Consider the following 250,566-nt stretch of genomic DNA (forward strand, 5'->3'; position numbering starts at 1 on the left):
CTGTAGCCTGCGTATGGGACAGGGCTGAGCCCATGCCGGCAGGGATCTGAGTAGGGACCTACCAAAGCGGTTAGATCCCTACGAGCTTCGGACTCCTCGCATTGAGCTCTCTGGACCAATGACCTGCTATTCGGGAAGATGAAGAAGAGGTAAGATGTTGGAAATGAGGTGGGTCGGTGCCCTCTATTTCGAAGAACTTTGGGAGGCTAGGATCTCACAGCACGGGAAGGCTACATGGTACCGTTTGATTTTGGCGGCGGCTGGTCTTAGCACCATGCGGTATTGCGGCACGAGTGTTCTTGTGCCTTGATATCCGATAGTCTGGACTCTCAAATGACTTTGCGACGATGGTAAGCTGACATCGTGACAAATTGAGGATGGTGTTTGGCCCAGTCAATATGCACGTTTCGTGTAGTTGAACATAGCGTAGTGGCAGGCGTAGATCAAGAGGACGACCCCATTAGCAGTAGTTCTTCTCGCCGATGAATCATAAGATAAACATAAATTTCGGCTTAGACTGTTGCCATAAATCTTTGCCATTATGCGTCGTTTGCAGTTTTGCCCGAGAATGATTGCGCCACTAGCTTTTTGATAGAGGGTCGCATTTTCCTCGGAACTTAGCTTTTTCAGTTTTATGAACCTTTCAAGTCGACTACAGCCGAGAACCGTCACAAACAAGCAAGGAGATCACTAGACAATTATTGACTTCTATCTCGTCACTATAGACCTCGTTAACCGGACGATCAGCTGCGAAGTAGAGAATAATATCGACCATAACTCCAACTATCTACATATAGCGACATCTTTATACCTCGTCGTAGCCGAGCGGTAGAGAGAGGGGAAACGAAAGTAGAAAGCTATAGATGAGGAAAACTTTACCTAGACCATCCGAGGATGCCTGCCGCAACTGCAAAGGTCAAGAAGGAAGGCAGCGATTGACCGATACGTAGGGGCAACTGCTGGGGCCTTCTCAACCGCTGGAACGAGTCGTGCGCAGACATCCTGGCTGGGACGATACGACTTCGCCGGGACTATAGCGAACAACAGGTAGAGAAGAGCTGGGTGGTATATAGAGAGGTACGTGATAGAAAAGGGCGCATTATAAAGAAAGCGCTTGAAGAATTATATCGTAAAGTAGTGGAAGTAGCGGCGGAGTGCCTTTAGTTAAGGTACTCTAGAAGATTGCAAAATGGGCCTAGAATAGATAGTATTAGCCCCGACTATTACGCCTGATTTCGAAAGACCTAACACGTCTTATATTACCGCAACTTTCGAAAAGAAAGTAGTACTCTTTAAGGAGATATCTTTCCCCCGCTGCTAGAGGTGAATGTCGAAGATATTGATAACGTATTGTATAATAACTAGATCGGCCTGCCGCTAGTATCGGAAAGCGAAGTATAGGACGCTATCTAGGAAGCAGCACCGCTACGTGTCTGGGAACCAGGCCTTGGATTTACTGCAGAATGCTTGTGTTCCGGAAGGCGAAGAAGCTGATACTCGGAAAGAACCCTGGGATCGCCCCGCCTGTTAGCTCAGGCACTTGTCGTACTGCGTTTCGAGGGTCCCAATGCAGGCCTGGTTGCAGAAAGTCAGGCACAGATCCGCGTCGGCCATCGGTTTCCCTCGTGCCTTTAGCATAGTGTGTTATATGTCTTAGGTTTCTGTTAGGTATGCGTGTTGTGACGGGTGGGGACAAGCCTTGACTGAGACATAACATAACTGCAACAGAACACACTTGCAGCAGCAAAACACAACTGCAATATAACATAACTGCAATATGACACAGCTGCAATATAACACAACTGCAATATATCGAACGTTGAAGGTGACGAACGTTGGGGGACTAACAAGCAACACACCGACTCTCCTCAGGCGTAGTCGTTCGCAGCTTCCGAGCGCATCAAGCGACAGCAAAAATAAGAAAAGCCCAGCAATCTCCCCAACATGATTTCGGAAGCAAACCATAGGATATGCACAAGAGGCAACATTCTCTATACCATTACTTCTCATGGCAACGCCCAACCACTCGCTGCCTGGCCGGGCTGAACATGAGTGCCTTTCGTTCTCTAGTGGAGTGGGTCCGCAGTAGCATCCTACTTAACTCCATTATCTAGCTCGAGCTATCCTGGGGTAAGCCTTGCCCCTTCTTTTGTTTGCATTGCTAATATAAGTATTAGACTGGCCGTATGTTATCTAAGGATTTATGATACAAGACGCGGTATAAAGTAATTTAGTCTATTCCATTTACCGATTCTAAGTAATTCGAGGCTCTATTGTCAGAGATATAGGAGAAGGTTTTAAGGGGTTTCGACTAGCGGTTGCTCTCCTAGGAAGCATAGGACAGTTTAGAAGCAAAGCGACGCGCAAAGCAAGCCGAAGCCAATGTAAGGCAGGCTAAGGTTGACTGATTGGCTAAGGCTATGCATATGTCACATAACAGGGATATGAATCGCAATCCACAAAGTGCCCGTCAGGTGCTGTATCACGTATATATCACTTACATCCTGTATATAGACTTTTCTCTATTGTCTATTTCCACTTCGATGGGTTAAACTACTTTACCGCACTCCGTATGCCCATTGCTGTGTGCCATCATAATTCGTGACACTATGCGTTCTACCGAAGAGGCTCACCACGACGCCGTCGGCTTTCTATATAGCGTTTTGCTGAGCGATAATGGTGAGCGCGGCTCGCCAGGCCTGGGTTCAGACGCCTACTGAGTGGCAAAGACCGGCGAAGGATCGCACAATGAAAAATTGGTCCTTGAGGCATCCGCTGCATGGCCGGGGTAGCTGGAAAAATCGGCGCTGTGTCGTGGTGGTAGTCTCCAGCTTCGACCCTGAACATTCAAGCTCCCATTGGATGTATGTAGTACACTGACAAAAACGGACTAATTCGCAGCACACTTCGAGCCTTTTGACATGACCCACACAGGATGATTAAGATTGGACTTCACTGTGTACAGGCCACCACACTTAAAGGATGTTGAAATTTGCGCCAGCCGTTAGAAACACGGTTGCTTGAAGCAAAGCCGGATCCCTAGTTCCCATAGGGCTTTCCGCCTATCTCTCCCGAAAACCAAGTTCGCGGAAGTAGGTGGGGCTGACTCAAGCAATACCTACGTCAAAGTGGTTCCATCTCTCTACACCATCCCCAGAGAGCCAAAGCTAGCCCAGGTACCTAATTGGGCGTGACACTTCTGTTCCAGAATGATTCGTTGACACCGAGTTATAATTTGAGCTAAGAGAGCACGCAGTAGTTGACTAAACGGGATGTGGTAAGACCACGCACTAGCTCAAGTGACAGGCGTAGACTCTGGCCTTTGCATTCGAGCGCTTGACATCCTGTCATGTTTTCAATGAAAAGGGACCAGGGACAAGTCGAGAACTCGACATCATTGGTCGAGTGTCGACGCTAGGTTTCCCACCAAAAGAGAGGTCATAAAAGGGAAAGTTATGGCAGTGCCATACGTCGAGTTACGTGAGGAGACCGTGAACTATCATGTGCGGATGCTTGTTCTTCTTTATGAAACTCTCTGCGTTGTAGGCATTGCCGTTAACTAAGAGCAAACCAAAGATAGGCAGAAGGGCTTATCATAATCGCTACTATCATTAAAAAGTTGAAGGGCATAAGAAATTAGCGACCCCTTTCAGACTTACATTTTGATATGGTAAGCAGACATTGAATGCTTGTTCTTCTTGACACGAGGTATGGGCGTTTGTGGCGTTGCTGGGATTTGGCTGAACGGAACACATAGATTCAGCTCAGGATGGTTTCCACGGAAAGGGGGATGCATCGATAGCTCAGCGTGGCTGCAGGCCTTGACCCTATAAGGTCCATTATCCCAGGCGTGACAAGCTCCATATGTGACTAGTGAAATCGCTTATACGAGAAAAAGGCCGAAGGGAAGCATGGCTATCGACTCGAGCTAAGATTCTCAAACAGGTGGCGCCGAATATCCCAACTGCAAGTATCAGGGAGGTCCATTCCCATGATTTCTTTGGCATCGATCCAGGTTGTTTCTTACCGATATTGATGGCCTTTGGCTAGTACAAGATCCCTGTATCAAAGCTCTGCTTTCAAGACCATCCTCCGAATCCTGTCAGCGCTACAGAACTAAAGTTCAAGTCGCCCTCATTAGGGTACCGGTGAAGATACATGTATCCAAGGCAGGAGAGCAAGGTACGGCCTTCTGATTCGACCGTCTGCATAGCCTGACAGGGAATCATAAGCAATGATTGTTCTACGGAGTGGCTGTAGAATCCATTTAACCAATTACTGTATTTGCCAAGCTCCGCTGAAAATCGCGAAGGAAACTTGGCGTACACGGCGCGGTATGCGCTGAGCCGTGTCGGTGGGTTAGCTTGTACTAAGTTAGCGCAAACTTACCACGACAGAGGCTAGGAATCAACCAAAGAGACTTGCCCCTGGGGAAGATCAGGGGATAGTCTGGGGAAATGGTCGGATAGCCTAGGATGAAGCCCGAAACCCAACTTTCACCAGCTTAAGTGGAGCCATGAACACGAGCTGTGGTTCCATACAAAATCTTATCTGACCGACAGCACGATCGAAGATGCAACATCCAATGCTCACTTTCCAACCAACTTTGTTTTACTATCCCAGGCGCTTTGGAACTTTGTCAACATGTTTGGTTCAGTTGACAATACCAGCAAAGATGAGGTCGTTCTGATATCCATAACCCCCAAGGCAACTGCCTCGCACCAAGAACCATCTATCGCGGACACGAACCCCTTGGACGGAGAGGAACTCGAACGTCAAAGATCAAATGTTCACAATAACACAATCAATAGTGTGCTATGGCTTCCTCGTGCTTCAACAAGTTCGGACGGCACGGGTGCGCGCATCCATCGTGGTCTCGCCGCCGAGAAGGACATAAGTCTATTCGGAAGTTTCCGTCACTTTCCCAAAGCCATCATCTGGTCACTGCTCCTGTTTCTGACAGTCGTAATGGAGGCCTACGATAAGTCGCTTATTTCCGGATTCATTGCGTTTCCTTCGTTCAGACGCAAATATGGCGAACCAAGACTGCCGGGCGCCAACTCCATACAGGACAAAGACTATGAGATCTCGCCATTGTGGCAGATGGGAATTCAGAATGCTGCAGTAACTTGCGAGATCATTGGGCTCCTTGCCCATGGGTACATCACTTATGCTATCGGGTATCGCAAAATGATGATGATTGCTCTTGGATGGTTGTGCCTAGCCATTTCCCCAGCTTTCTTTGCCCAGAACATCGCTGTACTACTTTCTTCCCAAGCCCTTTGTGGTGAGTAAGCGTCTTGGGTGTATTTCTTGGTTACTCAGACATGCTTTGATCTTTCAGCTTACAACTCCAACATCAGGCCTATCATGGGGAGTCATCCAGACCTTGGGGGCGACTTACGCTGCTGAGATTGTGCCTTCAGCTGTACGAGCCGTCGTTCTCAGCAATGTGAATATGTGTTGGCTCATTGGCCAGCTACTGGGCACTGGCATTCTGAGATCACTCATCGACAACACGTCCCAATGGTCATACCGGTTACCATTTGCGCTACAATGGGCTTGGGCGCTTCCATTGCTCTTTGTCGTTTACTTTGCCCCGGAAAGTCCTTGTAAGAGACATCCAAATAGGTTTAAACAAGTTTGGCTATTTATTGACTACTCGTGACCAGGGTGGCTAGTCCGACACGAAAGACTCTCAGAAGCACGACAGTCACTGCAAAGACTCACAAGCGGCAAGAACCTCAATATCGACGATACGCTCGCTGTTATGCAGCATGTTAATGCGACAGAGAAAAAATTGGGCTATGGTGGCGCGAGCTTCTTTGATTTGTTCAAAGGTTCGAACCGACGCAGGACTGAAGTTTGCTGCATGACGTGGTCCTGTCAAGCCTTGTGCGGCGCCACCCTGACTGGATATGCTCCTTATTTTCTGGAACAAGCTGGCTTCGAATCCTCCAAATCATTCAGTCTCGCCACAGGAATGTATGGTCTCGGCATCGTTGGTGGTATGATATCCTGGATGTTGCTATCACTGATTGGCCGGCGTAGGCTTTACCTTGCTGGGTTGATAGCGGCAGTCATCATCCTTACCATTGGTGGTATCCTATCGATTGTTCTGGGCGGCCATCCTTCAATGAATTGGGCCCTCGGCTCTCTTATCATTTTGATGACCTTTACTTACAACATGACCATCGGTCCAGCTTGTTATGTTATCGTGGCAGAAATTCCATCAACACGTCTAAGAGTCAAGACCGTTGCCCTGGCGAGGGTAGTCTACAATATCTTCACCATCATCAACAACGTTATTGCGCCACAGCTTCTGAACCCAACCGCTTGGAACCTGGCTGGTAAATCTTGTCTGGTTTACGCGATCACGGCTCTCTTGTGTCTTATTTGGTGCTATTTTCGACTACCTGAGACAAAGAAGCTGTCGTATCTTGAGCTAGACTTACTTTTTGACAAAGGGGCTCCTACGGCCAAGTTCAAAGAATTGCAGGACAGACTCGCTAATACTGCGTACATATCAGTATCGAGGGCAGAACGAATGAGAAATGCTTGGCATGGTTGGCTTGCATATTCATAGCCTTTCTTTGCATCTAAGTGGCAAAGTAGCTACCTAGTACATTACGGCTCCCCATGAAGCCTTGGTCTATCCTTCATCCATACCCAGTCGAACATATAACGCCCTTCTTGTTCCCCTCTAATCCACATTGATTTTATTATTCACATATTTCTCTGAGGACGTCACTTATCGTCAAGGTTGGAACAATGCCTTTTTGTGTCTTTTTTCTTCTTTTTCCCCTTTTGGCCTTTTCTTCTTCTTGTTCAATTGAACACGCATAGATCTGATAGTTACATATTTTACTTCACTTCAGCCGGTCTATGCATGATCCCGAAACCGTAGATATACAGCGCGATGTAGAATCACTTCTCAAGCCTTCTGGGGTGCTAATCCCGACGAGCGGGCTCGGAACTCCTCGACTACGTAACGACCCGACGGGCCGGTACCGTATCCGGGAGGGGCACTGAGGGCATGGCGCATGCATCGTCCCCAAGACCGGGAGTCAATTATGGGGCACACAAAATCCGGAGGCCCGGCCCTTGTGGGACAGGACCGGCGTCCGGCCCGTCAAACGTCCACCGGTGCCGATCGGTCTTCCGAAAGGATGCGCCATAAGTGCGAGAGATAGGCTTCAGTATACTATTCCGATTCATCTCGCTCTTCTTTATAACGAAATTGCAATGCGACAATGTCCAACGGAGCCATCCGTCACTAGTAGCTAACTGCCGGGAATAATGTTCCGTATCGGCAGTAGTGCTCCGCGGGATCGAATAAAGTAAGTAATGAGATTGACACCTACATTGTCTCCCTGGCAATAAGAAGAGTCTAGTCGGCAAGACTCCGATGCTAAGACACCTTGCACAGAGAAGATGGACGGCGTTGAGGGCGCTTTTGAGGCAGCGACGGCCGAATCACGACACTGGACCCCGCGATGGCGACACACCCCACGCCAAGGGGTAGCGAATCATCAGCGCTTCGCAGCACATCATCAAGCATCGGACCCCGTTGTAACCCACACGACTCCCAGAGTGTTATCTGGGCAGTTCTCCAGTATCCGTGAGATTGTGGCCAACTTGAAACCTCCCTTAGCGTAGCGCGATGGCCAGTTTATCAGGAAGCGAGATACATAAATCAGGTACGGGATCCCCCAAAATTAGAAGACGTTGTGGTTTTGAAAGTTGCGGCTGTTCAATCCACCATCTGTTGAGCTGCTCTCTGTCTTTCCGTTGTAAGTGACTAACCCTACGGATTCACTAGAGCTCTCACCTCTGCTCGGCATGGGGTCAGAGCAGGAATACGCGTCCGCGTCTCCCAAGGGAGTAACGGTGGACGAGTTTTCTTCAGACGGACAAAACTCTGCAGTACTCCAGAAGAAGAAAGCGCCATGGTGGTCTTATATCTGGGACTACGAACCGGGTCGGTCGCAGGAGGAGCGCGTATTCATCCAGAAGCTCGATGTCTTCTTGATAACGATGCTGAGCTTCGGCTACTTTATCAAAAACCTCGACCAGACGAACATCAGCAATGCTTTCGTCAGCGGCATGAAGGAAGATCTCGCAATGAACGGGAACGAGATCAATCTCATCGACACAGCGTGGACCGTCGGCTACGTCGTGGGCCAGATCCCCTCGCAGATCGTTCTCACAAAAGTCCGCCCGTCCATCTGGGTGCCTTCCTGTGAGCTTCTCTGGACAGTTCTGACGTTCTGTCTGGCGGCAGCAAAGACCTCAAACCACGTCATTGCAATCCGCTTCTTCGTGGGTTTGGCAGAGTCAATCTTTTATCCGGCCGCTCACACAATCCTGGGCTCCTGGTATAAGCCCTCCGAGCTCGGCAAGCGAGCCTGCATCTTCCACGCCTCTTCGGCTGCGGCGAGCATGTTCTCGGGCTATTTGCAAGCTGGCGTCTATAAGGGACTCAACGGCGTCCATGGCTTAGCAGGTTGGAAGTGGCTATTTGTAAGCACCCCCTCGATCCCATATGGCGTGCTTTGGTGGAGACGACTCCTGCGAAACCGCGTGCTGACTCGGCCTCCGACTTACAGATCATGGATGGAATCATCAGTCTGCCAATTTGCATTGCTGGATACTTTTTCCTGCCTGATCTCCCGGAGAATACACGAGCATTCTACTTGACTGAGAATGTGAGTGAAACCAACTTCACTAATTTTGAGGGACCGCAGTTATTAACAATCACCTAGGACCGTGAACTTGCCCGCAGGCGGATGGAGAGTGTCGGACGTGCTCCGCGAACCAAATTGGGCCGTTCTGCGTTCAAGCGAATCTTTGGTCGCTGGCACGTCTACTTTCTGACCATTCTGTACATCATCTTCATCAATATTGGGCCTTCCAGCAGTGTGAATCCCTTCTCCCTCTGGCTCAAATCCAAGGGCGAGTCTGTGGAGAAGATTGTAAGTTGACTTTGCTCATGGGTGGTCTATGGTATCACGTAGCTAACATAGGTATCAGAATATCATTCCAACGGCGGCTTCAGCTATTCAACTGGTCCTTACGGTGTCATTCGCCATCCTCTCCGACGCGATCCGCCATCGTGCCAGCGTCATGTCGATATCCACCTTCCTCGGTGGTTTCGCTGCCTTGATCCTCGCCATCTGGAATGTACCAGACGGGTTGAAGTGGTTTGCGTTCCTTCTCCAGCGCGCTTCCGTACCGTACGGACCACTCAGCATGAGCTGGACGAACGAGATTTGCGGCGCCGATGCCGAGGAGCGTGCAATTGTCATAGGAATCATGAACTCGCTGGGCTATGCCTTTAATGCCTGGGTTCCGATCCTGACGTACCCTCAAGTTGATTCGCCCAAATTCAAGAAGGGCTTCATTTTCTCGACTGTTGCTTTCGGTGCCCAAGCACTGATCACCGCTACGGTGGCCTTCTTGTACAAGCGAGACAAGAAGAAGGAGGGAATCACTAAGAGAGACGAAGAAGGTGTCACGGCGCCGGCCTCAGTTCCTAACGCCGAATAGACTTTTGATCTCTATGAGCCGATAATAGATTAGAAGCATACTACCTGTACCTTCAGCTTAATCTTTGTTCTGATAGACATTAGTCTCTTCTAGTGTTAATAGGTATATAACGCAGGGAAGAAGCTTATAAGGGCTAACTACTATTAGGGTCTAAAAGATAAATTACTAAAATCTACCCTTCTCTTAAGGTATATTATTAGTACTTTATATATACCTAAGCTATTCCTTTATTATTTAGTCCCCCTCTTTATACTCCCTAAACTATCCCTTAATTAATAAGGCCTAATTAGTAAGGCTTAATAAGGTACTCCCTCCCCTAGGCTTTATCCTAAAGCCCGCTTATAGTTCGTATACGTTATATTAATCCCTTACTTAAAAAGTCCTTAAATATATAATACGAGAGTAAGTATAAGTAGCACCCGTTAGCCCGAGTATAGACCCTTTATTCTAGATAATAGTTTTATAATTTTATACCTAGGTTACTCTTATTTATAAGCCGTTTTTATAATTACTAATACTTAGGTAGTCGTCGCCCTATTTTTATTTATTAATATTAACCCCTTTTTAAGTTATTATAATTCCGAATTCTTTTTTTTTTTTTATAGTTATTTTTTTTATATATAGTCTTTTATTTTTATTAATATCTATACTATTCTTTTATTATATAGATATTATAATTAATAAATATTTCTTAGATCCTTATTTTTATATACTCTCTATACCTAAGTAAGTCTTTTTTTAGAGTCGTTTTATAGTTATTATTAACTTATTTTAGTATAATTATAGCCCCTAATTACGGTATTATTATTATTAATAATAAAATAGTTATTAATACTACGGGTATACTTAGTAATAGTAGTAATAATAGTCTACTTAAGAAGCTTAATATCCCCTTTACTTACCCTAACTTTATATATATATTACTATTTATATACTACTTATACTAATTATTATAAACTTTTATTAAAAAAAAAAAAGGCGAACGTTAAGAAAATCGGGGTTAGTTAAGTACGCTCGCTCTCTTATCCCGCTTATATTATATATAAAGCGCTCGATTTAAAAGCTAAGTATTATAATTAGCTAGGTTAGTAATTTATAGCCCTTAGTTCGCTCTTTTATTTAATACTTTTTTAGGATTTAGTATACGTTATATTAAGTATACTACGCAGAACTATTTTTATAAAAATATAGTAAGTACTTAGTATTATTACTGCTCCGTTATTTTTTTTAAATATTATATTAATAGTATTTTAGGTCCCTAAGTTTGCGGAATTTATAATACGAACTTTTTAGAGTATTATACTTATTTTTAATAGTAACGTTTATAATTTAGAGGTTTATTACTCTATTATTACTTTATTATTATTATTATTTAGGTTATTAATATTATTTTATAGTTTTAGTAAACTTATTAAATTACTATTAGTAATATATAGAGGGCGCTTAAGCGCGCTAATAAAAAAGCCTACTTAACCCCCGTTATTAATAATAATAATAATAAAGTAGTTATAAGCTCCTCTTATACTATATCTACGTCCCGTAACGATATTATAATTATATTATTTCGTACTATTCGTAATAAAATATACTACTTTAATAATATTTTAATTAATATATAATCGCCCCGCTTATACTCCGTATTCGTAGCTAATTATTTATAAATTCGCTAATAATAAAGAGATTATTTTTTTTATAATAACCCCTAGGATAATAACTAGGGCGGCTTTTTTATATATAAAAGTAGTTCTTTTATAAATAAGGGTAGTCTTTTTATATATTATAAAAATTAAGAAAACGGTTAGTAATTAGTACGTTTATACTACTTAGTTATAGCTATATAGCCCTCTTTTTTTTATTATTAATAACTAGTTTATTATATTATTAAGCTTTTTAAAAACTAAGGCGCGCTATTTAATTAAAACTCGTTTTTTATATATACTAATTAATATTACGTTTTTAATATACTTAGCTAGCTCTTACGTATTTTTATTATTATTATATCTTTTTTATTAAATTAAGTATTATTACCTCTTTTTTAGTCTTTTATATTATATAATATTTTTTATTTTATAAAGTAGCTCCCTATTTATATCCTTAATAAATAAGGGCTTCTAAGGGGCTTTTTTATAGTATTAATATAGCTTAAGTAGGGATATATAAAATATATTATATATTTTATATTATATTAGTATATTTAGTTAGTAAGTAACCCCCGCCGTTCTAATTATTAATTTAATTTTAAATAGGCCTAAATACTTATTAACTAATTTCTAGCTAGGACGCTACTTTTTAATATTTTTTTTTAATAATAGTACTTAGTTACTTACTTTATATAATATATTTATTTTAGTTTTATTAGTTTATTATTTATATATCTCGCGTGTTTTTTATATAAGGGGTCGTAAAGCTTTTTAATTAGCTTATAATTAGGCCGTATGCTCCTTAGTTAAAATATTTTATATACTATTTTAAGTCCTTATTAAGATTAATATAGAGTACGTAAATAAGAACCTAAGTAGGGCCTTAATAAGCGTTTTATAAATTACTAAGTACTAAGCGTTATTATATATAAACTTAATTAAGTAAAGACGCTATACTTAATCTAATTAGTTTTAAGTATAGAAGTAGTAAAAGTACTACTCTAAATATTAGTTCTATTATTCTATTTAACTATCTATTTATAAATAGAACGTAGTACTAAGATACCTCTTTATTATTAAAAAATAATAAAAATAAGTTTAAAACTTATTTATAAATAACGACTCCCTATTAAAGACGATCTTTTTAAATATTCTAAACTTAGTAAAGATTTTTATAAATAAGAGGTTTACGAATCCCTAGGTTATAAAGGTCGTCCTCGTAATAATATAGACGCTATATTTTATAAATCGGTTTATTATAATAAGTATTATATTATAAAGGCGCTTTTTAATTAGCGTAATCGATATAAATAAGCTTATAATAAAATTTAGTAATATTTTTTATTATAGCCTAATTAAGGTAAATAGGGGGCATAGTAAGTTATATAGCTTATAATAATAAGGCTTTATTTATTAATATATTATATAAGTATTAATATAACTTTTTATATCCTTACTTACTCTATCTTAATAATAATAGTATTTTAGTAATATTATTATTCGCTTTATATTATAATATCTTATTATAAGCGTATTATAATATATTTTAATAACCTCCCTCTTTAGCCCCTTATATAATAATATATAAGTACGGCTATTATAATATAATAGCCCTTTAGAGTCGTATACTTAGCTCTATTATTATTATTTTCTAACTAAATAAGGCTATTAATTCTTTTTAGTTTATTACCTATTTTTTATAAAAGCGTTTTTTTATTAAACAGCCCGTAATTAACTTATTATTAATAACCCCTCTTTACTAAATACTATTTTAAGTATTTTTATTATATTAAAGTTTTATAAAACGAGTAATTTATAATTTATAATTTTAATAATAAGCTTAAATAGCTTTTTAAGTACTGTACTATAATTTTAATACTCTAAGCTTATAGCCCCGTTATACTTCTTAAAATACTCCTTAGAGTTTTTTTAAACTAGAGCTCCTAACCTCTTTTACTTATTTTTTTATATTATTATTAGTTTTATTTCTAAAATACTTATTATCCTTTCTATTTAAAAACCGCTCTTATAGCTCGTCCTCGTATATTTTATTATTATAACTCTAAGGGGCTCTTATATATTTTTAGTATTATAAAAGTCTTTTTTTATTTTTAATAATAGCTCTTTTATTTTATTATTATTACTATTTTTACTATAATTAGGTTTTTATAATAGTTTATTTACTAAGTTTTTTATACTTAACTTAAACTTAATCTCGATATTAAACGCTACGAGTTTATTTAGCTAGCATAGCTATTTTTTATTTAATTTTTTTTTTTATATTTAAGAACTATAAATTAAAATAATTTATAAATACTATAACTTAATTTTAGTTATAAGTAAAGTAGTATTACTAGTTCTTTAGTATATTTATAATAGTTAGTAGCTCCGCGTTTTTTATACCGTAATAGCTCTCTATATTTATTAATTTCCTTAACTTATAAGTAATTAAGTATTAATTACCCTTAAATAATTACGTAATTACTAAGCTAATAGCTCGAGCCGAAGCGTTTATTTATAACTATATAAGTAGGGTAAGGTCGAAATATTATAGTATTAGCGCGTTAATAAATACTATTAATAGCTTTTTAAATAACTTTATAACTAGTATTTATAGCTCTAATTATCTTAGTTTTACTTTTTTTAATAAGTTTATTAGAGGTACTATTATTTTAGTATAGGTATTAATAAATTTATAATAAAACCCCGTAAATTTAAGGAACGTTTATATATTTTTAATACTTTTTAAAAGTAACTAATTTATTATAGCTTTAGTACGTGCGGGTTTTATTTTTATATTTTTATTAAATATAATATACTTTAGGAATCCTATATACGATATATAGAACTTATATTTATTACTATTTAGATATAAGTTCTATTACTATAATTTTTATAGTACGCTATATACGTGCTTTTTATATACTACGTAGTCGTTATTATATATTAGGATATTATTTAGGTATATAATATAGACGGTATTAACTAGGCTACTTAGAACGTTATTAATATATACCTAGAAAGTTACGGGTACGTTAGTTAGCTTAAAAGGTATAATTAAGTACTTAAATTACTTATATTTAGTACAAAAAGCCGTTTTTTATTTATTACTTTTAGTTATATATATATAGTAATACGCGTTTTTAAGGTTTAGTTTTATAAAAATAGAGGTATTAAATAGTTTATTTAGTATTTTTTTAATTAGTAGTAGCAGCGTTCTATTTTTCTATATAATTTTATTAATTACTTTATAATTAATATAAAGTTATAACTCTCCTCTTTTTTTAAGTATAAAGAGGATAGGTATTTTTACTAGGCTTATAGAGGGGCGTATTTAGCCCCTAGCCTCTATTTTTATTAAATAGTTACGTAGGATCTTAAGTTTATAGTTTAATAATAAGTAAATAAGTCCTTAGGGAATAAGTACCGCGTTATTTAGTTTGATATAGTAGTTATATAATGCTTTATTTAGTAACAAGATAGCCTTTTTTTAAAAAAATAAGTTATTAAAGTTTTAGTAACGTAGTTTTTAGTTTTTAGCTATACTTATTAGTATTATATTATTATTTATAACTAGGTTAATTACGATATGCGCGAGTATTATTAAAACTAAGTTGTTTAGTAGCCCCTTTTTTAGGGTATTTAAGCGGATATATTATTTATAAATTAGATACTACTACTTTTTTTATTTTTAGCTAATTAATAAGTCGATATTCTCTAGTTAAGAGAAACTAAGGATAAGTATAAGTACCGTAATATTAGCTATTACAAAGCGATATAGCTATGTTTTTATTACGTAGTTATTATTAATAATTTAAAGCTATAAGTAGTAGCTTTTTAGTATTTCTATTTATTTATTTTTAACGTTTATTAGCTATAATAATAGGTAAATTCGTAGATTAGTATTAAAGTTATTAAATAGCCCGATACTAATTACGTTCTTTTTTATTCCTAAATTAATAAGGGCGCTTAGCTTTTTTTATACGTAGTTTAGGTATATATAAGTTGGGATATTTAAGCGCCGCCCTTATTAATTATTAACTACTCTCTTTATTAAGATAATATTTAAGCTTATTACTAATCTATACTATTTAGCTAGAGTAAGGTTTAATTAATAACTAGTAGCCTTATACCCTTTTTAGTTATATTTATAGTATATAACGTTTAGGTAGTTATTAATAAGGTACTTAGTTTTATTATAATTATAGTATTATTAATACTACTTTTATAATTATAAGTAATCCTTTATAATATGGTTAGTTTTTTTATAATTATAATACGTAGTATCTTTATTAAGCAAGTTACAGCGTATTTTTTATATATTTAATTTATTAATACCCTAGTATTTTTTTATTAGCTCGTTTAAGTTTATATTAAAATATTATTTAAAGGGCGTTTATAAGCTCTTTATTAATAGCAAGGATTATTTAATATATTTTATTAATAATATTAATTATAAATAAGTTTATAAGAGTTCTATTTACGATATTATTACGAAATATAGTTCGGGCCGTAGCTTATTTATTAATATAAAGATCCTCTATTTCTTTATTAAGATATATTCTAGTTCTATCTCGAGCTTATTAATATAATTAACGAACTTATTAACTTTTTTTTTTTAGCTTTATAAGGCGCTATTTAGTTATATATTTATTATTATTCTTTAGCTAGCGGGATTAGATAAGTTATTTTAAAAAAAGGTTTTTAATTTTTTTTATATAACTTAGTTTATTATAAACCCGGGGGTCCTTTTTTAGTTAAAAATATAATATATTTAAGAGGTTTTTATACTACTACTTAAGTAGCTAATTATATACGCTACTTTATTATAGTCTATTTTTATTTATTAAACCTATAAATCGAAATAATAATAATAATTAAAAAAGAAGCTTTATAAATCCCGCATTAATTTATTAATATATAATAAGTTAGAGAGGGATAGCGGTTTAAATATAAATATTCTATTTATAGTACTTATTTAAGTTAAAAAGGAGCTAGTAAATAAGGGCTTAGGTAGTACGAACTTATTATTTTATTATTACTTAAGTAGCGCTTTAAATATAGCTTTATTTATTAAATTATTTTTAGTCCGGGGGTTTATATTCTTATTTATATTAAAGCTAATATTTAAAACTATTATAATTAAAACTATAACTTTTAGTATAAGGGCCGGGCTATTTAAAGAGCTCTATAAGTATTTTAAATCTACTCGTTTTTTATATAAGCGCTTTTTATACGTTATAATAAATTTTTTTTTTTTAATTATTATTCTTATTTTTATAGTTTTACTAACTTATTATTTATTATTTAGTTTAGGTATTAGCGAGTAAGGGTAAGAGGTTCGTTATTTTATTTAAAATTTATTAATATTCTTAGTAATACGGTTCTTTTTTATTATTATTATATTATTTATTTTATTACGCTTTATTTTTATATTATTTATTAAAAAGGAGGCGACTCTAGGAGGTTTAATAAAAAAGAGTTATTTTTTATTATTATTATAATACTAATTACGCTCTTTTATTACGTCTTATTCTTATTAATATTTTAAGTTTCTAACTTAGTCCCCTTTATAAATAAAGATTTTAAATTATTAATAAGTATATAACATAAAAAAGAAGTTTATAAGGGTTAACTATTATTAGGGTCTAAAAAATAAATTATTAAAATCTACCCTTTTTTTAAAATATACTATTAGCGCTCTATATATACTTAAACTACTCCTTTGTTACTTAGTTCCCCTCTTTATACCCCCTGAGCTATCTCTTAACCGACGAGGCCTAACCGGCGAGGCCTGATATCTAGTCTTATTGAGATAAAGGTACTTGGCTCACCAGTACCGACATTTCTTATATCACATGCACTTAGCAAGCATCTTTAGACATTTGAGTTTGAGCGTTTTCATCGGCATCTAACTTACTTAGGCGTCTTAATAGAATATCTTAGACTCTTCAAGTCTTCTCAAAGCCCATTCTGAGCACCCAGATTCTTGCTAGAAATAATTGGAGTGACGGGCCAAGGACTTTTAGATTGGATCATCGGACATTCTCATACCATATTGTGACGAGATTTAACTCCCAAGTCAAAGTAGTTCTAGTCGAAAGTGCGTATCACCATGTTTCCTGAGGTGCTCTCGGGCCATACATGCACGATACATATCAACACTTCATAATGAATATGCGTTGAAATTAAGAGGTTTGGTATTGCCTCTTGATCTGAAGAGAATCATGCTTGGTGCAATGTTTCACTGATGAACAAAGCTTGCCGTCTTGATCTGCTTCTCTTATACTTATCTCTTTATATACTCGCAACAGTAACAGCAGGGTTTGCAGCCAAAATTTACACCCCGGGTTCCGTGTACTGCAGCTTGCGTCTGTCGCACATGTTTCCTACCTCCTGAACTATCTGCTGGGTTCTCATATCAAAGGTTCAGGTGAAACGAAAGCAATTCATAGCGTAGGTACCTGATGTGATTCATTCAAACGCGGCTGCAATCGACAATCACCTTGTTTCATCAGTATCACACCTTTCTCATGACTTCAACGTCCAGGTTGAACCTTTTTGCACATACCACAATGCTCTATTGAATAGTGCAATGATTTTGCAATATATCCTCCAAGACGCACGATTTACAAAGCTTGAGTAGCGACGCCTTTCACCTGGGTAGGGTTACAGCCTCTGCAAGAGCTTCCCAGACATGCCTCGCGAACAGTGCATAGGATACGGGACAAAATGATTGCGATGCCTATCATAGGGCCAGGCAAAAGTCATATAGAAGTAGAACACTTTGAATTCTCGCAACTCTGTGTTCAATCTAGACCCAGTTGGGAACACCCGGGATATCATTGTGTTGCGTGAATCCGCTCGTTTGTCTCTTGTCATGATGTCACCATCTTCTATATGAGACTCGACATTCAATGGGCTTGTCATCTCACTCAACTTGCTATTGAATAGAGATAACTACCTTAGTTGGGAGGTACCGACTGCCCTCGAATTAGTTGACTTTGTGATGTTTCTTCTTCACGTGTAGCATTGACTGTCCCTTGATAGGCCTCAATCTCCTGGATGGCAATTGAGCCGCCTTTGAGTCAAAGCTAGGGAAGACTGGCAAATGAAACTAGGTTTTCTTTCGGAAAGTTTAGTTTGTTTTTCTTGTGAAGGCCACCTCATCGAATTTGTTTAAGGCTTTAATCATTCGCGAGACAAGTCCCGACAAACCTGTTTCGTAGCTCACCTTTTCTTTGCACAAAACTACAGTGCCAATTCAGGGTTCTATTGCTTTTTGCACTCAACGTTTGTCATTCCCTTATACTTCAAGTTAGATTGTTGCCTAAGGTAGTAAGCAAGTGAATATCCCAAACGGCTTTTGAACTCGATGCGTGAGCCTCTGTGGCTCAGCATATTTGGTAGTAGGTTTAGCCGAGACTTGGCTTAGGTTGGTTGAGATCCATCTACACCATACTAAATCCGGGAGCCAATCAAGAACGTGATATGCCGCTCCTGAGCACTGTGTCAAGCCATTCTCCGCCTTCATCGCCAACTCATCAGCCACGCCGAGATGACCAAAAAAAAATCACATCAGTCCAGGGTAGGGGCAACACTATCCAGAGTCTCCAATTCTTGAATATGACGAGTTCAATACTATCGGGTTACTCCTTTGTCCAGTTGCTAGCAATTTGTTGGATGTCTCGCTTCGAAGCTGTGTGAGAACGCATACAGACTCCTATTATCTATCGGCCATCGATGCTGCATTCTGAAGGCTCGCCCCGTTACCCCATTGGTACTCCACCCAACCTCGACGCGCTTGGGTCCGGTGGCAAAGCCAAGATCATCAAAATATCTCGAGGTACATATGAAAATCAACGGTCGATCGGATGATGGGAGTGACGAAGAAGCCACCTGCCGCATCGTGACTGGCGAAGGGGGCCCGGGATGGTGTGTTTCGACCCTTGCATGTCAGATGTCGCGAAGTGCGCTGGGGCTCCTCACAACCAACCGCTCCCACCTTCCCCCCACAAACGCTCATCGAACTCCATAAAATTCACTCGTTCAAATTGGACCGATCACCAGGATGTTGGAAGAATGGCCGGTTAATTTGCTGGCTGCACAGTCTAGTCCTCTAGGTCGCAACGTTTTCTGGGGTCACTCCAGGGTCCCGGTCGTAGCGCTGGTGGTGGGTGCGTGAACCCGGTATTATTCGGCATTTTGCCGTTGGTCATGGGCGTGCGGCACGTCTCCAAATCTGTCGAGAGTCTCCTGGTAGCTCCTCGCATCTTTTCCCCTCATGGAGCTGGGGTAAATTGGGGAACCATGTCTGCTCATGGTGTGGCTCGCTGAAATACCATCGCCTCTGCTGCTCTGTTACCATGGTCTGTTATCGCTTGCTTTTCAAGCTGCAAGTTTCTGCTGCGACCTATTACCGGCATTCGATACAACTTCAGTGTGACAGGAAGGTTATTTAGCCTCCGTCTTGCTGTATTCAAGATTGTCCCTTGAAACCTTCCGCAGAGCTTTCGCTCTACTAGCATCATGCTCGTCACTCAACCCATTCGTCCACGGCCGATCAAGACTCGGTCGAGAGCAGGTTCGTACGATGCTTCTATCACGACAGCCTCGGATCCAGAATTTCTGACATGGACATCGTTGTTATGACAGGGTGCAAATACTGGTGAGTTCATGTCCGAGCTTCACTTTCATCTAATGTTGTGATCGTGAAGAGTAATCAAGGTGCTAACCACGCTTTCTAGCCGTGACAAGGTTGGTCATCTTGACCCATCTTGGATCTGAATCTTTGACCAATACCTCTCTAGAGAAAAAAGTGCTCAGAAGAACGTCCACAATGTCTTCGTTGTGTGCAGGCCGGTATAGTCTGTGTCTACGAGCCTATAAAGAAGAGGAAGAGAAGAACTTCGACCCGGCCAGTTGACACTCAAGACTCTATGGCGTCAGACGACTCAAGTAGCCCGACGGGCGGCAACACGGATTTCCAGACAAGCCCAGATACGAATATTGTCACTCCACCCGATGTCTTACAACTAGGTGTAGAAGAAACTTTGTCCCCAACTTCAGCCGTAGAAAGCAGTTATTCTACTTCGATAAATTCGGCATTTGCATCATCCGAAGACCTCGACGACACAGGCAGCTATGATTTCGGCTATGATGACTCACAACATTTTGAGGACGGGTTCGAGTTGATGGGGGATCTGGGTTGTCAGAAAGCAGCTGGAGCCCACCTCCCGCTCTCTCTTGCGACTTTAGACCAGAGTTATCAGCAGCCAACAGATGATTCCTTTTTCAGCGCCAGTTTCGACGTATCTTGGAATGAGCAATCATGGTCAACTGCATCCCCGCCCTTGCTGGACCTGCTCCCGCCGACCGGTCGTAACATCTTTGATTTACCAGAGAATACCGGCTTGTTAGACCACTACTCCAAGGTCATGCTCCCGACAATGGGGTTTGTAGATGGTGTCGCAAACCCTTTCAGGCGACATATACTTCCCCTTTCGCATAGGAGTTCCGCCGTTCGAAGTGCGATCTACGCGTTGGCCAGCGCACATCGTGAATATAGCGGTCTTGAGACGACGGAGGGATCTGTATGTTTTCATGAAAGAGCCGTGGCTGGTCTGTCTGCGATTATCGAGGATGGAGATGGGTTCGAAGAAGCTCTGGCGACGATCATCTTACTCATTCAGTACGATCTGGTAAGAGAAGTCATGACAGCGGATTGAACTTGACGCATCGACTGACTGGTGGGGTAGGTTCTACAGCGGAGCTCGGACAAAGTGGTGTATAATCATCTTCAAGGCGCCCGCCACATCATTTGTGCCATGCCATCCCCCAAGCCTGCGAGTGTGTTGTTCTTCGACCAGGTAAGCTACCTAGCGTTGCGGAAGTCTGATTGAAGGGATCTTTGACATGGGACAGGTGTTTCGCTACTTTGATGTACTCAATGCCTTGACGAACGGCACGTCTCCTGTCTTCGCAGCTCCCTCAAGTCGAGCCTACTCGCCAAGTACACCGCCACAATTCATCATCCCTGGTGGAATCGATCCAGTATTGGGAATGGCCGATGATCTTTGGCCCACTCTGCACCGTCTCGCAGAGCTCATGGCGATGAAATGCGAGCTTCAAGCCGCCACAGCGATGGGACAAACATCTAAGTTCGCCGTCCTGCGTACCGAATACCAAACGGCATACAAGGCAATAGAGAAGGCCCTGGAGTCGTGGGGTCCGACACTGCCACCAGGCTTTTCCCTGGTTAACCGTATCGTCGACGGCCCCGAAACCGCATCAGAAGTCGAGCTTGCCAACATCCGGTGGATCACAAGCACGGCACTCGCATACAGACAGAGCGCCCTGGCCTTTCTTTACAGCAACGTTTCGGAGTACCCTTCATCACATCGCCTCGTACAGAAACACAGTCAGGCCGCTTTGTGGCACTGTGCGGCGTCAGTGTCTCATGGAGGAGCAGGACTTTCCATGCTGTGGCCGCTCTTCTTCTCTGCTCGTCATGCCATATGCAGCAGGGACCGAGGCTTGGTGCGTCAGGCGTTCACTGCCTTTGGCAGCAAGAAAGGTGTGGTCGACACGGAAAAGCCGTGGGCTGTTGTCATGGACGTGTGGAGAAGGATAGACATGCGAGCATACGGCAAAGAGCAAGTGGGTTCTGAGGCCTGTCCAGACTTGTGGAGGCAAGTTGCGGCAAGCATGAAGTTTGGCCTTGTGTTTGGCTGAATGGAAGTGACTTCATTCGTACGAAAGTCGGCCCGGTGATTTGGGGACGGAGACGGAGACGGACAAGTCTGGGGAGACCCCAGTTCATGACCTTTTCCGGGGCCCTTGTTTTGATAGCTTCGCGGCAAGACGGTCGTTCAAGAAGGCAACATATGTTTTGATAAATGGGGTTGAACACCGGGCCAAAGGAATACGACCAGCCAACAAAAGGAGTCACATTAGCAGTTGAACATACCACGATCGTTTCTTCTGACTTAGACTCGGTTGCACCCGCAGAACAAAAACGAGTAAATTTCGCATCATGGACTGTTCATCAGCGCTCTGCACTAGCGTTTCTGGCGGAGCCCAACATCCACATCGTCGAGCAAGCTAATGCAGCTCATGATTGCATCCGCTCGTCCACAGGACCAGCAACTCCTTCAGGTGAGTCGACGTGGCTCGACCAATGCCAAACACCACTTTCATGATTGTCCGCCAACCAACGTTGGAGAACAGGGAGCCGCAGGGTACATTTCGACCTTGGTACAGGGTTCTTTTCAGCCTGATTGCCCCTCCGCAGATCTAGGGGACCGGGGGCGGCACAGAGGCGAGCGAAGCTACTTAACAGCTACAGTAACAACGCAGGCGCCTGAGCCTAAAAATTGTAAAGGTAGGTATGGTGTCACCTTAGGTAGCCAGCTGCTGTTTGCTTCCAACGCCGAGACGTTGCGGCAGACTGGGGCGAGATATCTGCATCTGCGAGTGTTTACCGATCTGGGCCTGCAAGCCCTTTAGAGGCGCAGACGTCCTTTCGTTTGATTTTGGCGCACCCTCCATCACATGAAGCCATGCGTGCTGGCTACGCGTTGTAACCTTAGAACGCGGTGCAAATACCGGAAGCGGTATTTAGCCTGCGAGTTTTCGTTTTCGAAACCGAGTAGCGTGACTGTGAGGGTTCTACCCTTTTGGAGTAAAGGGTGAGGGGAAGAGAGATGAGGGAAGACGGTCAAGTCACATCTCTCGCTCACCCTTCCTCGCTTCTTGGGTTTAAATTGCAATCGATGCAGACTCTCTGGGTAGGGCTGAGCGCTTACGCGGTGTCTAAGATTGAATTAACGCCCAGATGTGCGGACAGTGTCATGGGTCGCAGAGATGCTTTTGGGATTGAGGATCAACTGTCAATCCGACCTGATGGGTTCGTTTGCTCCGCGTCCTATGAAGAGCAAATGATCCTCGGGAAGTCGTCGCACGCCGCGCACACCGGCCGTTCGTTTTTGTCATATCTCAGCTCAGCATTAGACGGCACAACAGTCGGTGACACCAGTGCATGCGAACAGAAGTACCCAAGCCAACCAGCCGCGCCGGTCTAACCTCCCAGAGCTTGACCTGAGGCTGGACACGCATTTGGGGCGTCATGTGATGGATGCAAACTCGGGCTCGATTTGCGAGCAGGTGGGAGGGCTCTGGCCTACTGACTTGTGCTGACTATGTGGACTTCATGTTGTGTGAATGCCTGGTAGACGGGCGGCCTAGACGTGCGTTTGCTTCTGCACCACCCCACATGGCTGCCGGATCCCGGCCGTTGGTGTTATTTCTCCAACTGTGCGAGACCAGCGGGCGGGGAAACTGGATGTCCTGTTCTCCTAACGAGTGAGGGGTGTTCGATCCAGGATAGAGGGTTAGTATTGCACTCCTCCCTGCGCCATAGCACGTGGCGCAACTTGGAAGTCAGAAAGACTGGGAGTATGGGGATCCTGCATGTCTAAGGAGAAGCACGATCTCTCCGGATGTCTACTGGGCAGAAGATTTGCTCGTGGTTGAAGAGTGAAGAAGGGCAGGAATTGTGTGGCGCTTCTCTCAGTTGCGTGGCCTACTTCCAGCGAGCGGGTTTGCAGGACGATGATTCGATGAAATCTGGGACTGTGTGGACTGCTCCGTGGTTGGCTCGGCTCCAATGTCCTCTTGCTTCCATCAGCCACATGTCGGAGGAAGTACCGGATAGTTTGCTAGGGCCGGTGGGGCCGGGGCCGGGGCCGGGCCGGAAACTGGAATAGGCAGCTTCCCGCTATAGTTGGATATTGAAGGGCAGCTTGGGGATTTCACTTGAGTCGAATGGCAGTTTCATGAACATGATCTTCACATTCGTTTGTTCCCTAGTACTCTCTGTTCAATGTCTTGAAACTTCATCGTTCGACTGGGAAGTTTGAACCTCTAGATGGAACTCAGGCCAACAAGTTTCTTGGGAAGCAACAATTTTGGTATTTTGTGGCTGGACTCAAATAGCATTTCCTGCTTCATTTCATTGATCAAAATGGGTCTGAATATGTAAGGACTTATTTCCAAGATGAAGTCTGGGTGTCCAACCAAGGCACCATAACATCCACGACGCCCTGCAAGTTCTCAGGGAACAGCGCGTGAGAAGCATCTTCAACAAAGACAACAGTAGACCGGTTGCCCACCAGCCCAGTCGTGTAGTTCCACTGGTCCTCCCTCCTCCACGGGTCCAATGTTGCGATGACGTCCAAGATCTGAGTAGTGTTGCTGCCGATTGTGGTGCTCGTAGGAGCGCCAGTCACGGAGCCCATAGCCTCAGGGAACCAACCCGTCAACCATAGGGAGGCATTGTGTCCGGGAGCAAAGTAACCCAGCTCCAAAGCAGCGAGACGTTCCTCTACGGAGTACGTATAGTTGCTCGCAATGTTGGCCGTAGCTGCGATGGTGGCGTTGGTGTTGATGCCGGTGTTGATGCACGCCAAGACGATCGAAGGCACCTTTTCCGGGTAGGCGGCGGCCATGTTCTTCGCCATACGTTGTCCGGCGGCATGGCCGAGTACCACAGCCTTTCCGTTGCCAAAGGTATCAATGACCGAGACGAGGTCAGCGCCTACCTCGGCCCAAGTGGTAACGATGGGGCCGGTAGATTCGCCCATGCCTCGGGGTTGAGGACGCAAGACGCGGTAGCCCGCGTCAGCGAGGGCGGTCGAAAACTCGTGGAAATCGTCTATGCTGTCCCGGGCATAAGAAGGCCAGACAAGCAGTGACGGGCCATCTCCCTCGACGAGGACCTGGATGGTGTTGTTTGATGATCCAGTGAGGTATTTTGTGGTGTATCCGGCGGATGCCAGGCCCAGCAGAGCGGAGGAAGCAAGAAGAGTATTGATATACATCGTGATACAGCCTCCTTTTTCTTTCAGACAAGCTTATAAGATTCGACTTTTGAACGAATGACAGAATCTTTGCCGAATGTACGGCTATAGTCAAGAGAATGTTGAGTGACTGATGAATGATGTGGTGCAGGAGGTTCTGCAGCGGACGATCAGAGGCATGATATATACAGAAACAGAATCCATAGTGCTGCCTCCCACTTCACCGGGAGTTGAAAAGCTTCAGTCGGGACCCCTGAGCTTTCTTACGACTATTATCCGTTCTGCACCGCAAATCCCACAGATTAGAGTTTGCAGACTTCTTGGCATTTAAACATGGTGGCGGTACTACCGATCTGTGCGACGTCGGCATCTTGAATGCGTAGCTCCTGAAAAAACGAAAACCTCCTTAATCTACCAAAGATCGTGTCTTCTCGGACATGCCATAATTACGCAGTAAGTGGCTTACACCGAGTGGTACATGTTAGTTTCGAATGCTTCATTATCGGGTTCGAAAGGTTCGGTAACGTCACCACAACTTAACTTCATATCGCAATTCCCCGAATCACTCTGAAGTAGTTTCAATTGATACTTATTCTGAAGCTAGTAGCAAGCGATAGTATCGAAGGAGCCCGAAGCTGACAATTTTCATTGATATATCGGCAAATGCATCCCAAAGACGTTCTCAACGAATAACTCACAACTATGAAGGCTGCATTTGGGGATCGAAAACACTCAAAACTCCGTCAACTTATGAATAGCGATTGAAAGGTCAGCAGCCAGTTCATCCCAGCATATCAAGTACTCTAGTCATCAAAAGCCCGGCCGCCAAGACCTGAGAAGCCGGTATAGCGCCCCTTTCCGTTCAATTATTCTCCCACATACCGGGACGGAATTGATTGAGTTTCTCTATGCATTCATTTCGAGCATGGCCATTGCGGCGGGCGGCCGGTAGGCCACGCCATCCCGCGGAGGTTTAAACTTCAAATACACGTATTTGCCCCGTGCCGCCCGGAGACACGAGTCGTGCTCTCAACGGACAGTATATAAAACACTGCTCGTATGCTGTCAGTAACACCGCTAAGTTAGGAATGCGGACAGAAAGGAATTTTCGAGGTCGGATCACTGGCAATGGCTGACATACAGTTAGCACTCGCCTCTCTCAGCTCAGGTCCTTGATTCCGAGCCGAATAAGATTATAAGTCTCATGGTTTCTCTTCATTGAGAGTGTTGATAAACTTTTGACACTAATTCATTTGATGTACAACAACTCTTCATTTTTATTTCAACATCTCGTTTAGTTGTCGTTTGGTGGTTTAGTACTTGACTGAAATTCTAAACTGATGAAGACAAGCAGTATGAGCGTCTAAGGAAGTCAAATTTGCCGCTTTTGAATCATCATCCAGTAATAGGTTTAAGACTCACACCTCTACAGTCTAGAAGGGGGGGGGGGGGGGGGGGTTCGATGCAATAAATGTGTTGACGGTAGTAAAGGTGGACTGGGAAGTTGGCATGAGCATCACTTCCACCCACTGCACTTATCTTTCACTAGGAAGGAATCGATGGGCTCCACCCATTTCTCCTTCCTTCCAAAAGCCGACGCACTACCAATGAAAAGGTTACTAAGTTTCGTACAGATCGAAAGTTTGCCCTAATGATGTCTATAATTACAAAGTCCTATCATCAGAGGAGTATGAATTCCGGAAGCGAGCGTGCTCCAGCTTCATAGACATCGCAGTGATTAAACATCCATGGCTCGAGAAATCCTACTATAATTGAAGTCTTCCGAACAGGCAAACTTCCAAAGTTCTAGGTGCAGGAAACCTCGAGCCTGGGCTACGTCTTCGATTTAGATACGTTGATTACCTTACCTTGCTAAGAATACTTTGCTTGTAGAGTTGAATGTGCGAGCACGTGGTACAGCCGCAGGACAAGGGTGTCATCTACTAACAAAGATCGAGCATTATTCATTCGCATGGTTTGATAGTGGTACATGACTTTGATAATACATTTGAATGTTCGTACACGTAAATCTATGGTCCCCCCATCTATGGCCGACCGGCCCGATCCCAGAAGCCAGTAGCTGTAGAAGCCTCGGCAGCTCGATATTACTCCCAACACCGAAGCGCCCGCTGTAGAATCCCAAGTTCCAATCGAACAATTCGTGTCTGTTTTCTTTCCCTTTCTCTCATTCAAGCCAATTCTTGTTCCCTCCGCGCTTTAGCAATCGCGCGCTTCCCCAGCCGCGTGAGCTCCGCAACGAAATCGTCCACGATCTTGACGTGGGCGACCTCGTTCGGCGTCAGGTGGCGATTCCGCATGCTCTCGACGAGTTTCGGAACCGAGTTGAAGAGCTCGATGTCTTCTTCGGATTGGGGATTCAGGGGTTGCAGGAGGAGATTGCAAAATATTGTGAGGATTGCTGACATGGGGTAGAATACCACCATCCTGGGCGCGTCCGGTGTTAGCAAACAAGGTTGGACTTTCCACGGGAGCCTTCAGGCTTCAGTCCAGGGTAGACAACTCACCAGAATGCCACTTGTTCCACGCCATGGATGGCTGCTTTGAGGAAGTAGAGAGTAGATCGGCTGGCCTGTACGGAGAGGGCCTGACTCGAACTGACGCCCTCCAACCCACTGCCTTCGCCGCTTGCCCAACAGCGACATCTCCCACTTGCTCGGTGTATCATTGCCATCAAGTAATGATACTCGAAGTGCAGAATTATCTCCTCCATACCTAGCCGTCCCTTCCTCACGACCGCCGTGCCCCGAGGGAAGGTCAACGTCGGCCTATAGGACAGTGGAACCGACGTCCGCCATCGTTCCAGCTCATCATCGAGTTCGCGGATATCCCTAAGCAGTTCTGCGTCGCCCTTCTTTAGGGCCGACTGCGAGTACAATCTCGTTGAGATCTGAGATTTGATAATCGTCAACTGCAGGGAGTCGGGTGCGAGAGCCGACGTGATTGTTGCCTCGTCGAGAAAGGACGGTGAGCCGCCCGTGAGGTCATCTATACTCCGGATCCACCAATCCATCTTTGGCAAAGTCAGGTCGCAATGTTCATCATGGATGCTGGGAGGTTGCCCTGTTCGGAGGGATATATCCTTATCGAGCTTGAAGGACAACCAGAAAAGTCTGCGTAATTGATTCCTCACTCGTGAGGTGTGGTCGTCCTCGGCTTGGGGCGTCTGGCATGGAGTTGGACGGCTTGATCCGGGCTCGAGGTGTCCGCCAAGCATGAATAACACTCGACATGTGGCGGACTGGAACATGGCACCTTGTTGCAGATGGCCGCAGAAGAGGTGGTACATGCCCTATGATAAGAAATGTCAGCAAGGTTCTGAGTTGCAGTTGCGACGAAACATAGTGCTGACCAGCATGAAGACTGTCTCGAGAGCAGTGATGTTGGTACCCTGCAGAATGACTGCTACCAGTCTCTGGGCGGCGCCGGCACATGCCTCACCATCAATCTCGGGTGTAGAGTTCCATTCTCCCTGAAAGAGGGAAACTACAGCGAAGAAGGCAAAGACACATGCCTTTGCCGTCACGGACTCGAGAGATGGGCTACCGTCAGCTTGCTCATAGGCCAGCTCGATTGTCTCTTGGAAGAGGACGAAGTCGATTACTGGAAACGATAAGCCGAACTGGGATGCTCGGAAGAGAGCGAGATACTCTTCAACAACTGTCTTATCGGGCAGCTCTCCACTAGCGTTCCCTTCTGGGAAGTCTATGAAGATTGGGACTGGGTGTTGTGTCTGCCATAGAGGACCCATTCCAAATAGGTTTTGGAACGAGGCATCCTCTCCAGCCCGAGAGCGAATCCACTCTTGGCCGTCGGCAGAAAAGAAAGGGATGCCATTGTAGGAGCTGACATCGCCCAGATAGTAACCGGCAAAGTGCAGCTTCCCCACGGTTGCACCGGAAGCAGCCCGGGCTGATGAGTCATAAGATCGGCCTTGGGTTGTGTCCGGATTACCGTCGGCGGCCGGCGGATCCGGGCCAACAGTTGACATGGGCGCCGAGGATGACGATGGGGAGGCAGTGGATTCGTCCCGCGGCCCTCCCCCCTCCACCCCTGCATCTTGGTTCCGCCGAGCCGCCTCCAAGGCCTTCTCAATACGGTTGAGGCGTTCAACTAGGTCTTTTTCTGATCCCGCCCTGCACAGGTCGTAAATCTTTTTGTCAGTCTTGGCTGCTTTCCCATCGCACACATTACTCAACTTTCCCGAACGGGTGGGTACCTTTCAGGGGTGATCCACGGGAACGGAGACGGGGGATCGGAGGGGCGGAGACTCTCTCTTTCTCTCACCTCGCTGTAGCCACACGCTTCTTCACCTTGGTGGCCCGGTTGAACGTGCAAGCCATTCCATGGTGCTTACACCAGTTGCATTGTGGGACTGCTCCATCACACTGAATCTATCAAAGTTGGAGAAAAACACAAAAGATCAGCATTATGTATGCGGTGTAAGACAACAACCCTTCTCCAACTCAACCTGAAGACGGGCCGGAAATCATACCTTTCGCCTGTGACAGGAATCACACGCTCTCTTCCTCATGTTGGCCTCTGATTCGACGAGAGGCCGCCGCTCAACGCGGCACGCAGCTCTTTCCAAGGAGGGAATAGAACAATTGAAAGAAAAACAGAATCAGCCGCGTCGGGAAGATAGCCGAGTTGGCAGCTCATGCGTCTCTCACGCCAAAATGATGGAGGAATTGGCTGACACTGGGCTGTCGTTCCCGCCTTTGGTTGATGTATCGGAATCTCCGCTGACTCAGCGGCATCTTGCCCTCCATGACTAAGCGGCGAAGATAAAAAGCGGATAAACCTTAAATGTTTCTCCGTGTTTGATTGGTTCTGAACATCAAACCTTGACCTAAAACTTCAGGCGACTCCACCGTCATCTCCAACGCTAACGCCCGTGCCCGGCGCTTCGACACACGCCGCGCCGACCACGTCGGGGATTTGACACCATCCACACCGGTCCAAGCTTGCACCGTGGCACCCCCATTATCTCCAAGGACATTTCGCTTTTGACGAACTCGCCGCTGAGTCAGCGGTCAAGATCTAATCAATGACACGTTTGGTCCGATCTTAGACACCAGATTATGAGGCTCTCGGAGACTATTCTAGGGATGGACCCAGTCTGCCGGCTCTGGGCCCAGCTCTGGCCCATGGCATCCCGCACACCTCGGACAGGGTCCAACGCCGAAGGAGCCACATGCCACGACGTTAGTTGACGTGAATTGCAGGGTTCGTCCAACAAACAATTTTGTTTTTTCATCCTCTTATCAAGTCACAGGTGGGACGAAAACCACATTATTCAGCGGGCCAAGCACCCAGAGACCGTGTTACCACGCAGACTGCGCGCACTTTCGGACTATAGCATGGGGTTCCAGAAGCTTTTTCATCCGCACATCTCGTCATCATGGACGGGATGATGGGGTACCTGGGACGCCTAAGACGCCTTGTTGCCAATGACCAATGGCCACTATGACCTGTCTGTCTACCACCATCTCTCCGCAGGGCCCGATGGCGGGTCCGTATTATACGATCAAGGGGGTTGCACAGAGATCTCAGGTCGTAATGAATCGGCATCCCGTCAGTCCCCTTGAAGCCGAAACCGACTTGACTTTCAAGTCCGGCCGGAGCTAAGGGGCAAATGGGGATAACAAAACCAAGTCGACAACAAATAAGTGGCCCGGCACCCGGGATATACATACTCACTATAAGCTTCTGTCACAACCTTCTTCTTCTTGTCACTGTCTTCTCTCCTTAATGGTGACCTTTCACACCTGACACCAAAAAGAGATACCATCAAAGCTCTTCGTCAACACGTGGCAGGCATCATGGAGTCCGATGGCACGCTGGGAGGCGGCTCAAACTACGAGCAGTCTCTCGAACTTAGCAACATCCCCGACGATACCACCTGGGCCCTCAAACACAAGGTCGAAGCAGTTCGACAAAGAGATGAACGCTCAGGATTCCCCGCCCGCGAGCTGGGCGTGACATGGAAGAACCTCACGGTCCAGGCCGTCAGCGCCGATGCGTCGCTTCACGAGAACGTCATTTCCCAGTTCAACATTCCCAAACTCGTCAAGGAGTCTCGCCACAAGCCTCCTCTGAAGACCATTTTGGATAACACACACGGCTGTGTCAAGCCCGGCGAGATGCTTCTGGTCCTCGGCCGCCCAGGATCAGGATGCACGACGTTGCTCAACATGTTGGCGAACCACCGCCGAGGATACACTTCAGTCACGGGCGATGTCCACTACGGCTCCATGCCCGCAGAGGAAGCACAGCAATATAGGGGACAAATCGTCATGAACACTGAGGAGGAACTCTTCTTCCCAACTCTGACCGTGGGCCAGACCATGGACTTTGCAACTCGCCTCAAGATCCCTTTCAACCTTCCCGAAGGGGTTGCCTCCAACGAGGAGCTGCGTCAGGAGAACCGAGATTTCCTGCTGGAGTCTATGGGAATCCAGCACACATTCGACACCAAGGTCGGAAACGAATTCGTGCGAGGTGAGTAGCTCAAACTATTGACAACTCTGAGGGAACCTCGACTGACTCTTCACAGGTGTGTCCGGAGGAGAGCGGAAGCGTGTGTCCATCATTGAGTGTATGGCGACGAGAGGATCAGTCTTCTGCTGGGATAACAGTACCCGTGGCTTGGACGCCAGCACGTAAGTCTCTACCAAACTCTCTCGTATCCAAGATTCTTCAGAGGTAGGCTTCGAGAGAGCAACGATCATGTACGCTGACCATCTTCCTAGGGCCCTCGAATATACCAAGGCGGTCCGTGCCATGACCGACGTCCTCGGTCTCGCATCCATCGTCACCCTTTACCAAGCAGGCAACGGCATCTACAACCTCTTCGACAAGGTTCTCGTCCTCGACAACGGCAAGGAGATGTACTACGGGCCCATGAAGGAGGCCAGACCCTTCATGGAGCAGCTTGGTTTCATCTGCTCCGACGGCGCCAACGTCGCTGATTTCCTCACCGGTGTCACCGTTCCTACGGAAAGAGCAATCCAACCAGGAAAGGAAAAGACCTTCCCTCGCACAGCTGAAGCTCTGAGAACCGCGTACGAAAAGTCAGACATCTATCCCCGGATGATTGCCGAATACGACTTCCCAACCCTGGAGGAGACCAAGGAGAAAACGAGACTATTCCAACAAGGCGTCGCAGGCGAGAAGCACAAGCAGCTTCCGGCCAACAGCGCTCTCACGACAAGTTTCTATACCCAGGTCAGGGCCTGCATCACCAGACAATACCAAATTCTCTGGGGTGACAAAGCGACTTTCATCATCACGCAGGTGTCCACCTTGGCTCAAGCTCTCATCGCCGGTTCCCTCTTCTACCAGGCTCCCAACACATCTGGCGGTCTCTTCCTCAAGGGCGGTGCCCTCTTCTTCGCTCTCCTCTTCAACAGTCTGCTGTCCATGTCCGAAGTCACCAACTCCTTCACCGGTCGTCCTGTCTTGATCAAGCATAAGTCCTTCGCATACTACCACCCTGCCGCTTTCTGTATTGCGCAGATTGCCGCTGACATCCCGGTTATCCTGTTCCAAATTTCGGTCTTCTCCATTGTGCTCTATTTCATGGTCGGACTGAAGACGTCGGCTGCGGCGTTCTTCACCTTCTGGGTTGTCGTTGTGGCAACCACCATGGTATGAAGCGCCCCGTTCTTCCTTTTTTCTCTTAAACTTCTCACTGACTCAACTTAGTGTATGACTGCCATGTTCCGCTCCATCGGTGCCGGCTTCACGACCTTCGATGGCGCGTCAAAGGCCTCAGGTTTCATGGTCACTGCGTTGATCATGTATTGTGGTTACATGATTCAGAAGTCCCAGATGCATCCGTGGTTCGTCTGGATCTTCTGGATCAACCCTCTGGCATATGCCTTCGATTCCCTCATGTCGACCGAGTTCTACGGACAATTGATTCCCTGTGTCGGACCCAACCTGGTTCCGAACGGCCCAGGATATACCGACTCTGCTCATCAGTCGTGCGCCGGTGTTGCCGGCGCCATTCAGGGTTCAACCACCCTCACCGGCGACCAGTACCTTTCTGCCCTGTCCTACAGCCACAGCCACGTCTGGAGAAACTTCGGCATCGTCTGGGCCTGGTGGGTTCTCTTCGTCGTCCTCACCATCGTCTCCACCTCGAGATGGCGCTCTTCCGCCGAGGGCGGAGCATCTCTGCTAATCCCCCGAGAGAACGCCCACATCACCAAGGCCATCCGCGACGACGAGGAAGCCCAGTCATCCGAGGAGACTGCCGCTGAGAACGGCAAGAGCGACAACGAGAAGCAGGACAGTAGCAGCAATGACGACAACCTCGTCCGTAACACCTCCATCTTCACCTGGAAGAACCTTACCTACACCGTCAAGACCCCCTCTGGAGACCGCGTTCTTTTGGACAATGTCCAGGGATGGGTCAAGCCCGGTATGCTCGGCGCTTTGATGGGCTCCTCCGGTGCCGGAAAGACGACGCTTCTCGATGTCCTGGCCCAGCGCAAGACTGACGGTACCATCCACGGATCCATCATGGTCGATGGTCGCGAACTTCCCATGTCCTTCCAGCGCTCTGCTGGATACTGCGAGCAGCTCGACGTCCACGAGGCTTACGCCACTGTCCGTGAGGCCTTGGAGTTCTCTGCCCTGCTCAGACAAAGCCGCGACACTCCGCGCGCCGAGAAGCTCGCCTACGTCGACACCATCATCAACCTCTTGGAACTTCACGACCTCGCAGATACCCTCATCGGAACCACTGGGAACGGCCTGTCCGTCGAACAGCGAAAGCGCGTCACTATTGGCGTCGAACTCGTCTCGAAGCCCAGCATTCTCATCTTCCTCGACGAGCCCACTTCCGGATTGGACGGCCAGTCCGCCTTCAACACCGTCCGCTTCCTCCGCAAGCTCGCCGATGTAGGCCAGGCTGTCCTCGTGACCATCCACCAGCCATCCGCCCAGCTCTTCTCCCAGTTCGACACCCTTCTTCTGCTCGCAAAGGGCGGCAAGACTGTCTACTTTGGCGACATTGGCGACAACGCAAAGACCATCCGCGACTACTTTGGCCGCTATGGTGCCCCCTGCCCCGAGGAAGCCAACCCGGCCGAGCACATGATTGACGTCGTATCGGGCCACCTCTCCAAGGGCAAGGACTGGAATGAAGTCTGGCTCGCCTCGCCCGAGCACGAGAATGTCACAAAGGAACTTGACCACATGATCCAGGACGCCGCTTCCAAACCCCCTGGCACCGTCGACGACGGCCACGAGTTCGCGCTCGCCATCTGGGACCAGATCAAGATCGTCACCCACCGCATGAACGTCTCCCTGTACCGCAACGTCGACTACATCAACAACAAGTTCGCGCTGCACATCTTCTCCGCCCTCTTCAACGGCTTCTCCTTCTGGATGATCGGCGACTCGGTTGGCGACATCCAGATGCGTCTCTTCACAATCTTCAACTTCATCTTCGTCGCCCCCGGTGTGCTCGCCCAGGTCCAGCCCCTCTTCATCGACCGCCGCGACATTTTCGAGACCCGCGAGAAGAAGTCCAAGATGTACTCCTGGATCGCCTTCGTTACCGGCTCCATCGTCTCTGAGGTCCCCTACCTCATCATCTGCGCCGTCCTCTATTTCGTCTGCTGGTACTACACCGTCGGCTTCCCCGGCGACTCATCCCGCGCCGGCTCCACCTTCTTCGTCATGCTCATGTACGAGTTCGTCTACACGGGTATCGGCCAATTCATCGCCGCCTACGCCCCCAACGCCGTCTTCGCCTCCCTCGTCAACCCGCTCATCATCGGTATCCTCGTCTCCTTCTGCGGTGTCCTCGTGCCCTACTCCCAGCTCCAGACCTTCTGGAAGTACTGGATGTACTGGCTCAACCCGTTCAACTACCTCATGGGCAGCATGCTCGTCTTCGACATTTGGGGCACAAAGGTCGAATGCAAGAGCAAGGAGTTTGCCCTCTTTGACCCGGTCAATGGCACAACGTGCGCCGAGTACCTGGCAGACTATATGCAGGGCATGGGCTCCAGCAGCAACCTCATCAACCCGGAAGCCACGTCCGGCTGCAGAGTGTGCCAGTACCGCGACGGCAGCGATTACTTGAGGACGATCAACCTGATGGAGTACTACTACGGCTGGCGCGATGCAGCCATTGTTGTCATCTTCGCCATCAGCTCGTATGCCCTGGTGTACCTCCTCATGAAGCTCCGAACCAAGACCTCCAAGAAGGCCGAGTAAACCCCCTCCGCCTCCTCTTTGGCTCTCGAACTTTCATCATCTCTCTCTCACAATATCTCACTATCTCACGCATCTCTCTCTCTCTCTCTCTCTCTTATATCACGTTACGCTAGATACCTCGTACGCAGCTGCAGCATCTTAGATTGCACCACTCTCGCGGATAGATCTCGGGATAAAGCAATAGGTGGTCCCCCTGTGTATTTTGTCAATCGTATGCATCTCAGCCAATGCATCAACTTTCTTCTCTCTCATCTATCTAGGGCCGGAGTAGATCTCATCAATGGGATGGTTCATTATTGGGTAAATTTAATAGACATCACGGTCAAATAGAATGGGACAAATCATTGTCAATCATATCAAATCATTGTCTAAATCATCCGAGCCTCAAAAAGTTCCCATATCATCATGCATTGACCCATCGTTCAGAGACTACTAAATGAAAGTGATTACTGCACAGTGAAAAGGCCGTTTAGGGTCAACTCATCAAATTTGCTTCATTGAAATTCAGTACGCGTAGGGGGCTTCGCCGGCCCCACCTTTCCGAAACGGGCGTGGGGACCTTCACCACACCGCCAACGACATCAAGACACCTCACTCACACACGGACGTCAAGACCAAAACTCTTGACAGTTCTCAAACCTTGCCTCATATTTTCATCACTCTCCCAAAATCCTCCGAATCAGCAAAAATGCCTCTTAAAGGAATCTCTCCCGTCATCTCCCCCGACCTCCTCAAGGTCCTAGCCGAGATGGGCCACGGCGACGAAATCGTCCTCGCCGACGCCCACTTCCCCTCCCACTCGATCTGCCCGCCTCACATCCCCGTCCTCAGGGCCGACGGTAAGTCTCCATGATCCATTTGAATCATTTCAAACCTACGTCAATTGTAAGGATTCTCACGACGAGTCAAGGCATCACCGTCTCACGCCTGCTGGCCGGCATCTCCCCACTCCTCGAGCTGGACAACTACGGCGTCGTGCCCGTCATCATGATGGAGGTCGTCAAGGGCGACACCTTTGACGCGAGCGTTGAGTCCGACTTTAGGTCGTCGCTCAAGTACGACGGTGAGATTGAGAAGCTGGAGAGGTTTGCTTTCTACGAGCGGTCCAAGAAGGCGTTTGCCATTGTGGCGACAGGGGAGACCAGGAAGTACGGCAACATTATCCTCAAGAAGGGCGTCACTCCCATCACTGAATAGACTTGTGGATAAGTAATGACTCGATCAATGAAGCAGATACACTTGGCAGTTCAAATGATACCCATCACCACAATTGCATTGACTCCAAGCCAGGAGCTGGAAACAGGGTAGTCAGAGAAACCCGCGAATGCCAAAAAACGAGCGTCCAATTGTGCTAAGTATACTTACGCTCTAGGCATGCTAAGTAAGTATGCTCGGGCCGTGAAAAGAAGGTAAATAATGATAAAGGCCCCCAAAACGCTGGTTCCAAGACGGATATTTATATTGAAGCCCCCCACCTGGACCGAGGCCCTCAGCTCGAGGCCCTCCTAGACCTTGCGAGCCGCCCAGGCCAGAAGGTCCCCCAGCCCCCCCGAGCCAGTTTGGCTCCCCCCCGCCGCCGCCCCGCCCACTGCACTCGATCCGTGCCTAAGTTGCAATTGTCAGTTTGGAGCCGAAGGTGTGCAGGGCACTAGGCAATACTTACTGTTGGGCCGGCGAGGGGGACTGGCCCGGTTGGATAGAGGCCGGGTTCCCTCCTTCTTCGGCCCGGACGACCGCTCGGACTGCCTCGGCTTCGGCCCGGGAAGGGCTTCTCGCTAAGTTTAAATCAAGACGAATAAGATCGAAGGGATGTCTAGGAATAACCTTTAGTACCAAGTTGAATACCCAGACGACAGCGGAGAAAGGCAACGAGGGCAGAGATGAGGACCTACTCCATGGTAAATGATGGGGGATGGTGATAGATTTTGGAGATGGCGTAGATGGCGGAGATGGCGATAGTGAATGTTTGTGGAGCGAATGTTGGTAGCGAGTGTTGTTGGTTATTGATGGTAACGATTGGAATAACCAAAAAAAGAAGCGAGTGTGTGTGATGAGTATGCTTGAAGAAGAGAAGAAGAAGAAGAGGAATGGGAGAACGGGGGATGGTGTCTATATAAACCCTTCTTGACCAAAGCATTCGTCTCGTCGGCACCTTCAGTCTGCACCTCTCTGGAGGCATTTCAGAGCCGCAAAGGTACAGGACCGTCTGCATTTACACCTTCCTTTCTATCAAGGTAAGGGACCTCACAGCCTCATTGCACCGTGCATCCTTTCTCCGTTGGGCCTACCCTGTCTCTATCTTCGTATAAAATGGAAGCAGCCCCTTCATGCATTGACTTACACCCATCTCATTCTTCACTCTTGCCAATATACCACCCAGCAATACATCATAGTTGCAGCAGTAGCCCAGCTTGTCCCTGCATCGACCCCGACCTCAAAGCACAATCTGAGAGTACGACCTAGAGGCCAATATTAGAGGAAAGACTTTGTCAACATGTCTCGTCCCTGCACTTCAGCAGACGCCAGGCACGCCACCGGCCAGCCTCCTTCTTACGATACGGTTCAGCAGCAGCAAGACCGACAGTTCCAAAACTTCGACTCGAAAGAGTGGGAATGCGTGCCCAAGAACCTCAGCATCATCTACTCCCCTGTCCCTATCGGAGCAGGTGCCAATGTTAGCAGGAGAGGAATCAGCTGGGAAGCCAGATTTCGAGTAAGAGCCAAAGATCTCCCCCGCCTCATGAGAGAGGGCTTCCACTGGACAGTCGCCAACATCCATCGAGAGGCCGGTTACTTTGAATATGAAGCCAAGGAGCCTGTCATGAAAGAAGCTGGCTGGACCTGTACACGCAATTACTACCTCTCCGATCTAGGTCCCGACCAGAACTGGACCGCCAAGATGACGGTTTGCGCTCGGGACCTACAGACTCTTGCGCGGTTTGACATGGCCAAACTTCGGCCTGAGCAAGCTTACACCGCCCTCGCGTGGACCAACGTCCAGCAAGGCCAGCACATCTACAACTTTGAACGTCTAGCTCCCTGTAGGAATTTCAATGCGATTTACGACGACATGCCGCTGGAAGGATGGTGGCCGTGGCCGAAGAGACAACCCGGCGTTGACGACAAGCCCGAAGCAGATACAAAGAGCTCATAGGAAGGGACTAGGCGTGATATTAGAACGTCCTCCCTCTACACTGACACGAGGACATGATGCGCACCAAGAATGAACAGGAGTCAACGAAGACTCGTAGTGTTGAGATATCCACCACACCGGACAGGCTAGCCCATACACGAATCATGCTTCGCCAAGGAGAGCGCGGCCGTCACAGCTGCTGGGCACCAGCGCCACTGGGTTCGTTGTGAATGCCCGTATCACAGGAGAAGGGCGTGGCCCAAAGGGCCACAGTGGATATGTTGCATCCCTTGGATAACAGTAGGCGCGCAGTAGGAGAAGTAAAGATTGCCTCGAATTCTGTTGGTATATTGGTGGCAGGAAAGGGGATTCTGAAGTTCGTTTGGCGCTGAGGCTGCATTTGATATTGCAATGCCCATCAGGGAGATCGCGTGTAGGGGTGGGAGAGACAAAACGGCCAAAACAACAAAATTGCAAAAACAACAATGAGCCGACCGATCGAGGAATCGAACTTGGATCCCGAAATAGACAGGAGTCTTCACTGCCTAACCGGGACCTCTGCAGTCCGATTAACCCCTCGACCATACGGCCCAGATACTTGTTGTTACGATCTGGTGATGATTCATCGGCTATGGAGCCTCGCAGGCGGGCTGGTAGTGTTCTCAGGATGCTTCCTTCCTCAGGCTGAAGGCATAGAATAAACACTTACCCGAATTGTGCATGAGACACAACTAGATATTGAAATTGAATAATCCGTGGCATTCGAGTGAGACGCTTTCCCATCCAAAAGGTCCCATATCCTCATCGGCTTCTATGTGCCGGTCTTTCCTTCCGTGCCACGTCCCCTTATCCTACCTCTTTCCCAAGAAAAGTGCCTCAAGCACCTAACTCCGGCCATCAAAGTCATACCGGGCAAGCACCGGCCCGCTTTGATAGTAGGTTCCGTCAAGACTGGAGCAGGAGCATGGATGAACTGCAATTTCCCGACCTACACCAACGCGCACTCCTGCCATGCGGTTGATTGTCCCATTGATTCGTGGCAATCCTCCCTTCTCAACACACCTTCCCAATGACAAAGTGACGAGCCCTCAGGATCCCGCATCAGGGACATTGGGAAACTTAGGTAGGAGCCCGATCTGCGAACACTCCCCGGACATGGAAGCCCAGCAACGTGAGAATCAAGTGACGATGGTTGATTATCCAGCACGACATGGATTTCATCGCCTAGTCCTCGTGAATCATTGCATTCAATCTCCACCTTGATAAAGCCGCAAATGATAGAAAAATCAGCGTGTACCCTGGATTTGTAAACGCAGCACAGATACATCTTGCTGGCGTTCAGAGCTACGGGAGTCTCATCAATCCCGGCTGCGCTACAGCTCGACACAGTATTCCAAAGGTCCATATCTGTTGACGACACTACGTAGTGACAGACAGTCCGATCAGGGTCTTGGTCCATGATGAACCCAGTCCAACCGTTAGGCTTCCTCGTGTCCTGTTCTGGACGTTCTTATTCCGCGTTGAATTTTTGCTTGATAACACGGTCTTCGGAGGAGCGCTCGGTTCAAGGTATATAATTAGAGCAGAAACAGTTTGGGAATGCTGAAAGACTGTTTATCCCACACCTGATCACATTTCAGAAAAAACATACGTGTTCAAACATCCGCTCATCTTAGGATTGTTACTTAATAGCAAGAACGCTGTGAACATTGTTCTTGGCGTTTAGGTAGTACTGAATATCACCATTCGTTCTTTGGTACCTGCGCCATGACCAAAATACCTTCATACGGATATCCAGCTCGCCTTCTCGATACAGCCTCATCTCCAGGAACTTCTTCGTTGGTACGTTCGTATCCATCGAAGGAGCCGCAAACCAGATTCAGGCCGCAGCCGAACTACCCGTTCAAACCCCCAATTAAGCTCAAGGGGTGGCCAGCCATTGCCGCCAAGTCACACAAGCGGAAGGTCCAACGGCTGGCGCCTCAATGGTTCAAATGGCTGCCCTCGGTTCAATGCACGATTGTGGTGCAATCTGCCCAATAACAACTGATTCAAATAAGCCCCAAATCTAGGGTCCTCAGGTTTGTTCGTAGATGGGATCAAATGAGAGACACAGACGCATGTGGCGTGCTTGGCCCTCGGAGGAAGTGGATCAAGCATAAGACACGGGTTCGGCGACACTCGACTCATGCCGTATTTATAGGTAGCCTGGTCTAAAGGTCGACCAAAGCATGTTGGTTGGATCAAGACGGGACTCGAGGAAATGTTTGCTCGCAGAGATGCCTTTCACGAAACTGCAGGATGAGGCGTAAAGCCAAAGGTCTAGTACCTATGCATCCCGTAAGCTCCGTGAGACAACGTCGCAGTAAGCTCGAGAGGTTCCACCGAACAGGCGCAGTCGCAGAGCTCCAGTGATCCATCGCCAAGCTGCTTCCTTGCCACAGTGGACACTGGAACACGTTTTTACTGCGCAGGCCAACCAGCGACCCGCTGCCGTCTGAAGAGAGTTGTGTTTTGTGGATGGCGAGGGGAAAATCTGGGGAGTAAGTGTCAAGTACGTAAAAGAAACTGAGGTTAACTGGTATGCGGACCGGCGATTCAGTTTCCATCTCGTGTGCGATTCCACTTCCCCGGAGCCAAAAGGACGTTTGACAATCGTGGCGTGCTTTTTCTCTCCTTGCGCGGTGGTGTGTTCCTGGACACGCTATTAGTCACAACAACTCCCCCGCATCTCAGTCTCTGGGCAAACTCGAATTCGAAAAGCAGTGACAGGCTACAGAAGGTCCTCTGCCACCAACTTGGGTAATTAGTTGTGAGCCAAGAAGATGGTCGCTGTTGAAAGCTCGCTTGGATCGCCAATCGCAAGCTGACTGGGCGACTGGGCAAAGTACCCGTCAATATGGTATGGCCAAGGTACCGTGATTCCATGGCTTTGCTCGGCGCATCCAATCGAGGCTGCACACCAAGACGATCGAAAGCCTTTGCTCTGGGTCAAGCTTTGGGCCCTGAGATGCCATGAAATGCCATGAGATGCCAAACTCTTGGATTTTAGGGGGTCTCCAACGACATGTCTTGGAAGTCTGCGGTATCGGGCAGGATTCGCAGCATCTCAGAGTGTTCATCGTAGATACGCCTCGAAAAACCACACTTTTGCAGATTTTTCAGAACTTTTGGCGAACCATAATTGTTGGGTGATGGCTGTGTGATTTTAAGTTGGGCGACAAGAGAATGTGCCTTCCCGAAGCGTCGCTAGCCCGGGTAGATTGAGACTCTTGGCGTCAGCGGTCGTGATGGACAGAGAGAACTCAAAAGTTCGTGTGCGCAACAGACGAGACTTCAGCCAGCTCAGGTGTCTGGCATCTGGCGCATATTAGTAGGTCTTGGCTCGCGTCAATCGAAAACGCCTCATTCAAAGAATATGGCCGACAGATAGCCCGTTCCTAACCGTGATTGCCATTGATTGTCCAAATAAACCGCCGCAGTGTCGTCGCCACGGGGGAGGAATGGTGCTGATAAGCTTTGCCACCCTCCCCGGATGCGCCCCGGGCGCCTCATGTCAACGTATGCCAGATAAGGCCTCAAGAGGGCGCAAGTGCCAGCCAAGACAATTGTCGTTTGGGTCAACCTTTAGTGACATATTGAGGCAGATATCCGAAGCCACGGAACGCCAATGACATTAGGTGCAGTCGCGGGTGGGTTGGCGTGCTCGGATGACACGACGGGAGAGAAAAGATGGGCCGTTTCGACCGAATCGAGACATGTCAAGTTCAGATGTCCTGAATCGTGGCAACGAAGTGGGCGCATTGCGAACCTTCGACCAACGAGGCCATCAAGACAAAACCCGAGTGACAGAGCGAATGACGGCAGAGCCGACTCTGGTACTCCGTATCGATGGTAGATATCGTGACAAGGGATGGTGGTGGTGGGCGGGGAGCGCCAGGTTCGCCAGCGGTGCTGTCACTGTCTCTGTTTTGTTAGCAGATGCGTATGACACACGCACATCATGTACCATGTAGGATCGCCCATGAAAGACTGTTATCTTTGCCGAGACTTTATTCCCCATATTTCCCGCCAGAGGGGGGAATGTTATGTGTGTCGTAGACCAATTGCAGCACATGGTGATGCGACCCCCAGGGATGTGGACGGCTGAGGAGGAAGCATTGCGTGGGTATTCGTAGAATTGTAGGCCCTTCCTTCAAATGGCAAGCACCAAATAGCGTAGCTCGACCAGTCTGGCGGTGGGTTAGGGGTAAACAACGCGGCACAATCGAGTCGTGTCGGTCGCCCCAGACTGGTAGGCCAGGGGTCGAATCGCCAGAGTTTTGCGCAATCAATCCAAACTTTGAAGGGTGTCAAAAGCGCCCCCAAGTGGCAGTTGGAGCAGGGTGACGGGGCAGCGGCCGGAGATTGGGCGTCTTGTGTGTGACGCGATGGGAGATGGGTGGTCCGCTTCGTTTCCTGAGTGGCTCCCCCTCACAATATTACGGTTGGCTGTACGGATCCCTCGCTTTTCGAATAGGCGTATCGCATCACAAGACGGAACTCGAGGACGCAAAGGTTCGATGGTGTGGTTGGGCGGCCTGGCGGCATTCTAGAAGGATTCCTTCGCCTAGTTAGCGGCGGCCTCCCTGTCCCGCGGCGCCCGCCCCTGCGAGGCCAATGGACGCGCCGAAAGTCAATCAGCGATGAGGTGTGACGATTCCCGTCAGCTCACAGCGGATGATCGAGGGTCTGATACTGATTTAGATCCTTCTTCGTACACCGCAAGGGGATCGCACTTTGTAGAGACGCGCTGGCATGGTAGATGGCAGCAAATGCTGGGCAGCCCTGGTCACGAGGCGCTGGGCCAAGAAGCGCAAAGAGGCAGGAGAGAAGCTGGAGACCGGTGGCCGGGAACCGAGGAAGCCTAGCAGCTCCCATCGGGCTGGCAGCCAAGCCGTTACATCTGAGGATTCCTGTCGAGATTGGTTCCAATAGGATTGGATGAGATTTTGCCTTTGATACCTTGCCTGTCACGAGCTGTTAAAAGTCGGAGACTCAGGGAATGGAAGCGTACTAGGTAGGTATGCAGAGAATAGCAGTGAATGGTGACGGTCGCACTGCGAGATCCATCAATCAAGCAATAACGCCCCAGTTCTTGGTCCTTCCCAAACAGGAAGCTCGTCAGGATGGGCTTGGATCGTGAGGTACGGCCAAGAGACACCAAGCCGCACAGCCCTGTTCCAGAAGACCTTGGCTGCAGGTCGGTAGCTCCAGGAGGGAGCCACGGCCTTGGCTCGAGTAGACAAGCTCGCGTAAAGTTGAAAAGTCCTGCGTGTCAGAGACTGCGATTCTCTGAAGCCGAATTGGAAGTAAATCGGGTAGGGAAAAGGAAGAGAAGAGAAGCAGCAGGGTTCGATCCTCTGTAAGTCTGATACTCGGAGGCAGGTACAAAGATACGTACAGGTACGGATACATGTACTCCGTATACCTCGACCTACCTAGGCACAGAGGAGGTACCTATCGAGGTCTGCAGGAAGGTAGGCGGGCACTTGTTTAAGGTGAGGAAGGCATGCAGCATGCAGGCGGCAGGTCGCGCATTCCATTCTTGGGGAAGGAAGGTGTGGTGGAGTACCGTTCATCCCTTCTGTCACCACTTGTGTCCAGGACTCGTCGTCGAAACGGTGGTACGAAGTACTGTACACCAGGCTAGCTCATCTCAAATTCTTACTCCTCACTCTGAACTCTCAAAAGTCTAATAACAGTGTTTGTATCTATCACTCCACCTCGATGGATCTTGCTGGCTCACAGACAAACATTATCTATCATACGGATATCGCATGGACCATTCCTCGCCCCATCCAACTTCTCATCGCGCGGCCGTGCCCCTCCTCACTCCCGGTCTCATGGGTCGCTCACTCCCCCGCTTGGGACGGATCTCCACTGATAGCGTGTCGGTGGAGTGAGATGGGCGCCCGTAATAATTATGAGTGTGCGGCGTGCGCACTGCGTCCCCTGCTCAGTGAAACGTCCCGAGCAAGTGAGAATGAGTGCGTGAGAGTATGAGAGGAGCAGTGAGACTGAGAGTCCGGGCCAGTCAAGTCCAGGGCAAAGGCCCGGCACCGTCCCACCCCCGCGCGCCACTACCAAATCACTGTCTTCCACTTCTGCCAAATCAATTTCCATCACATGGATCCATCCGTACATTTTCCAACCTGAACATACGTAGTACAGATATCGCAACCCATCTCCAGCCGGCACCGTCCACCAGCCAATAACCCTTCTGCCAAGACTCACCATAAACCATGACCGGTTCTTCTAATCACTTGGCAAAAACCCCCCCATTTGCACCGTCTGGCATCTACGCTCCCCACCGAGCCCACCTTCTGCTCTCAGAAAGCTTACTGGTTTCTGCCAAGCCGCTGTGTTGCCTCTGATGGGACATATCCGCCGGTCGTCGACGTCTCTAGACCAAGAGACCCGAGAGAGACGCCTGCACGCTTCGTGACCCTCAGAAGCATCGAGCCACGCACCGCACCGTTGACCGAACACATCGCATCCCTCCCAGCGGCCAGTAAACAGCATGCGAACCTCCGAATCAGATCTTTTTGTCGCAGACCACTGGCCTGCTTGATGGGGCCACCTGAAATGCCGCGTCCCACAGTCTGAAGGGCAAGGCTCAAGGCTGAAGCGACAGAAGCGGTGTTTGCCTGTCTACCGAATCTGCCACGTAGAGTGACACCGATGCAGCCCTTGGACGTGAGGCGAGTTGACGACGTCGCGCTGGGCTGGATTTGTGAGATGCTTCAACGATCTCGTCCATCCCACCATCTCCGAGGCCTTGCCATCTTCGTCTTCCACGCAGCTTCCATTGCTTCCGAACACCCACATGATACCTCACATCCGCCATCCGCATCCGCATTCTCATGTACGATGGAAGTGTGCGTAGTGTGAACCTCTGCCGTGGGCTCTTCCTATCTGTGCTACACTACGTACACTACTGCTAGATGCCGGCCGTCCCCTTCACTCCCCTTGGCCTACCCTTCCTTCCCTCCCGTCTCACGGCTGACCGACCGGTCCAACTACCTGCCAAGACTGTACCGGAGAGACTCGTCTGCCTATCCGTCTAGACCTCTCATAATCTAGGTCACCTTCCTCCTACCTCCTGGCATTTTCTGCAAGCTAGCGGCGCAGCTATCATGGGTGATTTCCCGGGGAGAAGGTATCCCGGAAACGAAGACGCAGACGAAGAAGATGGAGAAGAAAAATAACAAGGGACTAACGTAAGACAGGCAAGGTGCTCTTGGCAACTTTTGTACTTCTGTAGATACTAGAGACAATGTGCTCCCTTCATCGGGAAACCATGTACAATGTTGGCAGGGTAGGGTCACGGAAGGAAGAAGAGGAGGGGGTATTGGGTCGTTCCCTCATGCCGGGGTCTCCCTGGTCTCTCTAGTCCATGTTGCAGCTTCCCATCCGTTGGATTTGCGCCGGTGAGGTGAGCGCGTCCAAGTTGGTTGGTCCCCTTCTCGTCCAGCTCCAGCTCCAGCTTCTCGCCCGAGCCGTATGCTGCACACCTCCCTCTCTGTCTGCCTCGATGTCTCTCGACGGAAGTCTCGAGGGGCTTTCCCTCACGTTTCCTTTCTGTGCAGACGTAAAGTGACCCTCCCCATCCTACCATCTGCCTTCCTGTCGTACCCCTACCCATCTCGCCAGGACGTCCTACCCATCCCACACACCTTCCCGTCTTTGGTTTGGTCCGTTTCTACACATCCAACGACTTTCCCCCGGTACCTTTACAGATACCCTACATGGTACTTTTACATGGGGCAATGCACCTGCACATGTCGTCGCTCCCGTTGTCCTCGTTGCGCCTGGTTTGTTCCTCCCCCTCTGCCTTAGCTCCCCCGTCCCCGTCTCCGTCTCCCATCCCGGGTGCTGTCTCGAACCTTTATTAAACGGCATCCCGCGCCGCCTCCCTCTCTATCTCGCCCCTTCTTGTTGTCCCTTCCACCCCTCATACTCTTGTAGTTCTTTACAGAGTAACACCAGCTTTGTTACTCTCCCGTCGTCGACAAGGGCAAAGGTCACGACAAGCGCCAACGCGCCCTACTTCTTCAATAATCAGTCTCTAGCCTCTGTCCAGAGCTGTCGAGCTTACTCTTCATCATGTCCAAGGAGGATGCCCAAGTCGGCGTGGTTCCGCCCACGTACGACTCCGAAAAGGGCGCTCGCCACACCGCCGGTGATGGCCACGTCCCCGAGAACTTTCGCGAGGATGACTTCATGACCCGCAACGGCTTGAACCTCAAGAGTTTCCAGCGCCGTGAGTACATTCCCCTTCAACCTCGTTCAAACTACTTTGCGGCCTGTCTCCAGCGGCCCAGTATCGCCTCGCCTCGCCTGGGTACCTCTTCAAGGATGGATTGCTAACACGGCATTCTTAGGTGACTGGGGAACCGGTGACACTGAGCTCGACCGCTCCATGAAGCCTCGCCACTTGCAAATGATTGCCATCGGTGGCTCCATCGGTGCTGGTTTCTTCGTCGGTTCCGGTAGTGCCCTGACCAAGGGTGGCCCGGGCTCTGTCCTCATCTGCTTCTTGATCGCCGGTGTCATGATCTTCAACGTCGTCTACGCTCTCGGTGAACTCGCTGTCCTGTACCCTGTCTCTGGTGGTTTCTACACCTACTCTATTCGCTTCCTTGATCCTTCCTGGGGTTTCGCTATGGGCTGGAATTATGTAAGTCACTTTTCACCGCACGGCGCATCGCATCGCAAAGCTCTAACATGTGGCAGGTCTTCCAATGGGTTATCGTCTTACCACTCGAACTAACAGTCTGCTCGTTTACGATACAATATTGGAACAAAGATATAAGTGTCGCAGTATGGATCACCATCTTCTGGCTCTTCATCATCTTCGTCAACGTTTTCGGAACCTTGGGCTTCGCCGAGGAAGAGTTCGTCTCCTCTGCCTTCAAGCTCTTTGCCACCGTCATCTTCATGGTCGTCGCCCTTATTCTGATCTGCGGCGGTGGCCCCGAGGGTGGAAAGTACGATGAATACTGGGGTGACCGTCTCTGGAGCGACCCTGGTGCGTTCCAGAACGGCTTCCGTGGCTTCTGCTCTGTCTTCGTTACCGCCGCTTTCGCCTTTTCCGGTACTGAGCTTGTCGGTCTCGCTGCTGCTGAGTCCGCGAACCCCGCCAAGTCCCTTCCTGGTGCCATCAAGCAGGTGTTCTGGCGTATTACCCTGTAAGTCCTTCTCAAGTCAAACGTTTAGAGCTCCGGCTAATCATACTCATCAGTTTCTACGTCTTGGGTCTTACCTTTGTCGGCCTTCTCGTCAGCTCTACCGATGAGCGTCTCCTGAACTCCGCCAACCCCTACGCCGATGGTGTCTCCCCCTTCGTCCTGGCCCCTCTTGATGCCCACCTCTACGGATACGACAGCTTCATGAACGTTGTCATTCTCGTCTCCGTTGTCTCTATTGGTGTCTCTTGCGTCTACGGTGGTTCCCGTACCTTGACCGCCCTTGCCCAGCAGGGATACGCTCCCAAGATCTTCACCTACATTGACCGATCAGGCCGCCCCCTGCCTTCCGTCGTCCTCAACCTCGCTTTCGGTGGCCTGGCTTACGTCCGCATGGCGTCTTCCGGAGGTGTCGTTTTTGACTGGCTCTTGTCGCTTTCTGGTCTTGCAGCCCTTTTCACCTGGGGCTCCATCTGCGCCGCCCACATCCGGTTCCGCTCTGCATGGAAAGCTCAGGGCCACACCCTCGATGAGCTTCCCTTCCAGGCCATCGGTGGTGTTGCTGGCTCTTGGCTCGGCCTGCTCCTGATTGCCATCTCTCTGATCGCCCAGCTTTTCGTCGCTATCTGCCCACCTGGTGGCGGTTTCGCCACCGCTGAGGACTTCTTCAAGGCTTACCTTGCCCTGCCCGTCGTTCTCTTCTTCTGGGCTTGCGGATACCTGTGGAAGCGCAAGGGATTCTTGAAGCTTTCCGAGATCGACCTCGACACTGGTCGCCGTGAGGTTGACTGGGATGAGGTCAACGCCTACCGCGCGAAGGTTGCCGCCTGGCCCACGTGGAGACGGTGGGCAAGCACCATCTTCTAAAAGACTTCGCTGTCTTTTATACTTGCTGGATTGTCTAGCACCAAAGGGGAGGAAGCATCTGGGGAAGATGTAAATAGGAGACGTTAGCCCAAGAGCAGCTTTGGCTCTAGGCGTATCTCACTATCATGATACCTATCTATTTTCTGAACTTGTAATCAACAATGATGTCCCTATCATGGGCTTCAATACAGGGTTTTATTGAACCATATCTACTATAGTGCCATATACGCGCCTGTGATGATTTAGTGTGTAGCATTAAGCATCATGTGTGACTGTACTCATACGCTTCTGCCGGGAGGACCTCGATTCTGGGTTAGGTCCTCGTCAGGAAATCGGCGATGGTGCCATTTTACCCCGCGTTTACTACATCCAGACCAAAGCACCCAGAGGTGGAGGCTCCGGTCACCAAATAATGTGGTCTGCATTCCGTTCCTTGCACGGAAACACGATCAGATTATCATCGCTCGATCGGTCGTTGCAAGAAGGTTTATGGAAGTGGGTTAGCGTGGGCTGGCTGATGCCGGCCTCAACCCCCCCGGAGCATGGAGGCTCCACAACGGCCCGAGGTGGACGACGCTATCGACGGGTGGCTTGGATTTGTCGCGTGCCGAAGTTCCGGATAAGGTCCGATAGAGGGATGTTGAGTGGTTGATTGCGGGCGTGAAAGGATGGGAACTGACTCTTTTCTGTAGACGCATCAATTCAATTTTTGGCGTGATATTCTCCTGTTATGGATTTCGTGTAGAGCTTGCTAGTAGACAGATGCGGATCGGAGAAGTGAGGACGACGATGCTCTTCACAGGCGATGTCAGACAGGCATGCCTGGCCCCTGCTCGAATGGAGTATGAATCTTTCGTAATGCCTGAACGCATGCTTCAACAATCCTCGATTGAATGGACGGTGAGAAGATTGGAATTCACATAAGTCTTTCTTCGATCCATTACATGCGCTTCTCAAAGGCTTGTCTTCACGGGTCTCTTGTGTTCCGGTCGGCCGGGGGAGTGGATACCTTTTCCGCACCGGTGGTGGGGCCGGAACCTGTTAGATCTCCGGTGCCGAGCTGGACGTCAAAGCTGGGCTCAACGGTCTGCCTTCAAGGCTGGCGCAGACATTCTTCATCGTGTCAGGTCAAACTGGCTCGGCGGCAGAGTTGTTGGAGGTTAATAATCGATTCTCCCTAATAGCCTACTAACCCTCCTCAATACTAAACCCGGGGCAGCTTCAAGGGATTGCACGTTGCGATGTTAATCATGTTGTCCATCCCGACCATAGCGGTCTTCAAAGACACCTTGCAATCCAAGGTAGTCAGTCATCCACCTCGCACCTCGCAAAACAACTAAAGTTGACTGCAACATACAGAACAATCACCCTCAAAGCTTCGCCCCCTCCCGCAACCCAACCTCAATAACCCCCTGCACCGCACCCGGCACCCTCCAAATCTTGACGACCCTCAGCCCGGCCGACCCGACCAGCGCCCTCCACTCCTTCTCCGTGCGCTCCTGCGCGGCGCCAAACGCCATCATGCTGATGTCGAAGACGGCGGCGTGCGGGTGGACGACCCGGACGTCGTCGTCCATGATTTGGTCGTGGATCAGGATCCTGCTGTTGCCCCCGGGCTTCAGTGCGGCCTTTTGCATCTCGAGAATTCTGCGGGCTTGTTTGTCGGGCCAGTCGTGGAGGATGTGGTGCATGTAGTATGCGCGGGCGTCTATTGTTTCTTGTGAGCCTTGTTCAAAGCTTCAAGGAGATGGGAGCAGGGGTCGGCGTACGCTTGATCGGCTGCGGCGTATAAAAGTCATACGCCACCTTATTGATTCCCTTCAACACATTCGTCTTGTCATCCGCCAGAACAGATGGCAAATCTTCCAAATACAACCTCGACGCCGTCTCCGGATGCAGTTCATAAAAGGCCTGCAGATCCTGTCCCACGCTGCCACCGATATCCACCAGCAGCGGCGAGCCCGGGTCGTCGTCGCCGGAGCCGCTGTCCAAGAGGGTGTGGCTGGGGAAGATGGCCGTCCACCTGGCCCTGTTGAGCGTCGTCGTCCGCTGGAGTGTGTTGAATGCCTCGCTTTGTTCGGGGTGGGCTTCGAGATAGGCGAAGAGGCCGCCTTGCCAGCCGTGGGCTGAGTCAAAGACTGTTTTGCGGGCGCTGCGGGGGCTTCTGTAGGATGTTTCGCGGAAGAAGATGGGCATGTGGGTGAACATTGGGACTGTGTGGTCGTAGCTTGCCGGAAGTTAGAACTGCTTGTGACGGAGAGAGCTGCTGGGGGGACAGGAGGGGATGAGGATGTTTGTCTTACTAGAATTTAGCGGTGGTGCTAAAGTTCGAGTCCGCAAGCTGGTCACAGAATCTCGTGGGCTTGTAGGTCTTGTCTGAAGTCATCTTTACGATGTTATTCGAGACCAGTAGGCGGAGGAGTCGATCTGGGAGAATATGAGATCCTGCTACAAGGTACCCGAGACGGGATAAGTCACAAAGTAAAGCGGCATCGCAGGACCCCTCCGCGAGGCCCGTTAGCTGAGCACAAGTCATGGATCTGCTTCCATCAACCTTCCATTTCTTAAAGATGTTGAGATCCTGCAGTATCTTGACTGATGCTAGGACAGCCGGCTGGTATATAGTTAAGTTAACAAGCTATTCTGAGCCGTCCCCGTGAAATCAGTGACACTTACTTCGCTCAAGAAGAGTCTCACAAACGTCTCCCAAGGAGATTCGACATTCATCGTGAGCTCATAAAGCTTTAGAAGAACTCGCGATCTGTCGCCCTCGCTGAGGTCTTCGACCGATGTAGAAAGGGCTTCCGCTGAGCGTATGAAGTCTCCGACAGCATCATTCTCGTTCATTGTGGATGACATGCTGACTGTTTGTTAAACTACCCTGTTTTCGCGTCAATTTTCAAATTGGTCGCTTTGGCCTTTTCCTCGAGATGGCTAAGACGTCGACTCGAAGCAGGAAGTACAAAGCTTAGAGACTTCTGGTGAAGCTCCAATGATGGATTTCATGCTCCAAAGAAGAGAATGAAACTGCCTAGGGCAGCAAGCTCTTTATTAGAAGAAGAAGTAAATACGTTGCACCAAGTCCTAAGTCCCCACCGAACACAGAGACTTGATTTGTAAGAATCATGTGCCATGATCTGCGATGGTATCACCAATATCCATATACTCCTCGTAAGCCTGAACGACGAGCGGGGGTAATTGGAGCGGGATCGGAGTTTAACACCAACATTGCTCAAGAAAGTCAAACATCCCCGGAGCTTGAGCTTGTTTCAAACTCAATGTATGAGGAGACGTTATTTCGTCGTATTTGATTCGCTGGAATGTTCAATTGAATGGTGACAGACTCTGGATTGGATATGGAGAAGAAAAAGGTGGTGTGGTCTTCGTACATAAACTACTGTGATTGACGCCAGCGCTCGGGATCTCCGACTAGTAGCATATGACATTGACAAGGCCCGATATATGGGACGAGAGAGAGGCGGAGACTCGGGCAAACATATCAACAAATTTGAAAGCAAGTTGTGACCATTGGAGCTGCCGGGTGACGCAACTAACATAGGCTGAAGAGCGGCCCAATATGAAATACCTTGAAATTCGTTCCCACTCTGCGTGAATTCGTACCCTCATGGTAGGATGTGTAGAAAGAGGCGAGATGTTGCATGGCCGTTTTGGGTTACACACAACATCAGATCGCCACATATACTCCTGATATGCAACAAGACTTCTTTCCTGTTTGAGGAACAATATAATGATGACTTCAGTCCTATGGATCTTCCTGTTTTATGCGCAAGGTAGTAGTGGTAGTTTGAGATGAATTGACATGTACAGTGATCCCTCTCCATAAGCCGAGAGCCTGCAATCAATATGAAAACATCTCCTCTTCTTCTTTTTACTTCTACCAGTTATTCAGTTCAATGGTTAGCTGGGAGTCTCCTGCCTTCGACGGACTTATAGACTGGGGGTATGGTTCCCCGTGCCGATAGCGAACGCGTCTGGAGTTCATCTAGCTGAGTCTTAAGTCGTCCGCTCCGCAAGTTGAACTCTAGAATGAATAAAGATATGCGTAGCTAACGGGTCTAAGTTCCCGAGTGATAAAGTGACGGTCACTAACCGCATAGGAATGATATATATTAGAAGCCGCTGTGGGACTCCTTGCGGGCCCCGATCGAAGACGTGAAATATATCGCCCAGGCTACGTGAAACGTTCTTTCTAGGAACTTCGTTTGGTAGTTTAGATATGCCGTCATCTCATTCATCTCATCATCGCCTACGTCCCGTGAATGGTTCATGGGGATCGTTGAGGGCAATCTTTCTCATCACGGGTCGTGTTGCTTTTTTATCTGTCTGGAAGTTCGCTGCCACCGTTCTGGGAGGAGATATGAGCCTGCATAAAATCGGTTGCCATTGCCCAGGGAAGCGGCAGAAGGCACCGTGTCCTTTATCGAGAACAACCGTAATTCCGGAAAAGATATGAGCAACGGCCATTTCGAGAACATTGAGCGTTGGTTATACCATGATAAACAGAGACTCAAAAGACAAAAGAGTTCACCCCCCCGGTGGCGAACGGGGGCTACATCTCTGGCGCACATGCTGGGAATTTTTTGTCGACTCGAACACGGGACCTCTAAGCCTTCACCGATTAGGCTGTTCGTGGACTTCAACCACTCCACCACTCAGCCAGTTTTGACCTGACCCCCGAGGGGGCGCCCGCTGGCTGGTGACGGGAATGGACTTGAGGGGGGGTATAAAGGGTTTTCGCGGAAGGTATGGGAAGGTATGGGAAGGTATGGGAAGGTATGTGAAGAAACGGCCTAGCCAGCACCTGCCTTACAGTCGCATGGATGTCATTGGGGCACTTCATGACATTCACGACAGATCCTGTGGAAGGAGGCAGAGATATTTCATTGTGGATATTCCGTGGGAGACATACATTCCATTTTGCTCAGGCAGTGTTGATGTATTAAGCTATCAATGTCCGCCATCGGGATGGTGATGATGGAATCTATACCTCAACGCCGCCTAATGCACAATCTAGATGCACCCATCTTTCCTTCCCTTCGTCAATCGCCGTATCCTGCCACCCCCGTCTCAGATCACTGCGTCTTCGGCTTTCTAAGCGGAGCAGTGACGGAGAAGGAGACTATGCTATACTCAGTCTTCTCGGCATCCCGCTTCTCAATAGCCTTCTTCTCCTCCGCAGTCTTCTCTTCCTCGTCCTTCTTCTTCTTCTTCTCGTCCTCGTCGTTCTTCAGCTCCTTCACGACATTGCCGTCACCATCAAGCTCGACGACAACGTCGCGGGTGTCGAGGCTCCCGTCCTCGGTGTACATCCACATCTCCTTGAGCTCGCCACGGACGAGACCAGTCAACCAGAGGGAGCTGAGAACGCCAGGGACGAGGTACAGCAGCGCAGGCTGGCCGTGCTTGAAGACGACCAACATGACTAGTGTAGTCACCATGCCGATAGCGTAGCCAACCAGGGAGGCGTAAAAGTAAGTCTTGCTGAAAGTCGATCCGCGCACGGTCGGCGGCGCTGTCTGCTTTGCAGCCTTGAAGAGACCCAGCCACGAAGGGGCGGACCAGAACCAGTCGCCCCAACAGTTGGTGATGTCGAGGTACGGGGCCTTTTGCGCAATGTGCTGGGTTTGGCTCACGGTGACCACGTCGCCGGAGGTCGCGTCGTGCTGGTCGGACTTGAGATCGGTCGGGATATACTTGATCTGGCGCTGGTAGTGAAGCCACATGTCGAAGCGGAGGGCGAGACACATGACAATGCCCGGGACGACAATGTCTCCGAGTCCGAGAATGCTGGACCTAGCGGCGGACTGAAACTGGAGCTTGATGGGCACATCGAGCTTGGTGGCGACGGTGATCATGTAGGGGCTGGTGGAATGTTAGATGATGTGGGTTCAAATATCACTTGCAACTGTGACTGAGATGCAACTTACGTGTAGAAGACCATGATTATGTCGTAGAAGAAGAGTCCGATCAGCACCAAACTTCCCGTCGCAAACGTCGTCGGGGACATCATGAGGAATGAGCCGTAGCAGAATCCGTAGCCCATGAAGTTGGACAGGAATGGCGAGCCAGACATGAAGTAGGCCACGACGGTGGCGATAGCCAGGTTAAGACCAACGACGTGGAGGATAGTCATATGGAACTTCTCGCGAAGGAGGCCGTGCAACTTCGCCTTCACCGTCCACTCATCCGTCAAGACGTGGCGCAAGTCCCATAGAACCCGGTTGGTCTTGATGCTGTTGAGACGCATAATGCTGCGCAAACCAAAAGGCAGCGGGTTGCTCTTCTGGAGAACCTGTGCGTTGTTTTGGTCAACCCCGTCGCCTGTGACCTTGATGAAAGCCTCATCGTCATCGTTGACGTTGTAGAGTGAGCCATCGTGGTGGAAGTAGTTGGGGAAGACGAATCCGGTGGCAACCCGCAGTGAGTGTGCGATCAGAGTCGTCAAACTGGCGACACCCATGACAGACATGTAGACTCGGAGAATCTTGTTGAGGATGGCGGGGTCCTGGAGCCATTGGATGAGGTAGTAGAGGCCGATGAGCATGGTGCCGGCCAGGATCGGGAAGAGAATGGCGTCGGTAGGCATGAGACCCTCCGTTATAGGCTCGTCCTCCTTGCGTTCTTTTCCATCATTGCGCTTCTGAGGAGCGGCAGAAGGTGGGCGGCGGAGTGAGCCGTGGGCGCCAATGTAAATGATGGCTAGGGCGCTGAAGATGAGCTTGGCCTCCATCGTCAAGAAGCTAGCATACTGGGTGAAACCCCATTCCACAGCGGCAGCGGTGACGTTTCCAGCTGTCGAGTTGCCAGTGAGGTTGCCGGTGAGGTTCTGGGCAAGCTCATCAAACGGCGGGTTGATGGGGCTGGGGACCGGTGAAGCCATGTCGTCGCTGTCGCTGTTGGTGTCAGGCTCGCGGTCGTTCCCGGGTGCTAGGATGAAACAATCGGTATAAGGACCGAGAAGACAAGTACAATCGTCCAAGGCAAGTGAAGCTCGTGATAGTTGTCAGGATGAAAGAGGCGGAAGCAGAATGTGAATGAATGAGACGATGGTCGTTGAGAATGGCAAACAGAAAAGCCAGATGCCCGTAATTGATTTATGCCCTCGGAAAGGACCACTGGCGTTTAAATTCTGGATAAACGTTAGAAGAAATACTAACCTCGCCAAGAGTATTCTGCTTCTTACCAATTAGTGAATGCAGAAGTTGAAGCCACCTGTTTTTGGAGATGGGTCGGATGAAAGACGACACGGTGTTTCCTGCCCTGCCTAATAAGAAAAAAGTGAGAAGTCAATTCTGTAAACCGGTCTCCGCCCTGGCCAGATTTTGCTTCGAGTGACGGGATAGGCAGGCAAGTGGGAAGTGTCCTTGGTTGAGACGGAAAGGACTCTGGACGTCCTAAGAAAAAATAGATTCGCCGTTTGGTTTATTTTCTTCGAGAGACAAGTCGCACCTTGCCCGTGTCCAAACTCTTGAAAGGCGGTATCGATATCCGTGCGGCGCGAGCGTTGCTGCAGGAGGTTCGCCCTGCGCTGGTCCAGATTGGTACGGTAGGTGGTTTGACAAGTGAGAAGTGAGGTAGGTACCTAAGCTATGCTCAGCTCCAGGGAAGGCATGCGGGGAAGAGAGGCTTCAGCTGCCATGACCCCCACCTCAGCGCTGTAAACCATTGACACCTTAAAGTACCTGCACGAATGTGCAACATTGAATAAACATCTACGAATACACCACAAACACTCAACCCCTTAGATCTATAAGGCAAATATCATTGAATTACAGACATCAGCAGCGTCTGAAGTGTACATGACCTAGTGGAGAAAGTAATAACGCGTAATTGGGGCCTGCAAAGGTTGCGAGTTCGGATTTGGTGGTCCTACATAATGCCACAGACTGCTCATTTTTTATTCGGCTTGAGTACCTACCTCCCCCCAACTGCCTTAGAGACCTCCAGCTTCCAGTGGCGCACCTTCACCCCAGAAGTGGCTGAAGCTGCCCCCTGGCCAGCCGCCATGGAAAAGCGCAATCCGCAATCGGGCGCGATCCGCGACTGGATCTGACTGACGTGCGACCGCAAAACCTCAATCGCATCGCATCGCCAGCCTCGCCCAAAATAATTATCCGTGAACCCCCTTCACCACCGCCAGCAGCACCACAGTCCACGACAATTCGCGCAGCAAGCACAGCTGTCAATCCCTCAAAATGACTACCAACGTCTCCCTCGAGACCTCAATGGTACGTCCAAACATCCTCTACACCCCATGACGTAGACATCAATCCAACGCGACAACCTCCCAAACCCCCAAGCTAACCACTTCTCCTCCAACAGGGCACAATAATCCTAGAGCTCTACACCGCCCACGCCCCCAAAACCTGCACAAACTTCGCAACCCTCGCAAAGAGAGGCTACTACAACAGCACCGTAATCCATCGCATCATCCCAAACTTCATGATCCAAGCCGGCGACCCGACGGGCACAGGCCGCGGCGGCACCTCAATCTACGGCGAAAAGTTCGCAGACGAGATCCACGCAGGCTTAAAACACACCGGCGCGGGGGTCCTCTCCATGGCAAACGCGGGGCCCGACACGAACGGCTCCCAGTTCTTCATCACCCTTGCCCCGACCCCTTGGCTCGATGGGAAACATACGATCTTTGGACGGGTCAAGAGCGGGTTGAGCGTCGTCAAGAGGATGGGGCTCGTCAAGACGGGGCCCGAGGATCGGCCGCTTGAGGAGGTCAAGATTATCAAGGCTTCTGTCGTTGAAGAGGGCGGCGACGAATAGTCAACGAGGTGGTGGTAAAGGTCTGCCTGCCTAGAGGGGCCGTATTGTCAGCATCTACACGGAGTTTGGCGTTTGGTCGAGCAGACCGTACCTTGGGAAAAAGTTATATCCAATCCATGTCGTCTACATCTTTCACGTGGTCATAAATCAAACGGAGTATGATAAATCACAAACTTCAAACTCAACGGGGGGAATCAATATCATTTGTCACAATGCCTATAAAATGTAGCCGCAATATCTAAACGCCGCCATCCGCCTCGCCAGGCGATGCACACGAGTATGGAGGGAGGAAACCTCCTCATCCCTAGAAGACCTTCCCCGACTGACTCCCTGACCATGCATTGTTGAGTATCGTGTATCGAATGTCGATCTTCTCGTCGACCAGGGCTTCAGATTTTTTGATGAGTACAGAAAGAAAACAAGAAAACGGCCAGGAACCTGGCTCTGCGGCCAGTCCCACGACCCTACTCTTTTGTTGTAGAATGCGGGCCAAAGAACTAACGTATGCCCCATCCCGGCTGATATTTGACGCCGGCTCGGGACACTGAAGGAGAAAAAATGTGGTAATGGATACAAAGGAGCGATATTAAGAGCGACGCCGTTTGTTGGCCTGTTTCTCATGCTCATCCGAGGCTCTCTTTTTACCTCGGGCTGGCGGCTGGGCCTGAACGGTAGAATGACTTTTGGCGGGCTTTTTGCCTTCAGTTGGAGGCGTTCGACTTCCAGTGGTCTTGGACTGCGAAAGCCCTCCCATGGATCGAACCGTGTCTTGAGAAGATCCTGGCGAGTTCGGTTTTGCGGCAGACCGACCAGAAGAGTTGCTTTGAGCGGAAGGTGTGCTAGAGACAGACGCCAGTCGCTGTCGAGTTGGCTGCGGCTGCGGCTTCGACTGTGGAGATGAGCGTTTGACTGACGAAGGCGCCGATGTGCGCTTCATAGCCAACAACTCGCTTGGTCTCCTAAGACCACAGCCGGCCGTCCTTTTGACGCTGGTTTTTGAGCTGGTCTTTGTGCTGCTCGTTGCGCTGGTCGTTTTGCCGCCCGTTGTGCCGCTCGTCGTGCTGCCAGGCTTCTAGTGTGGCGGCGACGACAATGTGCCAGACGATTCTGATTCTGCGTCTTCGTCCTTCTCTTTTCCGTTCCGGCCATTCTTGGATAACGGCGAGGACAAGGGCGGCTTGGCGGCACCGAGCTTCAGTTTCTTGGCCGGACTAATGCCCTTGGCCTCCTTCTTTTCCTTCTTTGGCGCAACTTCAACGGTGGAGTTGTCGCCGTCGTCTGCCTTTGCCTCACGACTCAAAAGTGAGTTCGTCTTCACCTTTTCCTTCTTAGGACCTTTTGTTTTGAGTATGACCTTTTTTGTCATCAAGGGTGTCGACTTCAACTTCTTCTTCTTATGGCTGTCTCCCGATTCGTCCTCGTCTTCAGGTGCCGCCACCTCCTCGCTATCGCGCTTCTTAGGGCTCGAGGCCCGCGATGCAGGCGCCGGTGTTGCCTTTTGGCTTGATGGGGGTGTTCCGTCGTGCTGGCTAGCGCCATTGCTGCCATTTGAGATCTTTGCCGCCGCAGCGCGACTGGCATTGCGTCCGCTATTTCCAATGCAAGAGCCCATGTGGTTGTTGAGACGGGTGACAAGAATGCATCGTTTGCACTTGCTGCAGGTGGCGGAGGGAAATGAAAGCACGTTGGCTGGTCGCGCTTCTCCAGGACCGGCTGACTCGATATTCGGATCGGGCTTCATATCCTTCTTCTTCTTACCACGGCCGGGACCAGGCTGAACCCAGGTCTGCCCGTAAATGTCGTAGCCGGGCTTGTCAATGTAGGGGTGCTTCTTGCAGTAGATGACGCTTGGATCGGGCTTTCGCGCGCCTTTGCCATCGGTCGGATAGAGCAGGCGAGGCAGGTGGCATCTGGGGCACAGGATCTCGGATGTGGTCTTGAGGGGGTTGCCCTTGAGCAGAACCTTGCCGTCTTCGTATATCGCAGCGTCGGTCTCTATTCGCACGTCTGGCTTCGAGTCGGGGGTAGAGCTCTCTGATGCATCGGAAGCCAGCTTCTCGACACGAATGGCAGCGGTAGACGCTCTCGCCATTTTCTCGTCGCGGTGGACTTTGAGTAGCAGGTCATGTACAATGTTGTACATGAGATCGTCGAGGACAGCGTGTGCCTGTTGCCCAATAACAGACCATGGTCAGCATGGTTTCAAGTCATCAGCCATGGCGAACAGTCGCCCAGCCCAGCCGCAGCGATTCGTAGAATCAAATGGCCGCGATGATTTGAGTGAGACCGGGGAAGGAAGGGGAGGGCAGGGGATGGAAGAAGACTTACAAGCTTGTCCATATTGCCAGCGTCGTCGGGAGCGACAATCACTCCAGCCTTTCCTGTATTGGAAGCCATCTCGGCGAGGCCGACGGAACGGCGCACAGAGGCTGAAGGGAGTAAGATGCCGTCGTGATCGCAGCCTCGGAGGGCGGATAGCTTTGTGGTCGTGTGCAGGAAGAAATGTGGTTTGTGGAATCTGAATCGGGTTGACGGGTAACTAAAATAAGGTGCCACACGGCCGGTCGAGGGGCGGGTGGTTCAGCAGCCGCAGCAGTGAGCACTGAGCAAGTCGTAGTAGCAGCAGGTGCAGTGCAGGGGGAGATGAGGTCAAGCTGAGCAAATGGAAAGGGACGACCGACCGACGCCGCCGCCAGGGAAGGGTTAGAGGGAAAAAAGTTTCGGAACCTTGCTTTGCTGAAGTAATAGGTAAGGGTGCAACAGCGATGGCGAACAAGCAACGGACACAAGGATTTGCGGTTAAAGTGTAGGTAGGTTGTCTCCGATGAGCTAGGGGGTCGACTTTCCCTTTGTCGTACCACGCGAGAGGCCCTATGCCGAATCTGGATAGGACGGGGGGTTTGAAGGTGCGAGGCGAGAGAATCCGATGGTCGCGGCCAACGTCGGTGTTGGTTGACTGGCGGAGCAAGTAAGGTAATTGGTTTAACGGGTGAGATGATAGGTAGGGAGAGAATTGCTCGGGGTTAGGTGAGCAAGGTAAGATCCTCTCGAAGCCCGGTGTAAGATGAGATGAGGTGGTTGATGGGGGATTGGAGAAGGAGAGAATGCGAATTGGGTGGTTTTTCCGGATTACCTTAGCAGATTGCTCAGGCATCTTTGTCAAGGGAATTGCGGGAAACAGCGACTTTGGTAGGAAGCCCGGAAGCAACTTCCCAAAAGTGTCAACGTCGATCTGCGGGCCGCCTCACTCACAAGTTCACAACCACTTGCAAATGAAGCAGGAACCCATCGGGCAACCTACAACCCAGTAGCTTCCTCACAATAATTACCTTACATAAGGTATAGTAAATGCAACAGATAATAAAGTCCAAGGTGTCATATCTTCAGTTGGATGGCTTCCGTTGTAGCATGATGTAAGCATCCTTCTGGAATCAAGACAAAAGTCCAAAGAGAAATCATTGAGCGGTGACAACTTTCCCCAGACTCTTCCACCCTCCGATCCAACACGGCACCCGGATTCTTTGCAGATAGCAACGAAATGATAACCCTATGCACCCATGCACTTTCAGTTACATCCACGCTGCCAAACACGCTCGCAGAACAGGGAGACGGGCTTGGATGTCATCCCATCCCATCTAAGGATCCCGTCATGGAAACTACGGAGCGGATACAGTGTCCCCATCGGCGCATGCATGTGCCTGACTTTAGTCCCCTTTTCGCCTAGGTGCCATAGCCAAGGTGCACAGGGGTCCAAAGGGCTAAATACCGGTCAACAACTACCCTCAACATGAACTTCGTTCCGGGATACTTTGATTGGAATACCTACTCCGAGGACATCCTCAGACGACTTGCAAAAAAGCCGTAAGGGAGGGGACGACAGAGTCACTGATAGCGGTAACAAGACAAGCTCCGCATATAGTGAGCGGCTATGGTTCTACCCTCCACCTCGCGCTCTCAACCTAGGTAATCTCGAGAGCAGCAACTACCTACCTCAGTTTCTGTGGAAGAGATCGATTCACCTACTAGGTGTTGTGTTGATAGTTGATCGGACCTCTTTTTTACCCTCGCCGATGCACTCCCTCCTTCCAAGAGAACACGCTGGTGAGTATGCAGCAGACATCGTCATTGTCGAGTCAAGACGGCGGTTTGCCAGGGGTTCGCTATTGTTCCATGATTCGTTCAGAGAGTCTAACCATCCATCAGTCTCTGAAGTTCATGCAGTAGTTTTTGGCACTACCAATCCCCGGCGCTCTTCCAATTGGTCTCGTGGTCTCTTTATACAAGTACGGAATACGGAGTGCATGTAATACAGGATATCTTTAGCACAACACCATATCTGATATTCGTCTCCCTGCAATTACTCAAGGGGCGAGCCGGTGGAGTCTTCGCTCTCCCGCCGGAGCCTCCAGAGCCGCGTCTGACCGCATCTCTTAGACTCTTACACAGTAGTTGACATCGGGGCTGACCGAACGCATCTGTCCGTTTGAGCCTCTGAGGGTGTACGAGGTACGGAGTACCTGTCTCCTTCCAGAGACAGCCCAGGGAGAAGGAGCCACCAAACCTAAACCGAGTCACGACTTGCACCACCTTCCGTCTCGCTGCAAGGAACCGTCTACCTGCCCTGCAAGCCGAAAAAAAAGTCGCAACCATTCAGAGACAGTGACTTCCTAGACCTCTCGCCTAACTCCCCTTTCCCCCTTTCCCTGCATTCATCGTCACCGGATTATTAGAAACGAGACATCACCAGATCCCAAACCAGACTCTTCAAGTACCGCACGCGTGTAAATGCCCACGCCTAAGCGCACGCGCAACTGGAGTTCTGTCTACTCGGGAATTATTTGACAGAGTATCATCCCTCCAGCTCGAGTGCTCAATCTACCTTGCTACCCTGCTGCTCCACATTTTCTTTCGCGCAATCCTCCCTCCAGTCTCGACAACTCACCTATGAATACATTTCCCTCCTTCACAAGTCAAGCAAACGAACGATCTTCCGCCCAACACACAGCATGTCTCTCCCCCAGACCACGACAATGAAGCAACCACCGACCCAGTCCTCCATCAAATCCTTCTTCCAACCCCGCCAGCAACCCACCTACGCTCCGCCTCCCCCAGCGTCAAAGTACGCCCCCGCGCCGTCATCGAATGGAACAGCAGCTGCCCCTCCTCCCACGACCAAACCCCCACCATCGTCAACAACAACAGCACCACCACCACCTCCTCCTCCCAAATCCTCAGTGACGACGGCGACAACAACGACAACACCACCGAGAACTTCACCTCCAGCAACGACACCGCAAACATCACAACCGCCAGCCTCGGCGCCCCTCCACCCAAGCGCCTCGATCCGCCCCGTCTCAGACCAAGACCTCCAACCCCTCCGCCGCATAAACTCCCTCCTCCTCCCAGTAGCCTACCCAGAAACCTTTTACGCCGCGGCCTTAACGGGCCCCTTCTCCCGCGTCGTCACCTGGCGCGACCAACCCACCACAAACTTCTCTCAGGAAATCGTCGTCGGCGGCGTCGTCGCCCGCATCGAGCCCTCCCCCTTTCCGTCCGCGACCCCGACCCCGACCCGCCTCGAACACGCCCTCTACATCCAGTCTCTCGCCCTCCTCTCCCCATACCGCTCACATGGCCTGGCCACCGCCGTGGTAGACCATCTCGTCGCCGCGGCCGCAAACTCTTCCCCCGACGTCAACCTCCGCCACATCTACGCCCACGTCTGGACCGACAACGAGGAGGGCATGCGCTGGTACGCCGCCCGCGGCTTCGAGCGATACGGTGAGCCACTGCAGGGGTACTATATCAAGCTCCGACCGGACTCAGCCTGGATCGTCCGCCGCGCCGTCGGTCCTCTTTCCATCGGCGGGCAGCAACAGTCCTTATCCTCTGACAGAGCCACGGCACCACCGCCGATCCCAGGTCCCACCGCCGCCGTCGCGAACCTGCCACCCATGAATGGAAGCAATGGTGCCGGCGGGCCCCCTCCTCCACCGTTGTCGAGGACAATCTCGGGCACATCCTTCCAGAACCGTCGCGCGGCGACAGAGTGGAACGATCTTCCCGACGAAATGGCATCGGCCAAGCTCGCGCCTCCCAAGAGCAGCGGCGGCTCGGGCGCGAGTTCCCGCAGCAGCTCGACAGTGAGGAAGAAGAAGGATAGATCCTACCCGGCTGCCGCTTTCCAGGGTTAGGCGCAAGAGGGGCGTGTGGAATTGAATCTTGCCAAGACAATCAGATGGCGGCAGGATGAAGAATGACAGTCACGTACAAATGGGAGTACTCAGGACACGCAGGATCGGCTTCATCCCAAACCCCGAACTGTCCCGAGCACTGGTTGACTCCATGGCATTCACCATCTAAATCACAAGATGCGAAAGGGGAAAGACACAAAATACTAGAAAAGATTCGCCCCCAAAATTTAGAGGCTAGCCTGCTATAGACGTTTTGAACTTTCGTTTTTAGAGAAAAATTAAAAACAAGACAAATATTTAAACAGGTAATGCGTTTTGAACAAAAACCTTTCCCAACGCAAGCAAGGTTATTCTGTTTTGCTCAGGCCCAACTCCGGTATTTTCCCCCTTTGTGTGTGTGGAATCATGAAGAAAATGATCAAATCCCCAATGCCGAAAACAGAAGATGCTCACACGGATGGGGACGCAGACAAGGAGGAGTAAGAAGAACATCTCCTTCTCTTCTTGTCGGTTGTCCCAAATGACTGGTGGGTTTTGGTTTTCCCACATTTCCTTCCACCCTTTCCCATTCCTCAAAGCCCCCCATTCATTCATCTCTCTTATACTTCGTTCATCATTGACGGTTATACCGAGACCACCAGACGGCCGCAATGGCTGCAACACCAACGATGCCTCCGATGATCAATGCCGTGTTGGTTGTTGACACCTCTTCGCCTATAACGCACGCACAAAATGTGATTAGCCGACAGTCTCGCAATGTATCGCAGCGGGAAGTTCATCACGGTCGAGATCGCCCTTTGTCTCGGCGACTCCAGTGACTAGTAACTTACGTTGTTCAGGGATAGAGTCAAGTTCCCTCTTGACATTCTGTCTGAACTCGGTCAGGACGTCGCCCTCCTTCTCCATGCCAGCTGCCACAAGGGCAATGAGGGCGGCGCCAACTCCACTTCCGTCCTTAGCGATGCCAATGCGGATCTTGTCAGCACCCTTGGGGCCGATGCTCTCAATGGAGCGCAGGGCCTCGTAGATCATGTCTCTGAAGAAGGGGTAGTGCTCAACCAAGCTGCCGTCGACACCAACATCAATGACCTCCTCCGTCTCGTCGTCAAGCTTGCCGGACTGGAGAACAATGGCGCCAATGGCGACAGCTGACAGGCGAGCTGCGCGACGGCCGACGGAGCCGGCGACGGCCTTGAAGGCCTGGGCATCCTCGAGCGAAGGGCTGTACACCAGCATCTCGGACTCCAGCTGCTGTCTCAGGGTTGACAGCTCGGGGGTGTTGTCGGCAGCGGCAACGGACATGATGGAGCTGTCCAGGCCCCACTGCTTGAACATGCCGGACTGAGCACCGATGCTTGTTGTTGACTTCCAGTCGTTGAAGCTAGAGTTCTGGTCCTTAAACAGGGAAAGCTTCTCGTCCTTGAGCATGTCAAGGATGGTCAGACGGACAATCTCGCCCAAGAACATGCCAGAGACACGCTTCTCAAACATCTGGATGCCGGGGTTGACACTGGCCTTGTCCAGAGCATCATCCCAAGGGGTGTTGGGCAATACGTTGAGCTGGTTGTCGAACGAACCCCACTCAGTGTTCACAACCATCTCGCCAGTAGCAGCCTCGAACTCGCCGACAATGGGCTTCTTGATGTTGGACAGCTTCTCGAGGTAGGCGCCGTTGGTGCCAGTGCCGAAAATGGCACCCAAGATGGAGCCGGACTTGCCGGTAGAGGTGTAGGATCTCGCCATCAGGGTTCCGACGGTGTCGTTGACGAGAGCAGCAACGCGGACGGGGAGGTGCAGCTTGTCGATCTCGACCTGCAGCAGAGCACAGACATCCTTGCCGACGGCATCGGGAATGTCGAAGCCCTTGGTCCACCGGATCAGGTTGCCCTTGTTAATGCCAAGCTGCTGAACGGGGAAGCTGAAGGTGAAGCCCAGGCGGAAGACGTGCTCGTCGCGGTAGCCCTCGGGGGCGCTGTAGGTTTGACGGCGGCGAATGTGCTGCTCAAAGTGCTCGGCGTGGTGTTCGCGAAGGAAGAGCTCAATCTGCTTGGCGAGGAAGGAGAAGAGTTCCTCGGCGGTCTTGGCGACCATGAGCTCCTTGGGGATCGCGACCTTGCTGTATGTGAGATTGAAGGTAGTGTCACCGTTGAGCTGGACGGAGCACACGCGGAAGTTGGTGCCGCCGAGGTCGACAGCGAGGTACAGGCCCTGTAACAAGTGTCAGTAAGTGCACTCCCGCAAAGTGGGTTTGCGAATGCAAAGCTTCGTTGCTGCACAATTTACCTTTTCAGTACCATTGGGCACGCCAGTGACGTAGGTCGGGATCTGGCTCATGCTAGATCCATCTTTTTCCAGGCCAGTTTCTGCGAATTGCCAAAAATCAGCTCACTTTTCTCGACTGTTGAGTATTGCCGTGCAAGATTGTTTTTTTTTTTCCGGCGCAAATATTCGGCCGTGACAACGACAGTTCCCGCAGGTGAATACCTGCAGAGAGCGGGAGCGCGAAGGGAGAATGGGCAAACTTACGCATTTGGCCAAGGAATTCGCTGACGGCACGGTTGAGGTATGCATCGGACAGCTCGAACTGGTCGACGACGCGTTTTGTCTCTGCTTCGAGCGCCATTGTGAGAGGTATGGAAATTGGCGGCGTGGTTGGAAAAGGCGCTGGATTTTCGCAGACGGGCTCCTGGAAGATTTGTGCCGAAGGAGAATAGAAGGGAGGAGGCGGGTAGAAGAAGTTGTGAGAGGGGAATGAGTAGGAGCGAAGCTGCAGTTGGAGGTGCGGCGGAAGGAGCTTGGTGTCTCGGAGGAAGAGCTGCGTGAGCTGTTTTGGTACAAATTAGTCCAAGGCAATCTTCGTTGTAAGAGGAAGATGAAGTGATTCTCCAGATAAGAGAGGGAAAAGATATGAGGAGAAAGAGTTTGAACTTGAGAATTCGAACAAGGCAAAGCCAGGTAAGGTAGGAGGGTGAGGAAGGTGTGTGACAATGGGAGAAGAAGGTCAGACAGAGCGAAGGTGAGGAAGTTTTTGGGGGAGCTCTGAGGATGATGTATGTGACGAAATCGCAGTGGAATGGACGGGGGATGGGGTTCAATTGGCATGGGAGCGAACATGGAGCATGGGGAGCAGGTGTGGAGCTGATGGTTGCTGGTCCCATGGAGCAGGGCGACAGGCATGCAAAGTAAGGACCGTAAGGTAGGTACTCGCCAAGGTACCTTGCCAGCACTCAACACCACCAGAAAGCAGTGAGGTAATGTCGTGGTGGGGTGACTGAGGTGGTCCGTCTCGTGCTACAATCCGTAGACACGATTTTCCTCCAGCTCCAAGCCTCCAAGACTCTTGTCTTCCACCTTGGGTAACACAAGTCCAACGACATTTTGGCAATTGGCCATCACGACAGAGGTCGCCCAGAATAGCGAAGCCGAGGCCAAGGATACGGAACAGGGACGATGACCAAGACCCTGCCACTGGAGTCGTCGTTGACTAACTCTCAGTTGATGATGCCCCAGGTCTGCATGTGGGATGCAAATGCCATTGGGTCACATCCAGGCCTTCAAGTTCTGCAAGTCTCGAGACCTTTTTTGTTCTCCCTTTCCAGATGTTGGGCCGGACGGAGGACCAAGCTGCGCGACGAGAATAGGGTCTTCTGCAGCACGACCCAGCATGGTGAATGGACGGCTACAGCTGCGTGATGTGAGGCGAGATGCGTCGCCGCGGAAAGCTGGAACTGGAACTGGAACCTGATCCTTGGAACCAGCTCTGCCCTTGAGGGGCGTCGACTAGGTACTGCGGGGAATCGTGCGCCCGTGTGTATCCGTACAAAGTAGGTCCAGTAGCGTAATTCAGCGAGAGAGGCCACCCAAGTTGCCCATAGTTTGGCATGACGACGAGGTACGAAGGCGGCGGCAGAGTCCGGTCAAGTGCTCCGTTCCTTGGCCTTGGCCCATGGCCCTGCTGGCAAAAGCTCGGGAGCCGAAAGCAGCTCTGGCCGCTTGCCATTGGATCGTGGCTTCAACTTCGGCCCCGCCGTTGGCCCCAATTGGGTTCCGGCGAGGTCCCGATCATCGATTGCCTCTCATCTCTCATGTCGCTCGCTCGATTTTCTCGCCCGTTTCTCCCTCACCGAGTTCCCTGCCCACTGCTATTCGTTCTGGCCTGGTCTGCTGCAGCTGTGCGAAACATCAAGGCAGGTAAGGTAGCCAACCGCTTGACCATCCATGGTGAAGATTCACTCAATGAGAGTCTCCGGCGCTTCTCCCGGCTCAAGTCGTCTGCATGCTGCCACCCCATGTCTCCTGCTCCCCAACAAGCAGATTCCCCAAAACCTGGGCCCCCGTGGAAGTCCGCATATGCCCCAGGGGAAAATTCCCCCCAAGTTTGGGACATGGGATAAGGTACTCGGACAACAACCATATCCATACCCAAGGCACCCAGGCGGCCAGGCCACCACGCGCGAGACTGACGCTGGCGGCGGCTCACCACCCACTGCACTCGCAGGGCTCTGAGTCTCTGACAGGCGACACTATCACCCCCCGTCCCATGGTGGCCCACTTCTACGCCGAAGAAGCTCCCGTTTCCATCCACAATTGTCCACACCCGGGCGGGCCACCGAACATGCCGGAAGTGGGGAGACTTTGATCAAACACAAGACGAAAAATTGAACCCACGGAAAATGAGCGCATGCAACTACACCACGCCGTCGCCCGGTAGAAAACAAGGGGGTCGGGGACGTTGAGTCTTTTGAGAGACTATGTGTGAGTTCAGGGCAATGGTTTGGGATATGGGGATCCATGGTCAGGTAGTGTGAAGTGTGTGGTAGGTTTGTCTGATGGGAAACGACGGATACAACGAAGGAGAATCTGCACTGCTGCAGAGGTACTTACTAGGACGAGTGCTAAAAACACCACCGAGCAAAGGCCGTACCAAAATGAGGAGACCCCATGGGAGACCAGGAAGCTGCTCCTCCTTCTCCGGTGTCTTGGTCCGTGGCCCTTGACGTGACCGTCGCTTTTGTTTGTCTCGTTGTCGATAGTTTCGACGTTGCCGCCATTGATACTGCCAGCTTGCCTCAACGCCACCCCGTACTTGCTCATACTCTGCGTATCGTCGTCAAATGCCTCGTCTGATGCAGCTATATTCGATAAGTCTTTCTGGTTGGTAATATCACCTCCCCCAGTCGTTGACCTTGACTGCTGTTGCTGGTCTTGGAGGTTTTGATAATCGACACCAAGAGCACCCGCGCGCCAATCGGCGCCTCCACCCCGGACGTAGGCCGACAGTGTGCCGGTGATTGACAGCTTGAAAACGCTCGGATTCTCGCTGCGGGCGCGTTGCTGCACCTCACTGCGAAAACACCAGCGTTTTGCTGAGATAAAGTACCAATTTGAGCGCTCCTATACGGGAGTCCCAGACTGAAGTGAGGTAGCCCGGGACGGGATCTAGCTCCGGTGAAGCGACCGGATTGACCTTGGTGCGTGCAAGTGCAACCTGCGAGACGCAGCGCAGTAATGGTGTGCGGCGTTTGGGTTACGGAATAACAGCGGCGAGCCGCGACAGGTGGTGCCAGTGGTGACCTTTGGCGCCGAATTTCTCCCTCTCGGCCCTTTGGAGGAGACAGAACACGTTTAAACGGCCCGTCTGTAATTAGTTTCCCGGGTGTGACGCTGCGGATAGACGAAGGAGACCCAGGCCTGGCGCCCCAATGAGGTCATATATGGGGATCCCGGGTGTACCTAAACTGGACTCTCGCAAAAGGTGGGAAGACCTCTGCAGGGTTTGCGCCAAATTCTGATGTCCTCGTGTGTCGTTTTGTCGTGGATTCGTGGGTTGCGCCAGGCGGCGGGGGGGCTAGTGGGGAATAAAATCAAAAGATGATAATTGTGGAATTATGAGATGAAGAAGAGAACTCCGTACTGGAGAAAAGGAAAAAGGCGGAGAGGGCAAGAATCTAGAGTCCTTTGTGGCCTCGAAAGTAAATCGTAAACGCTTTGTCTCGTTCAATTGCTCGTGATAGTCGTGCGCTCGTCACGTCAGACCGATGATCAGGGTCCCTCGGTTCTAGGCTGCTGGGTCCTGGATGCTGGGTCTGGGTTCCCGGATCTTTGGGGGTCTCAAATCTGAGTCGGTCGGGAGATTCCCTGGTGCGTCTTGGTGGTGTTCGATTCAGAGCGTTGGTGGCTTGACTTGATATTAATAAACTGGGCTCCTCGGCTTGCGGGTGCCTCTTCTTTAGCATTCCGTGTGCCAAAACGAATGTCGCTCGGTCTGTCTTCTTTTTCTGCTGTTGCTTCCCCAGCTAGTGCCTGCAGTCGTATGTCATGCGACCGCAACGAATTGGCTTTCCTGGCTGGTCCTGTTCGAAGGAAGTCGGCAGAGACGCCGTAGCGTGAGGTGACGCAGTTGCTCCAGATGCAGTGGTCTAGCCCTCTTACAGATCGGGGGGCACGTCAAAGTGCAGAACCAATCTTGATAACGAGGCGTCCAAAGATGCTTCTACAGTTATGGCCAGAGCTTCCCGGTTTTCGTCTTGGCAATGATGATGGTAGCAGCCGTCCGCCGTGGTGGTGGTGCGGATAGCGTGTAATTCTGATCAGAGTGTGAAGATCGAACGCTACTCTGATTTGCTAGCGTAGACTGTCGCACAATGGGCGGTCGCCGTCGGACTACTTATGGTTGACGTGGAACAAACTGAAGGCGAGATAGGACGGCCGCTTCTTCAAAAATTGGTGGTTTCAGGAGGAAACAAAACAGTCGAGCGAAGAGGCGACAGGTCAAGTTCAGGTCAAGGCAAGACGAGACGAGAAGGTAAAGAGCAAAGAGGAGGTTGGCGCGCAAGTCGATCCGTCTTCCCTTGGTCCCCTCCTCTCTGTTTCTGTCTCTCTTCCCTCGTCTCTCTTTCTCGTCAGCCGAGGCGGGTTCTCCTTCTCGAGCGCTTCTGTCGCATAAGAAACACTCCTGGGATTGGATTGGAGGAGGGGGTGCGCCGGATTTGAGATTTGGGTTGACCACTCAGATCGCTATCGAACCGTTGCAGGGTCCCGCCCAACTGTGCGGTGTGAGCTGCAGGGCCAGGGTGCTTGCTAAAGTAGACTCTGGATCGTTGGAGAGGAGAGGATCTTTCAGTGGCCTTGCTGTGAATGAGAGCCGGTTACGGAAGGGGAAGATAGATGGCGCTTGGCCGCCTTGAGATTGGCCAGTGCCGACAACCTGACTTCTTGGACAACAGGAGGTTGAAAAGAGGGAAAAGGCTGGGAAACACGGAAGGCCAGAAACAAAGCACACGATGTGCCTTGGACCGTGGGCGAAGTTACGAACCTTCCATACACTTGAGTATTTGGGAGTATGGTAGGAACGGCTCTCCCAAAAAAGGAAGGAAGTTGGGGAGCTGATGAAACGGAACCCCCAGCGTGACCACCAGGCCCCTGCCTCCAACTGGCAACAACGATGGGAGCACGGAAGGTATTTCCCCCACGACGTCGCTCCCCAGCATTTGGGTGGCGGCTGCCACAAAATACCCGGCACTCAATATCATCTCCAGCTGGGGGAGCCTCGTACACGAGCGACATGACAGGACACTTGGTCTTTTTCTTTTGTTAACTTCCAGAAATTTCCATTCCACTAGGTATGTGCCATGCCGTATGTAGCAGTAATCCCATCCACGTATCATCAACTTTCCTCAATGGTGTTCTCTACCCACTGGACCATCGATACCATTGATATGGTAATGCTTCTTTGCTTGCCAAACTCCCCACTCCATTCCTTTCACTCAACCTCACTTCGTTCGGAGATAGACACTGTGCCACTGATCCTCGTTCATCTATAATTAGCCCTGGGCAAAGTTCCTCTTGACAATGAAAAAGGACATCATAAGAAGAGCAGCGCAAGTCATAAAGACGGCGTTTCGATGTCCATCTCCTGTTTCTTCGTTAGCAACGATTCCGATACTTGGACTTATCTTAGGAACTTACCCTCTTCATCCAAGCTATGCGCCACGACAACAAACACGTTGAGAGGTAGCCTCAGCAGACTGTACACGCGACCACGCACCCCGTCCTCGACAACCTGACTCTTCAGGAAGGACATGCTTGGGAAGTAGGCTCCAATGCTGGCCTCAACCATGCACAGCGCCCAAAACAACAGTTTCTCATTGTCCAGCACGACTGCTCCGGACAGACAGCAGCTCACCACTAGCACGACCAGCATAAGGATAAGCGATGTCGTCTCCTTGGAGTGTGTTTTTGTGTAGAGCGAGAAGAAGGAAGATCCAGCCATCATAGCGCACATGAAGCTGGAGAAGATGAGCCCGAAAGGCAGTTCCTCGTCTGAGCCAGCCTTGGTTCGCGCGCTCTTCAGCGCAGCAGACCAGAAGAACACAAAGAGGTACATGGCTCCCTCGAAGAAGGTCGACGTCAGGCCTAATGACAGGATTCGCATATCGGCCAGAATCATCTGGATGCCGCTCTTGACCTCGGCGAGTGATGTTGTTGCCGGGCCATGCTGCTTTGTTCCGTAGTTCTCGCTCCACCCCTTCAAGATCAACCACATGGCCGCCCCGGAGCAGACCACACTTGCCATGAAAGGCCAGACGCGGCCACCCAGCGAGTTGACCAAGATGTCACCAACGACGCCAGACAGGATTGCAACGATGGAGCTGATGGTGGTCATGTTGCCAAAGATGGAGCCTAGTTTAAGGTTCGTCCGCGAAAGACCACGCTGGTTGTATTCCGTAATCAGCCAGGCCTCGAACACACTGTACAGAAGTGTCGTCGAAACACCGCCGGCGAATCGGCCGAGAAATAGGATGAAGAGGTTGTCGGTAAGCATCGTCAGGCAGGTGAGGATGTAGGTAGCGCAGTACGTAAGGCAGGCAAGGCGGCGGCCGTATCGATCTGCCAGCTCGCCGGCAAAGGACGCGGAAATGGCGCCAGACACGAAGCCTGCAGCGTAAAGAGCAGCCACGACCCTCTCGGGGATGTTCTTCTCGTATCTGTAGATGGCATAGATATGGGGGCCCTGTCCCTATGTTAGTCTGATTGATTCCATGATAGTAGTCGCACGGCGCATTACCTGGAGCCAATCCGCTGCCATTGCCAGGGCGTAGACCGGGAAGAAGTCCAGCTGGAATTGGCGGACTGCATTTTGAGATTCGACGGGCGAAGAGAGCAGTTGCTGATGCTCGACATCTCCTCCGTCGGAACCCTCCTCCGAGTCGGCAGCCTCCTGCTTCAGCTCCTCGATGACTTCTTGTTCCTGGCGCTTGTACTGCTGGTAGAGCAGATACCCGTTGCCCGCCGCAAAAACGGCCAGGTTTATCTGGTAGAAAGCCATTTTGCCGCAAGTGTGACTTTCCAAGTTGTGTAGAAAGGTAAAGTCTTGTTTGTAGAGCTTGTGGGACGTTGGATCGGTATAATAAGGCTGTCGACGCGGCAGACCAGCATTCCACGAGCCAAGTATCAGTAGGCGTCGCGTATCTTGGGATATCCTGACATTCGTGGTGTCTCAGCTGCCCTTTGGTCGGTGGCGCCTCAGCTTGGCATTTATTGGAGGAAGCTGGAGCGTACTGAAATGATGGAAGAGACAGAGGCCCAGAATCGATGTCGAGGGAAGACTATCACATTGTAACAAGAATGGCAAGGGGCAGTCGCTTCTTTCTTTGGTTCCTTCTCTCCCATCGGCACGGTACCTGCGGACCTGCGTTATGCCAATTGCACTTGCCAAACATCAATCGGCAAGCAGCTGCGACGGCTTACCTTAGGTAGGCTTCCCTGTCTGGAAACGGATGAAAAAGAGGACAGGTTCGTCAACATGGGACGCCATGCTGATTCAGTGGCTTGGCTGCGCTATTGAATCTGTAACGCGGCCCCTACAGTTGTACCTGCCGCGACTGCCATTTTCTGCGTGCGATCTGCCGGTCCCCTAATTCCCCTTCCTGATAGAGTTTGGCTGGCTTGGTATCCTGAGTTTAACCCAAATGTTGCTGCCACCGCGGCTGTTCCAAACCAGCGGAGACAGATCCAGCGTGTACTGCGTACGGACGGGAGGGAGAAAGTTGTGACCAATGAGACGTCGTCCGTAGCTTCCAGCTTGGCACCCAGCTCTCGGCCCAAGCTTGAAATGAGAAAGGAAGTGTTGGTGGCGGACACTAGCCACACTCAGCTGTTCACCATGAACTGATCGAAGGATACTTGACTATTGTACTGTGTACTTGGATCGTACCTGCACATTCCTTTCGATTGGCACGTAAGAAGACGGCGTGTTGTCTCGCGTATCAAAGCCTAGAAAAGGGACAGGAAGGGAGAGAAGCGGCACGCAGACTTGCGAGCAAAGCCTCCCTCGAATGCCCCCCGCACTTACATAGAGCTGGTTGAAAGCATGTAGGGCAATTTCACCACCCCTCAGCTCAATGGCAAGTATGGGAGACCGCACATTGCATTGGATGAAATGAAAGAAAGAAAGATCCTCAAGGGATGCACGCAAATCGCCATGAATCGGCGTCGAAGTTAAGTGCGTATTTCACCAAACCATGTCTGATGTAAGGTATGTCTCGTCGCACCGATACCCGGCCGCCGGTATGTCAGGATGCTGCCGGCCATAACGGCTCGGTTTCAATCGACAGGTCTCCAGATTACCAGAAGCGGGTAGGGAGCGATTGGACGCGGGCCCAATGCGTTCGGGGGCAACGGCCGGAGCCCCGAAGGACCCCTACGGCGCCCTTCCGGACACGTGGACATATCCCGGCCCACGGCGTCACGGCGACAGCGATACTGGGGACTGTCCACGCGGCAGATGCAGTCCACATTCTTCCATGTTCCTGGTAGAAGTTACTCGGACCTGGCCGTAGCCAGTCCGGAGCCTCCAAGCTGCTCCGAGGAACGTAGGCCCACCGAACGGACGGGGCTGGGGGGCAGTGCTTCCATTGGAATTACGCGGATTCGAGAAGCTTAGGTCGCAGTGGGCAAGGCGGAGAAGAGTTTGGCGGTATCCAGGACGCGTGGGACCCTCGTAACATTTGTCCACAGCAGGAACAAACACGACGCAACGGAAGGGTGCCAGCGACTAGGATCCGGGACATTGACAGCCCGACCGGAGCGACGGCGTGCCGGGATGGGTATCGGTGTGCCGTAATAGCAAACCTGGCAAAGTCCTTCCAACCATCAGATCAGTGGGAGGCTGGGGGCCTAGGGCCATGGGCGCCATCCCCTGGCCCCGAGTAGGTACCCAAGGATTGTATGCTCCAACGGCATCAAACTTTGAGGGTGCTCTTGAGTTCACGCACCAAGTGATGGAGGCTTGAAGACTGGCCAAAGTAAGACTGGCGCACTGGATAGAAGGGAAGCTTCGGCGCCGGCTTGGGGAAAGCTGCTAAACCTGAAAAGCTGTGCGGCTGAGCTTGCTGAGTTGGATCAGAGGACGGCGGCAAGTAGGGGTGCTCCCTGTCTGGCCTATTGCACGACCACGGGGCTTAGCATGGCTGCTGTGCTACGCCTCGCGACGGCTGGTTTCCATTCAGTGAGGTATTGTGGGAACAAGATTATCTCGCGTAGGGTTAGTAGGGTACGAGGCATGGCTCGGAACGAGAGGTCTCCCTCACCCAACTGTCTGCAGATGGCGTCCTCGGGTTCAAGTCTTGATGTATCTCGCAGGTAGTCGTACGAGGATGGGATTGCAGGTACAGCTGCGGCATCGGTCGGTCTTCCAGCTGGTGCTCTCGAGACGGGAAAAGATTGACGTGAGCAAGGCTTTTTGCTTCTTTGGCAGCGAGAGCGAAGAAGGGGTGAGGCCTCTTGCATCTGCATCAATATTCTGTAAGGTCGAGCGCTAAGCGGAATGCTGACGTATCTAGAGAATTCGAACACGAATGTCTCGTTGGAAACTGAAAGCCCAGTTCACTGTGCAGCCATACATCTTGAGCGCTTCCGTGAGGAACATACTGTGTAAAGGGACAAGGAGGGCGAGGGCAAGGGAAGACTTTGGATGGCAATGACTATCTATCTTATCTTAGTAACGGAAGGTGCCTTTCGATGTTCTTACTTCCTGCCATTTGGCAAGGCGGGAGGGAAATTGGCAGGAACCCAAGCTTCTAAAGTGCTGACGAACCCAAGGTCCCTTCTTACCTTACCGTACGTGCCTACCTACCTTACTTCTTGCTTCCTTGACCTGGCGGGATACCTTAGCCACAAGAGAAAGAAGGACCAGGAAAGAGAGGGGAAACGCGAGATGCTTGCCTATCTACGCGGTAGGTTTCCGTAGGCTACCTTAAGGCTTCCCCTAGTTACAGTTACACCACCCACCCCCACGTTCCTCCCCAGATACGATTACCAGGACAAAGGAAAGAGCCGTGGGTTCGCGATTGATCCGACGTACCTTACCTTCGAGCGCTTCTGGGCCAGATTCACCAAGGAAAGGGAAGTAGACTGGCAAAGAAAATGGCAGCACTTTTCGATCTCTGAACTGATGCCTCCGATTCCCGAGTTGTCATGACCCAGCCCGAAGGAAAAGCTACCGGTCAGACAAGGTCTTACAGACGGCGAGCTGCAGGTGCGGATGCCTCCCCGGCGTCAAGGGCACATCATGTACCTCGAGGTACTTGGTGCTGCGTATGGAGTACCCGTACGGAGTACACTCAATTCCCAAAGTCCTACGTCAAAAGTCCTGCATTACGATCCTACCACTAGGTAGGTATGTAGGTCCAGTCAGACACATCCCTTCCATTGAATCCTGGCCCTGAGACGCCTTGCTCGTCTGCTTCTCTAGTTTCTACTAGGCCCCTCAATAATTCTCAGGGTTCGAAGAGCCAGTATCCAGAGACACAATCCCTCATTGCTCGTCATAGGTTCCATGGCACTATGATCATTGGGCGTTGATAGTGCTCGTGTTCCTATACAGATACAGATAAGGCGAGCTGTGCCCCATGACGCTTCCATAAAGTCCTTGACTGACTTTGGCCGCCACAGACATCCGATGGTTGACACCTGAAGCCCTGGAGTTCCTGCAAAAGGACTCAGCCAAACATGAATAGATGTTGCCGGATTTCTGGGTCCCAACTCCCCGCAGCGAGGTATCGTCGCAGACCGACGATTAAGTCCATACCCTGTCTTAGTTGTCCCATTTCCCAACGCCTAGCAGATTCGCAACCACGCATCGGGAATCCCGTCCCCAGTTTTCTCCACGAAAGTCACATCAGCATGTTCCCTGCCCTAACAGCTGGCGCTGGCTCGTCAGAGCGTGTCAGCTGTCAGACACCTCTAACGGGAACAGCAGGGCTAAGGTAATTCATTGTTTATTCCTTTGCAGGCACCAAGATTGCGGTCGACTGACTGTCCTTGATGCCAGGTCTTCCCACGGGCCGTTTCAGTGTGATCGCTTGCATCCTTCATCATCAGGGTACAGCAGGTATCCGCCCGGGGTTGAGACATTGATATCCAGCTCGAGCTTCGCCGTCAACCTTGTCATGTCTTGTCATTCTACGGGGGTGGGGATGGGCAGACAAAAAACCCCGACAGAGGTCGTCCAATGTTTTGGGGTTCTTTGAGTCTCTGACACGGACACCAGCGAGAAACCAGTCTCGAGATGCCTCGTGTAGATGGCTATGGCCCCCTCCTCCGCCCGGGTCCCAGACGTTGACAACGGCGACGGAAGACGGGACGAAACCCGTCGGTGATCTGATCTAGCCGCAGACGAGACGAGAGCTGGCCAGTCAAGCACTCCAAGGAAGGTATCCTATTCAGCTAGGTATCGCACGATGCTTTGTGTGCTGAGATGCAAGTAGTGTGTGTTCTGTACCACTTGGAGGTGGGAAGGTCCTGCAATACATGTTCGTCGTACATGGATGGATACGTTGGAGGTACACACAGAGCCCAACTCGGTACTTTGTCTGTTCCTTACACACTTGCGAAGTGAGCTCTTAGGAAGTACACATGGGACTCCAGTGCTCTGCAGCCAGTCTGAACCGGCGCAGTCCAATCCAGAGGCAGCATTTGGGGCCATTGGGCGCCCTCTCAGCCTTACACTGCCCAGAAAGCGACCCGAGGGGGGGTTCCTCCACCTAGCGCACCCGCAGCTCGTTTTAGTGCCATCAGCTGGCTGGCGGGAGTATTCGTGGGTACCTTAGCAATAGCATCGCCGGACCACCGTCTGGCTGAGGATCCCGGTCGATGTCACTTTCGCAGTTGATGGCAGCAGAGAGTGACATGTGTCGTCGGAAGGGTTCCCCACTCCAGGTACACAGTTGACAGTCATCGCACAGGACTTCCTTTCGCACCTCACCTCAAGGTTTCCTTCCATGTTGGATGGGCCAAAACGGGGGGCACAGGACAGCAAGCAAGCAAGCACTCGTTGGAACATGGGCTGGGACCAAGGAAAGTGTGAGGGCGAGGGCGAGGGCGAGGGCAAACGGGGTGGTCCTTTGAAGCAAAGCGAGACCGTAAAACAGAACGAAACGAGACGAGACAATTCAATTTGGCCAGCAGAAGGACTAAGAAACAGCTAGCTTTTTGTATCCGTACGGATAGATGGGCAGGCAGGATATCCAAGACCATACTCGAGTACCCTTGAATAAGACCAAAACAATGTACTCCTCAACAGGTTGGCCTATCGGTCTTGATTCCTTGACCAGAGAGAAGCTGAATACCTAGCACAACGAACAGCAGCAGGCTATGGCTTCTCTCCCTCTCATGGTGGCTTCATCTTGTTTACCTCACCTTACCTTAGTGCACCAGTGTGTGCTACCTTCTGCTCGTGTTGCTCTTACGGATTCCATACCTGGACACCCGACCCCGCGTCCAGCCGCCCAGCCCACCTTTGCGTGAGCCTCTTTCTCCTTCAGGTTGTCTCTACCTAGGTACCTAGCGACGAAGGAAGGAAGCGTCTCGTACCGCCCATGGTCGCTTTCCCTCGTCGCCCTCCTCTGCATGCCTAGCCCACCTTCCTGCCTGCTTGCTTCATCCACAGCTCATCGTCACCGTTTCCGACTTCCGAATCTCACCTTCTTCGACATTTTCAACTCATCGTCTTTCACTGCAGCACTTTGCACCCTTGTTTTCGTCTTCTTCAATATACCGTCAGCAAGCAACGCATGCTTACCGTCCCGCACCTGAGCTACATCAAGGTCTCATCTACGCCAGACAGCTTTCCTTTCTCACCAAGGCAGAGTAAGCGAGCGAAGGGCTGAAAAGGTACCTATCCGTAAGTATTCATTCACCTGTATCCGTACCTTACATTTTGTTGCTTTCCCGGGTGCCTCACAATTGCAAGTCCTCCTGCTCCTGTTGCTTGTCGTCGTCTTGGCCAAAAGAAAGAGACAGAAGAGCTCCCATCTTAATCCACCAACCCAATTCACCATCCCCGTCGTCCATCAGAACTTACCTTACCTTACCTTGTTGAATCCTCTCACATGTGCTCGCATTCACTCATACGCAGTCTCTCTTCACCTGGTCCCGCACTCTCCCACACGCTCTCTCACAATCAATCCCCTTCGCTTTCTTTCTCTCTGCCCATTGCCGTGTGCCCTCTGCTATACTACATTACGAATACCTACCTTACTGTTGCTGCTGCTCCTTCCGTCGCACCGCTCTATACGGAGTAGGTACGGCACACCTCAACCCGCATCATCCCAGAAACGGCGGATTCATTCAAGCGCCCACGGTGGTCCACGGTCCACGAAGGACGGCCCACGCTGCACGCTCCACCCCCTCCACCCCCCCATTCCCAGCAAGCACCGCATTCTATTTTCTCACTCCTTCCCACTTCTTTTTTTTTCTCCCCCTTCGCCTTCCCGTCTTTCGTCTTCGTTCTCGTCCTGTCAAGCTCTGAGCCCCGTTGCAGCAAGCAGCAGCAGCAGCAGCAGCAGACCCAGCAGGCCCAGCAGCTGTGTGTGAGAGAGAGAGAAAGAGTCCTAGCATTTCTGGTCCCTTTCCCAGACCTGCAGAAAAAGGCTCTTAGCCAAGTCCTAAAAAAGGGTTCTTGACTTTTTCTCTGCTGACCTAAGAACCGTGACTTGACCTGCGTCTGACTTGAAAGTTGACCGGGACGGACCACCACTGCCTACTACCAAAAAATCACCACCCACCCCCTCCCCCTCCTCCTCTTCACTCCCCCCAACCCCGACACCCCAGCCCAAAAGTCCAAGCCCAAGCCCAGCAGCCGCAGCAACAAGTCCTAAAAGTCTAAGCCCAGGCCATCCAATCCATCATCCCGCCGATTATTACTCGAGTACGACCAAGAGCACCACCACCACCACCACTACCACCACCACCACCGCTCCTCTCTGCTGCTCTGCTCTGCTCTGCTCTGCTGCACCGCACCACACGCCCGCACCCGCACGGCTGCCGACGCCCTGCAACCCAAATCGATATACCCTCTGCTGGTCCTGCCCACCTTGGGCCCTCGCTTTTCTCCCTCTTCTCCTCCCCGACTCAGTAATCCCATATGAGCTTTTCCAACTCCCGCCTGAAAGGCTTTGGTTTCGGCAAACGCAAGTCAACTGCTAGTATCCAGACACCCGATCCGAACCAAACCCCAAGCCCGACCCCTCCTCCTCAGGGTGGTCACCCCTCCGGTGCCCCTCAAATACCGCAACAGATTCCCGTCCGCCCAGGCTCCATTGCCTCGACCTCTTCCGCTTCAATCGCTCCCATGAATCAACACCCAGGCGCCGGTAACCGGCCTCCGAGCTACTCGGCCAACTTTCCTCAAGGCGGTCCTCCTCCCATGGGTCGCACCAGCCCCATGACGGGTCAAGGTCCGGCTCGCACCCCGCCTTCGCAGATGGTTGGCGGTCCTCCTCCCATCAACACTGGTGCTCCCGTCGCCGGTTACCCCCCTCAGCTTCCTCCCATCGGCGGTCAGGGACACCCCATGGGCGGTCCTCCTCAGTACGGCGGCGGCGGCGGCGGTGGCTATCCTCCCCCGGGTCCTCCTCAAGGTGGGCCCATGGCACAGTACCAGCGAGGCGGCAGCGCGGCCGAGGTGGAAGGCAACAGCAGGAGTAAGGCTCAGCTGATTGTCGGTATCGATTTCGTACGTGGACTCTTGGGATCAAGACAATATTTGTCATATGCCGCGTTGCTGACATGACCCACAGGGTACGACTTTCTCCGGTGTGGCGTTTGCTTTTGCGACAAACAACGAAGCCAAGGAAGACATTATAACAGAATGGCCTGGCGCTGGTTCATACACGAAGCAAAAGGTAGGAAGAACTTAGGGGTCCCCAGACATAGACAAAGCGTGATGCGTTTTGCTCTTGTACTTTGCTGACGCTCTTTTGTCTCTCTAGATCCCCACGGTTCTCTACTACGATCAGTACCAGAAGGTTGTTGGCTGGGGTCCCGACATCGCCGACGCCCTCGCCCCTACTGGATACCCAAAGCCCGGCGTGCAAAAGGTCGAGTGGTTCAAGCTGCAGCTCATGCTGTCCGGCAACACATATATCGACCCCATCAACCTGCCTCCTCTGCCTCCTGGAAAGTCCGAAATCGATGTTGCGGCCGACTATCTGTTCAAGCTCCGCCAGGCTATGCGCTCGGCTCTGCAAAAGACTCTCGGTGAAGTATTCAACCGTGAGGAGCGGAACATTCGTTACTATCTCACCGTCCCTGCCATTTGGAACGATGCAGGAAAGGCCGCCACCAGAGCTGCTGCTATCCAGGCCGGTTTCCTGAGAGACGAAAACGACAACCGGCTGACGCTAGTTTCCGAGCCCGAGGCTGCTGCTATTTTCTGTTCCAAGACGGGACTCTTGAACCTCAAGGTCCACGACGCCGTGCTGATTGTCGATTGTGGCGGTGGTACTGTCGATTTGATCGCGTACGAAGTCGAGGAGGAGAACCCCTTCACCGTTGCCGAGTGCACGGCAGGATCTGGTGATTCTTGCGGTTCAACAGCGCTGAATCGCAACTTCAGCAACATCCTCCGCACCAAGATTCGCAAGATGAAGCTCCCCGACGGATCCAAGACGGCCGGCCGCGTGTACGCCAAGTGCATCATGGACTTTGAGAACCGTATCAAGGCCGATTTCCGCAACAACGGCCAGAAGTGGGCTGTCGACGTTGGTATCGAGGCCGAGTTCCCCGAGGCCGGCATCGAGGAGGGCTACATGACGTTCACCAACGAGGAGATTCTGCAGTGCTTCGAGCCCGTTGTTAACCGCATTCTCGAGCTCGTCAGAAACCAGATCATTGCCATCCAGGCCCAGAACCGGACGTTGCAAAACATTCTCGTCGTTGGTGGATTCGGTGCCTCCGAGTACCTCTTCCAGCAGATCAAGCTTCACGTTCCTCCCCAGTTCCAGTCCAAGGTCGTCCGCCCCATGGACTCAGTGGCCGCTATCGTCAAGGGTGCTGTTACTGCCGGCATCACCGAGCGCGTCGTCACACACCGTGTTGCCCGTCGTCACTACCTCATGGCCACCTTGCAGCCCTTTAAGGAAGGATACCATCCCGAGGCCTACCGTGTGCCATCCCTCGATGGCAAGGACCGCTGCAAGTTCACCCGTCAAATCTTTGTGCAAAAGGGTCAAAAGGTCAAGATTGGCGAGCCTGTCAAGGTCTCGTTCTTCCGTCAAGTTGCACCAGGTGCGACGCTCATGTACGAGGACATTCTGTACGCTTGCGATGATGATGTTTGCCCTGAGTATACTAAGGATCCTCGTAAGTTCAATAATGGATTTTCACAATTGACCATTGCTAATCTCGGACACAGGCATCAAGGAAGTTGTCACCCTGACTTCGGACCTGTCGCGGAAGAACCTAGAGAAGGACTTTGAGAGAATGGACACACCACAGGGCACATTTTACCGTGTCTACTTTGACATTTACCTGACGCTCGACGGATCCGAATTCAGCGCAGAGCTGGTGTGCCAAGGCGAGGTCATGGGCCGCTGCAGAGCGCGCTTCAGGTAAAGACGGTGTCGGAAGAAAGAGGGAAGAGAGGAGGGGAGAGGGGGGAGAGCGAGAGACTGATAATGTTTGCTTGCTTGCATTGGGCATTTCGTTTCCATACACTCGGATGATACCTCGAAAAGGTGATGGGGCCCAGAAGGACAGCCCCGAGGCTGATAATGGCCGAGAGTACATATCACGAAGAGACCTCCCAGAACAGATGACTGGAAGACGAGGATTGGATTTTGGAGGTTTTTATGACGCGGAAGGATTATGGCCTATTGTCAAGTGTTGTAGACGCACGACACTCCCCGCTTGGGAGAAATCAAGATTTTTTTTCAAAAGACTACAGTTTCCTGACGGGGTTGTAGGGAGATCCACCCAAGTCCGGGGAAAGGTCGTATCCAAGCCTGATGAAGCCATCACCCTTCATTCCAACTGCCCAGAACCTAAAGTTCACACTCACACACGGTTGGACCTGAGCCGGTTTAGTTATTGGATTTTGAAGGTCTTCCGTAAGGGGGAAGGGATCTGAGCTTCTGCAATTTTTTTTTTTTGGCTGCAATTGCGCAATACATGGGAACTTGCTATAGGTAGGTATTTATCTAACCAGCTCTTAAGCAAATTTTGTTTGGTCGACCAGAACAAGACTTGCCAAGAATTGTGTTTTGCGAGCTGGGAGCGCCACGTGGAGTGGAGGATCATGGATGCCGGCTAGCGGTTTCCGGAATCAAAACACACCCTAATCCTGTATCCTTACTTGTGAGGGACCAAGTCCTCTATTTTGACGAAGGTTCATGACCAAGTTCATGATGGCCAAGAGCAACGTTGTGGGGGCTATGCCGAAAGATAAGACAGCGACTGACCTGATGTATTTTTGAGGGGAGAACAGCGAGAGACTACTTGAGAGGCTGACCGGTCATAACATGCTCTGACTCAGCCACAGCAACTTCAATGTGTGGAGACTGGAGAAGGCTCCGTCCACTGGCCCAGTTGGTCAACGGCGCGGGGGAGCAAGAGCCAAGCAAGGAAGGCCCTGGTCACTACCGAGCCGAAGTAGACCAGATCAACCCTGGTCAGTGCCAGCGGGAAACCGGGCAGCCAGTTGCTCCTGCGTCATCGTCTGAACATGAACCGCTGGGAAGTTCGACCCAAGGTCGGGCCCTGCATCTTGCACCTTTCGACAACCGACAGTGGCAGCAGGTAAATGGGACGAGCCAATGCCCCCTCAGTTGACAAGGTAAGTATGCGGCGAATACAGCAAGTAAAGTACTGTAGTTCAGGAGGTAATGTCATTATGCGATGGTGTGTTCTTCTCTCTTCTTGAACTTCGACATCTCATCAACCTCGGGTCACTCGAGGCTATCGTATGCCACGAAAACCTCTACGTCGTACCCTCCTACAAAACTTGACGACGGTCCCTTTCTGCATCATTAGTGCCAGATAACGCTTGTCTATTAAGCGCGAAAGAAAATAACCTACTTTTCCTTTCCCTGCCCTACGAACCAGTTCCTGTTCCACCCTTCCGTGCCCATCCAACCAACCTGCGTCTCCCACCTGGTCGAACTCTGACGCTACATCGCGCGTGCAGGGATAATCAGGAATTGGCCCCTGGATCAGCCAGGCCGATCTCACCTCTGGGCATATCCCGCCGCCCCTTGCTTTTGCTCATTCGCTCTCACGTCGACGCTCCCGTACGTCACTCGGCGCAGGTCCGTCGCAGTCTATTGGTGGGCGTCTGATTGCTCAACATCGTTGGGTGCTGGCGGTCATTATATCTACCTCCAGATCGTCGTTCGAGTACCGCGGAAGCTTGGATCCTTCTGAATCATGAATTGTCACAGCATCCCAGCGTAAAATTACATTGGACCCTTTTAAGTCGACGAATTACACGACTTGTCATCACTCTCGGTTTTGCTATTTCTCTTGGGCTATACCAAAGACTTGTCAGAGAAGGCCGGCCTACGAAACCATGAGACCTTCGTCGTCTTCGAGAAGAGGCGACAAGCGACCTTCGAGGACAAGCCAGAGCCTCTTCTTCGCGCTGGCCATATCCTCGCAGCTACCAGCAGCCAACGCAATCGTGTTCCCAAGCTATCACCCCAACTACAAGACCGACTACCTTCAACTGAACAAGCGGTACAACCCCGCCAGACGAGGCCCACCCGAGGACTGGAATGGGAGAATCCCCTTGAAGGTCACCAACTCATGTCCTGACACGATCTGGCCCGGCATCACAACGCAGCATGGCGTCGGTCCTGGAATCGGTGGTTTCGAGCTTGCCTCGGGTGACAGTCGAGACATGTGGGTTGGGCCAACTTGGCAAGGCCGCGCTTGGGGGAGAACCAATTGTACCGTCAATGGAGAGTCGGCAGGCTGCGAGACGGGTGATTGCTTTGGAAAGCTTGACTGTGAATTCAGTGTAAGTCTCGCCCTCTCGAACGCGACAGACGATGGCTAATTAACCTAGGGTGCTGTTCCCGCAACTCTCGCCGAGTTCAACTTGGCCGGCGGTGTCTCTGGACGCCAAACGTTTTACGATATCTCCCTAGTCGATGGCTACAACATCCCTGTGGGCATCAACTACATCCCCGCCGAGAACACCACTTATATCCCGCCAAATCTGACCAACTGTGCCTGCATCGCAACGACAGGCTTCCTGTCACAACGCGCGGCAAGCGGCACCGTCTACACCAACAGCACATACCCCGTTCCTTGGGAACCGACTGAGTCCAACGAGAGTTCCAAGGACTGGTGCCCATGGCCACTGCTTTCCAACCCGCCAGACAAGCCCGGCGACGGTGTCTATCCCTATCCCGATGACAATATCCAGCGTCCGACCTTCAGCCCGTGCAAGAGCCAATGCGCGGCCACGAACTCGGATCACGACTGCTGTATAGGCAAATGGCATGACCCCAATAAGTGCAAGCCAGGCTTGTACTCCAGACACGCCAAGGCCCTGTGCCCCGACGCATACAGCTTCGCCTTTGACGACCAAACCTCGACCTTCATCATCCCATCAGGCGGCGGCTGGGAGGTTGTCTTCTGCCCCGCTGGAAGGAGCACTAACATTCTCCGGACCATGGGACCGCAGCTGTTCGAGCTCGCGAGCGCCGGGTTCCTGAGCCAGAAGAACCTGGACCTGGTTAAGAATCAATCCTACATAGAGTCTGAGAGCGAAAAGAACGCTGCTCCAGGCCTGGCCTCGTCGTCTCTGTGGGCCATCTGTGCGGCGGCTACAACCGCTGCCATGCTGTTGGGTTGGTAGATGCCTTGGGGTTGTTTGCTTTTTTTTTTTTTTTTGCTTTCTCTGGAATAAGCACGACGGGGCTGGACCCACGCAATCTGCCGTGCTTCTTTGCAAGTTTGGGGCTTTTTTGGCATTGGGATACCCTGGAATGACTGTACGAGGCATGGACGATAGATGCATGGCGCAAGACGATGATACAGAGGCTCAACAATGTGAGCCAGAAGACACTACAACCACAACCTTCCTTTCGAGTACCTAGAAGACTTATACCCATGATAAATACAATACACTTCATACCTTGTAGAGACTGTGCTTTTCATGAATGGGGCGACCATGAGAAGCCGCCGTCATCCTATGCGTTCCGAATGAGGACCACAAGATCGTAACCAGGTTTCTAATCATTGAGGAAACAAACGTTTACCGAAGCTTACTTGCAAGCTCAGTTACCGGTAGTTGTGTGCGACAAGCGGAGAGTTTTAACCTTTCGGAAGGGAACCGACGGAGACGAGATCCGCCGCCTCGGAGTCGGGGTAGTTTGTGCATATATCGTTACCAGGTATGCTCTCAGCTCAGAAGGACTTTTTGCTTAGATAGATCAAAAGTAGGCATAAATCCATCATGCTCTACGCCTGAACGGGAACACCTTGACTTGACAACTACTGGGAAATTTGGATTGCAATAATGTACCTCGAAAAAAACTCGGCTCAATGTTCCCGACTCTGTTTATCTATCCTCATCTCGCTCCACCTCTCCATCTCATGGTACTTGTGACGTGTTTTTCTGTTTTCTGTCTTTCTCGTGAGATGAAAGCCGCCCCCCCCCCCCCCCCCCCAAAAGAAAAACACCTTGACCCATGAATCGTGACACTGGAAAAAAAGTCTAACAGTTGTGAAATTCTTTTCTTTCTCTTTCCTTCCTACATCGCCTCTTTCCTTCTCGTCTCTCTCTCCGTACTCCGTACTGCCGTGTTGTTTTTTGTACGTGTCTTGACCCTCGCCTCTTCCTACCCCCCGTCATCTAATGCGAAGGGGTTGTTGGGAAGAGGCGAGGGGTTGACATGGAACAGATGTACCGGCGAAAAAAAGGGCAACCAACTTGTGCTCGAAATCTGCAAAGTCCTCCCTCTTCTCTGCCTTTCACCGTGAGGTCATCAAAACGCCCTTACAACCATAAGACTTCAGCCCTTGCGCGCGGCACGCTCCCTCCGTCTCCGATCCCACTCGGCCCTCTCCTCGTCATCACTACCACTAAACTCGGCATCATCGTCACTCTCCTCGTCGTGGGCGTACCCCGCAGGCACAGGCGGCGCAGCAGAATTAGGAATCGCAGGAGGCGCACCAGGGGGCGCCGACGCCGGCGGCGCACCACTCGCACCGCTCTTGCTCTTCTTGCCCGCGGACGAAGAGTCCACGTTGATAAAGTCGCCCGCGTTGAGCGAGGCGTACTCGTGCTTCTGGATGAGTTCGCGGAGGGCCGGGTTGCGGGGGTCGACGAGCTGGAGGGGGGTGAGGCCGCCCTTGTTCTTGATGCGTGGGCTGGAGCCGGCTTCGAGCATCATGTCGACGAGGGCATTGCCGAATTCGCGGTTGGCTTGGGATTCGTTGTTGATCCAGCGGATGGCGCTGTGGAGGGGTGTGTCGCCTTCTTGGCGGTTGATGGGGTCGCATTCAAAGTTTGGTTGGTCGAGGAGGAGGTCGATTATGTCGTCTGTGGGAGGGTATTAGAATTAGCATTCTGCCTTTATATAGTTATGAGGGGGATGGTGTGAGAGAGGACGAAAGTCGGCGGTGTTGAGGGAAGTTTCGAGTGTCGAGATGAAGTGCGTGATGGCAAGACGTACAGTTTCCTCGGGAGGCAGCTTCGTGGTAGAGGTGGTTTCCCATGACGGTGGTGGTCTCGTTGAGGATGCGGGAGAGCTCATTCTCGTCCTTGATGCCGGCGATGACGTCGTTGAAGAGTTCAGTGTTGTCGCGCCGCGCGGCCTCGATGAGGAGTTCCTTGACGGAGGCGCCCTGCAGGTATCGTGTCAGCTCTTTGCTTTACATTTCTTACGAGAGGAATGTTTCGGTGTGGCGGAGAAGTGGGCGAACGAACCTCGTGCTCCTCGTGATCCCCTGCCATGGTTGTGGATTTGTGTATGTGTGTGGGTGTGGGTGTGCGGTTTTGTTCACGACGAGGCTATCGTGGGGATGGAGGCGTTCTCGGGGACGAAGGGGAAATGACGAGGGTTTGCTGTTGCCGTGCTGTGCTGTGCTGGGTAAGGAAGGTGGTGTTTCGAATTGGCCTTCCGTGCTGGGTCGGGGAGACGTCGCTTTTGGTGGGGTTCGTGGATCGGAGGTCACGGCGGGAAGGAGTTGAGGTAGAAAGGACGGTGAGGGGTAAAAAGTATGTAGTGGTGCTCTGGTGGTCGTTCTTTTCTCCAGGTGCGTTATCGTGGGGGGAAAGGTGAGGGGCGATAGGCCAGGTACGAAGGGCTCGTCCAGGGCGGTGAATGTATGAGGTTGCGGGAGAAGAATACTGCACAGTAGATGAAAGAGGAAGAAGGTGAGTCGCGCAACGTCCGATCGCGCTGTGAGGTAGATCTGGGTTCGGGGAGATGTTGCGAGTCGTCACTTGAACTTTGGGCTCCGTTTGGCTTTCAGATGAGGTGAGATGCAGCTACGTAGGTACCCAAACTTCCTTTCTACACAGTACCTATGCAAAGGCTCGTGGGGCTGAGAGGCTACGCGGCAGTTTCCAGGTTTGTGGTGTCAAGGAGGTGGCAGTGATCGCCAAACCCCTGATCCAGAACAGAAGGTCCTAATTTAGCACCTTAGGTACCGTGAAAGGCGCCCAAGGCACTTCCCGTCTCTCCGAATACGTCCAGTTACTTGCTAGGTGGCCCAGTAAGGTAAACCTTCTCAGCAGCAGCTTGTTGCAGCGCTTACAACGAACAAAGGGCTAGCAATCCTGGAAACAGTCCGCCAACCCCGCTATTTGCACTTCAGCTGGACGGACGGGACGGGTATGGCGGGGTGAGAACGGGTGCCTCTTGGAGGGGCACGGAACATTATTGCGGCCGGTTTCCGGCGGGATGGACTCCTTTACCGTTTTCACCCCCCCTACATGACGCTGGTCGCTGGTGACTGTTCCCTGGCTGGTGAACGGCGGCTTCGTCCCCCACCGTCACATTCGAGGCCCGCTGAATTTTCCAGGACAATCACACCGAGCAGCGATTTCGCGGTGAGCTGAGCACATCACCAAGCAGCAAACCATACCTCCGTGACCATTCAATCGCTCGCACAAACGACCGCTGCCTGGTTGCAAACCACACATACCGCCAAGATGTTGCTCTGTAAGACTCCAAAGCTCCCATGCCCCCACCCCTCCTCCTCTTTCCATCAAGCGCTTTTCGCTAACAAGACAACAAAAACCCAGTCTGCCCCAACTGCGCCAACATCCTCACCGTCTCCGCCTACGCCGGCGTGCGCAACCGCCTCGAGTGCCGAACCTGCCCCTTTGAGCATGCCATCACCGAACCGATCTACTCCCGCCGCGACTTTGAGCGCAAGGAGCGCGAGGACGTCTTTGGCGGGCCGGGCGAGTGGGACAATGCCGACAAGGCGCGCGCACAGTGCCCCAAGGACGGCTGCAACGGCGAGGAGGCCGCCTTCTTCCAGGTCCAGATTCGCAGTGCTGATGAGCCTATGACTACGTTCTACAAGGTATGCTTTTTTGCCGTGGTCTCTTATCGAAAGGGCAGAATGCTGACTGAGTGTGTTCAGTGCATGTCGTGCGGAAACAGATGGAGAGAAAACTGATGCTGGACGAGAGGGAGGCTTTGGGATTTTTCACTGGGCATTGCGAGGCGTTGGGGACGATGTGTGGATTTGTTCTTGTTTGGTCCTGCTATACGCAACGCGCTGCAGCTGCGTTTCTATGTTTTGGAAACTTGTTCAGAGGCTGCTTTCCCTAGTGGATCGCTTCCGCAAAGCGAGTCTTTGTCTACGACTTGCTTGATCATATGACTGACGCTTCCCTATGACCCTGCCCTATCATGGTCATTAAATTCGTGATATGTCTGCTGTCATGCTGCTTAAGGCCCGCGCGCGTCTCCCCGCCTCAGCTCGCCTCATAACGCGAACGGTCCTTGGCTCCTCGATCCCATGGTCTCTAATGCTAGCCGTATGCTCGCGGCAAATCTCGCAGACACCCAAGGCTTGTCGTCCCAATCCATGAAAAGAACAGGAACCAATCGCGTGATTACCAATGGCGTGCCCATGTGACACTCCCAAACTCTGAAGGCGCATTCCGTCCAAAGCCTCACGCATCGCTCCGGTGCCAGTCGACCGCAGCCCGCATCCCGTCGTCCATCAGCCTCTGCACGAGATCGGGACTGATGACGTCCTGCCGGAATTGCTCCTGCTGCAGGAGCTCGAGGTGCTTGAGCGTCGGGCCGGGGTACATGAGGTACTTTAGGTACGGCGGGCGGGTCCAGTACTGCAGGTAGGCGAGGTAGGCGACGAAGTCGGGGCGGGTGAGGAGTTTTTGGGTCGCGAGGTGGTTTAGGTAGAGGGGATTCGCGAGTGATTGGACGAACTGCGCGCGCGCGAGGAGGTTAGTAAGACTTGCTCATCGTCGTGCGATTCTCTTTCTATTCCTGCGACGGGGGATGAGATGAAGGAAGCGTGTAAATGCATACCTCGAGCTCGATTTCGAATCGCGTATAGCCGCCGTAGACTGGTTCATTGTCGGGCGGAGGGGGCGGTTGATCTGGTACTGTTGTCGCCATTGTCGCAACTGGTGGTGTGTGTGCCTGGGAGGGATGCGATTGTGAAGTTCGGGGGATCTAATGCAAGGTAGATTGGAGTCCATGGACTGAAGTGGAGACTGAATCTGGAGCTTGGACAGGGGTCCACTAGCTCCTCCAACGACTGGTTGGGAGTGACAGAGCGGGCTGCCGGTTTGATTTACATACATTCAAGTCAACTCAAACCTTTAGCAGCGAAGCTTAGAAAGGACTTGGACCAAACTTTCCAGAGCAAGATAGTCATGCTTATTTACAAATGTAGGAATAGAAGTAAGGCTCCTTGATAGTTTCTCCAGGTCACCAAGGTATGCTGCCCCTAAGGAGATTTCTTGGTGAGGGTCGCGGTAATGAGAAAGGGGCCTGGCAGTCTGTAGATCATCTCACTGCTGACTTACAAGAAGCTTACTACGAAGAACACAATGAATTCGTCGCTGGCTGGGAGAAAACGTGCGCAGCGGTGACCCGTCCTGTTGACCTGGACCTATCCGGCCTCTCTCACAAAACCTCATCTTTGAGGGCTGCTTGAACACTGAGCGGCCTGATATACCTCGCAACACCGAGAAACACATAGACTGTCCATGAAGCCAAGCTATGGCACATGGTCACACAAATCTACACCGATAGATAATCAGCGTGGATCCGAGCTCGAAGCTGCAGCTCGAGGGAGATCTGCACTGTCTTCTCTATGGTCAAATCGAACCAATCGAGAACCTTTGTGTCGGGGTTCCATTGGAACTCAATGGTTGTTGAGGTGCCGAGAGGGGGACTCGGCCAGCGAGAATGCGAGAACGGAAGGTTGTCGACTTCAAAATCTTCCTCGTAAGCTTCGTAAGTATATTATATGATGAATATACTTGAAAAAACGCAAAGCAAGTGTGAACATACAGGGATATCAAAAGCTCGTCCTGAACATGGATTCAATAAGCCTACGGCTTGCTTAACTCATGGGGCCCGACGCAACGGAATTGCTAGAGTATCATTGGCTCACATTCAAGGCTCATGATAGGATTGTATCAGCGATGCACGGGTCTGTCAACCTGACGACCGCTACCTTATTGCAATAGATATTGTGAATCAATACATCTCCGGGTGGATGCTCCGAATAGCCCCTTTGGCGGTTCAACTTCTTTGCGTCCTCACTTTTGACTGATGCAGTCAGTAAAGTAGCACTGATACGCATCAAACATCCAAACTAGCCGTATGGACTTGACTGGCTTCTAGAAGGTAGAGACTGCAACACCTTTCTCAAGAAAAACTAGTCATAGTTCATACGATCAGATCCCACGAGACGTGCACCTTCGGTAGTGTCTATGCCTATACCCATCGCCGATATTTCGCTAGACCAGACCGCTCTAGCCAATAAAGGCGAACCCCTCTCCCTCAAATCACAAAGTATGTCTTCCTACATAGCTTATCATGTTCCCGGACTGCCTAGCTATAACGGGTTGCGTTACCTGCATGCCACTATGCGAGATCAAGGCTACTGATGTTCTAATAATTCTATGATGAATGAAGACACTTTGATAACTAAGCTGAGACCATACTGTACCTTATACCATGAAAGACCGCCTTAGATCCTCCAGAGAGGATAGACGAATAAGTGAGTAAAAGAAGCCTCCTCCGGCTCACCACTGCTCTCACTCTCAGTGCCTAAGTACACGGAATAGTTCACGAACAGAAGCTTAAACTCTGCAAAAATGATAGAAAGGGAAAGGTAATACTGACGTTATAACTCGCTCCCCTGCCCGGAATCGAACAGCGCGCCCCTCAGTCAACCCAGACTCTAGCTTCATTGGAGTATTCCTTTATTTACCCACTCGACCACCTCGCACACAGTTTGGCCTGACCTCGCCGACCTAGACGGGTGCTGCTGTGCTGGTGACAGGAATGGTGAGTAGACCCCTTAAGTACGTTAGGTAGATACTTCAGGCCAGGGAAGGAGAGCTGTTGCGATGGGAAGGAGCGAGGCAGTTGATACCCGTGTGGTTGAATGGGAAACCTAAAGCTGAGCGTCGATTTCATATGCGTGTGGTATTATTCAGGCTACCTCATGAGAAATCAAGACTGACCACCTCAACTCTGATAATTTACGTGTGTTATGACACCTGCTTGGATAACATATGGTGGGAGTCGCATGCCATAGACCCAGACAACGGTGGTCTTGAAAGGAGCGGTTGTTCCCTTTAAATTCTAGATATACGCCCTTTTGTTGAACCCTTCTATTTTTGTTTCTCTTGCCTTTTCGAAATCAAAACTACAAGAACATGATAGCTATTGGCACGGTAATGAGCGGACTATCTTCATTGACTTCACCCTCGCAAGCAGGTGTCCAACTTGTTATTGTTTTTCGAGTGTGTCACTTAATGACGTGAAATCAAAAACATGTATTCAAGTAGGAATAATTGCTTTTCAGACCTCAGAATCCATTTCTTATTGATGCTCAGATCTAGTCTACCGTCAATGCATAAGCGGAGCTAGCATACTATGTCCTGGAATCTGGTGCTTGTCAACACATGGCATACAATAGTGATTGTTGCTCTCAAGACATGTCGCAAAAGCTTCATTATCCCGAAGCTAGTCGGGCGGCTTTAGCCCGGCGACGAAGCCCCACAAAATAAAGACATTTCTCCACTGAAAAGTTGGGGATCAGCGCCGGGAGGCAGAAGCTCCAACCAGGGGGAAATTTCGCGACCAGGACCGTCAACCTCTTGCAAACGCCAGCACTGCACAAGAATCGCCAACTTTTTCTTTGCCCTTCCCAGACCACCTCCTGGGCCCAGCGGCAGAAAACTCCAAGATACCCACAAGCATGGCCTCGAAACGCAGCTACGAAGCCTCCGAGGGCAACGAAGGCGCGCAGCAGCCCGCGTCCAAACGCAACAAGAACAACAAGGCGCGCGACCACCAAAATGCTCACATCGATCCGACGTGGGGACAGAAATACGTCTTCTCATCTGCCACGGGCTCGACGACGGTACCGGTGGATCCGGAGCTGGATTTTGAGGATGATGGAGATGCCATGGCGTATCTCAAGTCAGTGAGGTAAGAAATGCCCCCTTTTCACTAGGCTATCTTCTTTCCCATGTGCTGAACTGGTCTTTGAAGTAGCGCGGGTTGATGCTGATATGGTGAGTATTATAGGACACAAGCAAACGGTATACCGCACCTCCTTGTGGCACCAAAGGTCCCGATCGGCCCGCAACTACCGAAAGAGCTCCAGTACGATGACGGCGACGTGGACGATGCCTACGAAGCGGAGGAAGGTGATCACGACATCTACACCACAGGCGAGGGCGACTTTAGGGGATACTACGCCGACGGCGCATACACAGCACGACCCGACAACTGGGGCAAACCCCACGCGACCCACGACAACGACGAAGCAGAGGAAGGCGAGTGGCCCGGCAACGAAGGTATCGACGACGCCGAAGACCAATACCCAGACGCCGGCGCCGACTCCGAGTCCGCCGTCCGCGAAGCCTACTTCGCCGCCATACTCACCCGCTTCAAACGCCTCCGCAGACTCCTCCACGCCACGCCACCCGCCTCCGCCGTCGCCGCCCTGCACCCAGGCTCCCCCCACGACTTCCGCGTCGGCGCCTTCGCGCCCAAATCGGCAACCTACAAAACCTGGTCCAACCGCCTCCGCGATGCGGACCCTCTCCCGGCACAACTCGCCTCCATGGACAAAGAAGGCGTGCTGCGCGTCCTCCGCGTGCTGCTGGGCGGCGGCGCGTTCCTCCGGCGCGGGAGCGAGATGAGGGAGCGCACGAGCCGGTGGCTGTGGGCTCTGCTTGCGCGGTTACCGGAGCGCGGGGAGATGAACCACGTCGAGGTCGGGTGGGTGAGGGATCTGGGGAGGCGGGCGGTGCTGATGATGCAGAGTCTGGCGGATATGGCTGCGTTGAGGGATGCTTTGGAGGGGGAGGGCATGGATTTGGGGGTGAATGATGCTGTTGATGAGAGTTCTGATGATGAAGAGGCGTTGGGGGAGATGGAGGTTGATGAGAGGGATGGGGAGGGGAGCGGGGAGACGTCTGGGGCGGAGACGTCGGATGGAAATTCCGGCGTCCTGGCCGAGGGGTTGAAGCATCAAGAGAATGTTGCGATACCCAAAGACCCTGTTGGCGGCGGCGAAGTCGAGGACGGAGAAATCGACGAAGACCAAAAGTCGGAGCCAATGGACGTCTCCGAAGACGGCGAGATCGACGAAGGCGAGGTTGCGGAAGACGAGCAGCCGCCGGCCGAAACGCTCGAGGAAGCACGCGCTCGACTCCTCGCCCAGATAGACACTGCGGCGGCCGTCGAGGATGCGCCATCCGAGGCACCATCAGAAGAACCCATCGTGGAGGAGGCTGCCCACGACGGCGAGGGCGATGGTGAGGCTTCGGACCAGCTGCGGGCGCGGATGAACATGCGGGCTACGCTTAACATGATTCTGACTGTTGCCGGTGAGTTTTATGGGCAGCGCGATTTGCTTGAGTTCAGAGATCCTTTTACAGGTATGTAAGCAAATTCAAGCATGAACTTTGAGAAAGATAGGAGGACAACGGATAGAGAAGGGCTCTAGAGGGAACTCTTATCAAAAAGGGACTCAAATTTGCTGGCTCGCGAGGGCTCAGGGGTAACGTGCTAGCCTATGATACCAATACAATAAAAACACAATGGCGCAGACCATTAGCCTTTGAAGAGGCGTAATACAAATTCGACTATTCATACCGCTCGCGAACAAGATTTGTCGTCTCTTGCTCACGGTTCCTCCACGCGCCCTACTGAACAAATGTCCTCAAAGCAGCTCTTGCCGAGTACAAGTGAAACAGAAACACGCTCCGTGATTCTCTGCGACCTAAAAGAAAACTCCAGGCGCCCGCCTCCGTACCATCTCGGTACTCAAACAATATCATAGCACAAACAACTCCGTCTCCATCTAAACATCCGCGTAGAAGGAGGAAGCCTCCTTTACGCATCGCTCATATCAGTGTCAGGCGTAACGAGGAAATCCGCTTCCTCGAAATCATCCACGACAACGTTCTCCTGCCCCAGCCTGGTCTTCAGACTACGACGACTCTTCCTCGGGACAGCCAGCGGACGAGCGTTGGCCCACCCAGACGGGGCCAGGCTCCGCGGGCTCACCTCGCCCTCCAACCACGCCGCGCGATCCGCCCACATCTGCACCGGCTCGTCGCTCTCCTCGTCGTGAGCGAAGAAGCGCTTCTTGCTCCGTCCGTCGCTGGCCGTGCTCTCGACGCTTTCCACGCTCTCTTGGGAGCTGCACAGGCCCGGCATATCGTCCAACCCAGGCACGCTGCTGTCGTCGAGTTCGTAGTCGTCCTCGTCGCTGGAGTGGTGGACCGGCTGGCTGGAGAGGCCTCCGACCTTGTTGATGCCGCAGAAGGGCAGCAGTTCACGTTGAGAGGCGGCGCTGCGGTGGCGGTCGGTAGAGGTGGTGGTGATTGACCGGACGACGGGGGTACGGCGGTCCGTGGCGTCGGTCCACAGCTTGAAGCTGCTGTAGGATCCCGTCTTGTAGCCCTCGGGCACGGACTTGCGGACGCGCATGCCGACGGAGAGGAGGTTGGATTGTACGTCCGAGGGGATGGTTTCTTGAACGTTGGGCGAAGGACCGGCCGGGGGAGGAGCTGGGCCAGATCGGGTGCTGAAGAAGGAGGTGATTTGGCGCTGGGAGGGGTCGCTTGATGCGCCGGCGAAGAGACGTTTCGTTCTCGGGGCCGACATGGTTGTGATGAGATTGAGGAAGTCGAGAAACTAGCTGAAGTTGACACAGTCGGCCTTTAGAAGACTGGTCGAAATTGACGTTGAGGAAGAAGCGTGGCTCGTCGTGGAGGCTGTGGTCCAAGCGTTGACTTCTTCCAGGTCGGCGTAGGAAAAAGTATCGTGGGATGCAGTTCGGTGGTGTAGAGTGGAGAGTTTCAATTCGTCGACCGAAAAAGCGTAGGAGGTGGTAACCGTAGAAACGATCGCAAGCGAGAAATGACGTACAGAAGCGAGAGAGGATATGTCGTAGAAGAGAGATGGGCGGGGAGGAGGGGAGAAAGAAGTGGTTGGGAAGATGATGGGAGATTAAGTTGATACGAGAAGAAGGGGGAAGGAAGGGGTGGTGGTGGGGGATACTGAAGGACCTGGGCCGCTGGGTCGGGCGGTTTTCCAAGGTTGCGAGAAACGGGCAGCCCAGAGTGGCAGAGAAACGGAGGGACAACGCATGGGACATCCGACGATCCGCGGCAGCTGGGCGATTAGGCGAGAGAAAGCGCGTCTGGGCGTGTTTTTTCGCGAGACTCGCGCGGCCAGAGCCCACTAAAATCACTAAAAACCACTTTAACTGTGCTGGTGGGGGACCATGTGCCCTGAAACTGACATTGACCGGCGGATGATTGGCGCCCCTGCGTTCCATTCCCATTGTTCCCATTGCCCCCTTCCTTGGTCGGGGCGGGTTTCTCTTATTCAAGTTTGCTGCTGCTCCACGGGCCGCCTCTTGCCTCAAGGAACGGGAGTCCGTTTGACAACGGGCGACACGGCCTCTTCAGAATCGGCCGAGAGGGCAAAGGAGGCGGAGTTTTATCTCATCCATGTTTTGTATTATAATGAGATTTTGAACAATGCTTCCCATTACGATTGTTGCATCCTTCTATTCTCACTTCCTCTTGCCCTTGTGGGTTAAGCGTCGGTGGTCATGAAGGTCGTGTCATCTAGCATGCCATCGCAGCAAGGTGACGCATTTAATAGACGATCATCCTTAGAAACGGCCTTGATGTGCGCCTCCATTGTCCAATTGAGGCAACTGTATACACAAACAGGGCACTATGCAGGCCGTGATGAGAAGCTCTAGTGGTGCAACAGCGAAAGCGTTGTTCAGAGCATGGCTCAAACCTTACCTACCCTCTTGAGGCCTTACAGTTTCAACGTTTTCTTTGGCAGATGTTCTGTTCCATGGAGAGAAAGCTGCCAAGGCATCCCTGGGCTTTATCAATACCAGCATCAGGCTCTCCAAATTAATGGTGTGCCACTGATACTGGCACTAGGCCGCGGAGAGCAGTGTTACGCAAAGTTGAGATATACTCGGTGATCCAGCCATTTGGAGAGCCACGGAGAGGCCGGTGTGAGGTGAAACAAATCTTAAGGTCGAGACACACGAGCCTGCCCTCACACGGCCATGCATCTTCACTAGCAACTCCAACATTCAAAATAAGTGGACAGCCAGTGGGGATCGTCGCAGATCCGTCAAGGTACACGCGAGCACGTCACTTCACCACATTCAAAGACACACCACAAGATCACGAGAAAACCACATTATCAAGAGGCCGGCCGGGGCTTTTGTGGAAACCATTGAATTTCGCAAGCAGTGCTGATTCCTCCGAAACTCACTGCACTCCGGGTATGAAGCGATCATCAACCAGCGGTTCCACGTCCTCACGTCCAGGTCATCCCGTGGGCCACCCAAACGCTCATGCGGAAAGCCATTTCCAGCTGTCCACCCCCCATGCAGAGAGATGACATAAAACTCCCATTGTCGTGTACTGACTGAAGAAACGCAACGCATCAAAAAGAGACGGGCGTCGGAACGAGACAGAGAATGAGGGAGTGTGTGCGTGGTGAGTGATTGGTTGCCTTTTTGTTTGCTTGTTTTGTCGGCCGCGCGAGGAAAGAGAAGAAAACTGAGGAAAAGATGCGTCGATTGGTGATGCAAAGGATATCCGGAGACCCCAAACGCCCCTGTGTTTTTTGGTCAAGAGATTTTTTTGGAAGCTCCATCTTCTATCCGCAAAGGTGTCTGATTATGTTCTGTTCGAAGACAGCAGACTCTAAGAGCCCGTGCCAGGGTTGTCTATACGCCCATGCCCAGGTCGCTTGCTTTTGCAGATCCGAGATGTCCCACCAGTGATGAACCGTCCAAGTCGTTAATACCCAAGGGCTAAAAGAAAACCGTCGAGGCGAACAGTTTACTTTCTGCGGAAAGAGCAGCCCTCAGTGAGTCTCGCCTTACCACCGGTAGGCTGGCAGAGGACGGTGGTGCATCCCTGGCAGATGACGACGGTCTGGGCGTGGGAGAAGACGGTGGTGATGGTGAAGCAACCGGGGCACTTGACGTCCATGAAGAAGGAGCGGGGCGCGGGCACAAGGGTCTGTCCAATGTGTGAGTATCATCGTGTCTGTCACCATATGTTCGTGGTGTGGAGGGGTAGGGTAAGGTGAGGTAAGGTGAAGATGTTGTGAGGGTATCGTGGGTGTATCGTACCTTGAGCTTGTGCTTGCGGGCCTCGGCGGCCGGGGAGGGGTTGAGGAGATCAACGGCGAGAACCTGGGGGAGAAGCCATCAGCATGATGGTTCCTTCATCAAATGTCGCATGCGCAATCGTCGTGTCCTTCCTCCACAGCCCAGCCGTAACCATCTTTTCCTCCTCTTGCCATGATATTTTTTTTTTCGCCACTCGCGTGTTCCCAATGCGGTCGGTTTGTTCGGGTTTCGTTTCGTCGTGGAAGAAGACAACATCACACGGGTGATGCCAGGCATAAAATGCCATGGCAGCAGGAGGGCCTTACCATCTTGACTGATCTGATCGAGGATTGATTGATCGGTTATCGGATGCGAGTGCTGTCGGGCTTGACGGGAATCTGGTGGTGTTGAGAGAGCAGATTGTAGCACTCGCAAAAGAACGGTGATGATGGGGTGGTGGAATTGTGAGCCAGAGAGGGGACCCGTCCGCCAAAAATCCTCTCTCCGAGGACCCACATTAAAAATTTAGGGGAGGACAGTGTGCCGAGGAGGGCTGGATCACGGGACTTGACGCCTACACTTGACTATCGCCTGTGATTGGCTGCGGACCTGTTGCCCCGGCCATCTTACCTAAGGCAAGTGCACCCGTAAACAGCTTGGTGAGGGCGGGGTGTCACCGCTGGCCTGGCCGCTGGTCACCTTGAGCCGCTTCCATGTTCCATGTCATTCTCTCCAGGCAGTCGGGTACTTAGGCATCTGCGATATTAACCTGCAGCCTGAAGTCACTGCCCATATCATTAAGGTGTCAGTAGCATCCACCAACATTTAGCCTCTGGCCTCGGACACATAAACACTCTCACCTACGTACCTTACTGCACTTACGCTTGCTCGCATACAAAATACCGTCACAATGGCAGCGCCGATGGACCAGAGGATACAAGTCCCAATCGATGATCCCAATGCAGATACCGAGTGGTATGTTATCTCGCGACAGCTACTCGGCGACTCCTGACACGTGCTGCCAGGAACGACATTCTCCGGAAACATGGCGTCATCCCAGAGAAGCCTCCCAGCCCGACTCCCATGATCGAAGAGGCCATCGCGGAAGGTCGCAGGTTAGCGCATGAGAATCGACTTGAGGGCAAGGATCTCGACGAGCTTGATGAGCTAGAGGATGACGAAGATGAGGCATTCCTGGAGCAATACCGTCAGCGCAGAATGCAAGAGCTCAACGAGCTTACCAAGAAGGCCCTCCACGGCACCGTCTACCCGATTTCGAAACCCGAATACTCGCGCGAGGTCACAGAAGCGTCCAACAACGGCCCGGTCTTTGTCAACCTGACGTCATCGCTGGGCACAAACGTCGAGTCCCGGGTGCTATCGGAGCTTTGGAAGCAGGCAGCACAGGAATACGGAGAGATCAAATTCTGTGAAATGCGGGCGGATAAGGCCATCGAGAACTACCCCGAACGAAATTGCCCAACGATCTTGGTCTACAAGAACGGCGACATTGCTAAGCAGGTTGTGACACTTGTGCAGATGGGGGGCGTCAAGATCAACATGCTTCAGCTGGACAACCTGTTGGTGGAGGTCGGCGCTGTACCAGAGACGGATATGCGCGTGGCCAAGCGCCGGAGGCAAGCAGAAGACGAAGAGGAGGAGAGGGCGATGGGCAAAGGTATCCGACAAGGAAATGTGTCAAAGTCCAAAGGACACGACAGCGATGATGACGACTGGGACTGAGAGGTGTCCTCCGTTATCAGCGTCAATGTACCTACCGCGATGTGGGATTACGCCACGGATGAGATGAATGGGACGGGATTGACACCTTTCTCATCCGCAGATCCTACATCATGCGCAGCTTGACTCAACACGGAGTTCTGTGCCTCCACATTCACGAAGTCATGTTACTTGCAGGCCTCTTCTGTGCCTTTCTCCCGCAATGAGATATTATGCTCTTCGGAACGAGGACTCGCCTCAATAGAGATACCAGGTCATACGTCAATGGGGAATCTGACGGTTACCAAGGAATAAAACTTGATCACCATGCGACCTAGGAAGCCTTCGGACCAAAGTGAAAAGCTATGCGCAACGGGGGAGAGTGTCATATGCAGCTGGTGCTAAAGTGTCATCGTATGACGAGGGGCTAATCTTGGTTCCTGGATTTCGTGCATCTGATGCCCCGCGTGTTACCGCTGCGGAGACCCTGAAGGCTGAAGATAACGGCTATCGATTGGCCTGTGCATGGGTGGGGTTCAGGGTGTCACGACTCCCGGGGAAGGAAAGAAGGCTAGGCCGCTTTTGGGCAAGGGCTTCTAAGTTTCGGGAGGGCCAGTAGGCAACTGTTGGTCGCGTCAAGACGTAAACAATGACCTTTTTTCATGGCTTTTCGAGAGACTTTATAAGTTGATAACTCCGAGGTCTTTCCAGCTTGCACTTTGACAGCTTCTGGAATTCAGTACAAGGGTGTTCGGAGCTATCTTCGGAGATCGTGTGAGCGGAATACCCCTGTGGGACTTGACCCTGGCCGAACGCGTTCGAACCCCCACCTGCGTCACGACACGCGCTGTCCCACCCGCGGGCGAGGGTCGTGGTGGCGGGCCTCGGACGAGAGCTTCCCAATCTCTTGGTGCCGGCTGGACCTCGCACACATTTCAGACTCGTTTCTCTTACATCTTCTTTCCAATCTTCGCCATGGCCGACGAACCCAGTCTTCCCAGCTTGTTGCCGTCCATCTCATGGAACGCCCAGACCCAAAGTTTTAGCAATAATCCGAGAAAGCGGAGGTACAACTTTAAAAGCCACTCTGTCGCGCCGCCATCATGGTCCAACTCTAGTGATCCTGCCGTATTTTCCAGCGATGACGACCCAGGTCTGGACAACTATGTCGAGGGACGGCGAAAGAAGAAGAAGTATGTAGGCTCTTGGTTCCACCAGCAGCCTGCCTCTTCCGATTCTGCAACCGGGGAGCCGCGGCCAGCGCTGAGGGGCAAGCGAACCTTGAAGCGCGACCTGGACAGTGGTGTCTGGATGGGCAGCGACAGCACAGATGGCGACGAGAGCGTGATGATGCCCGATCTGCCGACGCAGTCGAAGCTACCTCAGCTCGACCGGGTAATGGCTCGGCGGCGCAACGTTATCTCGGCCGAGGAACTGGAAGCGCGGGAAAGGGTACAGCAATGTTTGGACTCTGGCACCGAGTACATTGATCTATCGTGAGTGTGCGACCCAACTGCAGGCACCCCAGTAGATCTGACTGTAAACAGCATGATGGGACTCAAGACTCTCACCGATGCTACCATTCGCCCTCTGTCCGAATTCTCCTGCATTCCCATTGTTGCCGAAGGAGTACCGTTTGAGCAGAAGGATCCCGCTTTGCAGCTGTATCTGTACCGCAACCCTCTGCAGCGGCTTCCAGGGGCCATATTCGACCTGGAACACCTGACAGTGCTTTCGCTCCGTGGATGCCGACTACGGGAGCTGCCCCCTGCGATTGGCAAGATGCGAAGTCTTCGCACCCTGAATCTAGCCCAGAATTTGCTGAGATACCTCCCGGCCGAGCTTCTGGATCTCATGGCAGCTCCCTCCGCCTTGGAAGAGTTGCTTCTACAGGGCAACCACTTCTTCCAGGCGGCTGAGCGGCCTGCGCTGGCTGACTTGGAAAGTCTTGAGAGCGGCGCTTCTGGGGGGTCGGAACTGACCGAGGCATGGAGACCCGGCTTTGACGGTGTTGCAGGCAGGTTTATCGTGCGATCACCAGTCCACTATCTCGATAGCTCGGGCTTCTCGCACTCTGAGTTCCGCCTTGACCCGGAGGGAGTGATCGTGCAGACGGAGCGGATGGACGACACTGGAGACAGCACATCCCTCATCTCCCCACCGTCATCGGCACCCTACCACTCAAAGTCCGCTGGGAGAAGCGTTCCGGGTGCAAAGGGAAGTCGCGTTCCTAGTCTGATGGAGTTGGCACTACGAAGTGCTTACAAGAGCTCCGACCTCGGCGAACTGCCCGACTACATCCCTGATTCGCTGCCTCACTTGCAAGCCCTACTCGAGCGTGCTGCCGACCAGCGTGAAGTTGGCGGACTTACTTGTTCCGCGTGCAAGAAGCCCTTTGTGGCACCCACAACACAGTGGCTGGAGTGGTGGCAGGTATGCCTTGTCGAGAGCAGGCAAACCCAAGAAGGTCATGTCGTCAAGGCTCGCCCCTGGACGGATTTGGATGAAGAGAACGAGGGGGCTGTTCCGTTCTTGAGGAGAGGATGCTCGTGGAAATGCGGCCCTGCTAGTTTGAAGGAGGGACAGTGGACGATTGCTCCTGCTAGCAAGGCAGAGTGAGGGCTGGGACATGAAAAATTGTTTTGGATCATCTTTCACATGGCGCTTGTTATTGGCACGGAGTTGGAGGCAGACTGATTTTGTGTGTGTTTGAAGCTTTCTGTTCAGGTTCCAGGTTGCGTTGTTCGATATATCCAGTTTTCTTAGCTGAAGCTCGTTCCAACCCCTTTGCATATCGTCCCTTTGTTATACCATTCCACCGAAGGCAAGATCTCTGACGCCACCCATCTCGCCGTCTGAGCATGCAAGCTGCCATATCCGAATGGCTTATCTGTCCTATCCTTCCTCATCCTCTCCCCTAGGTCCAACTGCGCCATGTCTTGACTCGCAACCTCCACGTCGTCATCACTGCCGCTGCTCGGCGCAGCAGCACGTGGGAACGACGTTGTCCCTTCCGCCAAAGCCTGGAAGATGATAAGCTGATCCTGTAAGAACTTGTCCACCGTCGAGCCCGGTATCGATAGTTCACCAAGTAGACGGCAAACGACCGCGCGGCTGATGGCCCACGCGAAATCGTCGTGCTCATGCCCAAGTTGTCTACGCCGGCTCTGCTTCGGAGACGCGGACTCGTCGCAGCCCCAACGTAGCATCCCAGAGGCGTCCTTGGCTACCAGGAGGGTATACAACCGCTTGTCGTTGCCCGAGTCCTCGACGTGCTTGTACACCAGCTCTGCGTGGGGAAAAGCTCCGGCGATTTCCGTTGCTAGTGTTTCTTGGAGGATGGCCTGCTGGTAGGAAGGGACGATCATTGTGACGTCTATGGAGTGTACTACCTTGCGACGTTCGGAGGGGGTACCGTCGTATGGGTTCGATAGGGGAGATAGCTGACGCAGCGGCTGGCCTGGCTTGAGAGGGTGAATCGTGAGCACGATGGAGCCCCTGCTCTGCGGTCCTTTACTCCATCCGCGCGCAACGAGTTTCCGCTCGACGAGTACGCCCACGAATGAAGATTCTAGGCGTGGGAGGAGAACTTGGTCTAGGTACTCGTACGAAAGCGAGAAGTCTACATTCGTCCCACCCTGGATCTCGAGCTCGATGGGTCTGGCTTCGTCTCCGCCTGCGAAGAGAAGGAATGGGAGGACGGCCTGGAGAATCAGGAGCGTGCTCGCCGCGCTCGTATCCGCCACGATCTTGATCTTGCGGGACTTGTTGACGAGAGCAGCAGAGGGGGAGAGACGGGGGATGAAGGTTAGGGTGCTGCTGCCTACGGAGAGGCCTTCTACCTCTGCGTCTGTTGCTTCTGCTAGCCACCGGATTGCGGTGACGTGTTGGGCTTTGAGACCTGTATTCGTTGTTGTTAGTTTACAGTGTTGGTTGAGATGGGCTGTGTATAAGTGAACGCGTGGATGCTCACCGCCTCCTTTGCTGCTACTGCTGTCGCCTTTCTTGCTCCTCCCACTTCCACCTCCGCCACGCGAAGGACGATTCCCTCTTACGTTTGTGATGCGGACTGGCTGAGTGGTGACTGCTGCGAGGGCTATGGCGACGCGGACTAATTGTCCGCCTCCTTCGCCGGTCCGCCCGTCGATTTCGATAGGTTTGCGGGACATGCTTTCTCCTGATTCGGATTGATTGTGTATGTTGTATAATGGTGATACTTGAAACTTTGGTTTACGGGGGTAAGCGGTGCTAGGTACTTGATGATTGGGTGCAAGTCCGAGAACTAGCGGAACGTCCGTCTTACTTAGAGTCAAGTCGCTGGCGCAGGTGAGAATCGGCTGCTTTAGTTGCTGAAGACGAATTTTCTCAATGGGCCATTAGGGGAGGGATGTTGAAGTAGCCGGATAAATAGGCGTATCCAGCTTTGAGTTTGGATGCCATTTTGACTCACGCCGAATGTCGGTTAGGTCCCTCGTATTACTTGAGCGGCTAACTACAACCACAAGATCCGCTGCGGGTAAGTAACTAGGCATCAGTTAATTAACCCTTAGTGACTCAAATCCTTCGTATGCTGGAAGATGAACCACTTCGCATTCGCCTACAAACTGCGCCCCCAAGGAAGTGGCATGCTCACCATGTCAGTGTGAGGCAACGCTTCCGTGTTTATGGCTAGGTACAAAAGCAGACCGAATTCCTGGTTCTCTGTCACAATTTCATGCAATCCAACATTGGTTCTTTCACTGCTTTTCATTATCCAACCGTTTGCTCCTTCAAAGTGGTGTGATGCATTTGGCACCTGCCGCAAACAGGAGCCAGAAGTCTAAGTTTCGGCGAGACCCGCCAGAATCGGCGCCGCTTTGACCTTACCGGAGACAAATTCAACCTCACCTCTTCCCTTCCACCTTGAGGCCTCCAGAAGGGAACTTGTTGATATTGCCATGGCCGACTACGAATGCCGGAGATATAGCGCGCGATGTTCTCTTGATGAGGCGACTTTTCAGCACAGCATTGCTTTGCCCCGGGTGCAACGGAGATCTTCGCTGCAGACAGGGGTCCGTTCAGGACAGAGGAACCAATCACCGCCGCGATGATAGGACAATGTGCACTGCATTCAAGGTTCAACCAACAAACCAACAGCCGGCGGCGCCGGTCATAGGGCGCAGCTGAGACGCTGTGAAGGCCGAGACTCCGGAGCCGTTTGCCGCCACGGGGCGCAGCCTCAGACCATTTGTGGCACTCGCAGCCCAATGCCGCCGCCGAGTCATGGACAACGACGACTCGGAGGGTCGACGTCGTACCGAAGAGCGAGGGCGAAAATTTCTCAAGAGATAGGGGAGGCGAAAAACAGAAATGATTTGGAAGAGGGCGGACGACTATCTTTATAAGTTACGGATCTCCTTGCTGTCTGCCTGGACCCAGTCAGATTGTGATTCGATCAGAACAGTTAATCGGCGAAACACCTCAGAACGAACCACTTACTGGCGACCAGTGATGTTCGAGGCAGCCTAGCACGGCATAACAATTTTAGGTTTCGACACGGCAGACAGCCGCAAAAAGCGCCGCTTGTTTGAGTCACTCCTTTGACTACATGCCATGGAGTCATGAGAGTATAAAGACCCAACCCGCCTCATAAATGGACGATGCACCGGACACTTTGCAGTGTTGTAAAGTAAGATATGTTATACAAGTCTATTGAATTATGAACCACGCCAGCAAACGATGTCGAAGGATAGCAGAACAAGGATACGACCTGACAACCCGAATATCAATGTAAGTCAAACCTATCGAAGCATTTCCTCCTGTTACCCCTCTCCTCACTCCTTGGCTTCAGATGCTATGATGCGACCCAAGAACAAATACATTCTGCGCCGGACCGTCTTTTTTTCTTTCTTCTTATTTTTACTCTTTTTTGTTTTACTTCTCAGTGGTACTCGCGAACCACTCTCTGTTCTTGGAAGGTGCAAAGTCTATGGCAAAGGAAACGGTCTATAGTCAACACAGCAAGCCATCGACATATCCAACTGAGGCGAGTCTTGATGAGCCGCTACAAGTGTAGCCGGTCTCAAGCACGACTGATTCACGAGAAGTCAGCAGAGATATGAACAAGTGTTAGACGATGATGCGTACCTAGGCAGGCTTTGGCACAGAGCAGGCTCTATTTATGACGACGAGACGAAGAGGAGTGATGCTTGCTTCCGGATGATGATGAACCCCCGCGTCTGTCGTCCCTTCTACTTTGACTTTGGCTTTGGCTTTGACTCTGGCTTTGGCTTGGAGGAAAGTCGATGTCAAGGTTGAGGGCGTATGTGGATGTAGAATGATACGGCTGGGTTGCTGCCGATGGTTGACCTTGGAACGATGGTTGACCTTGGAACTTCTGGTCGAAGTTGGCGATCTGCTCTCTGGGGTCGATCCGATACGCTGAAGGGGGCTGCGCGGTGCCTGGATGATCACGAGCGTATTTAGCGCTTTCGCGACGACTGGAAGCCAACTTTGTGGCCCTGGGATCACTGTACGGCATGCCACTGTTCTTTTGTTAGGACAAGTCACCGAGATACGTCAATGCTGGGACGAATTTACCCTGGGCTTCCTGTTGAGCTGTTCCATGAATGCTGACTCAAGCTATCGGTGTAGGAGGGCTGCATCGTCGACGTCGACGACGAGGACGGATAAGCGTATTGTTGCGATGTGGTTGCTGGCCCGTCGTTGTACTGCGTGGTTCCGTATCCTTGGCCTTGACCATACGACGATGAAGCCGGGGCCGTCGTGGTCTTCCTCGATGACTTCCGACCGGAGTCTGAAGATCTATGGCTGCTCATGTTGAAGATGGTTGGGTGCGTTTGGATGCGCCTGGATGCTTGGGGAAAGTGTTGATAAAGTTGTTGAGTTATCGTCCTTCGAGACTCAGTCGACGGCAACTCTGACAGAGAGGGCGTCTTACTTTATACAGTAAAGACTTGGTCTGGGAGAAAGAGTCACTGAGGACCCCAGGCAACAGCGGCCGCGGCGCACCCAGTGACATCGTCAAAGGTATCGCACTAGCCACTGGCTAAGCCCTGGTTGATTATCCACTTCTTTGGACGTCAACCCGGGCTAGGACTCTTCGTTACGCTGAATCCGTGCGGCCCTTGTCAGGTGTTTTTGGGAATCCGGGCAGTGACACTGAGGCCCCTGGGCAGCGGTGCCGTTTCACCAATGGACATCGGCTCGCCGGAAGCTCAGCTGACTCGTTCAAAGTTTCGATGATGAACAAGCAGCCGTCGGTGGCTACCATGGAGGAAAGGAGGAACGGCGAATTGGGAGTGGGGACGGAGGAATGGTTCGCACTTGGTTCGCAGAGGCTAAAGGTGACGCCTAGCTTTGCTTGCGGGCAACGCTGTCACCTTACCGCCGCCGCTGTTGAGTAGGTGTCAGTCCTTAGGCACCGAAAGCTTGCCATCAAAGAGCACCCGAAGCTCTTGATAGAGAAACAGAAGAGAGGAAAGAAAAGGGCCGTGCCTTTGAAAAGGGGCTGAGCTGTGGCATGGCTGAGTACGCCTAGAGATACTGCAGTGAAGCTTGCTGCTTTCACCAAGACACCTCAGAACTAGATGCTGATGACAGCATCATAGCACATTCTACGCCGTACACAGCCCCAACCCAGGTGCTGGGAAGACTCCCCCGAGAGTGAGCGAGAGAAACATTGGGGGTAAGGCCATTGTCAGCCTGAGAATCAGCCTGGGATGAACAGCCCCGTCGAGCGAGCATGCGGCAGCGTAAGAAGTCGACAAAGTCAAATCGCAAACGACAAAATGGGGTGGCAAAATTACGATGAATAGTTTGCGCAATGGAGCAAGGAAATAGTGTTCCTTTATGCTCAAACATGCTCGGATGACCTAGGTATATCTTACAGAAGGCGGGGTCGGAATTCATGAGGTTGGCAGCTGACCGAAACTGGAACATACCTACGCGAAACGCCCGCAAGCCCGCAGCTCGCCAGCCTGCAGAAATATCCCTCGACAGTCGACTTCGACCATTGTTTACGACCAACGGGTCCCAAAAAACCGAAAAAGACAACGTTCAACAACAATTAATGAGAACATGTGGAAGTTCAAGCATGGAGGTTTGGAACACAAGGCTGGATGATGACGACACAGGCATTTCCTCCTGGACCCATCAAGGCCTGGTAATCCGAGAATGGGATAACCGCCTAGCGAGAGCCCAGTGACCCCCTCCACACTTCGTTGCATATGCTTACGGCATGGGATGGGGATGCAAGCCCCCCTCCTTTTGGGACACCTGCATTCTAAGTCAGTCAGTCTTGCACACTGGCGTAGCATCAGCCACGCTGCCACACCGCAGCAGAATACGAGATTCTGCGTTGTCATACTGAGAAAGACTGGTATGGACACAATGGGTATGAGGGGGGTGGACCTTTGGCCATGCTGTCAACCCGCGGCAGACATCACCTTCCGTATCTCTACAAGGCTTTTCAGTGAGATTCGGTCAAGGGTGATTCGGCCTTGGGTGTTCGCTGGCAGAAAGTGGGCATTCTTGTGAGGAATGCTCCGTTGCTGCCCCGGCTCGACACACATTGCTTTTCTGCAGCTAACCAGACTGCCTTGCAGACAGCCAGACTGCCACTGGTATCACAGCCCACGGGAAGCGACATTCGTCAACACACACCGCGCGAACGGGTTCGCAGATGAGTTACCGTAGATCAATGCGTTCAGCTGCCGAATTTCTTGCAGAGACTCGACAAGGCGATCACAGCCCTCGAGCTGGGTATGGCCATACTGTGCGGTAGAAGATCCGAGCAATCTCATTGGTCGGGCAAGCGCCCATGATGATTCATCATCATCAGCAGCAGCAGCAGCAGCAAACATCAGCAACAGGCTATGGCATCAGTTCTTTTCCAGTCTCAAGCAATCAGGATGATAGAGCCTACACGCAATCATTGAGCTTTGGTAAGTACTGACTGAGCGCGCCCATATGCTCAATTCGGCCTCTGGAGATACGCTCCATTTTCGGTTCCAAGATTTGGGGTAACGCGCTCCCGACCTGTAGGTCTGGGTTCACCTCGACAAAAATGAGCCTACTACCTGACTCAGCCAGAATTGCCATGCAATAACCTCACAAAAACTAGCGTCAATGAAGGCAGGCACTGTCAACTCGGGTTCGAAGTCGACGCTGAAGTTGCTTGAGCTTCTGATTCGAAGCCATCGTTGGCTAGGGAGGAAATGAGATTGACAGTAATTCGCAACGGAAGCGGTTTCTCCATCTCTATTCTTAGAGTGCTGTTCTACATAAGTTTCGTTGGCTCTACGCGGCATAGTTTTCAAATACGCAATCAAAGGCACATTGGCTGTCAATGTTACACAAGCTCACGATCATCACGATCACGATCTCGGTGATCGGAGGATCTTATCTTTCATCCCACTTGCCTTACCTTATCGCGCGAAAGTTTAAAAACCAGAACGCGACGCGTTGCGCACACTTTAACGCATCACGCCATGACCAGTTAAATGGAAGATTGCCGAAATGAGACCATGGAGCAATCTGTGGACCCAATGGCAAAAGAAGGTATCCACAACGTCCAGGATCTGAGTCGGGAGCTTGAAATCAGTGAAACATAGATAAGGAAAATTTCCGCCTCCTGGCGCAGAGCTACCGACACTGTTATCATCTCATCCACAATAGCTAGCTCCCTTCCTCTCCGTTCCACCTCCGATCACGCAAAGATACACGTTATTGCCGTCACGATGTCTTCGACTGCCTTCGTTCAGCGCCCTGCTCCCGCCTTCAAGGCGACCACCGTCTTCCCCGGCGGCGAGTTCAAGGACATCCAGCTGTCCGACTACTTGGGACAATGGTATGTGGATTCATGCTGAACTAGCCGCAGCGAAACGGCGCGCCGAAAATGAGACAATCCAGAGCTAAACTCATTAATCTTTTCCAGGGTCGTCCTCCTCTTCTACCCCCTTGACTTCACCTTCGTCTGCCCGACCGAGATCATCCAGTACAACGACGCGCTGCCCCGTTTCAGCGCCATCAACACCACCGTCCTCGGCGTATCGACCGACTCCCACTTCTCCCACCTGGCCTGGACTGAGAAGCCCCGCAAGCAGGGCGGCCTCGGCTCCGACCTCCAGCTCCCCCTCGTCGCCGACAAGTCTCACAAGATCTCGCGCGACTATGGCGTCCTGATCGAGGAGGAGGGCGTCGCCCTTCGCGGCCTCTTCATCATCGACCCCAAGGGTATCCTCCGCCAGATCACCGTCAACGACCTGCCCGTCGGCCGCAACGTCGAGGAGACTATCCGCCTTGTTGAGGCTTTCCAATTCACCGACGAGCACGGTGAGGTCTGCCCCGCCGGATGGATGAACGGCAGCAAGGGCATGAAGGCCGACCCTAAGGGCAGCCTGGAGTACTTCGCTGCTCAGGGCGAGACCAACGGCACCAATGGCCACACCAACGGCAATGGCCAGAAGAGAGCGAGAGTCGAATAAGTGTCTTTCTAAGTCGAGGAAGGGTGACGAAAAAGGGCACGAGTGTATAGACTATAGATGTAGAAACTAGACTTGTAGAACACTAGAACTGCTAAGCCAGATGTAAAGAGTATGACGCGGGTTCAATCAACCTACAGCGTTTCAATCCCAAGTTTCCTGATCGACATTTGCCGTTTGACGTGATGTCATGTCGGAGATTTAATGTGAGCTAAGGTGCTTCCAGGTCAGGGTCAAAAGAGGCCGTGTGTCGGTCTGGACCCACCAGTGACATCCCAAGAACATATGTCTCAATCAAGAACAGTGCTCTGTGCAAAGGTTTACACTGGATTGACTAGAGTTACAAAGAAAGAAGGTAGCAATGCTATGCTGCGTATGTGAAACGCACTAGTGTGAATGAAAGAGTTGTACAGACATGAGGAGATCCTATCTAAGGTACTATACAGGAACAAGAGAATACCAAAGAGTAGAAAGCCACCGGAATTACGCAAAGAAATTGCCGTATCCACTTGTACGCTTTAGCAACGCGTTGCTATGTTGACGTCCATCGCTTACTTGCTATTGTAGAATGGCTTGAGAGTCTCGTCGATCTTTTTCTTGGTATTGCTCTTATGCTTACTCCGACCGGATCGACCGCCTTCCCGTAGTTTCTCCCGGTGTCTTCGTTCTTTCTCTTGCTTCTTGACATATTTGGCAGTTTCCGTTGATCCACCTTGTGTAGACGAGGAGGCCGCAGGGACGTCGTCTTCGTCATACTCTCCGTAGAAGCTACGATTAGTCGTGAGTAAGTCTCGTATGTAAGAAGGGTGACGATGTTGCATACCTTCCAGCTTCCGCCGTGTTGTCCGCATACTGATGATAGCTGGGGCGTCGCTCGGCATATTGGCCTTGATGATATTGCTGGGTTGAGGCCGGGGTTGTATCCGAGTAGGATGATTCGGTGTAGGGATACCATTTCCCATCGCTTGATCTGTAATATAGTCGGCCGTCTTTGCCGTGTTGGATAAAGTTTGACATGGTTGGTTCCTAGATGAAGAAGCAAAAGAGAGCAACAAGTGTAGGTATTGAAGACGGGAGCTTGGTGATAAGTGCCGTAGATCTTTGCGTTGAAGTGACGATGAGAGAAGTCTCGATTCTTTTGTCGCCGGACAATACGTCCCCGTCATATTTATAGTTCGGCCAGTGACAACAAGCACGATTTGAATTCGTGGGACCGTGACAACCTTGGGCGTCCTGCTCTATCCATGACCAGAATATCTCAAGCCCTCACGAACGTGGGTCTTCGTACTGAGCTTTGACATCGAATCGATAAAGCAAGGCCAAAGGCCGTTGCCATGGATGGAGGATAGTGTCGTTTGAAGTTAGGGATAACCCTGGCCCACTGTCGGTGAAGAATGTCGTCAAGCTTTCTCGAATCGAATGTGTCATAAGGAGCGGCTATCACAGACTAGGTGATAGGTCAGCTTCGCCCAAAATGCAGAGAAAAGAGCACCATAGAATCATGGGACGGGGGGCATACCGGAACAAGGGGCCGATCAACAGCTTCGTTTTCAGGTGCACTCGCAGCACTGCCGAGGCAGACTGCTGCGGCTCTTCGACATGGTATCGCTTGCAAAGAGAACCATAGCCCCTGACCAAATCACTCGGCTGGATGAGAGACTGTCTTTCTGTTGCACCAGGACAGACGAGTGTTCACCGGTACGCTGACATTTGTGGACCGCCGGGTTGCCTGCGCTGCTATGACGCTGGAGGCAGGACCACAGCCACAGCCAAAACTTCAACGGAGTTCTGTGCCGCAGATGGAAGAGCTGTGTTCGTTGTTGGTGCTAGAGCTTTCGAGGGTATAGCAGATTCGGAGAAGAATAACGGCCACTGCTGGGGTGGTTCACTGCAAAAGAACCACCGAGTCCCTTGAGGTCGTGATACCCTCGATGCCGAGCCGTTGGGGAGGATGGAGAGTCGGGGAGGCCGAAGGTGAACCTGAAAAGATAACCTAGGACAAGCTGGGGCCGTTGGGGTCTAATATCTCAGGATAGCAAGGATTCAGTAAGCTCTGCAGCCGACAACCTGGATTTTGGGATACAAAACAGATGATCTTGCGGCAGGCTGTGGAGGGATCTGGGTTGGCGCCCATCCTACGGAAGGTGTACTCCCTGTTGATGTTGTAAAGGGCGGCTAGTAAACCCGCCTTTGGGTAGTCTTCCGAACAAGAAAGTTGTGATTGAGAAGTCTTGGAACGAAGTTGGCATATATGGCTACCATTCTTTGCGCCGGGAATAATCAAGTGAGAATAGTGGTCGGTGCTGCTATCGGCAAGATGACCAGGAGAAGGATCAGACTTGGCCGTGGATGATGGAGGCACAGCAGACAAGCAGACGGCACAGTTAAGCCGTCTTGCCTGACCGACAATTACCTCAAATCGCCTGACATGTCGGTGCATTTGGAGGGAAGACAAATCTTCGTCAAGTTCGTCTTCACCTTCTCCTCAAGCCTCGGGCCAGAGCAACGATAATCCAGCTCTCGCGAAAGTTGTTATTCCCCGCATTGTAGAGACATGTTTCTCAACGACAGCCGCTCGTGTGGGAGCTGTCGATCTAGCTCACCCCAGCGTTCCAGCGCCACAGGTGCTTCAGCTCTCTGCAAGATTTCGGAGATCCTTACCTCTGTCGGCAGGCTGGCGTTCTCGATCGGTAGAACGATGTGACATGGCCAAAGAGATTGAAGTCAAGACAGCCCTTAGAGTTGATCATTGATCCCGGAAAGCCCCAGTGCCATGCCATCGGATTTCTTTTCTCTAGGATGTTACAAGATCAACGAGAGTGGCTTTTGTCCGTGGGTCGCAAGTTCTTTTACGACTTTCCTCTTCGGCGGCGATGTATGAATCCCATGTTGTTTCTATGGAAAACGGGCCGCAGTGTATCAAGGGAGCAGCACGACCGCTGCTAATTCTCGCGTGCCGAAATGAATTGTGGACAAGACGCAGGCAAAGCAGATCAATCACATTTATCGATATCCTTTTGTACATAGCTGAACTGCAGAGGCAGGGAAAATTGGGGCCTGTCTCGGTCGATGCAACCCTCATTATGTGCGGTGGTGGTGTTGCCGAGCTTCCAACAAGCGAGAAACCACTGCATCCAAGCTTCATTCTGGCTTCATTATCCAGCCCACAGCTTGAAAGTATGCCGCGACGTGTCAGTCCGCTCGTCAAGTGGCGGCAACCCAAGATGTACAGCGCGAGTTTCTTCGATGGAGAAGCGAATTAGGCAGGTAGTGAAAATCGCATCTCAATGATTTTGATCGTTACACTATCAAGTCAGAGCCTGGTGCATCTATCAGAAGAGGAGTCTACAGCCGCAGAGTCTCGCCTTTCCACAGAAGGTGTCCTCACCACACCAATCCATCATTATGAGCCTCCCCAAGAATCCATAGTCACGTTGCATTCCAGCAACCACGTATCCCCCCCTTGAAAACCGATGCCTCCGCTCCATCTACTCAGTACTTAGACAGGTAGATGGCATCAAAGACCATGAACAATAGAACTGCGGCTTGCACCTTGATCAGAATCTTCACAAAACTATCTATGCTCTGTGGCTACAAGTCAGTATGTGTTCGTAGGCCAAACCATGTGAGCTCGCTTGCGTTATGTCTCTGCTTGCTGGGGCCCGGTGGAATAATTACCTGCCTAGGTGGTCTCAGCCTGATTTGATGTGCTGCATCAGCGACCCCCTTTCGCGAAGTCTCCCTTGTGTCCTCCAGTGAACTGATGAGATTTGGTGCCCTCAGATGGCTTGAGAGGTTGCAAAAGCGAATTCAACCCCGGGATGGCGCTCAGCGCGCTTGCAGCCGCACTTTTCCCTTCCATCCTGGCCTGCTTGCCAGAGGTGCTTCGATCTGCAAGCCTCTCATGCGCACTCTGCACGGCATCCACAAAGTCAGTGAGTGAAGGCGTAGGATGCCACATTTCTGCAGACCCATGCTTGTCATGGCTTGAATGGCCATCCACAAGGTTATTCGTAGATGATCTGGAAGTGTTTTAGACAAGCACATTCAAAACAAAGAAGTAGGCAACACCCACGCTGTCGATCCATCTTGGGCTCCGGTACAGCTACCAGCGCTGAGTGGATGGCCTTGCAAGGCTGGAGTGGAATGATGAGGGCTCACCATCTTCACCGCTAGATTTCGAAGCTTCCTGATGGTGGGTGAGCGAGACTTGGGGTCCAAGGAAGAAAGCCACCTTCAAATGAATGGGTGTGAAGAGGGTTTTGTAGAGTCCACTGTATCATGTACGCGGCCTCTCACTCTCAAGAAATCAAGCTTGCTCCCACCGACCGAAAGGCTCACATGTCCTCCTGATGCTTGAGGGGTGGAGCTCCCGCCCTCATTGGCCCTGCTTGTGGTGCAAGTGCTCAGAGGCATGGTGCGGTTACTCTGCGCTTTCTGCTCGGATGTTACTCAGGAAGTCTCTCGACCCCAAGGAAGAAGTCATGAAGGGCAGGGCGGGACCCGAATGAGTACGTTAAAAGCCTTCAAATGGGAAGTTCACATCGGCCACCCTAATACAGGACTGCTCACCTACCACTATGAGGCAGACGTGATCGAGCTAATGCCGACTGGAAGTAAGAAGGACGAGGCAATGTTGAGGAATACGAAAGTTGCCTTGTTTTGGTAACCTGGAATAGGGGGGCTTGTATTGGACGAGAATGAAGTGGAAGTACACCCCTTCTCTCATGACTCCTGATGATACAGACATACAACGGAAGCACTCACCGCCCCCGGGGTGCTGGAATCCTATAATCTTACCCTCTGAGCTGTAAATAGTAAGACACCAAGGTCACTCGGAGGTGCGGCCATGACTCTGAGTCGTCCACAAGATAGGAAGCCCCATTCTCCTGCCTCCTCCTAAGCCCCTTTAAGGCTTTTGAAGGAATTTGTGCGCCCTACACATTGCCAGCACATCATGGCGGTCCCTCCAGCCAACCTGTCTGACAATCTTCACCGAGTTTCTTTTACTATCCGAACACCTCCCTGGGCTGGCGCTACCATGCTTCTCACAGCATCAAGCAAGGCTGCCTGGCCGCCTGGAGACATCTGTTGGGCATTTGGATTGGCATTGTGTGTGGTAAAAACGAGGCGAATTCCTACGCCCTGGTATGCCTGGATAGAGCAGCGAGCATTGAACTTTGGGGCACCGGTGAGGAAGGACTCTCCAGGAGGGGTGCCGCTAACTTGAGATACTCATAAAGGTTGGCTACACCCTCCGGTCACTAAGTACCTACTTTCAACGAAACCTCCATGCGCTAGTCTGACCAGGATACAAAGTCACGAGAGATTGAAGAATGATGTCACTTTGCGAACCAAAATGACCGATAATACAAACACTCAGCTCTCGTGGTGTAAGAAAATCAGTTACAGCACTCGATAGAAAGATATAAGGGACATGTGCCCCCGATATTTTGCGAAATAAGAAGAAGAATGCTTCCAGTATTCTCAAGGAAGCTGTCTGATATGTCTTAGTTGCCGCCAATATTCACATCGTTCGCACATACAACGTAATAGTGTTTCAATTTCAGGTTAAATTGCTGGTGATATATGATGGACCATATATAGAAAGCTACTCTCTTTCTCTGTCTAAATGATAACCGACTTGTTCAGAATACGTGACTGAATTGATCAAAATTTCCCAAGGCTTTACCAAATTTGATCCATCCATCGAGACCTTGATGAAGGAGCTTGAGCATGGTCATATTCAAGTGACCTTAATGTTTTGACTTCACTGGCATCTAAGGGGTGACCTTGATTACATCGCCAGGGCGCATAGCACTTCCAAGGTTGTAGCGAGTGTCGTGGGTGTACTGTCTCAGAGTGAAACCACCGCCGATAGGGTCGTCAAAGGCGAGAGGGATGCTGCCGGGAGCCGGGGTCGTGCCGTCAATGGTCCAGTAGAAGACGACGTGGTTGACAGCCAGGTCGTAGAAGAGGTGAAGCAAGATGACGGCGCCCTTGTAGGCAACACGCTTATAGTAGCCGGTGTCCGCAGAGAGAGTGATATCGGTGGCACGCTTCTCGATGCCACGGACCTCGAGGTCAACGATCTTGTCGGCGTCGAGGTTGGCGATGTCTCCAGAATTGCGAACGTCGAGAGCCTGGCTATCGACAGGCGCAGCGACGTCTCTATCAGAGAGAATAGGGCTGGCCTGGACGAAGCTAGCGACCTGCAGAGCAGCAATGAGAGCAGTGGTGTAACGCATCTTGAATGTCTGACGTGAGGGTTGCTATACAAACGTTAGTCTAGCTACCTTGAGCAATAGAACTTGAGGGCAAGGAATTTAAGGGGGCAATCTACCCTTCAAGCTGTGTTGAGCGGTTCTGAACGGTGATGAAATGACGGACGAGTAGAGAGTGACTGAATAAGTAATGGTCAAAGAAAGACTGATGAGTTGTAAGTGCCTGATGTAAAATGGAAAAATCAATATTGGCCTGGAAGAAAGACGTCTTAAATATCATAATCGTGTCATAGGACACATAGAAATCACCGTGCAAGCCCCTGACAACCATGGGTCAAATTCCATGACTTACAACATGGTACATGAAGTCAAAGATCACGCGACCTTGGTTCGAATCCAGCTGAGGCTAAACGAGATCCGCCAATTCCCAGTGCAGCGGGGCCTATTCAATGATTACCTAGACGGCGCTCTAGAACTCAGGATGAATGTTGTGAGAACGCGCTAAGCCTAAATTCTGAACTAAGATATACAACTCTTACATACACCGGCGACTTTCCCAAATTCTTATTGGAAACTAGACTAAAGCTATTGTCTCTTAGTCTTCGAGGTGAACATGCCGACTGGCACCTAGTACAGGGGACAGAATTCATTGGCAAAGCCCGTCGCCAGCCAGTGTAGTAGGGCAGAGCTATTGAGCTAGGTAGAATCTGCCTGCTCGAGACTCTGACTACCGTGCAAAGGCCACCTCCGTAGCTGTTGACGTAGCTGGTGCTCGATAGCCCATGCAACACACCTGATGTGTGCTCTCATGCTGCCAACTGGCGGTCATAACATTAACTCCAACTGCCCGCGGTGATCAAGCAGATGATAGATATGAGACGAGTACTTCCAAAACTCTGTACTTAGCCATGATGACAACCCACTAATTCTTAACAGGAAAGGCTCATGCTCGAGACTCTGCGCCTTGATGCCTAATTCGGAAGTCAAGGCAGTAAACTCACGATTCATGATCATAATGCGTGCACAGGCCGACTTCCGTAACCCACAGTCGTCGGCAAGACCGTACATAGTGGCGCGGAGAGTGTCACCGCCAATTCGGCCGTCGGGGGTTTTTGACTTGGCTTAATATCCGATTACAGGTAGAGAAATCTGGAAAGAAAGCTTGATTTGAAATCCTATGGAGGCATTCGCACATAGTAGTTCATCTGGTCTTTCGGCCTCTGGACAACCCCTGGCTCGTAGCTCCCTATTTAGCCTAATGTATCCCACAACCAATCCACCCAGTACTGAATAAATCTATCGCCGGGGTCAAGGTATTATTATACTAGGCGTAACTCGACAGTTTTACTAGTCGTAAACCTAAGTAAGCAACTGATTATCTGGGTCATCGTCCAGGGCCGTGCCAGGACAAGGAAGGTGGACTGGTTTCCGAATGGGTGTGCTCCACTTATCGGTACAGGGAAGCTTCAATCGTCGATATCATGTTTGTAAAGACAGGACGACTAATCAGTGAAGGGCAAGTACGGATAATTCGACCGAGTTTGGCAAACTTCGCAGAGGCTAATTCCCCTGCAAAACCTTAGCAAAGAAGGACATGTGTTCACGGCACGGATAAGTCCTGCTACGAAGTACTCCGTACAGATTACTGCTTTGACGATCAGGGGTTCCTATGAACGACGCTCATAGGGGCTCGTGCTCCGTCCGCTCGTCCCCCGAATGCCTGTTGATACAGATTACCAGGCTCAATCTAATCTCTTCCAAAGGCAGAAGTCGCAAATTCCGTAAAAGTGTCTTTGAATTAGGTTTCATCTTCTCAAGTTGCGCATGGGCTGGGAACTATTGGACATGTTCTGTCTGCAGCCTCGCACCTGTGGCGACGTTGGAGTGATTGGCAGTGCTTTGCTCAAGTTCTATTGATCACATGATTGACGAGTCCAGCGGAAGACAGAGGACCCCAGAAACTCTATTAACATGCTCTCCAGGGGTCAGGTATGGAAAGCTCTGGACCCCGGTGTCCTTGCTCCCACTGGGCCGGACGTGGCTTCATCGGGCGGTCCGCGCCACTCATCCCAGTTGGCTTTCCATGATTTAAACCTGCCAAATGCTGTACGGTGGAGCAAGTTCGTTCATATTTGTGTGGAAAGGTGAAAGCCTCGGCAGCAAGGGTCTCTTTTGGAAGAAAGGCCCACTAACTTGGTATAAAGAGCAAGGGTGGCGATGCAGACGAAGTCCAAGTTCGGGTCGCTGATTGGGCTCCCACCTCCGTGTCCTGGTATGAAAAAGCTTCATCGTAAGTAGGCAAGGTTCCGAGCCAATGACACAAGAAGTGCTATGCAGAGAAAAGCAAGAATCTTTGGTTGGGACGATTCGAACTACCCCGGCGGAGAAGACGTATCTTGCTGCTCCGCCTCACTTTTTCACAAGCCTCAGTCCAATCAAGCACTTTCGGCCTCATGGGCCCTTGAAGCCTCACTGGGAAAGGATGCCCTATTGGACACACATGTGCTTAGCCGGGAGTCGCTTAATATCTGACAGCTTCATTTCTTTTCGCCTCCAAGCGCCAGGAATCATGATTAGAGCCGAATGTTGATGCGTCATATCATCTAGGGATTGAAGTGGAAAAAGATTTCCAAACTTCCCACGATTTCGAGAAAGAACTTGGAAGAATTGCATTTTGGGACCCCCTGATACATGTGCTAGTCACAGCAAGGGAAAACAATTTTATCCTAACCAGAAGTTGATTGGATCTCAACACCACTTTTACCACAACGAATACAAAGAAATCTCTAGGGGCGCAAAGGAAACCCTTGAGAGTACTGCAAACCCAGCAAGGAAGAGAGAATTCTGGAAATTGCATGCCAAACTAGTACGTTTTCGTCTCACGTCTGTCCGAACCACCTTCTCGTCTCTGTTCGTTCCGTGTCCGTTTCCTTCTGTCGTCCTTGTCGTCGTCTTTGCGTGGCCGAGAGCTGGTGCTCTTTTGGTCATCTTTACACGACGCCAAAGGTCGAACGCTGCGCCTCTTTATGTGGATGTCTCTCTCTCTCGGAGGACTAGTAATCAATCAGGACACGTAATGACAGACACTGAAAGAGACCCTTACCTGCTGGATCGATGGACCTCTATCGATTCAGATCGCGAGGGGTTGGGTGGGAAATCTGTGACGTGAACCCTACGTCCTTCCCGATTGCTTCGGTCCACAGTTGGTTGCTGATAGGTTTCTCTGGGCTGTCTGGTATTATCCCAGCTCCCTACTCCCATAAGTGTGGGCGACAAGGGCTGTACAGGCGTGTTCGCTGCGCTAGGGGTTGTTGTCGCAGAACTGGCGGCATAGGGATAGCCGTAAGAACTCGCGGCGGACGAATGACCTGTCAACCCCGAATAAGACGTTAAAGGGCTATTCGGGTGACTGCGGTGCGGCAAAAATGACTGGTGTGTCGAGGTTGCCTGAACCTCATATGACGAGCGATCAGCATAGGCGGAATTTGCCTGCGACAGTACGGGCGGGTAGGACATCATGCTGTTTGCCGGGGCACTGCTGGAGTATGGGTACCCCGTTGTGACTGTGTTATGATTATGGCGATAGCTATTAGAGTCCGAGTATTCGACAGCGCTTGGTGTGACAAAGGCCGGGAAGCCTTCCCCAGAATTTCCTTGATTGAGCGGCAGAGCCAATGGATATGAGTCGTTGATTGGAAATCCGGCATGTGTCTGTGGGAAGGCCGTCTGTGGTGGGGGTTGGGTGTAAGGGGAGGGCACACTTGATCGGTGCCGCGATGGAATGGTGGTCTCGGAACCTCGCCTGGAAGATTGTTTCTTGGGTTGGAAGTCCATGATATTGGTTATATGAAACACAACGGGAAGAGGGGTAAGAGATGAGGATGACTGGAGAGTATCTCAGAGAGAAACCAAGAAGCATCATGAACTAATAGTAGGGCGTTTGTGGTCATCTTAAAATAAGATGTCAGGCTTGTGAATGAGCCCAGACTGGCTTTGATGGCTGTCGCATACTACTGCCTTAGCGATAACAGGGTCGATACATAGACTGGATCCGTTGGGCCTCATTCCATAGTCAAGCCGCCTCATCGGGCTCGAATGTCGTGAGTTCTTCAAGCTTCCTCCACCTATCATTCACTAATCGGCACCCAGTCAACTTTGGCACAAACCTATGTCAGCCTGCAGGATGCGTAATCGAAGACTTAGTTTAGTTTGTTGCCTGTACGAGACCGGGCGAGGACCAAGCCGCCTTATTTCGACGGATCAGGTTTATCATGAGGACGTCCCAGAACCATGGCGACCCATGGCGGCTTATGGCGCTAGTATTTCAACTCGGACACAGTTCTGGACAGCATGCGGGTGAGAACATGCCTAAACCCCTTGCTTGGAGCACTTGCAGAGGGCCAGGTCAGGGGCGGCTTGATCATGGGAGAGGCATCAGTAACACCTCTCGCTCTAGGTCCCTTGCCATGGAAGGCTGTTCTTCTATCGATTCGTTGTCACAACTTTGATGAAAAGACTAAACTTCTTCAAGGCGAAAATGCGAAAGTGCCGACCTTCATTTGATATTCTCGACTGGGCTAGAAATTGGGGTAAATGCCTCAACAAACCGCACTTCGAACCCCTCTATCGCGTCGAGATTGGCACTCCTGAGTTGGAGAACTTGTCACTTGCTGCACCTAACCGCTTACGCACTGCACAGAAACAGAGAACAATTCTGTGCCAAAAGGAGCCCAGCCCAATGAATGACGGAACAGTCACTGCGTAGTTGAAAGCAGGTCTCATAGCGTGGCGTCAGGATATAGGTAGGTATCCGACTACTGCTCATTATCCTCAGGTAATATGTTGGCTGCTGAAATTGATGAGAACATAACAAAGGCTGACTAACAACCTAGATCGACGACATATCGCATAAACAACCTATCCATCAACTTGGAGTAGAGAAAAGTACCACAACCTAGCCGATTTAGACAGCATGTGTTGCCTAGTTATCAGTCAGAAGTGTGGACAGATGGTAATAGGCCTCGATATCCAGGGTCGAAGACCGTGGTGCACCTCGGCAAGCCACCCCAGCTTGTAGAGGAAACGATTTCCGGGGGAGGCTTTTTGCCTAGCTCCCACGAGCCCCCAAGAGCCCCCACGAGGCTCTTAAGCCGGAGCCTTCGTGTTCACAAGTGGGATCGTAGCCTGGCCAAGCATAAGTAGCAAAATCGCAAACTTCACCGCCTTGAGTACATCGTCAATCTCGATTTCTTCTGGCGGCGGTATGGGCGCTTGTCGCGATCACTTCATTTGGACTAATTATAGTCAGAAGGACATCCTGTCGAAAGGTAATGAATAACGTTACATACATGTACGGGACTTTGCTTTTGTGCCGCTTCAACAGCCGCTGGCAGTGGTGATCTGCAATGCAGCTAGGCTGAGGGATGAAAAATGCTTACCGAGCGATGCCTTCTCACGTTTCTCTGATGCATCATCGTCGATCTGACGCAGAAAAAGAGATGAATTTCATCCCAAAATCGATAGAAACGAATCTGTCGGTGGAATGCCAAGCCGGCGTCCCCGAGAAAGTCTTGAAGAGAATGTAATGGCTGATGTTGCCCAAGGCGGGAGGGCGGCACAGCGTGTAGTTTGAGTGTTATCACCCAGACATATAGCACCAGATTGCACTGAAAGGTGCTCTACTTAAAACAGCTGGAACAGCGTCGTGGTAAACCCAGCTGCACGGCAACAGAAATGAGATATCAGGACAGAAATGGCTGACGTGGCACCTCAACAGTGGTCATGCTTTCAAGCAAAGCCACGATACGGAAGCCACCCTCACCTCACAGTAGTCTTACTGCGAGAGGTCACTATGACGGCATGAAATGCTAAGGGACCATCTTTCAATCCCGGTTGAGACTTAGGAGCGTACCGTATACATCTGCCCTTGCATGCTCTGTCTCAAACCTTAGCGCAAGCACCCAGGCGAAGAGGCACGGTTGGACCACACAAGAATACCAGATACGTGTAGGAGCTTTTTACACAACTACCTAGATTACCTGTGTTGGTGTTAAGGCTAACTTGTAAACCCCTCTTTTCTTAGCAGGACATGGCTCCTATTTAGTAAGCCAAGTACGCACTCCTAGAACATACCTTTTGCTACATCTGTCACTTAACACGCGGCTCACGGTCTAAGTCTTGCTCAACTCATGTGGCGCACTCAACGGCCCGTTCCATTCTAACTACCCAAGCCGATTATCGTACTTCAACTCAAGCCTTCTATACTTCCACATGACTGTTTGCATAATGCCTCTAGCTCAAGGATTAGCGGATGCTTTCCCATGATACTATCAATTCTGAAAGCAAGAAAGCACTCATGGGAAGCCTGTTAGGTCCATTCCACAAGAAGTAGGACGAATAACAGAATGGAAGAGAGGCTAACGCCGCCTCCGTAAGAGATACGCATAATGTGGCCCACTGAGAACTGGCCTCTTTGATTGATGTATTTACCAAGAGACTTAAATGATGACGATAGTCGAGTTGACATAATAAAGACACTGTGGTTTTTATTGTGGAAGCAGGAAGCCTCTCGATCCGACATTGTATCACATTGACTTTAGGATCGTGTGCCTATTGAGATTATCCTTGATCGTTAACATCGAGAACACAACAGCTACTTCATCAATTGATCACTACCTACAGACTAAAAACCAGATGCGGGAAGGAAGATAGCGAGTCGATGTGTAACTCCCAAGACGTACGCCACACATTTGTACCTGGAACCAAGTCTCTCCTTTATATAGCGGGATATTCAACGGACTAGTTATATTAGATCAACGGAGACCTGAAAGTCAAGACTGAATATTCGGGCATGACCGACATAAAAACAAAACAATTGAAAGAACGATTGGTGCGCAAAATTAGGGTTCAGTTCGACGTCAGAGGTGGACTGAGGGAGACTTCCACATAGACCACGCCCAACAGTCTATGGCTACTGGCGCTTGTCTTGGAGAAACTACTCTTCGCAGGGACCTCTGCAATATTCAGCACCAGGAGGTGGTGGGCACCGGGCTCCGTCTGGTACAATCCCACTTGCACCCCCAGAGACGCCCTCTCCGTTGAAGTAGCACTTTCCAATATCCTTCTCACATGGGTTACCCGGGCCCGGACAACAGTATCCATAGGCATTAATGTCAAAGTTATAGCAAGCAACTGGGTTGACAGGAGCAACAGTAGGGGTAGCAGTCGGCACTACCTCAACTGTCGACTCAGGCTCGGGCACGTCAGTGATGACCATGAGTGGCGAGGAGGTAGAGCTAGAACTGCTCGCTCTGCTCGTGCTACGAGCTTCCACGGCAAGACCGTCGTAGACTGCCTGAGGGAACCCGTCTCTGTCTGGTGATGCATCACCTCCTGTGGGTACTGACAGCGGCGGTCTAGAAGAACACCGGGTGACTGGTGTTGACGAGGTAGGCGAGGGTTTTGATGAAGACGTAGGTGGCAAAGAGGTAGGCGGGGATGAAGGCTCTGAGGTCTTTGGAGGATTTGACTCTGCAGGCTTAGAGTTTTCGCCGTTGTTACCATTATCACCGCCATTTCCGCCACCACCGCCACCAACCGGAGGCACAATCGGAGGAACTGGCGCAACAGGTGCGATGGGAATGGGAATTGGAACAATGGGAATAATGGGAACTCCACCTTCCTCAGTGGTTGGCGGGGCTGTGGAGTAGGAGTATGAGAATGAAGCACCCGAAAAGGAGCTCGCTGGGATAGGTGGCCTGGTGGTGAAGATAGGTCCCTGGGAGCCAGATCGAGGCCCTGAGGACGGCGGTGGTGCTGGTTTGCTGGGCTGAGGTGCCGAAGATGATGGCCGCACCGGGTTGCTGGCTCGAGGTCCTGACGACGATGGCCGCGCTGGATTGCTGGATCGGGGTCCCGAAGATGCAGGAGGCATCGGTGGCTTTGAGCGTGAGGCCGACGCCGATCTAGTAGGTCGTTCTGAAGATAACACCGGTACTTTGCTCGAATGAGACGTCGGGACTCGAGAGCTTGTGCCGTTTCGGTGTGTCGTGATCCAGGTCGACGATGCCTTAGCCTGTCTACGAAGCATCGCCTCATACTTGGCATCTAGACTATAGTCTGCTCTCGCCATAAGATCTTCGGGTCCTCCGAGCAAGACGCTACCCGTATCTCTTTTCATAATGGTACATGACTGCCCGGGTGCTGCACCGCTCTGGGGATCTGCCATGACCTCCAATGCAAAGAAGGCCATATTTTGGGCGTTTCTAATCTTATCGGCGCCTTTGAGTCTCGAACAGCTTTGGGTTTATCAGCAAAGCTCTTGACAGCAAGAATATCCAGATATCGTATAATAATCGATACTTACCAGTTGGCGTCGTAGCAGCCGCTGCCATCAGTTTCATTAGGATCAGGGACATCGACGCATCGTCGACCATCACTAACGATAGCTCCTAAGTGCTGGACTTCGTGCAACAACCAAAAGCCGGAAGATGCGCTAAGTCTCCGCGTATCTTTCCAAGTCCGCAACATATCTTGTTGCGAGTTAGCCCCGAAGAACCGGTCACATAAGACAATGGAGTGGCCTGATAACCCTCCGGCTCCGTGCTGGTGGGCTGCTGCAGCCATTCCACCGGCGCACATGCTATCATCTGCGGCAGCACACATGTACGTAAGCCCGGTAGGGCTGAGGTTGTCTATTCTCATATCATCGACGCGGTTGCGTGTACCAGGGGCTTTGAGGAAATCTTGAACAGGATCGTAGTTGAGAGTCTTGATGGAATTCTTTGTAGCGGCCTTGGTGTTGTCCTCTGCATTCGACAGTCAGACCATCTTCTAGGCACTGTTAGATATAGAAGTCGAAACTTACCACCAAACCAAAATATGTAAGCATCAGAAAACTCGGAGTCCTTTTCGGCAAGTACAGTTGAAGCCATGAAGGCCAATGCTTGCGTATCTCTGACGGCACCCTCCAACGCGGCGATCTTTTCCTCGGTGCAGCCCCATTCACTTCCAGCCTGCTGATCGATGACATAGAAACCATCCAAAGCCCTCTTACTGGAAATGTGCATTGTTTGCTCGATTGATCGCCTGGCATGGTCGGAAAGGCCATGACCCAAAGCGCCCTGGCCAGAGGCCAAGAGCAGTGAACTCAGTAGAGTTAAAGGAGTGAGTGACTGTAACATAGTGTTAAACGAATGTGGGTTTCGAACGATTGTTGCCTTCAAAAAAACTAGTAAAACTTCCCAACTTACGGTTATTCGCCCGTTGGTATTTGTATCTGGTCTTTCCGATTCATAGTCACTATCGTTCGTCAGATGGCCCGGAGGAGCCGCAAAGCTAGACTGGATCTGCTCAATCTACTCAGGCGCTTCAGCTTCTAGTAAATGAATGGAAATTGAAGATCAACACTATTTTACAGTCATTGTTAGAACCAGTTTTGTTAGAACAAGGAGTACCTGCTTTGTCGAAAAGTTTAACCAACTTAATCGAGGAGCGCGCGTGTCATGAGGTGTGGGTTGCTGCTAAATATGGGGATTCATGCGCGGGTTCCCTTGCCATCCCGTCCCAAGACCGCAGTGGCGAACGGCGGAACGGCTCTCACGGCCAGCTGAGTAGCCGCAAGTTCTTTCCAATTTGTCTGGGATTATGCCATGTAGAGCGTGATTCGTCTGAACTTCTTCGTTGCATCTACGGACATTGCCTTGGCTTCTTTACCCGTCACCACTCCTTCGCAAGGCAGGCCTGGTCGAACCTGTGGATCTTTTGTATTTCTCTCCCAGAATTCTTCTTTTGTTCATTTGACGTGCAAATTAGACTTTGAGTAACGTTGTCTTGGCCTTTACTGCCATCCCAAGATCAGACGATGTGTACGTCGGCTATCGTGACTGACTCAACATCGCAGTGTTATGGAGAGTGTGAGAAGCCAAGCCACACTCAGCCGCTTTCGTCCGTGTTTCAAAAAGACGAGGGGCTAGAGGGTTTCGCTCTGCGGCTGGAGTCAGACTCGATCACATCGGTTATGTCATCAATTGGCCATCTAGTCAAGGCAGTTTTGCGGAGAGTGAACCTCTTCAACAGCCTGCGTATGATTTGATGATGAACCTATCACATAGTGGGGCACTGATAACTAAAGTCTTGTGATCTCTTTGAGACTCCGGTTATTGTTGGCTTGTGTGCCAGTTATGAAACCGAAATGTCGGGTCCGGCCCGGGCTCGGACTAGGCCCACGGTTAGGTCGTACTCAAGTAAGCGTCATTCGCTCGGCCACCTACCTTGGCCATCAATTATGGAAGCACTCACGAGCATACAGCTACAGCTAAGCTATATGAAGTCACAGCAATAGTCACAAATTTGCCAATCATTTTATCTGGAGCATTTTATCCTTCACGTTTCACACGAAAGCCTCGAGAAATGCTTCGCATACATCACAATTCAGTCAGTGTTTCAATCCATCATCGAGCTCTATCTGTCATGCATAATCTGCAAAGTTCAGTCTTCGGTTTCCCTGAATGTGAAAATCGAGATTCTCAGGCATATCTCACGTAACCTATCATCATTGTAATCTAGTTGTAGCCTTTGTCTTACATGGTCAGGCCTTGTATCTTTTGTCGACGGAGAGTTGCAGGACATCCTTCGGAGTAATGGCCTTGACTCTGCTGCCCCTGATATCCTCTCTATCCAGAAGCTGCTGGTACAACGGAGCAAACTCGTCACAGGTGGTCAAGTGAGCTCCAGCCCAAGCCTTTCTGGTTTCCTCATCAACTTCAAATTGAACTCGGTAGGCGAGGTAAACCTCGTTAAAGCGGATGTTCGTCTTCTCATTCTCCCGAGACGCAGCGATGGCGAAGCTAAACAGTGCACCCTGCGTCACTGCGGGAGCAGCGCGGAAACCATAGTCGCCCTGAGCACCCGTACATAAGGTCCAAGTGCTGCCAGCAAACCCTTGCTCAAGCAAGTATGGGACTGTCACGCGATAGGCATCTAGGTGAATGATTAGCAATCGGAGTCTTCAGTCAAACTTCGGATCTTGTAAATGGTTTTTGGAGTTTTCTCACAGAAGTACGACTCGAAGTTGACATTGAGAACCTCGCGGAGAGCCGCTGGGTCAATCTCCAAAATTGGGGTCTCCCAGTAGAGTCCACCAGCTGTCATGAACGTCATTTTAGCCTACGTGGAATGAATCTTGTGAAGTTTTGTAGAACGTACGCGAGGCCCAAACATGCTGGAAGGCAGGGAGTTTGCCAGCCCTAACTTGGTCGACGACTCCTCGGAGAGAGTCCTCAGAAGTAAGATCGGCCTCAACCACGGTGATGTTGTCGCGACTGCCGACGTACTTAAACATCTTCTCGGCACTAGCTTGACTGCGCACAACAGCGATGACATGGCGCTTGGCGCGCAGAGCGCCGATAATGACTGCTACGCCAATGTTACCCGTCGCACCGAAGACAAGAACTGTTTCGGTCATGGTGAAGTTTGAGCTTTAGAGGAGCTTGATTCTGTTTGATCGGCACAAATTGACCCAGAGAGTCGCTGGTGAATGCTGCTTGATGGTTATAGTGTTGTGAGAAGTGTATTCTGAGAGGTGAAGTAAGCCTTTGGCGATGTATATATATATATAAATCCTGTTGACAAAACTGATTTGCTGCAGGCTGCGAATTGCTTGATCCCTCGGATATTCTTGAGCCCGAGCATCACCGAGCGGAGAAGGGCACAGCTATTTTCGACTCTCCTGCAATTAGAAATGCCATGATAATTGAAGTCGGAGCTGTACCGGAATTAAAACGTGGTATCAGGCCGTTGAAGTCACTTTGCTGACTAGCATGCTTGACCATTGGATAGTCGACGTGCACATACTGCCTAGTCACTCTTGTAACAGAACCTCGTCATGTAAGCGGGTTCAGTTTGCCGTTCTACTTCCCTACAGGATTCAGTATAGGTTCTACATTACTAATTGCATGCAGCTGCGTCATTCTGCGAGGCCTAAAAGTTCGTTCTCGGTCTTGACGTCTTTTGCCGATTTAATTGGGGGTTCAAGGCGCTTTAGTCACCATAATCGGGCTTCCAGTTGGGCCAATACCCGCTAACTGTCCGTCCCACTCTCCGTGCTCGGACCCCGGAGCCCGGGGGCGGCTCGTGCTGAGTAAAGGCGGCACAATATTGGTTCTGAATTATCGTGTTAGTCCGTGGATTCTGAGACTGCAGCTGCTTCGCTGTTGATCACAATTTGCAGCAGCAAAGGAATTTTTGTGAGCTGAAAGCTTCCATTGAAACCATGCTCAGTACGAGCTTGAGGTGCAATGTGCTTGTTGGACCTATCAAGCAGGCCCGCTCATATTACAAATGGGATTGTCAGACAGCACCTAGCTACATTGACATTGTCGGCGACTAAGGTAAAACTATGTGACAATCTTATCAGGCCAGTTGCGACTTTCGATTGCCATCTTCGCCACCAAGTACCTCCAAACTTCCCACCTTCTCTTCACTGCGTTTCGGGTTACGCCGGCTGGCAGAAATTAGTAATACATCTGGACTTAATCATTGCTTCGATATTTTGAGGTTTATTCCACGAGTGTTCCAACTGAAATTTGAGAGTAGTTCGATTGGAGACAGTCTCGAACAGAGGCTTTGTTGGAGCGGCCGGAGTAAGTCATTGCGAAAATTTCTCTTCATCATCTCAAGGTAAGAAGGAGAGGTAATCTACGACTCAAACTGCACGGTTGTCTGCGAAGATGACGGGACAGAACCATCTACAACCATATAACAAGGGCAAAAGATGGCTACTTATGTTTCTCGGGCCAGCTTGGTTGAAAGCTGTAGGCAACTCAAGTCTCACGAACGTAGATGAGAACTGTGAAATAACGATGAATCAAGGATCTGATTCGTGGACCCCTGGAGAATCTCTTCCTTCGGCCCTCCTACAACATAGATCAGGAATTGGTTATCACTTATGAAAGAGTATGCATGTTGTTGTTGCTTGTTGAAGGGACAGTTATAGCGATCAACGTGTGAATCTAGTTGGCTCTCATTATGTAAGTCCCTCTTTCAAGCGGTCCACATGGATCATAGTAGGATAGGGCACTTTAACTACCCTGTCCAATGGGAATTTGACTGATCTGGAATTCCTGCATCACGCAGACCACGTACGCAGCTAGCGACAAGCTTCTAGGTTCATCGAATTTCATGGTCGGTTTCTTAACCCCCTGAGAAGAACATGACCACCGAATAGGCTGCAAGAAGAATGAACATGTCCGATCTTCAAGTGCGTGTATTGTGTGGAAAGCAGAGGTCGAACATCATGGTCTGAACAGGAGGTGTGTTTACGGCAGCCGCAGCCCACCCACCTCCACGCTTGAGCAAATTTTGTTTATTGAGCACTGTTATGCGAGTATCCCGCAGTAAATATAAAACTTCACAGGTTAAATACTACTATAGGATCCATGGCGCTGACCCGTACTTAATGGGCATTGTTGCAGACCATCTGCTTGTAGCAAGTGAGGAACCCTCTGTCCGACATACAAGTGCCGGCGACGACTCAGGACCCCATCATTCACCGAAATAGTCTTGCTCCACCAAATACGCGAGAACAAATGAACCTTCGAAATGGTCTTCGCGATGGTCAATCTGGAAAAGACTCGGCTAGGGGGTGCTAAAGTGTCAGCTGACCATTGACACTTAAATGGTGTCGATGGCAAGGGGCACGGATCCAGGGGCATCATTCATAATTAGGGTGCGTGGAAGTACGTAGGACGAGACAGACTGGTCATGTTATACTTCCCAGAAGACTGCCGAGTAACCCTGAGGGATGGCTAGTGCATCCCAAGCAGACGGGTGGCCACCCATGGTTAAGACGCTTCCTCGGGTTAGGCCCGTCAACATGTCTGCTAAATGAAGCGTCGTCGCCTGCATATGGAACTTCGTGATGTTTCTAAATTCCGATTGGATAGAGGGATCTACTGTGGCCATGGACTGGCGTCTGTGAGGGGGTGGTATTCTCGATCAGATTCGAGGATACAAGGTGCGATTTCGTTTGTACTCCTAGTTGCTAGAACTTGGCCTCCATACCGACTTGCATTCCGTAGAGTGAGGAGTATCCGGGACATTGAGCTATGTACTGAGACTTCCGAGAGTCTTCCGAGAGTTTTACGCAGATGGAGTGAGTCATTCAATGAAGCGAGCTTTAATGCTCCGAAGCTCTCTGAGTACAAGCTTTCGCACGATTCCATGACCACAAAGCGCTGGGTTATGAATCGGGCTAATGGTAGATACTGAGTCATTATTCTCCCTCGTTTTCTTCCCAGTCTGAGCATGCCTTTCTTTCACCTTCGGATCACCTGAACCAATAGAGTAAATGGGCAACACGTCGCTGGTCTAGGCTCTCAGTCGCGCCTAATAGTCAACGCACTCCTTTCGGCACTTCAAAATATCTCTTAAGCTGCCCTTGGGGGAGGTAAATAAATGGCTTCCCAAAAGACCATGGTGTCAGTGCATCGAATTTCTGTCGGCACCTTAGCGTCGGCACCCAGAGACGACGGACTAGAATTCTTCGCTTGGCCATGTTTGTCTGGGCACGTGGAGTGACTAGACCAAATAAGAACGGTCTTCACCCTGGAATCGTCAAGAGGAGATTTCTCGGCAAAGTTCAAGCCGTTTTGCAAGGGCTCTTCCCCACGCGCTTACTCCCGTGCAACGTAGGTTCGGATTGAAACAGTGATTGGGAACTTTTCCTCATGAGGTTGAGAGGGGCCGCGGTCTTATCAAAGCTTGATCATAACCCGCAGACTTGCTGCGTTGGTAGGCGTATCAACCAATACCGCAAGAATCGCCAAGCCGCGCGCAAGTATTTCCCACGGAATGATAAAGCTCCTTCCAAAAAATGTCGGAGGATTGGGGGTGACATCCCCTGTCTTGATGCCGGCAACATGGTGCCGATTTGGATGTATAGGACTGATGCTAAGCTGTCGGCACACCCTCCTCAAAAACGGCGACGGGGTGATTGGTCAACCCCATGTAATACTGGGATGGCTGCTTGACCTTAGCTCCGGTGATAGATTTCATGAGAGCCTGTCAGATGAGCTGAAGTTCACCTTACCCCATCTAGGCCTCTCTCCAGATTTCCCCGCATTCTTCCCCCTGCCGTCGCGTGGGGAGAGCTCATAGAGTTCAACCTAGTGGTTCGGCTTTTGATATCTGAGCGTAGGCAGCTGCCGCGAAGACATGCCGAATGTTTGAGGTTGGTCGACCCAGGATCATGGTAACACTAGATGCGTAGTTGTGCTGTCGACAGGTTGATGTCGCAGATCGCGTCGGTAATTCGACTGTATCGGTCGATGTGGCCAGGCCTGTGTCTACATTTATTGTCCACGTCCGCGCCCCGATGTTACGACGTTTGTTCTAATTCATCACCGTGGTTTTTCATCGCATCACTGTCCGAGACGTAGAATCGCAAGCCAAAAAAATCGCAACCATGTCGAAAGATCCGGAGAAAACAGTAAGTCCAGCATTGTCTCATGTACGAATTTCCACTAACATAGTCCTTTAGACCCGCGAGGAGATCGAACATGAGCTTCACATCGAGGTCGTGCCTGGCACTGAGGTCATGGCCGATGTGTTGAAGCATCATCTCATCAAGAGTGAACACTCGACGGTGGTTCTTGTCCCTCAACCATCCCAAGACCCGCACGACCCCTTGAATTGGAAAGCATCATGGAAGTGGTCTACATTGGGCGCGGTCTCTCTAATGACCTTCTCGCAAGGCTTTGCTCCATTGTCTCTTGCGTCCATGTTTCCATACCTTATTCGAGACTACAACAGCAACCTAGAAGACGTCATTCAGTTTACGGGAGTGACCATTCTGCTACTTGGATTCAGCAATTTCATATGGTAAGGCCACAAAAGGATATTTAGCTTTTCAAAGCCATGGCTAACCCTTGAAAGGGCTCCGATTTCGTCCTCATTTGGTCGACGCCCAGTCTTTATTGTTTCTCAATTAGTCTGTCTTGCGTCTCATGTTCTTCGAGCGAAAGCCACAACATACGGCTCTTTCATGGGTGCTTGCGTGTAAGTTCTGATTCTTCATATTCTCCAGTATTGAAATGCAAGCTGACTGCATTTTAGACTCAACGGTATCGGCGCCGGTCCCTCAGAGACTCTGCAACCGCAAGTCATCGCCGATATTTACTTCCTACACGACCGTGGCCGCTGGAATACGCTATACTGGGTCGTTTATATGGGATCTTTGATGGTGGGTCTAGCTTTAACGGCTGTGGGAGGTAGTCTTGGCTAACCCTTTCAGATTGCGCCGGTTATTGCGGGCCCGATGGCGGATCATGTTGGATGGCAGAACTTTTGGTGGCTCAACGTTGCGCTGACAGGTGCCTCCATTGTCTACGCCTTCTTTGGCTTCCCAGAGACAAGATGGATTCGTTCTCAGCCAACTCAAGACGCTGTCACAATCGAAGTTGCCGACGAGACATTGAACCCCACTCGGACTGCGGACATGGACCCGTACCTTGGCAAGGGAACCCCCTCTAAGCAGCAGTGGTACCTGTTTCAACGCAACTCTTCGCCCCTTAAGACCATCTGGTTCGACCTCTGGACTCCCTGGAAGCTTTTTGGATTCCCCATTGTGGTATTTGCGTCGTTTGTTGTGAGCTGGAGTTGTAGCAACTTCCTCATTCTAAACCTCACGCAGTCTCAAGTCTTCGCAGCACCCCCTTATAATATGAGCTCGCAGTCTATCGGTAAGCCTCGTAAACCCAAAATTGCATCCACAATTGTTGTATGAGACTAACCCTTGTAGGCTTTACCAATCTGGCAGTTCTTGTTGGTGCGCTGATTGGACTCGTCACCGCTGGCCCCTTTAGCGATTGGGTATCCGCCCGCGCGACTGCTCGAAACAACGGCATCCGCGAGCCTGAGATGCGTCTCCCTGCTATGATTCCATTCGTGATCATCATGATATTTGGTAATATTATCACCGCTATTGGATATCAGAACCACTGGTCCTGGCCTATCATCGTAGTCCTCGGTTACGCCAGCGCAGGCATCCAGGTTGCTGCTTTACCCAGTATCGCCAGCACCTACGCCATCGACTGCTACAAGCCAGTGACTGGTCCTCTCATGGTTGCTATCACGGTGAACAAGAACGTGTGGGGATACGGCATGGGTAAATTCATTACCCCTTGGACAATACAGGCAGGGTCAGTTAAGCTTCTCTCTTTTGGCCGATGCCATATGCTGACACAAATAGGTTCATACCGGCTTTCATGACTAATATGGCGCTGACCGTCTTTTTCTGTGCTTGCGGGACGATATTTTACTTCTATGGCAAGACATTCCGTAGGTGGACTAGGAACAGCACCGTACACAACTTGTAGAAGATGAAGGATCTATGTTATAGACAACGACCTAAGTTAGGCTCTAGAAGCTCAGGTAGTTCATACTCAATAACATGTTGCAATGAGACGATTGCAGAGTTTCATGTTTCTAGTTACGTTGTGTCTTCAAAATCACTCGCCAACACGAAGTAATTACGTTGACTCCTAATTCAACTCAAGGAAGAGCTATAGAAGTCGTGCAGGTTCAGTCTGAGGAACTTTGAATAACCCCATGCGCTGGAGAATGGGTAGTATTGGATGTTCCCATTTTGCCTATCACCGACAGCATTGAGAAAGACTACGTGGTTTGCTAAACTGTCCTGCTAATGATAACAGAGCTGGCGAGAGCTGAGAGGAATGTTCGAAAGTACCGCGCTGGCCATAACAGATGACTGCATCAACCATCAGATGGCGATGTGCCCTGCACTTGATGATGATAGCCTCGGCCGGGATTAGTTCATCGGTTCATCGGATATACCGGCAGAAATGTCCAGCAGGGGAGTTATTGACCGAGGCTGTACGAATCACAGCTAGTCGCGCACGTATTACGAAGCTATGGCAGGTAACACCTCGGCTTATTTTGTCCGACGTTGACATGGGGGCATTTTCTAACCGTTCTTGTAGCCAGTCTTGATTCTGAATTGGAGGAACACAATCCGACAGTGAGCTGGGGCACATCTTCAGGGGCCAATAGTGTTATCAATAGATCATAATTCATGGCTAGACTCATGCCTCGTCTGAACCTGCGTCACTATCGCCGCTGTTGTCCGCTGTTCCCTCTCTTTCATCCTCTTCTTCGTCAGTTTCTTTTCCCGAATCAGCGGGTAGTTGGCTGATCAACCCAGCAAGAATTGAGTTGAGGCCCGTCTTGACTTGCGGGTTTGGTGTGGCATCGATGCGCTGCTGTAACTCGGCAATCCTTGCTTGAAGCTCCTCCTTGTTCTTTTGAGCGATATCAATCTCCTCATCGGATTCATCCACCTCGGCTTCTACGTCTCTCTCAATGCCCTTCCCGAAAGCCTCTTGAAAGGCGTCGGCCATGCCGGTATCTTTGATCGCGAAGACGACTTCTTCGATCCCGCTCCATGTCTCTTTGTTCCCTTTCTTTTTCCCTTTTCCGTCGTTCCTCGGTAGTAGCGCCTTCTTCCACGCCTTGGCCACTTCGGCGACTGGATTCCCGTAGGCACCACATCCCCAAGCACCGAGCACAATCTTCTTGATGCCCTTGAGCTGGCATATCCGCAGCACAATCTTCATCTTTTCCAGGATGAGCTGTCTGTCTTTTTCTTGAACATAGTGGCTGAAACCAGTGTCCTCGTCTCGCTCAATTTCTGGATTCCGCAACATGGCGGCGCTGATGCAGTCCACGAACCATCGGTCTCTTTTCTCCAACACGTCGTCCGCATCTTCATCTCGGAAAACCAGTACATCTGGTGTGTAAATAGCACCGAGCTCTGGCAGACGGTAGTACTCGTCTTTGAGAGATGGCAGCAGCGTAGTCCGCATACATAATGACTCCTCTTGACTACCGGCACCATTGACGAAGCCACCACCCGGCGTAAGAGGTGAGGCCATGTTGAGAACCGCAACCCGCGGCTCTTTATTACTTATGTCTACCGGGCGATTCGATTCCGCCTTCTCAGTCACTAAGGCGTGAGCGGCTGTAAGAGTGTCGGCAACTTGGAGCCTGATGTGAAATGGCCCGTTGGTTTCCGAAACATCAGCGCCTTCTGCCTTGGGGGTTCGATTCTCCTTGATCGCTGACTTAGGCTCGATGATCAGCTCGGCTGAGTCGATTCCGCGCCGGGCTCGTGGGTGCGTAGGGAGGAGTGATGGAATTAGCTGATTGAGGGTGACCTTGGCCTTCTTGGCTCGGGCGGCTTTCCGAAAGGCCGCCGGTGGCTGCCCAACTGACGGTTGCGTTCGGCCCATGTTTTTTCAAGTATGAGAGGCGAAATGAATTCGTGAAGACAGAACTTTATGCTCTTGATACGGGAGCTGACGACGACGTCTTGAAGTCCGCCTTTAGTAGGAGTATCTTGCGGTGGGGCTAAAAGGCACCTTGATGGCCTGAGGGCAGATCGCTGAGATTATCCCAGACTCCCCAACCACGTGTTGTTGGCTTTATTCTACCCCGATACCTTGGCCGGTCAACGTTGGGAGTCTAATGGTGAGGTCGTGAGAGTGAGCAAGTTTACAATGACGATGAGTGACATGTTTGTGCTCGGATTTTCTCCCACATGCTCTCCCCAGGTGGCGCCAGCTGCGCAAGCATAGTTTGTACGGCTGATGAACGCCGAGCCAGGACTTGCATGAGATGTTAGGTGATTGACAACTTACTTTCAGCTGCGCTGACAAGTTCTGAATTTTGCTTTTCAAGTTCTGTTTTCCAATCGGCTTTTCAAGTTTCGGAATTCACAAACTCGCGCAGCTATTGCAAATTTTCTTACTCCTTATTGAGTCCGTGGCAGCTTGAGACTGGACGAAGTTATCGGGACCCACCTGAGAAACGTTCTCGAAATGGATGTGGCGCTCACTGAACCTCATCAACTCTCATCCAACTTCACTCATCTCATCGCTCAGGCGCCATTCACGGGAATCAGCATTGGCAGCACTCAATTGTTATTCGCGGCAGCCACATTCTCCATCGCCATGGCTTCTCTCAAGCAGCCTCGTCATGTCGCCGAAATCATGCTCTCATGGCTAGGCCTTGAGCTCGTCTCCCTCACTGAGCTTCAAACTCTCTGGGCGGGCTACGGCCACATCTGTGCCCTCACTGCAAAGCTTGCTAACACCAATGGTGTCGCCAACTCGAAGCAAAAGCCGCTAGCTATCCATTCAGAAGAAGATGGGACATATCGCCTCATCATCAAACTCATCTCACCGCCACGCGCCAAGGGAACAGATGAGGGCCACCTGCGCAAGATGTTAAGCTACGAGGTGGAGCAATACTTCTACCAAGAGATTGCACCGCGATTATCAGATGATGTCGCTGTCGCAAAGTGCCTCGCTTCCACTCTAGATATGGAGGGCAAGCCCCGCAAGGAAGAGCTTGAGGGTCTCACCGCCACCATCATCACGGACCTGCGGCCAGAGTTTCCCGTGGCTGGTGAAAAGAGATTGGTCCTCAATCGCAAGCAGGTGAATGCTGCGCTGGACTGGCTGGCAAAGTATCACAGCAGCTCTTGGGCATCGCTGCCGGATGACCTTGGGCAATTTGTGCTGCCCCCGCTTGAAGAGGCGAAACGAAGGGAGGCTGGTAATGGCGTTACAGAGCCCAAGATGTGGCTGAACGGAGGGTACACATACCTTGCTACCAGACGGAAGGAATACGGATCGCTTTGCAGAGACGACTATTCCGAATGGTCTTCGGCATTCTGCGACCCCGTCGAGGGTTCATCCTCTTCGATTGCCGAGCTAGTTGCCGACTTCCTCACACCATCTGGCAGGCCGTTTGAGACATACATCCACGGCGACGTCAAGTCCGAAAACCTCTTCACGACTAAATCTGGCGACAAGGTGGCTTTCTTCGACTTCCAGTACGCGGGACTCGGAATTGGCGGCTGCGATCTCGCTAAGCTCTTCACCTGTTCGGTCCCCGTTGAGATGCTCACTCAGCACGAAGACATACCGGATCAGCTAGCCATGGATAAGGGTGAGAGGACTATTCTGGAGCAGTATCGAAGTACTCTCCTGAGCCAAAAGCCGACAGGGAAGGGGCCCGAGAATTATGATTGGGAGACGTTCGTGCGACACTGGGAGACTGCCTTGGTGGATTGGTGCCGCTTCCAGGCATCTTGGGGCTTCTGGGGAAATACAGAATGGCTCGAGGCTAGAGTCAGACATATTCTTGCCGACCAGAGTTGGCGAGATTGGCTCAAGAAGGAGACAATTAGGACTTAGAGCGACTTAGATGTTCATTATTTCGATAGATGATAGATCATTGAGGAATTATGCCAAAGACATTGTTTCTGTCTGGCCGATACTCGGTAGCAAGTTTCCAGCTTGTGATACCTATTGCATCTTTGCGCTAAACGGACAGCCTGGACCGCTCAACTGAGACATGATGAATTGCTCATAGGACTTGTCCAAGGCCCTTATCTCCTCTCTCCGCTTTTGTGCCTCTATCTCTGGCAGTGTCTCCAATCTTTCGAAGAATGGGATTTTGGGATCGGGCAGCAAGATCTCCGTGACGAGGAACACTGTTCTCACGATGAAGATGATTATGGCTGCCAGTAAGGGGTTGGCCGGCTCGATGCGAAAAGCGCTCAGCGTCGTTGGCAGAGAAAGCGCTCGGGGGAACGCCATGCCGAACCATCGCAGGCCCGGTGGGAAATAGCGGTAAGCAAAGAGATTGAAGATGGATAAACCGATATATCGAGCTTTCTCGTTGTACTCTCGAGGTGTATTCTCATACGCCTCGCAGAAAGCTATACATCCATCAAAATCTCCTGGATAGTCCTTCACAGTTCCTTTGCCTTCGACTTTGAAGAGAGGAGCCATGTCCCGCCAGAAGTGGTGAGCAGCAATCTGCTGCTTTTCCGTGAAACCTGACAGACCGAGCCGTATCCTCAGGCGATGCATCAAGACGGCGCTGAAGGTCAGGGTGTAGACGTAGTCCTCGTTGTGGGAAAATCTTCCAGGATACTGTCGCGCGAGCCCAGCGTGTAGCTGATTGATTCTCTCAACGGCATCTCGGCAACGTTGATCACTGGGACCGTAGTACCACCACGCCATATTGTAGTGCTCCGTCTTCTCGACTCTGTCGACGGCTTTATGGACGACTTTGCCGCCGTCAGAGCGCCACACTACTTCTGCTCCATGTAGGGGAATGACAAAGTTGGGGAAGGTAAGGGTATAGATCAAGTTGTTGGCGAAGTCAGAGAGCTGGTAGCTTGATGTCAGACGCCATATGGTCTCATAGTCTGTCTCGGGATCCAAACTATCGATTGCTTTCGAGATCCAATGGTAACTGTCTTGGGAGATTTGAGAGTTCAAGGGGTTCATGATGTAAATGTTGTAGTTAAAAGATTTGAATATCGGGTGTATCGCAGAAGCATTTAATGTCTCTTCTGCCATTAGTATCAGAAGTGGTCCTCTGTCCATCTTATAACACGAGACAGAGCAACGATGATCGCTTTCGGGGACTTAGGAGATAGGCGTGCTCCTCTCCTGAGAGATCGACTCGACTATCCTTAGCGACGGGATTTTTGCTCGTCCCGACCTCCGCACGCGCTGCACCCCGCAATATTCGCGGGAGCTTCCTCGTGGCAATGCCTGCATAGGGCTTCGGATACAATTCAAAAGTCGCTTGAGTTAGGAATATGGTTGTATTCATTTGTCGCTTAAGTACGGGACTCTTCGGAATTCCGACGAACCCGATTAGTCAGGCAACCACCACCTAGGGAACGAAGCGTTCGGATGAATCTCCGACGCATCTCTTAGTTCTTTTCTTATTTTCCGTTAAATATCAGCCCTGTCTCAAGTGAATAGATGCGTAGTCTAAAGCCATGGTATCCGGCTTAACAAAATGTCCGTGATTCCCGACATACCCTGTAAGCATTTCTCCCAGAGGTAGTGACATCTTAGCTCGAGGTAGGACATTTAGGCTGTGGGTACATCAGCCTGGTACGTCACAGTAATGCTTTTGCTTTCCGAAAAGAAAAGTCCACTCGTGTTTGCTTGATATATAGGTAGGCATATGGACCATGAAAATGATAACTCGTCATCTTGACATCCATGATCCATAATCCATCCAGCATGAATCTAGGACTATTGCTCGAGAATCCATTCTACTCTTCTCGGATATTCTTAGGGCAAAAGTTTGAAAGCAAATAAGTATATTTGAAAGCCTTTGAAAGCTATCTATCAGAGTAGAACCCTAATCGCGAATCGAATCCATCTTGTTGCCTCGAACTCATACATCACCCCGAATCCTCCATCGTGCCCTTCAGCCGAGTAGTCCCGTAGTTCCAAATAGTTGAACAACCATTAATATGAAGAGGGAGACCTCTGGGTTTCCTTACAAAAGGCCAGAGATGGGGATGCAAGGAAGCTGGACAGCAACGAGACCGGAAGCCTGAAGAAATCAAAGTCAGCTGAAGTCTGCAATTCGTCATATTAGTTCGGTGAGGACTCACGGTGTTGCCATCGGACTTGCAGCAGGCAACACTCTGCTTGCACTTGCTGTTCAAGAGGTCGTTGGCGACTACTGAGTGTTAGCATTAGAGAGAGACACTTGGTATCGGAGAATCTCACTTCCAGCTCCAAGGGAGGAGCATCCATCAAGAAGCTTCAAGCCGCCGTTGCCGAGGACGCCACCCAGAATGCCGGAGAGGATTCCGGATCCCGAGTTGTCGTTGACATTGGTGTCGGCGCTGACCTGGTTGCAGCAGCTGACGCTGAGGTTCTGGCCGCAGACGTTCTGTGCATCAGCGTAGGTGAGCGTGTCGAGGGTTCTCTTGACCGGAGCAGCGGTGCCAGGAGCGGCGGTGACGGTGAGGGCCATGGCAATGGCGGTGATGACGGCGGTGGAGAACTGCATTTTGAAAAGATTGAGGTAGACTTGAAGGTCGAAGTTTGGAAGTGGCAGATGATGCTGATTAAGATGGATGAGGATTGCTGAAGAGTGAAGAGAAGATGATCAGATGAGATGTGCTTGCTGAGTGTGATGATGAAGGGAAAAGAAGTCTTGTCAGGACGGACAAGCAACGCTCTTTATACATTTCATCCTGTCTTGAGAAGACTTATTCAACAGATGCTATCTCCACACACGACCAGTCGGAAGACTCTGAGATCGTCAGTAATCGCTTCACTAGTCTTCCTCAGACCCCAAGGAATGAGGGCATCCAGGCCATCCCCTGCATGGACAGTATTCCTCGCCATCTCAGAAATATCTCAAAGACGGAGTTGTCTATGATCTACATTGATCCATAGCAGTCGCTCTATTCATTCTGATTATTCAATCCCAGCATCATTCCGTGTGTTGAAGCGCACTCCACACAACAACAATCTTACGTCCCTTGCCTTCATTCCACGTGCTGGCGTTTACTCCCCAATGCCACCATCATATCGAAGACGGCAAGGGATAATAACCAGAGTATACCAGTTTTCCATTCGACTAATCCCACATTCACGCCTTGGTAGCCATACAAATTGGATCTCCATCTATTGCGGCTCTGAAAAGCGTGTCAGAGCGCAGGGATTGAAGAAAGAGTTAACTTCTCCTTCTCATTCCAAGCAGATGTATCCATGATTCCATCCTTGCACGACTTCAGAAAAAGATCTACATGCAGCCGCGAAGGCTCCGTTTTGAGTGCACCTCTATATCGAACAGCAAGGGGCGGGCAGTCGGGAGGATCTCGTCTATTGCAACCCGCCATCATGCTCATCATTTAGCAAAGTAGTGTATCCTTACAACGGTATAACCCGAATCTCAATCGAAAAATGATGTCGGCAATACGTCCTAGCGTTCTTTTTCAGCTGAGGGTATAAACCAATTGAGACATATCTAGAGTTCGATGAGAAGTGATAGATTTTTAGAGAGCTATGAGTGCCCCATGCGGTATTAGTCGTTAGATTCTACTTTTGGTATTACTTCCATAGTTGTCAAAGTTGTCGGCACTAAGACTCAAGAATAACGCATTCGGCCTGCAGCTTTCTTTTTACAGTAGGCTGGGGTTCACAGAATCCCTGAAGATTTGGCAGATCTTGGCGATCTGGGGATTAGCTCTGCCGAATGCGTTGAGACACCCATTCCCAGAGTTGTCGATCTCACTGTCTCAACTCTTCAACGTCTGGTCGGAATGGATGTGCACGGATGCCCAGTTACCGCAGGGCATCTTGGAAAATGTGTTATTGAGTACCGGCGTATCGGATCCAATCCTCGCCGGCGCAGAGTCAGAATTCTGCATGATCCAAGTACCGTTTACCAGGACAAGGCAAAGATCTGCGTCATGCCCCTTGGAACATCGTAGGGAGACCACTGATCTGACTCTACCATAACCCAATTGAAGTCTGGCCGGGTATCATCGTCTACCTCACTTGTCGTTGAAGTGAAGGAGTCACTCTGACGACGTAGTTTTCTACATCTCAATAGGCTAGGTCGAGTGTCCAGGCCGTATTAGGGGGTTGCCCCAGTCGCTGCCAAAAACCGTAAACGGAAGCAACGAAAGAGTCATACTTATTCCAATCGATAGCACGGAGGGACTCTACTTGTGGAAACGGTTGGGCCATGAGCTCTTGATGTATACAGTACGGGAACCGAAGTATTTGCGAGGCTCGAATTCCTGAGTTTCATTGGAGGTCATTCGCTTAGAGAAAGAGGTAGTTCAGCCACCCGCCAGAGTTTTATACAGGACACCAGACCTACTAAAGACAGGCTGCCAGAGTGCCAGGCAAAGGTGATTGCATGTGGCCCCCTTGGACTTCGGAGGCGTCTGGTGGCCTGCTGATAGTTTGGAAATGCCAATTCCGGTGGACGAATTGCCTCCCGAAACGTGAGCATTTCAATTTTTTTCTTACTTCCCCGGTCATGGGAACAGCGCGTGGGGGCTACGAGCTCATAGGAGCCTAGAAGGTCGACGCCGCCTTACGGCCGTGTTTACGTCCGTAGCTATGCCGCCCATGTGCAGTTCTGCAACTGTTGGCGGCGCCTCTTATCTTCAGCCAGGCCAATTGCGATGCTACTCCGTCGCATAGTTTCCTATTCCCGGGTTGAATTTGATGAAGTAGCATGTCGTTGGTGTTTCTTCCAACTGTCAGTCACATCCTGCATATGCAGCCCTAGGAACCGCTGAAAACAAAACTTGAGGAACAAAACTTGAGCAGGGGTGGGAACATGGGATTAATTAGTACACTTTATTGCCAGCTCGTATCTTACAGTGGCTCAGTCTGACGCCGATAAGATGTACCCCAAGTCAGATAGATTCCTTCGAATCCTTTCCGAAGCGTCGAAACTCCTCCTCAATCAGGGCCCAGCTTTCCTTTCTCAAAAACCCCTGAACCCAGTAATTTCCAGATTCGTCCTTGCCATATATCATAAAAGCGTCACGAGTTTTGTCATCCGTGTTCATGGTGGTGCCCCAGAACATGACTGGTCTGACATGATCTTGCGCCGCATCCGCCGCAGAGTTCCCCACCACCCCAGTGCAGGGCTTGTGTTCGCCAACGTCGCCCGAGGCAGCAGAGCTGATATCGGCGGCATCCAAGAATTTTGCCTTGGTCCAGTTGGAGCAGGCAATCACTCGGGAATCCCACCGCGCAAACAGGGGCATTGTACCTAGAGCTGCAAACCAGTTACGTGCGAGACGCAGGAGACTTCGGGTCTGCATGTCGCTGGTCTGCTCTGCGATGGCTTGGCGCAGATGTTGAGCAATCTGTGCCGTCGTGGCGTTGGCAGCCTCTTGTCTGGATAGAACAGTCGTTGCTGGAAGGATCAGGTTTTGCAGGTATGGGCCCTCGGGCGCAAACGTATTCTCCAAACGCCGGCGGATATCGAATACGTTGCATATCACTGCACTGCACCTCTTCCATGGTCGTGACGACATGACAAGGCGAGAACCCCAAGCTGTGATGAGATCCCCATCGCTGACGAAGGGAACCACTCCACCATGTGTTTCCTTCAACTCTTGCTCGACTCCTTGGCGCAGATGCCTCAGATAGTTGGCGGGCAGATAGATGTGTCGAGCCTGCACGGTTCGGCGAGTCGCGATATCCCATACATATCTGGCAATGAAGGACACCAAAGCAACGCCACGAGTTTGCTTACTTTCTAAAGCGAACTCTCTTTGCGAGACTTCCTTATCGTGGTCTGTTCCTGCGCTGTCAAGCACATCTCGATAAGTGCCCTGAAGAGGCTTGACCAGATAGCTTTTGCCCACTATGATATTGGACCATGCTTTGAGCAGCTCTGATATACCCATGGCATCGGCGAGCGAATGTGGATAGGTGAGTCCTACTAGTGTAGCGTCTGCGAAAGATGTGACATGAAGACACAGCAAGGGCTCATCACTCCTCAAGTAATGGTTGGTGTTCTTTCGCAGATCAACAGGCGCAGCGAAAGACTTGAAGGCTGGACTGCCTTCTTGTAAAGATGGTGTAGATCCTGTTGCTTTGGGCAGCCTCGAAGCAAGGGGGTGGGAGTCGATGTTGGTGTTGAGGTGGTCGACGTGGGAAAATCTCACGGCAGGGCGTGTCCCGGTGAAAACGCGTGGTACATGGATCTCGAGTTTTCCTTCACTCTGCACGATTTCACGATGGCAGTCAGTACCGGCAAGTAAACGGGTTCTTGATATCAGAATGAACATCATGACTTACATTGGCTCGTAGACGGCCGCCAACTTTACGCCATCCAGGCGTATGCACAAGTTGGAGTAGACTTTCGTGAAGCTTTCTAGCGTCGAGGACGCTGTCATAGCGAAAGGTATAGTTGAAAACGATTTTACGAATAATAGCCGCCTGATCTATGAAGTGAATGGGCAGAACTTCATCTTCGTATAGAAGACATTCGTCTTTTGCCGATTCGAGATCACTCTCTGTCGTGAACTTTTCGTAGTTGCGCATTTCAAAGAGAAACCCCTGAAGGCTTTTGAACACAATTTTTTCAAAGAGACAAGGAGTTTGATAGCCAGTCTAGGTAAAGACAAGTTTTAGTGAAGGAATAGGTTGATTTGCGATGCCCGCTGTCTCTGTAAGTTGACTACCAGGCGAGAATGCTCTTCAATTTATATGTTTTCCATCGAGCAGATTAATGTCCGCCATCTTCCATCCTCAGCGTGGGCTGGCTCTGGGGGCCAATCCTTCTGTCTTGATGTTGCCTCTTTTCAAGGTCATAAGGCCATTTCACAGCCATGTATCTTGACGCCATTTTGGGCAATGTCAGCCAGCCCAGTAGGGCTGATACATGTCAACTTTTGAGAAACCTCCAAACCAACAAGATACAAAAGTGACGAGAAGGAACATTTGGGTGTGGCGGAGAGACTCCTTATTGGTGTTCCTACGAACGAAGTTACCGGCTCGATGCATCCAAAAGAGAAGGGATTCCACTTTGGGAATGTGTCCGGTGTGAGTCTTGTCAAGTCGCCCCGCCCCCCAATCGTAAGACGACACAGCCTTGTTCCGCGCCGCATCCGTCGCTCATTGGTCTCGCCAATAGTCTCACAGAATTGAGAGTGACTGCCTGGAACCTCCGGTCTTAGCTGGATTTGAGAAGGGTGATGGCATGCCTAATAGTCTTCATACCGTGTGACGAATTACTGTGCACTCTAATTTTTTGTGTGTTGGCGACCTTTTCCGGCTTTACTAGCTCAAGACAGGAATCGACCAAGTAATTGTATCAAGACAGATTCTTGAATGAGAGCCTTGCAAGAGCAGGCCACACCGGAGTTCGCTGTCTCATTTCTCTAGACCAATGCAATGCTATTGGGGAGGGGAAAAGTCCAACCAGACTAGAGTGCATGTCTCTCTCACACGCTTTGAGACAGGAAGGTTATGAACTATTGCATTATTAAGACCATGATAACATTCATCATTATCGAGAAGCTAATGACCGTCTTGTTTGGGTCTGCATCCTGTTTCTAGGCGTGGTAGCCAAAGAGCATTCTGCCAGAGAACACTGCCCGATGACTTTCGGTTGCCAGCCCTTTTCTTGACCTTCGACATCCTATGTGCGTTTCTTCGATTTAAATTTTCCTTGTTTCCATCTCGTAGTCGTCTACCCTCGACTCGTGAGTAATTGGCTTTGTGAGCATGACAGTGTCGTCGCCAGCGTAGGACTCAAAGCCCTTGATATTATACTTGGCGGCAAGCGGGCCGAGTTCGATCAATCCGGCAATGATGATACCAATGCTGACCTCGATGGCGGACCAGTTGAATACGGGTGCAGCATCGACTGTACTGTTGTTAGCATTCGGAACCCAGAGTTGAGTTATCAACACATACGAAGCTGGTCGCTTGACCCCTTGAGTTTGACCAGTGCCACGAGGCGGATGATGTTTGCGATTGTCGCGCTAGTATTCCTATTAGCAAAGGCCCTCCAATCACCTTGAAATAAAACTTACAGGATTCCCAAGCCGAAGATGCCGTAAATGTACATTTTCAGTCTTGAGTTCAGGCCGCGACCTCTCATCATGATCCATGGCGAAACCATCAAAAGACCATCCAGGGTCGCCGTCACGATAGACAGCGCATATCCCATGTAGAGCTGACCCGTGAGAGGCAGGCAGTGCCCCTTTGCGTTCGCATCCAGTAATCTCCATGCGAAATCAATCGGCTGGCACTGGACCAACAAGTAGATAATGAAAGCAAGGCTGATGGCCACGTCCAGGCCAATCGATACCCAGAACAGAGAAGTCAGGATCCTCGAGCGCGATAGTCGAATGAAGGTCAAAGCAATGCTTCCTTTCATCGCGGAGGTGAGTACCACGTAAATGATTTCCAGGAAAAAGAGTACTTTGAGAGAACTGGCGATTCCGGGGAGCGTCGCCTGGAGAATGCTGCCGCCAATTCCACCTTGAACACCTAGGACCAAGAGAGCGTAAAGAGCCGCAAAGGCGGCCTGCAAGCATAGAATTAGATAAAGCGAATGCATACACCGCGAATTGGGGTACGAACCAGAGCTGTAAGTAGTAGGTAGTCGTTGGGTCGGACATGCTTCGTGATGAAGATCCGAGTACACAGACGTAGACCGACGAAGAAGGTGTTAAGAAACATCAATATCGCCCCCACCACGATCATGACCATGCCCTGTTCAGCGATCGCCATCTTGACGGTAGTGAGTAGACGCTCCGGTAATAAGTGGCGCGAGTGACTTGACGAGTTCGGTGTTGTGGCCAGCACGCAGAAATATCTGGCTTCCAGAACTGACCGGATTACTCCCGATGTAATATTACCGATGTGAAGGGTAAAAGTTGTAGAAGTAATCGTAAAGTCGGTGCATTCGCGACGATGTGAAGGGACAAATATCCAACCGGGATACTTTGGGATTGCAGTTTCTGACATGAAGACACGCCGACAAATACAAATCACCGCTGCAGCACAGATCAAGGATCTGGCACACAGAAGGTCCCCTACTTGAGGATGTAATTGGGGCTGAATAGTATTCGTATTAGAGTGTCGGGGCTCGCATGGTTTCGTGTGGTGTTTCAAAACCTGTAGAAATGGGAAACCAGTAAGCTTTCAATTGACGTCCGACCGAGGCTGACACAAGCTAGATGGGAGGCCGACAGCAGCAGTTCCCTGCTAGAAACTGATCAAACTGAGTAATCCATCCGCAGTCAGGGTAAAGATGGGATGAAAAAAGTGCTGAGATACGAAAACCCGATACCGAAGACAGCAGCAGTATGTGTGACCCGGTGCCGTGCTGCCGAAGGGGTTGATCCGTTCGCATTGATCGCCGGTGACAGGCACGGCACAGTGATGGGAGGCGACGACAATCAACCACAAGAAACATTGGCCCAATCTGCTTAAGGACCTTGGAGAATTCAAAACATATCATATCACGAGTCACTGTTGACTGGAGGACTGGACTGCTGAGGCGTGCTCTTATAATGCCATGATGTTTTCTTCAGAGGCCGTCTGAAATTCTGAATACTCAAAAGCTCGAACAAGTCTTCACTCTTTTCTTTTGTAAGCCTTCCGCGCCTTTGAAGAATGCGATACCGACATACCCTGGATTACGGTGCTGAATATGACGATTTGTCAACCTCCAAGGTACTAAGAGGAAGTTCCCTACATGCCTGCAAACTGGCTACTGACAGACGAAGATCTTTTTAGGATTCTGGCCCGTTTTCATTTAACCAACTAAAGCCTTCATATTGTATCCCTGATGCCCTTAACCCCGTGCAAATACACGAACTCTTCATCACCCAGTACTCCAACAGTGAAATGCCTAGTTTGATCTTGGGTTCTCTGAAACCAGCCCATTCTGAAGCTCAAATCATCCACACGACTGTAGAGGTCGCCCTTGGACAGTAAATGAACACTCTGTGGTAGGTGACTTGGTGCATTTGAGCCCTGAAGCAGGTTGACCATGGACGCCATGCTATGGAAACCATCTGGCGCCAACCCTTTCACTTCCATATCGAACAACCGCGGGATTCCACTAAGATGCCTCGTAGCGGCGGAGAGTACTGCCATTATGTTACAAAGAGCCACTAAGCCCAGTACCGCCATCAAGATATATGTGATAGTGGGGTTCTGGACTAAACGTCGTCTGCTTCTGTCTACAATGATTGCTTCAAGCAATGGGAGACCATTAGCAGGTGGAGGGCGATTTCTGGAATTTTCAGTGACGCCAAAGCGATTCTCTAAGTTGGCGAGTTGGGCACCAATGAACCCCAAGTTGTGTTTCAGGCCATCGAGAACGTTGGATTCCTGGCTAGCATCTCCCAATGCGCTCAATGGTAGTTGGCCGTATGGCTCTATCAAGACTGTGAATTGCCTTTCCATTGAACCAGCGAGCGGGTCGTTGAGGCTAACAGTGGGGAATGCGTCACCCGCTTGAAAGTTGATGAACTGATAATCGAAGTGAGGAACGTCAAATGGAGGGTCCCAGAATTTCGTAGTTGATAGATCGGGTTCCGGCGGCTTTTCGGGGTCGAGAATGTATATGCCGTCCGACTCCATGGATAATGAGACCTTGGTACTCGTCTCGACCCACGTGTAGTTACATCTCCAGATGGAGAGATGGTCAAGGTCGTTTCTTTCTTTGTTGAACTCTCCCCAAACGTAAGTTTGAAATCGAAATGGGGAGTATATGTAATCAGGAGCGCTCATATTCAAGCCAAGTTTACAAAGGCCGTTGATGGAATACGTGTTTCCTGGTGATTCAAGGATGTCCGAAAAGTATGAGCGGCCTAGTCTGTTCGTAGCGCTGCTCATGGAGATGATTCCCAGAAGCTTCGCTCGATTTCCATTAGGACAATCAAACGACTCGACCATAAGGACCTCGAAGAACTTGTCCTCCTCGGTGTAGTTCCTGAATGTGATGTTGTAGGTGCTGGCGGGCAACTGGACGCAGGTAGGGGCCAATTTGGCAGCCGGGACGCTGAGCTGGATAGAAACATTCGGAGAAACCTCTGTTCCTTGCAGTCCGTCAAGAACCGGGAAAACGAGATCATCGTAGGTGTTCCGTGGGTATGTCAAGGCTCCATCACCCTTACGCAGGACAAGGCTGCTCAATGAGTCTCGCGTTGCTGCGAAGGACCCAGCATTGTTCAACGTCATCTGACGTGATCCAAACCATGTTGTCTGCCGCAGCTGGACGTTCGTAGAGCTAGGCACTGGGTCTACGGTGAACATAACCGAAGCAAGAGTTGTCAGAAATGCGCAGAGGAAGGTAAGCAACTGTGACAGGGTGACAGCCCAAACACACTTTCGGACCGACCAGTATAATGCCCCTAGACCCATCATGTCGAGGTATGACATATCGAGAAGTCGTGCGCTACACGGTCGCAGAGAAAGGCTTGAAAGTGTTGCCAAACCTCGATATGCGAAGTCGCAGCAGCCGACATATAGAGCAACACAAAGCATTACCAGTGCTGGAACAGATGTCCACAGCAGATGCAAATCACCATCGGCATTTATAGAGGCAAGCCCTTCTTGTGTTTTCGATACACTTAAAGTGTAGTACAGCCCACCGATGATTCCAAGAATCAGGACAGAGATCGGCACTCGTGTCCATGTCCTCAGTACCAAGGGAGTGAATTCACAAGAGCTCCACTCATTGTCGAGACTACGCGACTGAGAAGCCATGATCTTGTTTGACAGATTCATGTTGTCGCGGAAGAAAAGCATGCTTCCGAGAATTGTAGCAGGGTCTCTGTGCCATACTGACATCCTCTTTCGGTAGCGAAGCAGAACGATTACGGTCAAAACAGCAAGCAGGAAGAATAGCGCTGTCATCGACAGTGAGACCCACTGGTTGACTGTCAGCCTTTCGATGGTGGCGATTGTTGTTCCAGTTGTTTGGGAATCGCTTTCTTCTCGCAGACGATAGTGGCCGATCAAAGGGCTCAAGATACTGCTCGTGTTCATGACCGCGTCGTAAAGAACATCATTAGTGAATAGTGATGGATCGGTGTCATTGTTCGTTCCCTTTCCGTTGAACTGGAAACCTGTAATGATCGGCCCAAAGATCGTACCGGTCCCTGAGCCAGCCCATAGACCAACTGTTTCAGGGATAGAGCTCCCCAACAATGACCAGAGGTCCGCGTTGACTGTTCTTCTGGACCCGCCCGGTATGACCGTCATATTCGGGCTCACACCATCGTCAACTATCTCCACTGGGGTTGTCCAGGCCGTCGAGGAGCACAAAATCGCCGCAAAATTAAGAACATCAGGGTGAGATGTATTCTTTGCTGACGGTCCAATGCGAGTTGCGTAGTACAAAGACTGGTTGTGTTGTTGTGGAAGGTTTGAGCACGGCTTTGGCTCATTAAGGAGGTTGTTGACATTCCAACTGCTCTGTAATGTCGTCTCGTTCGGGCTGGAATTGATCCACATCATTCGATCGGTGGTGACTGGGACAGACTGATCACAGCCCTCGAACAAAAGACTGGCGTTGAAGGCGTAATAGCTCCTGGCGGGACCTGTTTCCTTGAGGTCCGTATGCGAGTAGTTACTAAGTTTCAGACATTTCATCTCTGCAAAGTACCCATCGACAGTAACTGTAATCGGTTCCGTTTCTGTTCCCCGCCCGGAGCCCTGACGAAACGAGAACGTCTGGTAGGCCCCTTCCTTTGTGACCCCAAATGGTAGCTTCATCTCGAAATTCTGCAGGGCCTTTGCAATGTAGTATGCACTAGTCTCTCTGTTGGACATCGCTGGAGTACTGATATTGAACGAGTCGAGCACACGAACATCGACGGGTTGTTCAGCCTGAAAGCTGACCAGGCTGTACAAACTAGGGGCAAGAATAATCTGGATCTTGATGAAAAGAGACACAACAGCGATGATGAAGACAAGGAAGTGTCTTCTCCGCAAGGATTGATAAAGAATCGAAGGCGACAGCATTGCTGTGTAGTCGAGAGAGTACCCGTCTCTGCCCATCGATGGGTTGTCGCGGTAAGCGATCCAAGGCATATAGCGAATGGCTTGTAACTCGACTCTTGACCAGAAAATAGACAACAGAGTGAGGACTTGATTTATTGAATGTCAGCCTATCTTGACACAAAGTCTTCACAGTTTTCGCTTACTTGCTGTTGGGCCAAATCGCCAGAGGTAAACGAGGCTCTGCCGTGTGGTGACCAGACCACTATTCTGCTGGGAGAATTGAAACATGACAATGAGAGAGACGCCGAAGAGAAGGAACAAAGCGGCGAACGCCAACAATGTCCCTGACCGAAGCCATGTTGGACACCATGCTGCTGTGTGATTGGTAGTGTCGTCTGCGCTTCTGTCCTCGCCGCTAACGGACTTTTTCGCTAGGAAGCTATCAAGCTCTACATCCCGTTGAAGAAGTGGATGCGTTCCAACGATGAAAGCGTTCTTGTTGTTCTCCGTAAAATCATCATCGAACAGACTACGGGTATTTGTCGAAGACCGCGAATACTCCGACCTAGGCGCCATGTTGGGAGTAGCGGGGCTTAAGGTGCTGCCATGAAATAAACGGGTGCGAAAGCGTTCTTCTCCAAGAAGTTTCTCTATTTCTCAAGTTGAACGAAGCTCAAGGTGTGACATTATACTGTCAAGAGCGGCGGAGTCTGATTGAGGCAAGCAAGATCAGATTTTCGGTAATCGCCTGTTACAGTCGGGTGACCGAAGTGTCTATATTTTATCCAAGCTTCTTTAGCCTCCAGGCAAAAATTATCAGGGCGGGCTACTTTCTCCATATGATGATGGGCCTATGAGCGCCTCAATACTGAGAGACCCTTGTGTTATGTGTGTCAATGTAGGGGCAACCCCCGGGAGCCTTGCATTAGTTTCCGACATTTCGACTTCAGCTCCTGGTTTCTGTGGTGGCAGTCCGAAATATTTGGCGCGAAACGGGCGCTTAAAGATGACTGCATGATCCTTCGATGGCTGATGTGGCGGCTGGGGGCTAATTGGGTGCCTGATGCAACTCGATTTAGCGGCCGGGGTCTTCATTTACAGCAGGAGCCCATTGAGTTTGTCGTATGTTCGTCTCATCAGGCGCTTCGATCCTCTGAAAGCTTCATGTACAACAAGCAGGTAAATAGTCTAAATGTAGTGTAGAATTTGACACTTGTTACTTCTCAAATATTTATGCCAGATATCCTCTCTGCCGTAACCACTCCTCGGCCATTGAGGGCCATTTCGAGACCGGCATCCCTTCAGTGTCCAAAGCGAAGCCGTGGGGCGCGTCAGCAAAGACGTGGAGCTCGACAGACCCCTCCGCTGCTTGCAACCCCTGCGCAAGCCGGTATGCGTTCACCACAGGCACCACGGGATCGCTGGCAGAATACACAATAAAGGTTGGCGGTGCCGGGCGCAAAATCTGCTGATCGGGGATGACAACGTCGTAAAGCTCCTGCTTCGCCGGCGGCTCGAGGGGTGCCTTATTGGGAATAATGGTGTGCCCCTTGGCATTGGTAGAGATAGGTCCGTATCCAATGATGGCGAACTCCGGCTTCGGCACCGGTGCCCCGGAAGAAGACGCCCACGAAGCCGGGTACTCGGCCAGCAGCGCGGACGCAAGGTGGCCGCCGGAGGACAGACCGCACAACGCTAACCTCGCTGGCGCCGCCTTCTCTTCGATCAGACGCAACGCCTGTCTGGCATCGTCGACGGGGGCCTGAGGTCCTGTTTCTGCTGACGGGAATCGGTGCACAAGTACAAAGGCCTCGAAACCGAGAGAAGCGAGCCAGCGTACGACAGCGACACCTTCACGGCCTACCATGAGCTCGATGTAGCCGCCACCACCCAGAATGAGCACCGCGCGTCCGTTTGACTTCGCTGTTGGTTTGTATCCAAATAACCATGGTCTTGAAACTGCTTTGACAACTCCTTGATCGATAGTTCCTTGTGAAAGGTCGAGTTCGAATGCCCCATCGATGGGTTCGCTATCCCACAGCGGCCATGCGGAGTCCGCCGCAAACGATGACAAAAGACTCATTTCGTGAGAATATCCGACTTCGAATCGATGTCGCTAGTGACAGAACGAAAGAAACTAACGTGAAAATGTCGACCCCGCGTTTTGAGACTGGAGAGTTGGTCTGACGAGATGGAGTGATGTGTCCACGAGTTGTAATGAGAATTGGATCCTCGTGTATTTGAACAAGCGCTCGGTTTGCTTTGCCCCGATCAACCGAGTTCAACGCAAGTCTGAACCATCAGAGAACGCAGCATCGCCATGCCAAGTGTTACTAGCAAATCAGTCTATAGAAGTCGTGAGTAATGAGGAGCCGCCAAAGCATCGATCGGGGCTGAACAATATCTGTGCAACAAAATAGCATAAGGTCGCCAGAGACACCCGGGTAAGATGAGATGGGAAGACAAATTCATCATGAGCACGATGAAATTATTCCGCCATATATCTTCGACATCACGCGCATTGACAAGACCGTTGCTTCTAGGTGCTAGCTTGGCGAACATCGTCGGGGGCAGGTCGTCAATATACCCGTCGGATGGCGTTTCGACTGGACTCAGTGTTCTCGCCCCGAGGGGGTTCATCCAGGTCGTGGCGTTCCAGGAGTAATCGATCTTAGCCCAGGATTTACCTGCGTCCGGGAAGTAAGCCTCACAGTCATGATGAGCCAATCAATAAGAATCTGGATACCCTCCGTATTGGTCTTGCATCTAAATGCTTGTCGGTAAGCCGTCCCAGTATTGACTTGCTTATTTGCCGTTAGCATGCTTATCATATTGAGGAATTCTTTATTCTTCGCATAAGTGTGTCGTGTACTCCGAAAAGCCGTTACAAAATCCCCTCCCCCGCCGTGCAACTACTGGTGTTCTGCCGAATTGCTGAAGAACCTGGCCAAACCAGGAAAGACCCCAGACAACGCATGTAATCTCATCGATTGAACGCATATTGACGAAAAACATTTTGATCTAGGGAGAACTCGATTATATGATATCGCTACAATCAGGAAGATATTATAGAAAGAAGATCAAGACGCCTGGGCCAACTTGGATTTGCGGTTAGTGGCATTCGGAGTTTGAAACGGAACCTTTGATATGGCCAGCACCGATGTTCTCTACGCCCTTTGTACGATATAATCGTGGGCGCAAACCAGCTGAGCTTTACACACATTCAAATACTAATTTTTCCATCCATACCTTGTTGCATGAGACTGAAGAATGGTGTCGCCTTATGTTCTCCACGAGAGACATCTCTCCTAGACAAATCAAAAGTGAAACACACCGATCAGTGTCGTAGCGGAACTCTTTCCGAGTTCCGCCCTCGATTTGCGCGTGAGGAACCGCCGGAAATTCCGCCGCTAGCCCCGCCATTCCACCTCAAACAGAAGCATTTTGGACGCCGATAGCATTCGATCATTAGAAGAACCTCCGATCCGCGCCTGTGAAGAATTCCAGATCTCGATGGTTTTGAAGGGGGTCAAGTATTTTGGAAAGATCCTAGCAGTCACATATGGTACAGAAAGTTGCATGCGCACATCCTTTGCAAGCTCTTCCCATCTTTGTTGGAACGGGCAGTTGCTACATGATCGATCTACCTACGAAACATGCCTCTAATCGGATGTGTAATGTTCCCAGTGATAAATCATCTATAACTGTTATTCGCAGTGAGATTGTATCTCGAGGAACATCGACCTATGATGAGAGCTCTATTTCGACTTTCAAGTTGCAATAGTTGTGGTGATGTGAAACCCTGCGGACGCCGCCATTCCGCAAATATTTAGCTCAAGACCATCTATCCCTTCCAAGCTTAGTCCGGCTAGCAACCGAGTCAGGTAGGTTCCTGCTCTTATCTCCATTCCCATACGGCCGTCCAGTGAAGTGACTACAATTTCTGAGTCAGTACTTCATCTTGTATTCCTGGGGAAGGGGGTGTTGGAGAACGAGTGATCAATCAAAGACTCCCAATTAGTCAAATATCGAACGCATCCCGGGAAGGATTTCGGGTGTGACGCCGGCTTTGACGGATGGTGATCAACCCCCACTGAATGCCAACCTACCCCAGAGATCTAGCGGCTTAAGTTTGCGGGGTGGCGGGGGTTAATGTCCAGCCAAGATCCTTCAAAACCCCCCGGAAACCCTACCTCTCAAATTCCGCCCTTTTTCTCTCGACCTCTTTTATCGTTCGATTATCATTCGACTGCTTCGCTCAAAGAAGCAGGTCCCAGAAAAAAAGAACGAAGAAGAGAAGAGAGCGGAAGGAGATCACGTGCTATCACCTTTTACTTTTCAATTGGAACATGGATTCTCCAGAATCTCCCAGCTCGGTCGGCGGCGGCGACGGCCCGCAAGCCGGATCCCCCGGTTCTCAGAAGAGCGGAATTCCGAGTGCCCCAAAGACCCGGACCACTCGAGGGAAATACATTTCCAAGGCCTGGTAAGAAGACCCATCTTCGGGATTCCGACGTAAGCAGACGATGGTCGTTGGTCTATACTGATTACGTTTCGAAAACCTTGCAGCTTTGAGTGCCGGAAAAGAAAGAGCAAGTGTAATGGCAAGAGCCCTTGTTTCCGTTGCGCTCGTCAGGCATTGACCTGTAGGTCGATCTATTCCTCCCATTGCCGATACAGAGCGAAGAAGACTAATAGCCTTAGGCGCATACCCGGCCTCGAAGAAACCACGCAAAGACAGAGGGAATAGCGCGTAAGTATACAGCTTGAGATGAACACGGTATTTTGTTGACTAACCTAGTACTTAGTGATACCGATGCTCAAGCTATCCAGTCTCTAAGGGATCAAGTAGCTTCTCTGCAAGGAGGCCTGGATCAGTTACGACGGCACCAGTCCCAGCAGCCGTCGGAAACCCAGTCAAGCCCTCTCCATTGTGAGGTTGCACCAACAGTGCTCCAAGATCTCCCGGTCCCATTGGGCAATCCGGATGATCAAGTAGTGGACCCAGCACTTCAACCGGACCCCATTGTCGTAGATGTTGAATCCTCCACTAGCCAAGACGAGCCTCAACCATCCGCCAGTTACACCTTCAACATCAGTCTTGCAAGAACACATCTGCGGGCACGGGGCATCGGCACCGCCGATCACGAGACCGGCGGGATGCCCGGATCTGTTAATCCAACTCGTCCACCTTCACCATCCATCCAAACAGCCTTTGGGTTAGACGTCGGGTCAATAGATCCTTTGTGGCTAATCAACGAAGAGGAAGCTGTAAGGTTATGCAATGTGTATGAAGAAGAGATTGGCATTCAGTACCCCTTCCTCGACATTGGGTGGCTTATCGAACGAGTTCGAAGCCTTTACCATGCCATGAACAGCGGTTCTCGCCTTGGGTTTGCCTTTGCCGCAATCCCAGGGCCGACAATTATCGACCCTCAAGATCTAAGCTTGGTTAAGATGGTGCTATCTACAGCCTTGACTGTAGAAGCTGGAGGCTCAAGTCAACTTGGCAGGTCCCTATTCCTCGATGTGAGGAAATCATCACACGATAAGCTCTGGGAATCGGCGAGCATCAAGTCGACTATGCTCTACATCTTACTCGTAGGTGTCGCCTTTGATTGGGTTGAAGTGTACAAGAGTACTAACAATAGACCTCCAGGCTGTTTATAGCTTTATGACTGGTGATGATTTGCAAGCTTGGAGACTTGTCGGCATTGTTGCCCGATGGTGTTTGGAAATGGGCCTTCATCAGTCAGCAACCATCAGCAAAACCTTCAAGGATGCTGGGAAACGTAAGATGGCCATGCGGCTATTCTGGTGTGTCTATACACTGGACCGGCGTTGGGGCTTTGGCGCAGGGCTGCCCTTCGTGATGCATAACTTCGATGTTGACCAGCAATTACCAGAACCTGTGAGTTACACAAAACTCAGCCACGACGCTGCTACAGTTGTGAGGGAGATATTTATTAACCTTCTTAACTGCAGGATCAAGATGTTCCGTATCTCAGAGCCATGGTAGAGTACAGCCGAATTGGCGACAAGGTTTGGGCGACATCGTACAACTCAGCAAGAGCAACTGGCGCCATCAGAGATGACGAAATTTCCTACCTGCTGTACCGCATAGATCAATGGTATGAAGACCTTCCAGAAGACTTGAGGTTATCTTCGAATGAGCAGACGGCTAGTCCCAACACGAACTCTACGACATCTAGAGGTCTTCAACGGCTACAAGTCTTGCTTCATCTGCGAGCCAACCAGATGAAGATCCTTCTTCTTCAACCTTTTCTCCACTCAACATCCAGTCTCAAGTCAAACAAATCCAAGGTCCAGTCACTCGTCAACCTAGCCAAGGACACCATACAGATGCTCGACTCTCTTAATAAATCAACAGACATCTACCAGAACCAACAAATGTGCTTCAACCATTTCCTCGTCTCCGCTCTCGGAGTCATCTTCCTAGTCGTGGCGCTGTCGCCAACGGAACATGGCGCTTCGGTCCGCGATGAGTTCCACACCGCACTGGACTTGATCAGGGGTCTCAGCGCCAGATCCTACGTCTCAAGCCGACTCTGGAGGAGAATAAGCGACCTGCGGCTCGCGTGGCGAAAGCTGGGATTGAATGCTCCTCAGTCTAGGGAAGCCAGAGAGCCTAGTACGCAACAGGGCAACGCGCTGGTCACGCCACCCACCTCATCTGGAGGGATGGACATTCCACCTGGAAGCGTGCCGACAGGTGTCGATGATGGGTTGCGCGGCCCAGAGCTTGATGCATGGCCAGCTGGTTCGGGTGAGCCTTTCACCGAGGCTCAGATGGCGCAGGAGCTGAATGACTTTTTCAACTCGATAGATGGCGGGGGAGACTTTGGGATTCCTTTACCCGTTTTGGGTACCGACGGAGACGGCCTCGACCCAGAGAGAGGTCCCGAAGATGCGTTTCTTGTGGACGATATGAACGCCTCCATGGATGTGTCACACTTATTTGTAGATATGCTATGAAATGACATGATGTATCATGAGTCGTTCAATACTTAGCCATCCTCTTGAACCATGATTACGTGAAAGCTGCTGCATTTGTCGACTCTTCTAGATTTCGGCCTCTTTACGATGCATGATGTTGGCAAGAGTTGACCAACAGAGGGATCGCTGCGGCCAATGAGCAAGCTTCATGTCTTTCTGTTGTTGAGGAGCCTGGAGGACATGAGAATCGGCTCGAGAGCCTCAAGCTGGCGATGACTGCTCAGGATCTAGGCCAATTCACGACCATCTCTCTTCAAGCCCCTCAACTCACAACCTTCCCCAATTATGCGGAAGGCATAATACCATATTTACTACAGACAATGATTCCGATCAATGCCCGCATCTCTCCAACTCCAACTACTCCGTCAAACCCCACGTCATAGTGTGACCTGTGCGGCCTCCGCGCGACACCGGGACGCGGGGGCGGAATTTGGAACTGCTATTCCGACATCAAACCATCGTCTCGGGACCCCGCGATTTGGCTCAGGCCAAGGAGAGGACGAATCGCGGGGAACTGTGAATCCTGATGTGAGATTTCCGCCCAATGAGTTATCTTACATTATAAATGATTTTGCTCGTCTAGTCTGTCGTTGTCATCAGAACCAACAAAGTCAACGACCTCAATCAGCAATTGCAGTCTGCGCCCTGTACATCCTGCCCATCATGCTCGTCGCAGAACTCGTACAAGGCCTCGTCCACGAGGCAACCCACCGACCGACCGAGTTCCTCGCCAAATTTCTGGGGGTCGCGGTATTGGTTTACTTCATCGCAAACGAAGTCGTCAGATCGAAAGCTCGTCTACCCGCTTGGCATGGCCCAAAGGGACTTCCCGTTATAGGGAATCTGCACCAGCTTGGCGGTAATGCCTCGCAGGTGTACAAGGACTGGGCCAAGGAGTTTGGTGCCGTTTATCAGGTCCAGCTGGGCAACCTCCCTGTTTTGGTTGTGAACACTGCTGCTGCGGCCAAGGTTATGTTTGGAAACAACTCGCAAGCAACTGCCTCACGACCGGAGCTCTACACTTTCCACAAGGTATGTTCCATTGTCTAATCAGATCGAAATTGAAATCCCTAACATTTGCGCTCTAGATCGTTGCCAACACTGCTGGCACCACAATTGGCACATCTCCCTACAATGAGTCTCTCAAGAGGAGGAGAAAGGGTGCAGCATCCGCTCTCAACCGCCCATCCATTGAGACTTACATCCCCCACCTGGACCTCGAGACAAGAGACTTCCTCAAGGACGCTCTGAACTACGGCAAGGCAGGCAAAGTCACCGTCGACCCGCTTCCCCTCGTCCAGAGACTCAGCTTGTCACTAGCAGTCACGCTGAACTGGGGCATGCGATTCCCTAGCCACGACGACGGACTGTTCAAGGAAATCACGACGGTCGAGGGCGAGATCAGCCGCACGAGGAGCGTCACGGACAACATGCAGGACTACATCCCCCTCCTCCGATACAACCCCTTCTCGGCCGGGAAGCGCCACGCCGTGGAGATGAGAATCCGCCGCGACAAGTACCTGTCTAAGCTCAACGGCGACCTGGAGGAGAAGATTCGCAACGGAACGCATGAGCCGTGCATCCAGGCCAACGTTATGCTCGATGAGGAGGCTAAGCTTAACAACGTCGAGTTGACATCGATCAGTCTCACTATGCTTTCTGCCGGCTTCGAGACGTTTACTGCAGTATCGACCTGGGGTATTGGGTTCTTGGCGACGCACCCCGAGATTCAGCAAAAGGCTTTTGAGGCGATCAGAAAGACGTATGATGAGGGAAACCCGTTGTGTGATGCGCATGATGACCAGACTATTCCCTACCTCCGCGCTTTGGTTCGCGAATGCTTGAGGTATGATTCAGATGTGGCATTCTTGACAACCTGTGACGTCGACTAACTCTTTGACTCAGATTCTTCACTGTCCTTCGCCTCTCACTGCCTCGTGCCACGAACAAGGAGTTCATGTACGAGGGCAAGCTGGTTCCCAAGGGCACCGTAGTCTTCTTGAACTCTTGGGCTTGCAACATGGGTCAGTCACTAATCCCTTTTAGGAAAACAAACAACTCCTAAAGTAGCAAACTAACTCTTCCTCAGATGGCGATCTCTGGCACGACCCCGAAGTCTTCCGCCCCGAGCGCTGGCTGGAGAACCCCGAAGCACCCATGTTCACCTACGGCATGGGCTACCGCATGTGTGCCGGAACCATGCTGGCTAACCGCGAACTGTACATCACCTTCCTCCGCATGCTGGCCAGCTTTGAGCTGTCGTCAACGGACAAGATCGACACCGATCCCATCACCGGCGCTGCTGATTTGACCAACCTGATTATCACCCCAGGCTCCTACAAGGTCACCTTCACCCCCCGCAACGAGTCAGCCCTGAGAGCCGCCCTGGAAACTGAGGTCGAGCACTGATTTCGAGTTATCTGGCATTCGCTATCTGAGATGTGGGGGAGATCAAGTCTGCCGGAGGGGGTATAGGATGGATGAATGACAAGAATGGAATACCGGTCCACCATGGAATGAATATTGCAGCATAACGATTCGGGACGGCGCCATGCATTGATTGACAGGATGGAAGAAAGCTGGGCCAAAGTCTAGCATCCCATTTATGTACCAATAAGTCAAAAAGTAAAAGAATTATCTTGAATTTCCGAAACCGAGAATCGAACTCGGGGCTATGCCTAACCTCTCGCTCACGGGAGCTCATGAGAGGGCATCATGTTGGCCACTACACCATATCGGATTATTTGATGTTGAGCTTGTTCGAAATTGGATCCTTAGCTCACGGGCTAGGAAGCGGAGTTGCGTGTGAGCGTGATGGGGTTCGCATGAAAAGATGAAAATTTGTCTCTTTGGCTTGTGGGACGGTGGGTCACCTACATGAAGCCGTTACAGGGCAAGACCTGTCTCTGAGATATGGTGGAGAACTTGAGGTGCGGATAGTCTAAAAGCAGAAAAGGTCTGGTGTTCGAGGTCGATGGAAATGTTAGCGATGGTCGTCAAATATTTATCGAGTTTGGAGGCCGAATTAAGCTGCTCAATGTCTTGTCTTACGAGCTCCTCCAAGAAATCGCACCCCAGTTCATCATGCTAGCGAATTGACTTGCTGGTGTTAGTGATGAAGTTCCCTCAGGGGTTTGACAAGGCACCTTGTTAACAGGCTTCGAAGGTCAAATCAGCGGGAAAGGATTCAAAGATTCTGGAATCAGTCAACCAGCTACTCTTAATTGTCTCTTATTGAGATTTATTCAGCTGCCGCCACGTAGTGATGGTCAATACCGCTTTGAGGATTGATGCAGATACCAGGCCGCCCAGGCTCGACTCCTCCATAGACATACGCTGCTTCAAGCTCAATTTCTTCGCCAGTGAGTGCATCAACTGCACCAAAGTCATGGAGAACCCCGAAAGCGCTGTACGAACACTTCTCTCTTCCACCTACGAGATGCGCTGACGCTTTGAGCAAGATCCTGTACGCACCGTCCGCCGTGTCAACGTCTGCCTCTAAAACCACTTGGATAGTCTGAGTTCCACGAGGCGCTGGCGGGATGCAGTCCAACCTGAGAACAAGTACTTCGTCGTTTTTACTCGCATCTGGCAGCTCGCCCTGGAAGACTGGTACGACGATCCTCGTCTGTCCGTCCACTGTCGTGGTGAAGGTCATGGCCCGAGTACTCGGGAGTATTGTGTACCGCTGAAACACCCGATGCGCCTCGCCTCCGATGATCTCGAGAAGGACAGATCGTGGATTCACCTCAAACGTACCGACTAGTTCGTCGTATCTTCCGTGTCCACAGACATTCTCGGCAAAGACAGCCGCGCCAAACGTGACAACTTCGTCGTAGTCCCACGTGTCTGGTATCAAACGGAGACTTCCCGGATAATCGAAGATCGCAGAGGCTCCGGTACCGAAGAAGGCCTTTACCATGGATCTTAACTGTGCCGGTCCGGTGTAGCCTCCCACAATAAGGACTTTTGAAATGTCGTTGGTAGAAAGATTCGCGCTTTCGATAACCCGACCCAGAAGGGGTAGTGTCTTCTCGAGTGTCTCCATCTCAGTTGCGTCGAATACCGAGCTCCCTCTCAGCTGCTTTTGATACATCAATCCGCCCACCTCTTTGCCAATCTGGTGATCACTGACACTGGCCAGACCTTCAAACACACCTGCATCAACCTCGAACAAAGATACCTCGAAGGTTTCTCTCCCTAGGTCATACACAATGAAGTGGAATTCGTCGTCAAGCTTGTCTATGCCGAGTCCGATAGCAGCGGCGGTAGGCGCGTTCATGATGCGAAGGACTTCTATTCCAATGGAATCCCCAGCCTCCGTGATTGCATCGCGTTCTTCCCTGGTGAAATATTGCGGTACAGTCACAACTGCCTGTTCAATGGGTCCAAGTGTCCAGGCTTCGGCCACCTTTTTGAGTTCCGAGAGGGCTTCGATTACCGAGTCTTTGTAAATGTGAACTTCGTGAGGATTGCTTGAATTTACGTGAGGGATCGGGTGCTTGATGACCTGATGTAGGAAGTACTCGGGTTCGGCGGCATCGCAGACCATAACACTGATAGAAGTCAGCACTCACCATCGAAGAGTGTGCTGCAGACCATGGTCCAACCTGGAATCGAATAGAGCACTAGAAAGACTTGGATCACTTTGTGCATGATGTGCCAATTCATCCGACCCCATGATCGTGAAACCTGAAATACAGTCTGCTATCAGTTTTACACTTTCTAAATTCAATAATAAGCTTACTCTGGCCATCAAGCGGTATCCTCCTAGCACCGCGTTGTATCTTGCCCACGCTCGCATACGAAGGTCCGAGGCTCTTTACAACAAAACTTGTATCAATCACAACGTTCATGAGTGCTTTGGAGTTCCGAGGAGACACTCACAATAGACATGAAGCCAGGCTTACACGCATCCTCCCAGTCATTGACCTCGAATGCAGATGCACCAGAGCATGCTAGCGATAATGACAAGATCAAAACACCGAGTAGACCAAAGCCTATGGCTCTGTGTCTTTCTGAGGAAGGCGGCATCTCGGTCAGCTTCAATTTTCGGCCATGTGTCGGGGTGTCGTGAATGCATAGTTTTCAAGTATCGCGAACGCCTTCGGCAATGGAGGCGATGGTGACCTGGCCCTTCTTGTAGGAGGATCATGAGGCCAGCTCAGCTTTTACTGAGCATGCGGCGGAAAACCTGTTCTTTTTGTACAGGAAGTACGGCTGTCGTGGCCTGTTGTTGGCGACAGCAGCTGGGTGCTTAGTGAGCTGACCAGAATATTGATCCCACGCTAGCTCATATTGCTCACTTCGGTAGGCTACGTCTCTTGGTGCTCAAGCTAAGAGTCGAGCTCGTATCCCAGTTTGACCTGGCCTCACATTCTAGGGAGACGCCTGCTGGTTGTGGCTAAAGATTTTGAGATGGCATCTTCTCCTTGAGGATTTGAGCGGCCTGAATTCCTGACGAAGAAGTACTACTCCTGAAGTTCGAGATGCCGCGCTATCAGCAAAGAATTCTTGATGATGCTCTCTTGAAGGTATCGATGCGACGGATTGTATTCTTTCTACCTGGCAAGGAGCACCTTGCTACAAAGATGGTGGTTCGTCGCGATTGGTGTGAGTGCATGTGGTTAGACAAGGGACGATGCTGAGAACCTGAGACGAAAGTTGTCCTGCTCGCTGCCCGAAACGCTTGGAGAGCACATGTACCAAGCCACACCTGGCCCACCCGGCTCCAGCCGTCATCAGTCGCCCCACTACGGGCTTCTTATCGCTCCCGCAGCTCCGATAAGGCTCCCAACGACAACGGGAGCCAGCCCTCTTCCGTCATCTTCACTCCTTCAAGTCGCACTCTTCCCAAGCTATCCCCCGAGGCTGTCACCATTCCCAGAGCTGAGCCAGCAAGCATGACGAACGCACGATCGGAATGACTGATCCCACGTACACGGTCTTCGTCAGACTCCCCATTCTGCGGGGCGATTTCGCGGATCCCCCTCCGGTGAGTCCATGAGTCCATCCGCCCATAGCCGTCCGGGTGCCTGTAGCCGCGGGACCGACACTAATGCGACTCCACGATGCAGGTCAACTGGGATTCCGCCAAGGACGATGTGCTATGGAATATCATCTCTGGCGCAACTAAGCAGGAGATTGACTGTAAGTTATGGCTAGCATTTTGAACTTCTGAGCTTTTGAGCATCGCTAATTTGTGTGTAGGGAATGAACTGTAAGTCCTGCCAAGGAACCGGATTCACACCATCGAGCTCACTCATTCCCTAGAGCCTTACATTTCGATGTCACCGTCGACTTCCTTCTTCAGCAAGTAGCCTACTTGACCGAGCGGCATACCGCGCAGCTTCGAGCTCAGGTCCGAAAAGCCACAGCTGCCGCCAAAGGCTCCTCTGCCCCATCCCCCGTTCCTGGCGCCGAGCCACATACTCACCAACGAACTGTCTCCGCGCTATCCATCCGACGCGATTCACCGCTCCCCCGGACCGATACAAGTACGCCAGCGACGCCAATAACGAGCTCTCTCCGGCCGAACATCACACGAAATGCCTCTTCAGGTACGATAACACGCAACCTGGGCGGCGGCTCTACGACCCGCCAGAGCAAGCCTGCCACTTCGCGGCCATCCAACGACAATCAGCGACGTCGCCTGTCATCGCTCCCTATTCAGAGTACTCCCAGGAGTCCCGAACCGACTTCGCCTGAGGCCGATGAGCTGAGCTCGCCCACATCCTCAGACGATGAGTCCAGTCCAGCGCAATCGCGTATCATCCGTCGCCCACCCCGCTTCCAGCAGCGTGACGGACCGACTGATCTCGAAGACGAAGACGAAGACACCGAGCCTGCCTTTCTCCAATACAAGCCGCAATCGTCCAACACATCAGCGCAAGATATGGGCTCGACTTTGCGGGGCGACCCTCGACATGCCCGACGGACCCCGAAAGGCAAGGAAAAGATTCACCACTCCGAGACGTCAGATTCGTCGACCAGTTCGCCCGCCATGGTATCCAGGGGTCCTTCAACAGGGGAAAGACGCCCAGCTGGCCCACTCTCACCGCGGCGTCCGGCCGAACTGTCTGGCAAGAGTCCAAGTAGAAAGGGGTACTCGCGAGACGGAAGCGACGGTACACCAAGCATGGGTAGCAGCTTCAGTGACTTGGATGGTAAGCTCTAGAATCACTCATCGTTGTTTTGCAGTGCTAATTGACAGTAGACGCCTCTGTGACGCAATCTGCTCTCGAGGAGGCCCTCGCGAGTAAGATGCAAGACGGCGGCATCGGGAGCAGATTTAGCATCAGCCAAGCGTTTAGAAGCCGCTATATGCCCAAACCTGGTCAACAGTAGCAGCGTGTGCATCAGATTTTGATTTACGGTAGAACATGAATTGGTTGGGTCGAGAAGCATCTCTGGCGTTTAGGTAAGATCACGAAGCGGGTCGGAACGCCCATTTTTGCTCAGTCAATTATGGTTGTTGGGATAGGACTTGGCGTTTAATTCAATTCAGTTTATGGACGTGTTCCGTTTGATGTTTTGAGTCTCTTCCTCCTGGATAACTCCAAAGACTGACATGTCTATCCAGCAAACCCAGCACACCACTTCAGGGTTGAGAAGAGGTCGGGAAGCACGCTCATCTTTTCTCGTCCGCGTAAAAAACAAAATAGGCGCTATGTGCTTCAAGGATATGCTGATTCTAATCCATCTTACAGCCGCCTCTAAAGCCATTGATGATGACATCCCACCTCGATCTGAATATTGCGGTCGACCAGGGAATAATTCAATCGAGACTCAAAGCCAAACCACCAAACAGCGGCGCGTTGTCCAACGAGTGTCTCCTCCTGAAGTTCATGATCGCACCCTTTCCTGGGTACGCATTTCATGGCTCTCGCCTCTCTCGGCTTCACAACTGTCAGTCTACAAACACCCTGAGCCGCCGGGAAGAGAAACAACTTACCATCCGACTCATCCGTCTTCGCCCCTTCATACGGGTCCCACGTCTTTTTCCTCGCCGGGAGCGGTTTCGTCACCACTTTCCCTCCTCCTTGGAATATCCCGTCTTCGCCTTTACGATGCCTCGTGTCGTGCAGCCGGTGTTCGTCGTCGTCATCGTCGTCAACCCTCTCGCCGTGTTCCGCACGACGCCTCTTGGCCTTGTGTGTGCGGTAGAAGAACAGCGCGCCCACGACTCCAATGAAGACTATGACGGTGCCGATGATGGCTCCGATCTCGCCGGCCGTGAGGGCTCGGGGCGGCGGCGCTGGTTGAGGACCTGTGCGGCTGTCCCCTTCGTAGAAAGACATGGCTTGCGGCTAGAGGGCGAGGGAGGGAGGTGTGTGTGGTGTTTTGTGTTTTGCCCGTTTGAACGGCAGAGACGCTCAGATGGCCCGGTCTAGGGAGCGTTGACAGCGGGAGAGGCGTTCGATGGCGGTCTGGGGGATGAAAGGGGGGGAGAACAGGCAATCATGGATCGAGATGAGAGCTATGTCAAGGGCGGGCGGGCGTCCTGGAGCTCTTTGCGTACGCGGGTGATCCGTGAGTTTGGTGAAGCAGGACCAGGAATCCGGGAATCTTGTAGGAATGAAAGATCGTCCCGGGAGGAAACAAAGCGTCTCTTCTTCCTCGTCCCACAGTAGGAGAATTGTAGAATCAAGAGAGAAGTAGCAGACTACAATCCCTTGTGGAGGACGATCCTGTTAAGTTGGACTATCCGTCCATGTCTCTCATTTACCCCGGCTTTCTTGCTCTACCTACGCGGGAACCCGTACGTAGATTCTCGCCCCCTTTCTCGGTAGGAGGGGGGGGTGAGGGAGTCTGGTCTCATCCATCTGCGGTTCACCCCTTCATCTTTGCTTCTGTCGCCAACGAGTGACCGGCTTGGGGAAACCTCACCGAATGGAGGACCTATCCTTCTGCGGCTAGCCGAAACGGCACTCCGGTTTGGCGGTCAGTCGTTTGCGCGGCTCTAGATTGCGGTGTTTGTCTGTTAACCAAGTGAAAGTATTCTTTCTGTGCTTGGCTGTGGTTCTATTGCTCTAGTCTATTCCTCGCCTCCCTCTCCCCTCTAGAGTATTGGTAGAGAAAACGTGACAAACAGAAATGCAGATCGTGTTGGAAGAAGAAATATGTTGGTTTGCTTGCTTCCCAAAGGGGCATGTAAGAGATGTTGGAGCATGGGTGTCCGCCTCCCTTCCCGCAATCCAACACTAACCTTAGATCTCATCCGTTGCGCCTTTTCCACCTTTCCTTCTCCATCATATATCCGTAGACCCCCGGTCTGTTTTTGTTTGCTAGTGACGATGCTAATGCCTTGCCTTCTCTTGTCTTGCTCCAACGGGACGATGAAACTGGCGGTCTTGGATGAGGGGCTCCTCCACGCACCTAGCAAAAGGTCTTCAAGTTTCGACCGGCTTTGATCGATGGCTCTGAAAGTCTTGGACACAAATCCAATCGAGACAGACCTCTTTCCAAAGGAAACAGTGAGCATCAGACGGAAGACACACGTAGCTCACCCTTGGTGCCAGGACGCGCAATATCGAATCAGCTTTTCTGTATCCTGTGATCCCCCAACTTGGAGCAAGAGATCTGGGTGAGAGCTGTCGAGTGAGCTACACGCATCGACGTTCCCGGTGCCACGAGACAGGTTGAACCTCAAGAATCCGGCCTCTCATCTTCCTCTCCCAGAACGGGGGCCCCGACACGGGCCAAATTCGAAAGCTCACTCCCGCTTGTCATCTCCCTCTAGCCCGTCACGCAACGAGACACAATCGGGTCTACTTAGCCCTTGCACAAATACGTCGGCACGGTCGGTTCCCGTGAATGTCTAACGCGAACCAAGAAGTCGCCCTTTTTAATGACTCGTTGAACGAAACTGGAGCTCTAGTTCAATCCTCATGGACTCCAGAATAAAAGGTTCGAGGGAGAAACACCGGTTCAGACAATGAGATTGAGATTGGCCATCGACGTTTTCTTATTCCTGGACCAGGGGCCAAGGCGGTGGGCTTGAGACATGGCTTCGGTTGCCGCAAGCCCTTGCATCCGCAAACTCGCCGACCGCGCATCCCGCCAAGGCGTGACCAACATTAGCATGGAACTTTTTCCCCTTCCCTAAGACCGAGTGTGCTGGTGATAGACGACGAGGTGAGACTCTTTTTTATTAAGTTCTCGCTTCCAGAAGACATTGTAATATGCACAATGGTGCCACCGAAATCCCCCCCCTCCCTCATCTGCACCATGCGACGCAACTCTGATCACTGCTCATCGCTCCTCATGAGATGAATGAGGGGGAAAAGAGAGAAAGCAGATGGTGCGTGAGAGATCCAGCATGTCACCGGTGCGTCCAATCTGCGGGTGTATCGTGCATGTTGGTGGTATTCGTGGTATCTGGGGTCGAACCAGTGCGCGACGCATCATTTCCAGTCTTTGGCTGCATTGCCGGGGTTGTGGGATGCAGGCGGGATACCTGCATGCCGCGCTGTCGCTCTTCGGGGGCTTTTGGTGCTGCAAGATCTTTGACAGGCTAGGTGGGCGTCTTGAACAGAGTGGATGGAATCCGCCTGGCTGCGTTGACACGCTTGGCAGTCGTTTGGGTGGTTGCTCAAGGTGATACGTTGAGGAGTCGCACAATGGTCGATGTGAATGTGGTGTTCTTCCTTTTAGCGACTCGGATTCGAAACGAAACCTACCAACTTTGAAACAGCAAAATGATTGACATGAAAACAATAAGAATAGGATTTGATGATAGACGTGGGGTCGGATCTGAAGAACAGGTGAGTAGAAATCCGAGTGTACTTGAGAGGGAAGTGCAAGAAAACAATTTCCGACAATGGCTCGGTTTGATTACAGCTCTCACAGAGACGGGGCAACACATACAAATGTGATACCTTGAGAAATGAATCCATCGGCGCGTCAAGTTTCTTCATTGAAGAGAGCTTTCTCTGCAGCATCCTCTACAATGACGTCCAACCCACCCAGCTACACCAACCTTCCGTATCTTTAGCGGATTCTAAGCCGGCGTGAAGCTCAACAAGACGTCGTTGGGCAGCTTCGTTGTGATACCCACAGTCTGCAACATGGGCCTCTCATCCCTCGGTTGAATGTCCTTGAAAGTCTGCAAGATCCTCACCACAAAATAACTCATCTGCGTCAGCGCGAACTGCTGCCCAATGCAAATACGCGGGCCGCCAGAGAAAGGGAGATAATCCCATCTGTGAATTTGAAATCGTCCAGTCAGCAAAGGCTTCTCATCAAAAGACAGAGTTCCAGGGTAGGAATATGATGGAAAGGGAACGGAAGGGGGCATAAACTTACGACGGCCGCATCTCCTCCCAGCGCTCGGGTCGGAATTCATCAGCGTCCTCACCATACAGATCCTTCCTCCGGTGAAGACAGAACAGAGACCACCGCACGGCCGTGCCTTTCGGGATGAAGATTGGCGACTTCCCATCGGGTCCTCCGCCTACAGGTAGCGTCGTATCCCGTCCTGTGCCGCGCGACATGCTCGCAACAGTCGGGTACAATCTCAAGACTAATCAAGACGCATCGCACCGTCAGCACTCTGTTTCCAAAGCCCCCTCCTCTCAAACAGTCAGCGAATAACTTACTTTCCTTGAGCACGTTGTTCAGGTACTTCATATCCTTCATCTCCTCCCACGTAGGCCTCCTCCCCTCCAAAGCCTCCACCTCGCCCCTCAACCTCCTCACAACATCCCCCCTCCTCGCCAGGATCCAGAACAGCGCAGACAGGGTCGACGCCGTGGTATCCCGCCCCGCGAGGATCATGGAGAGCAGCTGCGCGCGGATGTAGTCGGGTGTCATGCCGGGCTTCCCAATCATCTCGTTGAGGAACACGTAGCCCCTTTCGGGGTCCTGCTTCTTTTCCGGGTCGGCCTCCCTGATGTTGCGAATGTAGTTGTCGCAAAAGCCGTGGATCTTCTTCAGGCCTTCATCCCACTTCTTGTCGTTGTCGAGGAAGGTGAGCAGGCCGAGGCGGGAGCGGATGGCAGAGCGGGTGGTGATGTATTCGAATGTCGAGGTGAAGTCGCGGGCTTCTGGCGACGGCGTCGTGAGCATGTTGGTGGAATGCCCGAACCTGGAGAACTATCGTCAGTATGTTCTATTCTTCACTCGCCAAGTAAATCTCTTCTGAGCACTCACATAAAATCAGTTGCCGAGTCCATCGTCATCATGTACAACAACGCCTGCAAATCCACCGTACCCCCATCCTTTGGAATATTCCCAATAAGATCCCCAACATGCCTCTCAAAACAATTCAAATCCGCAATCTGATTCCTCACAAAACTAGGCCTCATCATCGCCCTAGCACCATGCCACACCTCCCCATTAGCCGAGAAAATCGCATCCTCCCCCAAAATCGGCAGCACCGCCTCCCTTCTCGGCCCAATGATAGGAAACGCCTCAAACGACGTCGCCAGAATCGCCTTTAGATTCTCCGGCTCGCTCGTCATGAGCACCCACCCGCCCGGCGTCTTGACCCACCACGTATTCCCCAGCGCGCCAAAGAGGTCCTGCCACCACTCAAGGAGCTTGTGCTCCTTTTGCCGGGCGAGCGAGGCGCGGATCCAGTCGGTGCCGAGGATCGGGTCCTTGTGCGGGTACGTGGGCGCGGGAGCGCAGCGGAGGGCCTTCATCTTGAAGAGGTACCATGCTTTCTTGTATAAGATGAGGGCCGGGAGGGCGAGGAGCGTTGCGAGGAGCGGGCTGGCGAGGGCGTGGTTTGCTGTGAGGTGAGAGCTGTGTGACCAGGTGAAGTATTTCTCGGCCAGCGTCCAGAGGATGTAGGACCCGAGGGCGGCTGATGAAGCTGCGTATAGGTATTCTCGCGCCATGGTGTTCGATATGCGGTGTGAGAACGTTCAATCGACTCTAGGATGGCGAGGTGAGGTGAAGGTCCTGGTCTTGTATCTATAGCTCTGGTACCCCTCAACCCTTTGGAGTAGGACTGAATCGCAGTTAAAGCTCACGCACGTTTCCAAAGTCCGTGCCGGTTTGCCCGATAGAAAGCCGGTACAACATCAGACGGAAAAGGTCTCCGACTACTATGTCGCCCAGGGGTTCCCTCTTCCAAATGAAAGAACGGACCCAGTTTGTTTGGATTTCGGTTTCGGTACGGAGTAGTCCACTAGATAAAGTAATCAGTAATCCTAAATTGACCAAACCTTAGAATCTTACCTAGGCACACGTAGGCTGGCCAGAGTCGCATATCTTATACACCAAAGTCTCCATCAGAGACATGCCCCATCCCATGTGCGTGCGTCCAGAGAGGATACGCAAGTCCGCAGAATGATGTAACATCGCCATCTCGTAGAAGGTAACGTATGGATATCCCCGGTGGTTTCCCCTCATCACCCATCTTTAGGAATTGGACCTAAACTAGCTCTCGACATAATATCTTAGTGCCCCCCGGTGCCACCTCCTTCCAAGAGCGGCAGTTTGGCTCAACTAGCACCGCTCGGAACCTTTTACACGGGAGCGCTACGCTACGGCCACCGAGCTAGCTCTTGACCCCTCCAATCCCACCGCCTCTGAAGCCCATTACAGATAGCCTACTGAAGTAACAATCATGTTTATCCCCCCGCAAAAACAGCATCGGAGAGAGCGACGAACTTCACCTTCTGGTGACTTCTGACGAAACAAAATGGCCGCACAGGGCTGATCACCAATTCGCTCCTCCCTCTTCAGTAGCGCTGAGAAAGACTTTAGAGACCACCTCTAAAGGATGAGAAATGCCTCGGTATAGCCTATTACCTCTCGAAAAAGAGACCGTAATTGTGCCGCCATCGTCATCTGGCATGGTTACACAACCACGTCCTCGAGACACACAACACCACCACCACCACCCCACATCCCTCCTTCCTTGCCCCATTACCCCCCCTCGTGTTCGGGCATGTGAACAGGAAATACCCAGCCCTCCATTGGCTGAGCTCCCATGTTCTAGGAGCGGGGGAGATATAAAACCGCGTGCGAGTGTATGGACGGATATCTAATAGTTGCACATCCATGGTAAGTTTCACCATTGACAAGGGGGTAAGTCTTACCAATAAGCGAGTTCAAAGTTGAGCTGTCTGACATCAAAGTGACAAGCTCACCCGGAAGGTCAAATGCGAGGATCGCAAGGAAACACATCCAACTACGTAGTATCTTCAAATCTTACTTCCTCGTTCAAAAAGTATTCTCCTTTTCTAAGTTCTGGCGTTTCCTTGGTTTAAATTAAATGCCGGAAGGCTTGGAAACTCTATCTTCTGTCCTCACTCATTCTCCTCTGGAGCTCTGCGCATGTCGCCTTGATGCCAAGCTTATGTGGAGAGCTCCGCCACAGGATTCGCCGCGAGAATCGCCCGTCAACTCGGCGGACGGAGCTGGATGCGGCGCCGTACCGGCCCCGTCAGCCGGGAAATAATGAATGCATCTGATTCCAGTCCGTCGTGCTATACCACCGATTAACATATTTATTCACTCGAGTTCTTCGTTGAGAGAGTAGCCAATAGCGGCTTCAATTAGAATCGGCATCATCTATCTATGTACAGGTCGTCATAACGTCGTGGCTGTTTCCCAGCTCTCCATCTTCTAGAGCTTGCTGTGTCGTAATAGCTGGCCATGACTATTCGGTTTTATTCTCCAATGAATGCCAGATGATGCCAACCCAATGCATATGTAAAATCCAAGTATGTTCCAGAAGTCCGTTTGTCCCCGCCATTTAACGCCTTTGATGTTGAATGCAATTTGCTCCGATCCCAGACCGTGAAACGAGACGGGGTCTACTCAATTCGAGCCGATCGTTGTGACGCAATGCTGTTGCGCAGTGCTGGGTTCCGGCTCTTCCTGCTCAGCCTCTTCTCTCGGACCATGGGAATTCCTGGAGGCGGATCCGTGACTGCCGTTGTCCCGCTCATATGAGAGAGCACACTTCCTCGTTGTGGCAGGCCTTGGTGGCTGCTCATTGTGTATCCTTTCGTTGGTAAGGGGGACAGTATTCCGTTTTCACGCGAACTGTCACCGTCGCTCGATGCATCATTATCGATTCCCTTGCCCTTCTCATTCATCTCTTCATTCTTTCGCCTGGTGCTTAGTGCAGCGAGGCCACCGCCACCAAGAAGCGCGGAACGGAAATCGAAGAACCGCTCCTTCATGGGCTTTTTGGACGTCTCATCCAGCATCATGAAAATGACACCCACAATCAGGAGACCAAGCACAACCATCGTCAGGATTGCTGCACCTGCCGTATCGCCGCCGCCTAATGGTGGCAAGGTCGAGACCGCGGGGATCGTCCGACCGATGTCATTACCTCCGGCTCCAGGATCGCCCTGAGAGGTGCCGCCAACGTCTGCAGTATGAGGTGCATGAGAAGTTTCGATGAGGTTGCCAAGCGTGATTTCAAGCGCGGCCATCTGTTGTCCGACACCCTGCATTCCGTCCCAAGTCCCGTTTTCGGTCCACTTCAACCCACACATGCGTCCGTTCGTACCGCCTTTGCACTGCGATGCAGCCGCGATAGATGAAGCGCGGATCTTGGACATGATGCCATCAGTCAAGTGCGGGGCCCATTTAGTGATGGCCGCCAGCCAGCGGCTGAGGTATGCCTTGAAGGACTGCTGGTCGAGGTTGCAGAGTTCAACCGTCTCGCATGCTACCTCTTGCATGATGTTCTTCTCCTCGCCAACAAAGAAAACATCTGCGCCCTTGACCAGCCCGTCGAGTCGGTTCTTCCACACCTCGCTGCCAGTGTGGTTGTACATGGCAGCAGCGCCGAGGATCATGCCGCCAGCATTGTAGGTCCATTGATATGGTACGATGTTGGTGCAGTTGTACTGAATGTGACCGCCGTCGAAGACATAGTAGTCGTCGGAAATGAACTTGACGTTGACCATCCAATCCCAAGTCTTCTCTGCCCAGTCGGAGTACGACGAGTTGCCGGTGTACACAGCCAGGCGTCCGGCAAGGGCGAAGAAGCAAGCTTGGGAAATGGTGTTCTTGTAGTCGTAGCCGTTATTCCACTGAAAGATCTGCCATCGAAGACCTCCTGCACAATGGTCAGGATCCCACCGCGCGGCCTGGGTGTTAAATACGGCCTGTGCCAGTGCAAGCCATTGTGGCTTGTCGTCCGGGGGGTTGGGGAACCCATACTCGGCGGCAGACATGACTGCGAGCCCCCAAAATCCTTGATCGTCGTTTCCTTCGGTTCGTGTCTGATTCTCTGGCATGTAATCGTTGAATTTGCCAACTTGGTGGAGGAGACCCTGAGTGACAACGTCGTTCCAAGTGCTGTCACCTGTGTAGTACCAGTAATCGATCATGGTGCCCATCATCGCGCCGGCCTCCCACCCTGGCATGATGTTAGTCGAGAGCAGAGCAGGGATTCGGATGTGTACTTACAGTAGTATGGATCGGGGAGAAGACCTGGGGTCTTGCCAGGTTTGTCTCCGTCGTAGAACGACATGAGATCTTCGGTCATTGACCTCGCAATGGTTTTAATACCGGCTATAATACCACTTGTGAGTCGAGATCGTCATCAGATTGCCATTTGCGCTCACCTTGATCACTTGTGTCCAAATTGTATGCCGTGGTGAACTGGACGGTTGCCAGTAAAAATGCCGGCAAAAGCCGGCTTACAGAAGCCCATGATGGCCGGCCCCGCATTGCGATCATGATACGGTAGTTTGCAGTGGGAGGGATCCTTGGCTTCGATGAACGGACCGCATGAAAGGTTGAACTGAAGATTGGGAATCTGGGGGAAGCGTCGATTAAGTGTCAAGATAGAGATCGAGTGGATGCCGCAAGGTTGGAATAAGAAAGCGGCCAAAAACTTGCACAATGTCAAGACTTGCTGGCATAAACCGGGCAGACGGTGCGCATGGGAGTCGGGCCACGTTCGTGAGGTAATGGAGTAGCTCCGATGATGCGAGCTAAGAACTGGCAAGGTTGGTTGGCGTTTTTTCCCCTCTTCAACAAACGAGAGGTGAATTCGTATGGCGGCTGGTCTGTCCACACCACACACACACCTGCGCACCAACACTGCTTTAAGCCGGGGAAAGTGCGTGTTCTTGTATGTTGGTGTTGGCATGTACGTGCATGCAGGTTGAACACACTACACCCCTCAAAGAAGCAGTAGCACCTTGTCAGTTTCCGAGGTGGTCAGGCAAGCCCAGTCTGCCAGGTTCAGGATCCAGGCTCTCGTCGTCCAGACCGAAGTAACCGGGGAGGATCGAGTAGGAGCGATGACGGTGGAGGTGCGCACGCTTGCTGCTGCCACTACTGGTTGACTGCTGCTGCTTCTTCTGTCTCTTAAGTCTGCATCTGCCTTAGTCGTCCGTGAGAGACGAACCGAAAAACGAAGGTGGGAGGGGAGAAGCAGCTTCTAGCCCCAAGTAAATACGAGTTTGGTCAGGAGCAGTCGAAGACACCAGCAAAGACGGAACCGTTCGAGTCGAGAGACCGAGGGAAGTAAAGGAGCGGCGGAGGTCCACTAATAGCTCCCAAAAAGCAATACGAACTCTGCAAAGAGGATCCCGCAAAGACGAGATTTGCCTTCGTTTCTGGCTAAAGTTGGACTGGGGAACAACAAATAGGACAGGCACCGAGGTATGAGAGCCGAGTGCATTTCGGGACTGGTAAGACTGGATAATCAAGCAATCGCGAAACCAGCTGAACGAGACCCAGTCTTACAACTAACAATGTCTCACCGCCGTGTGTGCTTGTTGTGGTTTCGTGTGTTTGATGCCGTCCAGCGACTCCCAGCCATTGGGTAGCCTGCCGGTAGGTGTTTTGTTTCTTTCCTGGTGCCAGAGTCAATTTGCCAGTTTGCCCTTGGTCTTGGGCCATCCTCCTTGCTTCTGTTTCTAGCGTTAGCATTGGCAGCTAAGCTTGTTCAACATGCTTGTGATGCTTGTGCAACCGTCCCATCCACAGCGCGTCTGGCTGTGGTCCGAACCCCTGCCATCCCATGAGCTTGGTGCTGCACGTCGCTGACCCGTCGCTGGCATCCCCCAGCTCGCACTGCGTGAGGTAACTTAGTGACGTTTCCGGAACCCAGGTGGGAACTGTTGGGGCTACCTACATAGGTAGTGTAGGTTCTGGACCCCCCCCCTTGTGCCGCTGTCGACCCAAGGTTTGTTGCGAGAAACACTAAATCATCAATGTTTCCCAGCCTGCGTTTCTTGTCTCTGTGTCTCCTCTCAGGCCTAAAGCCTGCTTTCAGTGCCGAAAGACCCACTGGTTCGTCTTTTGATCACTGACATTGTGGCTGTTAATAATCGGATTAGCTTTTGCATCTGGTCAAAGCCGGACGACACTTGAGCGAATTGACTTTGTGAACACCATAGTGTCTTCGCGGTACTGTGTATGGTATCCTATTCTGGTGTCTTGGTTTTGCGCTGCGACCTTGCCCAGCAAGACGGCGCGGTGCAAGCAGCCATCTGCTTCTGCTTTTGGGCGACGGTATGCCGCATGATGCCACTTGTTGGAGTTCCGCTTGAATAACTTGGATGAATAACATGAATAAAACGGGGCTAGCTGACGTCGTTGATCAGCAGAGCTTCTGGGGGGTGGCTAGGAAGCGACAGGGCCAATATGCCGCTGGTCCCGGACTTTAGACTTGGTCCAATCAGTACCAAACAAAGCCCAAACCTGTCCGGGCCGCCGCCTCCCTGCTAGTGGGCTACAAAGTAAGAATTGGTAGCGAGCGGGGGAATCGCCGTAGGCCGACGCCAAGAATCCTCCAGGTTGACTGCCGAGAATAGGGTCTTGATTCCTCCAGGTTCGGATGTTGTATGCTTGGAGCGATGTGATGCTTTCAGGGCAGACAGACAATCGAAGGACATCAGACGACCGTTTGCCGTCGCGTTATTAGATGACCTTGTCCTCATGTTCTCAGCCGTTGTAGGCCGTTTTAAAATTGATAAACCTGAAGCTTGGCGGCTGCTCGAGCGAATGAACCCATTTCCGCGAACGATTTAGCTTCAGCACTTGGTCGCTCCATTCCATCAGTGCATCGGGTCAGCCGCCGGCGCGCTTAGTAGGGGCACAAACTCGGAGCCGATCTTATGCAAATATCCATTCGTAGGCCTGGCCGTGAGTAAGCCATCGCATGGTAAATGCAGCCAGGCTCGCACTCTGAGCCCTCTCCAAGCATCGCCGTCGAGACTGAAGAATGCGTTTCCATTTGGCCTAGGCAACAGTAAAGTAGCATGCCAGCGGAGCATCGTGGTACGTGGACTGCTTTGTCACCGGCTGGTTCGCTGGCATTGAGTCTCATCATTCCGCATTGCTGAGTGCGAAGAGCGCAATTTGCCCTCACAAAGTCCATTCCTCGGCAACAAGCCTGAAATTATGATATGTTCAACCGCATCTGGTCTCGTAGACACTTGCCAGTTGTCTCGTTGAACGCTCATGGTAACGTGCCAGCCCGACCGGTAGGCCGATGAAACGAAGTTGCGACCGTCCAGGGTTCGTCGAGATATCGCAAGCGGTAAGATCAGCTTTGCAGCGTGCTTCATGGGGGATGGTCCTGCAATAGCGACACAGGACGTGCGGAAGCGGTACGGGCTCAAGTCAACATGAGGGTATTATATCGTCGCCTTCTTTGCGCTCATGGCGATGTACCGGGTGCTACAGCGTTGGTGTCTCCGGCTTCATCTGGGTCTCAGGTCCTCGTGATGAATGTTGGAGTAGCGGCAGGTGTTCTCAACGTCCAGCCGGTGAAGTTCCTCCCTAGATTTAAATTCCCGTTTCTCTCAGTGTACAAGAACGGATTCGATTGCCAATATAGGCATCTCTGCGTTGGGTGCTGCTGGCTTGGCAGTTCGATGTGTTTTTATACTGTCATTTTCTTCAACCTTGGCGGTGCTAGGCCTGGATAGATTGAAACCATCATCTACCATGGTCGACGAACGGCTGGAGTTTACTGTTTCTGGGTTACTGCTGTGGGCAGGCAGAAGAAGGTATTGGAGAAATTCTGGTCTGGTCTGGGTGATGCAACGCCACTATGCTGCGCCACAAGACAGACCGACTTCGCCTTACGTAAGGTCTTGGCCGAAGGTCAAGCCACATGATGCGGGTAATATTCGGACGCGGGTTTGTCATCGTATTCGGGGACAGTACGCGTATCACGTGGCAGGTTTTCACGTGCCGCCAAGGAGACAACCTGGAAATTTAGAGGTTGAGGATGGGATCGGATGAGATGGTGGCATGGTGCAAGTCATGGCTCCGGGGCAATTCAGTTCCGTCGGGGTCCAGGCTGTGAGTCGTAACGACCCTGCAGCACCGCCCCGATGATTACATCAGAAGCCGCGAGTCCGTGGCACTGGCTCCGACTACTTGGGAGGCGCCAGAAAACACCTTGCTGCGCAGAAAGCTGACGCCAATCTAATGCCCAGCCTTCTCAGCAGCAGTGTAGCAAAGCAAGTTGGGAAGGTCGGAGCAAAGGTCTCCATGGGAATAGTCCCTGGAACGAGTCTGCGTGACTGCGATACCTTAGTGGTCCTCTCCCCTCTCAAGGAAGAGCTGACGAGGGAATGGCAGTGCTGGCCCGGAGACGCTTCCAGTTGCTCTCGTATTCAGGGAACAACCTTTGTTGGGCCTTTGTCATGTCTATGAGCACCCGCAGGCAGGGAGAGAGCCAAAAAGAACAGCAGACTTTTGAGTTGGAAAACGACAGAGAGAAGAGAGGGCCACTTGGCACTGCGTTCGTGACTGACTGCGCATTTCCACTTTTCGCCAGGTTCCCCAGGCACCGGACGAAGGATACGTACCGCTCAGTCCGTCTCCGACCTGCTCGAAACGGTCGTTTTGATTGGCCCTCGTCCACCGTTCCACCATCCCTCTTCTTGACCCCCCCGGTGCCCCGTCTCCGTCCTGACGGCCGTGCAACTCACCATCTCACCCAGGGACCATTGGAATCAACTGGTTCTTGTTGCTATCGGTCGGATTCATTGCCTTGTCGCGCGCCTCTTGCGCCCCTTCCAACCCTTGGGAGGTCCTGCTGCTAGTTTGTTCCAGTGGCTGGGTCGTTCCCAGCTCGACTAAAATTAGTGGTCCAGCATCCCCCAAGGTGGCCGTCGTCGTCCCCTTCCGACCGTCTTGAGTCTTCCTCACCACCCCAACCTGGAAACCCCCCGTGCCCCCGTGCCACCCCCCGGCAAGAAACAGCAGCGCATCCCCCCCCAAATCCTCAGACGGGCACCTTGTTTCGGCTGGGCTCTCGCCTCTTTTTCCAAGCGGGAGGCGTCTCATCACCTGAACCTGAACTTAACCACCTCATCAGCCCGCCTACACCCTCCAAGGCTCCAACCACCTTTTCTCCTCTTTCCCAACCACACTTCACACACTCTACAACCATCAATCAACAAACCGCGACCGATTGCCATTTGCATCCTCCAACAAACCCGGAACCTCGTTCAACTCAATCCTCAATCTCGCTTTCCCGAAGCAAGACTTTTATCCATCAGCTGCAGCTTCGAGCTCCGCCGGCAAACCCCAACTTCACCCTCCTCACATCTCCGTCACCACAGCGACAATGCCCGAAGACGCCCCCTACGACCCGTACATCCCCAGCGGCCAGGCTGCCAACACGGCCGGCACGCAACAGCAAGGAGGAGCTGGCGGCAATGCGAGAACCCAGGCCTTGCAAGCTGTAAGTTGCGCTGCTTTTTTCTTGATGTTTCCATCGCGAGGTGGTTCTTTTTCGTTGGTTCGACCTTTTGCCCCGGATTGCCCGACGCCAGATGACGACGACCGACCGAGCTACCCGCCCGACCTAAGCTGTCGCCAACTACGCCTGATTGGGGCATCGCATCAATTCTTCAGCTCGTCGGCCGCATATCGACGACAAGCGATATCGTACGCCGTTGAGCGGGAGATAAACAGTCGTCATACCTGACAACGTCGATCGCGTCGGTGATGGTTGTCAGAATGCCCACCGTGTCCCCTAGCCAACGCAATCGATAACAGCAATCTGGAAATCCCCAGCGAATTGACCACGATGCAACTTGACGAGCCTCTGCGGCCGCACAGTATCTGAACACTAGGAACCACAATCGCTTTCCGATTTTTCATTGTTCGTCGCTGGCGTTGCAATCAGGGGCAAATCTGTTTCGCTTATTGCGTACTCGGAACCGTATCATCAGAGTCATGTGCTAATGATCTATTTATAGCAAATCGACGACACCGTCGGCGTGATGCGCGAGAACATCAACAAGGTCTCCCAAAGAGGCGAGCGTTTGGATGCTCTGCAAGATAAGACCGACAACCTGGCTGTGTCAGCTCAGGGCTTCCGTCGGGGCGCCAACCGCGTCCGCAAGCAGATGTGGTGGAAGGACGTCAAGATGCGCATGTGCTTGATTGCCGGCATCATCATCCTCATTCTCATCATTGTCATTCCAGCCGGTATGTCTCCCATTTTTCTCGAGCGCTTTTCCTTTGGATCGCGGCGTCTGTCTCTGTTCTGTGGCTCTAATCATTGTCAATGTTGTAGTCGTCGCAACGCGCTAACGTAACCCCCTCAGTTGTTGCTACTCGCAAGTAACATATACCACACTTTTTGCATTACACTAGCCCCTTGGGCTCATGGTTCGCCCTCATGATATGGAAATGAATTGTCAGATATCTCGCAGGCTTCGAGCAACCGTGGGAGACGAGGGGATGAGGCGGCACACAGAGCCAACCTCTATGGGTTAATGACTTGGGAAGCGCGGAGGTTGTTCGAAACGGACTCCGATCTACTTCAACGGTCTGCATGCAAAGGCCTGCTCTGGCCGGCTCCGGGATTCGCTCCGAGGAAGCTAACCAGTCGCAACGGCCCGGCTGCGGATCAACCGCATGTATGTATGAGGGATGGCAGGCGTTTGCGTAATTTGAATTCTCACTGGCCCTGGTTTTGATATCCAGTCTGGTCGCTTGTTGTATATGAATGAAGTGACGAGTCTTTTTTTCCACAGCAACTCTGCGAGATCTCTTTGATAACGGTGTCCGAACTTTCCGTGAACATTTTGACTGTGAATACAATGTTCTGGTTCATTATTGGTGCCTGCTGGATGATCCGTTTTCCTGCATCTCATTACGTGCTGATCGAAGGAAATCGAGATATCGAACCATGCCGATCAAAACTTGCTCAATGTGACGATGTTATCGGAATCAAGCTTCCAGGGCCCAGTGAATGGAACCATGAGGGATTCTGAAACTGCCAGTCTCGGTAGACGAGCCCCCTCTAGAAGAGTCTACCACGTATACTATCGGAGCCACGATCTCAAGCGGTGTGCGTACAAGTGTGTGTGTGGATGAATGAGAGCAGGTAAACGAGGACCAGCCAGGCAGTCAGTCTTGCATACTGCCGTGGGCCATCCTAAATAAAGTAGCAGTAGCCCACGGTTGGTATCCGTATTATTAGCCAAGGTAAGGTAAGGCAGCATGGCAGGTCCAGGTCCTGAATGGTTCATCTCAAGCTCGGCGATCTCTGCGCCGGTCCCCGGGATTGCGTCGGAATTTGGGCCAGCGGTGGTACGGATCCGAGAAGGCGTTTAGAGTTGACATTCGATGTCCACTCTTTTTTTCTGTCGTTTCCACATGGTTCAGGGACGACTAGAGTATAGAGGGAGGGAGGGCACGGAGAGAGACGAAGCTGGCCAATGCATTTTGGGATTCTTGTTGGGAGGATGGACGGTTTACTTTAGATGCGTGTTGGTTGGTTGCCAGTATGTTGTTTTCTTCATGTGTGGTCTAGACATTTGCCGGGCTACATATGCACGGTCACGATGTTAAAAAAGCAGCAGTCAGTCAAGAAGCAACGTCCGGAACATCTTCAACGATTGAGATGAGATGGGATGTCTGGCCTGCCTCGGCTCGTGTCAGGCGCTCTCGCTCTTCCCCCATTACTCCACCTAGCCGAGAAGAAGAATTGAAATTTTCAAGTAACATTTTCTAGGTTACGGAAATGCCTCTTTTAGCTTGTTGTGCAGTGCAGTGCAGCGAAGAGAGAAAAAAAAAAAGTGCATGGCTGCTGCAGATCCCGGTGGCCCAGCACACGCATTTGGTGATCTGTACGTACCGGGGTGATTCCTTATCAGATCCGACCAATAACCGGGGTGTCCACTCGTGATGGGGCGCTTTTTCCCGTTTTGAGGTTCGACGGGTGGATGAGGGTGGTGGTGACGGGTGGTGCAGCGGGAGTGGTTCTTGGTTGGGATTTGACTTGCTCGAGGTTTCCGCGACACTGGGAAGAAGGAGACATTCTAGTAGAATGGTATTTGGAAAGGCGGAAGCACGAAAGAGAAGAGTGTAGCATCGAGAAAGAAGAGAGAATTGTTTGAACGGCACATACCTAAGGTACCTAGCTCTTCCCAAATCGCCGCGATCGCATGTCACCGATGAGCTGCCAGCTGTCAGATGGCGCCCCAGATGCGGATGCGAAGTGTGGGCGGCCGGCGGCGAGCCAATGCAGACTGCCAATGGCAGCGGAGAGCGGTACCGGTCGATTTTTTCCCTTGGCTGAGGTGGAAGGTGCCTGCCAATTGCTTCCCGCTCAGGTTCCTGCCTGCGGCCCTGCACAGTTGCTGGGTGCTCGGTGCCCCTGCCCCTCCTCCACACCTCCACTGCATCATACCGGCTCTGTTGCCCACGCACCGCACCACCGCCCACCACACCACCAAAAACGTCCAGTCACAGTCTCGCAGGCCTCAAAAAGTAAAAAGCCTCGTCTCTCCGATTCCTCAACACCTACGCTCTCCCTTCTCTCCCTCTTTCTTCCTTTACTCTCTTGCTCTCTCCTACCTTCTTCCGTTCCCCCGTCAATCACCCCTTATACCCTCCCGGGCTGTTCAATTGAACTGGAATTGGACACTCTTCCCGGCAGCTAGAAGAGTCAGAGAGAGAGTCAGTCAGTCAGACCGAGTTCGAAGCTAATCTGCCTGGGTCTGTTGTGTGAGGTGTTTGTGTGTGTGTGAGTCTTCTCTACCCTACCCAGGCCTCCAATGCTCCGTGAGGGAGCTCATGCACCTTGAATTGTACCCAAACGTCTTCCCTTACCCTTCTATACCTCTCGTCGAGTTCATCCACCTCCACATTGCTCTACCGCCGTTCCTCGGGATGCCGACCGCAACGACACCGAGGACGAGGGAATACGATACCGATAGTAGAGAGCACGGGCAGAGAGAGCAGATGACGAGGGCGAAGACCACGCAACACACATCTCTGCTTCTCAATTGCTTTCTTCGTTGACGTCGCAACCTGGCTGACCTGTTTTCCCACCAAAAGTCCAAATAGTCGCGATGCTCTCCGCAACCTCTGCCGTTTTTCGGGCCGGCGCCCGCCGCGCCGTGCCTCGTGTCGCTCGTCGCCAGAACATCGCCGCCACCCGAGTCAACAACTCCTTCCAGCGCCTCAATGCCATCCGCGCTCTCTCTTCCACCAGCTCCCAGTCCGAGCAGGCCAACCGCGACCGTACCCGCGCCATCATCATCCGCACACTGAGTCAGATCGGCAGCCGCCGCGAGGGCCAGCAATACCTCTCATACTTCACTTCCGTCTCGTCCCAGAAGTTTGCCGTCATCAAGGTCGGCGGTGCCATTCTCACCGACTACATTGATGACCTCTGCGAGAACATTGCCTTCCTCTACGAGGTCGGCCTGTACCCCGTCATTGTCCATGGCGCGGGCCCCCAGCTGAACCGTCTCCTCGAGGAGGCTGGTGTCGAGCCCCAGTTCGAGGAGGGTATCCGCGTCACCGACGGCAAGACCTTGACCGTTGCCCGCAAGCTCTTCCTCCAGGAGAACATGAAGCTCGTCGAGAAGCTCGAGAGCCTCGGCGTCCGCACCCGCCCTCTGACCACCGTCCTCACCGCCGACTACCTCGACAAGGAGAAGTGGAACCTCGTCGGCAAGATCAGCAGCGTCGACAAGGCCCCCGTTGAGCTCGCCATCTCCCAGGGCTACGTCCCTATCCTCACCTCCATGGCCGAGACCACCGAGGGTCAGATCCTCAACGTCAACGCCGATGTCGCTGCGGCTGAGCTGGCCCGCGCACTGGAGCCCTTGAAGATTGTCTACCTCTCCGAGAAGGGCGGTCTATTCAACGGCGAGACTGGCGACAAGATCTCCCACATCAACCTCGACGAGGAGTACGACCACCTCATGTCTCAATCCTGGTGCCGCTACGGCACTCGCCTCAAGATCAAGGAGATCAAGGAGCTTCTCGAGACCTTGCCCCGCAGTTCCAGCGTCGCCATCATCCACCCCAGCGACCTGCAGAAGGAGTTGTTCACCGACTCCGGCGCGGGTACCCTGATTCGCCGCGGCGACAAGATCGCCTTTTCCGACAGCATCGAATCGTTCCCCGATCTCGCCAAGCTGAAGCAGACCCTCATTCGCGACCGCGAGGGCATGGACGCTGAGGCCACCGTCGACCGTTACATCGACTTCCTCAAGGGCACCCCCTTCAAGGCCTACTACGACGAGCCCTTGAACTGCCTCGCCATCGTTCTGCCCCCCAATGAGAACCGATCCCACCCGACCCTGGCCACCCTCACCGTCACCAAGGAGGGATGGTTGAGCAATGTCACCGAGAACGTGTTCCACGCCATCAAGAAGGACCACCCCAAGCTCGTCTGGACCGTCAGCGAGGAGGATGAGAACCTCACTTGGTTCTTCGACAAGGCCGACGGAAGCTTCTCCAGCAAGGGCAACCAACTCTTCTGGTACGGCATCGACAACCTCCAGGAGCTCGGCGTCTTGACCGACGAGTTCAACGCCCATGGTAGAGCCATGCTGGGCGACTCCAACCTTGAGGCCCGCCTCCGTCGCGCCGCCCAGACTTCGAGCCGCAACCTCAACCAGTCTTCCACCCCCGCTCAGGCCCGTGGCTTCTCAACGATGGCTCGCCGCCCGACATGGGCTCCGGCTGCCGCTGCTCTCTCGGGCAAGCGCACCTTCGCCACCTACACCACCACCAACCCCAACCCCCCTCTGGGCAAGAAGAACGCCTCCAACGACGTCCCCTCCCGCGTCGCCCTCATCGGTGCCCGTGGTTACACCGGCCAGGCTCTTATTGAGATGCTCAACGCGCACCCCAACATGGACCTCAGACACGTCTCGTCCCGTGAGCTCGCCGGCCAGAAGCTTGAGGGCTACACCAAGCGCGAGATCACCTACGAGAACCTGAGCCCCGACCAGGTCACCGAGCTCGAGAAGAAGGGCGCCATCGACTGCTGGGTCATGGCTCTCCCCAACGGTGTCTGCAAGCCTTACATTGAGGCCATCGCTGATGCCCGCAAGAGCGGTGCCGACCACCGCAGTGTCATTGTCGACCTATCCGCTGACTACCGCTTCGACAACACCTGGACCTACGGTCTGCCCGAGCTGACCGGCCGCTCCGAGATCTACAAGGCTGACAAGATCTCCAACCCCGGTTGCTATGCCACCGCTGCGCAGCTTGGTATTGCGCCCCTCGTCGAGCACCTCGGCGGCTCCCCCTCCGTCTTCGGCATCTCTGGCTACTCAGGCGCCGGCACCAAGCCCTCCCCCAAGAACGACGTCAACCTGCTCAAGGACAACCTCATGCCCTACAGCTTGACTGACCACATCCACGAGCGCGAGATCAGCGCCAAGCTCGGCACCGACGTCGCCTTCTCCCCGCACGTCGCCTCCTGGTTCCGTGGTATCCAGGCCACCATCCACATCCCTCTCAACAAGACCATCACCTCGCGTGACATCCGCCAGATCTACCAGGACCGCTACGCCGGCGAGAAGCTCGTCAAGGTCATTGGCGACTCACCGCAGGTCAAGAACATTATGAACAAGCACGGTGTTGAGATTGGTGGTTTCGCTGTCCACAGCAGCGGCAAGCGCGTCGTCGTTTGCGCTACCATTGACAACCTGCTCAAGGGCGCGGCAACTCAATGTCTTCGTAAGTCAACCCCACCTCTATCTAGGCCCCTCGAAAGAAGCAAGTATATTAACACTCTGCCACAGAGAACATGAACCTCGCCCTCGGCTACGCCGAGTACGAGGGTATTCCCACCATGTAAGGGGCTCAGGCGTCCAATGATCAAGGAGCGGATTAGATTCACAAAGGCTCGGCGCGGACACTCAAACTTATCTGGAGTCATAACCGGTTCAAAAAGCATCTTCCAATTTTTTTCTTCTCTTTTTCAAATCCTGTTTCCCTCTGGTTTTTCAACTGCGTGGTCTGCTTTTCCCTCTCTACCTACAAGCCCCTTTTTGGATACCTCACAATCAGGGGCACTCTGACTCTTTTCTTTTTTATCATCCTGCTTCAGGGGACTCTGGGGTGCGGGGCAATCGTTCCGTTGGGGACCGTCTTTCATGACGTGAGTTGTTGTATGCATGTATATACCGGGTTACGAGTTAAGAAAGAGGTAATTATACAGATTTAAAGCATTGCTTGAAGATATATCGTGACGTCGATGCGCTGAGGTTTGTCAAGGCTTGCCAGGCAAGCGTAGCTATTCTTGTCACGGTTCAAGCTGTACTACAATGAACTCATTGTATACGACAAACCTCTGTATGAGCCCTTTGAGCCGCAATCTTGTGATGTAGAAACAAGATTGGCTATGAAGAGAAGATCGAACGTGCTTCCCGTCAGACTTGTAGCAATAACAGCCGCCGTGCCTCGTAGATGTCGATGGGGTGCATAAGTGGCGCCTCGGGCTCCCTCTCATCGAGGTACTCGAGCGCCAGAGTGAGTATTGATGAAGTCTCCGTCGCGCTCGTCTCGTCTTTGAAGATGACGATGGAGGGGCTGAATGGAGTATATCTAGGACGAGGGGCGAAGGGGGGGGGGGGGGGTGGTATCTTGATATAAAGCCTGCCTGTTGTGAGGTTGGTAGGATCTATGAGGCAACGCACAGCCTGCCCTTGTACAGTGCGTTTCTGGTGTGCAAGGGACCTCTGCTCCGAGCGAGTTGAGGTGCCGCTGCTGCTTTGCGTCCATGTCGAAGACGAGCTTATCCAGCATTGGTGGTAATTTACGAGGTATGGCATATCATCGCTGTTCTATAGGTGTTCTCTACTCATCCCCGGTGTATCCAGTTATGAATATTTGGGTTCTATTACCAGAAGAAGATGAAAAGGCGTAGCTCTCTGGGCCACCCCCGGCAAATACTTATCAACATCCGTTTTGTACCGGCTTTGCCGGCAGACTGGCGGACTCTCTGGAGACGAGGCCAAGAATTTCTTGAGCCTTTCAGACGGACCTACCGAGGGGGACGAAAGTATAGATCGCGTGCTCTATGCGCATGTTAACCATTGGGAACTCATGAGCACCCAATCCGCTTCGGAAGAGGATGGCGAGGGGTAGGTATTGGTGAGATAACTGCCAACTGGTGATACCGCAACGGCCAAAGACAAAACCGGCAACAGAACAGCCTTCTTCTTCTCCTCAAACAAGATCGCGAAGGACAATGTACCTGATACAACACAAAACCACATTGCATCTTGTAGAACACCAGAAGGGTACACATTCGATATCACTATTTAAATACTCGTAGCTCGGGCGCCGTCATTATCTGAGCCTGTGATATCTAGATTTTCACCATGAAGGTAGAGGCTAGAAGCTCGTAGAAGTACTATTCAGTGCACTTAACTTAGCCTCTCTACCGAGAATAGACCTGTCCATGGGCAGACATCCCTTGACCTCAGAGAATTTCCCGTCTCCTACCGTGATGCTTGAGCCCTGTATTGTGTTACACGGCACCCTAGGAAGTTGGTTTCAATATCGAAACTCGCCATAAGAGCCGTGGAGTCCTAAGGTGTCCCACAGTATCGTTCGGAGGATTGGGTTTTCAATTTGATCAACTGCCTACGGAAATCGAAACCCAATATATCTCCCTTCAGGAACCTCCTTGGATAGCGGGATATGAAGATGGTAACTGATAATGCGGTACCATGCAGAGATTCAAGCATCTGTTCAGGTATATCCTGATGAGCATGATTATGCAACGCCGATACTGTACCAGACCTCTTCTATGTCTTGAGTATCTATCAGTATTATTGAGCTCGAATTTTCAGCCTCCCATTAGACATCAATAATCGGCTTGCCACTTCTTGTGCTTTACTGATCCGCTGAATCTTTTAGTCTCGTTCATCTCGAACGTGATTTCCCAGGCTGGGGAGGTCGAGCCTATCACGGGAACTGTAAGCTTCTTCGAGGTGAATGACAGTACAGCAGACCGCTTTGACGTTCCCAAGTCGAATGCAACCTTACTGGACGTGGGTAAGCCAATTTGCGTGAGAAGGTCATTAAAGCCCAAATTATCAGGCTCCTCGGAATTCAGAAAAGAGTGAACATGGTCCACTTTTGCCTGAAATTCACCGTATCTCTCAAGGAGGGTTCCCTTCACTTCCTGGATGTCACTGTGAATCTCGTGCGGGTTGAAAATGAAGACAATATCTGTCCTGCAGTCTCCGCGGGGGATCGCCTCGTGGTTTGTAGAGGGGACTGCGTGGTAAACGTGAAAGAGGATAGACCCGCAAAGACGCGTCGGGTACGCCACGAATTCCAGTTCCTCATCGTGCCACTTCGACCATGGCCAGGCCTCTGCGACCTTCATATTTTTGGGGCAACGGAATTTCATTTTGACCAGGTCCCATCCGCCGTGGCTGAGTAGGCGAATTGGATAGCTCGAGGTATTGACGAGCAGGCTGAACTCTCGTCGGCGCTGGGCGTCTATGTGGAAAATGCAAGTTGAGGCGCATTGATCCAGAGCCTCTCGTATAAAGGAGCCGCCTACGACTTTAACGAGGCGGATAGCAACGTGTTTCTCGCCACGAGAGCCACAGTGTATGTAATAACGGCGTCCGCTGACTTCGGGCGCTTCTTCCCAGACGAGCTCGGTGTAAATTTTGATGCAATTCTTCGTCAACTCAAGCGTCGGTCGCCTGATAGGCGGCGGATAGATCTTTCTTTGATGGCGGTGAACGGCAAAGTCGTCTGCGGATTCGGCGAGCACGCCGCCGAAATTCCGGCCGTTGTCAAAGAAGCACTGATCTGGCGGCGGTCTATGTCGGGCTCTCTCCCATGCAAAGATCGTCACATCGTCGCTCTCGCGCAGAATCTCATTCTGGAGTCTTTGAAATGCCTTCTCTTCTTCACCGTAAAAGAGAGGCATATTGATACCGAATATGCCCATAAGACAGTACGCGGCGTCCTCGACACGTGTTGTCTCCCGCCCTGCGGCCCAGGACATCTTCTCGGCGACGCAGGTGTGCAACAAAGCGCGATGGCGGTTGCCGAGGACATCTTTGGCGATGGCTGTTATAGCGTGGAGCTGGTCGACAAGACCACTTTTGCAGCCGACGAGGTTCCAGTCTCGGTCGTAGAATTCGACTTCCTTGGGCGCGATGAGTTCTTGGAGGGTCCAGCCCCGCGTGAACCAGCGACATTGACCCAAGTCTCCACTACCGTCGAAGTCGCTGTCAATGTCGGCGGAGGGGTCCAGGTCAGATAACCAGGCATAACAGATGGCTGCTCGCTGATACCACTTGAACATTGAGTTGATGGCCTCCGTCAGCTCAGCACTGCTTGACTTGTCGATGCAACACGTGTCGACCCACGCGTACTGCAGCTCTTGTTGTTGAGCTAGCCCGCAGGCTTTTGCGATCTTGACGAAGCCGGCCTTCCTGATAGTCTGTTCCCGAACTAAGAACCTTGGATCCTTCATATCCTGGAATGTCACTTCATCCTTTCCCCATGTGTGCGAAAGGATTGCGTAGGGTGGTATGTCTCTGCCGATGAACTCCTCAAGGTTGTGGGATGACGTGTTGATGAGCCACATTTGGAGGCTTGCGTGAGGGCAAATGAAAACGATGGGATGATTGAGCGGTCCTTCTGGTTCAGCATGGGACGAGGTTGTGCCAATAAAGAAATCTCCTGCTTATATGCAGTCGGAAGATGTGGTGAAGTTGTAATCACATTACGGGGCATCAATCTGACATAAGTGGAGGTGATGTAAAGTACCTCACTACCAAATGTGCCTTCCATCTCACGCTCACCATTGCAATTGGGCAGTCACATCCAATGCAGGGGAGCAGGAAAGCGCTACCAAGATTCGACCCTCTTTCATGCATGACATCTCACTCAAAGCCACTGGGTGCTCATCAAAGTCGACTGAAACATCGCGGACGGTTAAAGTATCAACCATAGCAGTATACCACTCCAATTAAATGTAATTATGTGAGAAACAAGATGACACTTCTTCTCAAGTATAATGTCTGCTCGCCAGAGCTTCAAAGAATGAGAGTTGTTGTGAGACACTACGTCGCCTCTACTTACAGGTACGCAACAGCCAGAGAGCCCATGAACCCCATCATAGCAAACTTGAGCGAGGCATCAAAACTTCTCGAACTCGCCCCAGCCGGAGTGAAATTCGCAGTCGGCTTGACACCGTCAGTGAAGGGGGCATTGGCAGCTTGAACTGCTCCGGGGAAGGCAGCCGTTGAGGTTCCTGGGCTCAACTTGGGTGATGCTGGGTTGAGGACACTGTTCGCATGTAAGTAACCTGGAAAGCTGTGAGCTGAGAATGGAGCGAGACATGCTTACCTGTCAATGACGTGCATAACACCGTCGCTGGTAATGATATCCTTGATAGTAACCTTGGCAGAGTTGGCAAAGACGGTAGTATCCTCCTTCCGCAGCGAAACCTTCTCGCCCATCAGACTCTTATATCCCATCTTGGTCGCCACTCCTGTGGTGAACCGGACCTGGTTCATGAGAACGTGATACTGTAGAATCCTAGCAAGATCCGCAGGTTCCATCGACGCGACCGTAGCCCCAATAGCCTGGAACGCAGCATTCGTCGGTGCAAAGACAGTCGCGGCCTGCAAAGAGTTGACACCATCGACCAACCCAGCTTTTATCAACGCGCCCGCCATGCTCGTGAGGCCCGTGTTCATAGCCGTGTCGGCGGGGGATCCGGGGAACGTCAAGACGGTATCGATGATGTGAAGTACGCCGTTCTGGAAGGCGACGTCGGCTTTTGTGATGACGCTCATCTGCTTGTAGCCGCTGAATACCCTGCCCTGGTCACCCTTCCTGACAAGCTCGACCTTTTGGTTACCCGTGACGTTGGCGGTGGGCATCTCGAGGAGGGTCTGGGCGAACTTGGGCTGTTCGAAAAACATGGTGGCCGTGGTCTTGCCGCTGACGACGTGGTAGCTTAGGAGATCGGCGAGGAAGGTTGCGTTGGTCGCCTTTTGGGCAAACGTAGGGTCCATCTGCATCATCTTGACGAAGGCATCGTTGGAGGGAGCGAGAATGGTGACGTCCTTGGCTTTAACGAGGGTCTGGTTCAGTGCTGGAACCATCGCCAGAAGTGCTATTTGGTGGTGTTAGTAGTCACGATCTCTTGCCCATACACGGCCTATCCCATGGAAGAACATACAGGTCAGAGTACTCAAGGTATCATTATTGCTCTTGAGTACATCCATAAGAGGTGGAGCCGCTGCCGCTAGTGCAGCAAAGGCGAGCGTGAAGAAGCTCGTCGGCTGCATTGTGCGGGAGCGGGCGAAGCGAAACGGGAAGCCAGCCCGGTGATGTTAAAGAAAAGAAAGGAAAAGTGAAGACTTGGAATTTTAGGTTCAAGCCAGGACGACGATCTACGGGAACAAGCCGACTAGTAATACTTATACTGACAAGTCTCAACCCAACCTTCCGGGTCCGAGAGGCGGGGGAGGCATGTCTTGACACTTTTTTTGCCAAGGTCAGACGGTTTACCACCACATAGGATAGAACCTTCGGCCTGCCATCAACGGATGGAGCATTGCAATACGACGACCAAAATAAGCACCGGAGGTGGGTCTCTTCTGGGCCCGGTTGTGTTTTGTCTCCTGATGCAACTTCATCTTTCTTTCCAGGCCCTCGTAACGACCCGTTATCTGTGAAGGACGCGTGGAGCCTTTTCGACGTGGGAGGACCCGCGGGAAGCAAGCTTGACACTTATGTCCCGGCGCGCGGCCGTCCCGAAGCATGGTGGACCCATCAGCCTTACTACATACCTTTCACGATACCAGGGAAACATGGGAGAGGAGATACACAGAGAGGCTCTTGCGCCGTGAGAGAAGAGAGGGGCCAAAACGTAGTGGGCGAGTCAAAAGACGTCTGAATACATCCTGACCATCCATTTTTTCCCCCTTCTACAGTGCCTGCTGCGTAAAGGTTGACGGGAAGTGGTGGTGGATTCTCTTCTTCTCATTCGTTCTGGGACAGCGGTGCGGCGGTAAGGGAAAGGTGCTGTGCGGGAGATCGACGAGTAGAAGCGGCGGGATGACGGTGAAACATGCCTCAGAGCAACAGGCGGAAACGCATCCATGCGCAGTGGGGGCCCTTTTCTCAGACGGAGGGAAAGTTATTTTCAGGAAGGGCGAGGCGTGCTATCTGTAGAGCCGCATCTTCGAGAAGGCTACCGTCCAGACACAGATGCAGAGAGATTAGGTTGAGCAGCACTGACTTATTAGAGATCCTCATAAAGGTAGTGCCAAGTCAGACCGACGGCGCTGGCAAAGACCACAGGTTCTGTTTATCTGAACTTGGAGAACAGCAACCTCATGATCTAAATCTGTAAGAAGAGAGCCACTTGTGATGGGACGTAGCGGGAGAGACCGGAGCGAGTCGAGGAGCTTGAGGTGCTTGAGACAAGCACTGACAGGTTTCCAAAATGGAAAACGATGCTGGGGGTTGAAGTTATTCGCGGATCGAAGCCCCGGGTGGAGATGGCCGGAGTGGGCCCGGTCGGGCGCTCCCTGGTGCAAAAACACCGTGCTGCCCTTTTGCTTACCTAAAGCGTGGATGACTCAGCTATCTCCTTGGTGCAATTCCCAGAAATTCCCCTGACAGACATGCATCGCACCGCGCCGCACCGCCTGCAACTCTTTTGTCTTAGATTCCACACTGCCGCGGCCTCCCTGCCCGTCGTGCTGTAGCACAATGCACCGCAGCGATCCCATCTATTGCCCGTCGTAGAAGAGGTATGCTGGACTTCGGGTGACCGAGCGCACGGCTATCACGGCAGTGTCGGTAACTCTTTCGAGAAAGCTTAAACACGTTCCGTGGGCCTCAGCAAGGATCGTCCCTTCGCACGCAAGACGCTGGATGTCGCCTTGAGTTGGAGGCTTTTCTTTGGTTTGGGCCTTTTCCTGCGCTGAACGTCGGTCTTCAGCCACGGCCGATGTCGAGACCATGACCGCCACCGCTAAGCAGTCGCTTGATGAATGGCGTGTTCGTACGGAAGGTAATAAGGCACTAACTGACACGGCGAGTTCTCGCCTTGATGAAATGAACTGCTATATTTGGTGTTTACTATACGCGGAAGGCGGACAACGGGACGGAGCCTAGCATTAAGGGCCGCCAGCGTCGTTGACTCCGAACGACATCCAGAGTTGCGAAACCTAGTCGATGATAGGCACGGAGAATATCGGAGGGAAATTACGGGTTTCCTTGGCTATTCAAACATATTGTCTTGGTCTAGCGGTCTATTTACAGACCTTGAAAACCCCACTCCGGGAGGCAAAGGTGGTGTTGCGATACGCGCCGGCCATTCTCAACGTCTCTCTTACAACAATTCTTCTCAACCTTCATGATGAAGCCTCACCATGGTAAATCGCAACTTCCAATGTCTTGAGCGATTGGACTATTTTGCTTATACATGTCGCATCCCCACGGAGTTTCTGGCTTTGCCCGCGTTTCCACCTAGCCCAGCCGTCGTATCGCAACCCACTCGAAACCCACCAAGACCTTGGCTGCTCTCTGGTGAGCAAAGTCGCTATATATACTCATTCTCGACAGAGACGCAGCATCGGGACTTGGAGTTCCGGGTTATCGGGGAACGACATCACCAAGGTTGGACTGGCAAGATCTCTCGTTTTCACGAACGACATGAGCTTCAAACGGAATGCCTGTCGCTCATTCCGATAAACCATCACGTGACGGTTTCTCAACTCTTGAGAATAGGCCGCCCCGAGATCCAAGTGAGGCCAGGATCACATCACTATGCCTTACCCAACAAACAATGAACAACGCATCGCCCCCTCTCTGCTATGAAACGCCTTCTCTCTAGCCACACTATCCGCTGCTTGGATCCTTGTTCGTTCAAGGTAAGCTCGTTTAATCAGCCATGATCCATCGCCTTGAATGCGTGAATGCCTAGGAACAAAAGTCCAATTGCTGGGCCGGTGCCACAATCCATGGCACTGCGCCACACCCTCAATATCTGAAAACACGTCATCCGCCCCCTTCCTCGCCCACGCCGCAGCTCGTGTTGCGCGTTCCCTTCCCGGCCGTTGAAAGACTAGAAAGTGTACTCGCCTTCTTATAAGTGATTCGATAAACTGATAATAACCCCCCCTAGTTAAGGTAAAAGTCCCGTATATAATAGTAGGTACTCAGTTATTAGTAGATCCCTAGGCAAATTTTTAGCCAATTACGGGCTAAAAATATTTTACTATATAATCGCTTTACTGCTAATTTAAATATTACGAGTTTTATATAATAAGGGAATATACTACTTTACGCTTTACTAAATTATTTTAAAAATATTTCTTAATTATATCTCCTCTTAATTATACTAAAATTCGCTTATTATAACTAACTCTATAAAATTATTTTTATAAAACTTATTTATTATATATAATAATAATATTATTTTAATACTTTTATTTTAGTAAAGCAAATTTAATTTATTATAAAATATTTAAGAAAATTTAGATTATAATAGCGCATTTACTTTATATCCTAATCTCTATAAATATCGAGCTCCTATTTATAAAAAGTCGATTAAATAAGTAAGTATTATATAAATTAAACCTCTATACTAAATATTAATATAATATTTAGGTTATAGATAATAATTCCGATAATTATATTATTATTTTTAATAGCTTAAATATTTATACTAAAACTTAAAATAACCGAGGTATTATTATAGTATAATAGCTTTAATATGCGGCCGGCATACTTAAGTTTCCTCTAACTACTAATAATAGAATTACGCTTATTATCTTAACTAAAGCCTTATTTATAAAAGAAATCGAGTAGCTATAGGACATAGTATATTTAACTTTCTATTTCTTAATATTAGGAATTATTAAAAAATAGTAAATTTAATATAATACTTAACGAGGTATTATTAGTTTTTTAATAACTAGTATTATTCTAAGAAATGTACTTATAACGCGATACTATTATACCTATTAAAGTAGCAAAGCCTATCTATATATACCCTATAACGACTTTTATTATATAATTATTTTAAAAGACCTCGTTAAAAAGTATAATATACTACGAAATAGAGTTAAAATATTTAATATTATAAAAAAGATTATTAAGTAAGTCCGGTTATCTAAAAAATATTTTAAAAACGTTTTAAAAACGTTTTAAGAATATTTCTAATCGTTTTTTTTTTAAATAAAGTACTATTTATACCGTATATGCTAAATTTAAAAAAGGCGTTATATATTAAGAATAGAATATAACATACTTCTTTAAACTAAAGAAAATATAATATAGTATATATATAAGATTACTTAATAAGATAATATAAATAACTTATAAAAAACTTAATAAGAGCTTATTAATCTTTAGTAATAAATCTTATTATACTAAAATTCGTATCCTTCGTAAAAACTTATAAATTACTACTTTTATCTAATTTTATTAAATTAGAAATATTATATATAATATATTAAAATAGCTATAAATAAAATGGATACGTAATTTATAGAAAAAAGGGGTTAAGAATACTATATATTTATATCGAATCGTTAAAAACGTCCTACTTATAGTAAGCTTATTAAATATTTTATTAAGGGATAAGGCTAAGTTATTACTAACTAAATAAAACTTATTTTAAACTACTACCCAAACTTAAAGTAATAAAGTATTTTATTAAATATTAATACTTTATTCTAAAAGATATTAAAATAATACTATTTATTATCTTAACGTCTTATAATAAACATAACTATCCTCTACTATTACTAAATAAAACTCTAAAAACTATTATTTAAAATATTTTTTAAGTTCTCTAGAGGATTAATAAACTAAGTATAAGTCTAAACGCCTTTTTTTAATCTCTTTAACTCTAAGAATTTATAGCTAAGAATAAGGGGTAAATAATTATAGATATTTATTAAAGCCTTATAAAAATAGACTTTTTATAATATATTATCTATAAATAATAAATTCTTCTATTTCCTAAAGAAAGTTAGACCTTAGCTCTTATATTATAGTAGTAAAAAGAGGTAAATAAGCGAATATACGTAAGTTTCTTTATAAATATAAAAAAATAGCTATTCTAATATTATAATAAGTATATAATATATCTAGTATACGTACTAATTTAATACTAATTATATAGTTATTTACTTTTTTTAAAAATAAGCGGAATAATAGAAGTTCGATAATATAAAGTCGTTTATAATTAATATAAACTATAAATATATAAAAAGTATAGGTTAGCGAGAAATTATCTAGGGCTAGTATAACTAGAATAATAAAAAAAATATATTATAATACTAAAAATATTTCTAAAATATTTCTTAACCTTTATTTTAAAATTACTAATATATTACTTATAAAGCTCTACCTCTTATACGGGTTTATATAAATACTAAAACTATAAATATATACTATTATATATTTCGAGCTATATTTAATATCCTAGAGTAAAAGTATTAAGTTTAGGTCTAATAAAAATACGTTTATAAAACCGGCCTTTTTAAAGTTACTTTAAATTAAGTAGATATAGTAATTAAAAGCTTAGGTAAATACTTTATTAAAAAGTTTAACCCTTAATAAACATAGCTTATATAGGTCTAAAACTATATATACCTATATTACGTATATTTTAAAAGAAGTATTAAAAAACTCCTAAGTAAAAATTATTCTCGTAATATAAACTCTACTTATAATATATTAATATCTTTTTTAAAATATTAAACGGCGCCTAATTATAACGAGTTATATAATATAATTTATTATAAATATTATATCTTATTATATATAGCTTATAATAAAAATATTTTAAAAATATTTTAAAAGGGGAAAACGTTTCTAAAATATTTCTAAAATGTTTTTTGTTAATACCTTGCCTAATTAATAATAACTTATTATTTTATAAAAAACTTTCTATAATATACTAACTAAGTAAAATATAAACAAGAACTATATATTATAACCGGGTTCTATAATAAGATAACTAAGGTTTTTCTAGAAAACTAGCTTCTAATACCTAATAATATAAACATAGTTAAGATCCTTTACTTAGTTTTATATATTTAAACTAGCTAATATCTCCCTCTACTTACTATAATTAATAAGTACGTATTAATAATTAGTTATTATAAATATTAACTAATTTTAATAGTATTTGCGACTAAAATTAAAATTTAATATTATAGGATTTCGTAACGCGTTATAAGTATATTATAACTTTATATTAAAATATTAGTATTATAGGCCGTTTTTAGTATTTAATATAACGTTAGAGTATATTTAAAATACGCTTTAATAAATACTTATTAACTATTAAATTAAAAAAAAAGGTAAGAGATCGGGCTAAGAGTTTATAAACTAATACTAAAGAACTATCTCGTACTTAATAAAGAACTTATAAGGATTTAGTTACTAATTAATAAAGTAGTTTTTAAAATAAGAACTTTAATAACTTTAGTTTTAATAATTATAATAATCTTAATAATACTTAGTCTTAACGTAAAATAAGTATTTTATTTTTTAAAGTACTTTTTTTACTAAATAGAAATTAAAACCCCCCGAGTTCCCTAGTACTTTATAATAATTTATAAAAATAAGCTACCTAATTATAAACGTAAATAAGCATAAATTATCTTATATTTAAAAAATAACAAATAAGGGTTAATAAGATTTAAAAAAATAAAAAATAAAAAGAATAAGAGTTTAAATTTAAATAAGAACGTAAAGAGTACGAGTTTTTAATAAACTAGGCCTATAAAGAGCGTAAGTTTATTATAAAATAAGATCGCTTAAATAGGGTAATAAAAATAAAAATAGTATTTAATTAACGAAAATAGGAGTAAGAAATAAGCTAGTAAAATAAAAGCTCTTAAAATATTTTTATATTTATTTCTTTTTTAACTTTATTTTTATTTAAGTAATTTAAAATATTTCTTTTATAATATTAATATAAAATATAAATTAATATTTATAATATTTTATTAAATTATAAATAAGAATGTTTTATAAGTTTTTTTAAGTATTAATACTAAGAGAAATTATTTTTTTAATAAAGTAATTTACTAGGGCCGTACTATATATTACGTATTAAAAAAAACTAAATATATTACGCTCTATACTTAATTACTAATTAAAATTAACTAACTCGACCGTTATTTTCTTTTTATTAATAACTTTTAACCTTTTTTATTTATTTAAAAAGCGAGCTATACTTATTTAAATATATATAAAACCTCTTAGTATTAGCTTATATAAATAATTAAATCTTATATTATATATTCTTTTTTATCGAGGGTTAAGGGGCCCTTTATATATTTACTTACGTTTATAATATAGCTTATATTAAAGGGATTTTTAGCTCTATAAAATATAATTTTCAAGTTAATATTAATATACTAAATTTTAATATCCGTATTAACCTAGCTATTTATAATATTTATATTATTACCTAGCTAAATTTTATATTATTAAAAAGTACTTTATTAATTTTTAAATATATTTACGTTAATTATAATAGTTATAGTATTAAGCTAACTAAAGGTACCTAGCTTAAGAAAAATAAACTTATTAATAAGTATTCTTAACTTACTAATTACTAACTATAGACTAAGAAATTCTTATTAAAATAATATTTTAACTAGCTAACTTTTTAATTAGTTATTTAACTAGCTATTTAAATAATAATTTATATATTAATAAGTTTATTTAATAAAGTTATTTAGTAAATCTATTTAATTTAAATAAAAAGTAGCTTTAGGTAATATTAAAAATAATAAGAATAAAAAAAATCTTTATTAACTTTAAAAATAATAAATATTAGCCTATTTAGCTCTTTTTTAAAAAACCTTTATGTTATTATTAAAGTTTAGAACTTTTATAATTAAAAAAGACTACTTTTAATTATTATAACTAATTTTTATTCTTTTAATAGAGCAATCTACCGGGGCCGTACTATATATTATATATTAAAAAAAACTAAGTATATTATACTCTATATCTAATTATTAATTAAAATAGCTCCTGACTTTTTATTATTTATTTAAAAAGCGAGCTATACTTATTTTAATATATATAAAACCTCTTAATACTAGCTTATATAAGTAGCTAAATCTTATATTATATATTCCTTTTTATTAAGAGTTAGGGGGCCCTTTATATATTTTTTTATGTTTATAATATAGCCCGTATTAGAGGGATTTTTAGCTCTATAAAATATAATTTCTAAACTAGTATTAATATATTAAATTTTAACGTTCGTATTAACCCGGCTATTTATAGCGTTTATATTATTACTTAGCTAAATTCCGTATTATTAAAAAGTATTTTACTAATCTTTAAGCGTATTTATATTAATTATAATAATTATAATATCGAGCTAGTTAAAAAGGGTACCTAGTTTAAGAGGGGTAGACTTATTAATAAGTATTCTTAAGTAAAGTTCTTATTAAAGTAGTATTTTAACTAACTAACTTCTTAACTAGTTATTTAACTAATTATTTAAATAATAGTTTATATATTAATAAGTTTATTTAGTAAATTTATTTAGTAAATTTATTTAGTTTAAATAGAGAGTAGTTTTAAATAATATTAAAAGCGAGGATAAAAAGAATTTTTATAAGCTTTAGTATAATAAAAGAATAGTAAATATTAGCTTATTTAGCCCTTTTTTTAAAAACTTCTATATTATTATTAAAGTTTAGAACCTTTATAGTTAAAAAAGGCCGCTTTTAACTATTATAACTAACTATTATAGTTAATTATTACGGCCGACTTTTATTATTAACCTTTCTAATTAGTATTACTATAAAATAGCTTACTTATTTTAAATTATATAGCGGTTTTTATATTAGAATTACTATATTACGTTAAATACGTACTTAGGGTATATTACGTATATTATATAATTAAAAAGTATACTATATTATATAATTTTCTTTAAAAGCGTAATCCTATTAAAATCGATCTTTTATACTTATAAAGCCGGAAAAAAACTACTATATATATAACTAATTTTTATTATTAACCTTTTTAATTAGTATTATTATATAAATATATTACTTAGCTTATTATTAATAAGTAATTAAAAAGGGTAGCTTACGTATTCTAAATTATATAGTAGTTTTTATATTAAAATTATTATATTATATTAAGCGCGTACTTAGGGTATATTACGTATATTATATAGTTAAAAAATATACCGTATTATATAAGTTATTTTAAAGCGTAATCCCGTTAAAATTAATCTTTTATACTTATAAAGTTAAAAAAAAAACTACTATATAAGAGTTAATAGATTTAATATTATAAAATAGAATAAATATAAAGCTTAAGGCTAAATTATTTAATATACTTTTTAATATAATTAGTTTAATAAGCCTAGGCCTATATAAAGCGCTAATATTTAATAATATAAGTTTCGTAAATATAGTTATAAATAATAAATTATTATTAAAGCTTAAGAAAAGAATAAGTAGTTATTATATTATTATTTAAACCCTTAGTATAATTAATATAATTATAGCCCTAGTTTTAAAGCTTCTATATACCCTTTATATTATAAATTTACTAAAGTAATTAAAAATATTATTAAAACTATAAGCTAATAAGTTAGGATTTAGGCTTATAATATACGTATTATTATTTAAAAATAGTTCTTAAAGTCCTTATTTACTTAGCGAAATATTTATAATACTAAGGCTTATATAAACTAAAAAAAACTAGCTAAATACTTACTAATTATAATATTAATTAAACTATTTAATAAGCGAGATATTTTATATATAATAAAATAGGTAAACGACGAACTAAACCGCTTTATTAACCTTATTTAAACTTTTTTTTACTATTTTTAAATATAAAAACGATTTTCTAAAATAATTAGCTTTAATAATATTTATAATACTAATCGTTTTAAGCTCCCTTTTTTCTAAACTACTAAATAAACCTACTTTAAATCTATTTATAACGCTACGTTTAGTTTTATTAATAATAAAAATCTAAAGGGTTTCCGGTTTTTCTTCGTAAATATTTACTAATTTATAAATTAATACTTAGTCCGTTACTTTATTATTATTATTATAAATTATAATAAATAAATAAAAGCTATATTAAATAAGTAGTTTTTAAACGTTTAGTAATAACTTTATATTTATTATATTAATTTTAATATTATACTTAGGGCTAAATAAAAATAGGTTAAGGACCGTAATTATAATAATAATAATAATAAGTTTAATAATAAAAAATATTAGTTATTAATATAAGTAATAAGGATAAGGCCTATATTAATATACTTATTAATAAGCCCCCCCTTTATATATATTATAAGGTTTTTATAATATAAAAGCTTATTATTTTTATTAAAACTAAGTATATTTTTAAAAAAGCCTAGACTAAGTTTTATAAAAAGTTTAATACTTAATACTTAATTTTCTAGTACTTTTATATAATATACTTATTTTTAAAAATATAATAAGCTTATTATTTTATTTAAAAATACTAAAACTTTAATACTTATATTATTTCTAATACTAAGTTAAGTAATAATAATATTAAAAATTATTTTTTAAATATTTTTAATTACTTATATCGGCTTATTAACGTTATATAAAATATAATTAGTAATTAAGAGCTACGTTTTTACTAAGCTTATATAAAAAACGAAGTATTTATAAACTAAGAGTATATAAGTACTCGTTTTAAGTACTTAAATAAACTTTAAATAATACTTTTTTTAAAATATTTTATTTTAATTAAGATATAAAGCCGGTTTATAAAAAAAGTAATACTATTTAATAAAAGGCTATTTTTAAGACCTCTCGGATTTTATAATTTAAATTATACTATTTTAATTAAGCTAAGTATTTTATATTATTATAAAATTTATTTTAAAATATTAAATTTAACTATTTTTAATAAGTAAGAAGTATATTCTTAGTAATATTTTTAAAAAACGTCTTTTTTAAATTTATATTACTAAATTCTTAACCTTAAAATTACTATATCCCTCTATAATAAGCTAAAGAATATAGTATAGCTTATTTTATTATAACTAACTTTATTTAAAAAAAGCTTGTTAGTTAGTTAAGCTCGTATTATTTATAATAACTAAGGCGCTAATAATAAAAAGCGAGGCCGCTTATTTAAAAATAAAAATAAGTTAATACTAACTAAACTTATGAAAAAAATAAGTTAACTAAATTAAAACTAAATATTAAGCTTATTTTAATAATAAATAAAAAGCTAGTTTAGTATTCTTAATAAAAAAAAAGATAATAGGGAATTATATAAATAAACGGCTAATATAGCTTAGTATTTAAAAAAAATAGAGCTAATAAAAAGTAGTTTATAATAATAATAAATTATTATAACTACGTTAAAAAAAGTAATTAAGTAGACGTTACTATAATTTATTTTTTATATATTTTAAATATATAGTATAAAAAAGCCTTATTTATTTAAGATTTATAAAAGCTTAGATTATTAACTTATTTAAAATTTATAAATTTTAAATAAGTAATATAGTAATTCTAAATAAGTATAAGTATTATAATAATATTTATATTTTTAAAAATCTTAAACTAGAGCTTAGGTTAGAGAGGATAGTAAGAATAATTATATTAATATAGTTATTCTTATTATTTTTATAAAAAGGTACTATTTTTTTAAACTAATTAAAAATAAAGAATATTATATATCCCTAAGAGCTATATATTTATATTAATTTATTATACGTCCTTATTAGTTTTTAAAAATATTTATAGCTTTTTTTTTATAATATAGTAAATAACTATTATTATTAAAGAATTTTCTTTAAAAGAGTTCGAACTATTCTAGGGCTTATTTTTTAAAAAAAGTTATTATATAAATAATTCGTTTAATTTTATTATAAAAATTAGTAATATAAAATGTTTAATAAGTTTTAATTTAAATTAAAAATCCCTTAAGATATTTAGTAATTATATTAAAAATAATAAGTATATTAAACTTAAGTTTTTTTTATTTATTTATAAGAGTTTTAATAATATTAATAATAGCTTAGAGAGTTTTAACTTTTTATTTTAAATCGTTTATTTTTCTTTTTTTAATTCCTAAGTTAATTATAGCTTTATTAACTATATTTTAAAAAGTAATAATATATTTAATATTTTTAATTAAAAATATAACTATTTAAGTAGAGTTATTATTAAAAAGCTTTACGAGTTTTTTATTTTACTTATTTTTTTATTTAATAATACGTCCTATTCTTTTATAATTTACTTTTTTAAAAACTATATTATTATTAAAATTATAAATAACGTTAAGTATTTTATTATCCTCAGCCTTAGCTAATTTATTAATTAAGTTAATAAGTTTTTTAAAATTAAATAAAAAAGTACTTAAAGTTTTAAAAAATATCGTCGTTTTTTTTTTATTATTTAGTAAGTTTTATAAAGTTAACTTATTAAATAAGAGTAATTAAAATATTATAACTAGCTAATTATAATAAGTATATTAATAAAAACTAAGGCTACGAGTACTAAGTAAATAGTATTATAATTATAAATAGCTTCTCTAAAATTATATTTATAAATTATAAAATAAATAAAGCTTTAGTAATTAATTATAACCTTATTAAAAGGAGTTTTTAATAAGAATAACTAAAAATAATCGTAAGATTTAATACTAAGTTAATTATTAAAAAAGCTATAAAAAGTCATTTCTTAAGCCTAGCTTAAGTTTATATTATATATAAGTCCGCTTATAAATATATTTTTTATTAATAATTACTTTTATTTATTAAATAATTACTTAATAAATACTAATAAGCGATTACTTAAAATAATTATAATAATTACTTTATTATATAATTACTACTTTTTATTTATATATAACTTATTTATAATTCTTTTATTTTATAAAAGTTACTTTATATTCTTATATTTTTATATATATAATATATTATAACTATTATAAGTTTATAAGGTAGGTCTTAATTTTAGTTATATATATTAAATTATAATAGTTATTATTAAAATTTAAAAAAAGAATAAGTAGTTATTACGTTATTATTTAAACCTTAAGTATAATTAATATAATTATAGCCTTAGTTTTAAAGCTTTTATATGCTTTTTATTTATTTTTATATTCTACTTTTATTAACTACTCGAGTAGTTCTTAATATTAACTATATAGTATTAATATACAATATTAATAAATATTTATACTATTTTAGTAAATTCTATATACTTTTTATATTATAAACTTATTAAAGTAGTTAAGGATATTATTAAAATTATAAGTTAATAAGTTAGGATTTAGGCTCGTAATATACGTATTATTATTTAAAAATAGTTTTAAAATCTTTATTTACTTAGTAAAATATTTATAACGCTAAGGCTTATATAAATTAAGAGAAACTAACTAAATAATTATTAATTATAATACTAATTAATTATTAATAATAATAATATAATAAGACTATATATATATATATATATATTATTTATTATAATAATAAATATATATATTACTATAGAATATTAATATTTTAATTATAAATAACTAGTAAATTATATTAAATATATAATTATATAATAAGCTTATAATTTATTAAAATAAGTTAATAATTTATTATTTTATTATTTATTAATTAATTTATATTTCTAAATATTATAGAAATTAGAAAGATAAAAATATTTAAAAAGTATTTAAGACATATTAAGGAAATATTTAAAACATATTAAGGAAATATTTAGGAAATTTTCTAGAAACTTTTTAGAAATTTTTAAGAAATTCTTAAGAAACTTTTAGGAAATTTTTAGGAAATTTTTAGGAAATTTTTAGGAAACTTTTAGGAAATCTTTAGGAAATTTTTAAGAAATATTTACGAGTAATATATTATCTACTTAGTATTTATAGCCTTAACCTCTATTTATATATTTATTACGAATATTTATTTATAATACTACGGTATTCTTAATTTATATAGTATTACTTTAAAGAGGTAAGTAAAACACTTCTATTTTAATAAACTTTTTACTTATAGACTTCCCTAAACTAATTATTCCTTATTATCCTTTAACCCTTAATTATACTTTTTACCTATCTATATCCTTAATAAAGATCTAAGTAAAAATAACGGGGTTTATTTAAGAATCCGTTTTATTATTATTAAAATTATTAATAGAAGTAGGCTAGACTAGCTTATTCTTAACTACTTTACTATTCTAGCCTATTTATTTAGAGGTTTTAAAATTTTTTAAAAATAATTAATATTAAGTATAATAATATATAAATATTAATAAAATAACTTACTAAAAATATCCTTATTTAGCGTAAGCTTAGGGTAATAGTATTTATAAAATACTAAGTAAGTTAGCTCGTACTTATTAAAGGGAGAATAGGTTATAAAATCTAGTTAAGAGGAGCGTTAATTAAAAAATAAGTTATATTTATTATAACTAATAGCGTCCTACGATTTATAAACCTTATAGCTCTCCTCGGGGCCGAGCTTAACGTTTATTTTTATCTAAGCGACGTCTTATTAAAAATAGTTAATTTTATAAACTAAAAATATTTTGAAAATATTTTTATTTATAATACCGTCCTCTTTAAAAGGGATAATAAATAACGCCTTATTACTTATAATAGCTTTAGGCTTTTAAGAAGTATTTAGGGGCGTATCTTAGCTTTTTATAAGTAATATTATTCTAACGTAATATCCTATAAAAAACTATTAATAAAACTAAAAATATTAACGTAAAATAAGAAATAACTTATAAATAACCTCGAGATTAATAATAATTAAAAGAGATCTTTTATAAAAAATCGTAGAGTTAATATAATAACCCTTTTTAAAGTACTTTTTAAGCGTACCGAAAGACGACTAGTAGTAGCTATTAGGGTAAAGGCTATTAATTTCTAAATAATAATAATAAAGTTCTCTTAGTAATAGGATTACTTAACCTTATTATTATAAAAATAAATAAATAAATTGCGTATTTAATTATAATAATAAGGATAAAACTTATACTATTAGTCTCGAATATAAGGAGATTTTAAAACCGGCCCCTCTTATTATTAATATAAAACTTAAAACTATTATTATCGTAATAGTAAGAAAGTATTGTAAAATTAATTTAAAAATATTTTTAATTAATTATTAATAAATTTTAAGTACGATAGTAAGTTTTATAATAAAAATTTATAATAAAAGTCGTAACGAAGGGTAAAAGTTTAAAAAAAGGGATACGACTTAGTTAGGGTAAAAAAAAGGTATAGGTCGGAATTATTTCTTATAGAGCGGACCTTAATTAAGTAATAGTACCCTAATTAGCTATAATTTATTTTTAAAATATTTCTAGCCCGAGTACTTTAAAAAAAAAAAAAAACGAAGTCCGATTAATTAAATTTAGCTAGGATCTACTAATATCTAAGTACTTATTATTATATACGGGACTCTTACCTCAACTAGGGGGGGTTATTATTAGTTTATATATAGACTCCTTCTTATAAGGAGGCGCAATATTAAGGTTCAGAGACAGATTAGTGATGCGCGCCTATTTTGTTAAGTGAACCCAAAGAACTCTCTTCCTTCTCTCTTCATGCTTGTGTGAACCTCTAAGAATTCTCAAAAACTTAGAAAAGATCTTCTCTGAAACACGTTGCATCTGCATCGCCAAAAAAGAGAACATCGTCTTCTCACCAAAGATGGACACCACACAGGAAAGGGAACGTCACACGACGAGCTCCATTGCGGAGCAAGAGCTCTTCTTTTCCTCATCGCCATCGGGCCAAGGCCAGCCTCAGTCTGGGCGGCAGCAACAGCAGCAACCTCAGCATCGATGGTATGATAACGCCCAAGACGACTCACCCGTCGAACCGAGGAGCGGGGTTCCGGCTGTGAACATCATTCCTGCCACGCCCTCTACCCTTCGTTCAAACAGCGTGCGCTCGAATCTGTCTTGGCGGGATAGGGATGCCGAGAGGCAGGCGGCAGCGGCCGGGGCGCTTCCGGAGGTTGAGGAGGAAGACAACATTTACGATCCGCCAAGCACTCATAGACCAGCAACACCGCCTCACGAGTCCAAGGTCTCGACTCACCACACAGCGTCTACTTTTGATTCGCCGACTCAAACTAAGGTGGATGAGGATTATCATGTGTCGCCCATGACCGAGCCCGCTGTATTACACCACGACACGGGATTCTCTCATGCAGACTCAGTTGATACTGCGGAGGCCGAACGGTATTACGATGCAACGTACTCCCCTCAAACTGAGTACCCTTCTTCATTCGACAAGGGCAAAGCCGTTGAGACGCATCCGGAGCCTACGGTGCTGTACCACAACACCGATCACTCGAACGCCAATGGGCGCCCTTCATCGATCGACAAGGGCAAAGTCGCAGAAGCGCTCCCAGATTTTGAAGACCGGCCGCCGGTCCCGAATCCAAGACCAGTGTCAGAAGTCCCCGACTTTTATGCTCAAGAGCACGGCGGTTACGGTAGAGATCCGGCAGCCCAAGAGCAAGAAGATCGTGACTACGCGATGGCCCTTGCACTTCAGGAAGAGGAAGAAGGCCAGTCACCACCCCTTCCACAACGACACACCCAGCCAGCATGGAACGCCAACGGGCCACTCTCCTCCAACCCCTTCTCATCGCCCGAGGACCAGGACCGCGCCCTCGCGGAGCGTCTCCAGGAAGAAGAGGAAAACGGACCTCCGCCGCCCTTACCAGCCCGCCCTCACCCCAAGGCCGTGGCAGAGCTGCTCTCCCAGAGCCAGGAACCGCCGCCGTTCTCAAGGACACCCTCCATAGAAGGCATCATGCCGCCCCCAAAGCGCCAAGGCTCCGACTTTGGCAACGACGACCCTTCAAACCCAATCCACTACAGCCGAGACCCCCACAAGCTCATCACCTACCTTGTACCCTTCCCCAAGCCCTGGCTGGGCTCCAAAGCGCCCTCTGATGCCATCCCTACCCGCTTTCTCATCTACACGCCCCCACCTCCGCCTCTTCAGGCGCCGCCTGAGGGCGTGAAGGAGGGCGTAGCTCACAAGGTGCAGCGCAAGTGGCAGACGGAGGTGCGGCAGGCCAAGATGAGCGACGCAAAGACGACCAGCTGGGCGGGATTCAAGGCAAAGTGTACGCGCGGGGTGGATAAGGCTATGCAGTACACCACCACGAGTAATTTGGATTACCTGGCGCGCGTTACGCCTCCGGCGAGGCCGCCGTCGGCGATATCGCGCAAGCTTTCGCTGAAGGGGAGGATGAAGAAGGACAAGAAGGACAAGGGCGCTTCGGGGGATGAGAAAGAGACAAAGAAGAGCCTTGACGAGAAGAAGCGTGAGAGCACCGATGTCAAGGACGACGACGCGGAGAATCTCCTTCACGATGAGGAGAAGAAGTCCTCCGAGGATAAGGATCTCGATGAGAGGACGAGGAACGAGAAATTGGCCGAGGAGAATGGCGATAGGGAAGAAGAGGATTACTTCAAGTCGCAGCAGCAGCAGGCCGACAAGGACGAGCAAGACGAGCTCATGGAAGACGACCCAGCCCATACGTCTCACGAGACGAAAAAGACGGTTGGCGTCGAGGAGATTGTCTTTGTCTACTCGCCGTCGATGAACATGACGCCCGAGGCGATGAGGGAGGAATTCGTCAACTCCATGCTGCGGACAAAGTCCAAGGCGCAGCGCGACGCCATCATCGCGACTGGGCTGCTTCCTGTTTCGCTGGCCATTGACTTGGTGATGATTGCCGTTTCTGGGCTTTTTGAAGTCAACGGTAAGTCTTATTCACTTAAACATCCATGCCTATTGCGGTTTACTTACTGACTCATCACAGCTGTGTGGGCTTACTTCACCATCAAGGGCTCCAAGACGGCGCGCTCCGTCACCAAGCGCATCGCCTCCACGTCCAAGAAGCCCGAGTCCATCGACCCTGAAAAGTCAGAGGCCGAGCTGGCCAAGGAGGACAAGCTCCAGCTGAGCTTCAAGCCGGCGAACCGCATCGACGTGTTGACGCGGTATCTTGAAGCCGAGTGTCATCGTGTCGACTCGAGACTGTTTCCCAGATACACCTCTTCGCCCACAGAAGTGTAAGTTCTTCCTCCCCCTCTTCAACTCACCTATCTCAGTCTGTCGGCCAAAGTAAAGCTAACACATGAAATCAGGGAATGCTTGGAAGCTATTGGTTGGTCCCCTGCCATGACCCGCGGCCAGAAGAACTGGGAAGATGAGGCTTGGGAGGTGAACGATGTGAAGGAGGATTTGAGGGTCGTGATGCACAAGGCTGCAAAGGAGTGGCGGAAATGGTGTAACCGGTATGAGAAGAATCCGGAGAAGAGCTTGACTAAGTGAGAGCTGCTTGTGATTAGAGGCGCTACATGATTTAAGCGAATACATGACGTGTCTATTTTAATAGCAAAAAAATGCATTATTGAGTGTATGGTTTCGCGCAATACTTTTCTCAACTTCTACGTCTTGTATAAATGATTTGGGGGGGTTGGTCGGTTGTCCTCTGGCAGTTGTCTGACGGCCTTGAAACTCTCACGCAATTAACATGTCTCTATCTAGGCACCTCAAGCAGAATCATGAGCAGGCCTGCTAGTCTTGGCTCCACGAACCAGCTCCGGTCCACCTTCAGAGTCGGCAAACTTGACCTCCAGAGTTCGAGCCTGGGCAGCGATACGAGAGCTGTCGCTTGCCTCCCTCAAGAATGCCCTAGACTCCACATCGAGGCCGTGGGCTAGCGTCGCTAGCGAGCTCCCCCTCCAAGCTGGAAGGCTCAGTTTTCGCGTCTCCCGTATCGAAAGCAGGCAGAAGATGCAACCTCCTAATAAGGAGCCCATGGGCAGTGACAAGAATGCCCAGTTCACCCTGATCTTGATCACCCATTGCTTTGTTATTCCGTGATGCGGGCTACTTTCGAGAGAACGGTTTCGGATCCATTTCGTCAGGCTGGCAGCGACCATTTCGAATGTTCTTGAGATGTTCTGCGAAGCTGCCAGGCTACTGATGATCTCGGTTGGCGTGTTGCTGGTGCGCATGCAAAGAGGTAAGGGGTATTTGAGCAGCGTTGGCATTCCGGGCTTGTCCAAAGATGCGGAGTCGCTGTGACCCGATAATCTCACTGCCAGCCAGTCTATGAGGCTTCCAACGGTGTTGTGTGAGATGTTGAACTGTAAATCGTCGTCTATTATCAAGCCAGTGTCGGCGTAGTACTCCTCCCGGGAAATCACAAGTTGTAGATCTGAACGGGGTGCATCAGAGAAGCCGATGTAGAGTGAATGGTTGATAAATGTGTTGAAATATTTCGTCGCAGCCAAGTTGTTCGTCAACCAGTTTGATAAGAAAGAGTCCGGGTTTCTTGTAGAGCGGGAACTGAGAACCTTCTCCTTGAGCACGTTTTGTTCAACGACGGACTGGTAGACATTGGTGCATAAATGCAGGGCGCATTCTGTGGCGGTGATATCCGTGTCTTCCCAAGCTTGCTTCCGCTTGCGATAGTCCTGGCTGGCTGACATGACAGCGACGGAAAAGATCATAGACTCTAGATGTTCAAACGACAATGTCCGCCCAGGGTTGTAATTCGACCGCGCAGTAACTTCGGCGTTTCCGAATCCAATGTCAATTTCATTTCCATCGGCTTTGATCCCATTGAAATTTGATATACTCAGATCCAAGGTTGGTATCTCGAGCCTGGTGTATGTGCGGAGTTTCTTGTCGGGGAATTCCAGGCGGTCTGGCAGGGTGATAAGTTCGTCGTTTATCGTTGCTCGTCCGTTGGACTTCTCCATCGCAGCTGAGATGTCTTTGCAAGTACTACATACAGCGAGCGATGCGAAGGGGTCCCAGGTACAATTGCCAGTTGAACACTCGAAGTCGGGTTTTGTACTCTCGGTTGAGCTGAGTTCAGAGAAGCCTCCCAGTACCGCTGCCATTGCACCAAAGTCGTTTTCAGATCTCATAGAAGTCATAGTGAAGTTACCCCAAGGCTCTGGCATTTTATAGTCTTTCGGAGTCCATCGGTCAAATGCCGCAAAGACACCTGCGTCCAGCCTTTCAGCTTTTCCAATCGCGCTTGTCACTGATGGAGTTGCATAGCTGATTTCTTCTCCCGAGAAGCTGATGACAGCTTGCAGGAATGGCTCGAAACCTACTAATATGACTGCCGAGAGGGCTCCAATAGCGATCCAATGTCTAAAGAGTTCCATGAGCTAAGAAACACCACAAAAAGTAGCATCGTTCGTACCTGAATCTGGTCCACCACAACAAGCGAACACTTCCCCAGGGCCCGCGGCTGGCTTCTTCGAACCGGTCAAAGACCATCACATGGTCATCCCTTTTTCGGTACCAGTTCCACTTTCCCTGGCTGATACAAGCACTAATAGCGAAGCCTAATGAAGCTCGGGACGTTGCTCCGAGAGTGGATATGACAGTATTGAGCGATATTGAAAAGGTCCAGGATGATAAAGGCTTGTCTTCGTAGAGGGGAAGAAGGATAAGGATTGCGGCAAATGATACGATACTGAGAGCGATTGCCCACAGTTCTAGTGTCCAGTGATACTCGCCAGCTGGGAAGAGCCGGGTAGTCCATTGATCGATGGGTTTCGGCTTGGCGCATGTGTCCCTTGAGGCTGGCGTAGTGTCTTGAGTTGACCTTGACTCCGAGTTGGCTACCAGACTATATAGGGGAGCCGCTTCTCTCGGCTCCTGTCCGGGCTCGGGAGATTGCCCGCGGCTGGGGGCTCGGCTTGTATCTTGTGACGGGGAAGAAGCTTGACAGGAAGAGTTAAGTGAAACATCGACGGACTGTGTCTGTGGTACCGAAAGATCTTCCGCCGAACCATCTCGAGATGGAATCTGAGCTGATGACATCTTTTCGTTGCATCAAGGCGCTGTATACGTTATAACGACATATGAGATGAGACATCGACAAGGGCTGCAGTCTTATAACTGCTTCTTCCTAGCCGTTTTCCCGTATAATGTCGTCCATCAGGTTGGCCTGCCTTATATACTTACGAATGTTGAGGTCTCAGGCTTCGAGGTCTTAGACTTCGAGATCTCACCATTTCAGTGTTCACCTCGATCGCCCCCTTGCATCACATCACCTAGCACCAGCCACTTGACTTACGCAAGCTACGCAATTACTAAGACCAGTTAAGATATCGCAAACGACGTTGCGTGGCAAGGTAGGTTGCCTTGTCTCGTACACAAGGCAAACTTGTGTTTCCTTTCCATTTCACGGATGAGGCGATAACCAAGCATTCGTAAATACAGCATACACAAACTTTCCCTATTCCGCTTGAGTGTCTCATGTCAATTTCTTTCGTGAGATGCTCAGAAAGTTTGGCTGTCGTTTTTTCTCTGGTTCAGCAGCTAGATCTCAAATACAGGTGAAACTCAGATGCAACGGCAACACGTCGTTCAACCTTCAGCTTTGGGCTTATGATCCATTTTTGAGTACTTGGCTACTACCCAGTGATTCAAATTCGTAGAAGTACGCAAGACAGGTAAACATAGTTGCCTTATGTTTGGCTCGTGGATAGAATAGTGGAAGATCAGACGACATCATCTAGTCTCGGCAGACCACCATTTTCGGCCCGGCTCCGAACAGCATCCCCCGCCCCCGGGCCACCGTTTGCCGGCAAAAACAAAATAAAGTCACTTCTCAAGGTTTTCTAAGAATCTAAGTTGTTTGCTTCTTCCCCATCTCCACCATCCCCCATGATCGAATGCGGGGTAAACCCATGCCTAGAGCTTTCTCCAAGACTCCACCAGTTCAAGCGGCCCAATGCCGTCACCTGGAGCACCTCGGGGAAGATATTTCCATGGGGGGAATCCTGGCCTTGACCGGCCCCAAACCTTGGTTGAAATAGCTTCGGTAAAAAGCCCACCGCCCCTTCGCCCAGCACCAACCCAAACGTAGCTTGGAAGCCGATGTTGGTCCACGATCGAATCGGGGTCTAATGACGATGCTCATTAAACACGAGGAAAATAACGGTGCGGGGGATGCGGAGCCGAACAAAGCCATTGCCCAATGGTTCCAACTTCCGGGCCATCCATAGATGCCCCCAGCCAGCATCTCCGATGGATGTTACGTCCTTTTAAGAGAGAGACCGTCCTCCTCTTCTTCGCCAGTGTGACCTTCTTCTCTCTCATTGCAGCTTTGCTTCTCACGTAGATCTTTACGCGAGTCTCTATTACCGCAATGAAGGGTCTTGCCATCGCCTTTGCGGCGCTTGTGTCGTCGACATGCGCGCAGTACATGAAGACTCCCGCCTCGCCTCGCTATGTCTCTCACAAGGCCGTCCCGAGACAGGCCGGCAACCAGACTAGCAACTCATGGCCCTACGCTCCCTTCAGCACTCGCGGACGTGACATCGTCAATGCCCGCGGTGAGGTCGTGACTTGGGCTGGTGTTAATTGGCCGATGAGTGGTACGTTCAACATCTAGTGAAGACTTTACAAGAGCACCTGACTAACAAACCATGAAGGAGAGACTATGGTTCCTGAGGGTCTGGAATGGGCCTCAGTTGATCAGATTCTCGATGATGTCGAGAGCGTTGGCTTCAACTACATCCGCATGTAAGTCCTCATCAGTCTCGCACGTGTGTGATCCATCGCACACCTTGAACGAACCCCAACTCACGATCTTCCCAGGGGCTACGCCATTGAGATGGTCGACCAAATCTACGACCGCGCCGGCGAGGACGTTCCCCTCGAAGTCGCCATGATCACGGCCCTAGGCTTCGTCAACGGCACAAAGGTCACCAACGAGATCATCCGCAACAACCCGACCTGGACCCGCGAGACGACCCGCTTCGAAATCTGGTCCGCCATCGTCGAGGCCGCCTACGAGCGCGGCATCTTCATCTCCCCCGACGTGCACGTCGGCAAGGCCCAGTGGTGCTGCTCCCACACGGACGGCAACGCCTGGTTCGACGACGTCAACTTCAACACCACCCACTGGCGCCGCGGCCTCTCCTACGTCGCCAACTGGGCAAAGTCCCACCCCAACATCGTCTCCCTCTCCCTCCGCAACGAGGTCCGCGAGTCGTGGAACGTGACGAATCTGTACTACAACTGGGACACCCTCGTCGGCAACTTCTCCGCCGGCGCCGACGCCATCCACGAGGCCAACCCGGACGTCCTCATCCTCTGGGGCGGCATGCAGTACGGCCAGGACCTGTCTGCCCTCACCTCGGGCAAGAACTACCTCACGGCGCCGTGCTACAAGTGCACCGCCATCCGCGACGCCGCCCGCCGCGAGCCAAAGGTGTTTGATCTCGACAGCCACGCCTGGGCGGACAAGCTCGTCTGGGAGCTGCACCTGTACAAGATGAGCGAGGATGTCGACACGGGATCGTGCCCCATTATCGAAGCGGGTCTCTACCGCAACGGCTTCAACGCGTTGGGTATTGACAAGCCTGCGGCTTGCAACGTTACGAATGACTGCCCCAAGGCGAGCCGGTTGACGCCTGTCATCTTCTCGGAATTTGGCAACGGCCAGGACGACACGCTTCGCAACGATACCCTTCAGGTGTGTCTGAGGGAGTACACCGTCAAGCACAACGTCAGCTGGATGGTCTGGGGTCTTGCCGGTAGCTACCGTGTGCGCTCCGGCGCGCAAGGTGTGCCCGATACTTGGGGTTTGACCAACTATGAGTGGAACGGTTGGAACTCTCCCGAGACCATTGAGGATATCTGGAAGCCTTGGGTGAAGGCTATGAACCCGACTAGAAAGTCGTGAGGCACGACCTTAGAGTCCAAGTAGACTTTGATCTGAATTATAATGTGATCTCATTGCCATTTTCATGACACCCATTGAATTGGTTTACTTTGAGTGACATAATCCAGTCTTACTTCTAGCTTAGAAGCCACAATGTTTCGACAATTAGAGCCTTTAATGTACCAGCCTAGACTCTGCAAAGCTGCCCGTCACTCCTCTGCTTCCATCCCTCATTTCCAACACAGGGCTGGCACCAGAAAACGTCGTCTGGATCGACGGTCTTCTTGATCTTGAGAAGGCGCTCATAGTTGGTGCCCCAGAAGGTATGTTGCCAGTCTTCCTCATATGACAGACCCTGTGACACATTAATGAGAATCCCAAACGTACTCGTTTCAAACGTTATGCTTGACTTACTTCATTCAAGTAGGAACCTCCACCAGGCGTCAACTGTCGGAAGCCCTCGACTGAGTCGTAGATACTCTTCTCGGCCTCACTCTTTGATGTCTCATTGAACGAAGTCCATCCAACGGCAGTGACTATGGAAAACAATGATTAGCTCGGGCATCTCCTCTTACAGTAATGAACATAACTTACTGGCATGGATGTAGGCAGTCCTCCATGCCGGGTGAACCGCATCACCTCCGCCCCTGGGCTTCGCCTTGTGCACACCCTTTCCGGATACCAAAAACGCATACATGCCGCCCACATTATCAGTCGCCGTCTTCACTGCACCAGCCAAAACCTCCAAATCCTCCGTCAAAGCCTCCTCATCCAGCAAACGGGAAGCCAGCAGTTTGTTGATACCGCCCTTGTTCATGTCATAATTATTATCATAAAAGTCAAGCCAGGACGGGTACTCGGCGGTAATCTTGGCAAAGGTGACATTGGGCCAGCGTTCCATGACGGTCTGGTTGATTGACGTCCAGATCCTGTCAACTTCTTCCCGGTCCGTGTCATCCTGCATCAGGGATATGCCAATGACGCCCGCCGCGTTCGGCGGGAGGCCCGGGGAGCTGACAGGGTTCGGCATGTGCGAATTGATCAGGGCGTAGCCTGCGAGGCCCGCCTTCTCGAGGGAAGGGACGTTTGAGAGGAAGTAGGCGGCCAGGTCTGGAATGATGGGTGACCTGAGCTCGGTGAGCATCGCCCATGCCGTGTGGGTGATTGGGGGGGACGGGTGTGTTGCGAAGGTGATTGAGGTGAGAACCCCAAACGTTGATCCTCCTCCCTATGTAAGTCAGTACTCAAGGTAAGGTCTCAAAAATGAGGGATATTTACACCGCGCATAGCCCAAAACAGGTCAGCGTTCTGAGCCTCGTTGAGAGTCAAGATCTCGCCGAGGGGCGTGACGACTTCCATCTGCAAGACATTATCCGCCGCCAGACCGAAACGCGGCGCGAGCAGCGAGTGGCCGCCTCCGGTAGCATACCCCCCGACGCTCACCGTCTTAGCGGTACCGCCGACAATGGCTTGACCGTGTTCGGCAGTGGCTTTGTAGAGGTCATACATCTCGGTGCCGCCTCCGGCAGTTACTGCACTTCCTGGTATAGTGATATCGCTCCCTGCGAGCTTGAACTCATCCGCATGATACTCGATGCCCGTCAAATGGTGCACCCAGATAGAGAGCGAGCCAGGGGCAATCGATCTACCTAGGTAATCATGCCCGGTGCTTTTCACAATGAGCCTCACATTGTTCTTCCTCGCTATGACCCCAGTCAACAATCACAGACCAAGCGCACACACGGGACGGGAGCAGATATAAAAACGCAACATACCAAAATCGATGCCAATCTTGACATGCTCCGGCGTGGTAGCATTCACGACGTACGCAGGGTATCCGTCACCGCTGCACAGATAAGCCGGGTCAGGAAGGCAGGAGTCATTAGCGAAGTTGCTCCAGACGACGGAGACGGGGTCGTCGACGTGGAGCTCGTACGAATTCCACCGGGCCTCGACGTCGGCGCAGGCGGTCTCGTTGTAGGCGTCCTGTCCGGGATGGCAGACAGCTCCCGGAGGAGACGGGCGGAGAAGTCGCCCGCCTCCGAGGGACTCGCCGAGGCGGGCCCATTCTGCTGCGGAGGGCCAGTCAGCGGTGCCCGGGTAGGATTTGCACGTTGGTGTGTAGGAGGAGTCGCGGGCTGGGATGAGGGATTCGTGGGACGCGATTCCAAAGAAGAGATATCTTGCGATGTGCGGCAACATGGTTTTTCAAGTGACGAGACTGAGACTCTTAGGATTTGAAGCTCCGGGGCTACGGTCTTACCTGAAGAGAATCATGATTTGGAGGCCGAGGCATCGTGAGTTTATAAAGTGTCGCGATCGTCGAAGGAAGCCTGGAGTGGGCGATGTTTGTGTAGCAAACAAGTCTGCCGAAGCGGCACGGAATGGACTGGGGTTGAGACAACGAGGTTGCAACGGGGCGTCGTGAGGCGTCGTCTCTAAAGGGCAGTTGCCCGAGATGGATTCTTGTTGGTTGCGAGATGTCAGACAAAAATGTTGCCAGTCGAGAAATCCTTTTCGCGAGGATCAAGCATCCCACTACATCTCGGTTATCTTTCAGCTCCTGCAAGACGGCAAGCAAAATCCTAACCACGTTGTATCGGGGCGCTAGTGAGACCGTGATGAAGGGTGAGATTCATCTAGCCGCTACAGCTCGTCAACGGTTTACCGTGTGTTGCATGTCAGACTCGGCTGTGGCTTGGCCGGGCGTTGGCCAACCCGAAACATGCGAGCGGTGAGCCGTCATCGTGTGTTCTGTAGTCATGTTTCATTCTAGACAAGAGCCTCACAAGGTATCCTCATCAGTCATCAGCCTATCTTGTCTCAAAATCTATACAATAGAGATACTGCATCACGTCAGCGACCGAAGAGTAGGTACTGCTTGGTGGACTAACACCGCAATACACAACCAGGACTGGATCTTGTCTTGTTACATGAAGGACTATGCGACGTACCTTAAGGATAAGAGACTCTAGAAAGATAAACGCCCTTGGCAAGCTTGATTGGGCCTATCGTGGTTCCAACATCGACAAACTGCATGCAAACACACTATGGGCGACTTGAATCATGTCGGCAGTTGGAACTCTCCAGGATCTCAACCGCCTCTTTGGCACAATGGTTAAGGTGCGTTAGGACACTATGAATATTGTGCAACTCGAGTTTCGCACACCCAAAGCTCGCCTAAAGACTCTTCATCAACCGCGTACCACTAGATACCTAGTACATGATAATACCAGTGCCGCCTTTTACGACTATAATCGCAAGAAAATGTGTGCAAAAGTGCCACACGATGGACGCTTTTCTGCGGCTACCTTTGAGAGATACATCTTTTACGCCTCAAGGTATCACCTATAGCTACCACAAAGCTTACAATTCATCTTGCATGATACTGTCCCGCAGCATTGACCAACGACCACTTGAGTAACTTACATTACGATGCATCTTGGGACCTCTGAACAACAGGCCTCTCGAACGGAGCCTCGGTGCAACCTACTCAGATTTTGCCGTCACCTGCTCGTCACCACAAGGCAACTCGCCTTCAACTCGGTGGCCTACGCCAATTTCCTCGCCATCTGACATGAGCTCGGTCAGAATTTGCTGGAGGTGTTCTGCTGCTGGATCTCCCTTCAGTACAAAAACAACCCCTTTCTCGACTTCATATCCTTACGGATGTCTTTAGTTGTAGCAGACGACGGCCCTTCGCAATCGTGACCACCAGGAACCCAAGAGGCGTCGGGGGCGGGAGACGAAGGTAATGGTGAAGCCGGGGTAGGTGGCGGTGGTGAAGGTGGCGGAGACGGCTCCGGCGTCTCGACATACCTCATACTTTCCAAAAGATCCCAACTCGCGTCCGTCGAGTCGCTCAACCTAGCTCGCTGGATCCGTACTCCCAGTGAGCTGGCCAGAGATTCGCGGTCCAGATGATCGTGGAAGTACCCCTCCAGCGCCGAGCTGTCAGCCTCACTCGTGACACGATCCCAGTTTGTGGCAGCGACGACGACGTGCCGGAATCCACGGGACATGAAGGCGTTCAAAAAAGCGTCCAGGTTACGAGCTGCGTAGTCAGCGTTGCTCAGATCCATGATGCGCTGGAGGTAGATGACGCCGTCTATCTGTGTGTCCATGGACTTGAGCCGGGTCTTGATGTAGTTGAGTGTCTCCATGTCTGGGAGACGCCGCTTGTCGGGAGAGAGGTAGGGTGTGTCAATGAGATGCATTTGAAGGTTCTGATCATCGAGGTTGGCTGTGTGTATGCTGATGTCGTCATCTTGGGCGGCTACGTAGTCGCCCGCGTTTTCGAATAGGGATCGGATAAATGTTGTCTTACCACAGCCTCTGGGGCCGATTACTGCTATTGTGAGTGTCTTCATCCTTGTGTTTGTGTCAGACTTCTGTATGTAAGTGCCTACTGAGAGCGATTGTCGGAGGGTTGCCAGAAGCGGCTTCAGAGTGGTTATTAAACGATGAAGCATTTGTGGCTATATCTCATCTGTCAGAAATCAATTGAATCAAGTTCGAAATTCCGTGTTATTTTCCTCACAAGAGGTCTGCGTGGTGAACGACCTCTAGACCAGACCGGGTTCTTTTAAGGTATTGGCAATGAGTAGGAGGTCCCAGGCAGGTAGCTCTAGGTAGACCTGAGGAAGCCATAAGATTCTCTTGGACTCAAGACAGAGTGCGTTGTAGATTACCGTATTCCAAGACTTTGCTAGCTAACAAGGAACAATAAAGGGTTGTCAAAGACTAACTGCGTTGTTGAAACAGCTCCTCTCGAAGACATAGCTGTAAATCCAGAAGCATTGTTTATGCCGCCTTCGAAGTTCACAATCTTCCGTTTTGTTTGGTCAAAAGGAAGCGACCAACCTCTTTCGCATCTACAAGCTTAGGTTCAGGAACCGAAAAACCTGACCTTAACTTCGAGGTCGATTTGCACTCGACCGGAGGAGACTCACAAAGCCGACAACTTCACGCGGCGGGAGGGCCCGCGGACTACTTATGCCGCATTCCGGCTCCCGATTCCGAGACGGACATCTGAGATGTTTTCAATTGTCTGGCCGGTTGGCCCAATGGCAAGGCGTCTGACTACGACACACCGTGGAATCAGGAGATTGTGGGTTCGACCCCCATGCTGGTCAAATTCTTTTGCCAATTAGAGCAATAGCTTATCTTTGACGTCTTCTCTCAACGGGGAATCGCTCTGGAGGTTTCTTTTCTCCAATCGCACTCATTTGTGGACAGGCCTGGCTAATGTTGACCCTGTGACTGTGACGAAAGTGGCGCTTTGTGGCCGACAACTCAGCACCACTAAACTCTGACAATGGCGTCGTATAGTCGTTGCGGCCGCGGAAGAAACTTGTTCTAGACTTTTGAACGCCTCCCCTACGCATCAGATGTAGCCAACAAAGGCTAGAGTGAGTTGGCAAGTGCTCTCCAAGTTCTCTACACGAAAGAGTAAGCCGGCGCATCACCGGTTGCTTTCCAAAGATGTGGAAAGTTTGGCAACCACATTATTTGCCGGGATGAGCTTAAACGTAGGGAGTTTAGCTGCCGTTACTAGCCCTACACGGCAGACTTTCTGCTAAACTGGGCTCAACTCTATCAAGCCGACCCCAGTTCGAACTTTTTTTTTTCTTAACGTTCTTCTAAGACATATTGGAGGCCAACCAAGCTAGCTCCAAGTTTTCTGGATAAGTCGGCAAGTCGACCTTCCAAAGAGGGTGTACGCCGAGGCCGCAACTATTGCACCAGACAGGGGGTGGAGAGGTTGATTATTCGGTTTGGTTGAGGAACTTATGAGATGGGATGCTGTGCCGCAGTGACGTACTACCTTGGCGCCTTGGTGTTAGAGCGCCGCCGGGAGCCTTGAGAAAAGATACAGAACGGCAGTGCCTGGAGCAATAAGTAGGTGTTCCGTGGGGGATGGCTGTATGTGTGATACGGGCAGTCCTGTCGAGTGGGACTCGGGCGCAGAATGAGAAGAATGTTGCGCGAAGGGTCTGTGTCTCAGTAGATGATAATAGGTTACTCAAGGCTGGAGACTCAGCCCTGCCGATCGTCAGCAGTAGCGATTGTAGATCAGCTGGGGATTCCTCCCAAACAGTAGCCTCGAGTCTATCCGTAGAGAAGAAGCAACTCCAGGTTGAGAAGAGTGTTGGCACCAGGGTAGGAATTGACCTTGAGCAACGTGGAACTTGAAGTACAATGTACGAAGTATTCTGAGCTTCCGCCCACCTGCCCCATCCCCGCCCCGCCGTCGTCTTTTCCTACGAATCCGAGCCAATTACAGCGGGAGCGAGTCCGCCCACTTTGATCCTTCGCCCACGGACTGGGCAACTGCAGACTGACTGACTGCAGCAGTGATGGCTTCTGTGCAGTTGTGCAGGCAGTATATACTATGTAGGTAAGTACGGATACGCAGTTTTAAGAGAGAGTTGGGTTAATTTGGGTGTAGATCAGCAAGGTGCAGGGTGCTGACGCTGCTGACGGGACGGGGAAAGCGCCCAGCGGGAACTTGCAGGGGTTGCAGGGGTCGCATGCCACGTCGCGTGCCGACTTTCCCAGAAGTCGACAGGCAAATTGCACCAAATTGGCAGCGGATTGCACCGAATCTGCACCCAACATACTCGACTTGGCGACGCAAACAGCCCATCTTGGCCCCTAAGCCTTGAAGGACCCAAGGACCTGAGGTGAGTCTGCCTGCCTAACTCCGGTCCTAGCAAGCCTGGTCAGTCACCAGTGTTCGGATTTCTCTTCCATATTCTCTTGGCGAAATCTGCACGGCATCCTCCATTCATCCTTCCACCCTCCTCCCCTCGTTTCCGCCCAGACGTCTTGGTATTTTCTTTCCCTCGTGTCCTTGTCACCCTGTTCCTTTTCGGTTGGGGTTTCTTCATTGTTTGTTTCTTCCTATTCTCTTTTTTCCTATCTTTTCCCTTACGGATACCCAGGATACAAGACTTTGGAGGCAATACATCTCCGACGACCCTAATTCTCCTTGAAGATCCACGCATGCGCAGCCACCCCTGTCGGACGACGACGACGACGACGACTGCGCCGGGCCCCTTTCCATCAATGCGATAAGAACGACTCGAAAAAAAAAGAGAGAGCGACATCCCATTTCCCTACACGCGGCCTCCCTTACCCCCCAGAATCCCATACTTTTCGACCTTGGGAAAAACCTTCGACGCTGCCAAACCATCCGCATACGTCAAAAATAACGATTCCGTCCCGTCCCGTCTCCAATTCGTCCATTCCAGCGGCGCCACATCCCGCACGCGTAAACCCAATCTCGAAACGAAAGCTTGCGGCGGTTTAAGCTTGGGTCGATAACCGCGGCACGGGTACAGAAAGCCGCCAACCGCCACCATTACGGATACAAAACCCACGAGGTCTTCATCTTCAAAGGTCCAGGGTAACCCGCTTCGACGCCCTATTTCCGAAAGACGACAAGAATCCCATATAAGTGGTGGTTCAGACCTCCTATCGTGGGTTCAGCAAATCAAACGCAGGCTGGTTCGTCTCGTCTCAACACATTGCGCAGCGGGAAACCTTGACGGCAAAAAAGGGAACAAGACCTACGCACACACCAGAATCCGCAGAGAAAGAAGGTCACCACCATGTCGTTCCCAGCCCCAACCCGCCCGCGGCGTGGTGTGGTCTGCGTCGCCGCCTTCTTCATCCTCACCACAATCTTCCTCGCGGCAGCCCGCCTCGCCTCCCTAGACCTCACATCAGCCATCCGTCGCCGGCCCGCCGCGAAAACAGCATCCGAGCCCTCACCAGCCGATGCGCCCATGTCCTACGGCGAGACCGCTCGCCCAGGCTTCACCGACCTCTCCGTCCACATCGCCACACTCCCGGAGCGTCATCTTCCCTCCCGCGAGAACCCGAGCCGCAGGCTCATCGTCGTCGGCGATGTCCACGGCATGCGCGTCTCACTCGACAGACTGCTCGAGGAGCTGCACTTTGACAAGTCCCGCGGCGACCACCTCGTCTTTGCTGGCGACATGATCAACAAGGGCCCCGACTCCCGCGGTGTTCTCGATCTGGCCATGCGCCTCGGCGCCTCCGCCGTACGCGGAAACCACGAGGACCGCGTGCTGTTGGCGCATCAGAACATGAAGACGACCTATGTTACCGACTCGGACGCTCACGGCAATCCCGTCACCAAGAGAGAGGAGGAGGAAGGACAAGCCAAGGCCGAGGAGAACAAGGAGGAGGACAAGAAGCCTGCAGAACCTCCCACCGACAACGTCTCACCCGAGGCCGAAGGCCAAGGAGAAGACGGCGAGGACGAAGACGAAGACGAAGCCTCCCTAGAAGAGACCGAACAAGACGACCTCGAACCCTCAATCTTCCCCCACGGCGACTCCAAAGAACGCGCCACCGCACGCTCCCTCACCCGCAAGCAGCTAAAGTGGCTCTCCACCCTCCCCGTAATCCTCGACGTCGGCGCCGTGGAATCCATCGGCGGCAACCTCGTCGTCGTCCACGCAGGCCTCGTCCCAGGCCTCTCCCTCAAACACCAAGACCCCTGGGCCGTCATGAACATGCGCGGCCTCGTCTACCCGCGCGAGGAGCTCCGCCGGCAAGAAGCCCACCGCGCCCTCGAAGACTACCGCAGGACCCACACCGCCGCCCCCGGCGTCACCGAGACCATGATCCAGCGCGAGCACGAGCGCCGCCGCAAGCCCCACGACCGCAAGATCGCCATCCCCACCGACCGCCGCGACGGCTCCAGCAGCTGGCCGAAAGCGTGGAACGCCCACCAAAAGGCGCTGCCTGAGAAGGAACCCCGCACCGCCGTCGCCTACGGCCACGACTCGAAGCGCGGTCTGCAGATTGACAAGTTCACGTTCGGTCTCGACTCGGGCTGCGTCAACGGCGGGGAGCTGACCGCTCTCGTCATCGAGGCGTCTGCCGACGGCGGCGTCACGCATGCCGTCAAGAGCACAAGGTGCAACAAGGACGAAGGGAGAAAGGACAAGAAGAGGAACAAGAAGCACAAGAAGAGCAAGAAGGGGAAGAAGAGCAGCGAGGAGGTGGACGAGGCCGAGTCATAGAGACGCGTTTCCCCTCAACAAGGAAGACGTATCGTCTCTCAATAAGAAGAGGAAAAGGGGAAAAAAAGAAGCGCATCAAGCAAACTGCATGTCCAAGACGGACAACCCAGAAACGAAGGAGAGAAGAAACAACTGCATCTGCATGCGTATGGGCTGGCTGCCCAACACTTCCCCATCTCAAGAGAGGGGAACGACGGAAATGGATATACCTAGAAGTCATCGCCAACGTCTTTTAACACACCACCAAGAGACGTTTCATTGTACAAAATAAGTTGCACCCACATGGCATAGGGACATGATCAGCAGCAACTACCGTAATGAAGGACAGCATCATCATCATCATCCCACTAGGCGTTTTAGTCATTAGAGCAATACAAATTCACATTCTGAACTCGGGACATTGGGAGACCAATTTCTCGGATTTTTGCTACCAAGCAGTCTATCTTTGTGATTTTATGCCTCCCTCTGAAAAAAAAAAAAGTTGACTTCCACACAACTCAGCGCCTCTTCCATCACTTGACGCGCCGTTTGTTGGGGTGTGTGTTATGTGTGTGATGGGGTGGAATTGTTTGTTTTCCTTCTCATTAAGTCATTCTCACATCATGATATATCCTCCTCCCGACGGGAAAGTTGTCTCGCCCGCGGACGTGGCTTTTTGTCTTTTTTTTGTTACATCGCTTCCGCATCAGGACAGGCAATTTATGCCTGGACCTTCTGCTTGATGATGTCCTTGAGGGTAACGGCATCAGCGGCGAACTTGGAGATACCCTCGCGGAGCTTCTCGACGGCCATCTGCTCCTCATTGAAGTCGAAGCGGAAGAGAGGCTCGTTGCTGATGTAGGACTTCTTCTCAAGGTTGAGGCTGGAGGCGGCGGCGGCGTCAAGCTTCTTGGGGACGGGGGCGTCGGAGTTAAGGAGCTCCTCGAGCAGGTTGGGCTGGTGAATGTGTTAGTTAGTGGTTCTCTGGACCATTCAAGGTTACAATAAGAGGTGGCAAACGTACAGAGATGGTGAGGTAGTCGCAGCCGGCAAGCTCGGTGATCTCGCCAGTGTTGCGGAAGGAGGCACCCATGACAATGGTCTTGTAGCCGAACTTCTTGTAGTAGTTGAAGATGGTGCCGACGGACTTGACACCGGGGTCCTCCTCCTTGGTGTACTCCTTCTTGTGGGCGGCCTTGTACCAGTCGAGGATACGGCCGACGAAGGGGGAGATGAGGTAGGCACCGGCCTCAGCGGCGGCGATGGCCTGGGTGATGGAGAACATCAGGGTCAGGTTGGTGTTGATGCCGTGGTCGCGCTGAAGGATCTCGGCGGCCTTGATACCCTCCCAGGTGGAGGCGATCTTGATCAGGACGCGGTCCTTGGAGATGCCCTGGGCCTTGTACAGCTGGGGTGGATGTTAGCAAAGTTGCTCAAAACTATCCAACGTCGGGATACAAGACGTACGTCAATGATGTGAAGGGCCTTGTCGACGGAGGCCTTGGTGTCGAAGGAGAGGCTGGCGTCAACCTCGGTGGAGACCTTGCCGGGAACGACCTTGAGAATCTCCTTGCCGAACTCGACGAGAAGGGCATCGAGGGCGTTGTCAACCTGCTCGTCGACGGAGCCGCCCTGCTTCTTGGCGGAGGCAACGGCCTCGTCAATCAGCTTGGCGTACTCAGCCTTCTTGGAGGCGGCGAGGATGAGGGAAGGGTTGGTGGTGGCATCCTGGGGCTTGTACTTGGCAATGGCTGTATAGTCGTAGAGTCAGCAAACGTCCTCTGTATATTGGTATCATGCCTCAATCCATTGACCACATTGGCTGTGATGGATCGAGGTTGTGGTGGCAAAGTGGTGATCAGGAAGTTTTTGAGAGATTTTGGGGGAATGGCGGGGAGGAAGAAGGCGGGGTGGACTGACAGGCAAAGTCACCAGAGTCGCTGACGACAACGGTGCCGGTGGCCTTGAGCTGGTCGAGAGAAGAAGACATGGTGATGTTTGATGAAGGAATTGTGGCGGTTGTTGGTGGGAGATTGACTTGAGGAGGAAGAGAGGAGAGAAGGAGAGGAGGGAAAAAGAAGAAGAGAGGATGTAAGGTCGTTGAAGTAGTAGATCTTTGTTGAGGAACAAGCGTACCGTACCGTACCGTACCTCCCCCGGGGGACGGTGCGAGGGGTAATTTGTCCCTCATCCTCGCACCTCTCACACCTCACACCTCAGACGCCCGGACGACAGACGGTGGCCGCCCCCCCTAGGTAGTGTGGGTCTAAAAGTGTCACGTATCTGAGAGTACTTCGTACCTTTGGACCTTGGTACATGACATGAGCAAAAACCGCCGCGCCTTCCCCGAAGATGGGAGAAGCTGACGGTAGGTATCTCAGGTACATTGAATGGCTGTGATGCTGTAGAATCCCGTCCGTATCCATGATCAAGGGCCCTGGCCTTCCGGAACATGGACCCAATATTTCTTGTGCCATTTCAACTGACTACCTAGGCTGTTCAATGCAGGTTCTTCTACAATGTCGATCGAATTCTTTTTCGACTTCTTGAAGACTGCTTGGAGAGGCAGGTTGTTGGTTCGTCTCTCGGCCCCTACTCCGTACTCTGTACCGTTTTGGATGTTCTCTGCTTCGAGTGCTTAGACTTACTTACATCAGCAATTGACCGTCACCGTGACCGTCACGGCCTGTCCATTTTTTTTTTGTCCCTCCCCGCCCACCGTTTGGCGGGGTATTATTACGTCGTGGTGACCCACACCTCGCAGACGGCCGTGAGTAAGGCTGCTGCAGAGTGCAGAGGTGTGCTGTGCTCTGTGCTGGTGGTGCAGTTGCTGCTTCAGCTTGCAGCCACCAGGCACGACCCAGCGATAGAGGTACCCGTCAGGTAAGGAGCCCCCATCGCCGTCCGCCCCTCCATGACCCAGAACCATCGTCATACCCCCAGTGTTTTCCGTGGAACTCGATGCCAGTTTTGAATAATGCTGCTTGCTGTCCTTTTTTATCTATTGTTGAATGTCACTTTTCGCTGGATCCCAAAGATATTTCACATCGGCGGTTCCGCTTTTTGGCTGTCGCAAGTCCCTGTCGGATATCCTCAATGCTAGGTAGCCAAGGCTGGTTTCTAAAAAATCGCTCTCACGCTTTTTGAACTCTGGATTTACCCGCTTACTGCGAGGCTGCTGCTTCTTCGTACGTGCACAGGCCCTAAGAAGAGGGAACCCGACGTAATGGTACCCATAGAAAACGGAGAAAAATCGCGAATCGCGATCCGTGGATGGGATTTTCGAGTCGCTCAGGACAACCAACCCCATTTACCAGAGTAATCCGTCGTTCCTGATAGACGATAACCAAGGAAGACATCGGCTGAGGCGTCAAAAAAGCGAATAAAGCAGCTTGCCTGGGTTCTTGCCACATGGGGCGAACAGAAGGAACCCGGAAGAATAGAGATATCGTCTTTGTAGGCCCGACTCGAGATCCAGAGCCTTCAAAGTACCGTACGGGCGGGATTGGATGTATCATCTCTTCGGTGTTAGGCGATGTCGAAAGTTGCTGGGTCACACGCCGCCGTTCGCCATCGCCGTTCCCATCCCGCCGTCGCCGTAGGTGGCCCCCCGTCCGTTCCGGCACCTTCTGATCAACACTGGACTTTAGCAAGTAAGAATGCGACCTAATTACAGGCACTTGGCTAACTCGCCTGAGACGTCCATTGCCGTCGTGTCTTCATGTCGGAAATATGAGCCACCTCCTTCGGCCCAAATAACCCATCGCCGCAACTTAGGTATCCGTACCTTTCTTGGACCGTCAATGAAAGAGGCATACCGCCCGTAATCGTTTTGAAGGCTATTCTACAGCACTTGGGTCTGGGCCTCGTCTCAACCAAAGAATTGACCCCCCAAGATTGCGCAGAACCAAAGGCCACTTGGCATTGTGACTCAGCCCATCCTCCCGTCTACGACTCTGCGAGAGTCCATCGTGCTTCTCGCCTTCCACCACGTGCTCGCCATCGCTCTTCATTGGTCCCTCCAAGACTTTTACCACCCTTGGACTTTATCCGTCAGATCCGCCCGCCGCCTCAATTGCCCCTCGGTTGTCATGGCCGGTTTATCTCGCAATACTCAGACAGTGGTGTAGACCCTTCCCGCGCACCCCCATGCCAGCAAGGACTTCTCAATTCGTCAATAGTCCCGGTCGCGAGAGAGACCACGGGTACATTAGAGAGAAATGGAAACTTCAATGGGCAAAAGCTCGTTATCGTGGGATCCAGGCATCGTATTTTACCGCCGTCCAGTGCCCTCACTTCCGCGCCAATGTCCGACGAGCTCGAAGCCGCCAGCCACCAACGAACCAGCGACCAGCCCGGACTCTCCCCCGAAGTCGCCCTCTCGAACCCATAGGATGACCCCCACTTCGAATCAGGAAACTCCGGTCCCCGGTATTCTCTGACCTTCCACCGCCTACTTTCACATCCCACCATCCCTCGCCAGACGACCGGCCAGGCTCGCCCTCGCCATCTCGCGGGAGAGCGGCCAGGCCAGCGCATCCAGTTTCCCGTGAGGTCCATTCTAAGCGCACTATTGGCGGGCATAGCGTCCTCAAAGAAAACGGAGCCCTTCTTGGGGTGCCTCTTCCCGCTCGGGACTCGGGACTCGCCCAGTGCTCTCTCCTCTCCTCGCCTGGGAGAATCTCAATAGACAAGGCCTGGAACTCTTTGAGCCGACCGGCCGACGATCCCGACCAAAACCCACTACGGCACCGGGAAGTTGGAACCCCTCCATTACGTAATTCCGAGGAAGCTGTTGCCAACGAGGAGACATATCAACTCAACGCTTTTTTGAACAGCATCACGAGACATCCTCCCTGGTTCTTACGCTTTGCGACAGGGAAGAAAAGTACAATTCGGCAAGACCTCAAATGGCCTATTGATTCATGCAAGGCTACTGTGAATTATGTAGTGACTTTTGTGTTTTCCTAAAACCGCCGCCACCCTCCCAAGAACTGTTCCTCCCAATGCCCCATCCGATGCATTTAGTCCTCAGTGATATCGCCGTACTCCCACATGCCGAGGCGCTCCTCCTTAGCCTTGGCCTCAACCTCCTTCAGGTGCTTCAGGTAAGCGGCGTGTTGGCCGCTGCGCTCCCACGCCTTGAGCTTCTTGGGCACCATGGCCTGGCCGTTGGCGACGATCTCCTTGTTGATCGAGTCGTTCGGGCCCGGCTTCTTGTCGCCCGCGTTGTAGTCAAAGAGGGTGATATAGCTGACGCCCTCCTTGGTGTCGACAAAGTCAAAGCTGGCAACCAACTCCTTACCCTCGGTCAACTCAGCAATGAAGCCGATGGATTCCGAGAAGTACTCGGGCGCAGTGGGCAGTTGAAGGAATGAAAGCGAGGCGTCGATTGCCTGAGCCTTGAGCTTCTGTGTGGTGAATTGAGGCTGATCCAAAGGTCTCAGCTTGGACCAGGGCTGCTTCTCCGTGTTACCGTAGTCGATGTAGACAACCTCGGCAACCTTGGCTGCGCGATCGTTGGAGCGAATGCGGCCTCTGTACCATTCTCCGTCGGCAGAGAACTTGGCGGCGACAAAGTCACCGGCTTTGGGCGCATCGCCGATAGGCTTGCTGTTTGCCGAGTTGAGGTGGAACTTCTTGAAGTCGTTCATGAGGGTCGTCAAAGCAGCAGTGCCCTTGCCAATTTCCTGGATCTTGATCTTTCCGTTGCCGTCAATGTTGGTAATAACAACATCGCGGTAATCCTTGGGCTTGTTCTCGTACGCCTCGGGGGTATCATTGGTCGTCTCGACGGCCTCAGCCTCCTCTTCCTCCTCTTGAGACGGGTCCCAGCTGTGCCACAGTCCCTTGCGGCCCTCCTTGGCCTTCTTCTCAGCTGCAAGCAGCTCGGTGGCGTTGCCAGACTTCTCGGCAGAGTAGCGGTGCACAGATGCCAGACCCTCCTCGACGAGCAACTTGGCGACGTTCTCACGGTTGATGTACAAGTCACCGATGAAACCTCCAACCTTGTCAATGTCGTAAATGTCGACCTCAACGTCACGCTGGTTGCAGCGGCGACTGGCAAGGTCAATAGCCTCCTGGCCAAACTCCTCACCGTTGTCGCCTCCACGGCCGGGGGCACGAGGAGCACGGATGCCACCCAATACCAACGTCAGCTTGACACCCTCACGGGGAATTAGGATGGTGAAGCGAGAGCCAGACTTGACGAAATCAACAATAGCGGGCACCTTCTTTTGCCTCGACAGAGTGCCGAGCTGGATCTTGGCCTTTTGCAGAGACTCGGAAGCATCGGCATATTGCTTAATCTTGGGAGCCTTTCCAGACCAGATACCCTTCTTCTCTTCCTTGGCCTTCTCTTGGGCAGCGAGGAGCTCGTCGTAGTTGGGGGAGCGGTCAGTGTCGTCCTTGCGGTGACGGATGACAGTCGCGTAACCAGCCTCAACCAGCTCGAGACCAACGTTCTTGCCCTTCTCCGTGACCGTGGCAACCTCGCGGGCCTCGTAGCCATCGGTAGCAGGCTTGGAGCCATCGATGCTAATCTTGACATGCTTGCCGATAATCTTCTTGCGCAGGAATTCCTTGGCCTCTTCCTTGTAGGGGGCTTCTGACGCCTCATTGGTGCGAGGGCCGCGGATACTGCTGAAGTTGACTCTCTGCTCCTTGTCACCAGCCTTGTTGCGAACAATGATGGTGTCTGCGCCGATAATCTTTGCGACAATCATGTCGGAGGAGGCGCCGTCAGCCTTGGCAACGTGGTGCTGGTGGATGCGCAGCTTCTTGCCCTGGGCTGTCTTCTCAGCACCACGGAGGCTGGCCATCTTCTCGCCGAGCATGGTGGAGTGGAAGTCGTTGCATCTGGCGAGACCCTCGGTAAGGAGGAACTCGGCAATGTTCTTGTTGCCGTTGGGGTGGATGATGGCTGCCACCAGCTGTCCTTGAGCGCTGGCGCCAACGATATCAACCTTTACGCGGCGCTGGAGCAGTCTCTCCTCAACAAAAGCCTTGGCCTCGTTTCCAAACTCTTCAGCAGCCTGAGTCTGGCCGGTAGACTGTATCGTTCGCTCGGTGGTAGGCGTACGGACTCCAGCAAGGAGTGTCATGACCTGCACGTGCTTCTTATCCGAAAGGAGCAGTCGCACAAGAAGACGGTCACCGCTCAGAACACGCTCGACAATGCCGTCGACAGTCTTTCCCTTCCATTCGTTCATGAATTGAGGGCCGCCAAGGTCATTCTGGACTTGAATGTTGCCGCCAGTGCCAGACCAGAGACCCTTGCCGGCATTCTTGGCTTCGGTCTCGAGTTGGCGCAAGTTGTCGAGACGCTGAGTAGTAGCCTCATCATCATCCTTGCGGCCAGCCTCTTCTCTGACCTTGAGCCATCCGGCCTTGATAGCTTCATCGGGGAGAGAAGGGCCATCCTTGGAGAGCAGAGCAGTGCCGAACTCGCGACCGGAAGGTACAGTGTAAGCTACTGTGCATTGGATCTGCTTGCCAACGACAAGTTCTCTGAGGTATTCTCTTGACTGGAAAGCGAATGGTTCATCGCCTTCCTTGTTCAGGCGAGGAGCCGTGACGTATGCGAGGGAAAAGGTCTTTTCGGCTCTGGGGTTGTTGGGAGCGGTCAAGACGAGGGTATCGCCGCTAAGCACGCTCTTGACCTTGGCGAAAAAGGGCTTCGACATGATGGGTGAATCAAGGAGTGACCGGATGCTATTGAGAAGATATACTATAGAGATCCATAGATGGTTAGCATGCTGCCCATCCCAAGCTATTTGCGGTGACCGTTGTGTGTCTCGTGCCGGCCTGGCGTCTCAGACATTCTGAAGCAATGAGCTCCAAGCATTGTAAAGGAACCATGAACTGCAATTGACAGCTCCGATTGAAGTCACAATAAAGCTTTCCAAGATGACTGTGACTGCCAGTGCACAATTACATCAAAGACAAAGCCATTGTGTTCAGGTGAGGTTGTCTGAGAAGCGCATGGATAGGTGCAGTTCCCCCCGGGTAGAAGCATCAGCTTGCCGCCCTCCCTGCAGAGGAAAGCTCAATGTCCAAATGACCAGGGGCCATTGTGAAGAAGGAAAAAACAGGAAAACGTACCGGTCAATGAGAAGGGGTTTGGTAAGGAAAACGGAGAGAGAGGATGTAGAGATGGTTATCGGGGGAGAGAGGGAGGGGGGGAGTTGTGTTGGAAAGGAGTAGTAGCGAAAGGCGATTGTTCGATTCAAACGTTCGACAGTCGTACCGCCTTTTTGACAGCTTGCCTCAATTTCGCCCAGTCTCGAGCAAGCAAGTGTGGGGAAAGGAGTTCAGGGACCACAGTCCACACGGAGGCAGGGGTAGCAGCTCGCCGGTGGCCAGTAGCAGTGGCGGGAGCCCTTAAGCGAGAGCGGGGTTACAGCTACCTTATGTAAGGTGCTGCACTTGCGGTTTTGGTTGCTAAGGACAGCTTCCCCCTTGAACAACAACAATGCGTCACTTGACTTTCAGTCCTGTATAAGCAAGCATTGAACGATTGATTCATGAGAATCAAATTGCTGAGTATCTATGACTCTCAGTGTCTCTATACTACTTCCAATTGTTGCTTAGAATTTCTGGTCTCTGAGATATTCAAAGTGTCCGAGTGATGTCTTGTTGCAACTGTGACTAAGGAAAAGACACCATCATGCCAGTATTGGCAGCGTTCACGTCATATCCTACCCCTCACAGTGCAAGGACCAGCCCCGCAACTCCCGCTGGACATTCAGCATTCAGCTTCAGTTTTGATGCTATTCACCATGCCAATTCAGAGATGCGATTTACGGTGATTTTTTTGTATTACTTTTTGAAGATGCCATACTACGGTTGAAGGCTTCTACTACCAATTTTCAGCTGCCTTCAATACAGCCAGCGAGCATTGTGAAATGAAGCATATCAAGAGCTTGACAACCCCCACCTTAGATGGCAATCCGTCCCAAGACAGTAGCTATCCGGGCACAGAGCTTAGTTGGAGATACCAATGACACCTGCAATTGATTATTAGTTTCTTCCTCTTTGTTAGGAGGCAATAGTTTTACATACCGCAGGCGGGACGGGGGCCGGCGTTGCCAGTCTTGAGGGACTCCTCGTTGTCACCCTTGCCGAGGTCGTCGGTGCCGCCGTGGACAACGACGGTGCGGCCGATGACGCTCTCGGGGCCGATCAGCTTGACGTGCTTGTCGGTGACGGTGCCCTTGGAGTTACCCTGGCCATCGGTCTCGATGTTGCCAAGGTCGCCGACGTGGCGGTTCGCGTCCTCGGGGGCGCCGTGAGTCTTGTTGTGAGGGTTGACTGCAGCGTTCCGTGGTCAGCTCTTGTTTACCTTGCTTCCCACCAACTGATGGCGTTCCTTCAGACTCGTCTCCTAAGGATACTTACAGTGAGGGCCGGCGGAGGTGCAGCCGTTGGTGTTGTCACCAAAGGTGTGGATGTGCATGCCACGCTTGGCATTGGCGTCGTTACCGGTGATGTCCCAGGTAATGGTGGTGGGAGCGGACTCGGACTCCTGCTCGAAGACAACGGAGCCGGTAACCTTGGAGTCACCACGGACGACAGCGACTGGGAACCAAGGTTAGCGAACTGCTTCATCCTCATCTTGATAAAGCGCCCCCCCTTTCCTACCCCCCTTCGAGGACAGCCTTTTCTCCCCTTGGCTTTCTCCACGACGGGAACGACGGGAACCATCTGAATTCGAACCAAACGGATCGACAGCAGACGGCGCAAGGAACACGAGGATGGAGTCGATCGAGCTTGAAGATTGGCCAGCGACAAGCTGGTTCCCAGTCGTAGGCACGTCGCTGAGCCATCAGGGTGTTTGCTCTCTCCCACGTCGTTCCAAAACCCGCTCAATCCAGCGCAAATTGGATGGTCGGCCTGCGTTACCCCTCCATCCCCGGCTCTGCGGCTCTGCACTAGGCCGACGAGGAAGGTTGGTTCCCGTGTATATAAAGAGTGACACTTACCAGCCTTGACCATTTTGAATGATTTTTTTGTGGTACTTTGGGTTGGAATTGGTTTTGTTGTTTTGCGGGTGTGGTTGTTCACGCAGCAGATGTTGAGGAGAAGGGAAATGATGAAGGTTCAAGGTGCAAAGAGGGGAAGAAGGGGAAAGTACCTTATGGAGTCTCTGAGACGGGCCAGCTCAGACGGGGGAACACTGGGGAAGAGAAGAGACACACACGCACACTCAACGCCTCACTCAAGATGGATCCCTCACTGCGAATGGAAAAGGGCGGGCACCGACGGCCGGCTTGCACGAACTCTGCGGACGCCCAATGAGGAACGAGACGTGATATTTCCGTAAGGTACCTTAAGGTAGCAGGAAAAGGCACAATTCGGAATTCCGAGGTACAGAAGCTCGCCTCGCCTCGCCTTGTCTTCCGTCAGAGAACCGCTGGAAAGCAGCAAACACGGCAGGGTTGTTCGTCTTCTCGCCCGCTGGAATTTCCCCTAAAGTCCGGCATCTACCTTACCCCTCCTGTCCGATTCTAGCAGGTATTATGCCGTGGTCCAAATCCCGGTGAATGGCCAACACCACACACGCTGTCACGCCCAGCTTGCGCTTGGATGGTGGGGGAAGCTGCTGCCCCGCTCCAGCATTATCTCATCGCCGTCATCTTGGTCCGGGTGGATTCGGGTTGAGCTTCTGGTTGGCTGCTTGTCTCGCAGTCCTCCGGGATGCTTACAAATGAACGAATGGTGCAATGCAATGGTGAAGGAAAAGGTACTGCGATTGCGGGCAATCAACAATGGAAGTTGTTGCCGTATTCTTGATCCTGCCAGTTTCGTCTTGGGACACGCCGTCGAGAATGAGGTGGAAGAAGGCCGATGCTCGGCCTGCCGTCTCTTGAATATAGGTAGCGCGCGCCAGCGCCACGATTGACATGTCACAAGAAAGCCCTTTCAACTGTGGCTTGAACAGCGGGGAACTCGGCGAATGGCTGCTGCAGAGTCAGCGGCGCCGTCAGCAACGCAGCGCACCTCATTGTCCGAAAGTGCCGGGAGTGGCTTAGGTATACCGTAGATATCGGAGCCTCTTCATCATTCGGTCCCGGCCTGTAACTCGCAAGTAATCAGCCACAGTACGGCATCTTGGTCATGATACGGGAGGCAGCCGAGAGTATCCAGAAACTGGTCTTTGTTGATGGCCGACTCGGTACCGTGCCACTACCTTATAGTCAGATTTGGTCGATAGAGTTTAGGTGCCATCGAGAGCTTCAGCCATTATCCATCATGCGCTATATGTTATCATCAACGCTAGCATGGAGCTCTGGCCATATAGCTGGCGGGGTCGTTTCGAGGCATCTCTTGCGGACAACTTCTTTGACATCATGACTGCACCGCGGTGATCATAAAAATGTCGAATACGAAACATTCAAATCTGACAGACCTGAATGATCATCAATCACATTCTGCTCTACGATGCTCCGCCGGTGTTGCAGGCGATTATGAACGTCTGTAACATCGTCGAGTGAGTCCGTATAGGTATGTCAACTGTCATCATCCCTGGAACCTGTGGTCAACCTCGGCACATGGCTGGAGCTTTACTATCAGGTATTATTACCCAAAGCGACGTCCGCTTAACAGCCAGTACCGGCTGGTTCGGAACCAGCTGCAGTCGTATATGTCGAGCAATGAAGCCAGAGTCCCAAAGACGGGCGAAAGTGACCAACTGGAACAAACTTGAAGCACAAGGGGTGCCCGCCATGCCTCCTGCATGAGTCTGAACCATTCGACCAGTCAAGATAGGCAATTCGACGGCTAGGGAATGCTGACGGCTGCGGAGACCAATCCCATGGCGCCGCGCTCTCCAGATGCAGTCAGCCCTACGGATCAGAGCTTACACAGTACGGTCGCTTTTTGTACTTGGTAGTAATGAGTCGAGTAACCCAGCTGTATGGGGGTTCCTTCGCCATGCTGTACTACAGAACGGCTGGCTGGCGTACGATACGAGCACGCAAAGTTGTTGGGAGAGACACTGCTCCAAGTAGCATCTCGTTTCCGACTATGATGGGGCTGCCAACTGAGTGAGACATCCAGGAGATAGGCAGGCCAAGGATACGCGACGCGCGGGTTAGCAGCAACGGCAGCGATCCCGGTGGGACACGTGGTGTGTAATAGTTGACATTCACCTTGCCATGCTCGCGGAAGTATGGTATTGGGCACAAGGGAACTCCAGCAAAACCTCAGTCTGGGGTCGGCGAGGGGGGTTTCAGCAGATCGAATTTCGGACTTCCAAATAGCATATCCCTCCCCAAATGTGTTCGAGCGCATCTCTGTGTGATGGGGAACAGAAAAGTATATCGAGAGACGAGACATAAAAAAGCATTGCGGGTAGGTCGGGCATAACCAGCATTTGCTTTTTTTTTCGTTTCCAAAACGACGACTGATGAAGCTGGATCTCCCGCGGGCCGCGCAACACATTTCCCCCTGTCGGACGTTGTGGGAGAATATACGAGAATGGGGTTCGCTAGCAGATTAATATCCACCCGGCAGGGACCCCGAATTGTAGGAATTTTCCGTGCGGCCAGGTTTTGGACAGGGCCATCCAACCGTCGTGCAGCCCAAGTGTGCGGTTAGTCGAAATACGAGACTGAAAGAAGGAGGTGGTTAATGTAGGGGAGCCGACATGATGGGCCGCTACTGGGATCATATGAGTACCTATAAGAGACCTGAGTGATCAGTTACTGAAGCCTTGTGTCTCCAACACCCCGTACTCCGTACTCATCGTCTGTCAGGCAGGTTGTCAGCAGTGAAAACAACAGCAAACGCCAAAAGAATGCGAAACGAGCCTTAACTGGCGAGAAAGTGGTGGTGAGGTGGTAAGGTGGTATTCGGTGGTGAAGAAGGGGTGAATGTCGCAAGGCAGGAAACGAAACAGATCAGCGTCGGCCATTGGCTCGCAGCCCCCGAGTGCTGTTCCAGCTTGTCCATCCTGTTGGTACTCTGTACGGGATACGGAGTAATATTTGGTCAGTCGAAAATCACACGTACTTGAGCCATTTCAGCATTGACTTTGAGACTGGGCCATTGTGTTCATCTGGGACCGGATCGAAAGTAAAGTTGATGGGAAGTTAGACTGAGAACATCAGACGGCGACTAAAGACACGGTCCTCAGTGTCTGAGAGTCGCCCTCACCTTTAATTCTCATCCCCGGTCCTGCCGCCTTCTCCAGTGTCCCTTCCTTCGTCTCTGTTTGAGAGAGAGGTACCTCACTGTGCAGTGCATTCCAAGATATTTGGGAAAGAGCGATGCATAGGTAGGTAGAAGAAGCCCTGGAAAGAAGTACGGTACGTACAGCAAGGTATTCGTACTCGTACCTTAATTGGACGTATCAGCCAAGTCAGCGGCAGCCCAGCCCAGCCCACACCTCGATGCTCGTGGGAAGCTACTCGTGGACAAAGTACCTTTTCACCACTGATTAGCAGTGGAGGTACCTCTCCCACCCAATTGATCCAGTCCAACGTCCTCGCTCATCTTCCCCATCCTGTCCGTCCCAGTTCATTGTGGTGCGGCCAAGCCAAGACTCTCTCGGCCCAGCTTCAATTTCTTCTTCACCTGGGCCCTTTTCGCAACACATGACGGACGGATTGCTAGGTACCTGGCTTAATTCCTTTTCTGGGCAGTTTGTTCCTGTTGGTGCCTCATATTTTGGTCCCAGCGCCGCGCCCATACCTGCACCCATAACTCCTCACCAGGTACCTTATTACCCTTTTAACCTGACCTTTACCGATCCTGGGCCTCAATTCATTATTAGCGAACACAGAGAGTGATGTATGTTGTCTCTCTTCTTCTGCATACCTCACACTTGAAAGCGACCGACACGAAATCATCGCTCCTCGTCGTCTGACTTGGGAAAAGAGTACAGTCGGCCGGTCGTCAACGGAAATTTCCCACACGGTCACCCACCCCGCATACTCCCACGGGGCCAGACATCGAGGGAGACGGCAAAAGCGCACACACGACGAACGCGGAACTACGTGCGACTCGACTTCCTGGTCTACGGAGACAGACACAGCGAGAGGGGTTACGAGAGACGGAAAGAAAGGAAGCAAAGACCTCAGAAGGACCAGCACTATCCTGGGAGAGAGCCTCGGACATTCACTTCAGGATTCGCAAGATTACGCTGCCCTGCCTGCACTGCACCACCGCCAGCCGCAGGCCAACCCCGACGATTCTGACCTTGCGACTGGACTCCTGTGACGACTCTCCAGCCCCGTTCTTGTGGCTTGGTTTTCGCTCTCGCCGCCAGGCAGACGCACCGTGTCGCACCGTGTTATTTGTTGCTTCACTGCTTCACCTCTTCCTCGCCATCCAACCCAGTGAACTGACCGAGAGCCCTTCTGACAGCAACCGACCCTTATTCTCGCTGGGCATTTGTATTTGTCTTCAAGGTCGCACCGCTCTTTTCACAACTTGACGCCCTTTCGACTGTTCAACGCCCCCGTTTGCCGCGCGACGGTCGCCTTGTGCCTGTCAGTCCTAGGCTACATCAGCCCGACGACCTTCTCCAACTTAACGTCGCCGCACATCACTGCCCAGAGGGTAGCCCGAAAGACGTCAGTCCTACTACCAGGCCCGCCTGCGCCGCACAACAGCACCACCCGCGAGGCTCACCCCGCGGCCATCCGGACAAACAACTGTACAACTTACCATCATCCGACAGCGTCGCTCAACATACAACAACACTCTCTCTGGCGCATGTATAGACGAACCCGTGAACAACGAAACAACGAACCCGCACCGTATAGCGACCAACTGTCCCATCGAGCTCGCTACAGACAGATGCAATCAAGCGCAACCCGGCATTCTGCTTAGGTCGACGACGCAGCAGCTTGCCCCAGGGACAGATTTTCACACCTAGTCACGCCGACGTTGTCCTCGTTCTGCGCGATCGATATGTCTTTCCGCGGCGACGGTCAGCGCCGTTATGGCCATATCCCCCCAGTACAATACCCCACACCCGACCAGTCGCAAGATCAGTCGGCTTACCTCGGGCGGCGGCCGAGTTTCAACAATGGTGATGATGCCGCAATGTTCGATCAGAGCCGGGCGCAAGCTCGTGGCCATCAGCAGTCCGCCTCGAGAGGCGAAGACGAACTCTTTTTGACAAGCCCGACAACGTCAAGCCATTCTGGAGGCCGCCACAGCTACGGCTCGACAAACAATGCGCTTTCCGGTTACCAACACCAGTACCAAGCTTCCTCGCCTCCAACCTCTTCGCACTCCAGCTACAATCCTCAGGCCTTTGCGCGGACGCCATCGACGGCATCGACATCTCTCCCATATCACCCCGGTCCCCCGAGCCGATATGGATCCGCCGCTTCGCCGACATCATACACATCTCCAACACAACCTAGCTACCAGCCGGCGGCCTATAACCCGGCTGCCTATGCGAGCACAACAGCTCCCCAGCGTCAACCGACATACTCAGGCTACAACAACTACAGCCAAAGCTACGGTTCCCCGACGGCTCCTCAGTCCTCCCAGGGGTTCGGTCACTCGCCTACCTCCTCATACCAGGGCACTTTCCCCTCCGCGCCATCCGCGACTTCGCCCGCACCAACCTACGACTCGACTTTTTCGCAATCCTACGGCAACAACTACAACTCCTATCCGACAAACGGTCACAGCTCGGCAGCTTCTTACGCTTCGGACAACTCGCAGACACCCTACCCGATCCAGTCGTCGATGCCCGTCGGGCCAAACTACGCCGATCCCTCTTCCTTTTACAGCAGGTCTGACTCGGCAGCATCCCCGATTCCTTCTCCGCAGATTCAACAGCAGCACTCCCCCGGCTTGCAAAGACACCCTACCAATGCCCCTCTACCCAGCCGGCCGATGGAAGAGCCCACCTGGGACCCGAGCGCCATCACTCCCACAGACGAGGACCAAGCTCAACTACAGGACTCTCTACTTCAAGACATCGAGGCTGAGCTAGGCGGCCGGCACCGCCCCATGCCCATCAACGGACAGTTTTCTGACGACGAGCTTCAAGGACTACGGCGGTATAACTCGGATCTGGCTGCCGCCGGCATGGCACCAACCTCGAGCGCGCCGACGGCCAACAGGGCTCCAATTCCCACTTTCGATTATGATGACGATGATGACGACCCTGAGGGAACTGCCGGGGTGTTGGCGATGCAGCAGGCGGAGCTGGACGACAAGAGATTCAGCAGTGTGCCATTTGCTTTCCCTGAGCCAGTCAACATGAACCCTCTTCCACCACCACCCGAAGAACAGAGCGATGATACCGACTATGGCGGGATGGACCTGGGTGCGCTCGCTGGTGGATATGCTGGCAATCTGGCGTACGGCAGCGAAGTTGTCCCGACACCAGGTCAGGACGGATCAAGGCCACTGCCCAACCCTAACGACTACGATGTTTCTCACGAGGCCTACGAACGGGCTCCTGCTTTCCGAGATGCCGAAGTCGACTACGGCGGCACTGGCGGTCTACAGGCACCATCCGCTCACCGGCTAAGCTTCGATGATGGCGATGAACACGTATCTCTGCACTCGAAGCAGAGCGGCAGCGAGTCGCCGTACAAGGAGGACTATCCCGATCTCTACTACCACCCAGGACTTTCCAACAGACCGCTTCCGGCACTTCCCCCAGGTCCGGGTAGCGATACAAGCTCTTTACTCTCAGTTCACCCGACAACTCGCAGCTACCACTCCCACTCGCTCAGCACCGACTCGCGGACACTGCACGATGGCGGTTCAGACTACTATGGAGGAGGCTCTACCGGACTCAATTCTCCATTCCCAGAGCGATCTATTTCCCTATCGAGCCACAGCCACACGCCTCAAGTACAAGCCCCTGTTCGATCACGAACAGATGCTGCAGAGGAGAGGAGGAAGATGGCCCGCTACCAGACTCAGCAACAACAACTTGCGGCACAACAAGGCCTACCATATGATGGCTACGAGTCGAATACTCCGTCATCAATGACATATGACATGATTACGCTACCTAGCGGCCGTAAGAGAAAGTTTGTTCCATCCAAGCTTACTTCTGGCGATATCAGGAGGTGCTCTGAACCCTGGGCTCTCAGTGGAATCGCTGCGTGGATTCGCGAAATGGCCGATGGCGAACCTGATTTGAAGCAGAAAACTGTCGAAGAGGCATTGCTCAAGCTGTTCACCGAAAAGGTTCCAACCATCAATGTTGCCGATGCCGAGCTTCTCAGTACTCTCGTCTCGCAGCTGATGTTGGACGCTGGAGTTCTTGTCCCAGAGGAGGAGTGGGTCAAATTTGGAAGCGGTACAATATCCGGAGTCCTTCCTCAATTGACGGGCTATGGCTGCTATGCTCCGAAGTTGCACGACGACGACTCCCAGCCTGGACGTTGCTACTCGCATCATTGCATGAGGACGCTCAGAAAGGCAAACTTGGATGATATGCTCCTCGACGAGGTCAAGCCGGCAGATTGGAATGTTCACTATAAGATTCAAGACGCCGAACTCGCCGAAAAGCCGAAGAAGGAGATTGAGCGTCAGCACGTCCTTCACGAGATCGTCAACAGTGAAGAGTACTTTGTCAACCAGCTCGAGGTTCTGCGCGTACTATACCGAGACCACCTACGGAACTCCCAGCCTCCCATTATCCCACCCAACAAGATCGATAAGTTCCTTCAAGTCGTTTTTGGGAAGGCAGACGCTGTCCAGCTCGTCAACAAGGACAATCTTTTGGCACAGCTCAAGTACCGGCAACAAGAGCAAGGTCCCTGGGTATCCGGTTTCTCCGATCTCTTCCGTGAATGGATCCGGAAGGCCAAGGACATCTACATCGACTATGCGTCACAATTCCCGTATGCAGAGTACATGGTGCGGAAAGAGTCCGACCGAAATCTGTTGTTCCGCAATTTCCTCGAGCAGGTCATGCGACACAAGCGCTCGGAACGTTTGGGATGGCAACATTTCCTCAAGACCCCCATTACACGTTTGCAAAGATACTCTTTGCTGCTAGAAACGGTTGAGAAGAAGACACTTCGGGACGATGAGGAAAAGGCCAACTTGGCCAGGGCGATCGCCGAAATCCGCAATGTCACGATGGAATGTGACACGAAGGTTGCCGAGATGCAAAAGAAGGTCGAAATGATGGAGCTCAACTCCATGCTCGTCCTCAGGCCTGGATTCCACTCCGTCCTCAACCTCGACCATCTTGGTAGGGAGCTTATCAAGCAGGGCGATCTGCAAAGAATGGGCTCCAAGGGCGTCAGATGGGTTGACACACATGCCTTGCTATTTGATCACTACTTCATCCTAGCAAAGGTTGTGAGCCCAAAAGACGTCAGAGGCGAGAAGAAATATGACGTGTCAAAGGAGGTGAGTTTTTTTATTGTATTATTAAGGAAACATTGATGCTGACAGTTGTAGCCCATTCCTATGCCTCTACTATTCCTCGACAGCATGAATGATGACCCCATTTCGAAGCAAAAGGGCATCACTGCTCCTCTGGCCCGCGCTGGCGGCGCAGGTTCTGACCCAAGGTTAAATAGGATTGCTACCAACGGCACTGAGCGTCCAGGACTGGAACATGTCGCAACAAGCTCCTCGGTTGGATCGACTTCAGCAGCCAGACTTACACCGACAATGTCCAATGATCCTGAGGGCAAGATCCTCTATCCTTTCAAGATCAAGCACTTGGGCCACGAGACATACACACTGTATGCTACATCAGCTCAGAGCCGCGCTGAATGGGTCGAGAAGATCATCGAGGCCAAGACACGGCACGCCAAAGCTCTTTTCTCTCAAAATGCCGAACCATTCCGCCTTCGCGTACTGGCAGACAGCGCGTTCGTTTATGATGCGGCTTCAGCTGTCGGCAGGCAACCAGGCGTTCCCATCCGCGGCACCCCTCTCGACCGCGCTGTTCGGGAGATTGAGGAAGTCTATGGACCAGGCAGAGGGCCGGCCCCCGTGTGCAGAGCCCAGGTCAACTGCGCTTGCGGCTTCAACGCATTTGGCAAGTCGATCGTTGCCATCGGAACAGACTATGGCGTGTACATCTCCGATGCCACAAATCCCCGCGGCTGGATGAGGGTAAGTTGAAAAGTCCAAAATTGGCATCGCTGATCGCTAATGAGCCTGCAGAGTGTGCAAACAAATAGGGTGACACAAATAGCTGTCCTCGAGGAGTTTTCCGTCTGTCTCGTTATTGCGGATCGCTCTCTCATCGCTTACCCCCTCGATGTTATCGCCCCAGTATCGAACTTCCCTGCCCCTGCTCACGACAACCCGCGCCGCGCGCCGCAAAGGTTAGCAAAGGATGTCGCTTTCTTTGCCACAGCGCGCATGAAGGAGCGCATGTTGGTATTCTTCAAGCGGAAGGAAGGCATGCACAACACCTTCAAGGTACTCGAACCCGTTTTCCAAAAAGCATCAGAAAAGAGACCTCGCATCTTTGGTGGCCGCAAGGGCTTGGGAGGCAGCACCGACTCCTTCCGCGATTACGACGAATTCTATCTCCCGACGGAATGTTACTCTCTTAATCTCTTCCAGAGTTACATTGCCGTATCAACGGCAAAGGGTTTCGAGTTGCTCACCCTCGACAAGAAGCAGACAATGTCTATCCCGGACCTGAAGCAGCCCGCCATTGCGAATATTGCAAGCAGGATACGGGATCAAAGACCTCTAGGCATGTTTAGGTTGAACGATCAAGAGTTCTTGCTGGCGTACGAGGACTGTGCTGTCTACGTAGACAAGCACGGCGACGTGAGTCGCACTTTGATTATGGAGTACTCGGGCAAGCAGAAGAAGGCTACGAGCGCGACAATGTATGGCCAATACCTTCTTCTCTTCAATGGAGACTATGTCGAGGTGCGTAACGCCGAGAACGGCCGCCTAAGACAAATCATCGCCGGTCGCGACGTTAGGTGCCTCGACTTTGGCGTTAGAGGCCCGACTGGTGGCAATGCCTCTGCATCACAGAACAGTTGGCTCGGCGGACAGACACCAGCAGGAGAGGACTCCAAGGGAACGGTCAAGATCTCAATGAGTCACCCAGAACAACACGGTGTGCAGGTCGTTCTCGAGATGCTTCTCAACAACGGACATATGGAGAAGTAGAGCGATAGACCGGTTCACATCAGACGAGCTGCATCGGGATGCCATGATTTGATGAGAGGAATACTTTACACGTCCCATGATTGGGCTGGCGGTCTATGTCTTCTGGCAGATTTCACACCTTTGGATGGAAAAAGTAGCTCAGAGAGCCATTTGATTCCTGACTGGCAAGGACGAATATGGAAATGATGTTGTGCGCGGACCGCAAGGCGTTTTGGGTCAACAAGAATCATGAGAGGGTTTTTGCGTGCATTGGAAAGGGATGGCGGCGGTGGACAAGGCGGATCATGTTGCTTCCCAGGCCACGGCCGGGGTGTTTTTCTCTCTTCCTCTTTTCTTGTTTGATGTTCAAGTAGGGAAACCTTTTTTCAACTGATATAGCCTCGGGGTGTGTAATGCCCATAGAGGAGGAATTCGACGATTTCCACGGTGGTCTGTCTGTCACTTGTCGATGTGATGATGTCTTGACTCGCCCTTGCAGCTCAAATTGCCTCGGATGCTAAGCTTGATAACGCAAGTTGGTGAACACGAACGTGGAATTACCCGCCACCACAGTTGATCTACCTACAGATGCTCAGAAGCATTTGAATAAACAAGCAAAAGAACCTTTCGGTCTTGGCTTTGAGAGACAAGCAACAGAGTACTCGCTTTTTTTGCTTTCATTTTCAATCACCTGCCCTCTCACTTACCTCGGCTTAGGTACTTACCCAGACGGGTAGGTGCAAGTACATGGCTGCGCAGCCGCCGGGGGATGACTTCTTGGCGGCATATAAGTACGTCAGTCGTCAGCATAAGTATCGGGCGTCGCGGGCAGGCAAGGGGGGAGATTATTGGGAAGGTGAACCTGTCAACCTGGTGCGTGGGAAGCTCGGCTGGGTTTTGTCTTTGCTCGGAGGCTGGGCTTGGTGCTTGTTTCTACAAGTCTGTCTGTTAGGAATGGAGAATGGATTGTTTGGTGTTGTTCTTGGGCTGGTTCATTCAGGTGATGGAGGTTTACATACAAAGTCGACACATCTGCCGTTAGAGGAAAAGATGACATTGAATTGGAGACGACAATAGGTCTATTTAATATTATGACTTTATACGTTTCAAGATACTGTGTCATTTGTGCACTACGACACCACGGACTTTTCAGTCAAAATGAACCCGAGGGGGCAATCAGATCCTCAAAGAGTCAGGAAGAGACACTGAGCAGCAGCCTTGGCGTTCAAGTGACGTTCCATTCCCACGCCCGGGTTCCGTAGGGTTTTTGGGGCCATTTTGTCGAAGTAAGGCTGGTAAGCCCGGGTTCGGCGGCCAAGGGTTCAGATCCTGCTGCAGTGCTATGTGCGAACCGTTGGCGACGTGCATGGTAAACGAGGAGGATTATGTTGGCCGCGCCCGCCATGCTCGGTGCGGAAGGTCGGGAACACACACGCAGGCGAACTTCTAGAACGCGTGTGTTGGGTTTTCTATGCTGCCCTGCGGCGCAGAGGAGGGTGGGAAGTCGTGTTTCTAGGAAGTATGTATATAAAGATGGATGCTCTTGGAATTCGCGATTGAAGAGGGAGAACCTGAGCCGTGAGCGCGAAGTAGGAACGAAGTGAGTGAGCGAAGCATTACTCCCGTTCTTCATCTCTTACGAGTGGTGAGTATCTATCTAGGAACACAAGACTTGGGTGCAACACCGGAGATGTATCTACTGAACTAACACGACTTGAAGACCTGCCCTACCATCCCAAGCATACATACCAACCCAACACTCATCCTACAATGCGCCCCTCACTCCCCTTAGCCGCAACGACCCTCGCGGGCCTCGCAACCGCAACACCATACCAATGCCCCCCCTTCGGCGCCGTCCTCCCCGCCGCGAAATCACCAAGCACACACCCGTCCGTCCGCGCCGCCGTCGCAGCCTTCATCGCGGCCCTGAAAGCCGAGACGGCGGCCTACAACGCCTCGGCCGTCTCCATCGGCGTCAGCTCGGCCTTTGAGGCGCCGGGCGCGGAGCCCTTGGTGGACTTCCACTTCACGCCGCGGGACCGCGATGCGCAGGGCGCGCAGGTGGTGGATCGGGATACGGTGTACCGGCTCGCGAGCGTGAGTAAGGTGTTTCCCGTGCTGGCGGCGCTGCAGAGGGACGATGTGGTGAGGTGGGATGAGAGTGTGGCGACGTATATTCCCGAGTTGGCGGAGGGGACGGAGGGGAGGAGTAAGGTTGAGTATGTGGATTGGCGGGATGTTAGTGTTGAGGCTGCTGCTGTGCATTATGCTGGTTTGGGTGCTGATAGTAAGTTTACTCGGGAGAAGGGGAGAACTTGTCACTCTCTGTCTCTGCCGGCTTTGAGGGGGGTTTTGTTGGCTGACCTGGAGTGTAGTGACGACGGATGGCGCGGCGTATGGTGGTGATTGGGAGTCACTTGGCTTGCCTCCTGTGTCTGAGGAGGAGAAGCCCAAGTGCGGAGGGTTCCTGGGCGTCCCAAGTTGCTCCAGAGAGGGTAAGTGGCATCCCATTTCTGACGATATCCCAAGTTTTGGACCCGAGGTTCCTGACACAACACATAGAATTCCTCGACGCCATGAAGAACCGTCGACCGCCCGTCTACCCAGCCTTCCAAACGCCCGTCTACTCGAACCTGGGCACGACTCTCGTAGGCATGGTCGTCGAAGGCGCCACAGGCAAACCCTTTGAGGAAGTCCTCTTTGAGTCCATCCTCGAACCGGCGGGCATGGGAAACACCACCTACGGCAAGCTCCCCGCGAACCTCGAGACGATGTTCATCCCCGCCAACGATACCGAGTGGTTCAACTTCACCCTCGGCGCCATGGACCCGGCCGGCGGCCTCTACTCCACCACGGCCGACATGCTCCGCTTCGGCGACGCCGTCCTCCAGAACCGCCTCCTCAGCCCGGCCAAGACGCGGAGGTGGCTCAAACCGTCCGTCTTCACCTCGGCTCCCGGCCAGTTCGTCGGCGCGCCGTGGGAGGGGATCCTCTCGGATAATGTCACGGCGGATGGGAGGCTCGTGGAGTTATACACCAAGGGTGGGGACCTCATTCTCTACCACGCGGGGTTGGCGCTGGTTCCGGAGCATGGCATCACCATGTCGATCCTCGTCGCCGGGCCGGAAGTCAGCGCGGCCGCGTTTTCGTACTACACGCTCAAGATGAACGAGTTCTTGCCCCCTCTGATCCGCGCCCTCGACGAGGCGGCGCGGGACGAGGCCGAGGCGCGGATCGCGGGGACGTATGCGGACGAGGCGAGCAATTCCAGCCTGACGATCTCGTTGGACGGCGGATGGGGGCTGTTGTTGGAGGACTGGTACATGAAGGGGTTCGACGTCGTGCCGAATCTGAGCCGGTACGTGTTCCTGGGAGTCAACCTGACGGATCTGCCGCCCGTCACGACGCGGACGGCGAGGCTGTATCCCACGGGGTTGGAGGAGGGGAATGTCACGGCGTGGAGGGCGTTGTTTGACACGTTTACGGCGGAGCAGCGGGATGCGATTGATGACATGTTCTTCTTCCCTAATGCTTCGTGCGTGTCATGGTTGTCGATGGATCGGACGACGTATAACTATAAGGGTCTTGATCATTTCGAGTTTACGTATGGGGACGATGGGAGGGTTGAGAGTGTGTTGCCGAAGCCGTTTAAGTTGAGCTTGAAGAGGGTTGACTAGCTGTGTTTGGAGGAGTTGAGAAGAGTTATTGATACGCATATCATGGTTGTGTTGTTCCTTTGTACATATGTTTTCTAAGCATTGTTGGTGGGCATAGCCGCATGGAACAGCAGAATACTTCCTGGGATATCAAGTTAGATGTTTGAACTGGTACACACAGCTTGAGCCTCTCGTGATTTGAGTATCACAAGTTATCTTTGATGTAGTGTTTTTGTAGGCCGGCCGGTCAACCTGCCCTACGGTCAAGAGGTAGTTTCCAATAGAGTCGAGCATTGTATGGACTAGTAAGGGCTCGATAGCATCCCAGTACCTGTTTTCCGCATGTTGCTTCTATTCTAAAGTGTAGAATGATAGATTGAGTACCCAATTCCTACCGGCCTTGAGAAAGTCTATGGTCCATGCTCAACCTCGTGGTAACACGAACTTGTCGTGGACTTTTAGAATCCTAGCACTATAAGCTTTAAGGAATGGTGGCGATAAAAGGCTTGAAGCCCACGCTTTGCATATGGCTACTCTGAATCTGACAGCTATAAGACTTGGTAGCTGCCTCGATGGCTAGGTAACCTTCTTACGCCGTAGGCATTTGAGTTACGATTTTACGCGCTAAAGCCTCTGAAAAGGCTGCTCTGCGATGGATCTACTTCGAGGCCTCACCCCAGTCAACTAATTTTGAGATCAGTTGATGTGGAGCAGTTTCATCGATCTTGTAACCCGATCGGTGGTCACCGGCTTCTGAGCGGTCTTGTGTGCGCTGGCCGTTTGTGATACTTCCTCACAGGATTCGGGACAAAATATCCCCGCTGGACTTGCTCAGGAATCAGGGAGAAAGACAAATCATATCTTCGTTGTGTGCAACGGACTATAGGAATGTGCTGTTCTACGAAAATTAGTCAAAGTAGCCTGCCTACGTACTAATTAGCGCTGCCCTCCCGCCAGCACTTCTTGCTTATTCCTATCAAGAGGTTCTGAATACACTGGCGATGATGAAGAGAGATTGGGGACATGGTCAATCATGGGCTTCGTGTCTTTCTCGACCATACTATACTCACGTGAACTCTGTTAGACTTGCACATCGCGTATCCATCCCATGACCAAGTCCTGGCATCATACCCCCGTCTTCCCCCTGTAATGACAGATGATGGTGTTCCTGGACGCAGAGTGCAGCTTCCGAGCTCGCGTCTGGTAACAACCATCGGATCCTCACCGTTCCCTCAGAGATTTGGCGCAACCGGATTGAATACAAGCATCTCCCCACCCGTTAGCTCACCGTTGGCAAACAACAGTTACATTGCTGTCAACGTAGAACTGAGTTGGGAGGATTGAATATTTCTATACTCGATACTCTATTTTGCATGCCTCGCCCTCTTCTCTGGCTTGTATGGATCCACTTGGGATGTCTGCTAATTAGATGGGTTACTTTGTGTTATACGGAGTAGAGCGCCAGCACATGAACACGAGCAGACGACGACTTTGCCAACCACCATTATCCAAGCGTGGATGGTGACATACATTGACAAATGTGAACGGAAACGCGGCTCAACCCGCAGGCAAAACCCAAGGGTCCAGCACAGCCTTAGTAAAAGCTTAAGCCGTCATAAGCCCCCCTCGATCATCCACCATCAGTCATCATCAATTGCACAGCAAAACATAACCATCAATATATGATATTCAGCTCAGCCCCCCTTGACGACAGCCGCGAAAACAAATCACCAATCACAACCTGGATACGAAAGATCGTCCCTGCAGGTCAGAAGCCCTGCCTTGCTTTCTGTGCCCCATCACCCCCAGGCTACCACTCCATGCTGAGATCACTGTTCAGCTGGGGGTTTCATTGTTCAATATCCCCTTTCTGCATTCGTATCCTTCTTTGCAATTATCAGCTTGGCGGCTGGGCAAGGGTTCATTACGGAGTACAGAACAGTGACAGTCGGACAGGCAGCAGAATAAGAGATCCATGCTCCAACGGTAATAAGAATGAGACCAGGGGCGGAGAGTCCAAGAGGACCAAGACTCCAGAGTAGGATCAACCGGGGGATGCTGTGTTGGTTCTAGGCTCCAGCTCTAGGTTCACACGGCAGCGCTAGGGGACTTTTTCTTTCTGATATTCATTTGCCATTTACGTGTAAAATCCCTGACGTCTCTTTGTTGAAACTCCATCGGCCCATCGGGAACCCGTTGAAATTGACATACTCCATCTTCCATACTGCGTAATGTACCTAGACGAACGAAAACCCTTGAGTAAGCTAAGCGATAGCGAAGTTTCCTCCCCCACCGGATAGTTAACGGTGGGCCGGCCGTGGCTGATGTCCGAACCCGAAAAAGATGCAGCAATAAATTAACATTGCTCGTG

The 250,566-nt window shown here is 50.1% G+C and overlaps 73 protein-coding genes across 73 annotated transcripts; 29 read left to right on the plus strand and 44 right to left on the minus strand.

Annotated features, from left to right (window-relative positions):
* Window positions 1-4,644: 4,644 nt before the first annotated feature.
* Window positions 4,645-9,549, plus strand: CABS01_11848 (major facilitator superfamily transporter; the record flags this gene model as incomplete). The annotated part of the gene is made up of 8 exons (XM_060545202.1): window positions 4,645-5,287; window positions 5,364-5,612; window positions 5,673-6,350; window positions 7,430-7,621; window positions 7,823-8,523; window positions 8,610-8,708; window positions 8,766-8,975; window positions 9,034-9,549. The coding sequence occupies 8 exons, from the start codon at window positions 4,645-4,647 to the stop codon at window positions 9,547-9,549; spliced, it is 3,288 nt and encodes a 1,095-aa protein (XP_060397067.1).
* A 10,169-nt stretch (window positions 9,550-19,718) lies between these two features.
* On the plus strand, window positions 19,719-21,923 carry CABS01_11849 (uncharacterized protein; the record flags this gene model as incomplete). Its single annotated transcript, XM_060545203.1, has 7 exons — window positions 19,719-19,773; window positions 19,845-19,857; window positions 19,937-19,946; window positions 20,000-20,643; window positions 20,701-20,890; window positions 20,948-21,058; window positions 21,114-21,923. 7 exons carry the CDS (start codon window positions 19,719-19,721, stop codon window positions 21,921-21,923), a joined length of 1,833 nt encoding a protein of 610 aa, XP_060397068.1.
* Window positions 21,924-24,235: 2,312 nt separating this feature from the next.
* On the minus strand, window positions 24,236-25,069 carry CABS01_11850 (uncharacterized protein; the record flags this gene model as incomplete). The annotated part of the gene is made up of 1 exon (XM_060545204.1): window positions 24,236-25,069. One exon carries the CDS (start codon window positions 25,067-25,069, stop codon window positions 24,236-24,238), a length of 834 nt encoding a protein of 277 aa, XP_060397069.1.
* A 2,168-nt stretch (window positions 25,070-27,237) lies between these two features.
* On the minus strand, window positions 27,238-29,600 carry CABS01_11851 (fungal specific transcription factor; the record flags this gene model as incomplete). Its single annotated transcript, XM_060545205.1, has 5 exons — window positions 27,238-27,493; window positions 27,574-28,358; window positions 28,419-29,202; window positions 29,354-29,460; window positions 29,562-29,600. The coding sequence occupies 5 exons, from the start codon at window positions 29,598-29,600 to the stop codon at window positions 27,238-27,240; spliced, it is 1,971 nt and encodes a 656-aa protein (XP_060397070.1).
* Window positions 29,601-30,891: 1,291 nt separating this feature from the next.
* Window positions 30,892-35,305, plus strand: CABS01_11852 (ABC-2 type transporter; the record flags this gene model as incomplete). The annotated part of the gene is made up of 4 exons (XM_060545206.1): window positions 30,892-31,570; window positions 31,626-31,731; window positions 31,822-32,719; window positions 32,777-35,305. 4 exons carry the CDS (start codon window positions 30,892-30,894, stop codon window positions 35,303-35,305), a joined length of 4,212 nt encoding a protein of 1,403 aa, XP_060397071.1.
* Window positions 35,306-35,993: 688 nt separating this feature from the next.
* Window positions 35,994-36,502, plus strand: CABS01_11853 (RbsD/FucU transporter; the record flags this gene model as incomplete). The annotated part of the gene is made up of 2 exons (XM_060545207.1): window positions 35,994-36,144; window positions 36,216-36,502. 2 exons carry the CDS (start codon window positions 35,994-35,996, stop codon window positions 36,500-36,502), a joined length of 438 nt encoding a protein of 145 aa, XP_060397072.1.
* Window positions 36,503-37,799: 1,297 nt separating this feature from the next.
* CABS01_11854 (uncharacterized protein) lies at window positions 37,800-38,459 on the plus strand (the record flags this gene model as incomplete). The annotated part of the gene is made up of 1 exon (XM_060545208.1): window positions 37,800-38,459. The coding sequence occupies one exon, from the start codon at window positions 37,800-37,802 to the stop codon at window positions 38,457-38,459; it is 660 nt and encodes a 219-aa protein (XP_060397073.1).
* Window positions 38,460-42,148: 3,689 nt separating this feature from the next.
* Window positions 42,149-42,454, plus strand: CABS01_11855 (uncharacterized protein; the record flags this gene model as incomplete). Its single annotated transcript, XM_060545209.1, has 1 exon — window positions 42,149-42,454. The coding sequence occupies one exon, from the start codon at window positions 42,149-42,151 to the stop codon at window positions 42,452-42,454; it is 306 nt and encodes a 101-aa protein (XP_060397074.1).
* Window positions 42,455-44,818: 2,364 nt separating this feature from the next.
* Window positions 44,819-45,618, minus strand: CABS01_11856 (uncharacterized protein; the record flags this gene model as incomplete). Its single annotated transcript, XM_060545210.1, has 2 exons — window positions 44,819-45,205; window positions 45,580-45,618. 2 exons carry the CDS (start codon window positions 45,616-45,618, stop codon window positions 44,819-44,821), a joined length of 426 nt encoding a protein of 141 aa, XP_060397075.1.
* Window positions 45,619-46,586: 968 nt separating this feature from the next.
* On the plus strand, window positions 46,587-48,535 carry CABS01_11857 (amino acid permease; the record flags this gene model as incomplete). Its single annotated transcript, XM_060545211.1, has 4 exons — window positions 46,587-46,743; window positions 46,865-47,160; window positions 47,217-47,671; window positions 47,725-48,535. 4 exons carry the CDS (start codon window positions 46,587-46,589, stop codon window positions 48,533-48,535), a joined length of 1,719 nt encoding a protein of 572 aa, XP_060397076.1.
* A 1,370-nt stretch (window positions 48,536-49,905) lies between these two features.
* Window positions 49,906-51,382, minus strand: CABS01_11858 (O-methyltransferase; the record flags this gene model as incomplete). The annotated part of the gene is made up of 4 exons (XM_060545212.1): window positions 49,906-50,243; window positions 50,305-50,762; window positions 50,839-51,149; window positions 51,212-51,382. The coding sequence occupies 4 exons, from the start codon at window positions 51,380-51,382 to the stop codon at window positions 49,906-49,908; spliced, it is 1,278 nt and encodes a 425-aa protein (XP_060397077.1).
* A 2,246-nt stretch (window positions 51,383-53,628) lies between these two features.
* Window positions 53,629-55,436, minus strand: CABS01_11859 (signal peptide peptidase; the record flags this gene model as incomplete). The annotated part of the gene is made up of 2 exons (XM_060545213.1): window positions 53,629-54,418; window positions 54,484-55,436. 2 exons carry the CDS (start codon window positions 55,434-55,436, stop codon window positions 53,629-53,631), a joined length of 1,743 nt encoding a protein of 580 aa, XP_060397078.1.
* Window positions 55,437-56,751: 1,315 nt separating this feature from the next.
* On the plus strand, window positions 56,752-57,334 carry CABS01_11860 (cyclophilin type peptidyl-prolyl cis-trans isomerase/CLD; the record flags this gene model as incomplete). Its single annotated transcript, XM_060545214.1, has 2 exons — window positions 56,752-56,784; window positions 56,879-57,334. 2 exons carry the CDS (start codon window positions 56,752-56,754, stop codon window positions 57,332-57,334), a joined length of 489 nt encoding a protein of 162 aa, XP_060397079.1.
* Window positions 57,335-57,920: 586 nt separating this feature from the next.
* On the minus strand, window positions 57,921-58,388 carry CABS01_11861 (uncharacterized protein; the record flags this gene model as incomplete). Its single annotated transcript, XM_060545215.1, has 1 exon — window positions 57,921-58,388. A coding segment is annotated over one exon (468 nt), but the record flags the coding sequence as incomplete, so codon positions are not given.
* Window positions 58,389-58,406: 18 nt separating this feature from the next.
* CABS01_11862 (transcriptional activator) lies at window positions 58,407-59,872 on the minus strand (the record flags this gene model as incomplete). Its single annotated transcript, XM_060545216.1, has 2 exons — window positions 58,407-59,501; window positions 59,663-59,872. Coding segments are annotated over 2 exons (1,305 nt in total), but the record flags the coding sequence as incomplete, so codon positions are not given.
* Window positions 59,873-62,340: 2,468 nt separating this feature from the next.
* CABS01_11863 (acetyltransferase) lies at window positions 62,341-63,528 on the plus strand (the record flags this gene model as incomplete). Its single annotated transcript, XM_060545217.1, has 1 exon — window positions 62,341-63,528. One exon carries the CDS (start codon window positions 62,341-62,343, stop codon window positions 63,526-63,528), a length of 1,188 nt encoding a protein of 395 aa, XP_060397082.1.
* Window positions 63,529-64,141: 613 nt separating this feature from the next.
* CABS01_11864 (hexokinase) lies at window positions 64,142-66,151 on the minus strand (the record flags this gene model as incomplete). The annotated part of the gene is made up of 4 exons (XM_060545218.1): window positions 64,142-64,242; window positions 64,359-65,736; window positions 65,812-65,891; window positions 66,055-66,151. The coding sequence occupies 4 exons, from the start codon at window positions 66,149-66,151 to the stop codon at window positions 64,142-64,144; spliced, it is 1,656 nt and encodes a 551-aa protein (XP_060397083.1).
* A 1,041-nt stretch (window positions 66,152-67,192) lies between these two features.
* CABS01_11865 (uncharacterized protein) lies at window positions 67,193-67,922 on the plus strand (the record flags this gene model as incomplete). Its single annotated transcript, XM_060545219.1, has 2 exons — window positions 67,193-67,232; window positions 67,546-67,922. The coding sequence occupies 2 exons, from the start codon at window positions 67,193-67,195 to the stop codon at window positions 67,920-67,922; spliced, it is 417 nt and encodes a 138-aa protein (XP_060397084.1).
* Window positions 67,923-71,351: 3,429 nt separating this feature from the next.
* On the minus strand, window positions 71,352-72,856 carry CABS01_11866 (major facilitator superfamily transporter; the record flags this gene model as incomplete). The annotated part of the gene is made up of 3 exons (XM_060545220.1): window positions 71,352-71,443; window positions 71,497-72,541; window positions 72,596-72,856. The coding sequence occupies 3 exons, from the start codon at window positions 72,854-72,856 to the stop codon at window positions 71,352-71,354; spliced, it is 1,398 nt and encodes a 465-aa protein (XP_060397085.1).
* A 4,131-nt stretch (window positions 72,857-76,987) lies between these two features.
* CABS01_11867 (uncharacterized protein) lies at window positions 76,988-77,812 on the minus strand (the record flags this gene model as incomplete). Its single annotated transcript, XM_060545221.1, has 2 exons — window positions 76,988-77,248; window positions 77,795-77,812. 2 exons carry the CDS (start codon window positions 77,810-77,812, stop codon window positions 76,988-76,990), a joined length of 279 nt encoding a protein of 92 aa, XP_060397086.1.
* A 2,142-nt stretch (window positions 77,813-79,954) lies between these two features.
* On the plus strand, window positions 79,955-82,425 carry CABS01_11868 (uncharacterized protein; the record flags this gene model as incomplete). Its single annotated transcript, XM_060545222.1, has 4 exons — window positions 79,955-80,545; window positions 80,610-80,714; window positions 80,802-82,173; window positions 82,226-82,425. The coding sequence occupies 4 exons, from the start codon at window positions 79,955-79,957 to the stop codon at window positions 82,423-82,425; spliced, it is 2,268 nt and encodes a 755-aa protein (XP_060397087.1).
* Window positions 82,426-84,376: 1,951 nt separating this feature from the next.
* Window positions 84,377-85,672, plus strand: CABS01_11869 (thaumatin family protein; the record flags this gene model as incomplete). The annotated part of the gene is made up of 2 exons (XM_060545223.1): window positions 84,377-84,826; window positions 84,875-85,672. The coding sequence occupies 2 exons, from the start codon at window positions 84,377-84,379 to the stop codon at window positions 85,670-85,672; spliced, it is 1,248 nt and encodes a 415-aa protein (XP_060397088.1).
* A 1,159-nt stretch (window positions 85,673-86,831) lies between these two features.
* On the minus strand, window positions 86,832-87,775 carry CABS01_11870 (ankyrin repeat protein; the record flags this gene model as incomplete). The annotated part of the gene is made up of 3 exons (XM_060545224.1): window positions 86,832-87,361; window positions 87,495-87,666; window positions 87,749-87,775. The coding sequence occupies 3 exons, from the start codon at window positions 87,773-87,775 to the stop codon at window positions 86,832-86,834; spliced, it is 729 nt and encodes a 242-aa protein (XP_060397089.1).
* Window positions 87,776-88,978: 1,203 nt separating this feature from the next.
* CABS01_11871 (transcription factor S-II) lies at window positions 88,979-89,454 on the plus strand (the record flags this gene model as incomplete). The annotated part of the gene is made up of 3 exons (XM_060545225.1): window positions 88,979-88,988; window positions 89,072-89,358; window positions 89,419-89,454. The coding sequence occupies 3 exons, from the start codon at window positions 88,979-88,981 to the stop codon at window positions 89,452-89,454; spliced, it is 333 nt and encodes a 110-aa protein (XP_060397090.1).
* Window positions 89,455-89,956: 502 nt separating this feature from the next.
* CABS01_11872 (RNA polymerase II transcription subunit 31 mediator) lies at window positions 89,957-90,425 on the minus strand (the record flags this gene model as incomplete). Its single annotated transcript, XM_060545226.1, has 2 exons — window positions 89,957-90,232; window positions 90,336-90,425. 2 exons carry the CDS (start codon window positions 90,423-90,425, stop codon window positions 89,957-89,959), a joined length of 366 nt encoding a protein of 121 aa, XP_060397091.1.
* Window positions 90,426-93,252: 2,827 nt separating this feature from the next.
* Window positions 93,253-94,953, plus strand: CABS01_11873 (V-SNARE; the record flags this gene model as incomplete). The annotated part of the gene is made up of 2 exons (XM_060545227.1): window positions 93,253-93,485; window positions 93,585-94,953. 2 exons carry the CDS (start codon window positions 93,253-93,255, stop codon window positions 94,951-94,953), a joined length of 1,602 nt encoding a protein of 533 aa, XP_060397092.1.
* Window positions 94,954-95,402: 449 nt separating this feature from the next.
* Window positions 95,403-96,179, minus strand: CABS01_11874 (ribonucleotide reductase inhibitor; the record flags this gene model as incomplete). Its single annotated transcript, XM_060545228.1, has 1 exon — window positions 95,403-96,179. The coding sequence occupies one exon, from the start codon at window positions 96,177-96,179 to the stop codon at window positions 95,403-95,405; it is 777 nt and encodes a 258-aa protein (XP_060397093.1).
* Window positions 96,180-98,401: 2,222 nt separating this feature from the next.
* On the minus strand, window positions 98,402-98,870 carry CABS01_11875 (40S ribosomal protein S27; the record flags this gene model as incomplete). Its single annotated transcript, XM_060545229.1, has 3 exons — window positions 98,402-98,584; window positions 98,698-98,760; window positions 98,835-98,870. The coding sequence occupies 3 exons, from the start codon at window positions 98,868-98,870 to the stop codon at window positions 98,402-98,404; spliced, it is 282 nt and encodes a 93-aa protein (XP_060397094.1).
* Window positions 98,871-99,586: 716 nt separating this feature from the next.
* Window positions 99,587-100,419, plus strand: CABS01_11876 (phosducin family protein; the record flags this gene model as incomplete). Its single annotated transcript, XM_060545230.1, has 2 exons — window positions 99,587-99,651; window positions 99,702-100,419. The coding sequence occupies 2 exons, from the start codon at window positions 99,587-99,589 to the stop codon at window positions 100,417-100,419; spliced, it is 783 nt and encodes a 260-aa protein (XP_060397095.1).
* Window positions 100,420-101,370: 951 nt separating this feature from the next.
* On the plus strand, window positions 101,371-103,014 carry CABS01_11877 (leucine Rich Repeat family protein; the record flags this gene model as incomplete). The annotated part of the gene is made up of 2 exons (XM_060545231.1): window positions 101,371-101,891; window positions 101,943-103,014. The coding sequence occupies 2 exons, from the start codon at window positions 101,371-101,373 to the stop codon at window positions 103,012-103,014; spliced, it is 1,593 nt and encodes a 530-aa protein (XP_060397096.1).
* A 143-nt stretch (window positions 103,015-103,157) lies between these two features.
* CABS01_11878 (RNA 3'-terminal phosphate cyclase) lies at window positions 103,158-104,564 on the minus strand (the record flags this gene model as incomplete). Its single annotated transcript, XM_060545232.1, has 2 exons — window positions 103,158-104,296; window positions 104,369-104,564. 2 exons carry the CDS (start codon window positions 104,562-104,564, stop codon window positions 103,158-103,160), a joined length of 1,335 nt encoding a protein of 444 aa, XP_060397097.1.
* Window positions 104,565-106,549: 1,985 nt separating this feature from the next.
* Window positions 106,550-107,213, minus strand: CABS01_11879 (uncharacterized protein; the record flags this gene model as incomplete). Its single annotated transcript, XM_060545233.1, has 2 exons — window positions 106,550-106,919; window positions 106,975-107,213. 2 exons carry the CDS (start codon window positions 107,211-107,213, stop codon window positions 106,550-106,552), a joined length of 609 nt encoding a protein of 202 aa, XP_060397098.1.
* Window positions 107,214-110,135: 2,922 nt separating this feature from the next.
* Window positions 110,136-110,882, plus strand: CABS01_11880 (AhpC/TSA family protein; the record flags this gene model as incomplete). Its single annotated transcript, XM_060545234.1, has 2 exons — window positions 110,136-110,245; window positions 110,333-110,882. 2 exons carry the CDS (start codon window positions 110,136-110,138, stop codon window positions 110,880-110,882), a joined length of 660 nt encoding a protein of 219 aa, XP_060397099.1.
* A 548-nt stretch (window positions 110,883-111,430) lies between these two features.
* Window positions 111,431-111,896, minus strand: CABS01_11881 (uncharacterized protein; the record flags this gene model as incomplete). Its single annotated transcript, XM_060545235.1, has 2 exons — window positions 111,431-111,647; window positions 111,703-111,896. The coding sequence occupies 2 exons, from the start codon at window positions 111,894-111,896 to the stop codon at window positions 111,431-111,433; spliced, it is 411 nt and encodes a 136-aa protein (XP_060397100.1).
* Window positions 111,897-112,872: 976 nt separating this feature from the next.
* CABS01_11882 (uncharacterized protein) lies at window positions 112,873-113,659 on the minus strand (the record flags this gene model as incomplete). Its single annotated transcript, XM_060545236.1, has 2 exons — window positions 112,873-113,302; window positions 113,541-113,659. 2 exons carry the CDS (start codon window positions 113,657-113,659, stop codon window positions 112,873-112,875), a joined length of 549 nt encoding a protein of 182 aa, XP_060397101.1.
* Window positions 113,660-114,594: 935 nt separating this feature from the next.
* CABS01_11883 (uncharacterized protein) lies at window positions 114,595-114,840 on the minus strand (the record flags this gene model as incomplete). Its single annotated transcript, XM_060545237.1, has 1 exon — window positions 114,595-114,840. The coding sequence occupies one exon, from the start codon at window positions 114,838-114,840 to the stop codon at window positions 114,595-114,597; it is 246 nt and encodes an 81-aa protein (XP_060397102.1).
* A 1,819-nt stretch (window positions 114,841-116,659) lies between these two features.
* Window positions 116,660-117,467, minus strand: CABS01_11884 (uncharacterized protein; the record flags this gene model as incomplete). The annotated part of the gene is made up of 2 exons (XM_060545238.1): window positions 116,660-117,151; window positions 117,456-117,467. The coding sequence occupies 2 exons, from the start codon at window positions 117,465-117,467 to the stop codon at window positions 116,660-116,662; spliced, it is 504 nt and encodes a 167-aa protein (XP_060397103.1).
* A 2,499-nt stretch (window positions 117,468-119,966) lies between these two features.
* CABS01_11885 (uncharacterized protein) lies at window positions 119,967-120,937 on the minus strand (the record flags this gene model as incomplete). The annotated part of the gene is made up of 2 exons (XM_060545239.1): window positions 119,967-120,156; window positions 120,207-120,937. 2 exons carry the CDS (start codon window positions 120,935-120,937, stop codon window positions 119,967-119,969), a joined length of 921 nt encoding a protein of 306 aa, XP_060397104.1.
* Window positions 120,938-124,097: 3,160 nt separating this feature from the next.
* Window positions 124,098-126,459, minus strand: CABS01_11886 (uncharacterized protein; the record flags this gene model as incomplete). The annotated part of the gene is made up of 4 exons (XM_060545240.1): window positions 124,098-125,400; window positions 125,469-125,910; window positions 125,970-126,276; window positions 126,355-126,459. Coding segments are annotated over 4 exons (2,157 nt in total), but the record flags the coding sequence as incomplete, so codon positions are not given.
* Window positions 126,460-127,691: 1,232 nt separating this feature from the next.
* On the minus strand, window positions 127,692-128,567 carry CABS01_11887 (uncharacterized protein; the record flags this gene model as incomplete). The annotated part of the gene is made up of 3 exons (XM_060545241.1): window positions 127,692-128,083; window positions 128,158-128,247; window positions 128,309-128,567. The coding sequence occupies 3 exons, from the start codon at window positions 128,565-128,567 to the stop codon at window positions 127,692-127,694; spliced, it is 741 nt and encodes a 246-aa protein (XP_060397106.1).
* A 3,999-nt stretch (window positions 128,568-132,566) lies between these two features.
* On the plus strand, window positions 132,567-134,478 carry CABS01_11888 (uncharacterized protein; the record flags this gene model as incomplete). Its single annotated transcript, XM_060545242.1, has 7 exons — window positions 132,567-132,590; window positions 132,642-132,982; window positions 133,037-133,159; window positions 133,217-133,343; window positions 133,395-133,842; window positions 133,902-134,301; window positions 134,352-134,478. The coding sequence occupies 7 exons, from the start codon at window positions 132,567-132,569 to the stop codon at window positions 134,476-134,478; spliced, it is 1,590 nt and encodes a 529-aa protein (XP_060397107.1).
* A 726-nt stretch (window positions 134,479-135,204) lies between these two features.
* On the minus strand, window positions 135,205-136,410 carry CABS01_11889 (uncharacterized protein; the record flags this gene model as incomplete). The annotated part of the gene is made up of 1 exon (XM_060545243.1): window positions 135,205-136,410. The coding sequence occupies one exon, from the start codon at window positions 136,408-136,410 to the stop codon at window positions 135,205-135,207; it is 1,206 nt and encodes a 401-aa protein (XP_060397108.1).
* A 588-nt stretch (window positions 136,411-136,998) lies between these two features.
* On the plus strand, window positions 136,999-138,381 carry CABS01_11890 (phosphotransferase; the record flags this gene model as incomplete). The annotated part of the gene is made up of 1 exon (XM_060545244.1): window positions 136,999-138,381. The coding sequence occupies one exon, from the start codon at window positions 136,999-137,001 to the stop codon at window positions 138,379-138,381; it is 1,383 nt and encodes a 460-aa protein (XP_060397109.1).
* Window positions 138,382-138,492: 111 nt separating this feature from the next.
* Window positions 138,493-139,485, minus strand: CABS01_11891 (uncharacterized protein; the record flags this gene model as incomplete). The annotated part of the gene is made up of 1 exon (XM_060545245.1): window positions 138,493-139,485. The coding sequence occupies one exon, from the start codon at window positions 139,483-139,485 to the stop codon at window positions 138,493-138,495; it is 993 nt and encodes a 330-aa protein (XP_060397110.1).
* Window positions 139,486-140,500: 1,015 nt separating this feature from the next.
* CABS01_11892 (uncharacterized protein) lies at window positions 140,501-141,022 on the minus strand (the record flags this gene model as incomplete). The annotated part of the gene is made up of 3 exons (XM_060545246.1): window positions 140,501-140,557; window positions 140,619-140,686; window positions 140,737-141,022. The coding sequence occupies 3 exons, from the start codon at window positions 141,020-141,022 to the stop codon at window positions 140,501-140,503; spliced, it is 411 nt and encodes a 136-aa protein (XP_060397111.1).
* Window positions 141,023-143,396: 2,374 nt separating this feature from the next.
* On the minus strand, window positions 143,397-145,041 carry CABS01_11893 (uncharacterized protein; the record flags this gene model as incomplete). Its single annotated transcript, XM_060545247.1, has 2 exons — window positions 143,397-144,719; window positions 144,796-145,041. The coding sequence occupies 2 exons, from the start codon at window positions 145,039-145,041 to the stop codon at window positions 143,397-143,399; spliced, it is 1,569 nt and encodes a 522-aa protein (XP_060397112.1).
* Window positions 145,042-146,159: 1,118 nt separating this feature from the next.
* CABS01_11894 (uncharacterized protein) lies at window positions 146,160-147,240 on the minus strand (the record flags this gene model as incomplete). Its single annotated transcript, XM_060545248.1, has 4 exons — window positions 146,160-146,368; window positions 146,419-146,486; window positions 146,538-147,034; window positions 147,091-147,240. The coding sequence occupies 4 exons, from the start codon at window positions 147,238-147,240 to the stop codon at window positions 146,160-146,162; spliced, it is 924 nt and encodes a 307-aa protein (XP_060397113.1).
* A 1,047-nt stretch (window positions 147,241-148,287) lies between these two features.
* CABS01_11895 (uncharacterized protein) lies at window positions 148,288-152,046 on the minus strand (the record flags this gene model as incomplete). The annotated part of the gene is made up of 2 exons (XM_060545249.1): window positions 148,288-151,616; window positions 151,674-152,046. 2 exons carry the CDS (start codon window positions 152,044-152,046, stop codon window positions 148,288-148,290), a joined length of 3,702 nt encoding a protein of 1,233 aa, XP_060397114.1.
* A 655-nt stretch (window positions 152,047-152,701) lies between these two features.
* On the minus strand, window positions 152,702-153,553 carry CABS01_11896 (esterase/lipase; the record flags this gene model as incomplete). The annotated part of the gene is made up of 1 exon (XM_060545250.1): window positions 152,702-153,553. The coding sequence occupies one exon, from the start codon at window positions 153,551-153,553 to the stop codon at window positions 152,702-152,704; it is 852 nt and encodes a 283-aa protein (XP_060397115.1).
* A 263-nt stretch (window positions 153,554-153,816) lies between these two features.
* On the minus strand, window positions 153,817-154,110 carry CABS01_11897 (polysaccharide deacetylase; the record flags this gene model as incomplete). The annotated part of the gene is made up of 1 exon (XM_060545251.1): window positions 153,817-154,110. The coding sequence occupies one exon, from the start codon at window positions 154,108-154,110 to the stop codon at window positions 153,817-153,819; it is 294 nt and encodes a 97-aa protein (XP_060397116.1).
* A 1,709-nt stretch (window positions 154,111-155,819) lies between these two features.
* CABS01_11898 (fungal specific transcription factor domain-containing protein) lies at window positions 155,820-158,466 on the plus strand (the record flags this gene model as incomplete). The annotated part of the gene is made up of 6 exons (XM_060545252.1): window positions 155,820-155,956; window positions 156,040-156,116; window positions 156,175-156,223; window positions 156,279-157,071; window positions 157,130-157,381; window positions 157,456-158,466. 6 exons carry the CDS (start codon window positions 155,820-155,822, stop codon window positions 158,464-158,466), a joined length of 2,319 nt encoding a protein of 772 aa, XP_060397117.1.
* A 684-nt stretch (window positions 158,467-159,150) lies between these two features.
* CABS01_11899 (cytochrome P450) lies at window positions 159,151-160,896 on the plus strand (the record flags this gene model as incomplete). The annotated part of the gene is made up of 4 exons (XM_060545253.1): window positions 159,151-159,519; window positions 159,576-160,333; window positions 160,393-160,511; window positions 160,577-160,896. The coding sequence occupies 4 exons, from the start codon at window positions 159,151-159,153 to the stop codon at window positions 160,894-160,896; spliced, it is 1,566 nt and encodes a 521-aa protein (XP_060397118.1).
* An 832-nt stretch (window positions 160,897-161,728) lies between these two features.
* CABS01_11900 (PrBiP) lies at window positions 161,729-163,521 on the minus strand (the record flags this gene model as incomplete). The annotated part of the gene is made up of 4 exons (XM_060545254.1): window positions 161,729-163,043; window positions 163,098-163,179; window positions 163,235-163,307; window positions 163,375-163,521. 4 exons carry the CDS (start codon window positions 163,519-163,521, stop codon window positions 161,729-161,731), a joined length of 1,617 nt encoding a protein of 538 aa, XP_060397119.1.
* Window positions 163,522-164,410: 889 nt separating this feature from the next.
* On the plus strand, window positions 164,411-165,834 carry CABS01_11901 (uncharacterized protein; the record flags this gene model as incomplete). Its single annotated transcript, XM_060545255.1, has 5 exons — window positions 164,411-164,482; window positions 164,565-164,637; window positions 164,698-164,707; window positions 164,761-165,653; window positions 165,704-165,834. The coding sequence occupies 5 exons, from the start codon at window positions 164,411-164,413 to the stop codon at window positions 165,832-165,834; spliced, it is 1,179 nt and encodes a 392-aa protein (XP_060397120.1).
* Window positions 165,835-166,332: 498 nt separating this feature from the next.
* CABS01_11902 (uncharacterized protein) lies at window positions 166,333-166,787 on the minus strand (the record flags this gene model as incomplete). Its single annotated transcript, XM_060545256.1, has 2 exons — window positions 166,333-166,385; window positions 166,442-166,787. The coding sequence occupies 2 exons, from the start codon at window positions 166,785-166,787 to the stop codon at window positions 166,333-166,335; spliced, it is 399 nt and encodes a 132-aa protein (XP_060397121.1).
* A 2,702-nt stretch (window positions 166,788-169,489) lies between these two features.
* On the minus strand, window positions 169,490-171,332 carry CABS01_11903 (cytochrome P450; the record flags this gene model as incomplete). Its single annotated transcript, XM_060545257.1, has 4 exons — window positions 169,490-169,691; window positions 169,795-170,011; window positions 170,088-170,575; window positions 170,641-171,332. The coding sequence occupies 4 exons, from the start codon at window positions 171,330-171,332 to the stop codon at window positions 169,490-169,492; spliced, it is 1,599 nt and encodes a 532-aa protein (XP_060397122.1).
* An 827-nt stretch (window positions 171,333-172,159) lies between these two features.
* Window positions 172,160-172,369, minus strand: CABS01_11904 (uncharacterized protein; the record flags this gene model as incomplete). Its single annotated transcript, XM_060545258.1, has 1 exon — window positions 172,160-172,369. The coding sequence occupies one exon, from the start codon at window positions 172,367-172,369 to the stop codon at window positions 172,160-172,162; it is 210 nt and encodes a 69-aa protein (XP_060397123.1).
* Window positions 172,370-173,261: 892 nt separating this feature from the next.
* CABS01_11905 (glycosyl hydrolase family 76) lies at window positions 173,262-175,149 on the minus strand (the record flags this gene model as incomplete). Its single annotated transcript, XM_060545259.1, has 3 exons — window positions 173,262-174,826; window positions 174,877-174,981; window positions 175,035-175,149. The coding sequence occupies 3 exons, from the start codon at window positions 175,147-175,149 to the stop codon at window positions 173,262-173,264; spliced, it is 1,785 nt and encodes a 594-aa protein (XP_060397124.1).
* Window positions 175,150-180,013: 4,864 nt separating this feature from the next.
* CABS01_11906 (synaptobrevin) lies at window positions 180,014-181,021 on the plus strand (the record flags this gene model as incomplete). The annotated part of the gene is made up of 3 exons (XM_060545260.1): window positions 180,014-180,130; window positions 180,651-180,882; window positions 181,002-181,021. 3 exons carry the CDS (start codon window positions 180,014-180,016, stop codon window positions 181,019-181,021), a joined length of 369 nt encoding a protein of 122 aa, XP_060397125.1.
* A 2,737-nt stretch (window positions 181,022-183,758) lies between these two features.
* On the plus strand, window positions 183,759-186,511 carry CABS01_11907 (N-acetyl-gamma-glutamyl-phosphate reductase; the record flags this gene model as incomplete). Its single annotated transcript, XM_060545261.1, has 2 exons — window positions 183,759-186,390; window positions 186,456-186,511. 2 exons carry the CDS (start codon window positions 183,759-183,761, stop codon window positions 186,509-186,511), a joined length of 2,688 nt encoding a protein of 895 aa, XP_060397126.1.
* Window positions 186,512-187,085: 574 nt separating this feature from the next.
* On the minus strand, window positions 187,086-187,461 carry CABS01_11908 (uncharacterized protein; the record flags this gene model as incomplete). Its single annotated transcript, XM_060545262.1, has 2 exons — window positions 187,086-187,222; window positions 187,368-187,461. The coding sequence occupies 2 exons, from the start codon at window positions 187,459-187,461 to the stop codon at window positions 187,086-187,088; spliced, it is 231 nt and encodes a 76-aa protein (XP_060397127.1).
* Window positions 187,462-188,527: 1,066 nt separating this feature from the next.
* Window positions 188,528-191,993, minus strand: CABS01_11909 (fasciclin domain-containing protein; the record flags this gene model as incomplete). The annotated part of the gene is made up of 4 exons (XM_060545263.1): window positions 188,528-190,286; window positions 190,777-190,983; window positions 191,044-191,818; window positions 191,885-191,993. 4 exons carry the CDS (start codon window positions 191,991-191,993, stop codon window positions 188,528-188,530), a joined length of 2,850 nt encoding a protein of 949 aa, XP_060397128.1.
* A 15,406-nt stretch (window positions 191,994-207,399) lies between these two features.
* On the plus strand, window positions 207,400-210,051 carry CABS01_11910 (uncharacterized protein; the record flags this gene model as incomplete). Its single annotated transcript, XM_060545264.1, has 3 exons — window positions 207,400-209,476; window positions 209,537-209,789; window positions 209,865-210,051. The coding sequence occupies 3 exons, from the start codon at window positions 207,400-207,402 to the stop codon at window positions 210,049-210,051; spliced, it is 2,517 nt and encodes an 838-aa protein (XP_060397129.1).
* A 221-nt stretch (window positions 210,052-210,272) lies between these two features.
* On the minus strand, window positions 210,273-211,670 carry CABS01_11911 (uncharacterized protein; the record flags this gene model as incomplete). The annotated part of the gene is made up of 1 exon (XM_060545265.1): window positions 210,273-211,670. The coding sequence occupies one exon, from the start codon at window positions 211,668-211,670 to the stop codon at window positions 210,273-210,275; it is 1,398 nt and encodes a 465-aa protein (XP_060397130.1).
* Window positions 211,671-213,904: 2,234 nt separating this feature from the next.
* Window positions 213,905-215,446, plus strand: CABS01_11912 (beta-1,6-galactanase; the record flags this gene model as incomplete). Its single annotated transcript, XM_060545266.1, has 3 exons — window positions 213,905-214,133; window positions 214,191-214,281; window positions 214,357-215,446. The coding sequence occupies 3 exons, from the start codon at window positions 213,905-213,907 to the stop codon at window positions 215,444-215,446; spliced, it is 1,410 nt and encodes a 469-aa protein (XP_060397131.1).
* A 166-nt stretch (window positions 215,447-215,612) lies between these two features.
* CABS01_11913 (FAD binding domain-containing protein) lies at window positions 215,613-217,627 on the minus strand (the record flags this gene model as incomplete). The annotated part of the gene is made up of 5 exons (XM_060545267.1): window positions 215,613-215,780; window positions 215,840-215,961; window positions 216,020-216,653; window positions 216,704-217,128; window positions 217,201-217,627. The coding sequence occupies 5 exons, from the start codon at window positions 217,625-217,627 to the stop codon at window positions 215,613-215,615; spliced, it is 1,776 nt and encodes a 591-aa protein (XP_060397132.1).
* A 1,287-nt stretch (window positions 217,628-218,914) lies between these two features.
* On the minus strand, window positions 218,915-219,795 carry CABS01_11914 (uncharacterized protein; the record flags this gene model as incomplete). The annotated part of the gene is made up of 2 exons (XM_060545268.1): window positions 218,915-219,039; window positions 219,093-219,795. The coding sequence occupies 2 exons, from the start codon at window positions 219,793-219,795 to the stop codon at window positions 218,915-218,917; spliced, it is 828 nt and encodes a 275-aa protein (XP_060397133.1).
* Window positions 219,796-223,041: 3,246 nt separating this feature from the next.
* On the plus strand, window positions 223,042-224,487 carry CABS01_11915 (calcineurin-like phosphoesterase; the record flags this gene model as incomplete). Its single annotated transcript, XM_060545269.1, has 1 exon — window positions 223,042-224,487. The coding sequence occupies one exon, from the start codon at window positions 223,042-223,044 to the stop codon at window positions 224,485-224,487; it is 1,446 nt and encodes a 481-aa protein (XP_060397134.1).
* A 699-nt stretch (window positions 224,488-225,186) lies between these two features.
* Window positions 225,187-226,456, minus strand: CABS01_11916 (transaldolase; the record flags this gene model as incomplete). The annotated part of the gene is made up of 4 exons (XM_060545270.1): window positions 225,187-225,423; window positions 225,491-225,874; window positions 225,934-226,217; window positions 226,387-226,456. The coding sequence occupies 4 exons, from the start codon at window positions 226,454-226,456 to the stop codon at window positions 225,187-225,189; spliced, it is 975 nt and encodes a 324-aa protein (XP_060397135.1).
* A 3,034-nt stretch (window positions 226,457-229,490) lies between these two features.
* Window positions 229,491-232,151, minus strand: CABS01_11917 (tudor domain-containing protein; the record flags this gene model as incomplete). Its single annotated transcript, XM_060545271.1, has 1 exon — window positions 229,491-232,151. The coding sequence occupies one exon, from the start codon at window positions 232,149-232,151 to the stop codon at window positions 229,491-229,493; it is 2,661 nt and encodes an 886-aa protein (XP_060397136.1).
* A 1,300-nt stretch (window positions 232,152-233,451) lies between these two features.
* On the minus strand, window positions 233,452-234,462 carry CABS01_11918 (superoxide dismutase; the record flags this gene model as incomplete). The annotated part of the gene is made up of 4 exons (XM_060545272.1): window positions 233,452-233,474; window positions 233,530-233,778; window positions 233,866-234,045; window positions 234,450-234,462. The coding sequence occupies 4 exons, from the start codon at window positions 234,460-234,462 to the stop codon at window positions 233,452-233,454; spliced, it is 465 nt and encodes a 154-aa protein (XP_060397137.1).
* Window positions 234,463-239,385: 4,923 nt separating this feature from the next.
* Window positions 239,386-244,560, plus strand: CABS01_11919 (CNH domain-containing protein; the record flags this gene model as incomplete). Its single annotated transcript, XM_060545273.1, has 3 exons — window positions 239,386-242,817; window positions 242,869-243,534; window positions 243,586-244,560. 3 exons carry the CDS (start codon window positions 239,386-239,388, stop codon window positions 244,558-244,560), a joined length of 5,073 nt encoding a protein of 1,690 aa, XP_060397138.1.
* Window positions 244,561-246,309: 1,749 nt separating this feature from the next.
* Window positions 246,310-248,216, plus strand: CABS01_11920 (uncharacterized protein; the record flags this gene model as incomplete). Its single annotated transcript, XM_060545274.1, has 3 exons — window positions 246,310-246,826; window positions 246,915-247,034; window positions 247,102-248,216. The coding sequence occupies 3 exons, from the start codon at window positions 246,310-246,312 to the stop codon at window positions 248,214-248,216; spliced, it is 1,752 nt and encodes a 583-aa protein (XP_060397139.1).
* Window positions 248,217-250,566: the final 2,350 nt, after the last annotated feature.

Source organism: Colletotrichum abscissum, assembly GCF_030869225.1.
Source record: "Colletotrichum abscissum strain IMI 504890 chromosome Unknown Scaffold_34.1, whole genome shotgun sequence".
NCBI classification, from domain to species: domain Eukaryota; kingdom Fungi; phylum Ascomycota; class Sordariomycetes; order Glomerellales; family Glomerellaceae; genus Colletotrichum; species Colletotrichum abscissum.